This window comes from Hypomesus nipponensis, chromosome 22 (genome assembly GCF_054491055.1).
Source record: "Hypomesus nipponensis isolate SF chromosome 22, ASM5449105v1, whole genome shotgun sequence".
Taxonomy (NCBI): domain Eukaryota; kingdom Metazoa; phylum Chordata; class Actinopteri; order Osmeriformes; family Osmeridae; genus Hypomesus; species Hypomesus nipponensis.
Window position 1 is genome coordinate 499,928 of NC_140382.1, and position 238,298 is coordinate 738,225.

Consider the following 238,298-nt stretch of genomic DNA (forward strand, 5'->3'; position numbering starts at 1 on the left):
ACAGTGGAGCCGTAAAGATATAGGTGTCAGACAAACGCTCACAATATGTTTATTGTATGCACCTCCCTGCCACAGTAAATTCCATGTTTAAGTGAACATGCATGGCGAATAAAGCTAATTCTGATTCTGTGCTTCCTTGACCAGTACCTGTGGTAGAAGTATAGGTTCAGCAAGCCCAGCATAGTTTATCTAGAGTGACAATAAAATCTTTCTTAAAATATATATATAGAGAGAAAAAATCTTGAGCAACTCTAAAGGATGGCAATGAACATATAATAATATCCTACCGTCCTTAGTAGAAAGGAGAGTAGTAGACTATGCAGTCTATGTATGTAGGCCTAGACTATGTAGTCTGCTGGAATCACACATAAGTAAGCAAAGTCACTGTAGCCAGGCCTTGACCACTGTCCAGTCTGTCTGCATCTTTGCGTTTCAGTGTGGGACATTATTGTACAGGGTTGATGACTCAGAAAGGTTTTGCAAAGACAACTATGCCAGGAAATAAGAAGGGTATCCCTTGCTCCAAAGCGGTACCTAAATATGTTCAGCAGTTTTTCAGGTCATCTTGAAACACAAAGAATCAAAGATACTTTTTATTCAATTGCAAGAAGTGTTTTCATTGTTTAAAGTAGCCTACATGTTGACAAGCCTCTGTATTACTTTATCCTCTCCTTCTGGCTTCCCCAATGTTATAGGTGCAATAGACTGTCCGCATGTCTGACACAGGTGGTTCTGACACAGGTGGTTCTGACACTGGAGCGACAGAGATTGCAATACCTGCTGAAAAGATTGAACAGAGATCAATCATTCTATAACGAGTACAAGGAGTTCAGCGCAGAAGGACACTCATGTGAAATTGTGCCATAGGAGGAGTTGGAACCTGAAGAGGGCAAAGTGTGGTATATACCACATCACGGTGTGTATCACCGGCAAAAGAAAACAGTGCGTGTTGTGTTTGACTGTGCCTCAACTTATGCTGGAGCCACATTGAACAAAGAGCTCTTGCAGGGCCCTGATTTGACAAACACCTTACTCGGTGTGCTCATCCGGTTTTGTCAAGGTCCTGTTGCCCTTATGACAGACATCAAGGGTATGTTCCATCAACTCAGAGTGGCCAAGGACCATGTAAACTTCCTGCGCTTCCTCTGGTGGACTGATGGTGACATCAGTAAGGATCTCATTGAGCACAGAATGTTAGTCCACATCTTCGGAGCAGTGTCCTCCCCTAGATGTGCCATACAAGCTTTGTTAAAGACTGCTGATGACAACAAAGATCTCTACCCAAAGGAGGTCATAAACACAATCAGACGCAATTTTTACGTGGATGATTGTTTAAAGTCTATTAATTCTGTACAGCAGGCCATCTCTCTCTACCAGCAGCTGACAGAGGTGTGCGCCAAAGGAGGCTTCAGACTCAACAAGTCGATCTGCAATGACCGTGCCGTTCTATCCCAGAGGAGAACCGAGACAAAGGTGTAAAGACACAAGACCTCAGCCGGGACCAGCTTCCCATGGAAAGAGCTCTGGGAGTGGAATGGGATGTGGAACATGACGTGTTCACGTTCAGCATCGCAAACAAACACAAGCCACTGACGAGACATGGAATTCTGTGAGCTGTAAGTTCCATATACAACCCCCTGGGCTTTCTGGCACCTGTCATACTTACTGCTAAACAGATTCTGCAGCATCTCTGTAAGATAAAAGTTAGTTGGGATGAGACCGTTGCATTGGAATTGGCACAAGAATGGCAATGATGGGTGGATGATTTGGTTCTGCTTAATAAATTCAGCATCCGTAGATGTATCACATCCAAAGGTTTTGGTGAAATCACATTGGCACAGCTGCATCACTTTTGTGATGCCAGCGAAGCCGGATATGGTGCGGTGTCATACCTTCGGCTATCAAACAGCAAACATGAAGTGTGTGTTGCCTTTGTTATAGGAAAAGCAAGAGTGGCACCACTAAAACAGGTCACCATACCATGTCTGGAGCTCGCAGCCGCTGTTCTGGCTGTGCGCTTAGACAAGATGCTCTCAGCTCAACTGCAGCTTAACCTGAGTGAGTCAGTCTTCTGGTCAGACAGTATGACTGTCCTCAAATACATCGCAAACACCACTACGCAGTTTAAAACCTATGTGGCCAACAGAGTGTCTGTCATTCAAGTATTGTCCAGAGTCACTCAGTGGAGACATGTCCGCTCCAAGATGAATCCTGCTGATGCAGCCTCTCGTGGCATGAAGGTAGGCCCTTTTTTAAGTTCTTCTCTTTGGATCAGTGGCCCTGATTTTGTCACACAACCCCCGAGTCAGTGGCTGGCAGGCATGAAGGAAACATCAGTCCCTCCAGAAGCTGATCCTGAGGTGAAGGGTGAGGTTCTGTCTTGTGCTACTGTATTGAAGCAAGCGAGGTGCCCCAGTCCCACAACTAAGCTGCTGATGTACTTTTCCAGTTGGGCTAAGCTTAAAAGAGCTGTGGCATGGTTTTTAAAACTGAAAGAAAGAAAAAATCATGTAAAAGAGTATAACATGCACTGTGAAAAGAAAATCTGTGTTAAACAGGAACATAAGTGGGACTCGCAACTCTCAGCTGCTGACCTGTTTTTGGCAGAGGAGGCCATAGTGTGCTTTGTGCAAAGAACACATTATGGAAATGAAATGACTGCTTTGAGCTCTGGTGCCGTGAAGAAGTGAAGTCCTCTATACAAGCTTGATCCAGTGGTTACTGATGGAGTGTTAAGAGTCGGCGGCAGATTAAGCAAATCAGCATTACCTGAGGAAACAAAACATCCTGCAATCTTGCCAAAAGAAAGTCACATTACAAAGCTCATTACAAAATTCTGCGGCATGTCCATTCAAGAGTTGGACATAAAGGAAGAAACTACATGCTGTCCACTCTTCGTCGTCATTACTGGATCCCTCATGCCAATACAGCCGCAAGAAAGGTCATCAGAGACTGTATGGTATGCCGAAAACAGCGGCAGAAGCCAGGTGAGCAAAACATTTCTGATCTCCCTGTTGACAGAATCTCAGCTGACTTTCTACCAGTTACATATGTTGGCGTAGATTACTTCGGACCAATTGAAGTAAAAAGAGGCAGAAGTATGATCAAGAGATACAGTGTCCTTTTCTGCTGTTTAACCTGTCGTGCAGTCCACCTGTATAAGCGCTATCAGGAGATTGATCTGCCGCAGAGGACAAGTAAAGGAAATCCGGTCAGACAACGGAACAAACTCAAACCGTGAGTAAGCCGTCATGGAATTAAATCAAAGCAAAATTGTCTTATACAAAATGACATTCAACCCCCCACATGGAGCCCACCATGGAGGCATGTGGGAGTGCTTGGTGCAGGAAGTGAAGAAAATCCTGTGCTCTGTTGTAAAACAACAAGTATTGGATGACAAGGCCTTGCAGACAATCTTCTGTGAGGTGGAGGCAACATTGAACGACCGCCCAACCACCCCTTCTTCAGATGATCCCAATGACATTGAAGCTTTAACCCCAAACCACCTGCTCCAGCTAAAAGCCAAACCCATCCTGCCCCCTGGATTAAGGGGGAAAGCAGTATCTCTATGCTCGCAGGCGGTGGAAGCAAGTTCAATACATTGCAGACTTATTCTGGAGAAGGTGGGTGAAAGAGTACCTGCCCATGCTACAACGGCGACACAAGTGGAATAGCATCCCCCGGAATATTGCTGTTGGAGATGTTGTTCTGATAGTGGACGAGTCAGCACCAAGAAATTTGTGGCCCGTCAGACGCATCACAGAGGTCATGGCAGAGGGTCCAAAGGGTTTGTCCCTCATTTGTCCGTGTCAAGACAGACAAATGAATTGGAGAAACCAATCAGCAAGATCTGCTTCCTGTTGGAGGCTGTGTGTTGGCCTTCAACTGAGTCATGTTATGGAACCTCTGACTGCACATACACTGATACTCACTTACTGGCAAGCTGACACGCGGCTGTACATCTCATTATGCAACATACACCTTTTCGAACACGTGCATACAGTCTTTTTACATATGGCATCACTTGGAACTCTCGTTGCCATCTTTGGAACTTTTGATTTGATCCTTGACCTTTTTGGAGTTTTTTCTGTGCGTATCCTGTTCCCGTGCCCTTCCTTCCAATGGAAAAGTATACTGTTATATGAAGTGCCCTTTCTGCTGCCCCTACATGACAGTGTCTCAAATGGTGCCCTTTCTAGAAGAGAAAATTAGATGCTGTGCCCTACAGTCTCCCCTACAATGCGCCCACTAGGGCATGATTTCCCAAAGTGAGGCCGTGATGACACAAAGGTTGTCGTCCCATTCCCATTTTTACACTGGTGGGGCCCCAAGCTGTGCAGTAGCGCCCTTTGAATTATTCCATCCCTGCCCTTCAAACAGCCAGTCTGCCACTGTCCAGGCCCCATCTGGACCTGTGGAGGCAGTCTAAGTTAATTGGAAATCTTTCCACAGCCTAAAAGTACTGTGTGTGGCTTTGAAAATAACACCACTCTGATGGTTTACGCTTTGCTTTTTGCAACATGACTCTTCTTTTAGACAATTGCGTGATCTGGGTTGCTTTTGTTCTCCGTGTGCGCGCACAATCTAAGCTTATCGAGGTCTAGCTTAAATTAGCATCGCTTGTTAGTGGAACGGCTTGAGGCTTAAATCTAAATTAACATTTACTTAAGCAAGGCGTTTTTGCGTAAGCGTGGTTTTTGTTAGTGACGTTGATGGAATCCCCCCTGGGACTCCCCAGCATCCTATGCCAGGATCCTCTTTGTGGACTTCAGCTCTGCCTTCAACACCATCATCCCTGCCCTGCTTCAGGACAAGCTCTCCCAGCTGAACATGCCCGACTCCACCTGCAGGTGGATCACAGACTTCCTGTCTGACAGGAAGCAGTGCGTTAAGCTGGAACAACTGGGAGAGTCTGAGTCCGAGTCCATCAGCACCGGATCCTCTCAGAGTTGCGTCCTTTCCTCACTGCTCTCCCTGTACACCAACAGCTGCATCGCCAGTCATCCATCCGTCAAACGCTTAAGTTTGCGGACGACCCCACCCTCATTGGGCTCATCTCTGATGGGGACGAGTCTGATTACAGGTGGGAAGCTGACAACCTGGTGACCTGGTGCAGCCAGAACAACTTAGAGCTCAATGCTCTTAACGGTGCGTGTCCACTACAGCGGAGTGGGCGGCGCGTTGGCGTCGGCTTCCAATTCATTTTCAATGAAACCGGGCGTTGACGCTCGTGTAGGGCATTGTGGGAGCGTACGCGAGCGTCAACGCACGGTTTCAATGAAAAGGAATTGGAAGCCGACGGTCTGCGCAGCTCTGCTGTAGTGGACACTCATGGTAAGACAGTGGAGATGGTTGTAGACTTCAGAAAGAACACAGCTCCACTCACCCCCATCACCCTGGGTGGCTCCCCAGTCAGCACTGTGGAGTCCTTCCGCTTCCTGGGCACTATCGTCTTCCAGGACCAAGTGGGAACTGAACATCAGCTCCCTAACCAAGAAAGCACAACAGTGGATGTACTTCCTATGGCAGCTGAAGAAATTCAACCTGCCAAAGACAATGATGGTGCACTTCTACACAGCCATCATTGAGTCCATCTTCACCTCCTCCATCACCATCTGGTACGCTGCTGCCACTGCCAAGGACAAGAGCTTAAGACTTACATGGTGCAGGTTTCTGTCACCATATGGTTTTTGCAGTGCTCCATGAGCTAGAATTAATTACTATGACTGTAGCCTTGGTAATGTGTTATAGTTTGAGCTTTGGCCACCACTGACTCAATTTGTCCAGCGATACTAATCAGTTTTTGCAATGTAAAGTCAGTTTCTAGCAGTGAACATTCCTGAATGCGTAGATGCTAAGTAATTGCAGAAAATATAGTCAGACATCCTACCTCAAATGCAAACAAACGTGTGTGGAGCCCTGTTTTTCTGGAAGTTATCAGTTCTGCAATGTTAGAGTGAAGTGAACACATTTCTAATCAAGCTGAGTGTTTTTTTTGTCCAGCTGTAGCTGGGGACGGCTTTCTATGACAGGCGGACACTGTATAAAAGTAGTCATACACCTACCCTGCACCTCAGATCTGTCTCACCAGGCACACAACCAACTCATCATGGCTTTCTTTAAGATCACTTTGCTTGTCTTCATTGCCCACCAGAGCTCTGGTAAGAGCTCTGTTTCAATCAACTGATTGGTGTTTCATCAATTGTTATTTAATTGTATATTGATAGTATTCATTGAAATATTATGGATTCAAGTTTAAATGTGGTGGAACAAGCAACGAAAATGTTCCCAATTGACACTTTCTACCAGCTCTTGCCAGGGTTATTGATGCTGAAGGAAACAAAAATGTGTGGGACAACCTGACAGTGAGTGTCCTGTTCCTTGCTACTTACCTTACAGTAGTTGGTTAGTACTTCATCCATTTTAAAGTACAAAATGTTCACTAAATCCACATTGACCAGTGCAGCTGTGCTTTTGTTGAGATAAAGCACATAAAGCATTATTTCATTTTAATTGAAGAGGGATATGTTTTTATTTAACACATGATGTAAACCAACAATACAGTCAAAAATATTAAACGGCTTTCATATCTATGATATTAGTGTACATTTTGAGCTAGTACAAAGACAAAATGATTAGCCATTTAATGTCACTAAAAAGTCATGAGAACATACATTTCACTTCTCTTTTTTTGGAACGGTTTGGGCTTAACTGACTTATGTATAACCATAGTCTTCCTCTTTTCCTGGTAGAATGGTTTGTTCAACTACAAAACAGAAACCTATACATCACATACCATTGATTGGCTCACTATAAGTACTGTTGATAGAAAAACATATGAAACCTTGAGTTTTTTGTGGCTCAGTCTTGGTCCAACTCAACAATTGTTATCAGTGTTACTTTATTTTTCAGACAGGGGACACCTGCCAGGACTGTACCCAAATATTTGAACTCCTTCTTGATATGTTCTCCAACAGAGACCTTCAGGTGAAAACAATTAAAGCTGCTAACACAAATTTCTCAGGCCCACTTATGATTTGTGATCACAGTCACATACGGATGCAGTGTTGAAGATAACTGTTGATATATGTATATCCCTTTTTAAGGTATCTGGGTCATCTCTTTTCAGACATCTGTAGTAAAAACATCTGTTCCTAAGACTTTTAATGTGTGAGAAGGTTGCTCTGTTTTTAGCTACTCCTGACATTACACTCTAGCTCTCAGTTCCATATCGTTGAGGTGAGGTGGGAAACACTTCCTGTTTTCTATCTTATAGTGTATAAAAATAAACCACAGATGTAGCACCTATAGAGCGTCTCGCAACCAGTTCCCCTTTAAACAGCTCCAATCCAGGGCCGGCCCGAGCCAATAAACAAACGAAACATTTGTTTAGGGCCCCGCCACTGGTTCGGGGCCCCGAACCAACTGCAGGGCCCCGAAATTAGAAATAAATCAATGTATTGCCAATCAAAGGGCCCCCTACACTATTTGTTTAGGGCCCCCAAAACCCTGCTCCAATCACATTGCTCTTGCCTCTTCTTCATGCAGGAAAAGATCAAAGAAAGTCTGGAGGAGCTGTGTGAACGTCTGCCAGGACCAGGAGCCTCTCAAATCTGCAAAGATCAGATTGACAAGAACCTTCCCATGGCAATTGCTTTCTTGACTTCCACTGTTGTATGTATTATTTCTCTTTTTATATTTTGCGGCAATAATTATTGATGTTTTTATCGTTTTCATTGATGTAAATTGGGGGATGAACTAGAAGTGAATTGGAGTCAATCATCAAGTCCCTCCCCTACTCTACAGAAACCAGGTCAGGTTTGCAGTATGTTGGGACTCTGTGGCACCCAGTCAGATATATCGCAACAGAACCTGCTGATGAGTCACATTCGAGAAGCTATGAGGGCAGCCATGATAGTTTCAGAGGTGAGGCATTAAGGCAGTAAGACTTGATACTGTTTCACACCATCTGTGTTTCCTTGTCAGTCCCTGGCTCTCCCTTAGTCCCTTTATTCTCCCCTCTACTGTGGTCGCTTTACCAGGTGCAATCTACTCCAGAGTGTACCTTCTGCATTTATCTAGTAAAAACGGTTGAGCGCCTGCTGCCCAAAGAAAGAACTGAGGTAAGAAATACGCAAAATCATTGTATAGACACGCATACACATTCCAACCTTTCTACTCTGCTCATCTCTTTCCTTCTTGGCAGAGTGCCGTGATTGACTTGCTCGGTAGAGTGTGTGGCATTCTTCCTGCCTCTGTCAAGGACCAGTGTGAGGGTCTGATTGAGAACTACGGTAAGAAGCTGCTGGACTTACTCCTAAGCTATGCCACCCCTCAGGCCATCTGCTCCATCATCCACATGTGCAAGGGCCAGGAGACTCTGATGTTTGTGGGTGAGACACCATTCCTCAGTGGCCCAAAGTTACAGCCTTCCAGTACTGATCAGATTCATACATATATAGTAGTGATGAAGAAAATTACGTCACCCTGCTGAAAATGATGGAGATGGGTTACATTTATGGAACTATCCGATTGAAAAGTGAATGTCTCAGTTATTCCTTATATTATACTCTAAGTTGTATTATGGGAAATTTGATGCTAAGCTGTGACTGAGTAAAACCAAATAGAAGTGTGAAACGTTGGTTTTAGCAAAGGAGGGTAGGGAAGTACCACTCCATGGAATGCAGAGGCCTAGCCGTAAATTAGAACGTACACATATGGCCAAGCTGCAGGAAAACTACCAACCAAGTCTGAAGCTGTCACCCAGGTCAGGCCTAGGTCTGTGTCTAGGGGTTTCCTATGTTTATAAAGCACGAGCATCCCATACCAACTAGAAAACAGCCTAAGATGTGTGTGCACCCAACACGAGCCGGGACATGGTCAGATTTATGTAAGGACAGAGATGCCAACGTGACCCAGCTTCTGTAATCAGAAACCCTAGTATAGGGGCCAATTGGGTGACAAAGCGTAGAAATGGTCATCAACAGAAAGGTACCAATAATGTGAGGATGCATAATGTATCTGTGACCAACAGTATTGTACCAATAGCAAAAAATGACACAAATAATAGGCAGAAAATACAGTATATAAGAGGATGTTTGGAGAGAACTTGCCAGTCTGCTCTTGGGAGCTTACTCACTAGTGTAACGGTGGCGACCCCAGGTAGTGAATGTTCGGGCGCCAGGCAGGCCCGGACTCCTGCCAATTAACTATGGGTGTGTTACCGCCGTCAGCAATTAAAGAAAACACAACGAATGCAAATACGGAAGAACAGCTCAGAAACTCAATGCAAATGTACGTGGTACTCTTTACTAAACGACAAGCACACAATCAAAATTATAATTCCCCCCTTGAACCCACGTCAAGGAAACGAAACAAACAAACATTATCAACTTAAACGCCTGTAACCACGACACTCAATCCCCGATAATAAAACAAACAAACGATGCAGTGAACAGTCAGTCTGTGGGGTGTAAGGGTGCGTGTGTGAGGGTGCGTTGATGGGGTGGCGGAGCGGCTTGAGAGTCGCACAGTAGTTGAGCAAGGTGTTACTCCAGTCTCCACTCACGGACACGCGTTAGACGCCACGGACTTGCCCTGGTCCCCAGAAAGGTAGGACGGCAGGTCGGCGATTCTGGTAGACGTTCACCGTTTGGTTCTCCGGCGGTTCACGTTCACGTTCACCATTTGGTTCTCCGTGTCGCGTCGGGTGGACTTCACCGGACCACGGACTCCAGCACTTTGGGTCGGTGAGCAACCGTCGAGATTTTGGTATCCTGCTTTTCTGGGTAACTCCTCTAGGCTCCGTCTGTGTTCATTTCTCTCAACCTGGCCGTTCATTCGGAGCACCCCCATATGCGCAGGGACACTCCCACGTTTACGTGATTGGAGAACGCATTCCTGACACTGCATCGGTACAGCTGTGGCATTAATTAGGCACTCTGCCACACTAGGATACCTTTTTTACCCTGTGTTGGAATAAACTTTTGCATCAATACTCTGAGTTTCAGTGCATCTGTTTGGACTTAGCCTGATTTTTGACTGGTTTGGACTTAGAATAATTTTCAACGTTGGGACTTAGCCTGATTTTTGACGGGTCAACACATTTTCAACCTTTGGACTTAGTTTATTTTTGACTTGTACGGACTTAGGATTTTCTTCACTTCGACACTCTGATTTATTTTCACTATACACGGGAACTTGCAAAAATCATTTACGACAGTAGGGCTGGGAATCGATATAAAAATAAACAAATTAATTGCACAATGTGATAAATGTGATAAATCGCAATGAATCACATTTTCCCCGAGTTTGTTATCATCATGTTAAACACTGAATTCCAAGATTACAGTGAGATTAATCTAGATTTAAAAAAAAGAAATCTACGCCCACCACTAATTTAATGACATCTCGTGAACTGTAAACAGTATCTCTTGGGAACTACAGAATAGTCATTCCCATCAAATATATGCAGCAACTTTATACACAACAAAGTGTTTAAGTGCACGTTGAATATTTAAAGTTTAAACCCTGAAGGTTATCAAAAATACTGCACAGGGCTCTACGCTAACTTTTTTTTGCTGGAGCACATGTGCCCCCAAGCGAAACACTTTAGGGGCACAGACAAAAATTTAGGGGCACAGTCAGTTTCTGTTTTTAAAAACATTAAACATTGCATCATCATTAGACTATTGAATAAATTCAGTTGGGGGGTTCAATTTCTGGACGGAAGCATTGTTTAAGTTTCTATTGTTAAACTCGTGTTTATTTTGGTATGTGTCGTGTTGGACGTTAGTTTGCTTAGTTCTATTGTTCACACTGAGTGTGAAAGATAGCTAGCTAGATCGCTAGCCAGGCTGTTAAAGCGCAGGACAGATAAAGTAGGCTATCGCAGGACGCAGCCTATGAGGTTTATCCGGGTCACAATTATTAGTAGTTGAAATAATGGTTTGAGCATATTTGGGTTCCATAGACATTCCATAGACATTTCTAATGAATTGCTAAGATTAACGCGCTAACTTTCCCAGCCCTAATATATAGTATTATGCCTGAACCAACATCTCATCATCATTATTTGATTGTTCTAGTAACCCCATCTTTCTCTGACAGAGAGCAGTCTTGTCTCTGACTGCGACTCTTGTGTGATCCTGGCTGTTCTGAGTCGCCTTAACTTGGGTTCCAACGCCACAGAGATACAGACATCATCTTACCTAAGCTCTGTTTGCCAGCTGCACCCCAACATCCTTCCTAAGGTCTGACTTGTCCCCTCGAGCCAAAGAAAGTTAAAGGAAAAAAGGAAGGATGGGATTTAAACTCAGCCATTGTCTCTCTTTACAGTGTGACAGCTTTACCAAGTACCATGGGGAACAACTGAAGGGGTTTCTGGGGAAAAAAGGTCCTCCCCTTGATGTGTGTGGGGTATGTCACGTTTGAATAATGTACTCTCCATTCCATGTCTACAGACTTTAAAATGTGGTGATAGCTGTGGAGGAAAAAGGGGGGGGGGGGGGGTCATAGTTTGTTTGTCTGTGTGAAGGGATGTAAGAGCTGAGAAGGGCAAGATATTGTTGGTTGATGATCCTAACTTGATTTTGCTGCTGCTTCCCAGAAAGTGGGCCTGTGTGGAGGAATGGGCGGGCCAGCAGGGCAAAAAGGAAACCCCTGCACTTTGGGTAGTAGCTACACGTGCAGAGATCTGAAGACTGCTCTGGAATGTGGGGTAAAGACGACAGATTTTTTATTACGTAGTATAATACCTAAATGACTTAACGGTCTGACTGTACTTTTTTGTTGTTTTTTGTAGACAGTGCCCTTTTGCCAGGAACATATTTGGGAATAAAGATTTTGCTCAATACCCCTCTCTCAAATGGAATGGTATGTGGAATATATTAGGAAACTAACATATATAGACATTACAAATGGCTAAGAAATAATCATCAAACTTTTTTTCTTCAAAAGAGAGCCTGAGGTATTTGCTACCACTGATGACCCTCATTTCAACATCCAATTGCAAATATTACCCAGTAGAAATTTCTCAAACGTTGGTTGTCTGTCAGATAGTGTGTTCTGCACACATTGGAGTTTGCTGATTGCATTGTCACTGTTTTTGTTAGCCTCTGTGCGCTTTTTTGAAACCTTCAGAATAGGGCTATGATTGTTTTTTCATCAGATTACTTTCTAGTACATTCTAGTACATATACTGTACTTTGAAAGTGTTGGTTTAGCATTAAAAAAATTATTTATGCATTTAGATATAGAACAATTTGATCAGCAGCTCTTTCAATAAACAAATTACGCACCACTGCTTATTTTCTTTGTCATTTGGATTATTTGTTTCCAGAGAAGCGGACACCCATTAATCAATAATTTCAATACAAACCACGCTGAGCCGTCAGTCGACATCATTTACTCCTTTTAGAGAGAATAATCTTAGATTTCTTCAAACACTACTATCCCCCATCACACCAATGAAAGTGAGGTTCTAAACACATTCATATATATATATATATATATACACATTATATATATATATACACACACACACACACACACACACAATTGTATATACTGAACACCGGAACCTTTGGTATGGAATTTTAATTCAAACAAATGAGTTTGCAGAGCAGGAAGGGTATTATTCCTTCAGAGATGGAACTTCAGAGACAGAGATCATGGTTTTATGACTTACAATTGAACATAGGTGAGAGGATGGGAAAAGAAGAAGGGCAAAGGGGTGGACAAACCAATAGAAAAGGCACTTTACTCTTTTCGTAACTAGAATGACTGACAAAACCAAATTTGATTAAAAAAGAATTGAAGCCTTCAACACAACCTACAGAGAAGCACATAAACAAGGTTGGTTTATATGTACAACACCAGCCATTCTTTGCCTTTATCTGCATGATCTTGAGGATATAACAAAACACTGATTTTTTTTTTGTTATCATGGGAGATCAAGTCCAAGTCATTTCAGCTGTATTTGTTGCACAAGATTGTTTTCAAATATGAAATTATTTTAACTTGTTCCCAGTGCCCATGATCAAGTAGGTGACACATACACGTTCCTGGAATCATAGATAGGGCACAGTCCCCTTGATGCAGTCGGTGAGTAAAATGTGACAGATTTCTGGAATAATAGTTAGTGCTGTGCCTGTGATGCAAGTGGTGATGACAGTTTTTCTCTAAAGAGAATACAAAGTTGACGTCGCGCCGCATTGAATGCTTGGTAAATTGCAACATTGTTTTGTTTGGGCACCATTTTCTAAGGTTGTCCCCATACAGTTTATGGTTGTCCCGCATCCGTTGTGTGTCGAGGCATGCATGCTTGTTTTTATTCGTTTTTGTATTAAATCATACACGGTTTATACCATATTGAAGAGAAGGGCTTTCTAAATATATAAATGTATGCATGATTATTTTAGGAAAATCATTCTTTATCAAGAATCAAATCAAAATGTATTTGTATAGCCCTTTTTACATGCAAGCATGTCACAGAGGGCTTCACATACGCCCATCGAACTGCCCCTCAAAAATATTTCAAACAGCAATTTTTACAATAATCTTCTCCGTCCGTACAACTTAATTTTCAACCACTTTCATTACAAGATAGAGGAAATCTTAGAGCATATGAAACATACATAATTCTGTGGGCATTGTAGAACAGCAGACAGATTAGAAATATATAATTTTGTTCAAAAGTTTTGCCCATTCTAGTGATTAGTGGAAAAACTGCAATTCCCTCTTGAGTAATGAACAATTTCAAAAATAATCAGTCTAGGTAGTCTTCAGAGTTTTTGGTTTTCTTGGTAATCTATACCAAAAAGTGTCCCAAATTACCTGACTTCACTCTATTTCTCTCTACGACCACATTCAGTTTCTGAAGGAAAATGTTCACAAAGCATTCAATGCAGTCTCTAATGTTCATCAACCACTGTAAGTGTGTAAACAAAATATGCTGTCCCTCAGTGGCTAAACAATGTAGGATCAAAGCACATTTTCTCTTTTAAGGTAGATCCTCTTCAGATAGTGCCATCACATAGTTATCAAACATGCAAGTCCATGCAGTAAATTTAATATTTGGCTCACCCGGAGTTTCTAGAAATGCAGGAGGCAGTAAGAGAGAAAGTAGGGCCATCCAAGTTGCCAATATGTAATGTATTTAATCCAACATACAACTTCAGTAACTTCAACTTCAATCCTCTTCATCCTCTTAATTCATACACCGCGGCAAACTCAATATTGCTCGTGCCTTCTACATTTTGTACATATCCACTACAAAGCGACATCTAGCATTTGCACATATTCTCAATACACAACACACAGCTGATTCCATTCAAGGCATGTTCATCATTTTATCAATAGCTCACTCACTCTACGCTAGGTAATTGCAGAAAATATAGTCAGACATCCTACCTCAAATGCAAACATAAACGTGAGTGGAGCCCTGTTTTTCTGGAAGGTATCAGTTCTGCAATGTGAAAGTGAAGTGAACACATTTCTAATCAAGCTGAGTGTTTTTTTGTCCAGCTGTAGCTGGGGACGGCTTTCTATGACAGGCGGACACTGTATAAAAGTAGTCATACACCTACCCTGCACCTCAGATCTGTCTCACCAGGCACACAACCAACTCATCATGGCTTTCTTTAAGATCACTTTGCTTGTCTTCATTGCCCACCAGAGCTCTGGTAAGAACATTTTAGGATGTTTCAATCAACTGATTGGTGTTTCATCAATTGTTATTTAATTGTATATTGATAGTATTCATTGAAATATTATGGATTCAAGTTTAAATGTGGTGGAACAAGCAACGAAAATGTTCCCAATTGACACTTTCTACCAGCTCTTGCCAGGGTTATTGATGCTGAAGGAAACAAAAATGTGTGGGACAACCTGACAGTGAGTGTCCTGTTCCTTGCTACTTACCTTACAGTAGTTGGTTAGTACTTCATCCATTTTAAAGTACAAAATGTTCACTAAATCCACATTGACCAGTGCAGCTGTGCTTTTGTTGAGATAAAGCACATAAAGCATTATTTCATTTTAATTGAAGAGGGATATGTTTTTATTTAACACATGATGTAAACCAACAATACAGTCAAAAATATTAAACGGCTTTCATATCTATGATATTAGTGTACATTTTGAGCTAGTACAAAGACAAAATGATTAGCCATTTAATGTCACTAAAAAGTCATGAGAACATACATTTCACTTCTCTTTTTTTGGAACGGTTTGGGCTTAACTGACTTATGTATAACCATAGTCTTCCTCTTTTCCTGGTAGAATGGTTTGTTCAACTACAAAACAGAAACCTATACATCACATACCATTGATTGGCTCACTATAAGTACTGTTGATAGAAAAACATATGAAACCTTGAGTTTTTTGTGGCTCAGTCTTGGTCCAACTCAACAATTGTTATCAGTGTTACTTTATTTTTCAGACAGGGGACACCTGCCAGGACTGTACCCAAATATTTGAACTCCTTCTTGATATGTTCTCCAACAGAGACCTTCAGGTGAAAACAATTAAAGCTGCTAACACAAATTTCTCAGGCCCACTTATGATTTGTGATCACAGTCACATACGGATGCAGTGTTGAAGATAACTGTTGATATATGTATATCCCTTTTTAAGGTATCTGGGTCATCTCTTTTCAGACATCTGTAGTAAAAACATCTGTTCCTAAGACTTTTAATGTGTGAGAAGGTTGCTCTGTTTTTAGCTACTCCTGACATTACACTCTAGCTCTCAGTTCCATATCGTTGAGGTGAGGTGGGAAACACTTCCTGTTTTCTATCTTATAGTGTATAAAAATAAACCACAGATGTAGCACCTATAGAGCGTCTCGCAACCAGTTCCCCTTTAAACAGCTCCAATCCAGGGCCGGCCCGAGCCAATAAACAAACGAAACATTTGTTTAGGGCCCCGCCACTGGTTCGGGGCCCCGAACCAACTGCAGGGCCCCGAAATTAGAAATAAATCAATGTATTGCCAATCAAAGGGCCCCCTACACTATTTGTTTAGGGCCCCCAAAACCCTGCTCCAATCACATTGCTCTTGCCTCTTCTTCATGCAGGAAAAGATCAAAGAAAGTCTGGAGGAGCTGTGTGAACGTCTGCCAGGACCAGGAGCCTCTCAAATCTGCAAAGATCAGATTGACAAGAACCTTCCCATGGCAATTGCTTTCTTGACTTCCACTGTTGTATGTATTATTTCTCTTTTTATATTTTGCGGCAATAATTATTGATGTTTTTATCGTTTTCATTGATGTAAATTGGGGGATGAACTAGAAGTGAATTGGAGTCAATCATCAAGTCCCTCCCCTACTCTACAGAAACCAGGTCAGGTTTGCAGTATGTTGGGACTCTGTGGCACCCAGTCAGATATATCGCAACAGAACCTGCTGATGAGTCACATTCGAGAAGCTATGAGGGCAGCCATGATAGTTTCAGAGGTGAGGCATTAAGGCAGTAAGACTTGATACTGTTTCACACCATCTGTGTTTCCTTGTCAGTCCCTGGCTCTCCCTTAGTCCCTTTATTCTCCCCTCTACTGTGGTCGCTTTACCAGGTGCAATCTACTCCAGAGTGTACCTTCTGCATTTATCTAGTAAAAACGGTTGAGCGCCTGCTGCCCAAAGAAAGAACTGAGGTAAGAAATACGCAAAATCATTGTATAGACACGCATACACATTCCAACCTTTCTACTCTGCTCATCTCTTTCCTTCTTGGCAGAGTGCCGTGATTGACTTGCTCGGTAGAGTGTGTGGCATTCTTCCTGCCTCTGTCAAGGACCAGTGTGAGGGTCTGATTGAGAACTACGGTAAGAAGCTGCTGGACTTACTCCTAAGCTATGCCACCCCTCAGGCCATCTGCTCCATCATCCACATGTGCAAGGGCCAGGAGACTCTGATGTTTGTGGGTGAGACACCATTCCTCAGTGGCCCAAAGTTACAGCCTTCCAGTACTGATCAGATTCATACATATATAGTAGGGCTGGGAATCGATATAAAAATAAACGAATTAATTGCACAATGTGATAAATGTGATAAATCGCAATGAATCACATTTTCCCCGAGTTTGTTATCATCATGTTAAACACTGAATTCCAAGATTACAGTGAGATTAATCTAGATAAAAAAAAAAGAAATCTACGCCCACCACTAATTTAATGACATCTCGTGAACTGTAAACAGTATCTCTTGGGAACTACAGAATAGTCATTCCCATCAAATATATGCAGCAACTTTATACACAACAAAGTGTTTAAGTGCACGTTGAATATTTAAAGTTTAAACCCTGAAGGTTATCAAAAATACTGCACAGGGCTCTACGCTAACTTTTTTTTGCTGGAGCACATGTGCCCCCAAGCGAAACACTTTAGGGGCACAGACAAAAATTTAGGGGCACAGTCAGTTTCTGTTTTTAAAAACATTAAACATTGCATCATCATTAGACTATTGAATAAATTCAGTTGGGGGGTTCAATTTCTGGACGGAAGCATTGTTTAAGTTTCTATTGTTAAACTCGTGTTTATTTTGGTATGTGTCGTGTTGGACGTTAGTTTGCTTAGTTCTATTGTTCACACTGAGTGTGAAAGATAGCTAGCTAGATCGCTAGCCAGGCTGTTAAAGCGCAGGACAGATAAAGTAGGCTATCGCAGGACGCAGCCTATGAGGTTTATCCGGGTCACAATTATTAGTAGTTGAAATAATGGTTTGAGCATATTTGGGTTCCATAGACATTCCATAGACATTTCTAATGAATTGCTAAGATTAACGCGCTAACTTTCCCAGCCCTAATATATAGTATTATGCCTGAACCAACATCTCATCATCATTATTTGATTGTTCTAGTAACCCCATCTTTCTCTGACAGAGAGCAGTCTTGTCTCTGACTGCGACTCTTGTGTGATCCTGGCTGTTCTGAGTCGCCTTAACTTGGGTTCCAACGCCACAGAGATACAGACATCATCTTACCTAAGCTCTGTTTGCCAGCTGCACCCCAACATCCTTCCTAAGGTCTGACTTGTCCCCTCGAGCCAAAGAAAGTTAAAGGAAAAAAGGAAGGATGGGATTTAAACTCAGCCATTGTCTCTCTTTACAGTGTGACAGCTTTACCAAGTACCATGGGGAACAACTGAAGGGGTTTCTGGGGAAAAAAGGTCCTCCCCTTGATGTGTGTGGGGTATGTCACGTTTGAATAATGTACTCTCCATTCCATGTCTACAGACTTTAAAATGTGGTGATAGCTGTGGAGGAAAAAGGGGGGGGGGGGGGGGGTCATAGTTTGTTTGTCTGTGTGAAGGGATGTAAGAGCTGAGAAGGGCAAGATATTGTTGGTTGATGATCCTAACTTGATTTTGCTGCTGCTTCCCAGAAAGTGGGCCTGTGTGGAGGAATGGGCGGGCCAGCAGGGCAAAAAGGAAACCCCTGCACTTTGGGTAGTAGCTACACGTGCAGAGATCTGAAGACTGCTCTGGAATGTGGGGTAAAGACGACAGATTTTTTATTACGTAGTATAATACCTAAATGACTTAACGGTCTGACTGTACTTTTTTGTTGTTTTTTGTAGACAGTGCCCTTTTGCCAGGAACATATTTGGGAATAAAGATTTTGCTCAATACCCCTCTCTCAAATGGAATGGTATGTGGAATATATTAGGAAACTAACATATATAGACATTACAAATGGCTAAGAAATAATCATCAAACTTTTTTTCTTCAAAAGAGAGCCTGAGGTATTTGCTACCACTGATGACCCTCATTTCAACATCCAATTGCAAATATTACCCAGTAGAAATTTCTCAAACGTTGGTTGTCTGTCAGATAGTGTGTTCTGCACACATTGGAGTTTGCTGATTGCATTGTCACTGTTTTTGTTAGCCTCTGTGCGCTTTTTTGAAACCTTCAGAATAGGGCTATGATTGTTTTTTCATCAGATTACTTTCTAGTACATTCTAGTACATATACTGTACTTTGAAAGTGTTGGTTTAGCATTAAAAAAATTATTTATGCATTTAGATATAGAACAATTTGATCAGCAGCTCTTTCAATAAACAAATTACGCACCACTGCTTATTTTCTTTGTCATTTGGATTATTTGTTTCCAGAGAAGCGGACACCCATTAATCAATAATTTCAATACAAACCACGCTGAGCCGTCAGTCGACATCATTTACTCCTTTTAGAGAGAATAATCTTAGATTTCTTCAAACACTACTATCCCCCATCACACCAATGAAAGTGAGGTTCTAAACACATTCATATATATATATATATATATACACATTATATATATATATACACACACACACACACACACACAATTGTATATACTGAACACCGGAACCTTTGGTATGGAATTTTAATTCAAACAAATGAGTTTGCAGAGCAGGAAGGGTATTATTCCTTCAGAGATGGAACTTCAGAGACAGAGATCATGGTTTTATGACTTACAATTGAACATAGGTGAGAGGATGGGAAAAGAAGAAGGGCAAAGGGGTGGACAAACCAATAGAAAAGGCACTTTACTCTTTTCGTAACTAGAATGACTGACAAAACCAAATTTGATTAAAAAAGAATTGAAGCCTTCAACACAACCTACAGAGAAGCACATAAACAAGGTTGGTTTATATGTACAACACCAGCCATTCTTTGCCTTTATCTGCATGATCTTGAGGATATAACAAAACACTGATTTTTTTTTTGTTATCATGGGAGATCAAGTCCAAGTCATTTCAGCTGTATTTGTTGCACAAGATTGTTTTCAAATATGAAATTATTTTAACTTGTTCCCAGTGCCCATGATCAAGTAGGTGACACATACACGTTCCTGGAATCATAGATAGGGCACAGTCCCCTTGATGCAGTCGGTGAGTAAAATGTGACAGATTTCTGGAATAATAGTTAGTGCTGTGCCTGTGATGCAAGTGGTGATGACAGTTTTTCTCTAAAGAGAATACAAAGTTGACGTCGCGCCGCATTGAATGCTTGGTAAATTGCAACATTGTTTTGTTTGGGCACCATTTTCTAAGGTTGTCCCCATACAGTTTATGGTTGTCCCGCATCCGTTGTGTGTCGAGGCATGCATGCTTGTTTTTATTCGTTTTTGTATTAAATCATACACGGTTTATACCATATTGAAGAGAAGGGCTTTCTAAATATATAAATGTATGCATGATTATTTTAGGAAAATCATTCTTTATCAAGAATCAAATCAAAATGTATTTGTATAGCCCTTTTTACATGCAAGCATGTCACAGAGGGCTTCACATACGCCCATCGAACTGCCCCTCAAAAATATTTCAAACAGCAATTTTTACAATAATCTTCTCCGTCCGTACAACTTAATTTTCAACCACTTTCATTACAAGATAGAGGAAATCTTAGAGCATATGAAACATACATAATTCTGTGGGCATTGTAGAACAGCAGACAGATTAGAAATATATAATTTTGTTCAAAAGTTTTGCCCATTCTAGTGATTAGTGGAAAAACTGCAATTCCCTCTTGAGTAATGAACAATTTCAAAAATAATCAGTCTAGGTAGTCTTCAGAGTTTTTGGTTTTCTTGGTAATCTATACCAAAAAGTGTCCCAAATTACCTGACTTCACTCTATTTCTCTCTACGACCACATTCAGTTTCTGAAGGAAAATGTTCACAAAGCATTCAATGCAGTCTCTAATGTTCATCAACCACTGTAAGTGTGTAAACAAAATATGCTGTCCCTCAGTGGCTAAACAATGTAGGATCAAAGCACATTTTCTCTTTTAAGGTAGATCCTCTTCAGATAGTGCCATCACATAGTTATCAAACATGCAAGTCCATGCAGTAAATTTAATATTTGGCTCACCCGGAGTTTCTAGAAATGCAGGAGGCAGTAAGAGAGAAAGTAGGGCCATCCAAGTTGCCAATATGTAATGTATTTAATCCAACATACAACTTCAGTAACTTCAACTTCAATCCTCTTCATCCTCTTAATTCATACACCGCGGCAAACTCAATATTGCTCGTGCCTTCTACATTTTGTACATATCCACTACAAAGCGACATCTAGCATTTGCACATATTCTCAATACACAACACACAGCTGATTCCATTCAAGGCATGTTCATCATTTTATCAATAGCTCACTCACTCTACGCTAGGTAATTGCAGAAAATATAGTCAGACATCCTACCTCAAATGCAAACATAAACGTGAGTGGAGCCCTGTTTTTCTGGAAGGTATCAGTTCTGCAATGTGAAAGTGAAGTGAACACATTTCTAATCAAGCTGAGTGTTTTTTTGTCCAGCTGTAGCTGGGGACGGCTTTCTATGACAGGCGGACACTGTATAAAAGTAGTCATACACCTACCCTGCACCTCAGATCTGTCTCACCAGGCACACAACCAACTCATCATGGCTTTCTTTAAGATCACTTTGCTTGTCTTCATTGCCCACCAGAGCTCTGGTAAGAACATTTTAGGATGTTTCAATCAACTGATTGGTGTTTCATCAATTGTTATTTAATTGTATATTGATAGTATTCATTGAAATATTATGGATTCAAGTTTAAATGTGGTGGAACAAGCAACGAAAATGTTCCCAATTGACACTTTCTACCAGCTCTTGCCAGGGTTATTGATGCTGAAGGAAACAAAAATGTGTGGGACAACCTGACAGTGAGTGTCCTGTTCCTTGCTACTTACCTTACAGTAGTTGGTTAGTACTTCATCCATTTTAAAGTACAAAATGTTCACTAAATCCACATTGACCAGTGCAGCTGTGCTTTTGTTGAGATAAAGCACATAAAGCATTATTTCATTTTAATTGAAGAGGGATATGTTTTTATTTAACACATGATGTAAACCAACAATACAGTCAAAAATATTAAACGGCTTTCATATCTATGATATTAGTGTACATTTTGAGCTAGTACAAAGACAAAATGATTAGCCATTTAATGTCACTAAAAAGTCATGAGAACATACATTTCACTTCTCTTTTTTTGGAACGGTTTGGGCTTAACTGACTTATGTATAACCATAGTCTTCCTCTTTTCCTGGTAGAATGGTTTGTTCAACTACAAAACAGAAACCTATACATCACATACCATTGATTGGCTCACTATAAGTACTGTTGATAGAAAAACATATGAAACCTTGAGTTTTTTGTGGCTCAGTCTTGGTCCAACTCAACAATTGTTATCAGTGTTACTTTATTTTTCAGACAGGGGACACCTGCCAGGACTGTACCCAAATATTTGAACTCCTTCTTGATATGTTCTCCAACAGAGACCTTCAGGTGAAAACAATTAAAGCTGCTAACACAAATTTCTCAGGCCCACTTATGATTTGTGATCACAGTCACATACGGATGCAGTGTTGAAGATAACTGTTGATATATGTATATCCCTTTTTAAGGTATCTGGGTCATCTCTTTTCAGACATCTGTAGTAAAAACATCTGTTCCTAAGACTTTTAATGTGTGAGAAGGTTGCTCTGTTTTTAGCTACTCCTGACATTACACTCTAGCTCTCAGTTCCATATCGTTGAGGTGAGGTGGGAAACACTTCCTGTTTTCTATCTTATAGTGTATAAAAATAAACCACAGATGTAGCACCTATAGAGCGTCTCGCAACCAGTTCCCCTTTAAACAGCTCCAATCCAGGGCCGGCCCGAGCCAATAAACAAACGAAACATTTGTTTAGGGCCCCGCCACTGGTTCGGGGCCCCGAACCAACTGCAGGGCCCCGAAATTAGAAATAAATCAATGTATTGCCAATCAAAGGGCCCCCTACACTATTTGTTTAGGGCCCCCAAAACCCTGCTCCAATCACATTGCTCTTGCCTCTTCTTCATGCAGGAAAAGATCAAAGAAAGTCTGGAGGAGCTGTGTGAACGTCTGCCAGGACCAGGAGCCTCTCAAATCTGCAAAGATCAGATTGACAAGAACCTTCCCATGGCAATTGCTTTCTTGACTTCCACTGTTGTATGTATTATTTCTCTTTTTATATTTTGCGGCAATAATTATTGATGTTTTTATCGTTTTCATTGATGTAAATTGGGGGATGAACTAGAAGTGAATTGGAGTCAATCATCAAGTCCCTCCCCTACTCTACAGAAACCAGGTCAGGTTTGCAGTATGTTGGGACTCTGTGGCACCCAGTCAGATATATCGCAACAGAACCTGCTGATGAGTCACATTCGAGAAGCTATGAGGGCAGCCATGATAGTTTCAGAGGTGAGGCATTAAGGCAGTAAGACTTGATACTGTTTCACACCATCTGTGTTTCCTTGTCAGTCCCTGGCTCTCCCTTAGTCCCTTTATTCTCCCCTCTACTGTGGTCGCTTTACCAGGTGCAATCTACTCCAGAGTGTACCTTCTGCATTTATCTAGTAAAAACGGTTGAGCGCCTGCTGCCCAAAGAAAGAACTGAGGTAAGAAATACGCAAAATCATTGTATAGACACGCATACACATTCCAACCTTTCTACTCTGCTCATCTCTTTCCTTCTTGGCAGAGTGCCGTGATTGACTTGCTCGGTAGAGTGTGTGGCATTCTTCCTGCCTCTGTCAAGGACCAGTGTGAGGGTCTGATTGAGAACTACGGTAAGAAGCTGCTGGACTTACTCCTAAGCTATGCCACCCCTCAGGCCATCTGCTCCATCATCCACATGTGCAAGGGCCAGGAGACTCTGATGTTTGTGGGTGAGACACCATTCCTCAGTGGCCCAAAGTTACAGCCTTCCAGTACTGATCAGATTCATACATATATAGTAGGGCTGGGAATCGATATAAAAATAAACGAATTAATTGCACAATGTGATAAATGTGATAAATCGCAATGAATCACATTTTCCCCGAGTTTGTTATCATCATGTTAAACACTGAATTCCAAGATTACAGTGAGATTAATCTAGATAAAAAAAAAAGAAATCTACGCCCACCACTAATTTAATGACATCTCGTGAACTGTAAACAGTATCTCTTGGGAACTACAGAATAGTCATTCCCATCAAATATATGCAGCAACTTTATACACAACAAAGTGTTTAAGTGCACGTTGAATATTTAAAGTTTAAACCCTGAAGGTTATCAAAAATACTGCACAGGGCTCTACGCTAACTTTTTTTTGCTGGAGCACATGTGCCCCCAAGCGAAACACTTTAGGGGCACAGACAAAAATTTAGGGGCACAGTCAGTTTCTGTTTTTAAAAACATTAAACATTGCATCATCATTAGACTATTGAATAAATTCAGTTGGGGGGTTCAATTTCTGGACGGAAGCATTGTTTAAGTTTCTATTGTTAAACTCGTGTTTATTTTGGTATGTGTCGTGTTGGACGTTAGTTTGCTTAGTTCTATTGTTCACACTGAGTGTGAAAGATAGCTAGCTAGATCGCTAGCCAGGCTGTTAAAGCGCAGGACAGATAAAGTAGGCTATCGCAGGACGCAGCCTATGAGGTTTATCCGGGTCACAATTATTAGTAGTTGAAATAATGGTTTGAGCATATTTGGGTTCCATAGACATTCCATAGACATTTCTAATGAATTGCTAAGATTAACGCGCTAACTTTCCCAGCCCTAATATATAGTATTATGCCTGAACCAACATCTCATCATCATTATTTGATTGTTCTAGTAACCCCATCTTTCTCTGACAGAGAGCAGTCTTGTCTCTGACTGCGACTCTTGTGTGATCCTGGCTGTTCTGAGTCGCCTTAACTTGGGTTCCAACGCCACAGAGATACAGACATCATCTTACCTAAGCTCTGTTTGCCAGCTGCACCCCAACATCCTTCCTAAGGTCTGACTTGTCCCCTCGAGCCAAAGAAAGTTAAAGGAAAAAAGGAAGGATGGGATTTAAACTCAGCCATTGTCTCTCTTTACAGTGTGACAGCTTTACCAAGTACCATGGGGAACAACTGAAGGGGTTTCTGGGGAAAAAAGGTCCTCCCCTTGATGTGTGTGGGGTATGTCACGTTTGAATAATGTACTCTCCATTCCATGTCTACAGACTTTAAAATGTGGTGATAGCTGTGGAGGAAAAAAGGGGGGGGGGGGGGGGGGTCATAGTTTGTTTGTCTGTGTGAAGGGATGTAAGAGCTGAGAAGGGCAAGATATTGTTGGTTGATGATCCTAACTTGATTTTGCTGCTGCTTCCCAGAAAGTGGGCCTGTGTGGAGGAATGGGCGGGCCAGCAGGGCAAAAAGGAAACCCCTGCACTTTGGGTAGTAGCTACACGTGCAGAGATCTGAAGACTGCTCTGGAATGTGGGGTAAAGACGACAGATTTTTTATTACGTAGTATAATACCTAAATGACTTAACGGTCTGACTGTACTTTTTTGTTGTTTTTTGTAGACAGTGCCCTTTTGCCAGGAACATATTTGGGAATAAAGATTTTGCTCAATACCCCTCTCTCAAATGGAATGGTATGTGGAATATATTAGGAAACTAACATATATAGACATTACAAATGGCTAAGAAATAATCATCAAACTTTTTTTCTTCAAAAGAGAGCCTGAGGTATTTGCTACCACTGATGACCCTCATTTCAACATCCAATTGCAAATATTACCCAGTAGAAATTTCTCAAACGTTGGTTGTCTGTCAGATAGTGTGTTCTGCACACATTGGAGTTTGCTGATTGCATTGTCACTGTTTTTGTTAGCCTCTGTGCGCTTTTTTGAAACCTTCAGAATAGGGCTATGATTGTTTTTTCATCAGATTACTTTCTAGTACATTCTAGTACATATACTGTACTTTGAAAGTGTTGGTTTAGCATTAAAAAAATTATTTATGCATTTAGATATAGAACAATTTGATCAGCAGCTCTTTCAATAAACAAATTACGCACCACTGCTTATTTTCTTTGTCATTTGGATTATTTGTTTCCAGAGAAGCGGACACCCATTAATCAATAATTTCAATACAAACCACGCTGAGCCGTCAGTCGACATCATTTACTCCTTTTAGAGAGAATAATCTTAGATTTCTTCAAACACTACTATCCCCCATCACACCAATGAAAGTGAGGTTCTAAACACATTCATATATATATATATATATATACACATTATATATATATATACACACACACACACACACACACACAATTGTATATACTGAACACCGGAACCTTTGGTATGGAATTTTAATTCAAACAAATGAGTTTGCAGAGCAGGAAGGGTATTATTCCTTCAGAGATGGAACTTCAGAGACAGAGATCATGGTTTTATGACTTACAATTGAACATAGGTGAGAGGATGGGAAAAGAAGAAGGGCAAAGGGGTGGACAAACCAATAGAAAAGGCACTTTACTCTTTTCGTAACTAGAATGACTGACAAAACCAAATTTGATTAAAAAAGAATTGAAGCCTTCAACACAACCTACAGAGAAGCACATAAACAAGGTTGGTTTATATGTACAACACCAGCCATTCTTTGCCTTTATCTGCATGATCTTGAGGATATAACAAAACACTGATTTTTTTTTTTGTTATCATGGGAGATCAAGTCCAAGTCATTTCAGCTGTATTTGTTGCACAAGATTGTTTTCAAATATGAAATTATTTTAACTTGTTCCCAGTGCCCATGATCAAGTAGGTGACACATACACGTTCCTGGAATCATAGATAGGGCACAGTCCCCTTGATGCAGTCGGTGAGTAAAATGTGACAGATTTCTGGAATAATAGTTAGTGCTGTGCCTGTGATGCAAGTGGTGATGACAGTTTTTCTCTAAAGAGAATACAAAGTTGACGTCGCGCCGCATTGAATGCTTGGTAAATTGCAACATTGTTTTGTTTGGGCACCATTTTCTAAGGTTGTCCCCATACAGTTTATGGTTGTCCCGCATCCGTTGTGTGTCGAGGCATGCATGCTTGTTTTTATTCGTTTTTGTATTAAATCATACACGGTTTATACCATATTGAAGAGAAGGGCTTTCTAAATATATAAATGTATGCATGATTATTTTAGGAAAATCATTCTTTATCAAGAATCAAATCAAAATGTATTTGTATAGCCCTTTTTACATGCAAGCATGTCACAGAGGGCTTCACATACGCCCATCGAACTGCCCCTCAAAAATATTTCAAACAGCAATTTTTACAATAATCTTCTCCGTCCGTACAACTTAATTTTCAACCACTTTCATTACAAGATAGAGGAAATCTTAGAGCATATGAAACATACATAATTCTGTGGGCATTGTAGAACAGCAGACAGATTAGAAATATATAATTTTGTTCAAAAGTTTTGCCCATTCTAGTGATTAGTGGAAAAACTGCAATTCCCTCTTGAGTAATGAACAATTTCAAAAATAATCAGTCTAGGTAGTCTTCAGAGTTTTTGGTTTTCTTGGTAATCTATACCAAAAAGTGTCCCAAATTACCTGACTTCACTCTATTTCTCTCTACGACCACATTCAGTTTCTGAAGGAAAATGTTCACAAAGCATTCAATGCAGTCTCTAATGTTCATCAACCACTGTAAGTGTGTAAACAAAATATGCTGTCCCTCAGTGGCTAAACAATGTAGGATCAAAGCACATTTTCTCTTTTAAGGTAGATCCTCTTCAGATAGTGCCATCACATAGTTATCAAACATGCAAGTCCATGCAGTAAATTTAATATTTGGCTCACCCGGAGTTTCTAGAAATGCAGGAGGCAGTAAGAGAGAAAGTAGGGCCATCCAAGTTGCCAATATGTAATGTATTTAATCCAACATACAACTTCAGTAACTTCAACTTCAATCCTCTTCATCCTCTTAATTCATACACCGCGGCAAACTCAATATTGCTCGTGCCTTCTACATTTTGTACATATCCACTACAAAGCGACATCTAGCATTTGCACATATTCTCAATACACAACACACAGCTGATTCCATTCAAGGCATGTTCATCATTTTATCAATAGCTCACTCACTCTACGCTAGGTAATTGCAGAAAATATAGTCAGACATCCTACCTCAAATGCAAACATAAACGTGAGTGGAGCCCTGTTTTTCTGGAAGGTATCAGTTCTGCAATGTGAAAGTGAAGTGAACACATTTCTAATCAAGCTGAGTGTTTTTTTGTCCAGCTGTAGCTGGGGACGGCTTTCTATGACAGGCGGACACTGTATAAAAGTAGTCATACACCTACCCTGCACCTCAGATCTGTCTCACCAGGCACACAACCAACTCATCATGGCTTTCTTTAAGATCACTTTGCTTGTCTTCATTGCCCACCAGAGCTCTGGTAAGAACATTTTAGGATGTTTCAATCAACTGATTGGTGTTTCATCAATTGTTATTTAATTGTATATTGATAGTATTCATTGAAATATTATGGATTCAAGTTTAAATGTGGTGGAACAAGCAACGAAAATGTTCCCAATTGACACTTTCTACCAGCTCTTGCCAGGGTTATTGATGCTGAAGGAAACAAAAATGTGTGGGACAACCTGACAGTGAGTGTCCTGTTCCTTGCTACTTACCTTACAGTAGTTGGTTAGTACTTCATCCATTTTAAAGTACAAAATGTTCACTAAATCCACATTGACCAGTGCAGCTGTGCTTTTGTTGAGATAAAGCACATAAAGCATTATTTCATTTTAATTGAAGAGGGATATGTTTTTATTTAACACATGATGTAAACCAACAATACAGTCAAAAATATTAAACGGCTTTCATATCTATGATATTAGTGTACATTTTGAGCTAGTACAAAGACAAAATGATTAGCCATTTAATGTCACTAAAAAGTCATGAGAACATACATTTCACTTCTCTTTTTTTGGAACGGTTTGGGCTTAACTGACTTATGTATAACCATAGTCTTCCTCTTTTCCTGGTAGAATGGTTTGTTCAACTACAAAACAGAAACCTATACATCACATACCATTGATTGGCTCACTATAAGTACTGTTGATAGAAAAACATATGAAACCTTGAGTTTTTTGTGGCTCAGTCTTGGTCCAACTCAACAATTGTTATCAGTGTTACTTTATTTTTCAGACAGGGGACACCTGCCAGGACTGTACCCAAATATTTGAACTCCTTCTTGATATGTTCTCCAACAGAGACCTTCAGGTGAAAACAATTAAAGCTGCTAACACAAATTTCTCAGGCCCACTTATGATTTGTGATCACAGTCACATACGGATGCAGTGTTGAAGATAACTGTTGATATATGTATATCCCTTTTTAAGGTATCTGGGTCATCTCTTTTCAGACATCTGTAGTAAAAACATCTGTTCCTAAGACTTTTAATGTGTGAGAAGGTTGCTCTGTTTTTAGCTACTCCTGACATTACACTCTAGCTCTCAGTTCCATATCGTTGAGGTGAGGTGGGAAACACTTCCTGTTTTCTATCTTATAGTGTATAAAAATAAACCACAGATGTAGCACCTATAGAGCGTCTCGCAACCAGTTCCCCTTTAAACAGCTCCAATCCAGGGCCGGCCCGAGCCAATAAACAAACGAAACATTTGTTTAGGGCCCCGCCACTGGTTCGGGGCCCCGAACCAACTGCAGGGCCCCGAAATTAGAAATAAATCAATGTATTGCCAATCAAAGGGCCCCCTACACTATTTGTTTAGGGCCCCCAAAACCCTGCTCCAATCACATTGCTCTTGCCTCTTCTTCATGCAGGAAAAGATCAAAGAAAGTCTGGAGGAGCTGTGTGAACGTCTGCCAGGACCAGGAGCCTCTCAAATCTGCAAAGATCAGATTGACAAGAACCTTCCCATGGCAATTGCTTTCTTGACTTCCACTGTTGTATGTATTATTTCTCTTTTTATATTTTGCGGCAATAATTATTGATGTTTTTATCGTTTTCATTGATGTAAATTGGGGGATGAACTAGAAGTGAATTGGAGTCAATCATCAAGTCCCTCCCCTACTCTACAGAAACCAGGTCAGGTTTGCAGTATGTTGGGACTCTGTGGCACCCAGTCAGATATATCGCAACAGAACCTGCTGATGAGTCACATTCGAGAAGCTATGAGGGCAGCCATGATAGTTTCAGAGGTGAGGCATTAAGGCAGTAAGACTTGATACTGTTTCACACCATCTGTGTTTCCTTGTCAGTCCCTGGCTCTCCCTTAGTCCCTTTATTCTCCCCTCTACTGTGGTCGCTTTACCAGGTGCAATCTACTCCAGAGTGTACCTTCTGCATTTATCTAGTAAAAACGGTTGAGCGCCTGCTGCCCAAAGAAAGAACTGAGGTAAGAAATACGCAAAATCATTGTATAGACACGCATACACATTCCAACCTTTCTACTCTGCTCATCTCTTTCCTTCTTGGCAGAGTGCCGTGATTGACTTGCTCGGTAGAGTGTGTGGCATTCTTCCTGCCTCTGTCAAGGACCAGTGTGAGGGTCTGATTGAGAACTACGGTAAGAAGCTGCTGGACTTACTCCTAAGCTATGCCACCCCTCAGGCCATCTGCTCCATCATCCACATGTGCAAGGGCCAGGAGACTCTGATGTTTGTGGGTGAGACACCATTCCTCAGTGGCCCAAAGTTACAGCCTTCCAGTACTGATCAGATTCATACATATATAGTAGGGCTGGGAATCGATATAAAAATAAACGAATTAATTGCACAATGTGATAAATGTGATAAATCGCAATGAATCACATTTTCCCCGAGTTTGTTATCATCATGTTAAACACTGAATTCCAAGATTACAGTGAGATTAATCTAGATAAAAAAAAAAGAAATCTACGCCCACCACTAATTTAATGACATCTCGTGAACTGTAAACAGTATCTCTTGGGAACTACAGAATAGTCATTCCCATCAAATATATGCAGCAACTTTATACACAACAAAGTGTTTAAGTGCACGTTGAATATTTAAAGTTTAAACCCTGAAGGTTATCAAAAATACTGCACAGGGCTCTACGCTAACTTTTTTTTGCTGGAGCACATGTGCCCCCAAGCGAAACACTTTAGGGGCACAGACAAAAATTTAGGGGCACAGTCAGTTTCTGTTTTTAAAAACATTAAACATTGCATCATCATTAGACTATTGAATAAATTCAGTTGGGGGGTTCAATTTCTGGACGGAAGCATTGTTTAAGTTTCTATTGTTAAACTCGTGTTTATTTTGGTATGTGTCGTGTTGGACGTTAGTTTGCTTAGTTCTATTGTTCACACTGAGTGTGAAAGATAGCTAGCTAGATCGCTAGCCAGGCTGTTAAAGCGCAGGACAGATAAAGTAGGCTATCGCAGGACGCAGCCTATGAGGTTTATCCGGGTCACAATTATTAGTAGTTGAAATAATGGTTTGAGCATATTTGGGTTCCATAGACATTCCATAGACATTTCTAATGAATTGCTAAGATTAACGCGCTAACTTTCCCAGCCCTAATATATAGTATTATGCCTGAACCAACATCTCATCATCATTATTTGATTGTTCTAGTAACCCCATCTTTCTCTGACAGAGAGCAGTCTTGTCTCTGACTGCGACTCTTGTGTGATCCTGGCTGTTCTGAGTCGCCTTAACTTGGGTTCCAACGCCACAGAGATACAGACATCATCTTACCTAAGCTCTGTTTGCCAGCTGCACCCCAACATCCTTCCTAAGGTCTGACTTGTCCCCTCGAGCCAAAGAAAGTTAAAGGAAAAAAGGAAGGATGGGATTTAAACTCAGCCATTGTCTCTCTTTACAGTGTGACAGCTTTACCAAGTACCATGGGGAACAACTGAAGGGGTTTCTGGGGAAAAAAGGTCCTCCCCTTGATGTGTGTGGGGTATGTCACGTTTGAATAATGTACTCTCCATTCCATGTCTACAGACTTTAAAATGTGGTGATAGCTGTGGAGGAAAAAGGGGGGGGGGGGGGGGGGGTCATAGTTTGTTTGTCTGTGTGAAGGGATGTAAGAGCTGAGAAGGGCAAGATATTGTTGGTTGATGATCCTAACTTGATTTTGCTGCTGCTTCCCAGAAAGTGGGCCTGTGTGGAGGAATGGGCGGGCCAGCAGGGCAAAAAGGAAACCCCTGCACTTTGGGTAGTAGCTACACGTGCAGAGATCTGAAGACTGCTCTGGAATGTGGGGTAAAGACGACAGATTTTTTATTACGTAGTATAATACCTAAATGACTTAACGGTCTGACTGTACTTTTTTGTTGTTTTTTGTAGACAGTGCCCTTTTGCCAGGAACATATTTGGGAATAAAGATTTTGCTCAATACCCCTCTCTCAAATGGAATGGTATGTGGAATATATTAGGAAACTAACATATATAGACATTACAAATGGCTAAGAAATAATCATCAAACTTTTTTTCTTCAAAAGAGAGCCTGAGGTATTTGCTACCACTGATGACCCTCATTTCAACATCCAATTGCAAATATTACCCAGTAGAAATTTCTCAAACGTTGGTTGTCTGTCAGATAGTGTGTTCTGCACACATTGGAGTTTGCTGATTGCATTGTCACTGTTTTTGTTAGCCTCTGTGCGCTTTTTTGAAACCTTCAGAATAGGGCTATGATTGTTTTTTCATCAGATTACTTTCTAGTACATTCTAGTACATATACTGTACTTTGAAAGTGTTGGTTTAGCATTAAAAAAATTATTTATGCATTTAGATATAGAACAATTTGATCAGCAGCTCTTTCAATAAACAAATTACGCACCACTGCTTATTTTCTTTGTCATTTGGATTATTTGTTTCCAGAGAAGCGGACACCCATTAATCAATAATTTCAATACAAACCACGCTGAGCCGTCAGTCGACATCATTTACTCCTTTTAGAGAGAATAATCTTAGATTTCTTCAAACACTACTATCCCCCATCACACCAATGAAAGTGAGGTTCTAAACACATTCATATATATATATATATATATACACATTATATATATATATACACACACACACACACACACACACAATTGTATATACTGAACACCGGAACCTTTGGTATGGAATTTTAATTCAAACAAATGAGTTTGCAGAGCAGGAAGGGTATTATTCCTTCAGAGATGGAACTTCAGAGACAGAGATCATGGTTTTATGACTTACAATTGAACATAGGTGAGAGGATGGGAAAAGAAGAAGGGCAAAGGGGTGGACAAACCAATAGAAAAGGCACTTTACTCTTTTCGTAACTAGAATGACTGACAAAACCAAATTTGATTAAAAAAGAATTGAAGCCTTCAACACAACCTACAGAGAAGCACATAAACAAGGTTGGTTTATATGTACAACACCAGCCATTCTTTGCCTTTATCTGCATGATCTTGAGGATATAACAAAACACTGATTTTTTTTTTTGTTATCATGGGAGATCAAGTCCAAGTCATTTCAGCTGTATTTGTTGCACAAGATTGTTTTCAAATATGAAATTATTTTAACTTGTTCCCAGTGCCCATGATCAAGTAGGTGACACATACACGTTCCTGGAATCATAGATAGGGCACAGTCCCCTTGATGCAGTCGGTGAGTAAAATGTGACAGATTTCTGGAATAATAGTTAGTGCTGTGCCTGTGATGCAAGTGGTGATGACAGTTTTTCTCTAAAGAGAATACAAAGTTGACGTCGCGCCGCATTGAATGCTTGGTAAATTGCAACATTGTTTTGTTTGGGCACCATTTTCTAAGGTTGTCCCCATACAGTTTATGGTTGTCCCGCATCCGTTGTGTGTCGAGGCATGCATGCTTGTTTTTATTCGTTTTTGTATTAAATCATACACGGTTTATACCATATTGAAGAGAAGGGCTTTCTAAATATATAAATGTATGCATGATTATTTTAGGAAAATCATTCTTTATCAAGAATCAAATCAAAATGTATTTGTATAGCCCTTTTTACATGCAAGCATGTCACAGAGGGCTTCACATACGCCCATCGAACTGCCCCTCAAAAATATTTCAAACAGCAATTTTTACAATAATCTTCTCCGTCCGTACAACTTAATTTTCAACCACTTTCATTACAAGATAGAGGAAATCTTAGAGCATATGAAACATACATAATTCTGTGGGCATTGTAGAACAGCAGACAGATTAGAAATATATAATTTTGTTCAAAAGTTTTGCCCATTCTAGTGATTAGTGGAAAAACTGCAATTCCCTCTTGAGTAATGAACAATTTCAAAAATAATCAGTCTAGGTAGTCTTCAGAGTTTTTGGTTTTCTTGGTAATCTATACCAAAAAGTGTCCCAAATTACCTGACTTCACTCTATTTCTCTCTACGACCACATTCAGTTTCTGAAGGAAAATGTTCACAAAGCATTCAATGCAGTCTCTAATGTTCATCAACCACTGTAAGTGTGTAAACAAAATATGCTGTCCCTCAGTGGCTAAACAATGTAGGATCAAAGCACATTTTCTCTTTTAAGGTAGATCCTCTTCAGATAGTGCCATCACATAGTTATCAAACATGCAAGTCCATGCAGTAAATTTAATATTTGGCTCACCCGGAGTTTCTAGAAATGCAGGAGGCAGTAAGAGAGAAAGTAGGGCCATCCAAGTTGCCAATATGTAATGTATTTAATCCAACATACAACTTCAGTAACTTCAACTTCAATCCTCTTCATCCTCTTAATTCATACACCGCGGCAAACTCAATATTGCTCGTGCCTTCTACATTTTGTACATATCCACTACAAAGCGACATCTAGCATTTGCACATATTCTCAATACACAACACACAGCTGATTCCATTCAAGGCATGTTCATCATTTTATCAATAGCTCACTCACTCTACGCTAGGTAATTGCAGAAAATATAGTCAGACATCCTACCTCAAATGCAAACATAAACGTGAGTGGAGCCCTGTTTTTCTGGAAGGTATCAGTTCTGCAATGTGAAAGTGAAGTGAACACATTTCTAATCAAGCTGAGTGTTTTTTTGTCCAGCTGTAGCTGGGGACGGCTTTCTATGACAGGCGGACACTGTATAAAAGTAGTCATACACCTACCCTGCACCTCAGATCTGTCTCACCAGGCACACAACCAACTCATCATGGCTTTCTTTAAGATCACTTTGCTTGTCTTCATTGCCCACCAGAGCTCTGGTAAGAACATTTTAGGATGTTTCAATCAACTGATTGGTGTTTCATCAATTGTTATTTAATTGTATATTGATAGTATTCATTGAAATATTATGGATTCAAGTTTAAATGTGGTGGAACAAGCAACGAAAATGTTCCCAATTGACACTTTCTACCAGCTCTTGCCAGGGTTATTGATGCTGAAGGAAACAAAAATGTGTGGGACAACCTGACAGTGAGTGTCCTGTTCCTTGCTACTTACCTTACAGTAGTTGGTTAGTACTTCATCCATTTTAAAGTACAAAATGTTCACTAAATCCACATTGACCAGTGCAGCTGTGCTTTTGTTGAGATAAAGCACATAAAGCATTATTTCATTTTAATTGAAGAGGGATATGTTTTTATTTAACACATGATGTAAACCAACAATACAGTCAAAAATATTAAACGGCTTTCATATCTATGATATTAGTGTACATTTTGAGCTAGTACAAAGACAAAATGATTAGCCATTTAATGTCACTAAAAAGTCATGAGAACATACATTTCACTTCTCTTTTTTTGGAACGGTTTGGGCTTAACTGACTTATGTATAACCATAGTCTTCCTCTTTTCCTGGTAGAATGGTTTGTTCAACTACAAAACAGAAACCTATACATCACATACCATTGATTGGCTCACTATAAGTACTGTTGATAGAAAAACATATGAAACCTTGAGTTTTTTGTGGCTCAGTCTTGGTCCAACTCAACAATTGTTATCAGTGTTACTTTATTTTTCAGACAGGGGACACCTGCCAGGACTGTACCCAAATATTTGAACTCCTTCTTGATATGTTCTCCAACAGAGACCTTCAGGTGAAAACAATTAAAGCTGCTAACACAAATTTCTCAGGCCCACTTATGATTTGTGATCACAGTCACATACGGATGCAGTGTTGAAGATAACTGTTGATATATGTATATCCCTTTTTAAGGTATCTGGGTCATCTCTTTTCAGACATCTGTAGTAAAAACATCTGTTCCTAAGACTTTTAATGTGTGAGAAGGTTGCTCTGTTTTTAGCTACTCCTGACATTACACTCTAGCTCTCAGTTCCATATCGTTGAGGTGAGGTGGGAAACACTTCCTGTTTTCTATCTTATAGTGTATAAAAATAAACCACAGATGTAGCACCTATAGAGCGTCTCGCAACCAGTTCCCCTTTAAACAGCTCCAATCCAGGGCCGGCCCGAGCCAATAAACAAACGAAACATTTGTTTAGGGCCCCGCCACTGGTTCGGGGCCCCGAACCAACTGCAGGGCCCCGAAATTAGAAATAAATCAATGTATTGCCAATCAAAGGGCCCCCTACACTATTTGTTTAGGGCCCCCAAAACCCTGCTCCAATCACATTGCTCTTGCCTCTTCTTCATGCAGGAAAAGATCAAAGAAAGTCTGGAGGAGCTGTGTGAACGTCTGCCAGGACCAGGAGCCTCTCAAATCTGCAAAGATCAGATTGACAAGAACCTTCCCATGGCAATTGCTTTCTTGACTTCCACTGTTGTATGTATTATTTCTCTTTTTATATTTTGCGGCAATAATTATTGATGTTTTTATCGTTTTCATTGATGTAAATTGGGGGATGAACTAGAAGTGAATTGGAGTCAATCATCAAGTCCCTCCCCTACTCTACAGAAACCAGGTCAGGTTTGCAGTATGTTGGGACTCTGTGGCACCCAGTCAGATATATCGCAACAGAACCTGCTGATGAGTCACATTCGAGAAGCTATGAGGGCAGCCATGATAGTTTCAGAGGTGAGGCATTAAGGCAGTAAGACTTGATACTGTTTCACACCATCTGTGTTTCCTTGTCAGTCCCTGGCTCTCCCTTAGTCCCTTTATTCTCCCCTCTACTGTGGTCGCTTTACCAGGTGCAATCTACTCCAGAGTGTACCTTCTGCATTTATCTAGTAAAAACGGTTGAGCGCCTGCTGCCCAAAGAAAGAACTGAGGTAAGAAATACGCAAAATCATTGTATAGACACGCATACACATTCCAACCTTTCTACTCTGCTCATCTCTTTCCTTCTTGGCAGAGTGCCGTGATTGACTTGCTCGGTAGAGTGTGTGGCATTCTTCCTGCCTCTGTCAAGGACCAGTGTGAGGGTCTGATTGAGAACTACGGTAAGAAGCTGCTGGACTTACTCCTAAGCTATGCCACCCCTCAGGCCATCTGCTCCATCATCCACATGTGCAAGGGCCAGGAGACTCTGATGTTTGTGGGTGAGACACCATTCCTCAGTGGCCCAAAGTTACAGCCTTCCAGTACTGATCAGATTCATACATATATAGTAGGGCTGGGAATCGATATAAAAATAAACGAATTAATTGCACAATGTGATAAATGTGATTAATCGCAATGAATCACATTTTCCCCGAGTTTGTTATCATCATGTAAAACACTGAATGAAATCAATTGGCACAAGTATATTTTAAATAGAACATTTTACGTAGTGGTGGGCCGTTATTGGCATTAACGTGCTGCGTTAACGTGAGACTCTTACCTTAATCTATTCTCAAAGTTGGGTTTGGAGCTGGGTCTGAACTATGCAAGCTATGATGACTTTCACCTTGATATTTTAGCGCGGATGTATACCTAGCCGAATTGCAATGTAAGGGGAGAGAACGAGTCTTCGAACCTGTGTGTATGCCTTGTGTATGAAATTACAACATCAATTACCACACCGGGTTTGCTTCAGGGAAAATGTATTTTTAAGAAGCTTCCCAATGGAAACCTTGACAAGACTAAGGTTGTTTGCACCTTGTGCAATGCGTAATTAGTTTACTGTAGGAGTTCTTCGAGTCTCAAATACCACCCAAACGCAAAGCACTGATGTAGCGCAGGGGAAGAGTCGTCGTCAAACTACTATGTGTGAGTGCAATCGAGGCAAGCCCGTCAGCACAGCTCTATCAGCCAAAATTCATGTTTAACTGAATAAACAGTTGGTAAACACAAGTACATCTTATTGAACACAATTTATTTTCCTCACCAATTATCATTAGTTGTTGGGAAAATTGAAGATGTAACACATTTATCCTGTATAAGAATGTTTCTATGCTCAGCATTCCTTGTGTGTAGAGAGAGGCCTACCCCCAAATCTGAATTTTGGGTAACACTAGGCATATGTAAACAAGAAGACCTGGGCTGCCAACTCGGTCTTACTGGAGAGGCCATAAAAGATGTCTGGCCTTATCTGTGTTGGGTGAATCATGTGGTTAAGCTTACAGGGGTCAAAAGGCACACGCATGCACGCACGCACGCACGCACGCACGCACGCACGCACGCACACACGCACACACGCACGCCAGGTCTATGCAAGGAGCCAATGAAGAAGAGCCATGGAACATGTGCATGCCTTTGTCTTAACCAATGACTGTAAAGACCAGGGGTCTCATTTATAAAACTGTGCGTAAGATTCTTACTAAAAGTGTGCGTACGCCATTTTAGGCTTTTGGGCGTACGTACACTTTTAGTAAGAATCCTACACACAAAAATTCAGATTTATAAAACCGTGCATACGCACACCTGTACGCAATGTTCCCTTTATAAATCACAGATTACCCACAAGTGTGCGTACGTGAATCAGCATTGTACCCCGCCCTGAACACGCCCATTTTTAACCATAAATAGTCAATGCAAAACACCTCATGAATGCTAATCTAGTATCTCATCATGACCCTGGCATACGATTGTTCTTTACGGTGAATCATAGCGCATGACAACTTCTCAGACACTGTTAGCCTATTGGTGGAGCCCGAAAATTCCGAAAATGTGGTGGCCGGTAGATCACCAATTTAAAAAAACTGTGCGAGTGGCGTCAACTGTGGCAGTGATACTGCGAGTCGAGATACAATTTGAAAACAGAAGCGTTTTGTTTGTCTGGACTGATAACGACTGATAACGAGGACGTAGAGTGTAGCGATTGCACGGGAGCTCGACGACTGTATTTCCAGTTTTTGACATATGAGGATATTTGCACAGTATTAAATAAATATATTTAGTTATACACTGTGTTCTGAAGTTATCTAAAGGTAGGATATGTGATGTTATCCTGTATTCCATGCAGTCGGGGAATCTCCCCCTCCTGAACTCCCGTAGTGGACAATCTGATGGTGAGGAAGCGCTGAATTTTTATTTAAAATTTGAGTTGGATTGTACAAGGTGTTTATGGAACAAGAATCACTTAGTACAAGCCCAAATAACACTGCTGGATGTAATCTTCGTGATAATCATGAAATTGAATGGAAAAAATGTGTGTGAGGAAAACTAAATATTAATATTAGAGTAATGTTCTTCCCACATTCAATTTCTGCAGTCTGACTACAGTATGGTCATCTGCGTCGCCAATCCCGACTGTTTTAAAAATGTGCGTAGGACCCCAGGGGCCTCATGTATAAACGTTGCGTACGCACAAAAAGCTTGCGTACGCTGGTTTTCACGCACACTTTGTGATGTATAAAGATTTACTTGACGTGAGAATGTGCGGGCCGTCACAGAAACTTTTGAGCAGACATGAGAATGTGTGGACCGTCCGCAAAGTCTTGTCTGGCTCTGTAACATGGCGAATTCTAACTGAAAAGTGCCGAAACTCACCAAACATTACAAAATAAAGTTTCCACTACTACGTTTAGGACGTTGACTATTCAAAAAACATAAAAATAAAAGTTTGATCATTAATGTGGATGATCACATCAAAATGCCAAAACCCAAAAAGGGAAATGCAATATAGCCTTCTGTTTAATCCCCCACCAATTAATAACTTGTGTTAAACTTGAGGCTGTCAAACGAACAACAAAATCACTCAGGAAATGCATGTCACGCTAACCTTATAGCTGCCATGCTGTTACAATGCGCCACCACTCGTTTCTTCATTTCAAGTTTTATATCGGACCATTTCTTCTTAATTTCTGTCATGGGCCGATTCTCTGAACCCACAGTATTGATGGCCCTATAATAATAATAATTGTATTTGTAATGCACCTTACATTTAGCTAAATCTCAAAGTGCTGCAGGTTAAAAACAAGTAAGGGCGCAAATAGTGACAGTTTTCCACTCTGCCGACTTTCTTTTGTCACTATTACCTGATGACAGGCCGCCAAACAGGACACATTTTCTCGCCTCCACCTCTGTTGTCAGAACCTCGATCAGATAAATTCAGATAAATAAATGACCTCAGGAGTGCATTTATAGTCCATCTGCATATTAATTTATGGAAGGAGGCAAGGCGGGGTCAGTGGCTCGTTCTCGTGCGGTCAATTTCACGTTGATTGTGATTTATAAAGGAAAGGTGCGCAGGATCTGGCGTACGACCGGTTTTATACATGTGAATATTTATGTGCGTAGGTACTTTTCGAGTTTTGGCCGTACGCCATCTTCTGATATGAAAGCTGCGCAATCCTTTATACATGAGGCCCCAGGGCTGCCTAAATAGCTAACTAGCACAACATGATGGCAGACAAACTTTGTAGCACAATGGCGTGTGATGTTTTTGTCTCCTTGTGGGCCGGCCGCAAGCAATAAACTTTCTTAAACTTGTTCACCGACTGACAATGTGTGTGCAATGCTTGATAGATTAATATTTCTGACAATAGTAGAACAGCTTTCTCAAGCAGTTTGTGATGCATTTTGGAAACAGGAGATGAGCCCATGATCTAATGTGCCACCTGGCTTGAGAAACCCGTTCTCAAAGACTTACTTTTAGTAAGTCTTTGACACACATATTCTGAATGCCTTCAAATGAGCCATTAAATCTAGATTAATCTAGACTAATTCCAATATTACGGTGAGATTAATCTAGATTAAACTATTAAAAATTAATTTATGCCCACCACTAATATTTTGTTTTGTTTACACATTTAAAAATGTCCCCCCTATTTCCCATAATCCAATGTGGATTATGGGAAATAGGGGTTGGAGAGTTTACATAGGATCAGAGCCCGTCTACGGAGAGCCTGTTGGGAGTTAGATGGCTGAGCGGTTAGGGAGTCTGGCTATTAATCAGAAGGTTGCTAGTTTGATTCCCGATCGTGCCAAATGACGTTGTGTCCTGTTGTGCAATATTCTCTTTTGCCTCAGAAGATAATGTGGACCTGTGTGCTTTGTTCCAAATACTGGAACATTTGGACATTGCACTTCTGTAAAATTTTCGAGATGGACCTTGTGATGCTGCTTTGTCCACCTTGTTTGTAGCAATAAGGTTGAGGGTATGTGCCCCACAACGTTGATGTGGAGGGAGAAAAAAGTTAAGTTCTTGCTCAACCTCTTCCGCAACCTCAAGAAAAGCACCCACATCTTCAAATCTCACTCCATCATCTAACTCATCACGCTTCTCTTCATTAGCACTGAACTCACGGAAAGCTTTCACAAAATTGCTTCCATTGTACGTCACTGTGGCCCTCACTTTGTGCTGAATCTTAAAGTCGGCATGTATCTCACTAAACTTAGCAGCAATCATTTGGTATGTATGACGTCCTTTATTCTTGCACAAGTCAAAGCAGCGGAATTCCTCTCCAAGTTATTTTCTATCCAATGGCATGTCATGCCAAGAAATGATCATATATCTGAGTCATATCATATGACTGATTCAATGTGTTGGAGTTTGCTTGTGAGCACTGCTTTCATGATATTAAATTCATTTTTAATTAGTTGTATCAACGTTTTTCTGCACATTACCTTTCTACCCCCACTGATTCCCTCAACTAGCTTGCGGAATGCCGGCACCTCTAACAGTGAAAAGGGTTGCACGTCCTCTATGATGAAGTTAAATACTAGATCATTAACATGGCTCTGTGAGGTGGGTGGTCCTCCTGGGTTGAGTTTGGCTTGTTTTAGAGGTGTAGACGATGTCCTTTCTTGGTTACCCATAGATTTCTGTGTTTCTCTGCACTTCATGTCATTTGACAGTCTTTTTTTATTCAGGGTCTTCCATTGATTGGTGTGGATCCTCTGAAGAAATATAACCACTAAAATGATAAACTATGCATTTATGGTTTAGGAAATACAATAGCATAACATGTCGACTGCACTGAGTAACATACTCCATTCATTTTGTTTGGCCTCATAGTTTCATGGTCACAATAAATGGTGTTCGTTTCTTGTAGACAATAATACAAATGTATTTAACTGTAATAGCACATTATATATATATATATATATATATATATATATATATATATATATATATATATATTCAAAAAATTGAATTATGTCTCTAAGCTTGAATCTTAGTTCAATTGTTTTTTGGGTTATTAAGGTTAACCTGTTTTACCATTCTTGGAATGTTGGAAAAAAACAAGGCAGCTTGATATTATCCTTACACAAAACTACAGTCCCTAACAAGCTAATTCTATCAACAACCCTGACCAAATTCAACATTTTAGCTTATGATAAAGATAATGGCATCAGTTTTGAAGACTGATTATCTAGCTATCTTAATTAGTAGCAGGGTAGTGATTCCTTTACCAATGAAAATGTACAGCATACATACTTCACAGCAACTTATCACAAACTCCATATTTTATTGTTTGCTACTGGGCATTTATTAAAAATGGTCAATTTATGAAGAAAGCAAAAGAGCAGTGATCATACTAGTGGTTAGATAATGTGTGGTTGTAGCTGGGACAAACGTGGCAAGCAAATAATGAATCTAAATTGGATATCTGAAGAGCTAACGTAGTCTCTGCCAAGATACAGCATACCTTTCATTTAGTCATTTAAGTATAGGAGACGGTCTGGATAAGATCAGACACGTCTGCCTTGTGCTTTCCTTAACAATTAATATTTTTTGTACTTGACAATGTTTAAAGTTAATTAGTTATCCAACTAATCGGTTTAATAAAGGGCTAGCAGCTGACTAGACATCTAGCTAACCCTATTTAACATGTGTTTGCTAATTGTGGAGGACAGCAACTTTTAGGTAACCGGTACACATGTATAGCTACCTGCTGCCTATTTAGCCTTACCTCCAAATACTTCTTCAAGTACGAAGTAGAATCTTTTGACGTGGACAGTAGCTTCACCCTAGGAAAAATAACTTGCATTGTACACATACATTTCTTCCTTTTTCTTCCTTGAAGACAAATTGGTCGTTGTAGCGCCAGGTGGAAAATGCAGTTTGTTGCTGCGATATTGCCATTGGGTTTTTCGTTGATCAAAATTTTAACATAAACATCACAGACAAAATAGCCAATGATAAAACAGCCACATTTGCAATTTAAAATGATGCATTTTGCATGAGAAAATCGACTATTCCCCAAATGTAAAAGTAGTGCAAAGTAATCCTCAATATTTTTCAAAAGTATCTGTAATCTGATTTCAGTACGTAAAAATTCCAGTAACGTAACGGATTACAGTTACAATTATTTTGTAATCCGATTACAGTAATCCGATTATTTGTAATCTGTTACTCCCCAACCCTGCACACAAGTGATTCACATGAAAGCATTGCGTCGCTCGTATCGCGTTGCTTTAGTGGACACGTGCACCCTCTGCATTGTGGATGTTAATTTAACCTTTCCTTAGACTTATTAGATAGAGGTCCAATATGTACTAATCTATGTGTCTAATATGACAAAGACCTCAAACAAGACAGACCATGTGCCATGTGCACAGACGGCTCAGTGCTCGTGGAATGTCAATACAATGTTTGCAGCCTGCTACTTTCCAACCTATTACATTCCATTAATTCTGTGTTTCAGCAAAACGCCTTCAGCGAGGAAGGCCTTCCTATTTATTTTGTGAAGCCACTGTCATTCCCTCAACCTGGAGGAAAGCGCGAAAGTTCAGACAAAAATTGGGGGAACTATTTCTCATATTTTCATTTATTTTATGTTACCTATTGCAGCTTTTAAGTCTTTTTTACACCCATTACTTCAGAACAAATTAACTTGCTTGAGAGATTATACGTGATTTTGAGATTACGTTTTAATTTCAGTTGTAATAAGACACCTTCTGTTGCCTAACTGAGCCAATTGACTGGATTCTCTCCCTCAGCCTGTTCTCCCAATCAGTTTTCCAGTCCTGTCCCCTCTCCAGGTCTTGGAAGCGAGTGGCCATCTTGTCTAGAGCCGCCACAGCCTCTGGGAGGTCAAGGGTCAGCCCCGCCTCCTGTACTGCTGCCTGAAACTTAACAGGAGATGCTGTTGCTATGCAGCACCTGGGCAGAGAGAACGGAGGGGTGAAAGAAAGCTCTTAAGGAGTTGTAGTTATAAAGAGTCATATGAACAGTGTGTAAACACATTTACATTTTACATTACATTTACATTTAGTAGATGCTCTTATCCAGAGCGACTTACAGTAAGTACAGGGACATTCCCGAGGCAAGTACATTTACATTTAGTCATTTAGCAGACGCTCTTATCCAGAGCGCCTTACAGTAAGTACAGGGACATTCCCCCCGAGGCAAGGAGGGTGAAGTGCCTTGCCCAAGGACACAATGTCATTTGGCACGGCCGGGGATTGATCTGGCAGCCTTCAGATTGCTATCCCGATTCCCTCACCGTTCAGCCACCTGACTCCCACATTTGTGCAGGAATGCGTGTGGGTGCTTTCATGTGTGTCTCACCTGTTGACTCCAGGGCTGGGTGGACAGTGGTAGTGATGCCACACAGCCACAGCTGTGTGAGGACACAGCATATACTGGTTCTCCTCCCAGCACCTCCTTATGGTCTCCACTATACCATCATCCCCCACTGTACCTGCTGAGATCACTTGGGACAACTGGAGACAGAGTGAAGGGAGGGGGAGAGAGTGTAAGATACAATACATAAAACTAAAATAAACAACTAATAGTGCAAGAAGCTTATCCAACAGACCACAGTATACAGGGCTCTACGGTGCGAGTATTTCACTCGCATTTGCCCCTAAAAATGGATAGAGCACAGTGTGTGACTAAAGATTACAAACTACTGTAATATATTCACCCCGTGTTTAAAAACTACAGGTCACAAGCGGGGGGTGGCTTTTGGGGCTTGAGCCCTGAATATTTTCTCAAAAGCACCAAATCTGTTAGGTAAAAAAAAACCTTAGTTTGTCATTTTTGGCACGCACAGTCTACGCACCCTTGTGGTCACTGTAATTTTTGTATTATACATTGGAAAAAAAATTTTTGGAAATATAATTCACAACTTATGAAACAGAGCAGGCTATCTGTTGATATGATAATAGTTAACGTTAAAGGGGCAATTGACTGCAAAACCGATTTTACCTTGTCATAGTTGAATAATGACAGTTCGGAGGGTAAAATGAACATACCGTGAATATCAAAGTCCATTGACACCTCTTTCCTATTGAAATCTCAAAAAGAAAAAATTTGGCTGTAAAACGCTAGCTTTTCAACAAAGCTACCGGTCCTACGTAGGACCGGTGATCGCCCTCTTATTGGCTCTGGTCTGTATCTTTGTCACACCCCCGAATTTACATCCAGACCAGCCCGAGGTAGCGTCTATCTATACTAGTTTAGCTGCGCGCTGCTCTGTGTAAGCTACTTATAAGGAATTACAAAGAAGAACGTTTTGAATTATAACAAGGATATTGAAAATGGACCACGGTTGTAAATGCTGTGTTCCAGGCTGTACAGGGAAGGCTAACACTCACAGTCTTCCCAAGGAGCCAAACATTCAACAGGCATGGCTGCTGTTGTCTTATGAGAAGATCCCGGCGAAGTTCGACACTCAATCATTCATTTGCTCTGAACATTTCACCCAGACAGTTTTGACAACCTTGGACAATTGCAAGCAGGATTTGCTAGGAAGCTGAACCTGGAAAGAGGTGCTGTTCTGACCGTATGCTCATTGCAACCACCTATAAGGACAGTATGATGTTGTGCTAACAGTTATTAGCAATGCTAACGTTTCCTGTATAATATAGCATACCAGGTAGATTGCTAAATAAGTTTCTACACACATCAAATGACTCTAGCTAGACTAGCTGTAGTCGGCATTAGAAGGGAAGCTTCCGAAAAATAGTCAGAAAACGAACAGCAGTCTGGCTTATTGCTAACACCAGTCTAGATAATATATTTGAAAGAACTGGAGAAAGGCAGGTGCTTGATACAGGATACGGTAGCATTGCTAGTAACTGTTACTAGTGTCACGAACCCGGCTCTGGGGTTGAGACGGAACAAAGGGGAACACATGCGCGAGAACTATAAGCTGTGGTAATTTATTAAAGAATACTAATTTAACATAAGTAAACGTGAGGTATGCAAGTCAGTAAATCAGTGGTGTACATGTGTGTGAGTGTCTCATGATAGCGAGCAGTGTTGAAAGGTATATTAACAAAAGTCAAAAGGTTGCCACAACTCAAAACAAAAGGATGCTGCGGACAAACGGAAGGGTCGTCTCTCTCTTCTGACGTCCTCTTAAAGGGGAGGAAACCACCGGGCCCAGGTGTAGCCACTTGACGGCTGAGGAGGCCGTCACACTAGTAACACCTAGACTGTAGGCATGTAAACAAGTTTCGCTTGCAAACGCAAGAGCATAGGTAGAATGTGTGATAATTTAGCCTAGTTTATTGGCAATGGGGCTAACGTTCATTCATGTTCCTGACTGTGTTTCATTCAAATAAATAACCTGTGAAATGTAAATCTACAATTCACGATGCATGTTTGTCCAGATCTTGGTCATGTTATTTTTCAGCAAGTTATTTAGAGCTAGCTAGCTAACTGAAGCCGAGTAGAATCAGGATATGGTTTGGTTGCTAAGCTGTAGCCTAACGTTCTACCCACCCAAGTCAATCCAGTTTGCTTCAACAACAGAAGTGGAAACAAGTAATGTTATATTTTCAAATGATATACAGTCATTCTGTTGAAAACAGTGTTGTGTAGACACAATAGATTTATTTGCGCGTTTTTATTTCAAGTCTCCAACTTTGGTGTTTCAGCGAGTGCTGCTGTTGGCCGTGTTGCGTTTTTGCTCCCTAGCTTCACTCGTTGAAAACCAACCAATAAGCACGCAGCTCATTTAAATATTAATGAGCATACCATAAAAGGAGAAAAGCTAGTGTTGTTTCCCGGGAATATTTCAGAGGATCTGTCAGTGGGCATAGAACAGCACCCGGGCCATTTTCAACCCAACCAATGTTACATACCCTATTTGGAGACCTTAAGGAACAGTGTGAAATACCCCCAAAACACAGTCAATTGCCCCTTTAAATGCCAAACTGAAGGTAAGTGTAAACTGTAGCTGGTGCTTTAGTCAGAGCTAGCCAGCTAACCATTGCAAAGTTGGCTAGGTTTGAGCCATGATGGGGTTCACTCCCCCACTGAATTGCATTGTAAACAAACCAGACATGTAACAAACTTACAAATTTGTCGGACTGCACAGAATAACAATGAGTCCAATGTAATGTTTGTTACAGTAAGTATGTATTTTGCACCCACATTTATGCCAAACAAAATTCTAAAGTAGGCATGGGTCAATGTGTTATTTTGGTGGTAGGTTATGTGCTTTTCCACCAAGTCATATGCCAAAACCTGTAATTTTGCATTAAGACAACGCATTTGGACGTTTTAGGATGACAGAATTTGCCGTTTCGAACTCCTGAAGACGTTTGGACCCTCAATGCATCCAATTAATTAGCTTCTTATCTTTCCATATTCCAGAGATGTGTCCCTTACAGTGTTAGGCTCAGTTACTCAGGAAATGTAATACATTCCTTTTTACTTATTCCTCCTTTAAAAAGTAATACAATCCTTTTTATTTTCGTATTTCTTATTACTTGGTATCAAAAGTAATTGGTTACATTACTCGTTACATTACAATATTAATTTTGCTACCCCCTCCTTCCAAAAAAGTGACATACAACCTGCACCTGTGCCAGCTCATTTTAGAACTGGATGCACTTTATTGGAACAATAATTAACCTTACAGGATGAGTCAACAATTTGCCAAACTCCATAACTGCAAACATTGTAGCCTCTCAAACCTGATGGGATACAGTATATGTACACATATAAAACATTTTGATTTCTGTTGTTCACACTGTTGTGAAAAAACAGATCAGAGTCACATTATGAGCAAAAACAAAATGAATTTGGGGGCACAGTGTGAAATGTACATGTTATCTCTGCACTGACATTATGCAAGCCTTTACAAAAAAGAAGTTTACTTCAAGTTTATTTTGTAAGTATTCTCAGTATAAAAAGTATACTATTATCATGTTACTTAAAGTATACTACCAGTGTATTTATTTATATACTTTTTTGTACTAACTAAACTGAATTGGCCCACTTTTTAGGTCATTTAGTACAGTTTTTAGGTCATTTAGTACACTTTAAAGTACACTTATAGTGTATTTCAAGGTTTACTTTTGAATACTGCAGAGTAGCCTGTGTAGTGCACTTTCAGTTCATCAAGTATATTTCTTCAAGTACTTCAAAGTATACTTTGGAATACTATAAGTAACCTGTATAGTGCAGTTTCAGTTCATCAAGTATACTTCCTAAAGTACTTAAAAGTATACCTTGGAATACACTAAAGTAAACTGTGTAGTGCACTTTCAGTTCATGAAGTATACTTCCTAAAAAGCTTCAAAGTATACTTTGCAATACTTTCAAGTGCACTTTCATTTAATATAAGTACTTCAAGAAGTAAACTTTTAAATTTAATTTTACTATTACTTACTAATGTATTAAAATGTTTATGGCCCCTCAAACGCCTCAGATCTTAAGTCACGTGGCGATAACGGGGCCTTTGAACCTTTCACTGCAGATTCTTAGCTGAAAGAAGCTATCCACTGCGTTTGCATTCTTAGCAAAAATCCAGCTGTTCTTATGAAATGTAACAGTCATTTAACCCAATGATGACAATGGTAAACCATTGTAAACCAACAAAACAATTACCACGCAACAAAACACTACATTCTAAGCCGACACATAAAAAAAACTAAATGTTATTTTGTATTTCGAACAAAAAGCAAACTTCTCAGAAAATGTTAACACTATAATATGCGATAATTATATGATTTATTATTAATAAATATAGATAGGCTATATACTGCTGATCTCCAGTCAGCAACATAACACACAAAGTTCCGAAAAATAAAGGAAAACATACCGCCTGTACCTCTTCGAACATTTTTTGGTAAATCAGAGCTAAACGTAGGCTAATAATATGTGTTTAACTAGCTAGCTACCGTTTGAGAGAAACTTGCACTGGACGGTCGGAAATATTTAGAACTCACGCATCAAAGGTTAAATCTTAAAAGAAAAAACATACTGTCTGAACATTTCTGGTCCACTCAGTAGCTTAACAGAAACATAATGGCACTGACAGCCATAGTGATCCTACTGTATGTGTATCACCGAGGGGCATCATATCTTTCGCGATGAACGCTACTGCTTGAGTAATTTCGTACATGAATATGGAATTAGGCTTTGAAATATTTTGATAAGTGATCCTGGGGTGTTATTTGGATTATTTGACACACTGGTGTTCAACATTTCAGCTATGCATCATACATGGCTTTGTGGTGTTTTTTAGGGCGGTATTAGGTTGGTGGTTGCCCCGTAAGGTAGCAACGTTAGCCAGGCAGGTTTTGCACAATACTTGACACTGCGCAGCTTCTTTTTTTAAAGCAAAATTGGCAAAGTGTCTGTAGTGTCAGGTTCTGTCGAGCCTGAGGCCATCGTACAGGTCAAGGTAAAGTGTAACGTGCGCCAAAGTAAAATTGCAGCCTTTGCGATTACAAAATCTAGTTTTGTCACATCACAATATTATTGCGAATGCAATTAATCGTTCAGCCTTTGTCCTGTTCAGAAGTGAAACAATGATTACATCTCATTAGCATAAGCTTCTCAAACCTTCTATCAGACATTGCAGTGCTGCCATATCAGATGCTTCAATAAGTTAGATGTTTGGGTTAGATTTTTCACGGTTGAAAGTGTTTTGCTACTCGCACAAAGTTTACAACGGACAACAATGTTCTCTGCATCTTTGACAAACTCAAAATAATGACAATACTTCCCGCTGTGGAAAGTATGCCTCTCTTCTTCTCCCACATCCTCCATCCTTTGTTTCTCTTTTTGGTTGTATCCAACATGAAATGCGCGACCTTACCTCCTGTGCGTAAACGTGATCATAAGATGGCCTAACTTAGACCCCCCCAAAATTGTTGTGAATAGGGTTTTTGAAACACAGTAACGCAACATTACATGGATTAATAACTGTAATATAATTACCGTTTTGGAAATTGTAATTCCTTACACTACTCGTTACTGGGGAAAGTAATAATATTACAGTAATGTATTACTGATAGAGCTGTGAAAAATAACGAGTGTTAATAAGTTATGATTAAATTACCTGATTAATTACTAGTCGCCGCTCTAATGCAGTCAGACAGCAGCTGCTATCCCCTCAAAAAACTACATGGATAATTCTGACGAACCTGAGGACCTTATGGATGGGACGTTTGTGTTCCAAAAAATAACAGATGGAACATTCAATAAAACCAAAGTGATATGCACTATCTGCGGGAAGAGTTTATCAAAACCATCCTAAAGTACCATCTCAACACAAAGCATGCATTGGTCGGCGAGGGGAGTTCAAGTGGAATGCGCCAAACCACCCTCACTGAACAGCGTAGGCCCCTCACAAGTCTGCCTGTGACAAGTTGACTCGCACAGTTGCCATATGGATTGCAAAAAGCTGTAGACAGTTTAATATTGTTGAGGACGAGGGGTTCACCAAAGTTTTGTGAGTGGCCACGGGCAACTCGAGCATCAAAGCACCGCAAAGACGCACAATAATGACAAAAATCCACAAGCTGTATGAAGCTGAAAAGAAAAAAAAGGAAAATGACTTGGCTGATACGAAACATGTGGCGCTGACAGGGGATCACTGGACCTCTGTGAGTAACGATAACTACCTGGGTGTAACTGCACATCGAATCAGGGGCGGTTTTAGGCACGGGCCGACCGGGCAGCTTCCCGGAGCGCCACGAAGTTAGGGGCGGAATTTTCCACAGAGAGGGGTGGCTTTATCCGCAATTTGTGTTTGTTTGAAGGTATTGCGGTTGTGTTTATGCCACTCGTTCCATGTACTCTGCCGGGGCGCCAAATGTGCTAGGACCGCCACTGCATCGAATTACCGACAAATGGAAGTTAAAGTCGTTTACACTAACGTGCATGAAAACAGAAGAGCGCCACTTTGCAGAGGCATGTACAGAACAGTTCCAAACGGATGCAAGTAACTGGGCAATTGAAGACAAAACGACCACTATAGGGACAGACAGTGCACGCAATATGATAGCCACGGCTAGACTAATCCCTCAAATCTTGCAGAGAAGCATCACCATGAGCCTCGGTGACAGCGGATTTGTGAATGCTTTGTCCAAGTGTTGCAAAATTGTCAGCCACTTCAAACACAGCCCCGCAAACACGTCGGAGCTCGACGCAGAGCAAGAGAACCGCATGCAGGTGCAGCAGCCATTTATCCAAGACGTCCCAACACGCTGGAACTCAATGCTGGACATGTTTAAGTGTCTGATCCGCAATAAGGATGCAGTGACAGCAGCCCTGGACCAGCAGAACCACAAACTAGTGATGCTGACACATCAGGAATGGGACAAACTGCAGAGACTAGAGTCTCTTCTAGAGCCCTGCACGGGCAATCCATGGTAATGTGACTATTAGGCATTAAGTTGAACTGATTGAATTCAAATTCTATTTGTTTAACTGTTCTACTAACTTAATTCTCTCTTTCACCTCCTCCATCTTTCTCTGTGTCTTTCCCTGTGTGTGTGTTTCCACTGTATGTAACAGAAATTCTGGGTGGGGAGGCCTGTGTTTCCTGCTCTGTAGTACTGCCTGCTCTCTGCCACCTGCGTCATGATATGGAAGTCACTGAAGAAGACCCTACATATGTGGTGACATTTTAGATGGCATTCCAGACAGACCTAGCCTCCCGTCAAGAAAATACCAACAATGAATGGCTCAAGATTGCAACAGTGCTGGATCCATATTTTAATGACCTGAAGAGCCTACCCAAGAGTGACAGACCAGAGGTGTTGGACGACACCTGAAAGATTGCTGCATGTCATCCAGGGCCAGGAGGGCTCCACAAGCTGCTGAATATGGGCCACCCAAGAAGAAAATTAGCCTTCTACTAATGGGCTCAGATTCTGAATCAGATGAAGAGGTGCAGCAGCCTCAAAGAGCCTTGCACAGCAGAGCCCAGCATTGGTACGGAGGACTGCCCCTTGGTGGTCATCTAATTCAGAATCCCATGATTAGTTGGCCTCACTAGCTCGCAAATATCTAGCCTCTCCTGCATCCACGGTTCCGTGTGAAAGACTGTTGTCAGTCGCAGGACACATTGTGCAAAAGAAGCGGTCAGCTTTACTGTCAGAGAATGTGAACATGTTAGTTTGCCTCACCAACTGGCTAAAGTAAGACTAGCTAAGAGGGCCTTTCGAGGCATTAGATTGTGTCATGGTGTGGTTAACGGTTTTGACAAAAAGAGAAATTTCAGTTTGATTTAAAAATAAATTTAAAATGTTTTCTTCAACCATATAATGGCTAAGAAGCCCAAATTATGTTTAGGATGAAAATTATATTAATGTTTCATATGGAATATCAAAGAGAACTGCTACAGAACTACTGAGTTGCAGCACCATTGTTTTTTTGTTTTTTTTAATGAATAAAAATAAACAAATGTTAAATGTATACATCCGTCTTTTGTCATAAATCTTTTTATTCTCTCAAAAATATACAGAGACAATCAGTAATATGTGATTAATCATGATTAATCCAGTGATTAATTTGATTAAAATGTTTGATCATTTCACAGCCCTCATTACTGAGTAACGCATTACTACCCAACACTGGTCCCTTAGTACACACATACACACTCACACACATAGCATTAATATGTATGTAATGAATTGAAACCTAGTCTTTTCACTGTGCTCCTAAATTTGTTTGCGTGCGCCAACATTTTTTCATTTAGGATGTACTCCTTGGGAAAAAAGTTAGAGCATAAAGCATAGAGCCCTGGTATAGTATGCTTGACATCCTTATGATTCTAACGGTGTGTTTACACTGCAGCGACGTGATGCAAGCAACAACATGTTTTCCATTCATTTTCAATGGAGCCAGGCAAATCGCTTGCGTGATGCATTGTGGGTAGCGACGCAACACGATCGAGTTGAGATTTTCTCAACTTTATGCAAATGAGCAGCGATTCTTGCTTGCGATGGCCAATCGAGTGTTTTCTTCTTTCTCGTAACGTAGCAACCATGGTAAACATTTCTAGCTTTCAGTTAAGATGGAGGAGAAACTAATCGCCTGTGTGGCTGCATATCCAGTCCTGTACAATACATCTCTGTATTTGTACAAAGACATAAATAAAAAGAAAGAGGCCTGGCGCAGGGTTGCCGACGTTATCGGTGCTCCTGGTGGGTTTTTTTTACTTTAAAATTCAATCTCTCGTCACATTACGTAACTTCGTTCTATGGTAACTAGCTAGTTATCCCGGCTGGAACTCCCTGGTCGTATCGACATATAAGCAGAGACTTTGAGTAATATAATAAAACGTTTTTACACATGTCAACGTGTATGTCAATTAAATAGTTTTATTTTGATCGAACTTGTGAGTACGTTAATCCAAGTGTGAACACTTGGCCATGACAACTACAACAGTGACTTTAGAGAACTACAATTCTACATTAATCTGTTTGACACGCCCCCGACCGTGGTGAACTGTGGGAAGGCGAGCGATGGCAAACTATTCGCTTTGCTGCAGTGTAAACGCACTGAAAGCCACATAGAAGAGCTATTAAGAGTGCAGGTTGTTTACAAGTGATTTGTGGGGGTGCGTGTTACAGACCTGCTTGTGGAGACCCTCAGGCAGAGTGTGTCTGTGGGATTGTTGGAACTCCTCCATCATGGTTTTCACCAGGGCTCCATCCCACCCAGACAGCAGCCAAAACACACGCTCCATGTTGTATGGGTCCTGAGGTGGGAAATCAGTAGTGTTCAAGTTCATGTTTATGTGCACATTACAGCATTATTGACAATGAAATGCTTGATTTTTCAGGCTTTCCCAACACTGCAGACAGAGACTAAAGGCCGATTTATACTTCTGCGTTTTTACGCACACGCACACGGGGAACGACCTCTCCTTCAAGAAACGCCCTCTGCGTGTCTTCGCAGAGCCCTCGCAGAGCTCTGCGTGCGCCTCCTGATTTTCCTGACTATCCGTCCGTCCGTGCGTCTTTTTACGGATACCCCTTGGCTATGATTGGTCCGTATTGCGTCAGGGGTGGGGGGCGGGGTTGCCGTGACCAACAAGAGAACAGAATCCTTTGACCTCCATTGTTGTACGTTTTTACAACTCTTATTTCAGCTAAACAGTACATGTAAATCAGCATCTGAATTAAAATGTGATGAGAAATGGACAGTGTAGTTGCTGAAAATGTGCTTATTTTATTGATGAAATGGTTCATTTGTAAATTTGCTCCGACTTTTCGATAACCTAGCTAGCATCGCAGTGCAGCGTCATCTACTGTTCTGGCTGTGAATTGCTTTCAGCACGCAGAGCCGTCGGAGTAGTATAAATTCAACCAGTCCGTCCGACTCCGTGCGTGTGTCTGTCCGTTAACGGAGACGCAGAAGTATAAATCGGCTTTTAGCCTAAGAGAATGCAAGATATAAAATAAAGAAACGTAATCTATCACAATGCAAACCACTGTAGACATGGAACTTTATGTGCTCATGTAAATGTACACACACACACCTGAATGTCTATGGCCGGGGCCAAGGTCTTTGTGATGTTGGATGCCATAGAGAAGTCCCCACTCTTCACTGTCCTGTGCACTATATTGTTTGAGTTCACCATAGCAACAAGGCGCAACGGTACCCCCATCTGTTTTACAATGGTGCCAGCTGAGATGGGGTAAGAAGGAAGGGATGACTATGGGAAACACATGGCATGTGTACAATGACAACATGTATAACAATAGAGAAAAATAGACATCCATTTTCCAATGAATACAGTCCCACATCGGAAAACAGTTAACATTTCCTCCAACACCATTCAAATACCAGTTACAGTCTGTCCGTCCATCCATCCATTCATCATCATCTGCTTATACAGGTTAAGGTCGCGGTGGCAGCATGCCAATTAGGAGTTTCCAAGGGAATATCTCAGTTACAGTCTCTGATCACAAATACTTAAATATTTTTCAATGCTTCTCACCAGCAATATTTCCTGCTCCTCCGGTGGGCACTACTACTTCTAAGACAGGCAAGGGTGCCCCAGTCACTGTCCGTTCCAGTCCGCTCATCTTTAGGTAGGCATATATGAAGTGTGCCAGCTGGATCATGATCCGTGACCAGTTGACCGAGTTGAGACTCATCAGGCTGTGGCTCTTCACCAGCTCCTGGTCAGCAAACAGATGACGCAGGGGAATATCTATTTCGTCCGAGCTCCCATCTGCTATGAGAGGAAAGGAAGGTTGAAAGTGGCATTGTGCAGCGTCAACTGTACCAGGACAATTGCAGGGGTTGACTATGTACTCAGGAAGTGCATATCAAAAGACCATAGTAGCCTCACCTCAATTGCTTCCATTAATCTGCACCGAACTACTGAGAAATATTCTTACAGACCGTCCTCTACATGCCCCTTTTGCTACATATGTTGAATGTTAACATCAACAAAGCTAACATCAACAAAGTTAAGTGTTTCTGCCTGTTCGATTTTATCGGGTACAAATATGGAGAAAACCATGACGGAACAAGCACTGCATTAGACTTTGCTAAACTTTTTCTCCACCTAATTTCTCACTCTCCAACCTGCAAACACATGGACGTTATCCTCCAGGCAGGTGGTCATCTGTTTTTCCTGTACAGGGGTGATGCGGCCCCGGGGGTACACCACCACCACATCCACCACCCCCAGACCTCTTACACTCTGGATAGCTGAGCCACCCGTGTCCCCAGATGTGCCTGAAGGCAGAAGAAGTGAGATAAGTGGGTCGATGTGTGCAGTTAATATGATTTGAAAGACATTAAAAAAACAATGTATTTAAAAATAAATAAAAACCTGGTAAAATGATAGTTATGTTACAGAGTGGTAGATCAATGACAACAATAGATAGAAAGCAATTACATATCACAAAACAGATGCTAGTTACCAATTTGTAAAATCTCTGTCTATAATAATGAACCTGTTACACATGGCTAAAGCTTCTTCTCACCCACAAGAATGATGGCGCGCCGGCTCTCTTTGTGCAGAAAGTAATCAAGGAAGCGCACTGTGCAGGTCATGGCTAGGTCCTTGAATGCCAGGGTCTCCCCATGGAAAAGCTCCAGCACTGCCAGACCATCCTTCAGCCTGGCCAATCTAACGGCCCCTGGTACTGAGAACCCTGATAGGGCTGCACAGACCAGGGCTGTGAAAAGCAGAGTGAGAACAGACAAGAGCAGAGAGAAAAAAATCTAGTGGGGACCAAGTATGATGGAGAGATTAGAGAAACAGTATGACAGCATCATTAAAATATGATTAGAGAATTACTTTTTGGGGTAATCATTTGATGAAACCACAATACAATAGAGGATGCCATTGGCCCATTTTTTTATTCAATTATTGAACCTGACAATCCAATAAAACACTGCAACACTCACCTTCCAGATCTGGGCGGGGAACTAACTCTGCAGGAATGAACAAGGAGCAGACCTCAACCACTAGCTGGGGGTAAGACAGGGCAGCCCATGACCTTAAGGTTTCAGGGGTCAAGGTGGGAAGGTTCTCAGGCATAAACATCCCTCCATCAGGGGCGTACCCAGAAAGCAGTACTTCCCGAAAGTCCCACCCATGGACCCCGCCCCGTGTGCTGCAGTACCGCATCCTAGTGCCTGTAAAAAATCTGTATTTTGCAAAAAAGCACAGGCGTATTATAGTATACTTTAGTAACAAAATGCAAATGTCCTTCTCCAGTCTATACTTGCTTCCTTCCTCTCCTTAAATAACCACGTTGGTAATATTTGGAAGGTTGATTTAAAGGTTGTGTAGGCAAGTTGGGCAAAGCTAGCTATTTTTGCTTCAATTTCGAACTATTCAGACCATAATATCCCACCCCCTCCCTTCAAAGCCACTGGACCAAAGGCAGGCTAGGGGAACTCATATTAATGTTAAATAACCTCCTAAAAAAAAAGTTTTCATGTCATGTGACCTTTAAGATTTGCAAGGATTAAGCTATTTTCAAAGATCAGTGATTTTCTACCATTTTATTTGAAACTTAATTGAAAAAGTAAAGGCTGTGGAAGTATACCACATTGTTAAGATACTCTGGTGTCTGTCTAAGGTTTTATATTCATAAAAATATTATGAAAGTCTGCATTTTTCAAAATGGTATGGGTAGTTTTCACCCGGTCCCTAGCGCGACCCTGCAAAGTAACATCTTCCGAATGTGAGATGAATGTCGAATATGAAACTAACTTCACCCTGGTCAATTAACACACCTTTTCGACGTATTTAGTGTGAAATGCTCCCACACCTTGGATGACTTAGGTCGTACTGATTTCTCCGCCATGTGTTTCAGAACAACGTTACTCAACAACGTCTCTCCGATGGCCTTTCCTCTACCTCCGCTTTGCTCCGCGCTTAACTAAACTTTTTTTTAAATACTCAAACATCTCCGCAACTTATTGAGTGGTGTAATAATCGCGCGACACAACGAATCGATAACGAAATTCGTTGCCAACGCTTTTAATAATCTATTTAATCGATTCGTTGTTGCAGCCCTAGAATTATATTAAGTCAGTCAGCTTTACAGTCAAATAATACAGTAAAAACAATAAAAGCAGTAGGCTACTTTTTTTACAATTAAAAATATTATCATTACAATAGAACATTTGTTATGAGCCGCTGAAATAAACATTTCACAGTACCTGACAAGAAATGTACCGAACAAATACAGATGTTGTCCAGATTCTTCCCTCGTAGATCTTGGTTGAGCTTTGCCAACCACAAGCGCCTCCTTTACTCAGATAATCTCAGGCATTCCTCTCCCTGGCATTCCTCTCCCTGGCATTCCTCTCCCTGGCATTCCTCTCCCTGGCATTCCTCTCCCTGGCATTCCTCTCCCTGGCATTCCTCTCCCTGGCATTCCTTTCCCTGGCATTCCTCTCCCTGGCATTCCTCTCCCTGGTTTTTAATAACTTTTGGAAGTCGATAATATACCAAATGTTTTTTCTCGATCTGCCCTATTGGTACAACCTGAAACACGGCAATAATTCAACATTTTCCTTGACGACGTTCGGGATGTATTTCAGTGCCAGTGCTTTGTTGTGATGTGGAGTGCCTCCATGATGGCGACTTCCGGTCCGATGACGCATCGTGAAAACCCTCTATTTAAGATGTGTACATATCGATGAGTTACGGTGCGTTCACACTGCAGCGTGGCGGGCAGAGCGGGGCGTCGGCTTCCCATTCATTTTCGAAGAAACCAGGCGTTGACGCCCGCGTAGGGCATTGTGGGAAGGCCGGCGGTGCAGAGCGGTAAAAAAGTCTGCAGTGTGAACGCACCGTTAGGCTACTTTCTTTTGTTGCTGCTGCATATCTTCTTTAAGAAATTAACGGAAGAAACGGTTGTGGACGATAATGGGGCCCCTTACACTATGTCTGCAGGCACTTTACCTAGACGACTACGTTTTAGGGATCGCTGTTCGCCTCTTGAAACCAGAGGAGCTGCAACTGCAGCTAGTGAACGATACTGCAATGGCAGTAACGGTGCGTTCACACTGCAGACTTTTTTACCGCTCTGCACCGCCGGCCTTCCCACAGTGCACCACGCTTGGGGGCGTGTCAGACAGATTAATTCAGAGCTGTAGTTCTCTTAAATCACTGTTGTATTTCGTATAATGTCATGGCAAATGTGCAGACAAAATACAACTTTTACACACATTAAGCAAAAATCCAATACACATTCTGGATCTGACATGATCTTATCTACAGCACACAATAGGTTGTCTTTTTCCACACTTTTTTTAGGCCGAGTGAAAGATTCAATGCCACCCGCACTCTATGTACAGTAACGGGTCTTGTTCCGGCTGGAAAAAAAGATGCATCAGACATAAACGTTGACATGTGTAACCTTTTATTATATCACTCGAAATCTCTGCAAATCAATCGCTAGATTATGACTTGCCACTCCACATTCACTGTATGGATAGCGAGTGGCTGCCAGCCAGCATTTCAGCGTTGAATGTCAATCGTGTGCCGGGTGAGCTAGCTAGACTATGCAGCTAGCACAGAAGAAAGTTACGTAATGTGAAAAACTGAATTAAAGTACAAAATACAACACACCAGGGACGCCGACAACCTCATCAACCCTGCGACAGGCATAATTTTTTTTGTTTACATCTCTGTAATTGAACATAGACGTATCATACAATACTGGGTATGAAGACACACATACGATGAGTTGATCTTCCATCTTGAAATTGTCAAACCTAGAAATGTTTACCATGACCAACAGTTGCTACGTTACAAGAAACAAGAAACCAACCCGATTGGCCATCGCTGGCGTTTTCACGCTCCTCATTTACATAAAGTTGAGAAAATCAAACTTTCGAAAATCAAACTTTCGCCGCCCCGCTCGCCTTCCCACAATGCCCTACGCGGGCGTCAACGCCTGGTTTCATTGAAAATGAATGGGAAGCCGACGCCCCGCTCTGCCCGCCCCGCTGCAGTGTGAACGCACCGTAAGAAGCTCAGGTTGCCAATATAAGAACAGGGAACATGTGCACTCAGTGGTCAAACCTCTTGTTTATGAGGATCCTCATTTTTCTTCTGAGATGGGTAGCATTTAACAAAAACCTCACAAAAACCTGCCCGTCTATTACATTTGACACTGACACGCAAACACACAAACATCAACAGACATTGCCAGAGAAAAAAGTTAACTGATGATGTTAGCATTCGGCTAACATTATTGTTGCTACACACAAGACGTTCACTTGGACAACCATAGAGATCTAATTGATACCTAATGCTTCATTAAAAGCAGACTATAATGCCTTAGTATGGTAGTCTATATCCTCTAGTCTATGTATACATTATGTCAGAGTGGACACGCTAATGATATGTCATTCTAGTTAACGGCTGCGTTTCCCGAAAGCGTCTTAGAAGCTATTGTAAGACGAATCTGTTAGATTTACGGGCCGTTCCCAAAGACATCGTAGCTAAAATGTCTCTTGAAAATGTGTAGCTATTGAAAGCGCATAGATTAGCCTACTCCTTACGAGCATGTTTGGGAAACGCACGTAAGAAATTTTGATGGTTTTGTTTTTTGCTTGATCGTTGCGCTGCCCAGTTCAGTGGCTAACAGTTAGCCTGATCGCTCTCACATTGATATTGATGGACAAATCCCTCATGGAAAAATGTGTACCCTCTATTTATTTCATTTTTTAGTTAGTGGAGTTACTCCACCAGTCTTGCAACGTCAGCAAATGTAATTGTTGGTAAATCTGTGAGCAAAGTTGTGAAGACTCAGAGAGTCTCGGATCCATTTTCTTCTGATGTGTTGACACTTGACAGGAAGCCAACTTCCACATTGATTACGCAATTCCGGTTATTGTGAAAAAGGTCTATTGTATCTATATTGTTCCTACAATTTACATGATTCATATGATTCCTACAATGTACATGATGTACCATCCTGAAACTGGCGTTTCAGCATATCTGTTTCAACATTGTAGGGGGTCAATATTGGCCAAACAACCAAAACTAATTCCCCTATGGTTTGAAGGAAGATGGGAAACTGAACAGTGTAATGACATTAACCAAATAATTCCAATACCAATGGAATTACATTTATTTGACTATTTTGATTTTTGGGTTAAATCAGAGCAAGAATGGTCAAATTAAGGTTAAATAATTTTGATCATATTGCAAATGAATTATATCAATGAAGGTTAACTCTTATGCCTAGTCTACCATAATTATTGTAAAACAGAGACAGAAAGCAAGAGTGAGGAAGAAGGAGTAGGACAAGCTAGAGCTGAACGTCTCAGGAGATCAATAATCCACAGAACAATGCTTCAAGTCCTTAAGAACAACTACAATCACACCAGAATCTTGACCCTTATCAACATGACTGGCAATACTACAGTAAGTTACACAATGAGATGTGAGAGCCATCAAGTTGAGACTCCATCCAGTAACTCCATATTTTAACATATGAAAGGTGGGGGCAGGTTGATAGCCTTACAAGATCAGCCTTTATTCTTCTGCCCCAAGTACACCATCTCTTGGTCAAAATAGAAATTCAGAAAATTCAACTATTAATATTCATATAGGTTATTGTTCCTACAATTAACATAACCTCTGACCATGCAACCTCTCGTAACTTGTGTTCCACAATTTTTTTTCGAGATTAGCCTTTATTCTTCTACCCTAAGTAGGCCTACACCATCTCTTGGTCAGTTTTTGGCACTTTCTTCACGAGGTGCAGTTTGTACAACTAATTTACTTGTAACTGGGTATACATGAGATTACATAAGGTACATTTCACTGTTCCACATGCAAAATTCACCTGCCATTAAATGAACATCTCACTGTATACAGCATGCCCTGTTGTCAGAATGTGCAAATGGTTTTTAAATTAATTATTCTCATAATGTCAGTGTAACAACTGCAAAAAAAGCCTGTAAATAAAAGAAGGCTACATGGAGAGAGAACTACTAGTAGCTACCGTACATAATTCTCTGCATCCATTTCTGCGGCAGCAGTCATTAATGTCTCTTTGTCATCTTAATGATCATCATCATCATCCTTTGATAAAAAGCATTATATTGAGGGAAACTGCTACTACAAGTTGAAATAGGCACCAATTGATATTTAAACTTTGTATCATGTCGAATATGATTAAAACCATGGTGAAGTCGAGGCGACAATCACAAGTGTAGCCTACAAGCAAAATATGCATTACCTGTTCATAGTATGTTTTTATATGTAATATAACATTGAACATGCTATTTTATTAAGTCCACCACTTTTTCTTCTGTAATATTAACGGACAGTGGGGTTCAATGTATGGACTGGCTATTGCATTCAAATAGTAAATCCATTGACTCGGCAGCAATTGTCTCCCACGCCAATTGTAGCTATAGGCTACGCTGCTACAGCCGTGTTGCTTTTTTCCGGAATATGTGCTCAGATTGACTATGAACACGAAATAAAACTATCTAAAGTGTGGTGAAGTAGGACAACGTTTTTTGTCGTCGGTTGCCATGCTGAATCCTAGTATCAGAGCTCCATAGATGTTGGCTTTTGGTAGAATTCATGCACGAGCTAAACTCAGAGTTGACGTACTCCGAGTTGAGTTAACAAATTCACATTAGCTTTTCTGGAACCTAATCTTCTGAGTTTCCCATGTTAGAGTAACTCAATTCCGAGTTCAGGGTTAATCTCAGAGTTTGTTAAACCCGCTACCTGGAATACCCCCCAATGCTGCTCAAGCAGAAAGACAGTGTCAGGGTGAGAAAGAGATGGATTAGTTATGCATTGAAGAAAGAGTAGGAGAAGACAGCATCCAACATAATACATATATATTTAATAATAAAATAACTTGTGTAACGAATTATTAACTGAGGAATTATTTTGAACCCCCACACCACCACCACAAATTGCTTTCTAATCTGTGGGAAACACTGAAATATGTTGTCCTGAACGACGACAGTGATGCGTCACCGACAGGAAACACTGAGTTAAGGCCGATTTATACTCGATTTATAGTCTCCGTTAACGGACAGACGCACGCAAGGAGTCGCACGGAGCACAATTTATACTACTCAGATGGCTCTGCGTGCTGAAAGCAATTCACCGCCAGAACAGTAGATGGCACTGCACTGCAATGCTCGCTAGGTTATCAAAAAGTCTGAGCAAATTTACAAATTAACCTTCATCAATAAAATAAGCACATTCTTCCCATTTCTCGTCACATTTTAATCCAGAGGCTGATTTACATGTACTGTAAAGCTGAAATATGAATTGTAAAAACTTACAACAATGGCGGTCAAAGGTTTCTGTTCTCTTGTTGGTCACGGAAACCCCGCCCCTGACGCAAGCGGTTCTTAATACGGACCAATCACAGCCAAGGGGTATCCGTAAAATGACGGACGGATAGTCAGGAAAATCAGGAGGTGCACACAGAGTTCTCCGAGGGGTTCGGAGAGGACACGGAGAGGGCGTTTCTTGACGGAGAGGGCGTTCCCCGTACGTCTGCTAAAAAAGGCAGAAGTATAAATCGGCCTTTAAGGCCGAAATATGCTTCTGCGTCTCCGTTTACGGATGGGCGGGCGCACAGATACGCACGGATAGACTGCGTTCATGGTTCTCCGTAGGTTGTGGGTGCTGAAAACAATTCACCGCCAGAAGAATAGGCGGTGCAACGTTTTTTTGTAAGACGTCGTCGAGTGTTTATTTACATACGTTACCAAGAAGTCGGAGGAAATGTACAAATTTGCCGTTTAATCAATAAAATATGCACATTTTCGGCAACTACACTGCCCATTTCTCGTCACATTTTAATTCAGATGCTGATTTACATGTACTGTTTAGCAGAAGAATTGTAAAAACGTACAGCAATGGCGGTCAAAGGATTCTGTTCGTCCTGTTTATCACGGTAACCCCGCCCCTGCCCCTGACGCAAGCAGTTCTTAAATACTGACCAATCACAGCCAAGGGGGTCTCCGTAGCTCTCCATAGCTCTCAGAAATTACGACGGATATTTAGAAAATTAAGGAGGTGCACGTCAAGCTCTCCGAGGCTCTCCGAGGGCTGACGGAGCGCCCGTAGAGGGCGTTCCACGGTGACGAGGGCGTGTCCGTTTTTCAAAAAACGCAGAAGCATATATCGGCCTTTAGCTGTTGGTTAGCCCTCGAAAATGGAGAGGCAGCTAAATCTTTTTTTGTGTCATGGACGGCCATATGGACGGCCTCACTAGGGGGAGTTTGGCTGCCTGATCTTTGCATGGATGGACGGACGGCGATGCTGTTCAGAGTGCCGCCCCTGATTAGCAGGGACATCTGTCGCTAGGGGGAGCATAGATCATGGACGCCGATGCTGTTCAGAGTGCCGTCCCTGATTAGCTGGGACATCCAGCAATAGAGGGAGCATATATTTTGGACGGCGATGGATTAGCAGGGACGGCGATGGATTAGCAGGGACGTCCAGCGATAGAGGGAGCATAGAGCATGGACGGCGATGCTACGGCGATGGACGTCCGTTGCTAGATGGAGCATAGTAGCATGCACGGCGATGGACAGCGATGCTGTTCAGAGTGCCGTCCCTGATTACCAGAACTGCCGAAGGCTACCATAGCATGTAGCTAGCTATTAACTTGATGACTCAATAACTTTTGTCAATTTAAATTTGTATGAATTAGTAAGTGTAGGCCATATATTTACGGCTTTATTTTTTTACATAATCAACAGCATAATCTCATGACAATATAGACTTGAAAAACAATATGTAATGGAGCTACATATTGGAGCACATTATGTACATTGGACACTACTGACTGGTGGCTCCAAATCCACCCATAAAACACTTTAAACTGACGGTTTAAAAGACCTAAAAGGCAATGTATTTCATAGGGTCATAACACAATGTTAACATTTTAAACAAGTCTTTATTAACAATTCTCGAAATAATTAAAAAATATGTAGCCTATATCTAGGCAAACCCAAACCATAACATATTGTTTTTCAAGTCTATATTGTCATGAGATTATACTGTTGATTATGTAAAAAAAAAATAATACATATAAATAAACAAAAAACGTAAATATATGGCCTACACTTATAATTTATACAAATTTAAATTGACAAAAGTTATTGAGTCATCCAAGGTTAATGTAGCTAGCTACATGCTGTGGTAGCCTTCGGCAGTTCTGGTTTAGCTCAACAGCCTGCTAAACATAGCCGTCGTTCTCAACCATAGAGTTCTCAACCATTCAAGTGCTAGCGCCGTCCATGCTAATCAGGGACGGCACTCTGAACAGCATTGCTGTCCATCGCCGTCCATGCTACTATGCTTCCTCTAGCAACGGACGTCCATTACCGTAGCATCGCCGTCCATGCTCCCTCTATCGCTGGACGTCCCTGCTAATCCATCGCCGTCCCTGCTAATCCATCGCCGTCCAAAATATATGCTCCCTTTTATCGCTGGACGTCCCTGCTGATCAGGGACGGCACTCTGAACAGCATCGCCGTCCATGATCTATGCTCCCCCTAGCAACGGATGTCCCTGCTAATCCATGCAAAGATCAGCAGCCATCGCCGTCAGTCTATGGACGTCCATATGGACGGCTATGTCACTCTCAGAGATTTAGCTCCTACAGCGAAAATGTCTGCTCATGGTAAAAAACGAAAGGTTGTTACAGAATGTAGAGTTTTTAACAAGACATGGACTTCTAAGTATCTGTTAACTGAACACAAAGGCAAAGCTGTGTGCTTAATTTGTGGAGAACAGGTCGCTGTTTTAAAGGATTACAATTTACAATCGGCACTAAGGGACTAAACACGGGGACAAATACAAGAATTTCACTGATGCAGAGTGGGCGCGGGCCTGTCGTGGCAATTTGAGAGAATTAATCGTTCAAGCTGAAGTCGGGTGAAGTACAGAGTTAATGTTTATTTGACATATGACGTCTACATAACGTTCCCAACATATCATCGACACACAAACATAATACAATAACACAAAGACAATTCCATACAGCTCCATCTAGCATTCTAGAATGGAACCGGGAGAATCCAGCCCACCAGCACTACCCAGCTGATGGCCCTGAACCCCCAAGAACATTCTTAAATAGACCATGTTATATATCAAAAGTCATTGGTCCATCCTACAGACTACAGCTGTACCAAATCTCTTCTGTTATTGGTTAACTCCTTAGAACAATACGGTTAAATCCACATTGTCTTCAGACCAACTGTCTCTTCCCCCCAGGTGACGAGAACTCTCCCAGGTCACCCAGACTTCATGTCTTCTAGTTAGGTGTTGTAAAACTGCAAATGGCATCTCTACCAAATGGAGTTAAATCAACATTAATTGTATCAAGCTTCTTAACCTACTGTAAACTTCTTTTAAAACACTTTCATTGTACATGAGCCCAAAATGTCTTTCACAGCCCGCTGATGTCCTTCGCATAAATACCTCAGAAATTCAACCAGACTTCAATGCATTTGTTCAAGCCGAAGACAGACTGGATTTTTCTCACTGAGTAAGGAAAACTGAACTAGAAACATCAAAAGCACTTAATGCTTTTGTATAAAGTTATTCAATTGCTGGGGGGTATTCCAGGTAGCGGGTTTAACTCTGAGCCTCACCCTGAACTCTGAGTTGAGTTACTCTAAAATGGGAAACTCCGACTTTTCGGTTCCAGAAAAGCTGATTTGAATTTGTAAAGTCAACTCAAAGGACCTCAACTCTGGAGTTAAGCGCGGGCATGAGAACTATTAAAAGCCAACATCAATGGAGCTCCGATACTAGGATCCACCATGGCACCCAGCGACAAAAAAAACGTTGTCCTACACCACAATTCAGATATAAGTTTAATTTTATGTTTATGGTCAATCTGAGAACATAGCCTATTCCGGAAAAAAGCAACATGGCTGTAGCAGCATATACAATTGACATGGGGGACAATTACTGCCGAGTCAATGCATACATTTGAATGCATAGCCAGACCATACATTGAACATTTAACCCTACTGTCTGTTAATATTACAGGAGAAAAAGTAATGGACTTAATAAAATAGCATGTTCAATGTTGTATTAAATATAAAAACATACTATGAACTGGTAAGGCATATTTTGCTTAGGCTATACGCTTGTGATTGTAGCCTCGTCACCTTGGTTTTAATCATATTCGAGATGATACAAAGTAAATATCAATTGGTGCCCATTTCAACTTGTAGTAGCAGTTTTTTTAATTGAAAGGTTGTGGAAGTAGGCCAGACTTTATTAGAATAATCTGGTGTACATGTAAGATTTTTTTACACAATTTTGAAAAATGTTAAGATTTGCGAGGATTAGGCTATTTTCAGAGATAAGTGATTTTCTATAATTTTATTTGAAACTTCATGAAAAAGTAAAGGCTGTGGAAGTATACCAGACATTGTTAAGATACTCTGGTGTCTGTTTGAGGTTTTATATTCATAAAAATATTACAAAAAAGTCTACATTTTTAAAAATTGTATGGGTAGTTTTCACCCGGTCCCGATAGATTAACTGCAAAGGCAGCTCGAGTCTAAAACGGATGTGAGATACCGCAAAGACTGCGGCTTATGTGTTTTGATTCCCGCAAAGACTGCAGCTTGTATTTTGTTCAGTTACATTTAAATTTTTAAATTTGTATTTATTTTGATTGATTTTATCACTTGTATTATTGTTTTTGTTGATTTTAAAGCACATTGAGCTGCAATTTTTGAATGACGTGCCATATAAATAAAGTCTTATTATTATTATTATTACAATACATCCAATCTGCCAAAGTCAAACCTATTTTCATGTAGGCCTATATGAAATCAATCACGTGAGTGTCTTGACTGAACTATCATCCTGTGGAGGGGCAGAGTGCGCGTCAAATATAGGTAGGTAGACAGGCAAGTAGCCCGTCCAATCATTTGTCCAGGCCCGGCTTAATGATTAGTTGTGTTTATTACAGTTTTGCGACGCCCACAGATGTCGGATTGATTTCATATTACCTTCATACCTGTATTGGTTGCTATCAAGATGTTAAGTTTATTTAGGCATATTTTAAGTGTTTCTCAACAACATTGTCTACCCTGCCTTAAATTCTCATAAAAATGTAGGGTTTAGTTACACTTTGTGACAAACATGGAACACTTAAAGTTTAAGATTAGTCAAGGTTTAGGTTTAAAATATGTATGAACATTTTAGCTGTCTGCTATAACATGCTGACTGACAATGAATCAAGATGTAGCTGTCTGCGTTGTCCGATTGGACAAGAGAGCAAGAGAACCAGTGGTTCTCAAAGGGCAAAACCAGCCAGGCAGCCACACACAAAACTTTCTTGATATTATTTGTAGCCTACGTTAGCTTCTCCATAGCTACATGAGTGGTACTTACAGTAAATGCTTAACAGTATATGTTGAAAAAGATGTCTCTGGACCTTCATTCAGTGAGACTGGCTGGAAGCTACTCAATCTTTCGTTTCAACAGCGTCACAATTTAGTTTTGAACGCAAATACGCGACCCTTGCGTTCATATATTTGGACATTGGATTGAAGGCAAGGGGTCAGAAGTAAAACATAACCACGTGATAGCTACAGTTCTTGTTCTGTCCTATAGCGAAGTATGTTGGGAAAAACAGAACAAACCAGAGCAATAGAAAGAGAGAGTTGCGACACCACTGGATATAAAATCAGGAAATGACCGAATGTAGCCGAATGAAGAGTACAAGTACATATACAAACAACTACAAAATAATGCATAAACAAATCATATCCCAGGGAGGCTGCAACGTCCATCAAGGCTAATTAGCAAGCAGTCCAAATCATAGCATCACTTACAGTTAGAAGAATTCCAATTTCAGTCACGCGATGTCACAAGGGTTGACATTAGGTCCATCGTTCGACTCCATGCAGCGCCGGCGTCGCCTGCGGCCCGGCTGACTTGAAGCAGCCAATGCCATTCTCAACTTCAAGGCAGCCGACTGCAGCCAGCTGTCGGCGCCGCCGACGCAGCATTAAGTCGAACGCACCTTATATCTGCATAATCTTCAGAGCTTTATAATTCTGTGAATATCTTATGGAGTCTAAATATTCATTGACTTCACTCTCAAACAGAGGAAAGAAAGGTTTAGAACCCCTGAACTTCCATTCATGCATGTGATATTGTAATAAACCTAGAATGTAGCCAGATTATTTCAGTAAGGAGAATGCATACAAAACGAAGCTGCACCACAGACTTTGGAAAAGGTTCAGTCTTTATTATGGGTTACACAAGTATTTAAATTCATGCGGCTACTACCAGTTTGCCGGATAAGGTGAGACTACTAAAGGCCCCAGCAAGCTTCGATATGCCACCCAACTAAGCAACTACCCCCAAAGCCCCGGGCAGGTCACACAACACTGTAAACCACTGCAACAAATAAGGTTCCACACAACCACCCCCGTAGGGCACCGCACACACACGGCACTGCACTAGGCATACAAGACGCCTGCCGGGCTACACCAAAAGCCACCATCCGTCGTTCACCCTCCCACCCTGGATCATAAACTGGTACTGCCGTTCGGTTAAAAACACATGCACACACACCGAGGTTAAAAACGTAACTCGCCCGAATGACAAGACCCTCCCTCGGGGTCCCCGGTGATCTTGTTGTTATTATCAGTGGCCTATGCACTTTGTAAAGCTCTCTCTTGGAAGTCACTTTGGATAAAAGCGTCTGCTAATGTTAAATTCTCATCAATCCAAGATGTGTGCCAATAAGGCCAGGCAACATTACACGCCAATGGGGCCATTTTTTTCCCTTTACTCTTATCAAAATGAACTGTACACACTGAAACTACCCATGACAAGTAAAAACATTTGTATTACAAGTTTCTTTGAAAATGAATGTTAATATGCAAATGAGCTATACACTAATCTAATATCGAGGGAGTGCGGTGGCTGAGCGGTTATGGAATTGGGCTAGTAATCCAAACGTTGCTGGATTGAGTGCCGGCCATGCCAAATGACGTGTCCTTGGGCAAGGCACTTCACCCTACTTGCCTCGGGGGGAATGTCCCTGTTCTTACAGTAAGTCGCTCTGGACAAGAGCGTCTGCTAAATGACTAAATATAAAAGTAAAATGTGAATATGCCCCAAATGCACCCAAATAGGCTTTGTTTTACTTTACTCCTACCACAATACAACTTAACATAGTAAAAGTATACATGAAAAGTAACTTTTTTGTATTACAAGTTTCTTTTGAAATTAATTTGAATATGCACATGAGCTCCACACTTAATATGTTCTCACTTAGATAGGCAGAAACACCATTCATATGACAAATACATCGGCCCAATCTTCATCCAATCATCCTACTGCCAATGACCTGATGATCATTATTGGCATAAATCTTCTATCCAAAACATGCCACCCCCAGTCTTTTGGTCCATACGTTCACTTCCCCCTTTCCACTCCATCATTTGGTAAAAGACTCAAAGACTATGGAACTTTGCAGCGGTTGACGTTGGAGGGAGAGTTACGTTAACATTTATGCCTTTAGCAGACGCTTTTATCCAAAGCGAATTCCAAGAGAGAGATTTATAAAAGTGCATAGGCCACTGATAATAACGAGATAGCTCCAAACATTGCGGGTAGCCAAAACATGAAGCATACATTATGAAAAAACAAATAAGTCCCAAAGGGAAGAACCATAAAAGCATGTAGTTCGATAAGTTACAATTAAACAACATGAACCTCCGAAGTGCAAGAATGTACCTGTAGAAAAAGCAAGCAACAATAATATAATTCACAGCGAGTACAGTAACTTTAAGTCAGTTACAACTAACCAACAAGAGCAAGTCTCAATAAGAGTCATTGTAATCCTAGAGGAAACTAATATCAGGTCCAGCCAATCATTCCTAAGTACCGGAGCAAGTGTGTCTTGAGCCTTTTCTTAAACGTGGGGAGACAGTCAGTGTCTCTGACGGGGGTGGGGAATTGATTCCACCACTGGGGGGCCAGACAGGAGAAGAGCTTGTGTTGGGACCGGGCGCTCTTGAGCAGTGGGACCACCAGACGGTTGTCAGAAGAAGACCGCTCGGAAAATAAACTGAGTCTCCACTATATTACGCTGCACGTCAAAATGCTTCTGACCTTGTATCACAATACTTTCTTTTGCCAGTTTCCTATTTTTATTGCTGCATACATAGCCTAACTCTTACATAGATATACAGTACATTTCCCTCAACCCTTACAGCAGTTCTGGGTTTGTGCCATTGTTGTTCAGTATTTGTGCAGGCATGAATAGGGGGGACAACCTGGATATTCAGCTGTCTGAAATAGCAGTGCAGCAGTGTGTAATCACACTGCTGTGCCAGCTTTGCACGAACACTGACTGGAGGTCAGGTGACGACAGGTTCTGAATCACGTAGCACTATCTGTGTAGAACACACAAAGAGACAATTAGACAAATATTGATACTAATGTATCCCTTGAAGTGTTTTTGAAGTTAATTTTGCTACTATTCAGATACCTCTGAATTAAGAATTGGTCTAGTAAACCCATCCCTAAACATTAGCCTACTCTCAAGTAGTTATTTTTTTAGTAAATTATTATTCTGCATGGACCTGTGACAAGCTGCTCTGACACTGATAGTACCTGTCAACCTGTCTTAGTTTGAAACTGGTGGACAAGAAGATACAACATTCATTCAGTACTTTTATTATTATTCTAACAATGTTTTAGAAATCTGAAACACCTGTCAGAACAGCAGTCTACATTCGACCTACAGTCGACACGTTAGACCTAGTCAGATGGATTACCTAACGGTTGACCAGCATAAACACACAGGACATCGTAGTATTTATACTGTAGGTATTATAACCCCATTGCTAAAATGCAGTCTTCGTTTGACTGTTTTAATCGTCTGCGGGCAAAATAAAAGGCTAAACTACTGATAGCATACAAGTCTAAACTAACTAGCCTACTGTCATGTTAATTAACACAAACGCTAAATCCAGTGCAATTAGCAAAAGCTACATAATACCTTCTTAATTATGAATAAATGAGGAGGCCTAAAACTTAACCCTTGTGCTGCCTTCGGGTCACAATGACCCGAAGGTTCACAACGACCCATCATTGTGCTGCAACAACCTTACCCAATACAAAAACAAATGAAAAGCTTTTTCTTTTAACCATTGTGCTGTGGGGGGTGTTAGACAACCCAACGGTTGAAAGAAAATGCATCACTTTGTTTTTGTATGAGGTAAAGTTACCACGCAATACGTGGGGGGGGGTCACAATGACTGAAGGGTCACAATGACCCGAAGATAACACAAGGGTTAAATACTTTGTCTAACAGAGTACTCGGGGCTCTGGACGTACGTTTGGCAATACTGTGTACATTAGAAATTGTAATTAAGGGTAGCTCCTTTAAACACTGGCTATAGAAAGTGGCCATTACTCAAATCAAATGTATTTGTATAGCCCTTTTTACACGCAAGCATGTCACAGAGGGCTTCACATACGCCCATAGAACTGCCCCTCAACCAAGGCAAGGAAAAACTGGTAACCCTTCCTTTTACAGTCCCTTAAGTACTAGGTATTTACATAGAAAGTAAAGGGTATGTTTTGTGTTTTATTGGGTATTACCGATTGGTACAAAGGTGGTAAATACCTAGATAATTCAAAGTATTTACCCATTAACTAAATACTAACGTGCTGGTCATTACTGGGTATGTTTTCTGTATTATTGGGTATTACCGATTGGTACCAAGGTGGTAAATACAGCGATAATTTGAAGTATTTACCCATTAACTATTTACTAACGTGCTGGTTATTACTGGGTGACTTTCACTGGTCCTAATTAGGTAAAGACAGAAGACAAAACTTAGTATTTACCTGGAAACTTATAAATATTACTATTTAAATACCGCTGGTAGTAAGTTGGTATCTACAGGAGATATATATGGTAAATTATAATGTGTTATTGGGTAAATACCACTGCTAGTGAGTAGGTAAAGACGGCCAAGCTCCAGCAGAATTACAAAAAAAATACTCTATTACCCTGCAGTTACCTAAGGTTAATGTTGGTAACAGTCCACGTCTAATGAGAATATAAGATAGTACTTTCCAATAAAATACCTTTTCAGATACATTTATCGATGATGGCCTCATTTACTTGGCTGGGATACCTACCTCCACGGGAAGAGTTTCCTCTACTATCATGGTAAATCTTCTTGGTTACTGGGTATGTTCCTGCGCATGTTTGGACTATTTACTCAGTAAGTAATCTAAAACTGGACTGCAAAAGGAAGCCGTGTTTGTTTCCATGGTGTTACCAGGTTCTTACCATATTCTTTGTGAGCGAATACCACTTTGTCAATGTTACCCTTGGTATAAACTTGTACTGTACGTTCCAAGGCGATACCAGGTAAAACATGGCTATGTACTCAGTAAGTAATCTGAAACTGGACTGTAAAAGGAAGATGTGTTTGTTTCCATGGTGTTACCAGGCTCTTACCATATCCTTTTCAACTGTTCATTCCCTTTTCATGCAATAAACACAAACTTGGATTATGTTTCAAAGGAAAACGTGACACTTCACTCTGTAAATGTTAACATTATTGACCAAACATGAACAAATACAAAGGTTAAATCTATACAAAACTCCATATAAAAACTAAAAATTCAATAACTTCATATACCATAAAACACGTCCGTATTAGTTTGGCCCCTATGGTTTGTCTTTCTACAGCTCCTGTAACATAAAACATAGTATACAAATATCTAAGATTCTACCTATTTTATTTTAGAATACAGAATAATCGATTGCCACATTTATCTGAGTGTATCCTGTGTGGTAGCCAAGGATGCTGTGGTAGTTTTGGTTCTTTAGAAGTGGTTGCACACTGGGCATCGTTTTTTCCTTGCCAGCAGCCTCTTATTAAGAACTTATAGGAGCCTTCTTATTAAGCTTTTACCGCCTTGAGCCGTCCTCTGAAGTAATATTTTTGTAAATGTCATACTACTTAAACAGATGTTCAATGAGTTTAAGTTGTATTAGCACTCAGTAGCTTCGTTTTCTTAGCGAGAAAAACTGTGGATGCAGATATCACGCATTGTGAGATTAAAATGGCTAGCAAAGATTAAAAAAAACTAATGGACGATAATAGACCGATGGTTCATCCAATCACCTGCCAACTAATATATGTAAATTCCGGGTTTTATTCTGAAAACTTTCTGTCATCAATAAGTGGTTTCGACAGTTGGTTGGTTTCGTGAGCTAACTCCAGCAGCAGTCTTGCATTACTAGGTAAGTCACAAAATAACACAGCCTAATTACATAATTTATTTGTCAAGATAAAGTATAGAAATGCATATTAAATGATTGTATTTTGATCTTGTGCTAATAACATGTATTTTGAAAATAAAGTTAGGCTAATGTTAGCACATTGCTAGACAGCTACCTCAGTCGACTTTGCCTGGTTGCTCGTCCACGTTGCTAACATGTTTATTTTCTTTTTATGATCTGTCTTGTAGTTCACAGTCCAGAGGATGATATCCACCGCTATCGTGTTCGGCGCACCAGGAGCATAACCCTCTGCCGAAAACTAAATGACTGCCATCATTGGGGCAATTGTGATTTAACCTTTGTATTTGTTCATGTCATGCCATGGAAACAGTGCTCTAATTTAAAATAATGTTACAATTTACAGAGTGAAGTGTCATGTTTTTCTTAGTAACATAATCCAAGCTTGTGTTTATTGCATGGAAAAGGTAATGAACAGTTGAAAAGAATATGGTAAGAGACTGACGCCATGGAAACAAACACGGCTTCCTTTTACAGTCCAGTTTCAGATTACTTACTGAGTGCATACCCAGCTCACATGACGTTGCGGCAACGTTGCCAGTAGGTGCTCAGTTGGTAACCCGCGACGTTACCTTCTGGCAACGTCGTGGCAACGTTGTGGCAACGTTATAAAGGATATGTTGCCAGTTGGTCCCATGGACAATGTTGCTACGACGTCGTACCCTGGTCGGCTGGTTACGTTATTTTTAGACCTGTGGGCAACGTTGCCGCGACGTCGTACCTTGGTCGGCTGGTAACGTCATTTTTAGGTCCGTGGGCAACGTTGCCGCGACGTTGTACCTTGGTCGGCTGGTTACGTTATTTTTTGGTCCCATGGACAACGTTGCAGCAACGTCCTACCTTGGTCGGCTGGTAACGTCATTTTTAGGTCCGTGGGCAACGTTGCCGCGAAGTTGTACCTTGGTCGGCTGGTTACGTTATTTTTTGGTCCCATGGACAACGTTGCAGCAACGTCCTACCTTGGTCGGCTGGTAACGTCATTTTTAGGTCCGTGGGCAACGTTGCCGCGACATTGTACCTTGGTCGGTTGGATACATTCATTTTGGTACCATGGGTTAAGTTGCTCTTTGGTCGCAGGACAACGGATCTCGAGAGCAGTGGTTTATCATGGATAGATCACACTGGATTGCTCTCAGTTCTGACACTTTTGTAATTTAGCCATAGTCTACATGAATTTCAATCACACAATATTAAATGTTGCACCCAGCACATATAAATGTAGACAATGTATGTAATTCATGTGCAGCTCAGCCCCAGCATGGTCATCAATTTTCTCATATGCAGGAACATAGCTTTAATAAATAAAAGACTGAATTTTCAATATAATTCTTATATTCTTAGCCTTAGGCCTATATTAAAATACAAGTATTTCATTCTTTACATGTACAAAAGCAATCAATGTGTGATGTGTAACATGATTAAGCAAACATTCTTTGTCCAGCACACCAAAGCTGTATGACACACAATGCAAATCTGAGCTGCAATAATTTTGTAATACAAAATTGTTAAATGTGACCAAAAGGCAAGCGATTCTCAAGTTGTATTTCCAAAGACATGAGTCATCACAGAATATTACAATTCTTCCTTAGCAAACCTAGGTTTGCTCAGTCTGCCCCAGAGCAACAACTTTGCGCATGCCCATTTCAACGCATCTCTGAAACTGGGATTTCAGAGAAGAGTTTGCAACTGAACGCATGGATTTCAACTGGAAATTAGCTACTTCAAAGGTGAGTTTCTTTACAGAAATAGATTTAAATATATAAACATATTTTCTGAAATCGGATGGAGGATGCTATTACGTATAGGTTTGAAATTTAGGCTATTAAGCCTGGTTATCTGTTTCAGATTAACATTGTTTACGTTAGGATTTCGCTAGCTACTAGCTAGTTGTACAGCTAGTATAATGTACTGTAGAGTTATGCTAAACTCTCCAGAAAGTTAAATACTGAAAATACATAAAGTTTAGCGTCTCACAAATCACCCACAAAAGAATCAGTAAAAATAAACGTTCAGAACTAGAAAAAACCTTGTCCGAAAATAGTTTATTTAGCCCTGGAAAACTGGAGCTAGCGCGTGGCTGATCACGTTTTGATCAGTCGGCACAGCAATGGCGTCTATAAAAGTATCATGTCACTAATTCTTCCAATTTGTACATGCCATCTGTTTTTGGATACGTTTATTCGTTTTAACCTTAAGATGCGTGAGTTTTTCCGACGCTTCCACGAGTGAGTTTTTTTCCAATACGGCAGCTAGGTAGCTGTTATTAGCTTCCGTATAGCAACCTAGCATAATACTCGTAGTAATGCTCCTACCTGCTAGTGTTACTTGTTATAATTGTAAATTTTGAAGCCATACTATAGCGTTTGTCACATTGTTTGTCTATCGGAAAATAGTCGGTTGTAATGTTCAGAATCACACATGTGCGACGCTATGCTGAGTGGGGCCCTGCTTTCGAACGATCACACATGTGCGATGCTGATCCTTTTATATTTATATCAAAATGCTAATGCTATGTACTTAAACTACATTCCACTTTCATTTCTGTACAGAGTATCCTACCACCGTCACACGGCCTAGCACTGTGTCCCTGGGAAATTATGGTAAAGTAATGAATGACCGTTTTTAACAGTGACAATAATTGTATGAACCATGGCAACCTTAAAGGCTATGTTTTGAAGCAAAAGCATGATTTAAAACTTTTGCATCACCTGACTCCTAGGTGTCAACTCTGGTCTGGTAGAGGAGAACCCATATGGGGTCCAGGAAAACAGCTGGCAGCCAGGCAAGTGCAAATATAAGACTCTCAAAGCTTCTCAATAGCATTGCCAACTCTTTGTAAGGTATACTTAAGTTGTTCTGATCGTGGCAGGGGGATACATATTTGTCAAAACAACAAATGTTGTCTTACAAATGCTTTGTATACAGCCATTCAAGGTAACATGTGTTATTTACATCAATGTTACAGCTAATCTAGAAGAACCACAGTGTATGCCAATCATGTTAACTCTTGTAAACTTGTTTTACTTGTCTTTACTGACACACATTATAGGTTATGTTCCAGAAGATGGAGACATTGGAGGAGAACCAGCGAGAGGCTCTCCTATTCAGGCGACGACAGGGCAAACATGCTGAAGAGGTGCCAGTGATGGACCTACAGGTGGCCCAAACACAGGCTGAACTCCAAGACCTTGAGGAGCGCCTTAAGGTGCTGGAGTTCCGAAAGAGTGGTAGGTGTTTTGAGATGTTGTGAACTATGGCTTACACGCATAATTGTATTATGACAGTTAAAGTCATAATAGAATGAGATCACCACCGGTAAAGTGTGGACTAATGCAGCAATTTAACAGAGCAAAAAGAGGTATTTGATGCAGCCCCACACACCAAAACAGTGACAGCCTCCCTCGGTTGGAACATGAAATCTGTTCCAGGGGAAAAAACTCTAAAATAAGTTATAAATATACGAATAAGGATGAAAACAACCCGTCCCCGTTGTCTCCAACTAGGAACAGAAACTATAACAGTAACAATATACATCAACGGAAACTATAACAGTAACAATATAGAGTAACAGGTTTACTTTATTTGTAACATCTAGATGGGGCAGTATGAATATATAAGCTATAATTACAATATAAAAATTACATGTGATACATGCATAGGCAAACACACACCCAAGGTTTATAAATAAAGTACATACACACATACTTTTAACAATCGTGTAATTGACTAAACAAGAACGTTTTAACCTCATTTTAAATGTCGAAACAGTATCAGCCTCCTTAATTGAGACAGGTAATTTAGTCCAGAGAAGAGGTGCTCTATATGAGAACGCCCAACTCCAGCAGTTTTTTTAATTATTTTGGGAACCACCAGATAGCCGGCATCTTGAGATCTTAGCGTCCTTGCGGGGCAATAGGGTGCAAGGAGACTGGAGAGGTACAGGGGTGCCAATCCATGCAGAGATTTGTAGGTTAGTAGTAGAACTTTGAAATCATCTCTGGCTTGGATAGGGAGCCAGTGCAAAGAGACAAGAGTAGATGTTATGTGATCAAACTTTCTTTTTCCAGTCAATAGTTTAGCAGCAGCATTTTGCTCCCACTGTAAATTTTTTAGGTAGGTAATTTGGGAGGCCAGAGAACAAGACATTGCAGTAGTCCAATAGGGACGTAACAAATGCATGTATTAGTTTTTTAGCATCATCCTTTGAGAGGAATTTCGTATTTTGGCAATATTACGTAGATGGAAAAATGCAGTTCTAGTAATTTGCTTAATATGGTACTCAAACGAAAGGTCTGGGTCCATTGTGACTCCTAGATTTTTTACCATCTGGCTTTGTGAGACTTTGACGCCGTCTAAGTCTAGGGTCAGATTGGATAAATTATTTCTGTATTTTTTAGTACTGAAAATTTGAACCTCGGTTTTATCCGAATTAAGAAGGAAATTTGCTGTCATCCAAGTTCTCAACCCAGAAACACATTTTTCCATAGCATGTGGAAAATTATTTTCGATACCCCACAATCAACATCCAAAGAGGCCGCTAAGTAAGTCTAGAAATTCCCTCCGTTTTGTCAGTAACACACTTCCTCTCGAGGATAAATCTCTTTGTATCCAAGAGTTTCAATAATTGGGCTCAAATGTAATAGACTTCTTATATTGTGGTCTTTAGTTATTTTTATGTATGTAACCTGGGGCCTGTACTACGAATCAAGATTTGGCGTTAACGAGGTAACTTCAGGTTCAACCCAGGGTTTTCTGTATCACGACAGTGGATCACTTGTTACCGGAGTAGATCGCCATGGTAACACATGCTGAACGCCTACCCTGGTCGGGAGCAGGTTATGTTGGAGATCAGAGATATATAAAATCCTCGCCCACTAACTCATTCTTGAGGATAATGGCGTCACCATTCATATAAGATCCTGTGGAGCTTGGTGCACGGACAGTGAGAGGTGCGCTCAGAAGAGCCAGAACATTAAGAGACCAACTAAACCCTTTGGCATTCCCTGGTGACTATATTTATGAAATATATAGATTCTCAGCAGAGGGAATTACTTATCTTTGCCAACTTATTGAGCCGTATGTTGCCAATGCGACACATCAAAGCTGTGTGCTCACAGTCCCATAGACTGTATGCATAGCATTGCGTTATTTTGCTACGGGTACTTTTATGTAGTGTCATGTTGATGTTATCCCTATTCACTGGGGTGTATCCCCTTAACCCCTTCTGTTGTCCTTGGCTTGCTTTGACCCATGTTCTAATTATTTCCATATCAGAAATTTGGGAAGTACATCAGTTACAGCTAACCAACAAGAGCAATAAGTCGCTAAGTAAGAGTCATTGTGATCCTGGAGGAAACTAACATCAGGTTCAGCAAATCATTCCTAGTTCCTAGTTGTATTCCCAGAACAAGTGTGTCTTGAGCCTTTTCTTGAAGATGGGGAGACAGTCATTGTCTCTGATGGAGGTTGATTCCACCACTGGCCCCCCCTCCATCAGAGTTGGGACCGGGTGGTCTTGAGCGGAGGGACCACCAGACGGTTGTCAAAAGAAGACTGTAGGTGGCGGGTGGGGGTGTTGGGCAGGAGTAGAGACTTAATGTAGTTCAGGTGCAGTACCGTTCACTGCTCGGAGGGTCAGTCGAATCTTGAAATGTTTCAACCAAAACATTTCAAACCAAAAAGAACAACGTGTAAAATGATCATTTCACTACTTTCATTGAATTTGTATGTTTCATTCACTTTAATTGCCTTTCTCAAAAACAATAAATAGGACATTGAAAGAAATGTTGAAACCCCCCCCAAAAAGACTGAAAGGCACAACACATCTTTTGGGGGTACAAGCCACAAAAAGGTATAAAAAGACCAAAATGTAGAAAAAGGTTTATCAAATACATCCTCATGTGTTCTCCCTTTCCTAGGAACAGAGAAAAAGAATGTCAGTTTAACTAAGTTTAGTGTCATTCATTCAGTCATGTACTACCTACCTCCACCTACTTATATTCCAGTTTTCCAGCCTTGTTTTTTTTATGTAAAGCTTCTCAGGCCGAATCCCAATACTCCCCCTTACCGCTAGCCCTTAGTTTACCCCTAGACCTTGGCCCTCGAAACTAAGTGGTAAAGCAGCAGCGGCCGGCTCATAGAGGGCGCTAGGGTGCCGCCCCACCACTGCTGCTTCACATTCCAACCTTAATTGAATAAGACTTAAAAAGAAAGAAAAACATGTCTAATGAGTAAAGTCAAAATTATATAGCTAATAGAATATTGAACATCCAATAAAATGTGGTAGAAAAAAATCTACGTTGTATAAAGTTAGCTGATAAGCTACGTGTTTCCAACTTGAGCCCCATTGACTGTCGTTATAAGTTGTACATGCGTAGTTCGCTCCTCTCAATGCAAGAGATAGGACCTCACCGGGGCGCAAAACACCTGCGCCCCAAACTGCCGATTTACTAGAGGGCTTGTCAAATACATTATGTTATGCTGTTATGTCTGTCACATCCAATCACATTACTCAACTAATTTAAGAAGTTGTTTATTTACGTTGTCGTGGTGTTCTCTCAGAACTGAACTTGTATCTACCGTAGCTCTAACATTATAAAGCTAGCTAGCTAGCTAATGATGTCATGATGGAAACTTGCAATTCAGTCAAGTTGCTTAAAAATACGCCCTTTGAAAAAATACATTTTCAAGAAAAGCTCTAAGTGAAGGAGGTTGGACCTGATCGGCCTGACCAATTTTCACCCTACGTCACATGACTGTCAAGCTGGCTCAACTGCGCATGTCGGTTGCAAAAGACGAACTTCTCCCGGGTATAATACACTTGGAGTGTCAATCAGGTCATCATATACTGTACCTCTGTTCACTGGATTACAGGGCTTGACATTAACTTTTTGAGAAACTTGTCCTTTGGACAAGTATATTTACGTTTCACTTGTCAATCCACAAAAGTCACTTGACCCCGATACCTTTAAATAGCCAGACCAAGTAATCGGGCAAAACTAGCCTGGCTAACGGAGGTCGCTTTCTCAGGCAAATGATGAATGAAACAGGCTTAAAGAAATCCGAGAGGCTGGCTATCTTCAGCAGGCTTGTATCTACGATAGGCAGTCCTGCCTGACGTTGTAGAATGGAGTCAAGTACAACATTGTGTACACTGCCAGTGAGCGACTAGTCTGACTGAGGCTAACGTCAAAAACAGTGTAACAGGGACGCAGTCTCACTCAGATTGCCAGTTTAAACAAATCACAAAAATAATCGGACCAGCTGGCTAAAAGCAGAATTCCAATATCTCTTGAAAGCTGTCCTGCTCGACTTTTTAGATGTAGAATTGACTGTAAAACTGTAAAATTATGAACTGTGACATGATGTAAAGACATGGCTGCCTCCTCGACTTTTTTGGTCTTTTAAAATCTAACTATTTGTATGATCCGTGTGGTCCTTTTGACGTTTTAAAGGCTATCCTTTCCCAGTTTTCTGCAGCCACATTGCACGCGCATCCCGAACGTTTACAAACAAAAAATTGGTCTATTAATTAGCAACAGTCAAATGACAGGGGAAGACAGTACACTACGTCGTTTTCAATTTACAAATTAGTAAATACATTTAGGAATGCACCAAAATATTGCTTTCTGGTGTTGAGATAGCATTTTTTTTCCCGGGGGGGGGGGGGGGGGTGGCATGCCCCCTATCAAGGCTAGGATCTCAGAGCACAATACAGCCCGCCCCGGAAATAAATGCACCAGCCGCCACTGGGGTAAAGGCTACATAGCCCTAAGAAATGAGACGACACTTGGTTACTGTCACGTCATTTAGCACGTATCGATATCTCCAAAGCAAGTAGCGTTATGCACTGATGTCAAACGAAATTCGCTGCTAATGGAGTTCAGTTAAACTTGTAGAAATGCTATTCAGAGAAATGCAGGACTGTTGTGCAAATCAAACTAGCGATGTTTAGAAACGTTTCAATTCAGAAAAAGGGTGCAAATATGTGTACATGACTGTGTATAGCACGAAACAACACTAGTAATTTTTTGTATCAATTATTTATGCAAAATATTACATTGATCAGACTCTGGATTATCTGTCCGCCATTGTTGCCGGTCGTGCAAGATTCACATAGCCCTAGGTTTCAAGTAAGGCCGAATCCCAAATCTCTCCCTTCCCCCTAGCCCTTATTTACCCCTTGCCCTTGGCCCTCGAAACTGAGGGGTAAGGGCTACATATCCCTAAGAAATGGGACGCCACTTGGATACGGGTACGTCATCTAGCATGTATTGATATCTCCAATGCAACTAGTGTTATGCACTGATATCAAACGAAATTCGCTGCTAATGGAGTTTAGTTAAACCTGTAGACATGCTAGTCAGAGAAATGCCGGACTGTTGTGCAAATTAGCAATGTAACGTTAGCAAACAAGCGATTTTTAGAAATGTTTCAATTAGGAAAAAGGTTGCAAATATATGTGTACAGGAGTGTGTATAACACAAAACAAGACTGTCGTAATTTTTTTATCAATTATCTACGCCGAAAATATTACATTTATCGGACTCTGGATTATCTGGCCGCCATTGTTGCCGGTCGCGCAGGATTCACATCGCCCTAGGTTTCAAGTAAGGCCGAATCCCCATACCCCTAGCCCTTAATTTACCTCTTGCCCTTGGCCCTCGAAACTGAGGGGTAAGGGCTACATATCACTAAGAAATGGGTTGGTTACGGGTACGTCATCTAGCACGTATCAATATATCCAAAGCAAGTAGTGTTATGCATTGATATAAAATGAAATTCGCAGCTAATGGAGTTGACTTAAAACTGTTGACATGCTAGTCAGAGAAATGCGGGACTGTTGTGCAAATCAGCACTTTAACATTATCGGACTCTCTGGATGAACTGGCCGCCATTGTTGCCGGTCGCGCAGTATTCACATAGCCCTAGGTTTCCAGTAAGCTCCCGATCTTACTTGGTTTTAAAGGGTGTATACCCCTTCGTCTTAGTCCTACCCCTAGCTCAAAAAGAGTATTGGGACACCACTAGCTCACACGGGAACGCGCAAAACTAAGAGTAAGGGGGAGTATTGGATTCGGCCTTATTTATTATTTTTTTTCTTCAAAAAGAAAAGATAAAAGAAGCATTGATCAACTCATAAATAAATTTCAAAATAAAAGACAATCAACAAGGACAGTCAAAAACACATACAGAATTCCCACAAAGGGGTACAGAATAAAGGCCGCCGAGGCGGCGCACATATCAATTGCCCCACTAGGGGGTTACAAGTGGGAGTCAGAGTTTGACGGGGTCCATCCAGGCTTCCGCACCGATGGCTCCCTCTCGTCCCGTCTTCCTCGCCAGTAGAGTCGAGCGACTGGCCCTCTGCCCTCAATCACGACGGCCCCTGGGAAGGAACCATCCCTTTGCCACTGTTCCCAGGCTGCCCTTCGGCAAGGATTTCCTGATCCTCTTGCGAGGATTCCAATCCTCAGGTCGTCTGGCCCTCTGTCCGTCCAACCGTCAATCCCTCTAGCAGCCTGGCCTACTTCTCGGGTGACCAGCAACTGCAAGCAGCTCTGAAGAAGGGGACAAGTCCCCGTCTGGCGTCAGGGCCGAAACCCCCAGGCAGACGACCGCTCCGGCCCACCCCCGTCACTTAAACCCCATCAGGCGCTCCGGTATTGACGGGGACGGGCCAATACCTGTCCGATTGGACAGGTACTCACTAGATCTGAGCCAAAAGGCCGAGAAGCGATGCTTCGCTACGGCAGCACATCTAATAAAATTGGATCGATACAGAGAAGATTAGCATGGCCCCTGCAAAAGGATGACACGCAAATCCGGAATTCGGCCTTATACTCTATATCAGTGGGGGGCAAAATACGGCCCACGGGCCGGACCCTTCCATTTTTTTAACTAATTAAATGTAATTGGGTGTGTTCACGCCTTTGGCAAGCACAACCATTGTTCTTTCACATATATAGGGAGTCAGGTGGCTGAGCGGTTAGGGAATCGGGCTAGTAATCAGAAGGTTGCCAGTTCGATTCCTGGCTGTGCCAAATGATGTTGTGTCCTTGGGCAAGGCACTTCACCCTACTTGCCTCGGGGGGAATGTCCCTGTACTTACTGTAAGTTGCTCTGGATAAGAGCGTCTGCTAAATGACTAAATGTAATATATTTATTATTATTGTTTATTTTCGTGGCAAAAAGTGCCTTTAGTCGACGAAGGGTACTCAGTGCTAGCTACGTCACCACGTCAGAACACGTTAGCAACGACGCATGGATACAACGTGCATAGATGTGCTGTTGTACAGCCAGTTTCGTGCCGTGGAGTACTAGCAGCACATGTACATTTAAGCAAATCAAGACTTGCATGTGCAGTAAGTAATGTCACATTAAATTATGTATTTAAACTCAAGCTTGTGTGGTGTGTCGCCGTCTGCAATGCCACAGCCTAAACTTTATATCAAAAGAAACTCATTTCTGGCGCTATCAAATAATCCCCTCAATGATGTTTGGCTAGCAACAGCAGCTTGCTCATAGCAAACGTATTTTGAATCAGCCATTTCCCCCTAAATTAATGTCAAACTTATTTACGTTTTGGGGGGCATATTTTCAGTTAGCAGATGGTACTGTTTGAATCGTGATTCCATCCTGAAATACTGTGACAACGTTGTTACAGTAGCTTGTTTGAAAGGGGGTTCGCTTGTTTCAAAGGGAGTTTTCAATGAATTATGAGTAGACTAAATGCTTGAAAATATCATTAGAAGCGAAAAACTTAAGGGGACAGACCCGACGCAAGCGAACACACCCTACAATTTCCCCAGAAATTGTACCCTCTTTATTTATATTTGAGTTGCGATTTTTGGCCTAAAAATTACTTCATCCATGCTATACAAACAAACTCCTATAGATGGCGCTGTAATAGCCTAGCAGCTGCTTGTATTAGGCCTACATTCAGTCAATCTGAATGGGCTCACGGTCACCTCCATTCTTGATGACGTTGACATGAAAAATTGGTGCGGCGAAAAAGAGAAAAGTGGACTCTGAATGTTGTGTGTTCAAGGAAGAATGGACACCAAAATACTTTTTCACTGATGTTGGACAGATCACGGTATGTCTGATATGCCAAGAAAGTATTGCATTTTAAGGAATACAATCTCAGTCATCATTTTTCAAGCAAGCATGCTAACTACGCTAGCAATCTTTCCTCTCAAGAAAAGGCAAGCAAGGCCTCTAAACTTGCCACAGACTTAAAAGCCCAACAAAATATTTTTACTAAACAGACCTCTAGTCAATGATCGGTAACTAAGGCAAGCTACATAGTGGCACATAAAATTGCAAAGCATAGCAAGCCTTTTGCTGAAGGGAAGTTTGTGAAAGACCGTATGGTGGAGACTGCTAGCATACTTTGTCCTGATAGAAAAAGCCAATTCGAGAAAATTAGCTTATCACACCGAACCATCACCAGGTGAGTGGAAGTAATACGAGATGAGCTAACCTCCGAGCTGAAAAAGAAAGCAGATGGCTTCAATCTTTTTTCTATCGCACTGGATGAGAGTACTGACATCAAAGACACCGCTCAACTTTTAATTTTTGTCAGAGGAATTAATGATAACTTTGAAATAACAGAGGAACTTCTTGCAATGGAATCGATGATTGGGACAACCAGGGCTCTGACTTATATGACAGTGTGTCTGCCTGCTTGGAAAAAATGAATCTACCGTGGCATAAACTGACAAACGTCACAACAGATGGATCCCCAAATCTAACTGGTAGAACATTGGCCTACTAAAAAGATTACAAGACAAAGTAAAAGAAGAAAGCCCAAACTCAGAGCAATTTATATTTCTTCACTGTATTATTCAACAGGAAGCCCTGTGTAAAAGTTTGTTGAACTGCTCAATAGCATGTTATAGCATTCAAATGTGCGCTGGCTAAGGCTGGGGAAAGTCTTTCGCCGTGTGTGGGAGCTGAGAGGGGAGATTGGTATGTTCCTGGATACAGTTGGTAAAGTTGACAACTTCCCGGACTTACAAGAGACAGACTGGCTGGCTGATTTTGCCTTCGGTGTGGGCATACTGGGGCATTTGAACGATCTTAACATGAAACTCAGGGGAAAGGGTGTTTTTGTGCATGAACTGTAATCCAACGTGAAAGCGTTCAAGGCCAAACTTCTGTTGTTATCCAGACAAATGAACAGCTGTTCTGCTCATTTCCCGACACTGGCAGCACTGAACGCACCCCTATCATACAGTAGCACTTTCATCGACCTGCATGCCGAGTGCTCCCGCCTCTTCTCAGACTTAAACCAGATTGAGACTGAGCTAGAGCTTGTATTATGCCCCCTATCTTTCGACAGTGAGAAAGCACCACCAAACATACAACTGGAGCTCATCGACATCCAGTGTGAAAGTGCTTTGACGAAGAAGTACAAAACAGCTACAATAGACCAGTTTTTTGGCTCACCGAATGAAACAATGTTGCCAAACATGAAAAAGCACGCCCAGAATATGCTGGGTTTTTTCGGGTCCACATGTGTGTGAATAAACGTTCTCAGTCATGAACTACAAAAAATCCCATCACAGGTCAAATTTAACAAATGACCACTTTTCAGATGTTCTGAGGATCTCTACCTCAAAAATGACACCAGACATTGATGCCCTTGCCAAGAGAGGTGACCAGACCCATTGCTCACATTAAGACCCAAATCACCATGGGTAGGCAAGGCTTATGCTTTCTTTCTCTGTTTTCAACAGTCTTAGGCTTTTTTTTAAGTGATGGTTATTGCAGTGAGAACTATCCAGCAATGCACTTGGATACAAGCCTTTTGTCCACATTCATCTGACAATGAACACATATTACAAATATAGCTGCAAGCAGCGATGTGGGTTCCTCCGCAAAATGGCAAGATATTATAAAAATGAACATTGTAGAAGGTCAAGAGTTGGACAACAAGAGAGCAAAACTACTTTTTGTTGGGCCAACTACAATAGGCTGAATGGGGATTTGAACTCATGAGCATAACGTAGAAGGCAGACTCTCTATCCTCTCTGCTACACACCAACTGATGAGAATGTATGAGTAGAAAGGGCACAGAATTAGCTTTGGTCAGCTTTGGGACAAAGGTTAAGAAGCGGTATTTCATAATGATGTCATCCTGTTTAACTTAACAGATATTCAAATTTAAGACAGGCTAAAAGACTGCGGCTGGATTCAAACCTGCAACCTTATACTTTGCAGGTCACTGTCCCAGTCCATTGAACTATTCTCAGTGTTGAATATTGTCATGTTCAGTTACTGTATAAAAAAGTAAGCTGTTTCATCTGTGGTAAGAGTTGTTAGATTCAGCCAAAGTTTAAACTACTCAAATTCAATCATATTTTGACATGCCAACGTGAAATTGTTGATGGTACTTCAGAGTGATGTCATTTTGAACCGAATAAGGTTTGAAAACAATCAGTCAAAATTATATTTGATTTATTGACACAAAGATATTGAGGCAATGTGGACATTTACATAAATACACCCCTTTCAGACATTTTGTTTTACATTTCTCATTCCATTTCACCCTATATAAAAATACACCTGCCCGCACACTAACCCCCAATCCATGCCATTTACCTCCCTTCCAGCACAAGTCAAGCCAAAGCAGAAATGCTGTAGCGGACGCATTAATTTAGATGTCGACCAAAAATTGCCTCCCACAATCAAAACACATCGCTCGCAACACTGTTTCCAGAATTTCTCAAAGACAGCTTAGACCGCTTTCCAGAACCACAGTCATCTTACAATGAAGAATAGCCTCATTGGTAAAAGGTCTATGGCACAGCCGATGATGATCTCCTTGTCAACATAAATGTATGAGGCCAACTCTCACTTCCCATTAAATCACACAACATGCACTCTCAGTGTGACCAACAAGATTATTTTAACTAACAAAAAACAATATTACAAACATCTAACTGAACGAACGCAACAACTGAAATCCCTTGCAAACCTGTTGTAACCAAACTATTTACCACAAGTCTTGGCGTTTTTTGACATGCCGCACTGCATGCTGGGTACCCAAGAGCGCTGACGCTGATGATCTAGCTGTGCTCCGACTGCGTGATATGATGAGATGCTACTGACACGCTAAGGTCTCGGCGTCTCCTGAAATGTAATGCGTCTTTCTGCCTTGAAGCTGCGTGCGCATCATCATCAAGACCCCATGTATATGTCAAGATAACATCCAAACTAACAATTTCGCCAAATCTGACTGCAGCTTTGTATACCATATGTAGCCGACTGTGTTGTGGTTGTTTGAGTTAAACAACTTGCTTAATGAATTTAATGGCTGTTAAATGTCAAATCCAACTATACATTTATAAAAGAGAGAGTTCCAATGAAATCGGAATTATTTTTAAACCTAGAGGTTTAAAAGACAACCTTTGCCTAAAATAACATGCACCAACTCAGAGAACTGAGTTTCAACATCCATTTACACATTTAGTCTCTATTTTTTACTCTACTCTTAAGGCATAACTATGTTTAACTTAATGTCTGCGCCTCTCTGTCACCAACTGTCTCTGGAGTGGGGGGTGGGGGCTTCACAGGGTTTCTACAGGTGTAAACAAGTTAAATGTAATTCCAATTGAAATTAAAGACCAAATTTACGATGGAAATACAGATCAAAAGTGGAAATATACAGTAATCTTCCCAAACACTGATGTCTGTTCAATATGAACACTATGGTAAAATGACAACAATCGGTTGAGTTTAAGTACATTGACTAAATGTGTGTAATGCGAAAGGATAACACAAAAATGGAATTGCTGTCCTAAATTATACTTTTTATTACACAATGGTGGAGCAGAAACTAGCAATTCCATGAATCCCATGGAAACAAAGGCAAATGTGTGAGATGTACTGATGTGGAGCACAAATCATCCAAGAAGCAGTACTTATTTTGAATGGTTTTTATTCAGATGACTAATCATTGGATTCAGGTCAAAAGTCTATAACTTGAACTGGTTTCATTACTTAAGACACTAAAAGTCAGCAGCTTGGCATGCTGGGACATGGAAAGGATTACAAATTTAGACTTTCATCAAAGTAAAAAATGCTGGTTTGTCCTTTTTCATCACTATCTTCAAAAAAGCAGTCTGCAGAGCTACTGTGTCTGTGGGTGACTGTCTGTCTCTGCAGGGGCAAGCAGGGCCTGCAGGCAGGGGCAAGCAGGGCCTGCAGGCAGGGGCAAGCAGGGCCTTCAGGCAGGGGCAAGCAGGGCCTGCAGGCAGGGTCAAGCAGGGCCTGCAGGCAGTTAGTCAGGGCAGGCCAGCTGGATGAAGCTGTCCTGGGGTCAGGGCTGAAGAGAAGCTGTCCTGATTCTGATTCTGTCCAGCTAGAGGGGGGTAATCCAGCAAGGGATCAGTTTTTCAGCATCCCCTGTTGAACTCTGTTGAGCAGGCCTCTGCATGACCCTCCAGACCTATAAAAGTGAAGAAATTATCCATGTCAGTTGTAAAGAATGAAGCTTTTTACATCTACACTTGACATAAACTACAGTTTTGACTGTGAAATGCAGTGGCATCACTTGAACTTGAATCCAAATGTGTTGAACTGATGGAGACCCGGCCATGCAAAGTCACTTAAAACATTTGGCTCGATTCCAGGCTCTGTTAACAGTATTTAGCTCTAAACTGGTCAATATACACATCTGACCAAAGACCAGCTCGATCTTTGCCTGTAAACAGTGATTCTGACTGTCAGAGACCTTTAAATAGGCTGACCGAGTGAAACTAGCCTGACTAACGTAGGTCGCTTTCTCAGAAAAATGACAAATGAAATAGGCTTGTTTTGAAGGATCTTATATACTGGCTATCTTCAGTAGACTCTTGTCTACAAAAAGCAGCCCTCCCTGACATTTTAGGACTAGAATTTTGTGAATTACGATATCGTTTACACACTGCCAGTGAGTGAGCGAGCCGAGTCTGTCATTGAGGCTAAGTCAAAACAATGTACCCTCGGGACGCAGTCTCACTCCACTTGCAAGTTTTCCACAAATCTAAAAAATAATTGGAGCATCTGGCTACAAGCACAATTCCTACATCTCTTAAAGGCTTCCCTCCTCGAGGTTTGGTAACAAACACATTTTTGGTGTCGACCGAACTGTAAAATGGTGAACTCAAACATGACGCGACCAAAACATGGCTTCCGCCTAAGCCTATGCGGTCTCCCTGGCGCATAGGCTTGTTACAAAGATTTTCTCGACCCAAATCAAAATTCTGAGCCAACATGTCTGTGGGGAATTGTTTGTTCTCCTAATAGCTGCCCTCCTCTAGCATTTTGATGAATTTTCCGAGATGCTACATGATTCAGTAATTACACAGAGGGAAAAAGCTAGCTACTTTTCGAGTTCGGTTTTCCGTCACTTCAAACTCACTGTCTAAAGGTCTCAAAGTGCTGAAACCGTCACCATAATTCAAGAGTGTACTTTCACGAACCCAATCATTGATTCTAGCTTAAAATGTGTAATAATAGGACTTACCGAAAGTGGCTGCCTCCAACAAGGCTTTCAGGTGATTCCAGTTGAAAACAACAATGGCCGCCAAAAAATTATTTATATTCGTAACGGCGAGCTGCGATTGGAAGCGAAATGAGGGTGAGGGCGGGGCTTGGTCAGCACACCATTTCCAGAAAGGATGTGTGTGCGTCTCGCCAAGCTCGCGCGTGTGTCTGTCAAGTAGGTTGACCACTTGTCCCTCTTTGCGTTGTATAGCACAGCATTTTCAATATGCGACGTGCGGAACAAGGGGTGAAAATGCTGTGCAACACAACGCAAAGCGGGACAGGTGGTCACCCTAGTGTCAAGGGGCAGGATGAGTCTGTGGGAATTTGGAGCGCGCGCACTGTGGAGCAATTCAATTGAATTCAATCATATATTGACATACCAAGGTAATATTGTTTATGGTACTAGAGATTGATGTCGTCTTCAACCCTATTAGGTTTGAAAAATAATCAGTCAAAATTATATTTGATTTATTAACAAAAAAGGTATTGAGGCAATTTGTACATTTACATAAATACACTTCTTTCATCCATTTTGTATTGCATCCAACAACAATAGGCTGAATGGGGATTTTAACTCATGAGTGTAAGGTTACAAGTCAGTCTCTCTATCCTCTCTGCTACATACCAACTGTTGGAAACCATGAGTGATGTCTGAGAAGTCTTGTGCAGTTGTCCCACGTTGGCAACAAATCAAACTAAACCTACTATATTCAACCATGTTGGTTAAACAGTACTAACTAGTTCATTCACTGTGTTAATGAAACGCACTCCACGGCTACAAGCTAGCTAACGCTATACACGAGTCATTAACTTAATCATGCAAGCCCAGGTAACGAAACAATTGAGACCCATTCCCTTTTTGACTACAATACCTCTGCTGTTAAGACCGTTTAAGAAATGTTGCAACAGGCTACAGTCTGAATCACGGATATAGCTCTATGACATAAGTTACAATCAGGGGGTAAATTGGGGTTTGATATATCAGGGGGCTCTGTGGTTTCTGGGTTTCGATGGCACATGTGTATGCAAAGCCTACTAAACAGGTATCCTACTTAGTTTAATGACTGACGCAGACTACCTAACCCACTACCCTTCTAATACATTTGTATAGTACTACTATGTGCCTCTTTCAATTATGTCTTTAATATATGAAAATTTTGAAATATTGAAATTGTATCATCTTGCGGAAAAAACATGAAAAACTGAACCTAACAACAGCTAGGCTAGGCTAGCTCATAACGTTCAGTTCTCATTCTCGCCAAACAACGGTTAGGGTCTACTGAAATTATTACCAAACGTAACTTTATGCTAGTAGCCTAACAAACTCATTCACTGTTGACTATGTATATATAATATATTTAAGTTGTATGCATAATTTGTGATGACTTACTTTGATTTAGTAGTTGTTTCTCTTAGATGCTTGTTTGCCTTCATACTTCGTGGCAGAAAATAACCGGAAATGACCAGGCTTCACACCTGTTTTTAGGTCACTTAATGATTTAATCATAGACATTCTTTATTATGTATATGGATTTAATGGCCAGACATGGTAAAACAACAAAACTTTATTATTCATCAAATGCATACATTATATTTTTCTTTGGCATGTGGCAGCACAGTAAGAAAAAAGGCAGTAAACACATAACTGACAGCACACACGCCTATAATACCAACAGTAGACTACATAGTAAATGGCAAACCAAAAGGGTAGACAAGCAACAAGTGAAACCAACGATCAATTGTGTTGACTTTGAGCAAGCAAATCATGACTTTTATAGTTGTTAATTACGAAAGGCAATTCACCTTTATATTAACTATAAAATAAACAATTAAACTAAACATTTAAGTAAATTGCATACCTTGAAAAGACTGACTTATTGTCTGTCCTAAACAAGAAATGTTAATCTTTCCATCAATCAAGCTGTTGTAGTGAATATATATAATTTAGTGACTTTCTAGAAAGTTTCTGAGTAAACTGTAGCCTTGTGTTTTGATACTTTGTGCTAATAATATGAACAAGACACTGATGTGTGCAGGTGGCTACAGCTGTATCTCCATGTATAAAAACCCTGTCTCTGGAGAATGTTTCATCAGATGCCGACAGACTACCCAATGTACGCTGTGTGTGTCAGGTCCTTTCTGCAAAAAGCTATATTCAATAAATACTTACTACATTCTAGCAGCTTTGGGTGTATTCATTCTCAAGTGTCCACTGCAATTGTCAATACCCCTGAGCCATAGCAACTACCATGTAAAAGGAAAACTTGCCAGTTAAATGAAAAAAGAGCCAGATTTAGCTATTGTGTAGGAATCCCCTCAGAATGAAACATTACCGTTACTATTTTGACTATACAGCTAGTCATACTGTGGTGTACCTGGACACCTGTTTAACTAAATAAATAATCAGTATCACAAAGATTTGAGGCAATGTGGACATTTACATAAATACACCCCTTTCAGCCATTTTGTATTGTACTGTCTGTCTCTGGAGGGCTGGCAGGCAGTGGCAAGCAGAGCCTGCAGGCAGGCAGAGCAGGCCAGCTGGATGAAGCCATCCTGGGGTCAGGGCTGAAGAGAAGCTGTCCAGCTAGAGAGGAGTAGTCCAGCAAGGAGTCTGTCTTGCTCACAGCATCCTCTGTTGCATCCTGATAGATAGATCTTTATTTGTCATTGTCACAGGTACAACGAAATTAAAGTGCTTCCAGTCAGTGCAACATTCATTGGCCTAAAAATCAATAAAAGGATCAAATTACTAAAGTACTAAAATTACTAAAATAAACAACAATAACTAATAAATCAGAATAAATATACCTGAGACAGTACCATAATCAACACACCCATGTCATTCATCCACAGTCATCACATAAAACATAACATGAAATTGTGCACATTATTTTTTGGCAGCATTGACAGTGGGTATTGCAGTTGGATTAAAACTGTGTTTGAGTCTGTTTGTCCTTGCCTTGATTGATCTGTACCGTCTGCCTGACGGCAACATTTCAAACAGGGAGTGCCCAGGATGTGAAGTGTCTTTTATGATGTTCTGGGCTCTTTTGAGACAACGGGATCTGTGTAGGTCTCCCAGTGCGGGGAGAGGGCAGCCAACAATCTTTTGAGCGGTGTTGATGACCCTCTGGAGCATTTCCCTCTGAGCCACTGTACAGCTGGTATACCAAATGCCTATGCAGTATGTGAGTATACTCTCAATGGAGGCTCGGTAAAAGAACACCAGCAGTCTTTGTGTGATGTTACTCCTCAATTCCTGAGTATTCTCAGGAAGGACAGTCTCTGTTGGGCCTTTTTCAGCAGCTCAGAGGTGTCCACACTCCAGGATAGGCTGTCCTGTATGTGGACCCCCAGGAAGCAAAAGTCTGCCACCCTCTCCACACTGATCCGGCTGATGGTCAATGGTGTGATCTCGGTCTTCTTTCTCCTGTAGTCTATTAAGAGTTATTTTGTCTTTGCAGTGTTAAGGAGAAGGTTGTTGGCCGTGCTCCAATTCGACAGCCGCTCCACTTCTTCTCTGTAGACGGGCTCATCCCCCACAGAGATAAACCCCACCACTGTGGTGTCATCTGCAAACTTTACAATGGTGTTACTGTGATGGACAGGGGTGCAGTCGTGTGTGTAGAGGAAGTAGAGCAGGGGACTGAGCACACAGCCCCGGGGGGAGCCAGTGCTGAGGCTAAGGGCTGTGGATGTGTGATGGCCCACTCTGACTGTCTGCGGCCAGAGAGGAAGCCGCTGATCCACCTGCATGTGGTATAAGGGAGCCCGAGGTCCCCCAGCTTAATCACTAGCTTGTGTGGGAGGATGGTGTTGAATGCAGAGCTGTAATCCACAAAGAGCATTCGCACATAGCTCCCCTGCCCCAGGTGTGACAGAGCGGCATGGAGTGCTGCCGCCACTGCGTCTCCTGTGGATCTGTTCGCTCTGTAGGCAAACTGGTGGGGGTGAAGGCTGCGGGGCATCCTCTGTTTCACTCTGTTTTTTTTGTTGAGCAGGCCTCTGCATGACCCTCCAGGCCTGTACAAGTGAAGAAAAGATCTATGTCAGTTGTGAAAAATTAAGCTTTTTACATCTACACTTGACATAAACTACAGTTTTGACTGTGAAATGCAATGGCAATCCAAATGTGTTGAACTGATGGAGACCTGGCCATGTAAAGTCACTCCAAACATTTGGCTCAATTCCAGGCTCTGGCAAGAGTATTTAGCTCTAAACTGGTCAATATACACATCTGACCAAAGACCAACAACTCGCCCTTTGCCTGTTAACAGTGATTCTGACTGTCAGAGACTTAAATACGCTGACCGAGTGAAACTAGCCTGGCTAACGCTTTCTCAGGAAAATGACAAATGAAATAGGCTTGTTTTGAAAGATCCTATATACTGGCTATCTTCAGCAGACTCGTGTCTACAAAAAGCAGCCCTCCCTGACGTTTTAGGACTAGAATTTAGTGAATTACGATATTTTTTACACTGCCAGTGAGTGAGTGAGCGAGCGAGCCGAGTCTGTCACTGAGGCTAAGTCAAAACAATGTACCCCCGGGACGCAGTCTCACTTTCCACAAATCACAAAAATAATCGGAGCATCTGGCTAAAAGCACAATTCCCACATCTCCTGAAGGCTGCCCTCCTCGACATTTTTGGTGTCGACCGAACTGTAAAATGGTGAACTTATGAACATGACGCGACCAAAACATGGCTGCCGCCTTAGCCTATGCGGTCTCCCTGGCGCATAGGCTTATTAAAAATACTTTCACGAGCCAAATCAAAATTCTGAGCCGACAGGTCTGTGGGGAATCGCTTGTTCTCCTAAAAGCTGCCCTCCTCTAGCTTTTTGATGAATTCACCGAGATGCTAACCACATGATTCAGTACTGTAATTACACAGAGGGAAAAGGCTAGCTACTTTTCGAGTTCGGTTTTCCGTCACTTCAAATCACGATCTAAAGGGCTCAAAGTGCTCAAACATTCACAATAATTTAAGAGTAGTGTACTTTCACGAACCCAATCATTGATTCTAGCTTAAAATGTGTAATAATAGGACTTACCGAACGTGGCTGCCTCAGACACGGCTTTCAGGTGATTCCAGTTGAAAACAACAATGGTCGCCCAAAAAAATTTTATATTCGTAACGGCGAGCTGCGATTGGAAGCGAAATGGGGCTTGGTCAGCCACAACGCAAAGCGGGACGGGTGGTCACCCTAGTGTCAAGGGGCAGGATGAGTCTGTGAGAATTTGGAGCGCGTGCACTGTGGAGCAATTCAATTGAATTCAATCATATATTGACATACCATGGTGAAATTGTTTATGGTACTAGAGATTGATGTTGTCTTGAACCCTATTAGGTTTGAAAAACAGTCAAAATTATATTTGATTTATTAACAAAAAAAATTTGAGCCAATTTGTACATTTACATAAATACACTTCTTTCAGCCATTTTGTATTGTATTTCTTATTCCATGGCACCCTATGTAAAGACATATTCTACGCATCTGTAACACATTTCAAGTCGATTGGATCTATGCTTCATGAAGAGCATAGATTTGAAGGTTGTACCAAATTTGGTCAGTACAGCAAAATTTATCACGGCGGACCTTATGGGTTCTTGAGGCTTTTTTGTTCCCCATGAGAAATAAGGCATGTATACCAATTTTCAGGCATTTTGGAATAATGGGGTGCTGGGGAAATCACGTAGACTTTGGGTGTGTTTTATAGCGCCACCTATTGGCGCACATGGGCCAATGCCTGAAAATTGGTATACATGCCTTATTTCTCATGGGGAACAAAAAAGCCTCAAGGACCCATATTGTCAGACTTATGAATTTTCTTGTACTATCCAAATTTGGTACAACTTTCAAAACCCTTCTCCTCATGAACCATAGATCCAATCGACTTGAAATTTGTTCCAGATGTGTAGACTACATGTTTTTATAAATGGTCAAATAGAATAAGAAATGCAATATAAAATGGCTGAAATGGGTGTATTTATGTAAATGTCCATATTGCCTCAATATCTTTGAGTCAATAAATCTAATATAATTTCGACTGATTGTTTTTCAAACCTATTAGGGTTCAAGACGACATCACTCTGAAGTACCATAAACAATTTCACCTTGGTATGTCAATATAATGATTGAATTCAATTGAATTGCTCCACAGCGCGCGCTCCAAATCCTCACAGGCTCATCCTGCTACTTGACACTAGGGTGACCACCTGTAGCGCTTTGCGTTGTGTCGTACAGCATTTTCACCCCTTGTTCCGTACGTCGCATATTGAAAATGTTGTGTTCTACAGCGCAAAGAGGGACAGGTGGTCAACCTACTTGACACATGCGCGAGATTGGCGAGACGCACACACATCCTTTCTGGAAATGGTGTGCTGACCAAGCCCCCACCCTTGGTCTTTAGCTCCTGTTTCATTTCGCTTCCAATCGCAGCTCACCTTTACGAATATTAATTATTTTTCGGCGGCCATTGTTGTTTTCAACTGGAATCACCTGATAGCCGGTTTGGAGGCAGCCACGTTCGGTAAGTCCTATTTTTACATATTTTAACCTAGAATCAATGATTGGGTTCGTGAAAGTACACTACTGTTGAATTGTGGTGAAGGTTTGAGCACTTTGAGACCTTTAGATCGTGAGTTTGAAGTGACGGAAAACCGAACTCGAAACCCTCACAAAAAATAAGTATATTAAAGTATACTATAAGTATACTAAAATATGGATAGTACACTTTTAGTTCACTTTTGATATTGTTTTAAGGAGTATACTTAGAAAATAGTTCAATTTTGATGTACTTTTAAGTATGCTTTGAAAATAGTTTACTTTTAATATACTTTTAAGAAGTATGCTTAGAAACAGACATACATTTCTTCTGGAGTAAGATGTACGTTTTCTATTATTATACAGCAAAAGCAGTCAAAATAATTTTAAAGTACATTACAGGTTACATTTTTTAGATCCATCTCATTCTAATTATTCATGTCTATGAAAATCTATTATGCATCGCACATTGAATCTTTTTTTGTTACTGAAGCTGTAACCTTAATTTCTGCCAAAACATTCTGAAGCCCTATACTCTTATACTAATAATTATCAATTGGAGTATTAATAGTACTTGCCCCTGCCTGCAGGCCCTGCAGAACCTGCTTGCCCCTGCCTGCAGGCCCTGCTTGCCCCTCCAGAGACAGACAGTCACCCCACAGACACAGTAGCTCTGCAGACTGCTTTTTTGAGGACATTGATGAAAAAGGACAAACCAGCATTTTTTACTTTGATGAAAGTCTAAATGTTTAATCCTTTCCATGTCCCAGCATGCTAAGCTGCTGACTTTTAGTGTCTTAAGTAATGACACCAGTTCAAGTTATAGACTTTTGACTTCAAGAGAAGTACTGCTTCTTGGATGATTTGTGCTCCACATCAGTACATCTCACACATTTGCCTTTGTTTCCATGGGATTCATGGAATTGCTAGTTTCTTCTCCACCATTGTGTAATAAAAAATATAATTTAGGACAGCAATTACATTTTTGTGTTATTCTTTCACACTACACACATTTAGTCAATGTTCTTAAACTCAACCGATTGTTGTAATTTTACCATACTGTTCATATTGAACAGACATCAGTGTTTGGGAAGATTACTGTATATTTCTACTTTTAATTTGTATTTCCATCGTACATTTGGTCTTTAATTTCAATTGGAAGTGTTATTAAAAGGTCTTAAATTTCACTTGTTTACACCTGTAGACACCCTGTGAAGCCCCCACCCCCCACTCCAGAGACAGTTGGTGACAGAGAGGTGCAGACATTAAGTTAAACATAGTTATGCCTTTAGTGTAGAGTAAAAAATAGAGACTAAATGTGGATGTAAATAGATGTTGACACTCAGTTGTCTGAGTTGGTGCATGTCAGTTTAGGCAAAGGTTGTCTTTTAAACCTTTAGGTTTAAAAATAATTCAGATTTGATTGGAACTCTCTTTTATAAATGTATAGTTGGATTTGACATTTAACAGCCATTTAATTCATTAAGCAAGTTGTTTAACTCAACAACCATAACACAGTACATATGGTATACAAAGCTGCAGTCAGATTTGGAGAAATTGTTAGCTTGGATGTTATCTTGCCATATATATACATGGGGTCTTCAAGGCAGAAAGACGCGTTCCATTTCAGGCGACTCCAAGACCTGAGCGCGTCACTAGCATCTCGTCATATCACGCAGTCGGAGCACAGCAAGATCATCAGTGTCTCTTTCTTGGGTGCCCAGCATGCATAGTGGCATGTCAAAAAACACCAAAACTTGTGGAAAATAGTTTGATTACAACAGCTATGCAAGGGTTTTCAGTTGTTGCGTTCGTTCAGTTAGATGTTTTTTAATATTGTTGTTTGTTAGTTAAAATAATCTTGTTGGTCACTCTGAGAGTGCATGTTGTGTGGTTTAATGGGAAGTGAGAGTCGGCAATTGTACATCAATGTCCGCAAGGAGTTGATTATGGGCTGTGCCATAAACCTGAATGTGAATGCGTCACTCTCTAAACTATTCCTCTTAACCTGCACATTCACTGAGCGCCCGGAACTTTGACGAGAGATTCAGTTTTCTATTCGTTGGACATAACGAACCATTGGATCCGTTCTTCAAACCGACAAAAGTAAATGCGATTTGCAATATTTCTTACTTGTGACATATTGGCATGTTGTGATTGAATTGTTGATGTTTGATTGTATTTTACAAATGATTTAAATTAATCATTGTTAGGTCAGTTTCCATTGATCGTCCATTGTTACTATAGAAGCCTCTTCCTCTCTACCTCTTCCTGAACTTCTCCCCTCCCCCTCCACATGCGCTCTACGCAACCATTGTGTAGTGCGCTCTCATTAGAATTTAGGCCTACTGTACTGCTTTAGCCCAACTAACCCATAACTTATCTGGTATGTGTTCACTATAATTACATAATTACTAGACTGATTATTACGAGTGCTATTATTCAATATTATTAAATAAGTTTCCTCTGCTCCTTTCACAAATCAGAGGTGGTGCCCCCAAGAACTACTATACTTTAGTATAAACTAAGTATTGCTAATCTTAAATGTGCAAACCACGCTACAGCATGTCAAAATATGATTGAATTTGAGTAGTTTAAACTTTGGCTGAATCTAACAACTCTTACCACAGATGAAACAGCTTACTTTTTTATACAGTAACTGAACATGACAATATTCAACACTGAGAATAGCTCAATGGACTGGGACAGTGACCTGCAAAGTATAAGGTTACAGGTTTGAATCCAGCCGCAGTCTTTTAGCCTGTATTAAATTTGAATATCTGTTTAGTTAAACAGGATGACATCATTATGAAATACCATGCGCAATTTCATGCAATTCCACTTTGAAATGTCAACCACTTCTTAACCTTTGTCCCAAAGCTGACCAAAGCTAATAGTCTGCCCTTTCAACTCATATGTTCTCAACAGTTGGTGTGTAGCATAGAGGATAGAGAGGCTGGCTTGTAACCTTATGCTCATGAGTTCAAATCCCCATTCAGCCTATTGTAGTTGGCCCTACATGAAGTAGTTCTGCTCTCTTGTTGTCCATCTCTTGACCTTCTACAATGTAAATTTTTTTAATATTTTGCCATTTTGCGGAGGAACCCACATCGCTGCATGCAGCTATATTTATTATTATTATTACAATACAAGTAATACAATTAGAGCAAGAAATACAATAACTGGCTCAGATTGTGGTGCTTTGTGGGATGAGATAATTTGAGAACTGTATATATAGCTCACAATGGAGGTGAAATGAGAATTGTATCCGGTCAACTTCTAACCTTCAAACCTATCCAGATCTTCACCACCTGCCCTTTCTCTTTCTTTAGGGCTCTGGAACTGCCAGACTTCATCCCGGCATTTGCATCTCATGCTTCTCTTCATGCCCTCGCGCTGACAGATGTGGATCCGTCCAGAGAGCACTGCAACTCCAGCTGCTCTCCGTCAACCACTCCTTCACTCACTCACCCGGCTCAATTGGGCGGGTGGTGGGACAGGTTTGCTTCTTTCCCCACATATTAAATACACTTCCACTCTCTGTTACTGCCAAATCATTTGAAGACCATTATGTGATGCTAACTGATCCTATCAAAACATGCTTAATTTTTCTTTATCGCCCCCCAGGAGCGCTAGCCGACTTTGTGGAGGAGCTGGACATGCTCCTCAGCGTCCTCCCGGATGATGGAACCCCCCTGAAAGTCCTTGGGGACTTCAACATCCACCTCCAAGGAACGCAGGCTGTCGACTTCTTGTCTCACCTGACCTCTTTTGACCCGACGCTGTTGAGCACACCGGCGAGGCAGGCAAACAGCTAGACCTCATCCTGACACGTAACTGTATCACTGACTTAACCTCTGTAACCCCACTGCATATTTCTGATCACTACTTTAACCAATTCTCTCCCTCCAACTCCTACTACCTCCCCTCCCCTCGTAACTTTCCGACGCAACATCCGCTCCCTATCCCCCTCCCATTACTCCTCTATTGTAACATCCTCCCTCCCATTGACAAGTTCTCGTCACACCCCACTAACAATGCCACCGACATCCTGTTAACCACTTTAACTGCATCACTTGACTCTCTCTGTCCCCTGTCAACCAGGCCTGCACGATCTTCTCCCTCCTGCCCGTGGCTCATGGATGTTATTCGTGAACAACGGTCCACCCTTCGAGCAGCTGAGAGGAGATGGTGCAAGTCCAAAGACGGTCTGGACCTTAATAAGTATCACTCCCTCCTCAAATCCTTCTCTTCTCACATAACTGGTGCGAAAACCCTCTACTTTCTTTACAAAATTAACTCTGCTTCAAACCCCCACAAACTTTTCTCTACCTTCTCCACTCTTCTTAACCAACTTCCCCCAACCCCTCCCTCAACCCTGACAGCAGATGACTTCTCCTTCTTTGAGAAGAAAGTCGCCGACATTAGCAGTCGGTTCCCTAAAGCCACCTTTCCTACCCCCTCACCCTCCATGACTGACCCAATTAAATGTCGAAACTCTTTCTCTCCCCTGTCCGAGTCAGAGCTCTCTGACCTCATTCTTTCTCATCACCCCACCTCCTGTCCCCATGATCCTGTCCCCTCCCCTCTTTTTCAAACCATCTCCCCCTCCATCATCAACTTTTCTTCTCCATGTCCTAAAGGTGCCCTCTGGCACCTTCCCCTCTGCCTTCAAACAGGCCAGAGTTACCCCTCTACTAAAAAAACCCTCCCTTAACCCTGCCGTCCTCCAGAACTACAGACCGGTATCACTGTTACCCTTCTCTAAAACAATTGAACGTGCTGTATCTAACCAACTGTCTAACTTTCTCTCTCAGAACAACCTGCTTGACCCCAACCAATCAGGCTTCAAGACCGGCCACTCCACAGAGACTGCCCTCCTTTCAGTCACCACTGCCCTCCAGTCTGCCAGAGTGGCTTCGAGGTCATTCGTCATCATTCTGCTGGACCTTTCTGCAGTGTTCGATACGGTTAACCACCAGATCCTGCTCTCCAGACTTTCTGAGATGGGCATCACTGGCACTGCACTCCAGTGGATCTCATCCTACCTGTCGGGAAGATCCTACCAGGTCTCCTGGGGAGCCAAACTGTCAGACCCTCACCAGCTCTCCACTGGTGTCCCACAGGGCTCCGTCCTAGGACCCCTCCTCTTCTCTCTGTACGCAACCTCACTTGGACCAATCATCACCTCCCATGGCTTCTCCTACCACTGCTACGCTGACGAAACGCAGTCGTTCCCCCCGACCGATCCGGGGATCTCAGCTAGGTTGAGGCCTGCCTTGCAGATATCTCCACCTGGATGACCGAGCACTACCTCCTGCTGAACCTTGCCAAAACAGAACTTCTCATCATCCCGGCCAAACCCTCCATCTCCCACGATCTGTCAATCACCCTGGGATCTGCGACGGTGACCCCCTCATCCTCTGCCAGGAACCTTGGGGTTACCATGGATGACAAGCACTCCCTCGCGGCCCCAATTGCTGCAGTCTCCCGTTCGGGTAGATTCACCTTCTACAACATCCAGAAGATCAGGAGATACCTGTCTGAGCACTCCACCCAGCTGCTTGTCCAAGCACTTGTCCTCTCCAAGTTGGACTACTGCAACCCGCCCTCTTCAGAGGATTCAGAACGCAGTGGCACGCGTGGTTTACAACCTACCCAGATGCTCCCACGTTACTCCGCTCCTCATCTCCCACTTTTCTTGAAGGTGGGGAGACAGTCAGGGCCTCATGTACTAACGCTTTTGCGCCCACTTCAGGCGTATTTGTTTCGCAATTTGCGCGTAAAAGCATGGCGAGGTATGTACAAACATCCATGATAGAAAGAGAGAAGGAGGCCCATTCAATTGCGTGTTTAAATGCTCGCAATGTGCGGTGTAGTGGGCGGAGAAAGGCGCTGATTACCCGATTACTTGCATGTTTTGTAAATACGAACAAATTCGCGCTACGTTTGCGAATGTACGTACATGAGGAGCTGGTTCCACCATTGGGGGGCCAGGCAGGAGAAGAGCTTGTATTGGGACAGTGCGGTCTTGAGCAGTGGGACAACCAGGCGGCTGTCTGAAGAAAACCGTAGGTGACGGGTGGGGGTGTAAGGTTGCAGGAGAGACTTTATGTAGTCGGGTGCAGTCCCGTTTACTGCTCGGAAGGTCAGTACCAGGGTCTTGAATCTGATACGGGCGTTGATGGGTAGCCAGTGGAGAGAGATGAGGAGCGGGGTAACATGGGAGAATCAGGGTAGATTAGGGTTGATAGCGGGTTTTACAGGCCGCTATCAAGATTTTGAACAAATATTCATACCAACTCTTTTTCCCATTTCGGCTTGACATATAGGGTTGAATTCCCTTTACTTTCCATTAATTGCTGATACAATGCAGATATTATTCTGTATCTCCCTGAGTTGTATGTTCCTATTACAATTGATAAATATACTGCCCTACAAAGGCAAAAGACCGTAACTCGCCGAAGGGTAGAACTGAGAAAAACGACTTCAACGTTTTTGCACTTTCAAGTAGTTGTCGTGCCAAATGTATTTTAGGTAGGACACTGGAAATCTAGCAGTTTGATGTTTTAGTGATTACACATTATCTAAATTAGAAATTTTCAAAAATGTTGATCTTAAACTGCACCTTTGACCCCTATTTAGTTTCAGTCGTATACTATAGTCTATAGTAAGTGGTCATGCCAAGGCAAAATACAGTAACTTCCGTTTCTTTGCTCACTTAGTTGCTCATCACGATATAAACTCTGTATATTATAAGCCAATGTAACATACATGTGGATACCTGTCACAAGACTCACAAGACAAGAGTGTTTTTGATTGAACTGCCAGGGTAGGATACTTACAAATGACTAATTTTTGTGATGTTCTGTGTTGAATGCCTGCAAGTAGGCTTGGCTAATGCTAGATGTGTTTGTTGTTGCTAGGTTACGTATCAGTTAAAGTGAACCGCGTAACTCCATTTGAACGTTTTGGAGTGCCGCAAAACAAAGGCAAAGGACCTTATCTGATGTTACGGCATTCTGCATCTCGTCTCGTCTCGTCTCGTCATCTTCCGCTTGTCCGGGGATCGGGTCGCGGGGGCAACGACCTAAGCAGGGAGGCCCAGGCTTCCCTCTCCCCGGCCACTTCCACCACCTCTTCCTGGGGGACCCCGAGGCGTTCCCAGGCCAGCCGAGTGACATAGTCCCTCCAGCGTGTCCTGGGTCTTCCCCGGGGCCTCTTCCCAGTGGGACGTGCCCGGAACACCTCACCAGGGAGGCGTCCAGGAGGCATCCTAATCAGATGCCCGAGCCACCTCAGCTGGCTCCTCTCGACGCGGAGGAGCAGCGGTTCTACTCTGAGCCCCTCCCGGATGACCGAGCTTCTCACCCTATCTCTAAGGGAGAGCCCGGACACCCTGCGGAGAAAGCTCATTTCGGCCGCTTGTATTCGCGATCTCGTTCTTTCGGTCACTACCCATAGTTCGTGACCATAGGTGAGGGTAGGAACGTAGATCGACTGGTAAATAGAGAGCTTCGCCTTTCGACTCAGCTCCTTCTTCACCACGACGGACCGATGCAGAGCCCGCATCACTGCGGACGCCGCACCGATCCGCCTGTCGACCTCGCGCTCCATTCTTCCCTCACTCGTGAACAAGACCCCGAGATACTTGAACTCCTCCACTTGGTTCAGGATCTCCTCCCCGACCCGGAGATGGCACTCCACCCTTTTCCGGTCGATAACCATGGCCTCAGATTTGGAGGTGCTGATTCGCATCCCAGCCGCTTCACATTCGGTTGCGAACCGCTCCAGTGAGAGCTGAAGGTCACGGCCCGATGAAGCCAACAGGACCACATCATCTGCAAAAAGCAGCGACCCGATCCTGAGGTCACCAAACCGGACCCCCTCAACACCCTGGCTGCGCCTAGAAATCCTGTCCATATAGGTAATGAACAGAATCGGTGACATAGGGCAGCCCTGGCGGAGTCCAACCCTCACCGGAAACAAGTTCGACTTACTACCGGCAATGCGGACCAAACTCTGGCACCGGTCGTACAGGGACCGGACAGCCCCGATCAGGGAATCCGGTACCCCGTACTCTCGGAGCACCCCCCACATGAGCCCCCGAGGGACACGGTCGAACGCCTTTTCCAAATCCACAAAACATGTGTAGACTGGTTGGGCGAACTCCCATGTACCCTCCAGGACTCCGCGGAGGGTATAGAGCTGGTCCACTGTTCCACGGCCAGGACGAAAACCACATTGCTCCTCCTGAATCCGAGGTTCGACAATCCGGCGGACCCTCCTCTCCAGGACCCCCGAATAGACTTTCCCAGGGAGGCTGAGGAGTGTGATCCCCCTAAAGTTGGAGCACACCCTCCGGTCCCCCTTTTTAAAGAGGGGAACCACCACCCCGGTCTGCCAGTCCAGAGGCACTGTCCCCGATGTCCACGCGATGTTGCAGAGTCGTGTCAACCAAGACAGCCCTACAACATCCAGAGCCTTAAGGAACTCCGGGCGGACCTCGTCCACCCCAGGGGCCCTGCCACCGCGGAGCTTTTCAACCACCTCGGCGACCTCGGCCCCAGAGATCGGAGGGCCCCCCCCGATGTCCCCAGACTCTGCCTCCACGTCGGAAAACGTGTTGGTGGAATTAAGGAGGTCTTCAAAGTATTCCTTCCACCGATCCAGGACGTCCCCCGTCAAAGTCAGCAGCGCACCGTCCCCACCGTATACAGTGTTGACAGAGCACTGCTTCCCCCTCCTGAGTCGCCGGATGGTGGTCCAGAACCTTTTTGAAGCCGTTCGGAAGTCATTCTCCATGGCCTCGCCGAACTCCTCCCATGCCCGGGTTTTTGCATCCGCGACCGCCAGAGCCGCGTTCCGCTTGGCCTGCCGGTACACATCAGCTGCCTCAGGAGTCCTACCAGCCAATAAAGCCCGATAGGCCTCCTTCTTCAGCTTGACGGCATCCCTCACCTCCGGAGTCCACCACCGGGTCCGAGGGTTACCGCCGCGACATGCACCGACCGCCTTGCGGCCGCAGCTCCGGTCAGCCGCTTCAACAATGGAGGCCCGGAACATGGCCCATTTGGACTCAATGTCCCCGGCCCCCCCCGAGACATGATCGAAGCTCTCCCGGAGGTGGGAGTTGAAGCTCCTTCTGACAGAGGGTTCCGCCAGCCGTTCCCAGCAGACCCTCACATTACGTTTGGGCCTGCCAGGCCTGACCGGCGTCCTCCCCCACCATCGGAGCCAACTCACCACCAGGTGGTGATCAGTTGACAGCTCCGCCCCTCTCCTCACCCGAGTGTCCAAGACATGCGGCCTCAAGTCCGACGACACGACTACGAAGTCGATCATCGAACTGAGACCTCGGGTGTCCTGGTGCCAGGTGCACATATGGACACCCTTATGCTTGAACATGGTGTTCGTTATGGACAAGCCGTGTTTAGCACAGAAGTCCAACAACAGAACACCACTCGGGTTCAGATCGGGGGGGCCGTTCCTCCCAATCACGCCCCTCCAGGTCTCACTGTCATTGCCCACATGAGCATTGAAGTCCCCCAGGAGGACGAGGGAATCCCCGGGAGGAGCGCTTTCCAGCACCCCCTCCAGAGACTCCAAAAAGGGTGGGTACTCTGAGCTGCCGTTTGGTGCATAAGCACAAACGACAGTGAGGACCCGTCCCCCCACCCGAAGGCGGAGGGAGGCTACCCTCTCATCCACCGGGGTGAACCCCAATGTACAGGCACCGAACCGAGGGGAAACAAGTATTCCCACCCCAGCTCGACGCCTCTCACCAAGGGCAACTCCAGAGTGGAAGAGAGTCCAGCCCCTCTCAAGGAGACTGGTTCCGGAGCCCGTGCTGTGCGTCGAGGCGAGGCCGACTATATCTAGCCGGAAACTCTCTACCTCGCGCACCAGCTCAGGCTCCTTTCCCGCCAGCGAGGTGACGTTCCACGTCCCTAAAGCTAGCTTCTGCAGCCGAGGATCAGACCGCCAAGGCCCCCGCCTTCGGCCGCCGCCCGTCTCACACTGCACCCGACCCCCATGACCCCTCCTGCGGATGGTGAGCCCACTGGAAGAGGGTCCCACGTTGTCTCTTCGGGCTGTGCCCGACCGGGCCCCATGGGAAAAGGCCCGGCCACCAGGCGCTCGCCATCGAGCCCCACCCCCGGGCCTGGCTCCAGGGGGGGGGCCCGGTGACCCGCTTCCGGGCAGGGGCAACTGGGAACCATTGTTGTGTTTCTTCATGGTTGGTTTTTTGAGCCACGCTTTGTCTGGTCTTTCACCTGGAACCTGTTTGCCTTGGGAGACCCTACCAGGGGCATAAAGCCCCCGACAACATAGCTTCCAGGATCACTAGGACACGCAAACCCCTCCACCGCGGTAAGGTGGTGACTCACGGAGGGGCATTCTGCATTGTCTTTCTAATGCCAAAGCAGGCTTTTGGAAGTTACGGTTAAGACCTTAGAAAAGGTTTTTCTCTGAAAAACAGACAAGTTAATTTAAGATATTTGGCCACATGATAAAGCAGACCTTAACTGTTCCGAAAATGAAAAAAAATCATTTTCGACAAAATTGAAGTTACAGTCTTTTGCCTTTGCACGGCAGTATAGCTGCAAGCAGCGTTGCGGGTTCCTCCGCAAAATGGCAAAATATTATAACAATTTACATTGTAGAAGGTCAAGAGTTGGACAACAAGAGAGCACAACTACTTCATGTTGGGCCAACTACAATAGGCTGAATGGGGATTTGAACTCATGAGCAAAAGGTTACAAAGCATCCTCTCTATACTCTCTGCTACACACCAACTGTTGAGAATATATGAGTAGAAAGGGGACACTATTAGCTTTGATCAGCTTTGAGACAAAGGTTGACAAGTGGTTGACATTTTAAAGTGGAATTGCATGAAATTGCGCATGGTATTTTCATGGATGTCATCCTGTTTAACTAAACAGATATTCAAATTTAAGACAGGCTAAAAGACTGTGGCTGGATTCAAACCTACAACCTTATACTTGGCAGGTCATTGTCCCAGTCCAATGAGCTATTCTCAGTGTTAAATAATGTAATGTTCAGTTACTGTATAAAAAAGTAAGCTGTTTCATCTGTGGTAAGAGTTGTTAGATTCAGCCAAAGTTTAAACTACTCAAATTTTTTTTTTTTTTTTGACATACCAAGGTGAAATTGTTGATGGTACTTCAGAGTGATGTCATCTTGAACCCAATAAGGTTTGAAAACCATCAGTCAAAATGATATTTGATTTATTGACACAAAGATATTGAGGCAATGTGGACATTTACATAAATGTGTCGTGTGGGTTCTGTCTTGTTTTTAAGAGGTGGTCTATGCATGTGGATAATCTGTGATGGGGATGGGAATGGTTGTGTTGTGGCGCAAACTGTACAATGCCAGGACGGGTCCGTGCTTTCCGCTGCCCTTCTCTTTTATCCGTTTGTTAACAGACACTCCGCTATCGGGAGGGACCCCGACCGAACACGTGTGAGCCTTGACGTGTGGGCTGCTACCTGTGTTGCTGAGTAGCTATATGATTCTTTTGAACTTGTGTGTGGGATTGACCGGTGAACCGTTGTGGTGTGCCGTTTGCTGTGTGCCCCCTTGCAGTGTGGTGTTTCACCCTAGTATAAATACCTTAGCTCTACCGGGTGCCCAATATTGGCCTGTGCCTTTCATTAGACCTGTTCCAGGGGTAGTTTTATGAATATAAAATAAACGTGTATTTTCTTAAAAAACCCTCCTGTCTCTGTTGTGGTGTGTCCTGGGATTCATTTGCCTAGTGCGATTGCTCGCCCATTTGGTGACATCCTTTTTCGGCGTAGTCGGCAGGATCCCAGTAACACCCACAACATGGAGGAGGCCAATGGGGGTAACATGGGCAAGCCACAGCCTAGTACAGAGGCCAGCACCATAAATGCAGTAATGATGCTGTGGTTCATGGGGGGGCCCTGGATACCCAAATTTAGTGGTACAGGGGGTTCAGCTGCATTTGCAGAATGGCAGACTCAGATGGAAGCCTTTCTTAAAGCGCAGGGTTTGAGTGGCCAGCAGAAAGTGGATTTTGTCTTGAGCGCTCTGGAGGGTGAAGCTAAGCAGGAAGTCCAGCTGGCCGAATTTACCAGCAAAGATACGGCATAGAAGATCTTCACCCTCCTGCGGGGCTTGTATGACAGAGGGCTGACAAAGGGGTGCCTTTACACTCCGCCTCCGTGGATTATATCACCAGTGGCGAGCTGTAGACCTCGGCCCAGCCGACAGAGGTGACGAGATGCTCCGAGCTCAGTTTGCAATGGGCCTTTGACCAAGCCACATCCAGCAAGAGCTGCAACGCCAGTTGTAGTGCCGGCCCGATATGTCCTCTACCGACTGTTGGACCGAAGCCAAAGCCCTCGAGAGGGAAGGGGGCCAGGGGGCCGTGCAGGCCCGTTCGGTGAGCCACCCCAAGCCTGCGGCTGCGACCGGGCCTGCGGCCCTCGCAGCGGCCGACCCTTACTTGCAGCAGTCGAAGGAGGCCGTCAAGTTAGAACTCCAGCAGGAGCTCAAAGAGCAGCTTTCCGTGTTGGGCAAGGCCCTAGCAGAAGACTTCAAGAGTCTCCATCTCCCGGGACATTGGGCGGATTCATTCACGAGAGAGGGTCATTTCTCTACCACCTCAGCACCACCAACCAGGCCCCGGGATGCCCGTGGGACCCAAGGGGGTGGCTGTGGGGCAAGCCACCGAGGGGGGTGGGACCACCACTGTTTTGAAAAAGCCCTCGCTGGTAGGAGACTGTCCACAAGTACAGGTTAGTGTGCGAGGTAAGAAGATACCTTGTGTCCTAGACACAGGATCCCAAGTCATCACGTTATTTTGCTATTCCTTTTTCCAGAGGCATTTTGGAGCAGATAAAATGCATGATGCTAGTGAAGTCCCGTGGCTCACTCTGAGGGCAGCAAATGGCCTGACGATCCCTTATGTAGGATATATCCTTCTGGACTTTGAGGTGGGTTGGGTCCAGCTGGGTGAAAAAGGGGTGGTGATTGTAAAGGATACCTGCATGGGTTCTGAATGTGGAATACTAGGAATGAACATTATCTCTGATTGTTGGCAACAGGTGTTCGAGAGAACCCATCCTGGGGAGGCAGCATTCCACACAACCAATAACCCAACCGCCGGGGAAGCCTGGGCACAGGCTGGGCGGGCTTTGGTGTCAGGGCCTGGACCCTACCTCCAGGGGGTCGCAAAACTGGAACCCAAGCTGCCGATTATGCTCCCTCCAGAAATGGAAGTGATGCTGTGGACCAAGGTCCCCCAAGGCAGCACTCATCTGAACTGTTTGGTAATGGTGGAAGACCTGGACGATGGCGACCGGGAGTGGCGGTTGGCAAGGACCCTCAGCTGGCTACGGCAGGGACACGTGGCGGTCCACCTTTGCAACCCCAACCCTTTCCCGGTTCAGCTCCCGCTGGGCCGTCCGCTGGCTGCTGTGAGCCAGGTGTCGTCCGAAGATGTTCAGGGTCGTAACAAAATGGTGCTAACCAACCCAGAGCCGACGGTGGTAGAAGTGGCTGTACGACCGGTCCAGGCCAAGACCACAGATGAGCCCCCAGTCCTGGCCCTGCAGGGGGAAGGTCTGACCCCGGAACAACAGAACCAGCTGACTGCCATGCTGCAGAAGTGGTCACCGGCGTTCGCAGCCCATGAAGAGGACTTTGGGCGGACCAATACGGTATTGCACCAGATACCAACAGGTAGTGCACCACCCGTATGGGAGCGGCATTGTCCAATCCCACCAAAATTGTACTCCGAGCTGCGTACGCTCCTCCAGAGCATGCTTAAGCTCCAACCACATAAGTGCCACCTCTTCCGGCGGGAGGTCCAATACCTGGGCCATGTGGTCAGCGGACGTGGAGTGGCCACCGACCCGGAGAAGACAGCGGCAGTGAAAGAGTGGCCAGTCACCAGCACGGTGAAGCAGGTGCGGTCATTTCTGGGTTTCGCAAGCTATTAAGGTTTATCCTGGGCTTCTCGAAGATAGCCATCCATCACCTGCTCGAAGGCACAACCGGAGCTAAGTCTGCTGCGGTCCAGTGGACAGGGGACTGTCAGTTGGCCTTTGACCGATTGAAGACTGCACTGTTGGAAGCCCCAATCCTGGCTTAGGCGGACTTTAGCCTGCCTTTCCGGGTGTATGTGGATGCAAGCCTGAGCGGGTTGTGTGCCGTGCTGTTTTGGGTCCAAGAAGGACACGAGCGAGTGGTTGCCTACGCGAGCCGCAGCCTGCATCTAGCTGAGCGCAACGACCAAAACTATAGCTCATTTAAGCTGGAGCTACTGGGGCTTAAGTGGGCAATCACAAGAACTTCAAAGATTACCTCTGGGGGGCGGAGATCAAAGTTTTCACGGACAATAACCCGCTGGTTCACTTGGCAACGGCAAACCTGGGGGCCACCGAACAGTGATGGGTAGCCCAGCTCGCCAACTATAACTATGTCGTCAAGTACCGGCTAGATGCAGATGCCCTTTCCCCGCTCCCAGAGGAAGTCAGGGTGACTGCATTTCAGACTGGCCCAGAAACACCGCTTCCCAGCGACGACATCCCATTAGGTGCAACCGACGCCAGTGAGGCCGTGCCAACTGCCGCTCCACCTAGTTAGTGGAGGGATGCCCAACAAGCCGATCGAGATCCGAGATGGAGTCCTGGTGCGACAGACAAAAGAGCCAGGTACCGGGATGGACGTTCACTAAGTCTTAGTTCCAGGTGGCAAACCCCAAGGGCTATGGGCCCAGTACCACCGAGCCTCCGGGCATGCAAGCAGCGAGCGAACCCTGAGCCTTCTACGACAGAGATTCTATTGGCCTGGCATAGTCACCAACAGCAATGCATGGGCCAAGGATTGTGTGGAGTGTGCCATCAGCAAGGCTGGCCCTGAGGTGAGAGCCCCCCTACAGTCCATTCAGTATACCTATCCATTTGAAATTGTTGGATTGGACTATTTGTCATTAGGGAGGCCAGCGGATACTTACCCCTACATCCTTGTGATCACTGACTTGTTCTCTCGCTATGTGGTAGCTGTACCGACCTGTGACCAAACCGCCCACACTATGGTGCAGGCCCTGTGGGGAGCATTCATCTAGACATTTGGCTGCCCAGAGCGGATCCTGTCCGATCAAGGGGGTGCGTTTGAGTCGGAGCTCGTGCAGCGGTTGTGTGCCCTGTATGGCTGTGTCAAGAGCCGGACGACTCCGTACCACCCACAGGGAAACGGAGCGGTGGAAAGGTTCAACCAGACCTTGTTGTCCTTGTTAAGCTCCCTGAATGCCGAGGACCAGTCCCAGTGGCCAACCAAAATGCCTGCATTAGTGCAGGTGTATAATAACACCATTCATAGTTCCACCGGGCTGACTCCTCATTTTGTAGTGTTTGGCAGGCACGCAAGGCTCCCCAAGGCCGCCCCAGGAGCGAGCCACCCTAGATGGGTGGGTCTCTTACCATCAGCAGGCCCTGACCACAGCCTACCAACAGGTCCAAGCACGCACCAAACAGAGACAGATCTGGGACCAAACACGCTACAATAGGAGGGCTCGGGCTGCCCCATTGTGGCCAGGGGAGCGAGTCCTCATACGGAACTTAAGACGCCGAGCCCGGGAAAAGCTTGAGCCCAGGTGGTTTCCATCACCGTTTGTGATTCTTTCTCAAGTACAGTCTGGACAACCAGTCTACCGTATCCGGCCCGAAAGGAAGGAGGGTCCTGTTCGCACTCTCCATCGGAACAACCTACGTCCCTGCCCTGCTGGCCTCCAGGGACCTCCCACCCCTTCACCCAGCGATGCTCCTGGACCAACCAGAGAAGGGGGAGACCTGCCACCCCGATGGCCTGTGCTGAGAGTACATCCTCCTGTGCCAATGCCAATACCTGGTCTGACCGTTGCACCTTTTGCTCCCGGGCCAGTGCAGGAAGGTGAGGAGGGACGGGGGGGGTCGGTGCCTCTGGTCAGGCAGTCGCAGCGGCCTAATCTTGGGGTACGCCCGCAACATTATCAACCGTAAAGTGGCTCGGGACGACCACCATTTTAGTAGGGGGGGGATTATGTCATGTGGGTTCTGTCTTGTTTTTAAGGGGTGGTCTATGCATGTGGATAATCTGTGATGGGGATGGGAATGGTTGTGTTGTGGAGCAAACTGTACAATGCCAGCACGGGTCCGTGCTTTCCGCTGCTCTGCTCTTTTATCCACTTGTTAACAGACACTCCGCTATTGAAGTGCGAGGACCAATTAATCGGACACGGCTGCAGACTTTCAGGGAGATTGAGTGGCCAACCCAGATTGGTGGAGCCCCAATTGAACTGGATATAAGAGGACTGACAGCGGAGAGATGGGGAGAGGCCCGAACACAGGATTACACGGCCAGCCAAGTCGACTGGTCGGGGATCCACAGTTGCTTTCCTCCGCGATACTGGGCCATTCACGGGCTGCTGCTGTTACGGGATCTACGCTGTCTACTATGTTAGAGCCCGAGAGAAGGGGAACGGAGACATCAGATGAGCCAGATTATTCTGCGCTTTCAAATACTATAAAGAGGAACGGTAACTCCAACATCCATCGCTGTGTGAACGGGTGGTGGTGGTTGTGGACCCTTGAGGATTTACTGTTTTTTTCCATTGGCAGGTTCAAAGCAGTACGGATTCCACCACCTGGACTTCTCCGAGAGACCCAGAGGATTGACGGCACCCAAGCGGGGGAAACCACCGCAAAGGAACAGCTTCGGACACTCGAGGACGGGTGGTGCAGCTTGACTATACCAGTCTCGAGGTTGGACAGTTTTGTGTGTATATATTTTTGTTCGGTCGGGAGGGACCCCGACCGAACAGACGTTTTTTTCCTATTATTTTCTGTATGTTCGTCTGCTGGCCTGGACAGGGGGTAGTGTTGGGTCTGTGCTCTATGGGAGGTGCAAGTAGAGGCTTGGGGATCCCTGTGGGCACGTGTGAGTCTTGACGTGTGGGGTGCTACCTGTGTTGCTGAGTAGCTATATGATTCTTTTGAACTTGTGTGCGGGATTGACCGGTGAACCGTTGTGGTGTGCCGTTTGCTGTGTGCCCCCTTGCAGTGTGGTGTTTCACCTTAGTATAAATACCCTAGCTCTACCGGGTGCCCAATATTGGCCTGTGCCTTTCATTTGACGTGTTCCAGGGGTAGTTTTATAAATTTAGAAAAAATGTATTTTCTTTAAAAAAAAACTCCTGTCTCTGTTGTGGTGTGTCCTGGGATTGGTTTGCCTAGTGGGATTGCTCGCCCATTCGGTGACAAATACACCCCTTTCAGACATTTTGTATTACATTTCTCATTCCATTTCACCCTATATAAAAACACACCTGCCTGCACACTATCCCAATCCATGCCGTTTACATCCCTCCCAGCGCAAGTCACGCCAAAGCAAAAATGCTCTAGCGGACGCATGAGGTTTAGATGTCAACCAAAAATTGCCTCCCTCAATCAAAACACGTTGATCACAACACTTGTTTCCAGAATTTCTTAAAGATGGCTTGAAGACTGCTCTCCAGAACCACAGTCAATTTACAATCAAGAATAGCGTCATTGGCAATAGGTCTATGACACAGTCTATCATCAACTCCTTGTAAGTATTATTATATAATGGCCGACTCTCACTTCCCATTAAATCACACAACATGCAGAGTGCATGGGTGTCCAACAGGATTATTTTAACTAACAAACAACAATATTACAAACACCTAACTGAACGAAAGCAACAACTAAAATCCCTTGCATAGCTGTTGTAACCAAACTATTTTCCACAAGTTTTGGTGTTTTTTGACATGCCACACTGCATGCTGGGTACCCAAGAGCGCTGACGCTGATGATCTAGCTGTGCTCCGACTGCGTGATATGACGAGATGCTAGTGACGCGCTAAGGTCTCGGAGTCTCCTGAAATGGAACGTGTCTTTCTGCCTTGAAGTTGCATGCGCATCATCATCAAGACCCCATGTATATGGCAAGATAACATCCAAGCTAACAATTTCTTCAAATCTGACTGCAGCTTTGTATACCATATGTACTGTGTTATGGTTGTATGAGTTAAACAACTTGCTTAAAACCCCTTTTGGATCCTGTTAAATGTGCCCAAAAACGCCTAAACAGCATACCCAAAGTAAATTGACTGCTGTTCTTGAACCATTTGGAGTACATGCATGTAAATGGACTCTTTTGAAAGCTGACACTCTGAAGTTATGTTCCTTGTTGTCAGGACCCCTGTCAGTCCTACTGGTGTTGAGTCATAGAAGCTTGAACACAAGGAAAGTGAAAGTTTCTATTTCCGCCTAGATTTTGTGTTGAAAACAGAGGCCTGAAGAGGCCTAGAGGTGGTAGGTATTAGCTGGAAGACAGCATTGGACCACAGGTTGAAGCCTTACCCAATTCAGATCAAAAGTCAAACATAATACCACAATATATTCATATTTGACACATGTTTTTATAAGAGTACATCCATGCGTTTTCTAAAAAGGGCCTTTTGGAGAGTCCAGAAAACCCTTGTAACCAAGGTCAAATTCTTAGGATAAAAAGATATAATTGTTATCTCTAATGAAAGGTGGTACTTAGAACTATCATATATAACAGCTAAATCCCTCATTAGTATTACTGAAACACAAAAACTGAAGCATGAACACATTGGAGTGCTTTATCTGATTCCCAGGATGGGCGCACAAAGAACACTGACATATTGCGCAATCGACTTTTATTTTGAAGGCTCCACAAACCCTGGCATATGGGGTATCGCCATTTACAGCTAGCGCTAAGCTACAAGGATAACTAGCTCAGTTAGAAAAAATCGTGTAGAGGGGGCGGGGGGGGGGGGGGGGGATGGGGGGGGGCAGGACGCACAGACCTGGTTGGCTTTAGAGGTCTGTCACCGGGGCATGGAAGCTCCTATTGGCTCGACCAAGGTGTCTATCAAGAGGTCAGAGTGTAGCGGCCATTTTAAAACTATCCTCGGGGTTCTAGTGTACTCACATGAATAGCTATGAGCGATTACTTGTGACACAAATCAAAAACATTTTTTGACGACGGAACAATGAAGCAACAAGATCGTGGCTAAGTGTGGATATAATTCATTGTTTGGACAACTACTCGACATGGTTTGATACTTTGGACCCTTGGGAATGTAAGCAGATGAGGTTTTGATGAGTTGTGTGCATACCTGGAACATTCCTAAGTAATCGTAGGTAAGTACAACTTTTCTCTGGCATTGTTGAATGAACGGTCACCGGACAAAGACGTTGATTGTACTTTCTGTTGCGAGTTGAGCTTTAATTGGTTCATTTCAATGGAAGCACAACAATCGTAGCTTTCCAACGATGTATAACGTGTACTAGTCGAAAAAAAAAATTGAATTGAGTGCGTTCTCACTGAGGGAGGGGGCGCAGTGTTTCTGGCTCGCCGGCGAGCCAAGGAACGAGAACAGGTTAATGAATTAAATGGCTGTTAAATGTCAAATCCAACTGTAAATGTATAAAAGAGAGAGTTCCAATCAAATCTGAATTATTTTTAAACCTAGAAGTTTAAAAGACCTTTGCCTAAACTGACATGCACCAACTCAGAGAACTGAGTTTCAACATCCATTTACACATTTAGTCTCAATTTTGTACTCTACTCTTAAGGCATAACTATGTTTAACTTAATGTCTGCACCTCTCTGTCACCAACTGTCTCTGGAGTGGGGGGTGGGGGCTTCACAGGGTTTCTACAGGTGTAAACAAGTTACATTTAAGACTTTTAAGACCTTTTAATACCACTTCCATTTAAAATTAAAGACCAAATTTACGATGGAAATACAAATCAAAAGTGGAAATATACAGGTCATCTTCCCAAACACGGATGTCTGTTCAATATGAAAAGTATGGTAAAATGACAACTATCGGTTGAGTTTAAGAACATTGACTAAATGTGTGTAATGCGAAAGGATAACACAATGTAATTGCATTCCTAAATTATATTTTTTATTACATAGTGGAGCAGAAACTAGCAATTCCACGAATCCCATGGAAACAAAGGCAAATGTGTGAGATGAACTGTTGTGGAGCCCAAATCATCCAAGAAGCAGTACTTCTCTTGAGTGGTTTTTATTCAGATGACTAATCATTGGATTCAGGTCAAAAGTCTATAACTTGAACTGGTTTCATTACTTAAGACACTAAAAGTCAGCAGCGTGGCATGCTGGGACATTGAAAAGATTAAACCTTCAGACTTTCATCAAAGTAAAAAATGCTGGTTTGTCCTTTTCATCAATGAAAGCAGTCTGCAGAGCTACTGTGTCTGTGGGGTGACTGTCTCTGGAGGGCTGGCAGGCAAGTGCAAGCAGGGCTTGCAGGCAGGGAGTCAGGGCAGGCCAGCTGGATGAAGCTGTCCTGGGGTCAGGGCTGAAGAGAAGCTGTCCAGCTAGAGGGGGGTAGTCCAGCAAGTTGAACTCTGTTGAGCAGGCCTCTGCCTGACCCTCCCGAACTGTAAAATGGTGAACTTATGAACATGACTCGACCAAGACATGGCTGCCGCCTAAGCCTATGCGGTCTCCCTGGCGCATAAGCTTATTACAGAGACTTTCCCGACCCAAATCTAAATTCTGCGCCGACAATTCGCCGAGATGCTACATGATTCACTAATTTTTGAGTTTGGTTTTCCTTCACTTCAAACTCCAGATCTAAAGGTCTCAAAGTGCTCAAACGTTCACCATAATTCAAGAGTAGTGTACTTTCACGAACCTAATAATTGATTCTCGGTTAAAATGTGTAAAAATAGGACTTACCAAACGTGACTGCCTCCAACACGGCTATCAGGCGGTTGTAGTTGAAAACAACAATGGCCACCGAAAAATAATTTATATTTGTAACGGCGAGCTGTGATTGGAAGCGACATGAACCAGGAGCTAAAGACCAAGGTTGGGGGCTTGGTCAGCACACCATTTCCAGAAAGGATGTGTGTGCGTCCCACCAAGCTCGCGCGTCGGTCAAGTAGGTTGAACATCTGTCCCTCTGTGCACTGTATGGCACAGCATATTTAATATGCGACTTGCGGGACAAGGGGTGAAAATGCTGTGCGACACAACACAAATTGGGACAGGTGGTCCCCCTAGTGTCAAGGAAGGAGCAGGATGAGCCTGTGAGAATTTGGAGCGCTGTGGAGCAATTTAATTGAATTCAATCATATTTGGACTTGCCAAGGTGAAATTGTTTATGGTACTTCAGAGTGATGTCGTCTTGAACCATATTAGGTTTGAAAAAACATGTTTATTGAAAAACCAAAATTACATTAGATTATTGACACTTTATTGAAAGATATTGAGGCAATGTGGACATTTACATAAATACACCCCTTTCAGCCATTTTGTATTGCATTTCTTATTCAATTTGACCCTTCATAAAAACATGTATTCTACACATCTGTAACAAATTTCAAGTTGATTGGATCTATGGTTCATGAGGAAAAGGGTTTTGAAGGTTGTACCAAATTTGGACAGTACAGCAAAATCTATCATGGCGCTCCTTATGGCTTCTTGAGGCTTTTTTGTTCCCCATGAGGAATAAGGTATGTATACCAATTTTCATGGATTTTGGAGTAATGGGGCGCTGGGGAAATCTTTTGGGACTTTGGGCGTGTTTTATAACGCCACCTATGGGCGTACATGGGGCACTAGCCGTCTGGGAGTAATGAGTGACCTGTTGAATCATTGGGCCAAATTGGAAAAAATCGGGTCCAGGACTTTTTGAGCTATGGAGCCATTTAACGGAGAATAATAATAATAATAATAATAGGAATACTAACAGAAACAATAGGTTCCCTCCTACCGGAGGAACCCTAATAATAAGAATACTAACAAAAACAATAGGTTTCCTCCTACCGGAGGAACTCTAATAAGAATACTAACAAAAACAATAGGTTTCCTTCTACCGGAGGAACCCTAATTACACCATTTTTGTCCTGGTTTGTATTAGGTTTTACCTTTCCTCTCAAAGTAGTCCATTAGTTGCAAATATCTGAAATGATTTACACTTACATTTAGTCATTTAGCAGACGCTCTTATCCAGAGCGACTTACAGTAAGTACAGGGACATTCTCCCTGAGGCAAGTAGGGTGAAGTACCTTGCCCAAGGACACAACGACATGTGCACCAGCCAGGAATCGAACTGGCAACCTTCAGATTACTAGCCCGATGCTCTACCCGCTAAGCCACCTGACTCTATGATGATCCCACTTATACAAAGCAAACTTTTCTTTTATCCGCTGAAAACTCATGAAATTACCCTCTTTTGTTACTGTACACAGTGCTGTTATTCCATTTGGTATACACTGTTTAAATCTCTGGTCAAGAGTGTTTGGAATGAATTGTCAATCAAAGGTTGCCCACCTAAGTAGTCTGAGATCACCCACTAATTTACATTTACGTGTGGTGTCATAGCACACTTTAAATGTAAATTGGGTGATCCTGTCCATCTGTTAGGGTTAGTTTAGCGTCCTTACCACCCCCAATGAGACTTTGGATTTCCGTTCCTTGTACATATTGTTCAAGGTTTTTCCATTTAGCCTTATAGCGTTCATCACACAAGCAAACTATAGGTCTAATCTGTGCAGCATGAAAATATTCCTTGAAGTTTGGCAACGGCATTCCCCCTTTATGTTTCCCAAGTTGAGGAGTCTCAAATCTGATTCTCGGTCTTTGTCCATTCCATATGAACCTTGAGATCATTTTGTCCCATGCTCTTAATTGTTTTTCAGGTATCTCAATGGGAAGAGCCTGTAAGAGGTAGAAGAGTCGTGGGAGAATATTCATCTTTATGGCCTCGTGAACTAAAGTCCAGGGACAGGACAGCCCACCTGTTTATATCATTCTTGATAGTTTTGTCCATTTTAACAACATTGGCTTCATATTAGTCTTCCATCCCCCTTGTTATAGTTACCCCAAAGTATTTCATTGTTGATTTCCAGTTTAGTGTAGTGTAGTTTTGTTGTATAGCTTTGGAAGGGCAAAAAGTGTTGGTGATAGGCAACAACCTTGCCTGGTAGATCTCTCTAATTGTATGCTCTCTGTCAGACTGCCATTTATTTTAATCCTTGCAGTTGGTTTTTGATCAAGTGCTTTAATGCATTGAATGGCCTTCTTGTTCAATCCAAATTTGCTGAGGACCTGATAAAGAAATTCCCAGTTTACACAGTCAAAAGCCTTTTCAGCATCAAGGCTTATTAAGGCTGCACTGATGTTGTTGTGCACAACATGCTCAAGAATATGTAGTGTTCTTCTTATATTATCATGGGTTTGACGACTCTTAATAAAGCCTGTCTGGTCTTCATCTATAATGTCATTCATAAAGTGATCAAATCTTTTTGTAAAAATTGAGGTATATGGTTTGTTGTTGGGGTGTGCTTACCTTCGGCGAGCACAAACCATTGTTATCTCACATATATATTTATTGTGAAAATGCTGTTAACCCCTTCTTATTCCTATTAAATGTGCCCAAAAACGCCTAAACAGCATACCCAAACTAAATTGACTGCTGTTCTTGAACCATTTGGAGTACATGCATGTAAATTGACTCTTTTGAAAGCTGACACTCTGAAGTTATGTTCCCTGTTGAAAACAGAGGCCTGAAGAGGCCTAGAGGTGGTAGGTATTAGCTGGAAGACAGCATTGGACCACAGGTTGAAGCTTTACCCAATTCAGATCAAAAGTCAAACATAATACCACAATATATTCATATTTGACACATGTTTTTATAAGAGTACATCCATGCGTTTTCTAAAAGGACCTTTTGGAGACTCCAGAAAACCCTTGTAACCAAGGTAAAATTCTTAGGATAAAAAGGTAGAATTGTTATTTCTAATGAAAGGTGGTACTTAGAACTATCATATATAACAGCTAAATCCCTCATTAGTATTACTGAAACACAAAAACTGAAGCATGAACACATTGGAGTGCTTTATCTGATTCCCAGGATTGGCGCACAAAGAACACTGACATATTGCGCAATCGACTTTTATTTTGAAGGCTCCACAAAGCCTGGCATGTGGGGTATCGCCATTTACAGCTAGCTCTAAGCTAGAAGGATAACTAGCTCATTCAGAGCAATTCAAGGCCAGTTAGAAAAAAATTGTGTAGAGGGGGCGGGGGGGGGGGGGGCGGGACGCACAGACCTGGTTGGCTTTAGAGGGCTGTCACCGGGGCATGGAAGCTCCTATTGGTTCAACCAAGGTGTCTATCAAGAGGTCAGAGTGTAGCGGCCATTTTAAGACTATCCTCGGCTTTCTAGTCCACTCACATGAGTTGCTATGAGGGATTATTTGAAACACTTCGTCAATTTATTTTTTGGATTTGTGAGAATGAAGCAACAAGATCGTGGCTATGTGTGGATATAATTCATTGTTTGGACAACTACTCGACATGATTTGATACTTTGGACCCTTGGGAATGTAAGCAGATGAGGTTTTGATGAGTTGTGTGCATACCTGGAACATTCCTAAGTAATCGTAGGTAAGTACAACTTTTTTCTCTGGCATTGTTGAATGAACGGTCACCGGACAAAGACGTTGATTGTACTTTCTGTTGCGAGTTGAGCTTGAATTGGTTTATTTCAATGGAAGCACAAGAATCGTAGCTTTCCAACGATGTATAACGTGTACTAGTCGAAAAAAAATATTTTTTTGAATTGAGTGCGTTCTCACTGAGGGAGGGGGCGCAGCGTTTCTGGCTCGCCGGCGAGCCAAGGAACGAGAACAGGCTCCTTCAGGAGATGATGACTTTTGGTATTTCTCACTTTTATACTTTTTAAAGAATTAAGGTTTTTATGCATATTATTCTCCCATTAAAATTAATGGTAAATCCTTTCAAATCATTTAAAAGCTTCCTCCTCTTTCAAACTTAACTAATTCAGCATACTTTCAGCTAAAGTCGCCATTCAACCTTTAAAATGATCACAAGACATTCAGCTATTCTATCTTTTTCTGATATTCAACTAAATTGTCAAACAAATTCCTCTGACGTTCATATAGTTTAACTTACAAAAACAAGTTATACCTTAAAATGTAGGAAAACGTGTCCTCTTTCAGCCAATATAACTACTAAAGAGCTCACATTCACAGATTTTCAACCTTGAGCCTTGAAGCAAGAGCAGCCTTTCAAATTCTCTCACTAACTTCAATGGAGAGGTGGGTAAAATTCGTCAGAGAAGGTCGAAAGGAAGACGATTTTAAAACTGCCGGTAGAGTCGTATTTCTGACCGCACAGACATATAGCCCTAACCCTAAGGACATCTATGGTTTCGGCAGAGTCTTGGGTCTCGGAAAAAATATCCTTATTTTGGATTGGACGTATAGTTTTGCGTCTAGGTTAACTTGTTTGAGGTGTGGATTCCAGCTAAATTTCTTATTCTCTCTGCCCAGTTTGTTAGCAATCACAGCTGCGCCATCACCGTGGCAACCAAACAGACACGCACCATGAAAGCAGAATTGGGTGACGTTTTGGAAACTGCCAAATGAGTTGTATTTCTGACCGCACAAACACATAAAGGATATCAATGGTTTCGGCAGAGTCTTGGGTCTCGGAAAATATTCGTATTTTTGGGATTGGACGTACAGTTTTGCGTCTTGGTTAACTTGTTTGAAGTGTGGATTCTAGCTACATTTCTCATAATCGATCTAGCGCGATGGCTCTCCATAACTAAAAACTGTTCAACTTTGTTTCCACAATCGACCAAATTGGCCAAACAAGGTATGTACATTGAGCTTAAAGTGTACATAATATAGCTAGATAGTTTTTATTTTAGCAAGTTTTACAGAAGTTTGCAAAAATCGAGGCTTGACTGTCATAGCTGACTGTCACGAACAGCCAAACCAGGGCTGGGGTAGCGTAAGTGTTTGCTGCAGCTGGCGTTAATCCTACGAACAAACGCTCTTAACTGGAAAGTTGTTACTTTTAATTGACGATATTGAACACAGATGTAATGTGACTTGTCTTTACTCTAAATATCTTCTCAGTTTTCAATTTGAAGTAGTAGATCTAGCTTATGTAGGAAATGTTCTATTGTGATAACGTCGGCTGGTTACGTTATTTTTAGACCCGTGGGCAACGTTGCCGCAACGTCGTACCTTGGTCGGCTGGTCACGTCATTTTTAGGTCCGTGGGCAACGTTTCCGCGACGTCGTACCTTGGTCCGCTGGCTACATTATTTTTAGACCCGTGGGCAACGTTGCCGCAACGTCGTACCTTGGTCGGCTGGTTACGTAATTTTTTGGTCCCATGGACAACGTTGCCGTGATATTGTCCCTTGGTCGGCTGGATACATTCATTTTGGTACCATGGGTTAAGTTGCCGTTAAGTCGCTCTTTGGTCGCAGGACAACAGATCTCGAGTGCAGTGGAGAGATCACACTGGCCTGCTCTCAGTTCTGACACTTTTGTAATGTAGCCATAGTCTACATGAATTTCAATCACACAATATTAAATGTTGCGCCCAGCACGTATAAATGTAGACAATGTATGTAATTAATGTGCAGCTCAGCCCCAGCATGGTCATCAATTTTCTCATATGCAGGAACATAGCTTTAATAAATAAAAGACTGAATTTGGAATATAATTCTTATATTCTTAGCCTTAGGCCTATATCAAAATATAAGTATTTCATTCTTTACATTTACAAAAGCAATCAATGTGTGATGTGTAACATGATTAAGCAAACATTCTTTGTCCAGCACACTAAAGCTGTATGACACACAATGCAAATTTGAGCTGCAATAATTTTGTAATACAAAATTGCTAAATGTGACCAAAAGGCATGCGATTCTTAAGTTTTATTTCCAAAGACAAGTCATCACAGAATATTACAATTCTTCCTTAGCAAACCTAGCTGCCCCTCAGTTCGTACCCCTGAGCAACAACTTTGCGCATGCCCATTTCAACGCATCTCTGAAACTGGGATTTCAGATAAGAGTTTTCAGGCATTCAAATGTGTTGAACTCATGGATTTCAACTGGAAATAGCTACTTTAAAGGTGAGTTTCTTTACAGAAATATATATATATATATATAAACATATTTTCTGAAATTAGATGGAACATGCTATTACGTATAGGTTTGAAATTCAGGCTATTAAGCCTGGTTATCTGTTTCAGATTAACATTGTTTACGTTAGAATTTCGCTAGCTACTAGCTAGTAGTAAAGCTAGTATAATGTACTGTAGAGTTAAGGCTAAACCCTCCAGAAAGTTAAATACTCAAAAATTCATACAAAGTTTAGCGTGTCACAAATCAACCACACAAGAATCAGTGAAAATAAACGTTCAGAACTGTTAGAAAACACCTTGTTCAAAAATAGTTTATTTAGCCCTGGATTTTCAAACTGTGGAGCTAGCGCGTGGCTGATCACGTTTTGATCAGTCGGTCATGGCATCCACAGCAATGGCGTCTATAAAAGTATCATGTCACTAATTCTTCCAATTTGTACATGACATCTGTTTTTGGATAAGTTTATTCGTTTTAACCTTAAGATGCGTGAGTTCTAAATATTTCCGACACTTCCACGAGAGTTTTTTCCAAAACGGCAGCTAGGTAGCTTTAATTAGCTTCCGTTACCTAGCAAACTAGCATAATACTCGTAGCAATGCTCCTACCTGCTAGTGTTACTTGTTAGCTTACTAATTGTACATTTTGAAGCCATACTATAGCGTTTGTCACGCTGTTTTTCGGAAACAGAAAAATAGTCGGTTGTAATGTTCAGAATCACACAAGTGCGACGCTACGCTGTGGGGCCCTGCTTTCGAACGATCACACATGTGCGATGCTGATCCTTTTATATTTAAATCAAAATGCTAATACTATGTAGTAAAACTACATTCCACTTTCATTTCTGTACAGAGTATCCTACCACCGTCACACGGCCTAGCACTGTGTCCCTGGGAAATTATGGTAAAGTGATGAATGACCGTTTTTAACAGTGACAATAATTGTATGAACCATGGCAACCCTAAAGGCTATGTTTTGAAGCAAAAGCATGACTTAAAACTTTTGCATCACCAGACCCCTAGGTGTCAACTCTGGTCTGGTGGAGGAGAACCCATATGGGGTCCAGGAAAACAGCTGGCAGCCAGGCAAGTGCAAATATAAGACACTCAAAGCTTCTCAATAACATTGCCAACTCATTGTAAGGCATACTTAAGTTGTTCTGATCATATGGCAGGGGGATACATATTTGTCAAAACAACAAATGTTGTATTACTAATGCTTTGTATACAACCATTCAAGGTAACATGTGTTATTTACATCAATGTTACAGCTAATCTCGAAGAACCACAGTGTATGCCAATCATGTTAACTCTTGTAAACTTGTTTTACTTGTCTTTACTGACAGACACATTACAGGTTATGTTCCAGAAGATGGAGACATTGGAGGAGAACCAGCGAGAGGCTCTCCTATTCAGGCGACGACAGGGCAAACACGCTGAAGAGGTGCCAGTGATGGACCTAAAGGTGGCCCAGGCCACACAAGCTGAACTCCAAGACCTTGAGGAGCGCCTTAAGGTGCTGGAGTTCCGAAAGAGTGGTAGGTCTTTTGAGATGCCGTGAACTATGGCTTACACGCAGCGTTCGACGTTCAAATTGGTGCTAACAATAAGTTCATGACTTCTAATTGCAGATGCTGTGATGAAGTGGAAGACGGGACTAGGAGAGAAGGCTGTGGAGCTCCTCACAGCGTTGACACTCAAACGCCCCGGCAGCCCATTCAAAACAAGCCAGGTGAATGAATGATGATTGCAGCTTCCCAATCCAACCTTTCACATGGCTATTTGACCAAAAACTAGAATCCCATAATATTTTTTTGATTATGTATATTATTCTAGATGTGATTTTTTTTATGACTTTCATACGTGCAATTATGTTGATAGGAAACTAACTTATTTTGTGCTTCATTGTCAGGGCCAACAGACAGGACCTGTAGCGGGGACTGGCAGAAGATGTTAATTCACTGTTTGGCACTTTGTTTGAAATAAAATGACTGAATGTTACATGGAAATGCTGCCTTGTTTATGATTAGCTTGAGTTAGGCTACACACCACACAAACATAGTCCTCCTGAAGTTGGCTGTGTAGCCTATTATACAAGAACAAGTAGCATTTGGGGCAAATAAGGTCTGCATATGAACCGCCCCAATATAAGCAATAGAATTGAGAAATATAGGTTACTAATTAACGTCGCAGTTACGTACTAGCAACGTCACAAAATTACGTTGCTCGGAGGTCGCGGTTACGGACTGGCAACATCACAAAACAACGTTGCTAGGAGGTCGCGGTTACAGAATGGCAACGTCACAAAACAACGTTTGCTTGGACGTTGCGGTTACGGACTGGCAACGTCACAAAACAACGTTGCTAGGAGGTCGCGGTTACGGACTAGCAACGTCGGAAAACAACGTTGTGACGATGTTGGGGCTACGGACTAGCAACGTCGGAAAATAACGTCGCGGTTACGGACGGCAACCTTCTGGCGCCCCACAGATGCACGGTCCCGCAATGTCGCCAAAGACTTTACGGCAACGTATGTTGGTTCAACGAGTGATGTTGCGGCAACGTAAGGGCAACGTAACTGTGTTAGCTGGGTAATCTTTTCAAATCAATAACAAAGCTTCCTCCTCTTTCAAACTTATCTACTTCAGCATACTTTCAGCTAGAGACACCATTCAACCTTTAAAATGTTCACAAGACATTCGGCTTATAACTTTCTACAAAATGTTCACTATTTTCAGCTTTTTTAGCATGGTCAGCTATCCCCATTCAGGTTTTCAGCATTCTCACTGCTGTTTTGCAGGAACAGCCTTTTCTAGTTATTGTTTATTTTCGTGCCCCTAAGGCTCAGTCAATATTTTTACTACATAGACAAAGTCGATGTGAAAAGGTTTATCTTGGTCACAATTGCGTTGGTTCTATTGGGATTTATGTTTTAGGTTACGGTTTAGGTTTTAATAAAGTTTTTGTGGCAAAAGTGAAGCTAATGGTGGCTAACTTGCTAGCCACAGTCACTGATGCTACTGACGTCACGAAATATTGCGTGACTACCTCTAGCAGAACATTAGTTTATAGTATTGGGAAGTTCGGTTCATTTTACTGAGAGGGGGGGGGGGATACATCCACTGCAAACACGTATCATATTCTCATGTAAGTTAGTGCATGACATGTGCACCGGCAGATACTATTTCAAAAGAAATTCCTGCATTAAAATAATGTCTCATGAGTTTGTTTGATTTGGTCATGTATTATTACACTGGCATTTAATTATCAAGTCAAACAATTACACTGCACTAAACTGTAAGTGTAAATGTAAAGTGAAAATAACAAAACCAGTCAGTATGATGACTTGAGCGAATATCATTCACATCTTACTAAAACAGCGGCCACGCGAAAGGGAATAAGGAAACTTACTCAAATAAAAAATACAATGCGGGTCACGTGAAAAAAGGATCCAAAGACTCGTAGAAAGACCGAGTCGGGAAATGAACGAATCGTTCGTTTCCTCTAACTACAGAGCCTATGCAGGTCACGTGAAAAATGATCCAAAGACTCGTAGAAAGACCGAGTCGGGAAATGAACAAATCGTTCGTTTCCTCTAGCTACAGAGCCTATGCAGGTCACGTGAAAAATGATCCAAAGACTCGTAGAAAGACAGAGTCGGGAAATTAACAAATCACTCGTTGAGAGGACTCGTTACTCCCGAGTCCTTATAAGGATTCGTTCAAAATGAACGAATCGTTCACGAACGACACATCACTATTAGTTTAGCAGCTCGTTAGCTAGGCTAACTGCTTTTTTGCAAGGGAGCTGCAGAAACGCCAAAAGCAAATAGGCCAGGGTGATAACTATTTACTCATTTTACTTTGTGATATGAAACACAATTGTGAAGTGTAATGTGCAATATAAGTTGATATAAGGAAATAGTTACATCTACTTTCGGAAACAGCAGTCTACTATTTCACTGAAGCATTAGCATCATGACATTAGCCTCTGTTTTCCGGGCAACACATACTACGGTCGTCTATGATCCATCTGTTTTCAATCGTTAAAATAAACATTCCTCACAAATACATTTTCGTTGTAGGATTTATTATGACATTAGATTACAAGTAAACAATTTGTTGGTGATTTAATCTCTTCTTTTATTTTCTCAACAAGTAGGCTACTTTATCATTTAAAATGCCAACATTTAGTCTCCACAATGTTCTTTTCTCTTGTGGTTTTAGTTGGATTTTCAGGTACACTGTACAGTGGTTAATAGACATCAGCTCCTTCAATTTCACACTCCTTTACTCGGTACAAGTCCTTTTTGTTAATCAAAAAGTAGTCAATTCTGGCATAGCTATCATGTGGGGCTGAGTAGCCTAGTGTGTAGGCTATAGTCCCTCTTAGAAGGGTGGAATTCCCTCCAGAGATCAGCTGTACCAAATTCTTTGAATGTAGTTTTGATTATTTATCACAATATTGAAGTCGCCTCCACAAACTAATATTCCTTCTGCTTCCAATGTTATGTTGTTTAGCAAAGATTTGAAGAAATGCTTTCCTCTGTCAGGTGGGGCATAAACATTAACCAGTGTCACTATTTCTTTCTCAAATTTTCCCTTTACAATAATAAATCTTCCCTTTTCGTCACTAATTATTTTGATTCATTCAAATTTGACTGAATTTGATATTAGTATGATTACTCCTCTTCTACCACCTTGACGGAAGGAACTATGAAATGTATTGGTATAGCCAAACTTCAAGTTTCTCACTTTCCTGCCCAGACAAGTGTGTTTCCTGTAGGTATATAATTTGAGCAATGTCTTTTTTCAATATGGTCATTACCTTTTTACGCTTAATGTTATTATTAAGGCCATTAACATTCAATGACAGTTAAACCACATGCAAGTTCCCCCCCAAAAATTATCATGGCCGCACGCCGGACATCCGGCATGGTGCCGGAATACTAAGCTCTGAGATTTGTTAAAGTTTCTCCATCTTTTGAGGCTTAAAAAAAAAAATGTTATCCTTGATGCGTTTAAAAAGAGTGTGCCTTAAAATGCATTGATTTATTGGCAACATATACGGATTAACCCCCCTGAAATGTTTTTATCATTTAATTTTTGTTTCAATTTTTTTTTTTCATAATTGTTGCTACTTTGATAAATGTGTTTAACAATTAATTAATATAAAAAAAGACTAATGACCGCTAATGACTTGACTACATCCTGTCTATAGTTCTGACTCATGTGCCAAGTTGAAATTAAATAATTTCCATTAACGTCTAGTCTACTCTGTCGTGTGCAGTGTTTTGTGGATAGCAAAAATGCATTATGGGATTTGCCGTTCTCGGAGCATTTGCCTTGTCTGTTTAACTGAAAATATAAAAAAGAAAACTACAAATAATAATAATTTTGTAAAAAAAAGTTCTGCTTATTTGCTGTTACCATTTTTTTTTTGTCTCGCAGCAGGTCAGAGGATCTTTGGTATACTGCCCAATGATTTTTGTTGGTATTGCACCTTGAGTATGCGTACATTTAAGGGCCAGGAAGATGTGCACAAACTAATGCACCAAACGAACACTGTATACGTGCGGCAGCCATTCAGCGTATCCGTACACGTACTTAGCATGAAGTATATTTCAGTCTTTAGTCAACACTGAATTTAATTCACAAGAGTGGGCAGAAGTACCCGGAAGTCAACACCTGTCTAGTAAATTAGAAACTTCCTATCCATGACACTTATGGACAATTCACCAAGTTTATGTGTGAGGGCATAATTCAAGCTCCCACTTTTGGTCTGGCTTAAAGTAGCAGATTTTTTAACTGTTCGGAAGTGCTCAGTGCTACTTTTATTTTATTTAGCTTTGGTACACACAACACCTAACTAATTTTACAATGGCTTTAGTTATTTGAAAGGAGAAAACTAAAACACAAATGCATAAATAAATGAATGGAAAATGACTGACTTATTTGATGCTGATGTTATAACAAGTCAATATGTAGATGTGCTGTCCTTCTAGCTGTGCGCTCTCTCTCTCTTGCAGAACACTGAATGGAGAGCTGAGATGGCATACTGGCTGATAACTTGCACCTGGGCAGAGGCTGTATCTGCTCACTTTTCCGAAAGCCCACTCTCGGACTTGTTCTGCACCAGACCTGTTCAGCATGACTACCGGGAATTTGGTTGCTAGATTTCAGGCTTTGTTACAGCTTCTAACACACCTACACCTCACACATCTTTTACACACACTCCCTACCTGACGGATTCTCCTATAGACACATCACATATTTGGATTTCGGTAAACCATCGTTCCATTTGACCTTTTCAACAGGATCAAGAGTGTAGTTAAGTATTCCCCCTGCTGGTCATTAACCTGACGTGTCGGGAAGCCTCGCAAGGTAAGCTGTTTCACCCATAGGCTTACAGAAAATGGTTTAACCATATTGCTCAGCAGTAATAGTAAACCTTTCAACTCATATTCCAAATTGGAGTTGCTTTATGGAACATGGATAATCTATATACATCGTCTCAAATATACTTTCATTTGCTACATCCAGCAACTTCACGTCCTTCATTGCATGTCCTTGAGTCCTATGCAATTGGCTTACAACTGCCACATTTAAACTTATCACAGTGAACGGATTGCAAGATAGGAATCTATAGGTCTGTGAATATTGTTATTATAGTATGATGAAGGCCAAGTGTATTTATGCCACAGCAAAACTCTGAACTTCTAAACCATCATATAATCTACGTACGATTTGTTTTCATCACAACAGAAAAATCGGAAATTCCAAAATAAGAGTAAAAGGCATTTTTTTCTTCAAATTTATTAGATATTCTGTTAAGTTCCATTGTCTAGATTTTTTTTTTGCCACAGCTCAAAAGCTGCAAGAGAACAACTATTTTAACAATTTACATTCACCACAAATTCCCCTGAATTTCCCATTATCAGAAAATACATTTGAATTAATTGTGAATATAAAAAAATGAAGTAAATCAATAGTATATTTTGCAAGAGCTGTCCTGATTACAAGAAACATTTTTCATTTCAAGAGCATTTCATAGACTAATTATTTTCCCCTCTCAGTCACAAACTGGCTGGCATCATTGTACTGCTATAAAGAGTACATCATACACAGCACCTGCTTATGTTAAAGGTATAGTTCCCATCGATATAGTCATCCTTCAGAAGCAGTCCAAGGTCAAACTGAGTCAACAGCAATTTGGAGGTAAACTGTCCTCTTTGGGTTGCATTCTCGGCTAATGCAGGTGGCCTACCCGACAAACAATAATACATTGATCAAACTTAAATGGTCAACTTCTAAAACAAACATTTAAAAAAGAAAAAGGGTCTCAAACATTGAAAAGAAAAAAAACATCACTTGACCGTTTCATGTTTAGCATCTCACACCAAGGATTCGTAAGCGTGCAGATAAAAATATAGGGTTCTGTGGAAATGGGAGGAAGTAGTAGAAATGTTGGTTAATTCATCAATATTCTTATCTATTAATTATGTAGCAAGTACATGATCTGCCTTGCATGGGTGGAAATGTGTCTCCCTGCACTCAAACACATGCTTTTCATAGGTAAACCAGTATATGCATGGGCATAGAAAAAATTAATATGAAAAAATCAGTGAAGAAAAACAATGCATGACTAGCATGCTCTACAATACTTATGCATCAGGGTGGGAGTGGGAATTTAATTCTGTTCTGAACCGTGCCATCCACACTTACTGTCAGGGTCTCCCTGAATTTACACTACATATTGTACAAAGTTATAGCACTTTATCTACGAGGCGGTCATTTGGACCTGACAATGATTATAAAGATGAATTTGAAACAAGATAGTCATTGGTTATTCAACGATTACCAAGGGATCCCTTTAAGATGACAACCCTGTCACTACCGTGTCTTGATGTCCATCTCCGACGGAAAAAAAGTTGCACATGGAAAAGGAAACTTTGAGGACACATGGACATCAATTGGCATGTGTGCAAGACATGTACTACATCTACAGTATATTAAGCATTACACATCTCCATTCCTATATTTACACATATATCTGTCCCCTCCCCTTTGAAGTCAACTTTTGCATGGAACTCAAGCAGACATCTGACAGGTATGTGACAGTTCATGAAACAACCCCAGTTAGATCCCAATCACAAATATAGGACTCCTCTTACCCCACACTAAATCCTAATGGGATGGTGCAACACAGAGCTGACCTCAAATGAGCCAAAGCAAATACATCCTTCCCTGCCGGGAAAACCATAGTGGATGTTTCTAAACCAGTAATTCGCCACTCAGGGACACATTTTTTTAAACTGTAAAATAAAAAAGGGGGAAAATATATACATGTATGATGCAACAATCAGTCAAATGAAAGAAAAACATACTCTTTTAAACAATCTTTTTGTCGAAATTTGACTGTGGACCTCAGCCAGTAGAGGGCTATAGAGCCATACAATGTGTCAGGTAGAACTAAAACTTAGAGATAGTAGTTATGAACAAACACACACAAAACTTTCTGTTGAAGTAAACTGAAGTCGGAGGCCCAAAGTTGGCCCAGCCCTATTTGGGGGGGAGGGACACGCAGCAAAAGAATGAGACAAATGAACAGGCTTGATCAACTAAAAGCATCAGGTGGCACCTATACCACTCCGGAGCAGCTTTTGTTTAATTGTCTGAAGATATTAACCAACACCATCTCCCTCTACAGGGAAGAAGCAATCAGTTAATAAAAACTACACAACACACACAATTGCTAACTCAAACACACAACGTTAGAAGCTTCAAAGAGGACTCATACCCTCTCTTTTTTGGACACAGTCCCTAAATGCAGAAAAGTTGCATTGAGGTGTTAGCAAGCGTTTGCAATGCTAGTTGCTAAGATGATGCCTCTGTTCACATGCACTTGAGAGAAAATATGTGTGTCTACATGTGTATTGTAGAATAGCAGTGGCATAAGCATCACACATGTCCTAGGAACTCAAAAGCTGGAAAATGTGCAGAAAATAAAAATCGAAACAGGAAAATAAATGGAATAAAAATCAACAGAGAAACTTTCAGACTTGGGGGGGGGGGGGGGCGCAACATAACAGTCATGACAAACATTATACGAGGGGAAAATGGTCCAATACTGGTTAGAGTGACCTTATACCAATTTTTGTGGGAAATGTGTAACCAACAACTATAATGGCATTCTACTGTTTAAAAGACTTGGCCTTCTAAGTCATGTTTTTTACCCAGATACAAAGCCCATTTTTGACAGTCGACTAACAATGACATACAATTTACATTCTGGGAAAAAGTTTTTGTTATATTCTTTCTTTGTTGATGTATGCAAAAATCTTTTATTTTCAGTATGAGTAGGAGGCGGCTTGTGATTGGTTGAGGGTCTGTACAGCACTATTGACCAATCCTGACAAACCCCCCCAATGAATAAATGGAGACAGGAAGAGAGCAGCAAACAGCAGGGCCAGTCCCTCATTGTGTTGGGTGTGTCTTTGATGACATCATCATGAAAGGGTTTGGTTGGTTTGCCTCATTGCTCGTGAGCAGCACTGGTGCCTCGAACCTGTCCTGTTTTACGCAACTGAGAGCGGAGAAAGAGAGAAATGGAAAAGAGAAAGAACATACACAAAGAGAGATACAGTTTAAAGGTAAAGGGGGAGAAAGAAGAGTAAAAAAAAGATTAGAATTACAATTTCTACCCACTGAGTGTTAATGTGGAGTCTCACTGGGTTTAAGACTTAATGATGGACAAGTGAAAAAGACCTAGGTGGAGAACAGCATCACCTTGTCGACGGCAAATACAACTGAGACTGTCACATCCCAAACATTACCCATCTCAAAAACAGTAATTCCCCTTTCACTTTATGTCTCATCACAGAGTAAACACCATTTGCCATTGTAAATCTTCCATGACAATGTAATGAGATGCTAAACATGTCAAAAGACAATTGTAATGCTTTAACCAAAACCACGTTAGAGCCATGCAGGACAGAAAAAAAAGGCACGGCGTGGACACGTACGTCTCAAAGGCACACGTGTGCTGACTTGGCAGCGAGTATGGCATCAGCAAAGACAATAGTAATTGTGAAGTGATACCCAAAAACAATGACAAGGGCATGGTATGAGAAGACTACTACTGTATTCATTGTAGCATGCAATTACAACAGAAAATAAAAGAACTGCAAGCATGAGTGTTTCCCACAGATTAGAAAGCTATTTGTGGCGGCAAGGGGGGGGGGGTCATAATTCCTTCGTAGGTAATTTGTTACAGAACTTTATTATATTAAATATTAATCCAAAATGATTTACACCGTCACAAAATCAACATCAACAAATTTCAGCATATGCAGGTAGCAACGCTAGTGCTAAATAACCATTTAACCGGTCGACTCCATGACGCGGGTAAGTAGCTAGCTCCTGAGACTTATCACCAAATGAACGAAGGGGAACCTTCGATTGTTAAAGGTCACATGATATGAAAACTTCACTTTAGGAGGTTATTTAACATTAATATGAGTTCCCCTAGCCTGCCTTTGGTCCCCCAGTGGCTAGAATTTTTCGATAGGTGTAAACCAAGCCCTGGGTGTTTTTCTCTGCCTTTGAGAAAATTAGGGCTCAAACGCTCTGTTTGAAAAGCTGCTCCTTGTGATGTCACACGGAGCCTCTGCACAACCAGTAGCCTATCTTAATTTTATTTTCGCTGGAAATGCGCCAACACAACCTCTCAGTTTTGCATGTCTGCGCCAAACATTTCAGCCACCACTGTTTCCTTAACTTGAGCCAATACAAAGTTGGCCTTGCTGACCGTCTGAAATTAAATTCTGGATCAGTACTCCTTGGTCCAGCTACAAACCTCGGACAAGTAAGTCAACTAACTCTATATCATTTTGTTGCTCACTATATGGTTACCTAGCTTGCTACCCTTAGAATTTGGCTGTAACATTAGCGATGCAGCTATCAGCGGAGGTACTGTCGTTAATGTAAAGGGAGATAGCATCAAGTATGTGTGTAACTACACATTCTGTAACGCAGTGTTGTACGCTTCGTTGTTATGTGGATAACGTTCTGCTGTTGGTGTTATGGCGCGTGCGATATCCGCCTTTCCCCACATTGAAATGACTGAGTGTGCAGCTCTGCAAACCAGGGTTATCAGATGAGAATGGGCAAATTCGAGGCATCTTACAGCAACGGGTCTACGAGCCATTGCGATGCATCCACTGTAAACATTAGCGCATGGTGCCGCCTCTCTCCTCCTCATTTAGCATTTAAAGCTACAGCCACAGAAACAGCGCGTTCTGAGGAAAGCTCATTGTGGTACTAATCGTAGTGGCTATAATTCTACACCAAGGCTCAATTTCGGTAAAGAGACTTCAGATACTGTATTAGGGGACCACTAAGGCCTATATAAAAGCATCCAAAAACAGCATTTCATGTGACCATTAAGACATGTTCGTAGGTACCTAGCGAAAAGTAGCCTCAACTTTCCTAGACCTTTAGCTATGGAACTAATGCTGAAGGCTCGCTGATATAGCTGTCTGTCTTACTAGAATGGCGTATGTATGCATCGTTGCTAATGTGTGTTGACGTTGTGACTGTGTGTGTATGTGAAAAAGACGCGTGAGTGACAGAGAGACGGAGGGAGAGCAGGGAAAAGAAATGCAGCTGAACGAATACGCTGCGTGTTTTAACCTAAATAGTGTCACCAGATGCAATATGTGGCGGCCGGTGTTGATTCTGTGGCGCACCGCCACAAATTAGTCTGTGTGGGAAACACTGCATAAGAATTTACAACTGGGCTGTGAAGCGTTAAAACAGGAACATGGCACAGCAAAATAATTAATGAGAAAGAAAGATGGTGAGAATCTGAAACGCAGCAGACTTAACCCAACAGTGGAGAGATGGTTAAGCCGCTTGCACACTGCCCAGATAATGCCCAACTAGTCCCAACATTCTAAGTTGGTAGTTATTGGTTGCAGTCTTTAGAATGTTCAGAAAACCAGTTATTAATGTGAGCAATTAAAGATAAATAGAAACAAGGTGTCTGACACAAAGTTCAGCCATAACATCATGCTGCATCGCGTCACTCGTGTCCAGTTACGACATTCCAACATAAAACAAGGCTGTTGAACTGCTTTTAGTTGCATTGCATCACTCGCATCACATCCAGTTAGGACAATGTGCAACAGACAAGACACTTTTGTTGCTTATTTACGTTTTAGCCTTTTTTGACATGGATGAAGTGGAGGGCTTGTTAAATATGTTCAAAGTAGTCATGATCTACCTGGCCTTTTTAAAGCTTATTGATAAATTATCCAAAAGAGAATATGATAGCCTAATCTATTTATCCGGCTTAGTGCCTTGAGATTGTTAATAATAATACACTAGCCTACAGTTTACATGAAGATAATTTCAGGCTACTGATAGGAATGGAGATGTTTATTCTAAAATATAAGCCGTTTCCCTCTGTTCTCTACGACAGCAAGATATTCAACTTTAAGTTCCAAGTAGCCTGCGCACATTGGTCAGACTTTCCACGACTCCACCAAACCCAACTGGATATATCAAACTCGAAAAACTCCATCCAACCAATACCAACTAACACCGTCAAACACAGACTGACGGCGCACACTGATCCGACAGTTGCCATTGGAGTTGGTCTGCGTTTGTCTGGGCAGTTTTCAAGCGGCTTTAGGCAAACTGGAATCAGCAGTCAGGAAAAAAGAAAAGCGGGTGATGAGTAATGCTGACAAACGAAGGAAAGAGCAAGAGACTGATGAAGACAAGTGCAGAGTATGAATCCACACCGCCATCCCCATTCTCCCCATCTAGAACTTACTCAGCCTGCCTCAGGCCCTGGAATCTAGAGGGGGGCGGGATCTACTCTTCCGTTGCCGAGGTTCCTCGCACATCACCTTTCTGACGCATCTAAACAAAGTAGAACTGTCAGCAAGGACCAACTAGTAAGCCCCTGCTTGGCGCTTCGGCTGAGGGATAGGGGTAAGAGAGGGTTGAGGGGGTTAGCCCCCACTCCTCCTCTAGTGTTAGATTTTAATTATCATCAGACAGACATAGGTGTGCCCGGTAAGTTACCTCCTCTAGCTCCCTCTGTGTCTCCTCCTCCATCCGCCTGATGTCCTCCATGGTCAGGCCCACCCAACTGTCGATCCAGCAGAAGAGTTGGCGATGGAAGTTAGTGAAGATCCGCTTCTCTTGCTGTGGAGGAGGAAGAAGAAGGTAGGAGAGACAAGATAGGTAGGAAAGATGGGCTAGATCCACGTTTGGATGCTTCAAAACAACAGCGTGAAAGAGGTTATTAAGTGTTTTACCTTGTGGATAAAATGTTCTACTTTGCTCTGTAGACCCCACCACTTGAACTTGACGGTGACCAGTTTGTACGCACACATGCGAGGGCAGTCTGTCTTGGCCACCATCTCTTTCTGTCAGAGTATGGGTGGGGTGGGGGGGGATATAGACATGAATAGATGAATGGGACACTGGGAGACATGAACATTGGGCATTAGGAAAATGACAGGGAACACTGTGCATCTCGTACCTTCCAGTCAGGGCCCAGCGGTCCTCTGCCCGTCTTGGTTGAGTGGAAGAGAGCAGGATCCTCCTCCGGCTTATAGTCCTACAGGGTGTACAAATATATCATGGGGCATTATGAACCATGCATACTATGGAAGGATTTATTGTGTGTATATAATTTTGGCACCATTTAAATGACCTGTTTCACTGCAGGTGGTGGGGTGTGGGTACACCAATGCCCCCTATTAGAAGGCCAGCAACATGAGCTTTCACATACCCACTCCTCCTATTTTAAACCATTGGATGTGTGAGCAGTGGACACCCAGTACTTGAGCCATATGGGTCTTACAGATTAAGCCTTGGCTTCAGTCACTGATCCACTTATGTCATTACAGCACAATTGCTCCTGTAGGAAACAGTGTGGCCACACTGCCTATACTCGGGTCTGGCTCATGGCCTGCTCCAGGTTTCAAACCCCTGGAACCTTTGTTGGTAAGCATTCTGAGTGTATGTATGTATGTATGTATGTATGTATGTATGTATGTATGTATGTATGTATGTATGTATGTATGTATGTATGTATATACACACACTCTTTTAAAGCAATTTTATATTTTGAAATGATCCATTCTGGTTTTTGAAGGCCAGAAATTCATGACTTTGACAGATGGTCTGGGCTGGCTGATATTTGTAGTGGGCAGTAAGAGTGAGGTCTAACCTGTATAGACCCTGAGGATAAGTACTGAGGGCTTATAGACAGAATTAGATGTGACCGACACATATGGACTCAAGAGCACTACTCTGAGAATACAAAAGTACCTCCTGTGTCTCAGTATTCTGACTTGTGACAAAAAAACAAAACGGCTACAGTACTTCAGGGTCAAGGAGTAACTAATGTAGGAGATACTATGCCATTTCATGACTTGAGATTGTTACTTCGGAGCCTGCTGTATGCTTTCATAATGGGAATCCCGTTCTGCAAAATTCTGAACATGCAGAGCCAAACCTACACTATGGGAGGGAGACATCCACTGTGGCTGAAAACCTAGAATTGAAGCTCCAGTTTCAGACCATTTGCAAAACTCATCCCCCAAATATCAGTCTAAATGGCTACTTAGTTGGGTGTGCTTGCCTTTGTCAAGGCTCAACCTTTGTTCACTCAAGTATATATTTAGTTCAAGTCTTTTATTTGTCAGGTACACAGAACAACACAAGGTCAGACTAGGCACTGAAATTCTTAAGACAAGACAACGCAAGCACCTGGCATAACATGAGTACACAGAACATAATTTACATCTATGCTGAGCTTAAATAAGTGAAACTTCCTAAATATACAGATAGCAATAAATAATTGACTATACTAACCCTAATACTAAAACTTCCTAAATTACAGATACAATAAATAATACACTATACTAACCCTAAATGCACATAAAACCTATGTCAACCCTATAACCTTTTCTCACCTAAGTGGAGTACAGTACAATAGTGCAAAATTGGAGATCAGTGACTATGTCAATGACCATACAGGAGCCTGGTGGCGAGGTACAGTGAGGTACAGTAGTGCAATGTTACTGATAGTAGCTGAAAGTGACAGTGTATAAGTGAGCAGTAAATCAATGTCCATATCAGTGTCCATTCAGAAGCCTGATGGCCCTTGGGTAGAAACTGTTGTCCAGTCTGCGTGTGCACAACTGGATGCTGCGGTAACGCCTGCCAGAAGGCAAAGGGGTAAAGAGACTGAAGGATGGGTGGGAACAGTCTCTTAGAATCCTGCCGGCTTTCCTTAAGCAACGTGTGTTGTAGGTGTCCTGTAGGGCTGGGAGCTTCCTGACGATGATGAACTCAGCAGAACGGACCACACTTCGTAGGGGCCTTGCGGTCCCTTCCTGTGCAGCTCCCATACCACACTGTAATACAAACAGTCAGAATGCTCTCTATAGTGCATCTGTAAAAGTTAGTGAGGATGACTGAGTCCATAACAAACTTCTTCAGTCTCCTCAGGAAGAAGAGGCGCTTACGGGTCGATTTGACCACCTTGTCCGTGTGAACAGACCAGGTGAGGTTGTTGCTGATGTTCACCCCGAAAGAACTTGAAGCAGCTGACCTTCTCCACTTCAGATCCATTGATGAGTAGGGGTGCATATGCTCCTCCTCCTGCCGCCTCCTATAGTCCACAAACTGTGGACTTCCTGATGTTGAGAGAGAGGTTATCGTCCTGACACCATTATGTCAGGGTGTCAACCTCCTCTCTGTAGGCTGACTCGTCACTGTCAGAGATGAGGCCCACGATTGTTGTGTCGTCAGCAAACTTAACAAGGAGGTTGGAGCTGTGCGTTGCCTCACAGTCGTAAGTGAACAAGGAGAACAGGAGAGGGCTGAGCACACAGCCCTGGGGGGTACTTGTGTTGGTGATCAGTACAGATGAGGTGCGGTCACCGATTCTCAACACCTGTGGCCTCCGTCAGGAAGTGGAAGATCCACTTGCAGAGGGAGGTGCTTAGTCCCAGGTCCACAAGCTTGGAGACCAGTCTGGAGGGGATGATGGTGTTGAATGCTGAGCTGTAGTCAATGAACAGCATCGTCACATACGTATTCCCCTTGTCCAGGTGAGAGAGAGCGGTGTGCATAGTCAGAGCGATGGCTTAGTCTGTAGACCTGTTGGACCGGTATGCAAACTGCATAGGGTCCAGGTTGGGGGGCAACGAGGAGCAGATGAATGATTTGACAAGCCGCTCAAAGCACTTCATGATGACAGAGGTCAGTGCTATTGGGCGATAGTCATTCAAACATGTGACCTTGGTGTTCTTGGGCACAGGGATAATGGTGGTCCTCTTGAAGCAGGTGGGGAGTACAGACAGGTTAAAGGAGACGTTGAAGATATCACTGAAGACCCCTGCCAGTTGGTCAGCGCAGCCCCTGAGGGCCCTACCTGAAATGCCGTCTGGGCCAGGGGGCTTGCGAGGGTTGATCTTCTTAAAGCACAGCCTCACCTCGGCTACAGTTAGTGTAGGCACACCACTGGCTTGGCCTTCAGTTAGCTCCACTGCAGGGTGGTCACTGTCCCTCTAAAAGCGAGCGTAGAAGGAATTCAGCTTGTCTGGCAGTAGGACAGAGGACTGGGTTTCATTGTAGCCTCTCCCTTTGTAGTCAGTAATGGCTTTAAGTCCACTCCACATGCACCTGGGGTCAGAGCCATGGTAGCTGGACTCCACCTTGGTCCTATAAGCCCTTTTCGCTGCTTTGATGGCCTTCAGAAGGTCGTATCTGGCCTTCCTGTACTAATCAGGGTCCCCAGAATGAAAGACGACAGTGCATGTCACGCTAATTCATCTGCATATTCATTTATGGGAGGAGGCAAGGCGGGGTCAGTGGCTCGTTCACGTGCGGTCAATCTCAAGTTGATTGTGATTTATAAAGGAAAGGTGCGCAGGACCTGGCGTACGACTGGTTTTATACATGTGAATATTTCTGTACGTAGGTACTTTGAGTTTTGGCCGTACACAATCTTCTGGTATGAAAGCTGCGCAATCCTTTATACAAGAGGCCCCTGGTCTCCACGTGTGAAGAAGTCAATGTGCTGATAGTATTTGGGCTGGACTTCATGTTGGCTCTGTTGAAATCACATGGACGGTTCATCCAAAGCAGCGGCCTTGTCTGCCTTGGGGGGGGGATGTTGACTGCACTCATGACGACCGCAGTGAATTCCAGAGGCAGATAGAAAGGTTTGATTTTTACAGTTAGCAGCTCAAGGACCGGAGAGCAGTGAGATGCTAGTACCGCTACATCCGTAGCCCAGAGAGTTAACCATAACACAGACACCTCCGCCCCTGCACTTCCCTGAATCAGCTGTTCTGTACTGGCGGTATATGGTGAATCCCAACGGTGTAACTGCTGTGTCGGAGATCTCTGGAGACAGCCAGGTCTCGACGAACGCCAGTAACACAGCAGTTCCTGATGTCCCGTTGGAATTTGACACGAGTGTTCAGTTCATCCATTTTGTTGTTGATGGACTAAACGTTAGCAAGTAAGATGGTTGGAAAAGTAGGTTGGAAGCACCGTTTCCGAGTTCGAACAAGAACTCCAGCAGCGCTCTCGTCGGCGCAGCCATCTCTAGGCGTACCGGATATTTATTGGGTGTGCTCTATCTATTTGTATTATTATTATTATTATTTATTTTCCCATCCCTAAGGATCCCTCAATATTTGGACTACATAGACAACGTTGGTGTCAAAAGGTTCGTCTAGGTAGCGATTGCATTGCTTGTATTTTTATTTACGTTCCGTTGCATGATTTAAGTTGAAATTACGTTTTTGTGGCAAAAAGTGAAGCTAACGGTGGCTAACTTGCTAGCCACAGTCACTGACGATACTAACGTAACTAGAGAGGGTACAATTTCTGGGGAAATTGTAGGGTGTGCTTGCTTGCTTGCTTCAGTTGCAGGTGGGTCCGTTTTCCCTTCTAGTGATATTTCAAGCATTTAGCCTACTCATATTAAATAATTCATTAAAAACATCCTTTGAAACAAGGAACCCCCTTTGAAACAAGCTACTGTAACAACGTTGTCACTGGCAGTATTTCAGTTGGAATTGCGATTCAAATAGTACCGTCTGCTAACTGCCAAATTTCACCGCATCAGATTCAAGACCCTGGTACTGACCTTCCGAGCAGTGAACGGGACTGCACCCGACTACATCAAGTCTCTCCTGCAGCCTTACACCCCCACCCGCCACCTACGTGCTTCTTCAGACAACCGCTTGGTGGTCCCACCGCTCAAGACCGCCTGGTCCCAACACAAGCTCTTCTCCTTCCTGGCCCCCCAGTGGTGGAATCAACTCCCCACCTCCATCAAAGACACAGACTGTCTCTCCACCTTCAAGAGAAGGCTCAAGACTCACTTGTTCCGGGAGTACAACTGTACTTGGGAATGGTTTGCTGAACCCAATGCTAGTTTCCTCAAGGATCACAATGACTCTTGCTTAGAGACTTGTTGCTCTTGTTGGTTAGTGGCAACTGATTTAAACTGTTGTATTCGCTCCAAAATATTCTATTTTAGTTCATCTTATTTTTATTTTTTACTGCTGCTGCTTTTCTACAGGTACACTTGCATTTAGAGATTCATGTTGTTTAAATTTTAACTTGCCTAACTACATGCTCTTATGGTTCTTCCCTTTGGCACTTATTTTTTGGTTGTTCACAATGTGTGCTTCTTGTTTTGGCTACCCGCAATGCTTTGGGGCTATCTTGTTGTTATTATCAGTGACCTATGCACTTTGTAAAGCTCTCTCTTGGAAGTCACTTAGGATTAAAATGTCTGCTAAATGAATAAATGTAATGACAAATTTAGTGGTCTTTTGAAAATCACCCATTTTACAGGGGCAGTTTCAAATTGTGAGATTTGCATAAGAAAGAGGTGTGGACTTCGAGGTTCACTGTATGTCCATTTTACCCACCAAACTGCCGTTATTCAACTATGATGAGTTGGGATGGTTATCGAGATGTTTATTGAGTCAGTGAACCGAGCCCCTGCTGATTCCTAACCCAAATTCTTTAACGATTCTGCTAACGGTTCTCTGTGCCGTTGCACATGCGCAAACTTTTATAGTTTATTCAGACTGCAGCAAACATGCCAACTAGGCAGAAGCGTTCTTAAGTTTGGTTGTATTTCACACAAAAAAACAGTCCAGTTGTAACTAGGGATGCACCAAATCCAGGATTCGGTTTCGGACGAATATTGGGCTTTTTGACAGGGTTCGGTTTCGGCCGAACCTTAGAATTGTTTCCACCGAACACTACGCTTGCACTACGCGGGATACGCTGGTCGACATAATGACACTGCCGTTGATTACGGGAAGGTGTTCAAGTAGGTGGACAGTACAATGCAGTAGGCTGAGAGAAAATGAAAATGGAACTCATGAGCAGAAAGTGTTGTTTGGCAGTACTTTCAGTAACAAGAAGGCGATTCAAGTCAAACTACATGTTCAATTTACAATGCTGATTTGTCTTGTGGTGGCAAGGACCCTAAACAATACACAACATCTCCACAGTTAAAACATTTGCGTATGAAACATCCGAAAAAAAAATCAAGAAATCTTAAAGGCTAAAATGTTGGATTTTGATTGGATCTTGAGATAGGCATATAGTAATAAGGGGCGCCATATAGGGGGGAAGGTTAGGACAACTGACTGACAGGGGCCCCCCAAAAATTGAAAAAAGAATAGAAATGATTTATATTTTTTTATTATGGGGACCAAAATTCCTGGCAAATGGTAATTGTCAAAATTATTTTTCCCACTTGTCTTCCTGGCATAGAGTTGCCTATTCTTAAGATTTTTTTTTTACAGTTAAAGAAAAAAAGAAATACTCTGTGGACGTTGTTTACTTCATTGATGTGTTTACTGTGTTAATGGACTGAGGATGGAGTAGGATTCGGTATTCGGTTTCAGATTCAGCCAAATCTTAAAGTGTATACGGTATTTGGCCGAACCCAAAAAATCTGGATTCGGGGCACCCCTACTTGTAACGCGTGTAAAAAGTCTATTTCGTCAAAGGGAGGAAATACAACAAATATAAAGAAGCATTTGAACACAGCATGGAATGAAGTTACTGGAATGTCATGGGCACGCAGCAGCGCAGCTAACGTTCGCGCTTAATCTCTATCCAAGGTAGAGCTAAACTCCTCAAAGATGATCACAATCACTTGTCACTGTGTGAAGCAATTTACCTTAATTGTGTATAGTCGATCAAGTTATCGTCTGTCCCGTCGTTTGAAACATACATTTTAGCTCCAGCATTCGTCTCCCATTATTGAGGGCGTGTTATCAGCAAACGTTCGCGTTGTCGTGTTAACCCATTATTAAACTGAGCATTTTGATTTTAATCCATTATTTAACAGCATTTTAATTGTTTAACAGAATGGCCTGTTTGACACTGTCATATTATACGATTTGACCTTGAAGATTTGAAAGTTGAAGACTCTATAACTAAGCTAGCGTAGCTAATAGAAGTGTAGAAGAAGAGCAATGGAAACATGTAAATGTGTATGTATACATACTGTATATGGCGTGCAGCATTAACAAATTGTATAAAAGAAAATTAATGTAAATAAACCCGTTTGTGCTCTTTTTTTCCCCCCTTGCCCAATAAGAATCGATAATAGAATCAATAAGGAATCAAATCTAAGCAGGAATTGATAAGGAATCGGAATTGTTAAAGGAGTTGCTGATTGCAAAACCGATTTTACCATTTCATAGTTGACAAGTTCGACAGATCGGTGGGTAAAATGAACATAGTCTGCTAAATGTAAATACAGTGAACCTCAAAGTCCATTGACACCTCTTTCCTATGCAAATCTCAAAATGAAAAAATTAGGCTGTAAAACAGTAGCTTTTCAACAAAGCCACCGGACTAACGTCAATCCGGTGGACCGCCTTTTTTGGCTCTGGTCTGTATCTTTGTCACGCCCCAAAATGTACATCCAGACCAGCCCCACTCACTGATGTTCTTGCCCAGTCAGAGGTAGGGTAGATCTCCGATACTAGTTTAGCTGCACGCTGCTCTGTGAAGGCTACTTCTAAGGAATTACAAAGAAGAACGTTTTGAATTATAACAAGGATATTGAAAATGGACCACGGTCGTAAATGCTGTGTTCCAGGCTGTACAGGGAAGGCTAACACTCAGTCTTCCCAAGGAGACAAACATTCGACAGGCATGGCTGCTGTTCTTCTTTGAGAAGATCCCGGCGAAGTTCAACACAATTATTCATTTGCTCTAAACATTTCACCCAAGACAGTTTTGGCAACCTTGGACAATTTCAAGCAGGATTTGCTAAGAAGCTGAACCTGAAAAGAAGTCCTGTTCCGACCGTATGCTCAGTGCAACCGCAAGTTCTAAGTACAGTTTAATTTTGTCGATAACAGTTATTAGCAATGCTAACGTCTCCTGTATCTAGCATAGGTAGAATGCTAAATAAGTTTCTAAACACATCAACATACTTTACCCTACCCAGTGCCATGTTTGTGCATTGCTATGCGCACAGACTGAATCTGGTGCTGTCTTGGGGTGCTAAATGCTTGCCTGAGTGCAGAATCTTTTTTGCATCACTCTCTGGGTTTGCCACATTTTTTTTCCAAATCCACAAAGAGGACATCTTTTCTGGAGTCTGCAGGCTGTTCAAGGTTGCCCAGGAATGCTCCTACTTGATGGAATTTCACATCCCGGATAGTGAGGACTGTGGCAAACAATTATGATGGCCTCCTGCAGACATTTGATAACATCATTGCAGATACGACAATGGATGATGATACACTGGATTGTGCCAAAGGCTTTGGGATTGTGTGACGTCAACTCCCGGAGTACTATACCATCCATGAGTTTAATTGGAAAAATAAAAAAATAAATGTTGTAAAGAAAGTGATGCAAAGTAAATTTGCATCATAATTTCGAACGTGGTGTTAGTGCCAATGGGTAGAATCAGAAGAGCATGTAGTTAAACAAATTACAATTAAATAACATGATACTCAAAAGTGCTAGAGTATACCTGGAGGAAAGCAAGAAACAACCAGAGGGTACAATTTCTGGGGGAAATGTAGGGTGTGCTTGCTTGTTTTGGTTGCAGGGGTCAGTATTTAAATTAAATTTCTGAAAACTGATATTTCTGTATATTTCATATTAAAATGCATAGCCTGAGGCAGCTGATGTGTACCAGCAGGCCAAGCGGTATGCGGCTTTGGCGGTCGCGGAGGCAAAAACCAGGGCATGGGAGGAGTTCGGCGAGGCCATGGAGAATGACTTCCGAACGGCTTCAAAAAGGTTCTGGACCACCATCCGGCGGCTCAGGAGGGGGGAAGCAGTGCTCTGTCAACACTGTATACGGTGCAGATGGTGCGCTGCTGACCTCGACAGGTGACGTCCTGGATCGGTGGAAGGAATACTTCGAAGACCTCCTTAATTCCACCAACACACTTTCCGACGTGGAGGCAGAGTCTGGGGACATCGAGGGGGGGCCCTTCTATCTCTGGGGCTGAGGTCGCCGAGGTGGTTGAAAAGCTCCGCGGTGGCAGGGCCCCTGGGGTGGATGAGGTCCGCCCGGAGTTCCTTAAGGCTCTGGATGTTGTAGGGCTGTCTTGGCTGACATGACTCTGCAACATCGCGTGGACATCGGGGACAGTGCCTCTGGACTGGCAGACTGGGGTGGTGGTTCCCCTCTTTAAAAAGGGGGACCGGAGGTGTGCTCCAACTTCAGGGGGATCACACTCCTCAGCGTCCCTGGGAAATACTATTCAGGGGTCCTGGAGAGGAGGGTCGGTCGGATTGTCGAACCTCGGATTCAGGAGGAGCAATGTGGTTTTCGTCCTGGCCGTGGAACAGTGGACCAGCTCTATACCCTCCGCGGAGTCCTGGAGGGTACGTGGGAGTTCGCCCAACCAGTCTACACATGTTTTGTGGATTTTGAAAAGGCGTTCGACCGTGTCCCTCGGGGGCTCATGTGGGGGGTGCTCCGAGAGTATGGGGTACAGGATTCCCTGATCGGGGCTGTCCGGTCCCTGTACGACCGGTGCCAGAGTTTGGTCCGCATTGCCGGTAGTAAGTCGAACTTGTTTCCGGTGAGGGTTGGACTCCGCCAGGGCTGCCGTATGTCACAGATTCTATTCATTACCTATATGGACAGAATTTCTAGGCGTAGCCAGGGTGTTGAGGGGGTCCGGTTTGGTGACCTCAGGATCGGGTCGCTGCTTTTTGCAGATGATGTTGTCCTGTTGGCTTCATCGGGCCGCGACCTTCAGCTCTCACTCATTCGCAACCGAATGTGAAGCGGCTGGGATGCGAATCAGCACCTCCAAATCTGAGGCCATGGTTATCGACCGGAAAAGGGTGGAGTGCCATCTCCGGGTCGGGGAGGAGATCCTGAACCAAGTGGAGGAGTTCAAGTATCTCGGGGTCTTGTTCACGAGTGAGGGAAGAATGGAGCGCGAGGTCGACAGGCGGATCGGTGCGGCGTCCGCAGTGATGCGGGCTCTGCATCGGTCCGTCGTGGTGAAGACGGAGCTGAGTCGAAAGGCGAAGCTCTCTATTTACCAGTCGATCTACGTTCCTACCCTCACCTATGGTCACGAACTATGGGTAGTGACCGAAAGAACGAGATCGCGAATACAAGCGGCCGAAATGAGCTTTCTCCGCAGGGTGTCCGGGCTCTCCCTTAGAGATAGGGTGAGAAGCTCGGTCATCCGGGAGGGGCTCAGAGTAGAACCGCTGCTCCTCCGCGTCGAGAGGAGCCAGCTGAAGTGACTCGGGCATCTGATTAGGATGCCTCCTGGACGCCTCCCTGGTGAGGTGTTCCGGGCACGTCCCACTGGGAAGAGGCCCCGGGGAAGACCCAGGACACGCTGGAGGGACTATGTCTCTCGGCTGGCCTGGGAACGCCTCGGGGTCCCCCAGGAAGAGCTGGTGGAAGTGGCCGGGGAGAGGGAAGTCTGGGCCTCCCTGCTTAGGTCGCTGCCCCCGCGACCCGATCCCCGGACAAGCGGCAGATGATGGATGGATGGATGGATAACCTACTTATTATTTATAAAGATTAGATAGATTTAAAAGCATATTTTTTTCTGCTCATTTACAACTCAAAATACTAAGAGTGAAGAGTAGAATGAAATAATTGTCTTCTAATTTCCCCTGCAAGAGGGAATGGTGATAAGCAACCTCATAGTTGAATATAAACAAATACATTTGGCAGACCGGTGTAAAAATGGACCTAATCTCTATGACTTAAACGTCATTGTAAGTTTTTCCCTTATGATATTTTCAGGCATTTAGCCTACTCGTATTGCATTCATTCATTAATAAAGAACCCCCTTTGAAATTTATTTTAACAACGACGTTACCAGCAGTAGCTAGCTATCTCAGATGGAATCACAATTCAAATAGTATCATCTGCTAACTGAAAATATGCCCCCAAAAACGTAAATAAGCTTGACATTTATTTAGGGAAAAATCACTCATTCATAAAAATGTCAGTGGTAGCGATCATTGTCAGTAACAAGGCAAAATACGATATAGCCTTGCTGTGTAAAGAAGCTAGCCCGGTAAATTTTTAGGCTACAACTACTACTAAACCGTCTTGGTAGCGATTGCGTTGATTGAATTCAATTTAACTTGAACTTGTTACTTACGTTGTACGGTCTAGGCTGAAATGAATTATACAGATTGAAGTTTAGGCTGTGGCAATGGAGTTCAGGTTAGTAGTCACTAGTCAGATAGTTTCACCTTTTGAAAGACTTTTGATTTAACCTCTTAGGCTGTTATATGTGCCTAAAAACGCCTAAACAGCATACCCAAAGTAAATTGACTGCTGTTCGTGAACCATTTGGAGTTCATGCATGTAAAAGGACTTTTGAAAGCTGACACTCTGAAGTTATGTTCCTTGTTGTCAGAACCCCTGTCAGTCCTACTGGTGTTGAGTAATAGAAGCTTGAACAGAAGGAAAGTAAAAGTTTCTATTTCCGCCTAGATTTTGTGTTGAAAACAGATTCCTGAAGATGCCTAGAGGTGGTAGGTATTAGCTGGAAGACAGCATTGGACCACAGGTTGAAGCCTTACCCAATTCAGATCAAAAGTCAAACACAATACCACAATATATTCATATTTGGCACATGTTTTTATAAGAGTACATCCATGCGTTTTCTAAAAGGGCCTTTTGGAGACTCCAGAATGAACCCTGTAACCAAGGTCAAATTCTTAGGATAAAAAGGTAGAATTGTTATCTCTAATGAAAGGTGGTACTTAGAACTATCATATATAACAGCTAAATCCCTCATTAGTATTACTGAAACACAAAAACTGAAGAATAAACACGTTGAACACAGACCTAGTTGGCTTTAGAGGGCTGTCACCGGGGCATGGAAGCTCCTATTGGGTCAACCAAGGTGTCTATGAAAAGGTCAGAGTGTAGCGGCCATTTTAAGACTACCCCCGTGTTTGTACTCGACCCACATTTCCTCCTATGAGCGATAGTAAGTGAGAGACTGAAAAAAAATAATTGGAAGACGTAAGAATGAAGCAACAAGATCGTGGCTATGTGTGGATATAATTCATTGTTTGGACAACTACTCGACATGGTTTGATACTTTAGACCAGTGGTTCTCAAACTTTAGACCCCGTACCACCTCAGAAAATATTTGACTCTCCAAGTACCACCATTATGACCAACAATATACAGTAGCGTATACCTTATTGGGCTCAAGGCAAACTTTTTTTGCTAGGATTACAGTAGCCCCTGACTAAATTTTTTGGGAGCGCAAGCAGAAAATTTAGGGGTACACCTTATATCGATCTGCAATGCAATTATTAATGTAGAGAGGGTACAATTTCTGGGGAAATTGTGGTGTCTGCTTGCGTCGGTTGCATATGGGTCAGTTTTTTTACTGAAATGTTTACAACTGATATACAGCGATGCACCACACAAACTTGAGTTTAAATACATTATTTAATGTGACATTACGTACTGTACATGCAAGTCTTAGCTAAATAACTTAAATGTATGATGCAGCGCTTTTCGAACAGTCCTCCTATACCACGACACGATACTTGTTGATTATAACAGCACAACAACACAAATACAGGCAGGGATACAGTAGCTAACAACGCTAATGCTAAATAAGTATTTAGCTGCTAGGCTCCATGAGAAGGGCTCGTGAGACTGCTCACCAAAAGAACGAAGGGAAACTCACTAATTTGGCAGATTACATAAGACATGTTCGTAGGAACCTAGTGAAAAATAGCCTAAACTTTCCAAGACTTTTAGCTACGGTAAGCTACTAATGCTGAGGGCTCGCTGATAGCGCTGTACAAGGACGTCTTATCTATGCGTCGTTGCTACCGTGTGCTGACGTTGTGCACACCCAATAAATTCAAAATTTGTAGGTCACACATGCGTGAGTGCTTGTAAATAATGCTTGCACTGTCTCAAAACTGGTCGCAAAATGCAACCATTTGGTTGCAGTCTGAAGCCCTGCTCTATGAAGCTACACAGTTTGCGGAGCAACTATCGTGGATGTTTGCATGCGCCACTACCCGAGAACCGTCAGGTAGTAGCGCGAGCCAATATTTATTTTTATTTCACCAGTGGTACGCGTACCACAGTTTGAGAACCACTGCTTTAGACCCTAGGGAATGTAAGCAGATGGGGTTTTGATGAGTTGTATGCATACCTGGAACATTCCTAAGTAATCGTAGGTAAGTACAACTTTTTTCTCTGGCATTATTGAAGGAACGGTCACCGGACAAAGACGTTGACGATACTTTCTGTTGCAAATTGAGCTTGAATTGGTTTATTTCAATGGAAGCACAAGAATCGTAGCTTTCCAACGAGGTATCATATGTGTAGCTGTCAAAAAAAAAAAGTTTTTAATTGAGTGTGTTCTCACTGAGGGAGGGGGGGCGCAGCATTTCTGTATCGCGGGCAATACAGGACCACTACGAGGTAAGGGTAGTGCCAAACATGTGCCGCCGTTTGACTTCCTACTTGTACTGTAAACAGCTGTGGAGATGTTTTTTAGCTACAGGACTAGGCTACAGCGTTACACTGGTTTGAAACCACAGGTAATGATAATTTCACCAACAAATTGTTTACTTGTAATCTAATGTCATAATAAATCCTACAACAATGTTTAAATAAAAATGTATTTGTGAGGAATGTTTATTTTAACGATTCAAAACAGATGCATCATAGACCGCTGTAGTATGTGTTGCCCGGGCAACAGAGGCTAATGTCATGATGCTAAAGCTTCAGTGAAATAGTAGACTACTGTTTCCGAAAGTAGATGTAACTACTTTCTTATATCAGCTTATATTGTACATTTCATAAAATGAGTAAATAGTTATCACCCTGGCCTCTTTGCTTGTGGTGTTTCTGCAGCTCCCTTGCAGTAAAGCAGTCAGCCTAGCTATCTCCCAGAAGTTAACGAGCTGCTAAACTAATGATCTGCTAGAGGTAGTCACGCGATATTTCGTGATGTTAGTGACGTCAGTAGCGTCAGTGACTGTGGCTAGCAAGTTAGCCACCGTTAGCTTCACTTTTGCCACAAAAACGTTATTAAAACCTAAACCGTGCAACAGAACATAAATCCCAATAGAACCAACGCAATCGTGACCAAGACGAACCTTTTGACATCGACTTTGTCTATGTAGTCCAAATATTGAGTGAGCCTTTGGGGCGCGAAAATAAACAATAATAATAAATATATATGTGAGTTAACAATGGTTTGTGCTTGCCGAAGGCAATAAGTGTCATTCCTGCAGGAAATAAACTAACATCTGATCCAACATATCTTTAAGTAGCGTTGTACTCCCAAAACAAGTGCGTGTTTAGTAGGGGTGGGGGGAAAAAATCAATTTACATATGAATTGAGAATCAGTCTTCTAGCAATTCACAAATGTAAAATAGACATGGGGCCGCGGTTTTAGTGATAGGTCAATTGTGATGAAAAATGCCAGAGGAAAAACAAATCACCAGCTGCATCACAGGCACTGCACTATAATTTCAAAATTTTTGCACGTCAGTGACATCTTCACGGGCACAGTGCACTAGTTTCATAAAAATCTAACGCAAAGGCGCCAATAATTTTGTAGTTGCGTGCCGACACAAAACAAATATAGCGGAAACCACGTTCAAAGTTTTTACTAAGTTTTGCATGCTTGTTCACCATGAAGAATTAATATGAATGCACCAGTGGAACAAAAGATGTCAATAAGACATCAACGGCTTACAAACGATAGGCAATTAATGTCACTGTTATACAAACTTAGTAGACAGATGTCAGAGTCAGTGTCCAGACTCCGAAAGTCATCATAAGGAAGATGGGGCCAGGGCCCCTGCTCATCTGCATGAGGATTGCAGATGTGGCCAGGCCAATAAATTGCAATGTCCGTACAGTGAGACGCCTAAAAAAGCACTATAGGGAGACACTTGATGGTCCTTGCAGTGGCAGACCACATGTAACAACACCTGCACAGGATCGGTACATTCGAGTATCACACCTGCGGGACAGGTAAAGAATGGGGACTTGAGCCCTGGATTTATTTTGCACGCTATTTAGCGCCTAGTCACGTGACAAGGAATGACTGAAGGATAATCTTAACCAATCTAAAATCTGCATTTAAGTTTAGAACGTAAAGATGAAGTTAAATTAGTTTGGATAGAACAGTGGACCGGTTGCTATCAGCTCACAACAGGCATGGACTGTGTAGCAGGATAATTAGCGAGAATTTTGTACGAAATTAAAACAGGTAACGATTATTACACTTGCACAAATGCTCTTAAATATATTTTGAGGTTGCACAGACTCCCCTCCGTGAGTCACCACCTTACCGCGGTGGAGGGGTTTGCGTGTCCTAGTGATCCTGGAAGCTATGTTGTCGGGGGCTTTATGCCCCTGGTAGGGTCTCCCAAGGCAAACAGGTTCCAGGTGAAAGACCAGACAAAGCTTGGCTCAAAAAACCAACCATGAAGAAACACAACAATGGTTCCCAGTTGCCCCTGCCCGGAAGCGGGTCACCGGGGCCCCCCCCTGGAGCCAGGCCCGGGGGTGGGGCTCGATGGCGAGCGCCTGGTGGCCGGGCCTTTTCCCATGGGGCCCGGTCGGGCACAGCCCGAAGAGACAACGTGGGACCCTCTTCCAGTGGGCTCACCATCCGCAGGAGGGGTCATGGGGGTCGGGTGCAGTGTGAGACGGACGGCGGCCGAAGGCGGGGGCCTTGGCGGTCTGATCCTCGGCTGCAGAAGCTAGCTTTAGGGACGTGGAACGTCACCTCGCTGGCGGGAAAGGAGCCTGAGCTGGTGCGCGAGGTAGAGAGTTTCCGGCTAGATATAATCGGCCTCGCCTCGACGCACAGCACGGGCTCCGGAACCAGTCTCCTTGAGAGGGGCTGGACTCTCTTCCACTCTGGAGTTGCCCTTGGTGAGAGGCGTCGAGCTGGGGTGGGAATACTTGTCACCCCAGGTTCGGTGCCTGTACATTGGGGTTCACCCCGGTGGATGAGAGGGTAGCCTCCCTCCGCCTTCGGGTGGGGGGACGGGTCCTCACTGTCGTTTGTGCTTATGCACCAAACGGCAGCTCAGAGTACCCACCCTTTTTGGAGTCTCTGGAGGGGGTGCTGGAAAGCGCTCCTCCCGGGGATTCCCTCGTCCTCCTGGGGGACTTCAATGCTCATGTGGGCAATGACAGTGAGACCTGGAGGGGCGTGATTGGGAGGAACGGCCCCCCCGATCTGAACCCGAGTGGTGTTCTGTTGTTGGACTTCTGTGCTAAACACGGCTTGTCCATAACGAACACCATGTTCAAGCATAAGGGTGTCCATATGTGCACCTGGCACCAGGACACCCGAGGTCTCAGTTCGATGATCGACTTCGTAGTCGTGTCGTCGGCCTTGAGGCCGCATGTCTTGGACACTCGGGTGAGGAGAGGGGCGGAGCTGTCAACTGATCACCACCTGGTGGTGAGTTGGCTCCGATGGTGGGGGAGGACGCCGGTCAGGCCTGGCAGGCCCAAACGTAATGTGAGGGTCTGCTGGGAACGGCTGGCGGAACCCTCTGTCAGAAGGAGCTTCAACTCCCACCTCCGGGAGAGCTTCGATCATGTCTCGGGGGGGGCCGGGGACATTGAGTCCGAATGGGCCATGTTCCGGGCCTCCATTGTTGAAGCGGCTGACCGGAGCTGCGGCCGCAAGGCGGTCGGTGCATGTCGCGGCGGTAACCCTCGGACCCGGTGGTGGACTCCGGAGGTGAGGGATGCCGTCAAGCTGAAGAAGGAGGCCTATCGGGCTTTATTGGCTGGTAGGACTCCTGAGGCAGCTGATGTGTACCGGCAGGCCAAGCGGAACGCGGCTCTGGCGGTCGCGGAGGCAAAAACCCGGGCATGGGAGGAGTTCGGCGAGGCCATGGAGAATGACTTCCGAACGGCTTCAAAAAGGTTCTGGACCACCATCCGGCGACTCAGGAGGGGGAAGCAGTGCTCTGTCAACACTGTATACGGTGGGGACGGTGCGCTGCTGACTTCGACGGGGGACGTCCTGGATCGGTGGAAGGAATACTTTGAAGACCTCCTTAATTCCACCAACACGTTTTCCGACGTGGAGGCAGAGTCTGGGGACATCGGGGGGGGCCCTCCTATCTCTGGGGCCGAGGTCGCCGAGGTGGTTGAAAAGCTCCGCGGTGGCAGGGCCCCTGGGGTGGACGAGGTCCGCCCGGAGTTCCTTAAGGCTCTGGATGTTGTAGGGCTGTCTTGGTTGACACGACTCTGCAACATCGCGTGGACATCGGGCACAGTGCCTCTGGACTGGCAGACCGGGGTGGTGGTTCCCCTCTTTAAAAAGGGGGACCGGAGGGTGTGCTCCAACTTTAGGGGGATCACACTCCTCAGCCTCCCTGGGAAAGTCTATTCGGGGGTCCTGGAGAGGAGGGTCCGCCGGATTGTCGAACCTCGGATTCAGGAGGAGCAATGTGGTTTTCGTCCTGGCCGTGGAACAGTGGACCAGCTCTATACCCTCCGCGGAGTCCTGGAGGGTACATGGGAGTTCGCCCAACCAGTCTACACATGTTTTGTGGATTTGGAAAAGGCGTTCGACCGTGTCCCTCGGGGGCTCATGTGGGGGGTGCTCCGAGAGCACGGGGTACCGGATTCCCTGATCGGGGCTGTCCGGTCCCTGTACGACCGGTGCCAGAGTTTGGTCCGCATTGCCGGTAGTAAGTCGAACTTGTTTCCGGTGAGGGTTGGACTCCGCCAGGGCTGCCCTATGTCACCGATTCTGTTCATTACCTATATGGACAGGATTTCTAGGCGCAGCCAGGGTGTTGAGGGGGTCCGGTTTGGTGACCTCAAGATCGGGTCGCTGCTTTTTGCAGATGATGTGGTCCTTTTGGCTTCATCGGGCCGTGACCTTCAGCTCTCACTGGAGCGGTTCGCAACCGAATGTGAAGCGGCTGGGATGCGAATCAGCACCTCCAAATCTGAGGCCATGGTTATCGACCGGAAAAGGGTGGAGTGCCATCTCCGGGTCGGGGAGGAGATCCTGAACCAAGTGGAGGAGTTCAAGTATCTCGGGGTCTTGTTCACGAGTGAGGGAAGAATGGAGCGCGAGGTCGACAGGCGGATCGGTGCGGCGTCCGCAGTGATGCGGGCTCTGCATCGGTCCGTCGTGGTGAAGAAGGAGCTGAGTCGAAAGGCGAAGCTCTCTATTTACCAGTCGATCTACGTTCCTACCCTCACCTATGGTCACGAACTATGGGTAGTGACCGAAAGAACGAGATCGCGAATACAAGCGGCCGAAATGAGCTTTCTCCGCAGGGTGTCCGGGCTCTCCCTTAGAGATAGGGTGAGAAGCTCGGTCATCCGGGAGGGGCTCAGAGTAGAACCGCTGCTCCTCCGCGTCGAGAGGAGCCAGCTGAGGTGGCTCGGGCATCTGATTAGGATGCCTCCTGGACGCCTCCCTGGTGAGGTGTTCCGGGCACGTCCCACTGGGAAGAGGCCCCGGGGAAGACCCAGGACACGCTGGAGGGACTATGTCACTCGGCTGGCCTGGGAACGCCTCGGGGTCCCCCAGGAAGAGGTGGTGGAAGTGGCCGGGGAGAGGGAAGCCTGGGCCTCCCTGCTTAGGTCGTTGCCCCCGCGACCCGATCCCCGGACAAGCGGAAGATGACGAGACGAGACGAGACGAGACGAGGTTGCACAGACCATTTTGGGAGCATATGCATCCACAATGGTCGCAATTTCAAGCCCTGGATATGGTCTGGGATGGTGTGTCACAGCATCATTGGACTGAGCTAGTTGTCATTACAGGCAATCTCAACGCTGTGCGTTACAGGGAACACATCCTCCTCCCTCATGTGGTACCCTTCCCACCCTACATGACCCTCCAGCATGACAATGCCACCAGCAATACTGCTTCGTTCTGTGCATGAATTCCTGCAGATAGGAACATTAGTGTTTTGCCATGGCCAGCAAAGAGCCCAGAGGTCGTTTTCATAAAACATCTTAAGGCTTAAAGTAGTTCCTAACTTGCAATAGTAAAATAATGATCAACTTGCCAACTTACGGTTTTCAAGTGGTACATCATATTCGACTTGTAATTTAAACCATTGTTTTCAGTGTCAGGGATGCAAACACATGTATGGTAAAAAAAAGAGGTAATTGAAGCCCTCACCCCGTGGCAAATATCCATATACTTACATTGCCACCAACCCCCTGACATTCCTGGCCCACCCCTATATGGACAGAGTCAAATTAAATTTGGAAGATCAAAATACACCGACACTAATTTGTAATATTCAATTTCATTTTTTTATTCCGAGACAAACTCTTATTAAATTATCTAGCACTTCTTCTGGTTTTACTCCGTCTTCCTCTTTTTCTGGCCATCTCTATGGGCACTAAATGTTGATGATCCTAGCCAACTCCTTCAGCTAAGTAACAGCCTGGGAATGTCCCCTCACCACAAGATCAATGGAGGACAAGGCCTGTAGGTTCTTACTTTTGAGAGGTAGTTTGTTCTACTTGCCACAAGCTGTGTATGCCTTGGTTACCTTCCTAATAAAACCTAAAACCCTAACCTACTATCGCAACACACAGCTAGCTAACTCCTACTCTGGTGACCACACCAGATTCTGACTTAAGCCCCCCCCCACATACACATTTTTACATATTAAGTTTGCTCAAAATAAAAGCAGTTGAAATTGTAGACTGAGTTTATAAATAAAGAGGGGGAACTTTTTACACTCACCTCGGGTGCCACTTGTTCTTTGTCTGCAATATCTATCGGGACGACCTCCACAGTCTTCCATGTAGGCTCGTCCAGGTCATGAATCTGACCCACAGGGACAGGAAAGAAAAAGACAGAATATTATTTATTTTTTTAAACGTGTTGCAGAGGTTTGTCTATTAATTCAGTGCACATGTCTAGTCTGTGATGCCAGTTTGCTGGACTCACATTTTCTAGTGTCCCCATGTCAGGTTTGTGCCACGTCTCAATCTTGATCATGAAGTCATCTTTCATGTACTCATTCTAAGGGAGAAGAAAACGGAAGTGGGAAAAAAGTAATGAATACAGCTTCAAACGTTGCTGAAGTACAAAACAATGTATCTTGTAATGTTTGTTTTCAATATTTAATTCTCATTCTCTGGATTGAATATTGACTTGGGTAGGGTGGGGTGGGGTGGTGGGTAGGGGACAGACTGCCAGCACCGATGCTGTCTGTCAAGCCATCCTGGAGCCTCTGAAACAGTGAAGGCCATGAATGGAGAGTCCCAAGAGACCTATTTAAACCCCACAGGTAATCCAATTAATAAATGAGAGGTTTGAGGTGTATTTGATGCTGCTGGTAGAACAGGACAACTATAAAACGGTATTGTTTGCTTGCTATGGAAGTGACATACAGGAATGACATGCAGTTCCTTTTATATGACCACAGAATCTTTCCAGTTTCAAAATTAAGCCTAAAAAACCTATTGTGCATGAACAATAATTCTTAAGTGAGCATATTTTCACACTACTCACCGTCACAACTGTTGATGGCACAGACATGAAACAAAAGAAACACAAACATTCGTTGTGCATGTGTCAATTTTTATTGACACATGCACTTTAGACAACATGGTATTCTCAAAACAAATTCATTAATGCTCAAGCTGTTTATTTATTTTCAGTACAGAGAGCTGTGTTAGGCTATACAATGTTATCAGAGGTGTTTACTGTGGTGGGTGCTGAGGTAGGACTCACTAGTGCGACAGTAAGGATAGGCGTTCCAGGCTTTTTCATGGAAAACTAGTGCTCCTTCTGGTGCAATCATCTTAACAAAGGCAGGGACTTTACTGGAGAGAATCAGAGAAAGTTTATCGATTCAGGTACCAATGTCCAATGGAAGAGTGAAAAGTGAATCTAATGTGAGGAAACATAAAATGAAAGAGAATGGGAAGGTAGCAGTTGAGTGATGCCTACCTCTTCAGATGGTAAATTTTGTGTGTGTACTGTCCCTTTTCTCCCTCCTTTTCATATGGTTCATTTTTCAGCACCTCAATTCCTTCTCCTCCCCCAGTCTCATTTTTGCTGGCCTCGGCCACTGAGTACAGCTGTCCCACTTGGTACTACAAAGAGAATAAACAAACAAAGAATGGCCAAATAGAACTCAATACAGAGACATCTTTCAATTATCATCTTTGACCCTGATGTTAACTCAGTGTGCAGATGGCTGCTTATCTCCAGTACATTTGATAACATCCATGTAGGCTCACCAATATCCACATGTATGTTCTACAGTTAAGACTATATTATATAGTCTGATAACATCTTCCAATGCCGACTAGGGTTGGGTACCAAAACCCTGTGCTAATATGGCCAGTACCTATATAGGGCTCTACGCAAAAAAAAAAAAAAAAAAAAAAAAAAAAAAAAATGTTTTGTTGATCTGGAGCACATGTGCCCCCAAGTGAAAAACTTTAGAGGCACAGTCAGATTCTGTTTTTAAAAACTTAGCATAATTTTTAGACTATTGTATGAATTACACTAAATTAATGGGAAACAGTATTGGTTACTTATTTATTAATTACATATTCATTTATTACTTTTTTGTAGGGCTGTCCCCACTCATGTCGACTAGTCAATTTTCTGGTCGGGCTGCCTTATGGCAGTGTGAGATCTGATTCCCGCTTGTGTCACCATTGTTGAATTAAAAAAAATCTACAGAAATTGTAGAATACATTATTTAAGACTAAAAACTAAATATATAATTTAAAAGGAAAGGGTATTACTGTTTTCCCTTTCGTTAATCTGGCTTTGAATGTTTGCACACGGCACCAACAATTGGCTGCCGAACTACAAACTCTGCCATAGCCTACTTTGTCGGTGTTATTAGTCGAAATGGCTAAGAAATCTGTGGTATGCAGAATTTCATTAAAGTACATTTACAAAGTACCGGGTGATTCAAAACTGAATGCAAACTCTGCCAACAATGGTTTATTTTTCATAGTTCGACCTCGAATATGATGTAGCCTACCACCTGAAAACCGTAAGTTGGCCTACTTCGCTCATGCTAACGCGCTGGGTTGAAAAATGAATATGCCTATTATAAGAATCACATCCAAATCGAATAACATCTTCTCCGGCCAAGACAACAAAATATTTCTCTGTTGCACTGTTCCCCAGTCGGCTTCTACGCAAGTTTGCATGCTGCACTTTTCAGGCAGTGATCAGCGTGCTCTGATCATTTGCATGTTAAACAAACAATATTTTTTATTTGTAGTACATTGTAAGAGAATACATAATAGCCAAATAGGGATTTTGTATTATATTGGCATTCGGTAACCACAGGACTGGTCACACGACACTTATTATTAATTAATACCTTATTTAATAGCGGCTGAATCTGGAATGTCCAGCAGCTACATTGAAACATCACATCGGGAAAATGTTTGTACATTTGTTTGTGTAATTGTCAATCTCCATTTTTACGTATGTATTTCTTTCATATGATCTCTTAAACATTGAGGTAAAACATCACACAAAAGGGTTTGATGAAAAACATTGTGACATTTATAGAGAAGAAAAAAAAAAAACGTTTCAAATTTCAATTAGTCGATTTTTAGAAGTGTTTAGTCGAGTCTTGATCGACCAAAGAAAAATCTTAGTCGGAGACAGCCCTACTTTTTTGTATTCATTGTAACAGTTTCAAACTGAGCTTTGTAGCATGGGCGTCTTTATCTATTTCCATCTGACAGACACTTACAGCACATTTACAGGCATCAAACATTTCCAGGGACGGCGCCTCTGTACTGATCCGAATTAGGTCCTCTGTGGTGGATGGGTTCAAACTACTCATTTTCGGGAAATGTGGTTTTATGTTTTCGCACCGGTGTTCATGTAGAGTCACAACTGCGCTCTTGGTTTTCAGCATGGCTTGCGGCAGAACAGAAGGGGACTCAGATGGCTGAGCGGTTAGGGAGTTGGGCTGTGAATCATAAGGTTGTTGGTTCGATTGCCGGCCGTGCCAAAGGACGTTGTGTCCTTGGGCAAGGCACTTCACCCTACTTGCCTCTGGGAGAATTTCCCTGTACTTACTGTACGGCGCTCAGGATAAGAGCGTCTGCTAGATATAAATATAAATGACTCAGTTAGGGAGTAAATTTGGTCACGGAAGTATCGTTTAAGTTTCTATTGTTGAACTCGTATATATATTTTGTAGTGCTGTCAAACGATTAAAATATTTAATTGCGATTGATCGCATTAATGTCATAGTTAACTCGCGATTAATCACAACTAATTGCACATTTTATCTATTCTAAATATCCCTTGATTTCTTTTTGTTCTTTTTGGAAAAGTGGTTCGGATTGCTTCGTGCAAATATTTTTTTTAATTGAAAACAACATTGCAATTGCCTGGCTTTGACGAGGGGGCAGAGAATTTGCATCAGCTGTGTGCTTGGCCATCAAGTGGTATTTCAGACTGGACGTGCTGCGATGATAGCTCAGTTTACAACGTTTACAATGTTTCCCATTGCAAATAATGGTTAGGGCATTTTTGGGTTCCATCATCTCTTTTCACGTAACTGACAGCTGCAATAGGCTAAAAAAATTTGTATTATGGTTAAAACTCGCTCGCACCTGTGCGTCAAAATATTTTTCCACGCTCGCACAAATTTTTACTCGCATATGCGAGTAAAATGGGCGCACTGTAGAGCCCTGCTATATGACCTGTACTAGACCATCGGTTTTCAAACTGGGGTACGAATGGCTAATGTACACATTTTACATTGACATTTAGGCCCAGTTTACACGGAAGAAAAACGCATATATTTTCATGTGATTTGGCCTTTCATTTACACAAAAACTGAGGTTTTATCACGGAAAACTTTCATTTCTAAAAACTCCGGCCAAAGTGGAGATTCCTGAAAAGTCAGTTTTTGTGTTTGCGTGTGCACTAGCTTAAACAGAGTTTTAGGTTCTCAAACGTCACAGTATGGGACTAAAAAAGCATTGCGTCCTGTTTATAGTAATAGGTGCGTTCGTTTGGAAAATCCTCTCCTTATGTCGTCATAAGGAGGAAGGTTACCTCCCCTTTCTCTGCTTTGCCCGCACAGAGAATTTGGCTCACCAATGAGAAAATGAGCTACGACTGTGCAAGCGCAATATTGTTTTTTCCTCAAGACATCATGGCTTGCAAACGACCGAAGCATGGCAGTTAGCCTTGCCTCTTTCTTCCTCAGGGCATTTAAAAGCTACAGACACAGAAAAGGCATGTCCTGAGGAAAGCTCATTGTGGGACTGCTCGTAGTGGCTGTAATTCTGCACCAAGGCTGAATTTCGGGAAAGAGACTTCAGATACAGTATTAGGGGACCACTAAGGCCCAGTAGCGGACTGGCCATCGGGAGAATTCCAGATGGGCCGAAGCACTTTAGGGCCGGAGGGCCGCCGGGACGGCCGTCGGCCCCCCTTTCCCCCAGGCCGGTTGGTCTATTCCAAATGAATGTCTAAGCAGCCCTTAGTGCCACTTATACACAACAGTGTCACTGACAGATCGAAAGTTAGCCACAGAGACAATATAAAGATGGAAAACCAGGTTAAGAAACGTAAACGTAATTACCTTCCCTAAACAATGTTTTACCAATTGTACAAAAGGCTATGCGAGCACTCGCATTAAGCATGGAAGTCCCAAAGCATCACATAAGACACAGAATTTGCATGCATTAGCAGGGCGCTCGCTGTGGTGGCGTATACGGGACCGGTTCTGGTAGGCTGGTCTGGATCAAAGTCCAGGGCCTATTTTTACTCCCAGTCTGTCCCTGCTAAGGCCTATATAAAAGCATCCAAAAACAGCATGTCATGGGATCTTTTAAGTTCTTTGAACAGGAACATTGTAGAGTGCCCTCTGGTGGACAAACTATGCAACGCCAACACATAACATGGTTGAAAGGTGTTGTGTCCATTTTCATAAAAATGTGTTAATACTAGGGCTGTGAAATGATTAAAATGTTTAATCAAATTAATCACAAGTTTCTGTGGATTAATCATAATTACATAGGCTATTACCGATTTTCTGAATTGTTGTCATTAGTGTGCGTGTTTGATTTTGCAGTAGGCCTACCTTGATGCTCAAGTCACCCGTCCCTCGCAAAACTTTGGTGAACCCCTCGTCCTCAACAATATCAATTGGTCTACAGCTTTTTGCAATATATTTGGCAACTGTGCTAGTCACCTTGTCACAGGCAGACTCAGTGAGGGCCCTACACTGTTCAGTGAGGGTGGTTTGGCGCATTCTACTTGAACTCCCCTCGCCGACCAACGCATGCTTCGCGTTGAGGTAATATAGATTACTTTAGGCTGGTATTGCTTCGGTGAAACTATAACATTGTCATTTAGCAGACGCTCTTATGCAGAGCGATAACGTATTCCCAGAGTGTGCATATCACTATTATATTTTATTGGATGTTCCATCTTAGTTTTTTTGGAACACAAACTTCTCATCCAGAAGTTGCAGATTGGGTGGAATTGTGGTTATATTACGTTAAATGCGTTAAACAAAAATAACGAATTAATCCTGTAATGTAATCATAACGCGTTATTTTTCACAGCTGTAGTTAATACTAATTTATCTGTGTCTAATATATATATATATATATATATGATATCAGAATGTAAGAATCTTGTGTTTGTTCATTTTTGTTCTTTAAAATAAAAAAACGTTACCAGCCATTATAAATGCCAATACCGGCCAAAAATATCGGCTCACCCGCCGATAATATCGTCCCGTCCGCCGATTATCGTCCCGCCGATAATATCGTCCCGTCCGCCGATAAAGGGTGATTCAATCCAATGTTGCTTTGAAAAACCACTACAAATGTAAATTGGATTACCTGATCCTGGATAGCAAAACACAATTTCAAAATCCAGATCATTCTGATCCAGATTAAACTTTTTGAACAACTGGCCCCTGTTAAGTTTGAAACGCCTGTGCTAGACCGAATCAGAACGCATATTTTGGTGCCCCTGCCACTTAAATGCCTGCGCTGTTGATTTAAATAGTTGCCCTCTGGTGCTCTGATGGACGTAAAAAGCATCATCACCGCACACGAAATAGCGATGGGTATTGAGAACTGGTTCTTGTTTAGAACCGGTTCCCAGTGAACCAATTCCTTGGAATCGTCAGCCAAATTCTTTAATGATTCTGTTAACGGATCTCTTTGCTGTTGCGCTTGTGCAAAGTTTTATAGTTTCACACTGCAGAAAACATGGCAACTAGGCAGAAGCGTTCTTAAGTTTGGTTGAACAACGCCACTTGTAACGCGTGTAAAAAGTATTTCATCGAAGGGAGGAAATACAACAAATATGAAGAAGCATTTGAACACACAGCATGGAATGAAGTTACTGGGATGTCATGTGTTCGATGCATTATGCAGCGCAGCTAACGTTCGCGCTTCATCTCTAACTATCCAAGGAAGAGCTAAACTTGCCTTTATTGTGTATAGTCGATCAAGTTATGTTTGAAGCATACATTTTAACTCCGGCATTCATCTCCCATTAATGATCACTTCACGTTAATTATCGAAGGGCGTGTGTTATCAGCTAAAATTTGCGTTGTTGTGTTAACCCATTATTAAACTGAGAATAGCGATTTGTAATCCATTATTGAACTTAGCATTTTAATTGTTTAACAGAATGGCCGATGTTTGACATTTTATATGATTTGACCTTGGCTGAAAATGGAAGATTCAATAGCTAAGCTAGCGTAGCTAATTGAAGTGTAGATGAAGAGCAAAGGAAACATTTCAATGTGTATGTGTACATACTGTATATGGTGTGCAGCATTATAGAAAATTATATAAAAGAAAATGTATGTAAATAAACACGTTTGTGCTCTTTTTCCCCCTCTTTGCCCTATAAGAATTTATAAGAGAATTGATTAGGAATCAAATCTATAAGCAGGAATTTATACGGAATCGAATTGTTAAAATCTTATCAATACTCATCCCTACACACAATCTCTAGTTAAATTATACTGCATTCATGTGGTGTCAAAAAAATCTAAATTAATTTCCTGACTGAAGAAATGTACGTGAATGCAAGTCAGAACAACACGGAAAGTCAAAGATTTCTTCTTCTTTTAATATAAAATAAATGGGCAGAAAAACTGGTAGCCAGTGTAGTGAATTGGAGTAATGGAGAGGAACACTCACCTCTTCCACAGAGCACGGTAAGACCACACGACTTGATGAGGATATATAGATAGAAAGGAAGATAAAAAATAAAGATAAGAGACAAAACGGGAACGGGGGAAGAAACAAGTTAAATCAATTTAGATTCTTCTGGAAAATGTATAGGATGGAACCTCCTTGAATGTCACTACTGACTTACGCCAGACCAAGAGTCACCTTCAATAATACCAAAACAAAACAGTTCAAACCATTATCTAGTGAACTGCATAAGGCATCACTTGTGTTTCTTCTGTGTTCTACACATCCGTTGTCCCACACCAACTACCTGGATTGATAATAAGGGTGAACAAATTCTAATAATAATCGGCCAAATCCTGGGATGTAAATAACTACATTCACACTACCTGTACCTAGACAGCAGGGCAAAGAAAAACACAGAAGGCAATATAGAGGCATTCTCCTACCCAACATAATTGTTTTATCTCGGTCAACTAGACAACTATGTAAGGCTGTATAGTGAGTACCAAACTAATGTTATTGAAAATGTGATAACACAAATCAGTGATCCAAGATCCCTCAAGTCATTGGAAACCACGAGATCACTAGCTAACTAATGGAGCAAACCGCATTCGTTGACTGAGCTGCCAAGTTTTAGATCAAATGACGTGCTATGTGGTTGAAATAATGGAAGAGCTAAGGTAGCCTACCTCTGCCTAAAATAAAGTAATCACAAGCTAGCTGGTTAACATAACGCTAACGCTGGCTGCTAGCTACTGTAAACTAGTTAGCCAGCCTGAATCCCAACTCATTTAGTTATACTGTACATCTCATGCGAGGATCCACTCTTTCAAGAGTTGCATGTCTCGTCAAAAACACGGGTGCGAGCTGCGTACGCTCACACTTTGTCTAAATATAAATGCCTAGCTAAAAGAGGCAGTACTAGCTGGCTATAATTTGTAATTAGCTTATCGGTGTAATGGTGCTTGCGTTAGCCGCTAAGTAAGGTAACGTCACGGGAAGTTAGCTGTTAGCTATGTTAAAGCTAGGCTAGCGGTCAGTGTCACTGGCAACGCCCGTGACACGAACAGCCAAAGATGTCGTTGCTCGCTAGCTAGTCTAGTAGCTAATTAATCGAAGCCAAGTGCCACACTGTAGACAAACTAGCTACCTAAATGCGACCTTTTGAATTAATGCGTTATTTGAATGATACACACCATACACACACGTACTGTTTGATACATTAATAAGCAACGTATCCACTCGCTATAAATTATATGATTTGTTAGAGATGCATCATTGATAACGCCACTGGGTTGAAAATGTATTGTCTGAATAGCACAGCTCCTCAGTGCTAGGCAGCCAGCTAATTCCGGTGGAAATGGCTAAAGTAAAGTTAGAGCCTGCCTGATACTCTGTCCCCTATTAAAACCAAAGACGTATGGCACCATATTTACAAGCACATCAAATGCTGTAAAACAAACTACATATAAAGGAGTCTCAGTTGGCTACTTCTCAGCAGGTTCTGTCAAGCTGGCAGCAAAGCTACTTGCTACTTCTCAGCAGGTTCTGTCAAGCCAGCAGCAGTGTTATCACTGAAAAGCTAGTAGCACAGGCCGACACTCAGCTAGTGATATAGCTTATATATACCCTGGCAAGGCCCAACACCGGCGTGTGTCAATCCCAAATCCTGATCCACCTAACACTCACACAACTGCCTACATTATCAAACGCCTACGTTAGTCGACACATATATAATTCACCATTCAGGAATATGTACATTTAAATAATACAACATTAGACTACAGGCGACGAAATATGATTTTAGCACTTACTATTCCTTGATAAGCACCATCTTCTTCTCCTGGGTTGCGGCTGCGCAAAAATGGGAACGTCATCGAACATTATCCACAAATGTATTCCGCCCACAGTATTCGTGGATTGGCCAAAACATGCACATTGAAAACTGTGCACCACAGCCACTTAAAGGATGATGTGAAAGTATTTGCCGTCAGAAACTTAAAGCCTCTGTATACGTTTTGTACCAAGAGTGAGTCCATTTCTAATATGATAAATGGAAAAAATCATTAAACAACTGTTTTAATACACCCTGCAACGTTTTCAATGAGAAAATATCCAGCGCTAACATTCTTAATTTTACACTTGAATTTTCAGTCTTTAAATGACTCCACGATTAAAAAATATGCATAATTTGTTTTTACCAGTAAATAGCAAGATGTTTCACGGTTTGATTTTGATGATTAATTGCATGAACCCCATGCCTTTCCATCAATTCCAATTTGTTTTAAACATTTTTATATTGTCATATAAAACGTGTAGGCTACCTGACTGATTGCTAACACTAGATTAAAGGTACAATAGGTCAAATAAAAAATGAGAAACATGTACAGCAACACAGCCAGTTGTGTACAGTGCCAGTGGAATGTAATGTTAATTTCTTAACATTTGGACAGAAGCCAGCTTTCCAGGCAATTATGTTAAACTATGAACCATGTCCTTCTTGACATCATACACTGTATATTTACTCCATTACTTGCCACTGTAAAAAATAAATAAAGCCAAAATATAGCTGCAAGCAGGGATGTGGGTTCCTCCTCAAAACGGCAAGATATGATATTGTACAATGTAAAACTACTTCAGGTTCGGCAAACAACAATAGGCTGACTGGGGATTTGAACTCATGAGCATAAGGTTACAATTCAGTCTCTCTATCCTCTCTGCTACACACCAACTGTTGAAATGTTATGAATAGAAAGGGCAAAGTAATACTTTTGGTCAGCTTTGGGACAAAGGTTAAGAAAAGGTTCACATTTCAAAGTGAAATTGCGCATGGTATTTCATAATGATGTCATCCTGTTTAACTAAACAGATGTTCAAATTTAAGACAGGCTAAATGACTGCGGCTGGATTCAAATCTGCAACCTTACACTTTGCCGGTCACTGTCTCAGTCCATTGAGCTATTCTCAGTGTTGAATAAATTAAGTTCAGTTACTGTATAAAAAAGTTAGTTGTTTCTTCTGTGGTAAGAGTTGTTAGATTCAGCCAAAGTTTAAACTACTCAAATTCAATCATATTTTGACATACCAAGGTGAAATTGTTGATGGTACTTCAGAGTGATGTCATCTTGAACCCAATAAGGTTTGAAAACCATCAGTCAAAATGATATTTGATCTATTGACACAAAGATATTGAGGCCATATGTGGACATTTACATAAATATACCCCTTTCAGACATTTTGTATAACATTTCTTATTCCATTTCACCCTATAAAAATACACCTGCCCGCACACTATCCCAATCCATGCCGTTTACCTCCCTCCCAGCGCAAGTCCCGCTAAAGCAGAAATGCTGTAGCGGGCGCATGAGGTTTAGAGGATGACCAAAAATTGCCTCTCACAGTCAAAACATATTGGTCACAACACTGTTTCCAGAATTTCTCAAAGATGGCTTGAAGACCGCTTTCCAGAACCACAGTCAACTTACGATCAAGAATAGCTTCATTGTCAAAAGGTTTATGGCACAGCCCACGATCAACTCCTTGCGGCCAAATCTGACTGCAGCTTTGTATACCATATGTACTGTGTTATGGTTGTTGAGTTAAACAACTTGCTTAATTAATTAAATGGCTGTTAAATGTCAAATCCAACTATAAATGTATAAAAGAGAGAGTTCCAATCAAATCTTAAATTATTTTTAAACCTAGAGGTTTAAAAGACAACCTTTGCCTAAACTAACATGCACCAACTCAGAGAACTGAGTGTCAACATCCATTTACATCCACATTTAGTCTCTATTTTTTACTCTACTCTTAAGGCATAACTATGTTTAACTTAATGTCTGCACTTCTCTGTCACCAACTGTCTCTGGAGTGGGGGGTGGGGGCTTCACAGGGTGTCTACAGGTGTAAACAAGTTAAATTTAAGACTTTTTATGATCTTTTAATACCACTTCCAATTGAAATTAAAGACCAAATTTACGATGGAAATACAAATCAAAAGTGGAGATATACAGTAATCTTCGCAAACACTGATGTCTGTTCAATATGAATAGTATGGTAAAATGACAACAATCGGTTGAGTTTAAGAACAATGGGCCTCATTCACCAATATCTTCCTAAGTTATTTCTTAAATTTGTTCTTAAGAAGGTTCCTAAGAAAAATCTACGTGTGATTCATGAAGCGTTCTTAAACAGCAGAATTGTTCACAGGTGTGTTCTTAGAATGATGAATCCCAATATTTTGTAAGTCGAAAGCTCGTGCCCCGTTGCTCCTATTTAGCATAGGTAAACGCCCTGTTAATTCCCATAAAAGGACATGATATGGCAGGGCCGTGTGCACACTCAGAGAAATGAAACAACGTGGTAAAGACGGTGGAGGCCTCGACAAAAGACAGAAAAACATAATAATAATTCTGAAGTGGAGGTATAGCTGCAAGAAGTTAGTGACAAACGACACATCATATTTACGTAATAGCGTCGGCTGTGGATACAAATCAGTAAATAAAACCGATGCATGCTATCCAATTACTCATGCAGTGAACGCTGTATCTGGAGAAGTGCGCAGAACTGAAGTAAAAAAATTAATGGTTTAACTTAAATCTGAATTCTTAAGCAAAAAACAGACTGTTTTTTTTACTGTTACAAATATCCATGAGGACTGCTCTTGGTAGCCTAAAGTGTTCCAACAGGTAGCCTACTCGTCGTTCTCTGCAAATAAATCGGTATGGTCAAGGAAGATGTGATCCCTCCTCAGGGAACGATCTGCAACATTTTGCAGCAGCAATAAATACGCCATTGTGTGGTGTAGTCCTAGTGTAAGGAATAAGCCTACTTTGGGTCTATAAATACAGTGATAAGTCACTTATTATTTGATGGCAAAGTTCCCTGTTAACATAATTGATTTGAATTGAAGGCAAAGCAAGGCTAGTTTACAGTTTTTTGAATGACCCATCTCAGAGTAGGTTTATAGAATGTACGGATACTGTATTGAAAAAAAAGACATAATATAATTGCTGCAGTAAAGGTTTTATTTGCAACAAGACAAGAAATATGCAATATAGCTTCCATTTACAGTATTACCCGAGCTCTGGCCCTTCTCTGAGCGCCACCACACATTCTAACTCCTGTCCCTCTCCCTTGTCCCTCTCCCTTGGCCTGGTACTTGTCTTACTCTCCCTTGTCCCACTCCTCTCCCTTGTGCAGGCATTACTGTATTCTTACTTTCAGTCTTACCCACACCAGATCAGCCCAAAGAGGTTCTCTTTACTGTCTATACCATATGGTCATGCAATTGAAAGAACCTCAACACCTGAGTATTTCCTAGTTGGGAATCAGCTGTGATATACAGTATTTGCATAACTTAAGCTGTTTCTCAGTAGCAATAGAATTAAATACAGGGGATATATTTCTGTTTCAATTCACGATATAAACAGCTGTTCACTTTGACTTTAGCCAATTGATGAAACAAAAGTTCTGTACGTCTTCAGTCACTTCTCAAAATTTAAAAACAGCACTGGAACTCAGCAGGGTTGATGCAAAGTGTTTTATTGGTTCTCAGGTAACAAAGATTGCCAATAGAACGTGAGCGTGATCCCGGGATCAGACTGAAGTTTTCTCCGTACAATTTAACTTATATAGTCTTTCTTCCCATTGTATGTTAATATGGTACGATATTTTGTTGGTTTCGCAGACATTAGGTAATCTTACAAAGCGGATCCCTTGTCTCAGGGGATTCAAAACAGGTACTTTCCTACGTAGACACTTCTTCCAATTAGGCACTTTCTGACGTTGAACAGCCAGCTGCATTAGGCTTCTGGGTGTAAGGCCACAAATATGTCTCATAAGTTACAGCTATGCATCCTGGTCCTTTATGAAGGCATACACATGCTCCTCTCCCCCACTCATCCTTTAATTATTCAAACCTTATTTTTGGGCTTCATGTCTCCGACTATTGTTTAGGAATAACAATAATCAGCAAACAGCTTTGCATCTGGTTTCCTATAATATGGCATGTACTACAAAGGTGATTACAAGTTTCATTGAATCCATAATTATTAACCATATTCATAATTAAAACAGTATGGTGTTTTTCTTCCACAACATTCCCCCCTGTGGGACTTACAAAGTCCCATCACAACCCTACTTGAAACACTACTGTAATTATTCAACAGAAACAATACTGGACGAACATAAGTTCTGATAGAACACAAAAACTTTCCAAAACACCTTAGGCAACAAAATCATAGACTTCCCAATTGTGCATTGTGACAGTAGAACCATCAGAAATACAGAACAGGGTATTATTAATTTCAATCTAATACATAAACATGTCATCATGTGCAAAGCTCTACCGTGGCCTGGTGGACGTTTCTACTTTCCAAAACTCGATTGAACTATCAGTTTATTGCAATGCATAGCGGGGTGTTAAGTAAAAGGGTTTGGGGTAACTAGAAACTCGTCGTAGCCCCAATGACATACATACCGCGAGTCATCAGGGTAAACAATGCTCATAATGTGACATGAACACCTGTTCCCATCATTACCTGAGTATAGGCCCCCTGGCCCAATGGTGACCACCATGCGCATCCCTAACAGCAAAGACATCAGTAAGACAAACCGAGTCATCGCTAGCTTCCTGCTCCTCCACCAGCCACAGTGAGAATCTTAGCACTGAGGTCCTACTACTCATAAAAATTGGTCTTGGAGTGAACTAGTGTTGCACAGTAAACCTGTACTAAAAAGACACTTGCATAGCTTCAGTGTTCTTGTGCATACATAGGAGATAATCACTGCAAAACAGCTGCAGTTCCTGTGCAGACAGGAGAACCTAGCAGAACACCATCTCTGTAACACTCCGTCCAGTCCAGAACCCGGGGTCCTGAAGTCTCGACTTTTACGATACTCAAACGATGCGATGTTAATATACCTCTCTGATCTAACGAGTCTGGCTAGCTGTCGTGACCTCTCAGGTGGGCTTTGGCTACGATGGAGAGCTGGAGAGATGGTTGTTCTGCTTGGTTCTCCTGTCTGCATAAGAACTGCATCTCTTTTGCAGTGATTGTTAAGGAGCCTAATGAAGAATCATGGTCAAAATTATGTTGGCCCATGCTACACCCCTTCACCAATTTTCATACAAATCGGTCTGGGAGTTTTTTAATGTGTTCATACACATACAGACCAACATTCAAACACACACAGGAGAGAAAACACCTTCCAACCTGCAGTGGTTTTGCCTGGGTAGGACCTCAAACAGTGGATTTATTTGTTGTTTTTCTTATTTTCAGATAAGATAAAGTTTATCCTTGCTAAAGGTAGAAATGATTACCCTGTTGGATTGTTTACAAGCCAAGTGACAAAATGCTGAACCTATCATTAAAGAATTGCATTGTATTTAATTTTCACCAGGAAATGGCTGAGACGATTTCCTCTGTGCCATAGATGGAACGTCAGTGGGGATCTATGTCGTGAAAGACACTGCCAGCAGTACATCAGAACCCTCTGATGTCAGGATAGTCTTCGAGGGTGTGATGGTGCTTCAAGATCTTGAGAGTGCATTGCTTCTGCAATGTTGTTTGGGCTGTTTTATGCCTTGAACATAGCCTGGATGCCAGCCAAACTTAGCCCCGCCCACATAAAAATTTGGTCGGGAAGTTGGATCTGGGGTCACTTGGTTGGGGAAAAACTATGTCCGAACAAGAGCTGTTCGGACCAATCAATTGTCAGGGCGGGTTTCATACGATGATGGACAGATGATCAACAGAAACAAAATCAACCACACGTCACCAAAGAGCGCTTGGGTTGAATTTGTTTTCAACAAACAACATACTACGTTGCTCTGATTGGTTGTAGATCTATCCAATTGAGTGGAGAGGCAATTTTTTTAGAGTTCGGTTGAAACACGCCCCATACTCACAGCCCAATGGAGCAGTATCAGACTCATTATCTGACTAGAATTATGAGTTTGACAATGTCAGGCTACCTTGAACATGCATTACCCTACAAAGCTCCGCTACACGTGAAAGACATTTCAAAAATAATCATGGAGCTGGATTCGAGTGAACTGTCAAGAAAGTCTCATAGCTGGAAAACAAAGCTATGCCAGTGAAGAGACATTATCGTTCTCCCCCTCACCCCCTCTCTCCCTTGTGTTCCAGTATGAGTAGAGAACATGGTACATTGTAGACTCTACATTCCAGGACTGAGTGGTGTTGCAGCCTGGTTTTGTTACAACCAATACAGTTTTTTTGAGTTGTAATCACAGTACAGCTATAGACAATTAGAATTGTACTATTCCATGTGTGTATGTATGGAGTGAACTAGTGTTGCACAGTAAACCTGTACTAAAAAGAGACACTCCTACATAGTTTCAGTGTTCCTGTGCAGACAGGAGAACACCATCTCTGTAGCACTCCATCCAGTCCAGAACCCAGGGCCCTGAAGTCTCGACTTTTACGATACTCAAACGATGCAATGTTAATATACCTCTCTGATCTGACGAGTATGACTAGCTGTCGTGACCTCTCAGGTGGGCTTTGGCTACAATGGAGAGATGGTTGTTCTGCTAGGTTCTCCTGTCTGCACAGGAACTGCAGCTCTTTTGCAGTGATGTTAAGGAGCCTAATGACGAATCATGGTCATAATTATGTTGGCCCATGCTACAGCCCTTCACCATATATATATATATATATATATATATATATATATATATGTAGACACATTGTTAAAAAATCTTGGCACATAGTTTTTTTTATGTATTTATGATTTTTTTTAATTGACTTTTTTATGTCTTTAGCAACAGGTCTCATTAGATTTTAATTTCTTCATCAAAAAATGACTTGAGTAGTGCAATACATTTACATTTAGCAGACACTTTTCTCCAGAGTGACTTACAGAAAGTACAGGGACATTCCCCCGAGGCAAGTAGGGTGAAGTGCCTTGCCCAAGTACACAGTCATTTTCCACAGCCGGGAATCAAACCGGCAACCTTCTGATTAATAGTCTGCTTCCCTAACCGCTCAGCCATCTGACCCCCCAATACTCAACTCTCTCTTTCTATTGGCTTCAGATTCCCATAGTGAAGACATGTTTTTATGTATTTTATGGTTTTCTTCCTTCTTTATAGTGCCATACCATTAGTAGAATAGAATATCTTTATAGTCATTGTACAACAAATTTTACTTTGAAAAGATATTCTATTCTATAGTACTAATGGTATTTGAGCAGCCAACAGTTATGTAGCGTACTAGGGAGAGTGCGTCAGATGTTATCTCTGGCCTTGACCACACGCCAAACAACCATCAATGCCCAGAACATCAGTTGGGGTAAAGATGCATACAAATATGTTAAGCCTGAGAATATATATCACTGTTATAAGTTATAGCATTTTGTGTGTCCTAAATGCTTTTACAGCAGGCTGTATATCGTAAGCCTGTAAACTCAATAGGTTGGAATGGACCTGGGTTTTCCTTTATATTGTAGTGTTTGGTTTAGAAAAGGATAGCTCTAGCAATATTTATGTTTATATGTGTACTTGTGCAGTGTTTCCTCCCTTTTTTTTTGCAGTTGGGGCAGGTCTGTCCGAACCCCCCACCCCCGCCCAAAACAAAGGTCTAACCCAAGAATTTGGTTCATTAATCCATTCTGTAGAATGCGTTGTCTTAAGGTTATTGAATATGTGACTTTCTGGTAAAGATTGCAATTATTCAAAATGTTTGTTCTGCAAGCTGAAGCAAACGTCCAAAGTATGTATTGACTTTGTGCTGTTTAAATAATGAATAAATGTAAATAAAAAAGTATTTGCTTTTCATACCAATTTTGAATGTTTTTTGTAGCAACCAAGTTTTTACTGTAAATGTCACAGTTCACTTTTAATTATACTGTTAACAGAAGAACATTTCCACCATATTTTTTACAGTAGATTTCAGGCAACCACATCTGCCAGTTTTTTACCTACATTTTATGGAATTTAACATCCTTAGGGTATTTATAAAAAGTACATGCATTTTATCCATTTTGAATAAATAGGGTTTATCCTGTAAACCTGCCTATAATGCATTTCAAACAAATAGTCTTTATGAACATAAACTTGCTTTTATGCATTTCAAACTAAGTTTTATTACATTGACCAATACAAATCATATTAAGTTTATTAGTTTGTTTAAATTCAAACTTATGTAATGTAAATGAATGGAAATTCTATATGCAATTCAATTACATAAATCTAAAAGATTAGGCTTAAATATTTCTGTGAGTTGTCGTAAATGATTTTTGCAAGTTCCCGTGTATAGTGAAAATAAATCAGAGTGTCGAAGTGAAGAAAATCCTAAGTCCGTACAAGTCAAAAATAAACTAAGTCCAAAGGTTGAAAATGATTTTAAGTGTTGACAAGTGGAAAATAAACTAAGTCCAAACGATGAAAATTATTCTAAGTGTTGACCCGTCAAAAATCAGGCTAAGTCCCAACAGATGCGCTGAAACTCAGAGTATTGATGCAAAAGTTTATTCCAACACAGGGTAAAAAAGGTATCCTAGTGAGTAAGCTCCCAAGAGCAGACTGGCAAGTTCTCTCCAAACATCCTCTTATATACTGTATTTTCTGCCTATTATTTGTGTCATTTTTTGCTATTGGTGCAATACTGTTGGTCACAGATACATTATGCATCCTCACATTATTGGTACCTTTCTGTTGATGACCATTTCTACGCTTTGTCACCCAATTGGCCCCTATACTAGGGTTTCTGATTACAGAAGCTGGGTCACGTTGGCATCTCTGTCCTTACATAAATCTGACCATGTCCAGGCTCGTGTTGGGTGCACACACATCTTAGGCTGTTTTCTAGTTGGTATGGGATGCTCGTGCTTTATAAACATAGGAAACCCCTAGACACAGACCTAGGCCTGACCTGGGTGACAGCTTCAGACTTGGTTGGTAGTTTTCCTGCAGCTTGGCCATATGTGTACGTTCTAATTTACGGCTAGGCCTCTGCATTCCATGGAGTGGTACTTCCCTACCCTCCTTTGCTAAAACCAACGTTTCACACTTCTATTTGGTTTTACTCAGTCACAGCTTAGCATCAAATTTCCCATAATACAACTTAGAGTATAATATAAGGAATAACTGAGACATTCACTTTTCAATCGGATAGTTCCATAAATGTAACCCATCTCCATCATTTTCAGCAGGGTGACGTAATTTTCTTCATCAGAGTGCTGACTTGTCTTATTTACACAGGGCTTTCATAGTCACACCACCTTACATAGACCCAACTTATGGCTATGCAGGCATAATAAAACTATACAATAATATCATAATAATAATTCATCGATGATACAAGAAACATAATTAATAGATAAGACCAAGGGTTATGTGCTCATGAGCTTAATTTTGCTGGGTATAGATCAAACACTGTTTATTATATTCAGAACATTCTAAACAGTAGAGAAATAATAGGGTAGTCATTTTCTTTAATTGTTGTTTACTGATCACTGGTTTAGGGACAGACTTCTTCACACACTATACAACTGCTGCGCAACTGGGAAACAATGTGACTTCTACTAAGTGGTGAAGGAGAACTAGTACAACTACTTTTAGGTGTAATAATCTTGTAATGGCGGGCCCAGTGGGTACATGCGTTTGTAGTTGCCCCAACGTCACTGCACGCTCTCCAGCGTCATCTTCAGCCTCTCATTCTCGCGAGTCAGCACCTGATTCCAGTGCTGAAATGCCATCACCTCATCTCTCTGACGCTCTTTTCCTTGTAACGACGCCTCCACCATTGAAGGCTGGTGGAGATGGGTCTCAGCTGGCAATCTGGGTTGTTGGTCAGTCAGCCGGTTGGGATCGTCTTCCATGTTCATCTTCGTGTAGACCCAATCTCCAGGTGCAACCGTCTGCTGGTTCTCTGGAATCTCTGCTTCCCTTTCCTTGGTGACACCTTTCACCTGTTGAAACACTACCTCCCTTCCCAATTCCTTCAAGTGAGGGACCCTCAATGGGTCCTCTTAAATAAGGAACTGGAAGAAGTCTTCCCGTAGTCATCTCATGCGGTGTTATAAATGTCAGGTGGTTAGCACTCAGGTGGTTTTTATTTAGGCGGTTGGTTTTCAGGCGGTTAGTACTCGGGCGCATTATTATTAGTGCCGGCGGTAAGGTCTGTAGGCCTACCCAGTTTAACTTACCATCAGCCATGATCTTTGCTACCTTGGTTTTCAAGGTACCGTTGGCTCTCCCGACGGGGATGATAAACACTGCCAGACCTTGTTAGATTGTTAACAGTTTTAATGTCCATTGTCTGAGCTTATGCTATCCGGGATCCCAAATCTTGGAAAGACGTGTTGCTACTGATCAGAAATCTGGATCTACAATTGGCACTGCCTCTACCCATCTACTGAACCGACAGATCACTACCAAGATGTATCTCAGTCTTCTTATACGTTGCATTTTGTCTACATAGTCTATCATTAGATGTCTAAATGGTCCGTCTGCTGTTGGACTGTGTGAAATGGGAGCGGAAAATGCTTTTCTGATATTATAATGTTCACATACTTTGCATTCGCGTAACACTATCAACTGTGGCTGCTAAATATGATGACCCCCGTACGATTTGAAAGTGATCTATAATCACCCCCCTGGCGCAATGGTGACCACCATTCGCATCCCTAACAGCAAAGACATCAGTCGCATGAACACAGGTATGGGTTCACCGTGCCCCACCTTTGAATGGTTAGTTCTGGAGCTGACAGTATGACCTCGTAATCAGTTCTTCTGGCCTGTTTTAAAACTAAATGTGGGCTTGTGAATAAGGCATATAGTTGATGGAATGTGTAGAAAATTACTGGGTGTCACATTGTCAGTGATGATGCTTGTTTGAAACCAAAGAACAGTGGCTGCCAGTCTCTGATAGCAGGGTGGCAGCCCTGCCTCTACATTATCTAGTTGTGTACTGTAATAGGCTAATGTTTGTTTACCTATGGGCGTGTCTTTCAACAATACAGCAGTAGCATATCCAGATCATTCTGCAACATATAAATGAAATGGTTTTGAGTAAACGGGATTGCCAAGGGTGAGGGCGGATTGCATGTCACTATTGAGAGCTAAAAAGATCCCTCCACCTCTTTGGTCCACTGCAATGTAGCAGCACTACTTGCCTGCCCTGCAGCCCTAGTAAGGGCTCGCAAAAGTGCTGATTTGAGGGCATAATCACAAATCCATGGTCTGCTGTATCCCGTCATTCCCAACAAGGTAAGCATTAACCCTATCGTCTGATGCTTCGGAGCCTTGACTATGGTGTCAATCTGTGACAGGGCTATCTGTCTCCTATCCCCACTAAGCTGCCTGCCCAGAAAATCAACTGTCGTCTGACACAAACTGTAACTTGTCCCTACTTACTTTATGTAGCCTACTGGATAACGGTACTGGTAACCTGCAGATTCTGCAAGTCCTGGGCCAACACTAATGAAACACAGCTAGACTGTCCAGGAATCCCTGGGGTAGTCGGGTGTAGGTAATTTGTTTACCTTCAAAGGTGAAAACAAATAGGTGTTGTGAGTCTGAATGTACTGAAACAGAAAAAAGCACAGGTCAACAACTGTGTGCTATTTGGTGCCTGGCGGAATGTTGGATAGTATGGTGTGGTTATCAGGAACAATCACCTTTGGAACGTCTCCAATGGAGTTAATAGCCCGCAGATCATGTACCAATCAATAATCATTAGAGTGTGGCTTCTTTATTGGAAAGATGGGTGTTTTACAGGAGCTTTTTGTTTCTAGGGCTCCTGCATTCACTAGATCCTTAATAGTGGGTCTAATCCTGTCTATAGTGTGGTGTCGGAGAGGGTGTTGTCTCTGGTAGGGTAATCTTGCTCCTTGCTTTACTTTTACATGTATGGGTTCTGATGCCTTTATTTAACCTACATCTGTGTTATGTTTTAATCCTAACGTGGGGGGTTTCGGTCCTAACAAATGCCCTCAAAGTTGACATTACATTATATTTTTACATTTAAATAGTTTTGTTGGTGTTTTTATATTCACTAACACTGTCTCAGCTGTCCCTAACTTTACTGACATTCTATAATAACGTGTGTCAGGGGATATGTGTATTATTTGTGGGCCTCCATTCTAATGCCTGTAAAGCTACTCTTAGTATTGGTCTTAATTCGCGAGATTGTCATTAATGTAACATTTTTACAATTTTTTTATTCTGGTGGGAGTGTTATAGCTGTGGCAGCTCCTTCGGGGCCTACAAAGATATCCTGGTTGTTGATAGAGTACTTGTTTTTTTTAATCATCTCTATCCAACAGTCTGCATAATTTTAGGCTGCCTTCAAACATCTGGCAGGGGACAGCAGATGAACATTAGCCTTTTATTTTTGCTGTTGATTGGTGCACTATGTCCCTGCAAAATAAAGGAATACATTAAATGAAATAGTCTGTGTGACTTTGATGTTTGTCATATAGAAGAGTGCAGTGGAGCGGCATTTGTTGTGGTCTTGGTTTCCCAACTAGTGCTTGGATCCATGGCTCCCATTCTTCCCATGACTGGATCAATGAAGATTCTTGTGGGGCCACAATTGTATTCTGTAATTCTAGTGGTGGGGGCTCTGGGGATCTTGTGTTGTTACATTCATTAGTGGACTTAAGACATATCGTAGTTCCTTTTTTCAACCGTCAGTGGCATCATCTGGTTTGCTGAGGGATCTTCTTGGAACTCCACTCGCAGGCCGCTTTGGGTGCACACGATATTGGCTTTTAATATGCAGAGAATGTATTTTCTTAATAGATTGATGGGACTATGCGCTAAGTACAGTAGAGGCGCTACAATAGTTTTTCCTAAAATTTTCATTGTGAGTGGCTCCGTAAGTGGAATCACTTGTGTTTTCCCAGAAAAGCCAACAGTTCGGATGGATGAACTTGAGAGGGGGAGATTGAAGCCATTTCTTCCAATGCATGAGTACGTCGCTCCTGTATCCACCATGAAGGCATGTTCTCGCCCTTGCACTGTAACTGGTATGGTGGGTTCTTCTCGTGGCTGTAATGAGATAACTGGCGACATCGTTTCCCCCTCAGGCTTCTCTGGGGCACCTCTATTGCCAGCCTGCCGCTGGCCCCACGGGCGGGTTTGTTGGACAGTCTTGTTTGTAATGTCCTTGTTGTCCACATCCTCAGCACGCAGTTCGTGGCTGATTGTTCGTCGGATTGGGGTTGGACTGTGTTTGTCCATCTTGCTGTGGGGGTTGGCCTCGTCCTCCTCCCCCACGAGGTCTCCCTCCACATTGCATAGGTCCACCTCTTCCCTTCCAGGACCGATAGTAGTCATCTGAGGGGCCGCCATACCCTTGGATTGTAGGCAGGGTGGTATCTGGGGGGTTGACTGGTGCTGCCTGCACTGGTCCTGGTGGAGCAGGAGGTTGGGGCTGTGGCTGGAACATCACTGGTCCTGGTGGAGCAGGAGGTTGGGGCTGTGGCTGGAACATCACTGGTCCTGGTGGAGCAGGAGGTTGGGGATGTGGTTGGAACATCACTGGTCCTGGTGGAGCAGGAGGTTGGGTCTGTGGCTGGAACATCACTGGTCCTTTTACCACCAGTGGGCAATGCTGGATCAGGTCATCTGGATCCTCTGTTCTCCTCCCATCTAGGTTGTCGGTTAGGCTGGATCTTCTCCCAAGTCTTCCTACATCTCTCACCCAACACTGTGGTTGTTCTTCATGTGTGTGATGACTTGAGTGCACGGTCCCTCTGCCGCTGACCTGTTGCCATGCGCTGTGGGGGTTCTCGTTTGGTCTGATTTCAGGTATTGGCCAGTTTGTGGACATCTTGTCACTGCGGTTTCGTAATTTTGCCTTCAGGTTGTTTATTTCATACTCCATCCTTTGTATTGACTCCTCCCAGTCTTGACATGTCTGATTGATGTTGTCCCCTTCCAGCGATTGCTCTCTGCTGCTTTGTTTGGGGCATGCCCCTAATGTGCAATCTGTTGATGGTTGCATTGAAGGTGCTGCGTCAGTTTCCTCACACTCCTTAGGTTGGACGTCTGGATGGTCATGTTGTCCCAAGGATAAGACCCTCTTAAGTTGACTCCACTTCCGTTGTCTAAAAGTGAAATCTCCCTGTAGCTGACCTGTCATTGTCTCTCCTTCAGGACCTGTGTTCATGAACGGATACTGTCCTACTCTGAATGGGTTAGTCTAAATATGGGGGTGGCTCCAATGGCCACACTGGGGCTCTGTCCCTGTGCTTCCTTTATTCCTGTCTCTGTTGGATTGGTTATTTTCTATGTCTTCTTTCATCACTTCGTATTTTCTGTCTTTTTCTTGCCATCTGCTGGCATCTGTCCTTCCTTTATAACCCAACCTATCACTTCCTTTTCCCTCGTCTTCTTTCAAAACTTTAGATTTTATGGGCCTTTATGTTGACCTCCACCTCCTCACAGCACGCTAAATCAAAGGATCCTCCTTTCGGCCAAACTGAATTGCGAGCATGCCATTTCGTCATGAACTGTTTAATTAACTTTTTGTCGTCTGGGTGGTATCTTTATTTTGTATTACCTCCATTGGAGCTGTCACCTGGCTGTCCAAAGCCTTCCCACAGTTTTTCCCATGAATGATCCCTGTATAAATGTGTTGTGTTCTGCTGACCAAGGACCTGGGATACTCTGGTTGGTCGTCCGTTTTCTTAATTTCTACAAAATAGCTCAGTAGTTGTCCCAGTTAGCTCACTGGAGCTAAGTTGGGGTCCTACACCAGCCTCTTTTGTCTATTGCTTAGGGAGGTCTGGTAGTATAATCCTACCTTCCTATCCTCACTTAGCCTACTGGGAACAATGGTGATACTGAGAGATGGATATGTGACTGGCCTGTCCCACACTACTATTGTGTGCCTTCCTGGCACTTTGGGACGGAAGTCACTAGGATAGTGGCTACTGTGGTCTGCTCCAACCTGGGCCCGACCTGTAGAGTTAGCCAATTGTGTTACTGTTAAGATACGTCAGGGAAAAATGTCTTCTAGGGCAGCAATCTGCCAAGTTTTTTTAGTTTAACAGCTGAGCATTCTGTAAATTCTCAGCTTTTCCAAATGGGTGTTTTTTGTTAGTTTTTTTTAATCAAAAAATACTACTGTGTCTGTGTGCACTAATCAAAGTAGAATAAGTAAGAAGTATTATTTTATATTGCTGTTATCTTGTATGCCAATTTATAAAATGTCACTGTATTCAAAACTGGAACTCTGGGATCCTTAATGTGTTCGACAATAACTTTACTTGTTGTTAATACTGTTCTGTGTGTATTTTACAATAATCACAGTCCCCTGATACTTCTGATTGCCGTCAGTATTACACACAATCTCTAGTGCTTCTCTTCCTGTCTCTCAATGGAGCCGCTTCCTGCTTCATGCTCACACAACCTGGCTTCTAGTTATGAGAGCAGTCGTTCTTTTATCTTTTGCAGGTGGCGCTACTCCCCGCAAAGCCCGTGTCTATCGTTCGGTAACTCAAACACAACTCAGCGAGTAACAACAAGGAATAGCGAGTCACAGAGAGAGGGTGCAAAAGTGTGTGGCAGGGAACGAGAATGAATGTTTGTGCGTGAATGAGAGTGTGTGTTTGTGGAAGGATGTGTACGTGAGTGTGTGTGTGTATGTGAACGTGTTTGTGGATATATGTGTGTGTGTGTATTTGTGTGTGTAACTGGGAACGAGTGTGTGTGTGTGTAACTGGGAACGAGTGTGTGTGTGCGTGTGTGTGCGTGCGTGAATGAGAGTGAGTGTTTGTGGAAGTGTGTGTACCTGAGTGTCTGTGTGTGTGTGAACGTGTTTGTGAATATATGTGTGCGCTTGTGTGTATTTGTGTGTGACTGGGAACGAGTGTGTGTGTGTGTGCGTGTGTGTGCGTGAATGAGAGTGAGTGTTTGTGGAAGTGTGTGTACGTGAGTGTGTGTTGTGAAAGTGTCTGTGGATATATGTGTGTGTGTGTGTTTTTGTGTGTGTGAGAGAAGAAGAGAGAGAGATAGACACAGGGTGGGGGTATTTGAAACGGGGAGAAAGGACAAACACTGAGAGGATGTGAATGTGTGTGCGTTTTCAGTGGTTATGTGTGTGTGTGTGATGAGACTGTGCGTGTGTGTGTGAGTGTGATGCGTATTTTGTGGATGTGTGTATGTGTGAGTATATGGAACTGGGAGTGAGTGGGGGTGTGTGTGTGTGTGTGTGTGTGTGTGTGTGTGTGTGTGAGGGAGTGAAACGGAGATAGACAGAATGTAAGTGTACGTGTTCGAGAAGGAGAGACAGGATGTGTGTGTGTGTGTGTCTGAGAGGGAGAGAGAAAAAGAGTCTATGGGATATGATCCGCTGATGCTTCTGAATATCACAATTAATCACTTGTAACTGTTTCTAATCATCCACAAATATCAATGATTCAGGGATATGTTCAACCAACAACTTTGCATGTCTCACAACTTAAGAACCAAGAAAATCATGAAACATTGGAGTTGAGCTTGCCATCGGCTTACAAAACAGTTTTTTTTTATCTTTATCTATAACTATGTGGTTTTCTGTCTAGGGCAGAATAAGTGTGGCTATTTACTTATACATATATTTTCGGGCCTCTTTCCATAACAACCCCACTTTATTCCTGGTTGGAGTGCCCAGGTTATTAGTGGTTCATTTCTCTGTCAAGCCTTGTGGGCTCACAGAGATGTACAGGCTTTTTTTTTTTATCACCCGCTGCCCAAACGACAACCAGGCTGCGCTTGTCTCTGCCGGACACGTCTATCACGTTTTAGGTGAAGGCGCGGAGTTCCAGGAGCATTATGCAGGTCTGGCTATCGCCCAGTCCAGCAGACAATTTGAAGCCTCTTGTCTTTCCTTACTCTACCACATTTAATGTTAATGTTCCTGGTGCATGTGCAGACTTCGCTTTGTGTGTTTTTCTCTATTTACAGTAAAATTACAGTCCTTTATATGTCTAATATCTACTCATTCTGATACAAAAGTATATTCACAAGTATTAAGTTCTGGCCAATGATGTTATCTATCGTTATCCCAGCGATGCGCGCAGTTTGTTATCTAATTGACAAAGTACTTAAACTCCCTACCCGAAGAGAGTCTGCCGGCTTATAACAGAGCTACACTCGCTCTGGGAGGGCACCAAGTATATGTACACTTGTACAAGTCACTCCTGCCCTTCGTCTACCTTCGATACATTTTCTCAGGAGACCATTCATACCACATATAATTTCACACATTCAAACACACGACACATCCAATATTAGATGTATTCCTTTGATAAACTGTCTCAGGAAACCAACTATATCACATGTCTCACACATTCAAATACACGACACATCCAATATCAGATGTATTCCTTTGGTAAACTGTCTCAGGAAACCAACTATATCACATATGTCTCACACATTCAAATACATGACACACCAAGGTGACCTAATCTAAACGAAAGCACAGACATTAATCATTCATTCTTTCCACACCAATAGCAGTACAAGACATACAAAATACATACAAACATAAAACATGTTTGCATCAAACCTGGGTTTCAGTGGTCTGATAGTTTTACTACTTTAAATAACATAAATAGGTTATTTTGAAGAAGAGATTGCACCAGTTTACCTGGCCTGCTGGGTGGGCTCACCTCAGAAACGCACAGAATTTAAGCAGATGTATAAAAAACTCTGCTTACCTTATAAATGTGTTTGGCCAAGGCGTGTTCCGAGGTGCTCTCCTCCCACAGGCCCGTGGTGGATCTCTCAAACTTTTCCTGGTTGTAGCTCGCCAATTGATGAAACAAAGGTTCTGTACGTCTTCAGTCACTTCTCAAAATTTAAAAACAGCACTGGAACTCAGCAGGGTTGATGCAAAGTGTTTTATTGGTTCTCAGGTAACAAAGATTGCCAATAGAACGTGAGCGTGATCCCGGGATCAGACTGAAGTTTTCTCCGTACAATTTAACTTATATAGTCTTTCTTCCCATTGTATGTTAATATGGTACGATATTTTGTTGGTTTCGCAGACATTAGGTAATCTTACAAAGCGGATCCCTTGTCTCAGGGGATTCAAAACAGGTACTTTCCTACGTAAACACTTCTTCCAATTAGGCACTTTCTGACGTTGAACAGCCAGCTGCATTAGGCTTCTGGGCGTAAGGCCACAAATATGTCTCATAAGTTACAGCTATGCATCCTGGTCCTTTATGAAGGCATACACATGCTCCTCTCCCCCACTCATCCTTTAATTATTCAAACCTTATTTTTGGGCTTCATGTCTCCGACTATTGTTTAGGAATAACAATAATCAGCAAACAGCTTTGCATCTGGTTTCCTATAATATAGCATGTACTACAAAGGTGAAAGTTTCATTGAATCCATAATCATTAACCATATTCATAATTACAACAGTATGGTGTTTTATTCCATAACACAATAATTTAGGTTTTGAACATGATGTTATCTGTTTTGCTGACAGTGTGAAAGCATTATTAGTAATGTAAATTGGGCAGTAAAAATCGATTGTTTTGGTCTTGGTTGAGCTTGTGTGTAAAAGAAGTTCAAGCATTTAAAATTTGTGTTTGCTCTATGCATTTTGTGTCAAAGCAACAAGAAATGTGTTAATTGTACAGCCTACACAGACGGATGTTGTGCTCACTGTGTTAAGAGTTTAGGAAACTTGTTAAAGGTAATGAAAAAACTTTCATAGCGATTGTAAAATACTGTATTTATATAGGCTTAGCACAGTTCATACACAATGGAAATTCCAAGTGCATTACAAATGAGCAGAAGTGTAAGTGTAGTGTGTATTTATTAAAACAAACAAGAAAAAAAGTGCAAAACATTATTAGTTGGAAAATTATAAAGGAGAGAAATATTCAATTTTAAATTAGAACGGACGACTTCAGGTTATGGAGAGGTGCTGATAGACTACACGTTATCAACTCTCCTGCAGTTGTCAAATTAAATCCTTAAAATCTACTCAAAAGTCGTTTAGTAACTGCTGTAAGATTATCAAAATACAGTTGGAAGATGTCTAGACGAAAAAAAAAGATGACACATGAGAAAACTGACAGCGAAGAACAAGAGTTATCCGACCATGCCGATGAGGGAGATGAAGGGGAAGATGGCGAATGCGTGGCTAAAGTCGTCAATGCTAGCGTTAGCACTAACCCTAGCAATGCAGATGTCATGAATGCCATAAAGGGGATGGAGAAATGGGTCACAAATAAAATAGACGGTGTGTTCCAAGTAATTAAAGAAGTTACTGAAAGAATAAAAATAGCAGAGGAACGCATCTCTGGGGCAGAGGATGAAGTGGTTCAGCTTCGGACCCTCACTAAAACTTTGGATACTCGAGTAAAGTTGCTGACTGAGAGGGCTGCCCAGACAGCATTTACATCTGTGCCAGATCCGTTTTCGAATCGGCAGATTTGCGCAGCAGTTGCACTCACAATGCAGATCTGCACCAAATGTGGGCCAGACCTCTATAGCAATTCTCGCTGTGACATTCCGTCCGGCGGTTGCGGCGCCAATCCGGGGCAGCTGCGCAGACCAGACGCGCCACAACTGAATCGAGACCGCACGGCGGGTGTGGGCCAGACGCGCCACAACTAACGGAACGCTTTTCCCCCGCATAAACCTGCCACTTTATCTGACTGCCGAGTGGAAGACCGCAGGCTGCAACGTCGTTGTGATTGTTGTGATTTATGATTGTTGGTAAGTGCATTATTAGTAGGCCTGGTGTTGAAGTCATGTTAGTCTGTTAAATATTTCTTTTAACAGTTTACACCACATTATTCTGACAACCTCAGACGTACTAGTAGCTTACGTGCTCGACAAGCTAGTAGCATATCGACGGTTAACTGGTACAGCAGGTTCTTTTAAACATCCACAACTAATGTGAACATTAGGCCAAATCGGTTATCTTTGCTTATTATTTACAAACATGGCTGAATATCGTATCCTTTGTGTGTTAGCTGCAACATCGTAGCCATGTTAGCGCTAGCCACTATAGGTGTCTGTAGCTAGCCTAGCTGCTAGTACTAATAGTACTTTACTGCGGTGATCGCTGCTAGCTACTGCTAGCACGGACTTCTCACATGTGGTTCATGTTGTTTTAATTTGTAACTTGTATAACTACATGCTCTTATGGGTCTTCCCTTTTGGCACTTGTTTAGCTTTTTCACAATGTATGCTTCATGTTTTGGCTGCTTGCAATGTTTGGGACTATCTCGTTGTTATGATCAGTGACCTATGCTCTTTTGTAAAGCTCTCTCTTGGAAGTCGCTTTCGATAAAAGCGTCTGCTAAATTAATAAATGTAAATGTAAATCCAAACACATTGACTAGCTCGTACGTCAGTACTAAAGTCTCACTGTATATACACATAAAGTCTTCAACATCAACACGCTATGAAATAAAATTGAAATGAACTGGTACACAATCCCATAACAGATCTTTTTTTATGCTGTAATGTTCTCTTGTGCCTGTTTAAAATTAAAATTAAACGTTTGAAAATTACAAATTGTGTGGGTATTTGTTTGGCCCTTAATTGTCTGATAGCCTAAGTATGACTCACAGATCAGGGCCAGATGAGCCCCAGATATGAATCGCGGATCTGGGCCAGATCCGCACCTCACGTCATGGCATTAATAACTGTTCTGGGCCAGATCTGTCTCTGATCCGTAATTCCGACCTGTTCCGGTATTGGGCCGTTGGAAAGGATGAGCCCGGCCCAGGTCCGTTTAGCGGATCTGCGCCAAATGCTAATGAAGACCTGGGCCAGATCTGGCCCAAACACATTTTGCTGTCTGGGTGACGATATGGAGAACCGAAGTCGGAGGAATAACCTTAGGGTTGTGGGACTGTCAGAAAATGAAGAAGGACGAGATGCATGCACGTTTTTAGAAAAATGGATTCTTTCAGTTCTAGGAATGAAAACTAGCACACCGCTAGCATTGGAGCGTGCTCACAGAATTGGCCCGCAGCCCCAGAACGTGAACAACAGTACACCTCCGCCCAGAACTCTCATCATGAAGTTTCTTAGCAACAAACACAAAAAAGAGGTGCTAAGGGCGGCTAAAGTGAAGGGGTCGTTTAAATACAAGGAGTACACCGTTCGACTGTTTCCAGACGTTTCTGCCGAAACTCACAAGAAACAGAGAGCCTACGATGGAATATGACAGAAGCTGCGTGAGAGGGGAATCGACAAACATAGGATCATCTTTCCAGCTCGGCTGCTTCTGACACACCGGGAACAATCCAAACTGTTCAACACGCCCGCTGAGGTGGAGCACTTAGTCAAAGGATTGGATAATGAGAGTAGGTAGAGGAAGACAATTATGTACATTTACATATAAGCCAAAAATATTAAGGGTGTTTTTATTATTTACATCTCCATAAAAAAGGCTGGAGGAAAGGCTTAAAGTTTTAAAGGGGCAATTGACTGGGTTTTTTGGGTATTTCACACTGTTCCTTAAGGTCTCCGAATAGGGTATGTAACATTGGTTGGGTTGAAAATGGCCCGGGTGCTATTCTATGCCCCCTGACAGATCCTCTGAAATGTTCCCGGGAAAAAACACTAGCTTTTCTCCTTTTATGGTATGCTCATTAATATTTAGATTAGCTGCGCGCTGATTGGTTGGTTTTCAACGAGTGAAGCTGGGGAGCAAAAACGCAACATGGCCAACAGCAGCACTCGCTGAAAAATCGAAGTTGGAGACTTGAAATAAAAACGCGCAAATAAATCTATTTTGTCTACACAACACTGTTTTCAACAGATTGACTTTATATCATTTGAAATGATAACATTACTTGTTTCCACTTCTGTTGTTGAAGCAAACTGGATTGACTTGGGTGGGTAGAACGTTAGGCTACAGCTTAGCAACCAAACCATATCCTGATTCTACTCGGCTTCAGTTAGCTAGCTAGCTCTAAATAACATGACCAAGATCTGGACAAACTGCATCGTGAATTGTAGATTTACATTACACAGGTTATTTATTTGAATGAAACACATTCAGGAACAGGAATGAACGTTAGCCCCATTGCCAATAAACTAGGCTAAATTAGCACACATTCTACCTATGCTCTTGCGTTAACAAGCTAAACTTGTTTACATGCCTACAGTCTAGGTGTTACTAGTAACAGTTACTAGCAATGCTACCGTATCCTGCATCAAGCACCTGCCTTTCTCCAATTCTTTCAAATAGATTATCTAGACAGGCGTTAGCAATAAGCCAGACTGCTGTTCGTTTTCTGGTTATTTTTCGAAAGCTTCCTTTCTAATGCCGACTACAGCTAGTCTAGCTAGAGTCATTTGATGTGTGTAGAAAAACGTATTTAGCATTCTACCTGGTATGCTATATACAGGAAACCTTAGCATTGCTAATAACTGTTAGCACAACATCATACTGTCCTTATAGCTTGCGGTTGCAATGGGCATACGGTCGGTACAGTACCTCTTTCCAGGTTCAGCTTCCTAGCAAATCCTGCTTGAAATTGTACAAGGTTGTCAAAACTGTCTTGGGTGGAATGTTCAGAGCAAATGAATGATTGAGTGTCGAACTTCGCCGGGATCTTCTCATAGACAGCAGCAGCCATGCCTGTCGAATGTTTGGCTCCTTGGGAAGACTGTGAGTGTTAGCCTTCCCTGTACAGCCTGGAACACAGCATTTACGGCCGTGGTCCATTTTCAATATCCTTGTTATAATTCAAAACGTTCTTCTTTGTAATTCCTTATAAGTAGCCTACACAGAGTAGCGCACAGCTAAACTAGTATCGGAGATAGATGCTACCTCGGGCTGGTCTGGATGTAAATTCTGGGGCGTGACAAAGATACAGACCAGAGCCAATAAGAGGGCGATCACCGGTCCTACGTAGGACCGGTAGCTTTGTTGAAAACCTAGCGTTTTACAGCCAAATTTTTTCTTTTTGAGATTTGAATAGGAAAGAGGTGTCAATGGACTTTGATATTCACGGTATGTTCAGTTTACCCACCGAATTGTCGTTATTCAACTATGAAAAGGTAAAATCGGTTTTGCAGTCCATTGCCCCTTTAAAGTACGCTAGACAGCGGGCAGTTTTCTCCACGTGTGGGCAGTAGGATAATATAAAATAGCTAACCTTGATTTGGGTGTGTGATGTCGTTGATGGCGGCGCATTTGAAGGATAGGGCATAATTGTATTTTATTTTTATATATAGGAAAATAATAATAACTGTTTCTGAAGGAATCAGGTACTTGATCCCACGGTACTCATTTAATTTGAGCTCATTCTGTGCATTTCTCTCAATTCTAAAGAATCTAGGTCAGGTCAATACTGATGTATGTCGACCAATGAGTGTTATTTTTGTCATTTCAAAGCGGCTTGATTTCATTACAGGCTTGGATAGCCTTTTAGTCTAGATGCAGACTAAACAGCATGTTCTGCTGAGTTCATGACAGGAGTAAAAGTAGACTAGCAGTGTTAAGGGTTGTAATAAGTTAATTGGCGGGAAAAAAACGGTAGGCCCATCAGCTGTTAGTTCCTCACAAACCTGTGGACCAAACTACCCTATATAAGAAGCAAATTTGAGGGGGGAGGGGGGGTCCACTAGGGACAGCCCTTTATAACAAGGGATTTAATGGGACTTGTATTTATGTTGAACACTTGTGTTATGTTTTCTTTTGTGCTTCATGTTTCAGATTTTTTGTAATGCTTCTCAATGGTAAAGATCGATAGGAATGGTGTGTGGCAGATGGTTATCACTCACAAGTGGGGATGTCTGAAACTGGAGAGGTAAAATGTCTTACTTGGACTGTGGGGGATTGGGCAATCTTAAAAAAATTAAGCAGGTGATGGACAGAATAAAACAATCACAGGCCAATGTCGTTTTCCTACAGGAAACACATATGATGACAGAAAATACAGTTAAGATAAAGAGGAGATGGCAGGGTCGGGTGTTCTATGGCTGTTATGCTTCAAACGCAAGGGGTGTAATGATTCTTATTCATAAATCCATTCCCATACAGGTTGAGAAAATAACAAAGGATCTGGCGGGCAGATTTGTTATTGTCCAAGGTGTTCTGTTTTCAGAAAAAATCAATCTTGTAAGTGTATATGGCCTTAATGATGACAATCCTAGCTTTTTCAATTACTTATTTCTCACAATTTCCTCTCTGTCAGGGCTTCACACTATGGCAGGTGATATGAATTGCACATTGGACCCAGTTAAGGATTGCTCAACAGGTACTGACAATACTCATGTCAAAACTAGAAAAATTATTCAACAATTCTTGAAAGATTTAAATTTGTTGGACATTTGGAGACACCTCAACCCCACCTCTACAGCGTACTCATGTTACTCTAGCACGTATCAAACACACTCACGTGTTGATTATTTTTTGATATCTGCAGAACTTCTTCCCAAGATAGCAGATTGTCAATATCATGCTATAGTTATATCTGACCATGCCGCAGTATCATTGGTATACACCAATGACAAGATAGCTAATGTTCCTCCTAAATGACTTCTGCAAATAGGATGGCTCCAAGACCCGTCATTTATAGAATTCTTAGGTAATCAAATAGAGTTGTATTTTGAGACTAATAAATCTGAAACATCGGCATGCATAAGGTGGGAGGCTTTCAAAGCTTTCATTAGAGGTCAGATTATGGGATTTTTTAGTTCAAAATCCAAACAATCTAGACTAGAAATGAAACAATTAGATGACCAGATTAACCAATTACTAAAATATATATTTCAGGAAAATACAGTTAAGGTGGATGACCATAATAAATTTGTGCTACTAAGGGCCCGCTATAATGAACTGTCAGCCAGTAGAGCAGCTGCAAAAGTATTACAATTAAAACAGAACTTCTATGAACATGGGGACAAAGCAGGAAGACTACTTGCATGGCAGATCAAACAAAGGCAAACTGAGAGATCCATTACCGAGATTGAAGGCCCATTAGGAAATATTGTTGACCCAATTAAGATTAATGAAACATTTTGAGATTATTATGAAAAGCTATACAGTTCGGAGTGTCCTCCGAATCAGGAGCTCTAGTCACAGTTCTTAGACAACCTTAATCTACCTCAGATCACAGAGAAAGATCAGATTGATCTAGAAAAAGATCTTACAACACAAGAACTATCAGCAGCGATTGACTCAATGATGGCAGGGAAAACACCAGGCCCAGATGGCCTCCCTGTAGACATCTACAATAAATTCAAAGATAAATTGCTAGCCCCTCTTCTAGATATGTTGTTGGAAGCGTTCCAAGAGGGTCTCCTCCCTGAATCAATGAGAGGAGCTGCTACCAAAACCAGGGAAAACTAATACAAGATGCGAAAACATGCGTCCAATAAGCCTCCTTAACTCGGATACGAAAATATTGTGTAAAGTTATTGCAAAGAGATTGGAAGCTCTTTTGCCTAATCTAATAGGAGAGGACCAAACTGGATTCATTCAACGCAGGCAGGGATTCCATAATGTGAGAAGGCTTCTCAACGTCCTTCATAGCCAGGAGGGCCAACCGGACACTGCCATCCTGTCTCTAGATGCAGAGAAGGCCTTTGATAGAGTGGAGTGGCCTCTTGACTGGGTTTGGGGAACAATTCTGCAAGTGGGTTAAGATTCTTTGTAATAATTTCGTGGCAGAGGTTCTGACAAATAATATGGTGTCCAAACCTTTCAACCAAGCCCCCACCCTTCGCCCCTCGGCTTGAAGCAACGGCCCCGGTGGATGTAGGTGGTATTGCATTACAGTTAGGTTTCCGACTCTTCCGGTCGTTTTTATTCTATTAACTCCAGTCAACATTTACAAAACTATCTCCCCCAATAATTTTTGTTCGATTCTCGAACCTGGCTCATACTACTAGCTTTTTCATAGAATAATTTATCCCGATTTTTGCTAAGTTTGAGACCAATCCGAAATGTGTAAACTAGCACCCCATTTATTTGCCTACGTCAATAAAAGTTGCCTGCAAATGTGCTTGCGGATACTAACAGGGCACGAGCACAATAGTTCACATTGGCCGATAGCCGATTTACATGGAGCTGAATGAGCCATAGACTTATATTGAATGAGCACAGGGAGAACTGGCTTGAGTTGCCTGCCCTGTTGCAGCAAGTTAAGCAAATGTCACACATACATGACATGTTGTTGATATAGTTTATTCCCGTTATTTTAAAACAGATCTGATTTTTCGTAAAAACGTTCATGACATGATGGCAAATATAATATGTTAAGCGCGAGCATAGATTGTTGACGTCTATCTGGAGCAAAGACGAAGATTAATACTTTAACCGGTAACCACAATAGGAAATTATATAGGCCTATATTTAAATAATTTTAGTCTTGCCTTCAGAAGTTTTGTTAAACACACCCATTATTCTTTTGTTGATCGTGTCATCAAGCCAGACTGCTTTTGTGGGACAATGAAGGTCCTCGGTGACTAAATGTTTCACCCCCACTTACATCTGATGGAAACGTCGTCTAGCCTATATGGTTCTTCGAATATTCCCCTTTCAAAGGCAAATGTATTTTAGACACAGTTCTCAAGCTTTTATTTATTACATTATTACCAAGTCTTGTTAGATCACGTTATATCCATTAATAGGCGTTTGGTTAGGATGAACATATAAAACACATGGCCATATTTCTACACTGATTTTAAATTGAAGGCAGTGTGAAGAAAGTAAGCTATGCTAAGTCTGCATTATGGAAGATTTCGGTTACCAAAATAACTATAAAGCTTTCTTTGCCTGGCGAGAACAAAGACGGAGCTGTTCATGCTAACAGTTTATTTCATCCGATACAATGCGTTGGAAATCATACTTATATCACAAAGAAAAAAAGCTACCTATGTGTTGAGTTTCATCTAGAATAGCCCTATATTTAGCCCTCTAGCCTATTTCTAAAAAACAAGTGAAAGGAATACTATACAGTGACAGAATACATTTCCGTTAAGTTTGCATCATGTGTCTGATTCTTATCGGACTTGTACCCCATTCTGCCACTGCAATGCCTTAGCTCACATACTCGTAACATAGGCTCGTAACCATATCAATCTATGCTCGCGACTGGTTGTCACAAAGTATGACGTGTACAGCTAGTTGCAAGCGTGCACGAGGTCTCGGAGCTAGGAAAAAAAAGAGCCACTGTTTAAAGCTAGACCGGAAGACACGGAAATGGAAAGATGGCTGCGTCCAGTCTCGCGCTCTCGCTTGTCTCACTGCGCCACTGAGCACTTTTCATAGAAATGAATGGGGACGTCATCTTGGAAGACAGAAGTAGCTGTCTCTAGTTATATTAACTCTATGCTTTCAACATCTCCAAGGGATGTCAGCAGGGGTCACCTCTCTCTCCCCTCCTCTTTGCAATCTCCATAGAACCCTTTGCAATAGCAGTAAGAGAACATATGGGCATAACTGGCATTACGGTTGGTCAAATAGAACATAAGATTGCCTTATTTGCAGACGATGTCCTTCTTTTTCTGAAACATCTTAGTAATTATTTTCCTGCCCTGTTAGATACCATTAGTAGATTTGGGAAGATATCTGGGTACAAGATCAATACTTCAAAAAGCATGCTAATGTTGCTAAATGAGAGGGATGGGCAACAGCCAAATTATGACACAACCGTGTTTCGTCCAACTGATTGCTTTACATATTTGGGCATAAAAATAGTTTCAAAACTCAAGAATATTGTTCCTGCTAACTATGACCCCCTCTTTGAAGGTATTTCTAACTCTATTGAAAGATGGTCATCTTTACCTGTATCCTTGATTGGACGCATAAATATTTTGAAAATGAATGTTTTGCCTAAACTTATATATGTTTCAGGATATCCCCCTGCCACCTCCAAAACACTTTTTTCTGACAGTTAATAAATTGTTCACTAATTTAATTTGGAATAACAGACGTCCTAGACTCCGCCTGTCACTTCTATATTTGCCATACGATAGAGGAGGACTTCAATGTCCTAATTTACAGTGGTACTATTGGGCTACTCAACTTAGAACCATTATGTTCTATTTTTCTCCTCAAAGTACTCCGTCATGGGTTGACATGGAATCTTCTACAATCTCTTCTGGCTTATCCTTGAACCTATACTTTTATTCATCCGAACTCAAAAACCTTAGGAAAAACACCTTTAACCCAATAGTAATGAATATGATAAATGTTTGGTATGAAGTCAAGAGATACTTACGAATTCCTAACAACTTGTCTAGTTTTAGCCCCACCTGTGGTAACACAACCTTTAAACCAGGGAGGCTTGATGCAGGGTTTAAAGTTTGGGCAAGCAAAGGAATAAAAACAGTTGCAGATTTATACTCGTCCAATCAGCTCATGTCCTTTGGGGAAATAGCTCATTCTTTTGGAATCCCCGGAAAACACTTCTTTAACCCTTGTGCTGCCTCACATGACCAAAAGGTTCATAACGAACCATTGTTGTGTTTACCCAATTTTACCCAATACAAAGGCAAATAAAAATAATTTTCTTTTAACCTTCGCAATGTGGGGGGTCTGAGACAGCCCAACAGTTAAAAGAAAATGCTTCACTTTGTTTTTGTATGCGGTAAAATTGTCGCAAACGAAGGTGGGTCACAATGACTGATGGGTCAGAATGACCCGAGGAGAACACAAGGGTTAAATACTTACAAATAAAACATTTCATTTCTACCTCCCAACAGAACTCTTTAATGAAACCCCCTCTAACTATTTTAGAGAGGGAAATGATAAAGGATTGCTATTACAGAGGTTTAATTTCATCACTTTATGATATCATGATTTCAGGATCACAAGAATCCTCAAATCGTAAGCTAGAGGCTTGGAGTAAGGACTTAAATGAGGATATAAATGCGAATGATTGGATGAAGGCATGTAAGGGGGCTCAAACCCAAACAGTAAATGTAAGACTGAAACTACAACAATATAAGTGGTTAATGCATACTTATATCTCTCCAGCTACACTACACAAATGCAGTGGAAACATCCCTGAAACTTGTGTGAAATGTAACAAATTTAAAGGCACTTTGTACCGCTGTATTTGGGAATGTGAACACATAATGAACTTCTGGAAAGAGGTTAGCAATAAGATAAATACAATTTTAAATATTAGTTTTCCTTTGTCTGCAAAATCATTCCTATTACACTTATATCCTTGTCACATTACACTTAGAAGTAGAGATTATTCTTTCATGGACATGAGTTTGTTACAAGCAAAACGTTTAATTGCCCTACATTGGAAGAATGTCCAAGCACCTAGGGTGGGTAGTTGGATGAAAGAAATGGCTATGAACATGTCTATGGAAAAAATTACTTATATTGTGAGAGGTAAATACGGGAAATTTGAGGAAATATGGAATCCATTCTTTTCATTCCTTGAGCATGGTGGAGCTGACGGGATGACACTTAATGGAGAAGGTGTTTGAAAACGTATAGAATCTTGCGAGAAGCTTATGTGTGTATTTTTGTTTTACTTTTTCTCCTTTATTTTCTTTTTTTCTGTTAGTGTTCGTCTTTTTATTATTAATGTTATATTTGTGTCATGCTGGTGCGTATGTGTACCTCAATTGTCAATATGTGAAATGTGTTAAAAATCAATAAAGATATTGGGGGATTTTTATTTTATTTTATTCAAACTGACAAAAAAGGTATAACTATTTATTTTGCGCAAACATGACAGCTTTCAATTGTGCGTAAGAGTGCTCTTTGGTGTGCGTAAATTCTGTTCTTACCTAAGAACAAATCCCAAATAAGAAAACATTGGTGAATGCCAGAATCTTCGTGAAAACTGCGTAAGTGGGGTTTGAGAACAAATTTGTTCCTAAGAACATTTGGTGAATGAGGCCCATTGACTAAATGTGTGTAATGTGAAAGGATAACACACAAATGTAATTGCTGTCCTAAGTTATATTTTTTATTACACAATGGTGGAGCAGAAACTAGCAATTCCATGAATCCCATGGAAACAAGGCAAATGTGTGAGATGTACTGATGTGGAGCACAAATCATCCAAGAAGCAGTACTTCTCTTGAGTGGTTTTTATTCAGATGACTAATCATTGGATTCAGGTCAAAAGTCTATAGCTTGAACTGGTTTCATTACTTAAGACCCTGAAGGTCAGCAGCTTGGCATGCTGTGACATGGAAAGGATTAAACATTTAAACTTTCATCAAAGTAAAAAAATGCTGGTTTGTCCTTTTTCATCAATGTCCTCAAAAAAGTGTGGGGTGACTGTCTGTCTCTGGAGGGCTGGCAGGCAGGGGCAAGCAGGGCCTGCAGGCAGGCAGTCAGGGCAGGCCAGCTGGATGAAGCTGTCCTGGGGTCAGGGCTGAAGAGAAGCTGTCCAGCTAGAGGGGGGTAGTCCAGCAAGGGATCTGTTCTCTCAGCATCCTCTGTTGAGCAGGCCTCTGCATGACCCTCCAGACCTGTAAAAGTTAAGAAAAGATCAATTTCAGTTGTGAAAAATTAAGCTTTTTACATCTACACTTGACATAGAATACAGTTTTGACTGTGAAATGTAGTGGTATTACTTGAGCTTGAATCCAAATGTGTTGACCTGATGGAATCCCGGCCATGCAAAGTCACTCAAAACATTTGGCTCGATTCCAGGCTCTGGCAAGAGTATTTAGCTCTAAACTGGTCAATATACACATCTGACCAAAGACCAGCTCGACCTTTGCCTGTAAACAGTGATTCTGACTGTCAGAGACCTTTAAATAGGCTGACCGAGTGAAACTAGCCTGGCTAATGTAGGTCGCTTTCTAAGGAAAATGACAAATGAAATAGGCTTGTTTTGAAAGATCCTATATACTGGCTATCTTCAGCAGACTCGTGTCTACAAATTTTTTTGGTGTCGACCGAACTGTAAACCCAGCTAACACATGACGTTGCGGCAACGTTGCCAGTAGGTGCTCAGTTGGTAACCCGCGACGTTACCTTCCGGCAACGTCGTGGCAACGTTGTGGCAACATTATAAAGGGAATGTTGCCAGTTGGTTCCATGGACAACGTTGCTACGACGTCGTACCTTGGTCGGCTGGTAACGTCATTTTTAGGTCCTTGGGCAACGTTGCCACAACGTCGTACCTTGGTCGGCTGGTAACGTCATTTTTAGGTCCGTGGGTAACGTTGCCGCGACGTTGTACCTTGGTCGGCTGGTTACGTTATTTTTTGGTCCCATGGGCAACGTTGCGGCAACGTTGTACCTTGGTCGGCTGGTAACGTCATCTTTAGGTCCGTGGGCAACGTTGCCGCGACATTGTACCTTGGTCGGTTGGATACATTCATTTTGGTACCATGGGTTAAGTTGCCGTTAAGTCGCTCTTTGGTCGCAGGACAATGGATCTCGAGTGCAGTGGTTTATCATGGAGAGATCACACTGGATTGCTCTCAGTTCTGACACTTTTGTAATTTAGCCATAGTCTACATGAATTTCAATCACACAATATTAAATGTTGCACCCAGCACATATAAATGTAGACAATGTATGTAATTCATGTGCAGCTCAGCCCCAGCATGGTCATCAATTTTCTCATATGCAGGAACATAGCTTTAATAAATAAAAGACTGAATTTTCAATATAATTCTTATATTCTTAGCCTTAGGCCTATATTAAAATATAAGTATTTCATCCTTTAAATGTACAAAAGCAATCAATGTGTGATGTGTAACATGATTAAGCAAACATTCTTTGTCCAGCACACCAAAGCTGTATGAAACACAAAGCAAATCTGAGCTGCAATAATTTTGTAATACAAAATTGTTAAATGTGACCAAAAGGCAAGCGATTCTCAAGTTGTATTTCCAAAGACATGAGTCATCACAGAATATTACAATTCTTCCTTAGCAAACCTAGGTTTGCTCAGTCTGCCCCTGAGCAACGACTTTGCGCATGCCCATTTCAACGCATCTCTGAAACTGGGATTTCAGAGAAGAGTTTGCAACTGAACGCATGGATTTCAACTGGAAATTAGCTACTTCAAAGGTGAGTTTCTTTACAGAAATAGATTTAAATATATAAACATATTTTCTGAAATTGGATGGAGGATGCTATTACGTATAGGTTTGAAATGTGGGCTATAAAGCCTGGTTATCTGTTTCAGATTAACATTGTTTACGTTAGGATTTCGCTACAGTAGCTATTAGCTAATAGTAAAGCTAGTATAATGTACTGTAGAGTTATGCTAAACCCTCCAGAAAGTTAAATACTGAAAATACATACAAAGTTTAGCGTCTCACAAATCACCCACAAAGAATCAGTAAAAATAAATGTTCAAAACTAGAAAAAACCTTGTCCGAAAATAGTTTATTTAGCCCTGGAAGATTGTGGAGATAGCGCGTGGCTGATCACGTTTTGATCAGTCGGCACAGCAATGGCGTCTATAAAAGTATCACGATTCATGTCACTAATTTTTCCAATTTGTACATGCCATCTGTTTTTGGATAAGTTTATTCGTTTTAACCTTAAGATGCGTGAGTTTTTCCGACGCTTCCACGAGTGAGTTTTTTTCCAATACGGCAGCTAGGTAGCTGTTATTAGCTTCCGTATAGCAACCTAGCATAATACTCGTAGCAATGCTCCTACCTGCTAGTGTTACTTGTTAGCCTACTAATTGTAAATTTTGAAGCCATACTATAGCGTTTGTCACATTGTTTGTCTATCGGAAAATAGTCGGTTGTAATGTTCAGAATCACACGTGCAACGCTACGCTGAGTGGGGCCCTGCTTTCGAACGATCACACATGTGCGATGCTGATCCTTTTATATTTATATCAAAATGCTAATACTATGTACTTAAACTACATTCCACTTTCATTTCTGTACAGAGTATCCTACCATCGTCACACGGCCTAGCACTGTGTCCCTGGGAAATTATGGTAAAGTAATGAATGACCGTTTTTTACAGTGACAATAATTGTATGAACCATGGCAACCCTAAAGGCTATGTTTTGAAGCAAAAGCATGACTTAAAACTTTTGGATCACCTGACTCCTAGGTGTCAACTCTGGTCTGGTAGAGGAGAACCCATATGGGGTCCAGGAAAACAGCTGGCAGCCAGGCAAGTGCAAATATAAGACACTCAAAGCTTCTCAATAGCATTGCCAACTCATTGTAAGGCATACTTAAGTTGTTCTGATCGTGGCAGGGGGATACATATTTGTCAAAACAACAAATGTTGTCTTACAAATGCTTTGTATACAGCCATTCAAGGTAACATGTGTTATTTACATCAATGTTACAGCTAATCTAGAAGAACCACAGTGTATGCCAATCATGTTAACTCTTGTAAACTTGTTTTACTTGTCTTTACTGACAGACACATTACAGGTTATGTTCCAGAAGATGGAGACATTGGAGGAGAACCAGCGAGAGGCTCTCCTATTCAGGCGACGACAGGGCAAACATGCTGAAGAGGTGCCAGTGATGGACCTACAGGTGGCCCAAACACAGGCTAAACTCCAAGACCTTGAGGAGTGCCTTAAGGTGCTGGAGTTCCAAAAGTGAGTGGTAGGTGTTTTGAGATGCCATGAACTATGGCTTACACGCAGTGTTCAACGTTCAAATTGGTGCTAACAATAAGTTAATGACTTCTAATTGCAGACGCTGTGATGAAGTGGAAGACGGGACTAGGAGAGAAGGCCGTGGAGCTTCTCACAGCGTAGATACTCAAACACGCCCCGGCAGCCCATTCAAAACAAGCCAGGTGAATGAATGATGATGGCAGCTTCCCAATCCAACCTTTCACATGGCTATGTGACCAAAAACTAGAATCCCATAATATTTTTTTGATGATGTATATTATTCTAGATGTGATTATTTTATGACTTGTATAGCCCCTTTCATACGTGCAATTATGTTGATAGGACACTTACTTATTTTGTGCTTCATTGTCAGGGCCAACAGACAGGACCTGTAGCGGGGACTGGCAGAAGATGTTCATTCACTGTTTCATTCAGTGTATTCACTGGCACTTTGTTAGAAATAAAATGACTAAAATGACTGTTAAAATGACTGAGAAAATGATATTAAATACACATCCACACCACTCTCTGTTACTGCCAAATCATTTGAACATCATTATGTTATGCTAACTGATCCCATCAAAGCATGCGTAATTGTTCTTTATCGCCCACCAGGTCCGCTAGCTGAGTTTGTGGAGGAGCTGGACATGCTCCTCAGCGTCCTCCCGGATGATGGAACCCCCCTGATAGTCCTTGGGGACTTCAACATCCACCTCCAAGGAACACAGGCTGACGACTTCTTGTCTCTCCTGACCTCCTTCGACCTGACGCTGCTGAGCACACCGGCGACCCACAAGGCAGGCAAACAGCTAGACCTCGTCCTGACACGTAACTGTATCACTGACTTAACCTCTGTAACCCCACTGCACATTTCTGATCACTACTTTATCCAATTCTCTGTCTCTCTCCCTCCAACCCCTCCCACCTCCCCTCCCCTCGTAACTTTCCGGCGCAACCTCCGCTCCCTATCCCCCTCCCATTTCTCCTCTATTGTAACATCCTCCCTCCCTTCCATTGACGAGTTCTCGTCCTACCCCACTAACACTGCCACTGACACCTTGTTAACCACTTTAACTGCATCACTTGACTCTCTCTGTCCCCTGTCAACCAGGCCTGCACGATCTTCTCCCTCCTGCCCGTGGCTTAAGGATGTTATTCGTGAACAATGGTCCACCCTTTGAGCAGCTGAGAGGAGATGGCGCAAGTCCAAAGACGGTCTGGACCTTGATAAGTATCACTCCCTCCTTAAATCCTTCTCTTCTCACATAACTAGTGCTAAAACCCTCTACTTTCTTAACAAAATTAATTCTGCTTCTAACCCCCACAAACTTTTCTCTACCTTCTCCACCCTTCTTAACCCACCTCCCCCACCCCCTCCCTCCACCCTGACAGCAGACAACTTCTCCTCCTTCTTTGAGAAAAAAGTCGCCGACATTAGCAGTCGGTTCCCTAAACACACCTTTCCTACCCCCTCACCCTCCATGACTGACCCAACTAAATGTCTAAACTCTGTCTCTCCCCTGTCCGAGGCAGAGCTCTCTGATCTCATTCTCTCTCATCGCCCCACCTCCTGTCCCCTTGATCCTGTCCCCTCCCCTCTCTTTCAAACCATCTCCCCCTCTATCATAACTTTTCTGCTCCATGTTCTAAACTCCTCTCTTACCTCTGGCACCTTTCCCTCTGCCTTCAAACAGGCCAGAGTTACCCCTCTACTCAAAAAACCCTCACTTAACCCTGCCATCCTCCAGAACTACAGACCTGTATCACTGTTACCCTTCTTCTCTAAAACAATTGAACGTGCTGTATCTAACCAACTGTCTAACTTTCTTTCTCAGAACAACCTGCTTGACCCCAACCAGTCGGTCTTCAAGACCGGCCACTCCACAGAGACTGCCCTCCTTTCAGTCACCACTGCCCTCCAGTCTGCCAGAGTGGCTTCGAGGTCATCCGTCATCATTCTGCTGGACCTTTCTGTAGCGTTTGATACGGTTAACCACCAGATCCTGCTCTCCAGACTTTCTGAGATGGGCATCACTGGCACTGCACTCCAGTGGATCTCATTCTACCTGTCGGGAAGATCCTACCAGGTCTCCTGGGGAGGCAAACTGTCAGACCTTCGCCAACTCTCCACTGGTGTCCCACAGGGCTCCGTCCTTGGACCCCTCCTCTTCTCTCTGTACACCACCTCACTTGGACCAATCATCACCTCCCATGGCTTCTCCTACCACTGCTATGTTGACGACACACAGCTGTACCTGTCGTTCCCCTCAACCGATCCGGGGATCTCAGCTAGGATTGAGGCCTGCCTCGCAGACATCTCCGCCTGGATGACCGAGCACCACCTCCAGCTAAACCTCGCCAAAACAGAACTTCTCATCATCCCGGCCAAACCCTCCATCTCCCACGACCTCTCAATCACCCTGGGATCTGCGACGGTGACCCCCTCATCCTCTGCCAGGAACCTTGGGGTTACCATGGATGACAAACTCTCCCTCACGGCCCACATTGCTGCGGTCGCCCGGTCGTGTAGATTCACCCTCTACAACATCCGGAAGATCAGGAGATACCTGTCTGAGCACTCCACCCAGCTGCTTGTCCAAGCACTTGTCCTCTCCAAGTTGGACTACTGCAACTCGCTGCTTGCCGGTCTCCCAGCATGCGCAACCCGCCCTCTTCAGAGGATTCAGAACGCGGCGGCCCGCCTGGTCTACAATCTACCCAGACGCTCCCACGTTACCCCGCTCCTCATCTCCCTCCACTGGCTACCCATAACGGCCCGCATCAGATTCAAGACCCTGGTACTGACCTTCCGAGCAGTGAACGGGACTGCACCCGACTACATCAAGTCTCTCCTGCAGCCTTACACCCCCACCCGCCACCTACGGTCTTCTTCAGACAACCACCTGGTGGTCCCACCACTCAAGACCGCCCGATCCCAACACAAGCTCCTCTCCTGCCTGGCCCCCCAGTGGTGGAATCAACTCCCCACCTCCATCAGAGAAGGCTCAAGACGCACTTGTTCCGGGAGTACAACGGTACTTAGGAATGGTTTGCTGAACCCAATGCTGGTTTCCTCAAGGATCACTCTTGCTTAAACTGTTGCTCCTGTTTGTTAGTGGTAGCTGATTTAAACTGTTTTCTATTTTAGTCAATCCTATTTTTATTGCTTTCCTACAGGTACACTTGCACTTAGAGTTTCATGTTGTGTAATTGTAACTTGTTTAACTACATGCTCTTATGGTTTCCTCCCTTTAGCACTTATTTTTTGGTTGTTCACAATGTGTACTTCTTGTTTTGGCTACCCGCAATGCTTTGGGGTTATCTTGTTGTTATTATCAGTGACCTATGCACTTTGTAAAGCTCTCTCTTGGAAGTCGCTTTGGATAAAAGCGTCTGCTAAATGAATAAATGTAAATGTACTAGAGATTGATGTCGTCTTGAACCCTATTAGGTTTGAAAAACAGTCAAAATTATTTGATTTATTAACAAAAAAAACATTGAGGCAATTTGGACATTTACATAAATACACTTCTTTCAGCCATTTTGTATTGTATTTCTTATTCCATGTCAACCTATGTTAAGACATATTCTATGCATCTGTAACAAATTTCAAGTCGATTGGATCTATGGTTCATGAGGAAAAGGGTTTTGAAGGTTGTACCAAATTTGGACAGTACAGCATACTATCATGGTGGACCTTATGGGTTCTTGCGGCTTTTTTGTTCCCCATGAGAAATAAGGCATGCAAACCAATTTTCAGGCATTTTGGAATAATGGGGCGCTGGGGAAATCAGGTAGACTTTGGGCGTGTTTTATAGCGCCACCTATGGGCGTACATGGGCCACTAGCCGTCTGGGAGTAATGAGTGACCTGTTGAATCATTGGGCCAAATTGGAAAAAATCGGGTCCAGGAGTTTTTGAGCTATTGGGCCATTTAGCGGAGAAATATAATAATACTAACAAGAATACTAACAAAAACAATAGGATTCCTCCTACCGGAGGAACCCTAAATATAGCTGCAAGCAGCGATGCAGGTTCCTCCGCAAAATGGCAAAATATTATAAAAAATTACATTGTAGAAGGTCAAGAGTTGGACAACAAGAGAGCAAACTACTTCATGTTGGGCCAACTTCAATAGTCTGAATGGGGATTTGAACTCATGAGCATAAGGTTACAAGGCAGCCTCTCTATCTTCTCTGCTACACATCAACTGTTGAGAATGTAAGAGTAGAAAGGGCAAAGTATTAGCTTTGGTCAGCTTTGGGACAAAGGATTAAGTAGCGGTTGACATTTCAAAGTGGAATTGCATGAAATTGCGCATGGTATTTCATAATGATGTCATCCTGTTTAACTAAACAGATATTCCAAATTAAGACAGGCTAAAAGACTGCGGCTGGATTCAAACCTACAATCTTATACTTTGCAGGTCACTGTCCCTGTCCATTGAGTTATTCTCAGTGTTGAATATTGTCATGTTCAGTTACTGTATAAAAAAGTAAGCTGTTTCTTCTGTGGTAAGAGTTGTTAGATTCAGCCAAAGTTTAAACTACTTAAATTCAATCATATTTTGACATACCAAGGTGAAATTGTTGATGGTACTTCAGAGTGATGTCATCTTGACCCAATAAGGTTTGAAAACCATCAGTCAAAATTATATTTGATTTATTGACACAAATATATTGAGGCAATGTGGACATTTACATAAATACACCAATTTCAGACATTTTGAATTTCTCATTCCATTTCACCATATATAAAAATACACCTGCCCGCAACTATCCCAATCCATGCCGTTTACCTCCCTCCCAGCGCAAGTCACACCAAAGCAGAAATGCTGTAGCGGACGCATGAGGTTTAGATGACGACCAAAAATTGCCTCTCACAGTCAAAACACATCGCTCACAACACTGTTTCCAGAATTTCTCAAAGATGGCTTGAAGACCGCTTTGCAGAACCACAGTCAACTTACGGTCAAGAATAGCCTCATTGGTAAAAGGTTTATGGCACAGGCTATGATCAACTCCTTGCGGACATTGATGTACTATAGCCGACTCTCACTTCCCATTAAACCACACAACATGCACTCTCGGGGTGACCAACAAGATTATTTTAACTAACAAACAACAATATTAAAAAACATCTATCTGAACAAACGCAACAACTGAAAACCCTTGCATAGCTGTTGTAACCAAACTATTTTCCACAAGTTTTGGTGTTATTTGACATGCCACACTGCATGCTGGGTACCCAAGAGCGCTGACGCTGATGATCTAGCTGTGCTCCGACTGCGTGATATGACAAGATCATAGAGTGAATATAACTAGAGACAGCTACTTCTGTCTTCCAAGTTGGCGTCCCCATTCATTTCTATGAAAAGTGCTCAGTGGCGCAGTGAGGCAAGCGAGAGCGCGAGACTGGACGCAGCCATCTTTCCACTTCCGTGTCTTCCGGTCTAGCTTTAAACAGTGGCTCTTTTTTTCCCTAGCTCCGAGACCTCGTGCACGCTTGCAACTAGCTGCACACGTCATACTTTGCGACAACCAGTCGCGAGCATAGATTGATATGGTTACGAGCCTATGTTACGAGCGTGTGAGCTAAGGCATTGCAGTGGCAGAATGGGGTACAAGTCCGATAAGAATCAGACACATGATGCAAACTTAACGGAAATGTATTCTGTCACTGTATAGTATTCCTTTCACTTGTTTTTTAGAAATAGGCTATAGGGCTAAATATAGGGCTATTCTAGATGGAACTCATCACAGAGGTTGCTTTTTTTCTTTGTGATATAAGTATGATTTCCAACGCATTGTATCGGATGAAATAAACTGTTAGCATGAACAGCTCCGTCTTTGTTCTCGCCAGGCAAAGAAAGCTTTATAGTTATTTTGGTAACCGAAATCTTCCATTATGCAGACTTAGCATAGCTTACTTTCTTCACACTGCCTTCAATTTAACATCAGTGTAGAAATATGGCCATGTGTTTTATATGTTCATCCTAACCAAACGCCTATTAATGGATATAACGTGATCTAACAAGACTTGGTAATAATGTAATAAATAAAAGCTTGAGAACTGTGTCTAAAATATACTTTATTGGACATTTGCCTTTGAAAGGGGACTATTCGAAGAACCATATAGGCTACACGACGTTTCCATCAGATGTAAGTGGGGGTAAAACATCTAGTCACCTAGGACCTTCATTGTCCCACAAAAGCAGTCTGGCTTGATGACACGATCAACAAAAGAATAATGGGTGTGTTTAACAAAATCTTCTGAAGGCAAGACTAATATTATTTAAATATAGGCCTATATAATTTCCTATTGTGGTTACCGGTTAAAGTATTAATCTTCGTCTTTGCTCCAGATAGACGTCAACAATCTATGCTCGCGCTTAACATATTATATTTGCCATCATGTCATGAACGTTTTTACGAAAAATCAAATCTGTTTTAAAATAACGGGAATAAACTATATTAACAACATGTCATTTATGTGTGACATTTGCTTAACTTGCTGCAACAGGGCAGGCAACTCAAGTCAGTTCTCCCTGTGCTCATTCAATATAAGTCTATGGCTCATTCAGCTCCATGTAAATCGGCTATCGGCCAATGTGAACTATTGTGCTTGTGCCCTGTTAGTATCCGCAAGCACATTTGCAGGCAACTTTTATTGACGTAGGCAAATAAATGGGGTGCTAGTTTACACGTTTCGGATTGGTCTCAAACTTAGCAAAAATCGGGATAAATTATTCTATGAAAAAGCTAGTAGTATGAGCCAGGTTCGAGAATCGAACAAAAATTATTGGGGGAGATAGTTTTGTAAATGTTGACTGGAGTTAATAGAATAAAAACGACCGGAAGAGTCGGAAACCTAACCGTAATGCAATACCACCTACATCCACCGGGGCCGTTGCTTCAAGCCGAGGGGCGAAGGGTGGGGGCTTGGACAAGATGCTAGTGACGCGCTAAACTGCAGCTTTGTATACCATATGTACTGTGTTATGGTTGTTTGAGTAAAACAACTTGCTTAATGAATTAAATGGCTGTTACATGTCAAATCCAACTATAAATGTATAAAAGAGAGTTCCAATGAAATCTGAATTATTTTTAAACCTTAAGGTTTAAAAGACAACCTTTGCCTAAACTGACATGCACCAACTCTGAGTGTCAACATCCATTTACATCCACATTTAGTCTCTATTTTTTACTCTACACTTAAGGCATTGCTATGTTTAACTTAATGTCTGCACCTCTCTGTCACCAACTGTCTCTGGAGTGGGGGGTGGGGGCTTTACAGGGTGTCTACAGGTGTAAACAAGTTCAATTTAAGCAGCTTCGCTGCTTGGCCCCTAACTAGAAATCTCCTTAGAATGAAACATTAACATTATGATTAAACTAGCTAGACAACTACTGTGGTGTACCTGGATTCCAGTTTTCTAAACAGAATCAGTATCATTGGATCTCCCAAGTGATCGCGAGACACAGGATTCACTTAAGATAAAGAAATCAATATACTTCAGAATCAGAAGGGATTTTATTTGCCATGAATTTTTGCACAAACAAGGAATTTACTTTAGCAGGGAGGTGCATACATTAAACATATAGGAATATTGTAACTTAAATATGTGGACTAACTATACAAAAGGAGCAAAGTTTAGCTAATACTAAGGGGATTTAGAATAAAAATGTAATATAAGTAGCCATAATTTACAATCTAACCTAAAAATACAGATAGTGCAAAGAGAATGATACAATAGTGCAAATTGCAATGTGTAGGGTGTCATTGTGCAGATTCACCACTTATCTCTTTCAATGTCCTATTTATTGTTTTTGAAAAATGCTATAAAAGTGAATGAAACATCAAAATTCAATGAAAGTAGTGAATGATCATTTTTGTATCACTTGTGAAGAGCTTTGTACAGATACCCATTGTTCTTTTTGGTTTGAAAGGTTTTGGTTGGGAAAAAAAAAAAATCTGATATGGAAATGATTAGGAAATGGCTCAAAGCAACACAAGGACAACAGAATGGGTTAAGGGTAGACACCCCAGTGATTAGGGATAATATATCAACATGAAACCTCCCCAGTTGATAACTAATAGTAGGCTAGGTCAAATATTGTTTTCATTACTAGTTTCCTGTAAATGTATGTTTAAATGAGCAAATGATTAAGTTGTAAAATATGATATCATTTGCATATATTTCCAGAACGGAAATCAGAACATTGAGTGAAAAACTTTGTTTCATTTTGACAACATATTAGAGTCCAAAGTTTTAAAAAGGGCACTTTGGAAATATCTCTTTCATCACTACATTAATCAGAATATGGTGGCAACAGCCATTAAAGAAAATCCGTTGCAAATTGCGCGGCAGACCGAGTTCTTGCTCAGGTTCTCTGCATCACCCACACTATAAAAGTACCCATAACGAAATAACGAAACGCTATGCATACAGTCTGTGGGACTGTGAGTGCACTGCTTCAATGTGTTGCATTGGCAACATACGGCTCAAGAAGCTGGCAATATACGTAATTCCCTCTGCTAAGAACCAATATCTTTCAGAAAGATACTCATGAGGGAATGCGAAAGGGTTTTCTCAGTCTCTAAATGTTCTGTTTCTTCTGAGCACACCTCTGACTGTCCGCGCACCAAGCTCCACAGGATCTTCTATGAGCGGTGACGACTTAATCGTCAAGAATGAGTTAGTGGGCGGGGTTTTTATACCGGTTGATCTCTGATCTCCAACTTAACCTGCTCTCGACCAGGTTAGCCGTTCAGCATGTGTTACCATGGCGATCTACCCCGGTAACAAGTGATCCACCGTCGTAGTACAGAAAACCCTGGGTTGAACCTGAAGTTACCTCGCTAACGCCAAATCTTGGTTTGTAGTACAGGCCCCAGGTCAACCCAGCCCTTTCTCTTAGTTTAAAATTTCTCCACATTCCTTTGTAAAAAATTGGTCTCAGCAACTTTGTAACTAGGTTTTATGGGGGAAATGCGTAGCTAAGAACTTTTACAGACATTTAGGAGAACTCAAGTGGTAAGATGAAATGTTTAGTGAATACAACCCCAGCTAACTAGTGTTGAATCAGGTCAAATACATGTGGTTGATGCAGAAGACCAACAGGCAGGAACAGGCCTACATGTAAATCGTTAGGAATTCAAGACAAAGAAATATTGTAAAGCCATTAACAGCCTTTGTCAGACTACACGTTATGTCTTTGACTTAGACTTGCACTCATGTGTAAACAAAACAATACAAAGTGTTGACACAACTTGAATGTAATACCACTCTTTATTCAAATTTGCAGTAGGATGAGTCCGCATCATAGCAAAAATAGGGCGTAAACACATGAACAAATGTAGAACAGACAAAACGAATACCATTCATTGAAACAATTAAACATCCTTAAATACACCCCCCCCCCCCAACACAGACATTGCATTTGAACTTTGAACCTTTCCAGATCTTAAACTAAACATTACACTATACACCCAGCAAAAAAAAAAAAAAAAAAGATCAGACCACGCTTCCAATTCCCCGCAGAATTATGACTCCTCCAACAATTCAAAATCTGATGCATCACTTATTGCATCTATCAAATACTGCTGCACAACCATCTTTTTTTAACTTGTTACAACATCTGCCCTGTTGTACTCAACTTCATAACAGCCACCACTGATGAAGTGTTGCTCTATGTCCTGCACAAAATCTTGCATTTCTCACATCTATGGTATGGAACTTTTATATCAAAAGTCAACTGCTGCATATAACACTTTGGACACTGCCGCTTTGCTTCAATATGAGCCCCTTTGACATCACTGAAGAATTTAGTTACATTCTCACTTTCACTTCCCTCTCCATCTTCCTTGGCTACAACTCCATTGATGTAATCCATTTTGTCAGTTGCACTAGCTCTCATGGTAGTCAGAAAGACGGATCCCAAAAACTGCCGTGTCGACAGATTAGTGAACTTATAGGACAAGCCCTCCTTCACAGACGAAATTTGACTGTCCCAAAATGTAAGCGGAATGTTTCCTGTGGCATCACCCACTTCACACTCCTTCACCTCGGCTTGAGAGTTGCATACAGAAACTTTCTGTGCCAATCTTAAAGGAGATGACCTTGGCCTCCAACACACCAACCTAAAACATAAAATCATTTAGCAAGCATTCAATAACCAAACACGGTTGTTTCAGACTTAAAAATGCACACCCTTAAACCCTTACACCTGTCACATACAAGAACGAGCATGCCTCAAGTGAAGCATTGCCAAAATAAACCTGCTTACAATGGAAGTGAATAGAAATCCTTCAATGCAATGCCATCCACTGCAGTATCGAGTCCAAAACTTTAAATATTCCACTTTCCTATTAACATATTCTTGGCAATGTTTTATTGACAATTTATAGATTTCAAACCTGCAGTTGATAACCTTTACAAGTAGCGTGGACCCAACAAAATCTAAATCAACCAAATAGGCCTACTTACAAGCTGTCGCGGGCCCAAAGCCTTCACCTTCACCACATTCAAGGGCAGCAGTTCTGCTAGCCTTCTGGATGGGAACGAAACTTCGGTCACCCGTATAGTGTATGAGCAAAATCCTAATGATATTACCGTTGCATCATTCATTACACGGCGTTCCCAAACACTCAATTTACAAACACGTTCTATGGGCCATTATAGTGTCATTTGAATTAACCACTTGAACTCAATACATTAAATTCTGTAATGTCACATTTGTAATTGCTAATAAACAAAACCTATGCCTAACACATCTTGACACTGTTGTCGTTTTAACAGTAGGCTACCTCAACTAGCACTCGGCCTACTGAGGAGTTAAGTGTTCCGTTTCAATTCATACCATAGGCGTACTCACGGTGCTCTGTACATTTACATTACATTTAGTAATTTAGCAGACGCTCTTATCCAGAGCGACTTACAGTAAGTACAGGGACATTCTCCCCCCGGCAAGTAGGGCGAAGTGCCTTACCCAAGGACACAATGTCAGGTGTAATGGCCGGGAATCAAACTGGCACAGCCACCTGACTCACTGTACAAATCACCTAAAACAGGGGTTCCCAATCATGGTCCCCGGGCCTCCCTGCCCTGCATGTTTTAACAGTTTCCTTCTTCCAACAAACCTGATTCAAATGAATGGTCGTTAGCAAGTTTCTGCAAAACTAGATAATGACCCATTCATTGGAATCAGGTGTGTTGGAGCAGGGAATCATCTAAAATGCATTGGGAACCCCTGACCTAAAACCTTGTGAGGACAACTGAGTCTACCTTCCTAAAAGGAAAAATGCAACTTGAACCGTAAACAAAAACACAAAACTTACACAGCACCTTCTTAACATTGCACAGCCTGATTTCTAGTGATGTTACGCTCGATAACGTGCTAACGAAGCGGTATCGACCTTTCGAAGCAATTGGTACCGATACAAACGTGTCGAGCGTGGCTTCAAATGAGCAAAAACCACGTGATCAGAGTCGAAGTGTCGAAGTTCGGACGTCACACGAGCAGCTAAGACAAACAGCGTTTTATTCAAACGCTTAAAAGACATCCGAAATCACTAATATTCGTAGGTTATAGAGAGGAGACATAGGCCTATTTACAGACGCTACAGAATACACTCATTGATAGAGCCAGAGATACAGAGATTGCCAGAGCTAGATAGATACAGATATTAGATCGTACACAAGCACATAGCCTACATATTTATTTAGTTTTACCAGCCTTCAAATGTGGCCATCCCTTTCCTGGTTGCAAAAGCATGTTCCAAAAACGTAACCGCGAGCTTACATTACCATATAATAATGTATTCATTTCGCATATACTTCCACTAAAACGGGGTGAGCAGATGCAATCTCATTTTGTCTGAATGAGAGGCTGCGCTCTTACCACGAAGCCATACTCAGTTGAGAACTTTGTGTAATTAATGTTATAAGAACTTAAAAATAAATGTTATAAACGTAAAGTAGCAAAGACGTTCCGTTGTTTATAATTCAACAAGATATATGATAACATATTTTTGACACTTGCAAATCGAAACATTTGTCACACAAACTTTATTTATCAAGTTCTCAATGACGATTGTGAGACTGACGTCTCGAGGACTTTACGTCACTTGATTCCTTCCTTTGCTCGATACAGTCCCCATACCGTTTTCGGAACCGTGATTACAGGCTTTCTTCTGTTTGGAATAGGCGGTTGGCTTGTATATCGTAAAGTCAAGGAAACGGCTGCAGCCATCAAAAGCCCCCTTAGGCTGCCCGACCTGATTGATACAGTGGGTAGAGCCGTTGGAGCTCTGACTGGGAACTTACAGCGGAATATGGATTACAACAGGGATAAGTTTGCGGCTCTGCAAAGGAGGATCGAGGAGTTGGAGACTTTTCTGAAGGGTGGACGTGAAAATTGAGTCGCGTCTACTCGTCGAAACAACTACACCAATCTTATCTACTTTCGGCCTATCTTCAGGCCTTGGCCAAGGCCGTTGCTGGAAAACAACTCCCCTGGAGAGCGCTGAAGCAAGACTATCTTGCTCTTCCCTTCCCCCTCCCCCACCAACATCGGTGGCTTGGTCTCTACCCGGGTCATGACCAGGGATGTCTCCTTGCCAACACAATCTGCATAGGGAGACTCGGACTGATTGTGGCCTAGGTCGAGGGCGCCAACCCAGACCTACTCACACATTAATTTTCACCTACTACAGATACCACCACCCCCCACCCCCATCCAACGCCTTCGACTGCTTGTTTCCCCTGGGTGGCTGGCGGGTCTGTGTCCAGCGCCTACCATGGCTGCAGGTCCAGATGCTGCTTGTTTACTCTCCCCCCCCCCCATTCCCCATTGCAAGTGTCTTTGTATAATGTTGTTGGGCTTATGTGCTGAGGTTTTTGCCTGTTCCCACACTATACTCCTCTAGGAGCATTGTCTGGGGGTTGCCTTTCTCTCCTCATGTTATGTGCTGTAACCTTTCAGTTGGCGCCAATAATGGCTGCTTAGGTAGGCTCTCCTGCCAAAGTAAATTCCTTGTCTGTGCAAACTTTCATGGCGAATAAACCAATTCTGATTCCAATTCTGATACCATAAACTGACCAGCAGATGTCCCTATGAAGAAGATGTTTCAAACACTTCGAAAAAGCAGACAATTGTGTCAAATAGCTTGTTGCTTTCAGAAAGCTTCGTTACCCCCATCACTACTGATTTCACGGCCATTTTTGACCACTTGATTGAACGCGTTGTGCTTCTCCGGCGCACACACCACAGTATTGTGGTATTCCTCCCTACCGCTCTGAAAAACTGCGTTAAAGTACTTTGTGTTTCGAGCAGAGGTTTGAAGTTAGTTTTACCGAATGAAGGAATCCTTCAATCTCCTCTGGAGTCGCTTCACTGACCCTCATTCTCTTGCTTGGTTCCATGTTCTGACCACGTGTGACCTACTGCAACTTCCTAAACACTTCTTAGTATACATTGTCACTGCCGGCGCCCGGTCTAGCCGTCTTAATTAAGAATCTCTCCTTGTGCCCCATTTTAGACGATTATTACTTTTAAACCGTTTCAATAAAAGCCAACTTTTTGTACTATCACGTCTCTGTATTGTTGCGTACTCAAGGGTCGGACATTTGAAACCTGTACGGTTACAAATTTTGGCGTAAGTCGAAAATTTGTAACCGTACAGGTTCCAAATGTCCGACCCTTGCCGACCCTTGCCATTGAGGCGTCTAGTTGTCGCTCACTATAATGTCAAGAGTTAAAAACAGTGGGACTGCTTGCAGCCCAGCAATGTCAAGGGTTCTCCTGAACCAACCCATGGCCTAGCCAATCAGAGTTCCGCCAAAGGTTGGGTAGATGAGGCGCTCCGTCTGTCCACGCTTATGGTCCCAGCGTAATTCTCCATGCACTCGCCCCTCCGTCCCGGCTGGAGATAAGGAAGTAAGAACGAGCACACTAAATCGTTCCAAGGCTGCACAAATGTTTTGATGCCTGTGTCGTAACTTAACTTTAGGCCATGGAAGATGCGTGCGTTGATTTTGACGGGACATAGTCGTCCCGGCTGTTCCTCGGTGATCTACAGTAGTGGTTCTCAATCCTGGTCCTCGGGACCCCCTGCCCTGCATGTTTTAGACGTTTCCCTCCTCAAACACACCTGATTCAAATTAATGGGTCGTTATCAGGCCCATTTATTTATATCGACGTAATCGTTGACGGGAAAAGAGTCACAGCAGAATCCAGCTAAGATTTGGTAACAACACTTGGATCTGATCTCAGCTTAGATTTGCCTCTCTTTAAAAATGATCTAATTACAATAGGTTGGACATGTTGATGAGAGGTTGAATTTCTGTTGAATGAATAACCCATGTGTAGTTAATATGGTTACATTTCTGTTTTGGTACTCAAGATCTTAAAAGGTTCTAATAGTTATTCCTTGAGAAACCTTAATAATAAGCCAATTTATCCAAGGCTTATATTTGTTAAAGTTCTTAAGACATTGTGCTCTTTTTTTTCTATTTCTTGTTCTCTTCTTAATTTTGATAAAATATGACTGAATTCAAGTTCAGCTCATTTAAAATAATTTCTCTTAATGCAGGGCTCCAGACTGCGACCAAATGGTCGCATTTTGCGACCAGTTTTTGAGACGGTGCGAGCATTTTTTACAAGCACTTGCGCATGTGCGACCTACAAATTTGGAATTTATTGTCTGTGCACAATGTCAGCACACATTAGCAACGACGCATAGATACAATGTTTTAGTAAGACAGCGATATCAGCGTTCCTTCTGCATTAGTACCGTAGCTAAAAGTCCAGGAAAGGTTAGCAACGACGCATAGATACAATGTTTTAGTAAGACAGCGATATCAGCGTTCCTTCTGCATTAGTACCGTAGCTAAAAGTCCAGGAAAGTTTAGGCTATTTTTCGCTAGGTATCTATAATCTGAGCGAAAAGTCTTGGAAAGTTTTGGCTATTTTTCGCTAAGTTCCTACGAACATGTCTTAATCTGCCAGACAAGTGGGTTCCCCTTCGTTATTTTGGTGAGCAGTTTCACTAGCCCTTCTTACCCGGCGTCATGGAGCCTAGCAGCTAAATACTTATTTAGCACTAGCGTTGCTACTGTATCCCTGGCTGTGTTTGAGCTGTTGCGCTGTTATAGCCTACTCAGGAAGTATCGTGTTGTGGTGTTGGAATAAAAAAAAATATATTATTATTTTTAGAGATTAAATTTAGGGGCTACTGTGCTCCTAGTAAAAAAAGTTAGTCTGGAGCCCTGTCTTAATGTTAGGGGACTTAGGGACAGTACTAAAAGGAAAGCACTGTTTCTTTTTATTAGGAAAACTGATGCTAACATAATCCTTTTACAAGAAACTCATTCCAGTGAGACAGACAGTAAATTTTGGAAAAGTCAGTGGGGGAATCAAGCATACTTTTCTCATGCCTCTCATCGCTCTGCAGGGGTCGGTCTTTTGTTTAACAAGTTTACAGGTGATTCTTTAGAACATTTCAACTCTGAGGATGGAAGGTGGATCATTATAGTAGTAAATATAGACAACTCTATTTTCTTGATCTGTAATGTATATGGATACAATGACAGGGCCCAAGCAAAATCTATGTTTAATCAGATTTACTCCAAGTTAAAAGATTTACAACAAAAAAAATGAAAATGCATACTTGATTTTAGGTGGGGATTTCAATGATGCTCCTGATGATTCGGTAGACAGAATTCCAGAAAGAGTTTCTCAATATTCACAGTTTAAAGCATGGCGTTTCTTTGAGCCAAGTTGCAAAGAATTTACCTGGTGTAATTCAAGATGTACACAACAATCTAGGATAGATTTATGGTTAACCTCCACCTCTTGCCTGCAATAAATATCTGACGTTTCACATCGTTATGCTCCTTTGACGGATCATCAAATGATCTCTATACACTTACTTGGCTCAAAAGATAGTAATAATAAAATGCGTGGGTATTGGAAGTTAAATAATCGATTACTTAAAGACAAAACCTTTCAATCTTCTGTTAATTTGATGGCTCAAGATATTTTCAATGAAAATGAAATGAGTAATATTCAGAAATGGGAATATTTCAAATTCAAAATTAGAAAAATTGCTATTAAACGCAGCAAACAAATTAAAAAGGTTAGTAATGCGAAAGAAAAATAAATTATGGAAAACTTGAATGTTTTATTGAATAGAAGAGATCTTTCAGAAATTGAGAAACTAAAGTTAATGGAATTGCAGAATGACATAGACAAACTGTACACAGATGCTGCTGAAGGAGCCTTGATACGATCCAGAGCTAGATGGTTAGAAAATGGTGAAAAAAAATTTGCATTGGAGAAACGGAATTGTAAAAGGAACAATATTTCCACACTGAAAATTAAAGACAATATTAGCACTAATCCCAAAGAAATTGCAGAACATGTTGGATCTTTCTACCAAAATGTATACCTATCCAAATTTGAACCATTACCATGTGTGGAATATTTGAATAGCATTAAAACATATGTCCCCACCATTTCGGAAGAATTTAGAACTAAACCTATTTCGAACTGCGAATTTGTAGAGGCCTTGAAACTAATGAAAACTGGGAAGGCTCCTAGGATTGATGGTTTGACTACTGAATTTTACTTATGTTTTTGGAGTATTATTGAAAAACCACTTCTGAAAATGTAGAGATTGTGTTGATAGGGAGGAGATGTCTACAACAATGAAGCAAGGAATAATTAGCTTAATACCAAAACCAAACAAAGATCCTCTATGAATAGAAAATTGGAGGCCAATCACCCTTCTGAATGTAGATTACAATTTGTTTGCACTCGTTTTTGCTAGGCGGTTAAAAATAAATCTGTCAGAAATTATAAATGAAACCTAAACTGGCTTCATGGCTAATCGCCATATAAGCAACAATATTAGGTTGGTGTTAGATCTATTAGATTCCTCAGAGTATGTGGAGTCACAGGCACTCATTGTATTTCTTGACTTTTATAAAGCGTTTGATACAGTCGAACACCCTTATATATATATAAAGCTTTGGATTTATTTGGTTTCGGGGAATCCTTTATATATGTAGTTAAAATGTTATACAAAGATATTGATAGTAATGTATTAATCTGCGTCAAGGCTGCCCAATTTCCCCCTTTTTATTCTTAATTGTTGTGGAGTTACTCTCGCTCAAGGTTCTGAATAGTCCCAATATACATGGTCTGTCTATTTTTCAAAAAGAAATCCGAATTACTCAACTGGCAGATGATACAGCTTTGTTCATGAGAGATAAAGACCAAATTGGACCAACTATACAATTAATTGATGAATTCTCAAAAGCTTCAGGACTACATCTTAATATAGGGAAATGTTAAATCTTGAGTCTATTTGATACTGATGATGAGTATATATGCAACATTCCGTTGAAAAAATTATTAGTAATTAAAAAGATTAGTCCCAGAGGGAAAGCTTTCTGGAATAACATCTTTAATGACATTGACTGGCAAAGAACATGGCTTTTGCCATACAAATTTTGTATCGCTAATAAAATTAAACAAGTGCACATGAACATTTTGAACAATATATATGTAACAAACTTGTATTTATCTAAATTTCTATACACAGAAGTGTATAGAATTCCATATACACAGAAGCAAATATCCACAGGAAACCCCTAATTTTACCAGATTTTCGCGTGAATTTGCATTGTATACTGACACACTGGACTTGGTAAACACAACAAAAAGTAATAGAACGATTAAAATTTACAAAGAGCTCTTCAAAGTAGATTAGCATCATCCTTTTTTTTCTACTGAATTTTTGCTTCCAACTAATGTAGGATATATGTTTTTTTTTTTCTGTATTTTTATTTATTTTGTATTATATATTATTTTGCTGATATTGTCTAGTTGCTGTTGTATTATGGTTGATGTGATGAGCACGTGTCTGTATAATGTCTTGTTTGTTATATTGCAATAATTAAAATAAACACATAAAAATTAAAATAAAAACCCTTAACCAATTATATGTGCTTTAGCTTAAGTTGTCATGAGTATCTGGCAGTTTTCAGAAATACAATTGTTGATTGGACGGCAAAGATATTTGCTTTTCCCATATTTGAATGGTCCGGGTTAGCCATTTGTAAAATTTCCCAGTGTTAACGTCACGTCTTGACGAGCGGTAAATCCGAAGTAAGATTGTTTGAGAAGGAATGCTTTGATATCAACAAAGTAAAATTGACAAGGTAATTTAAGTAGTTATATGTAGAATAATGTATGATAACATCTTAAGGCCAGCTAACCATGACTTCTTCATATTAAGCTAGCTTAAGATAGTCAATGGTGATGCTGTTGATGGCAACAGTGTAGGAAGGTACAAGTTAGGCTATGCTAGTTAACTAGCTAACTAATGTCAGCATGGTAGAGACAAATGTAGTTTACTACAACGTGACGCTGCACAAGACAAAACTGTAGCTATTTATAATTTGTTGACAGTTGGGGATCGATCGTATTAACGTCACTGTCCAATCCCGACCGTTTTTTAGCTAACATTCTGATATGCCACTTCAAATATTGATAACAATTATTGTATCACGTTTTCAGCTGATTTACTGATTTCACGTTAAGCTTTAACTTCTTACCTTTCGAGCTAAATATTGTATAAAAAAACTAGAGTTAGCTTATCTTTTACTAGAGCCGGTAAAAATACGCTGGCGCCGGTAAATTAGCCGTGCGCTACCCTTGTCCAAACCCGAACGCACTTGTCCTTGTAGTAAACACTCGCCGCTGCTGTTTTTCCGGGGATATTAACTTTATCCAGGGTCACCAAACTGACCATCAATGCTATCAATATATCCGGGGACGTAGTTATGTCCACCACAGTAAGATATCAGCTTTAACATCTCCAAATTATGCGATAAAATCTGAATTTGACTGTATACCACCACCTGCTGGATGTTTTGTAATGTACCAGTAATCTCTGACATGATGTTAATAATTCTGTTTATGTAACTGACTTTCCACAGGTCATAAGAGGCTCCTTTCATCAGGGTGACAGGCGCTTTGGTTACAATAGAAACAGGCAGTGTGGAGTAAATCGTTTAACTGCAGTAATGATGAGTGAGTTAAAGAATGTATTGGCATGGAAAGCAGATGATGTGGATGCTGTACTGTTACATGGAGATCAGCTGTATACCACAATGAGACGTCATGGAAAGATCAACGATCCAACTGACCGAGGTTACATTTCTGTTTCTGAATTACCCACAGTGCACACATTCTGTAACAAAGACTTTTCAACAAAGTATGGTGAGTCATACAGTGGTTATGTTGGAATTGAGGTGTATGATCAGGCCCTGCAAAATGTTTCAATGTCTCTTGATGAAGCATTCCAGAGAGCGCTTCTCCAGTGTGATGCATGTTTGCTTAATATGAGGGAAAACATCTGTGCAGTTATAAGACAAGGTGCCTGGTTTGCAGTTGTGGACTCTCATGCGTGCAATGGTCATGTTGTGTGGGAATTTGGTACAGGAACAAGCATTGTGGCTTATTATGACGACCTTCAAATGGTGTACACAGATGTTATTAACCTTGCTGCGTCATTAAGTGCTGGAAGAACGCAATTTGAGGTCACTGGTGTTAAGGTAACTTTGACAAGTAGTGCTTCATCTAGGCAATCAACCAGTGACACGCCTCTACTCTACAGCTCAGTACTTAAAGGGGCGATTGACTGGATTTGGGGGTATTTCACAATGTTCCTTAAGGTCTCTAAATAGGGTATGTAACATTGGTTGAGTTGAAAATGGCCCGGGTGCTCTTCTATGCCCCCTGATATATCCTCTGAAATGTTCCCGGGAAAAAAACACTAGCTTTTCTCCTTTTATGGTGTGCTCGTTAATATTTAGATAAGCTGCGCGCTGATTGGTTGGTTTTCAACGGGTGAAGCTGGGGAGCAAAAACGCAACACGGCCAACAGCAGCACTCACTGAAACACCGAAGGTGGAGACTTGAAATAAAAACGCGCAAATAAATCTATTATGTCTACGCAACACTGTTTTCAACAGATTGACTACATATCACTTGAAATGATAACATTACTTGTTTCCACTTCTGTTGTTGAAGCAAACTGGATTGACTTCCCTTACAAAAAAGAAGTATACTTCAAGTTTATTTTGCAAGTATACTTAGTATAAAACGTATACTATTATCATGTTACTTAAAGTATAGTAGCAGTGTACTTATTTATATACAATTTTTGTACTAAGTAAACTGAATTGGCCCACTTTTTAGGTCATTTAGTACACTTTAAAGTACACTTACAGTCTATATTTACTTTTGAATACTGTAAAGTTCATAAAGTATACTTCCTAAAGTACTTAAAAGTATACCTTAGAATACTGTAAAGTAACCTGTGTAGTGAACTTTCAGTTCATGAAGTATACTTCCTAAAGAGCCTCAAAGTATACTTTGCAATACTTTCAAGTGCACTTTCAATTAATGTAAGTACCTTAAGAAGTAAACTTAATAAATATAATTTTACTATGACTTACTAACAAATGCAAATGTTTGGGGGCCCCTCAGATTTTGCTTCACATGGCGATAACGGGGGCCCTCACAAAGTCACTCTGCAGATTCTGAAAGAAGCTACTTACTGCTTGAGCATCGCTAAGTGTCGAATCCAGCTCTTCTCATGAAACATAAATCATTTAACTCATGGTTACAATGGTAAACCAGCACAACAATGACAATTACCACTCAACAAAGCACTACATTCTAAGCAGACACATTTAAAAAACGAAATTCATGAAGTTACATTTGTATTTCGAACAAACGGCAAACTTGTCAGCAATTTTTTACACTATTTACCGCCTTGCATCATGGGAATTGACTAGCCAATGAGCCACACTATCTTCATTATTTCATATTGTTATTTCGTTCTTCAGTCAGTTTGACAGTATAACCTTCAAATTCTCAAGTAGCTTTTTCTTTTTTTTTTCATTAATACTCCAATTGATAATTATTAGTATAAGAGTATAGGGCTGTAGAATGTTTTGGCAGAAATTAAGGTTACAGCTTCAGTAACAAAAAAAGATTCAATGTGCGATGCATAATAGATGTTCATAGACATGAATAATTAGAATGAGATGGATCTAAAAAATGTAACCTGTAATGTACTTTAAAATTATTTTGACTGCATTTTCTGTATAATAATAGAAAACTTACATATAACTCCAGAAGAAATGTATACCATTTTCTGTTTCTAAGCATACTTCTTAAAAGTATATCAAAAAGTGAACTATTTTTCAAAGCATAAAGTACATCAAAAGTGAACTATTTTCTAAGTATACTCCTTAAAAGTATATCAAAAGTGACCTCTTTTCTGAGCAAACTTCTTATAAGTATATCAAAAGTGAACTAAAAGTGTACTATCCATATTTTAGTATACATATAGTATACTTTAATATACTTCTTTTTGTAAGGGTTGGGTGGGTAGCAACCAAACCATATTGTGATTCAACTCGGCTTCAGTTAGCTAGCTCTAGATATCTTGCTGAAAAATAACCTGACAAAGATCTGGACAAACATGCATCGTTAACTGTAGATTTACATGACACAGGTTATTTATTTGAATGAAACACAGTCAAGAACATGAAACAACGTTAGCCCCGTTGCCAATAATCTAGGCAAAATTATCACACATTCTACCTATGCTCTTGCGTTAGCAAGCCAAACTAGTTTACATGCCTACTACAGTCTAGGTGTTACTAGTAACAGTTACTAGCAATGCTAATGTATCCTGTATCTAGCACCTACCTTTCTCCAGTTCTTTCAAATAGATTATCTAGACAGGCGTTAGCAATAAGCCAGACTGTTGTTTGGTTTCTGGCTATTTTTTCGGAAGCTTCCCTTCTAATGCCGACTACAGCTAGTCTAGCTAGAGTCATTTGATGTGTGTAGAAACATATTTAGCATTCTACCTATGCTATATACAGGACACGTTAGCATTGCTAATAACTGTTAGCACAACATCATACTGTCCTTACAGCTTGCGGTTGCAATGAGCATACAGTCGGAACAGCACCTCTTTCCAGGTTCAGCCTCCTAGCAAATCCTGCTTGAAATTGTCAAAGGTTGCCAAAACTGTCTTGGGTGAAATGTTCAGCGCAAATGAATGATTGAGTGTAGAACTTCGCCGGGATCTTCTCAGACAACAGCAGCCATGCCTGTCGAATGTTTGGCTCCTTGGGAAGACTGTGAGTGTTAGCCTTCCCTGTACAGCCTGGAACACAGCATGTACGACCGTGGTCCATTTTCAATATTCTTGTTATAATTCAAAACGTTCTTCTTTGTAATTCCTTATAAGTAGCCTACACAGAGCAGCGCGCAGCTAAACTAGTATCGGAGATAGACGCTACCTCGGGCTGGTCTGGATGTGAATTCTGGGGCGTGACAAAGATACAGACCAGACCAGAGCCAAAAAGGGCGTTCCTTCGTCCTACGTCACACCGGTGTCTTTGTTGAAAAGCTAGCGTTTTACAGCCAAATGTTTTCTTTTTGAGATTTGCATAGGAAAGAGGTGTCAATGGACTTTGATAATCACTGCATGTTCATTTTACCCACCGAACCGTTGTTATTCAACTATGACAAGGTAAAATCGGTTTTGCAATCAATCGCCCCTGTTATGATGATATTCAGTCGGAGGATGGGCCAAGGAACACACCACAATGAAAAAGAGTTGACTTAGTTTATTAGCTATCGAGCTCGGATCACACCATCAGTCCACAACAGAGTGATAGGCATGAGTGAGAAACATGTCTCTCAGGTAAACATTAAATATGAGCTGGACCGTACAAATATAGTAACCACTCAAACATGTCCTTAAACGGTATACATTCCACAACTTAATGCACAGGGAGAACAACCCAAACGGTTCATTCATTTGTCATCATTTGTACTATTTTCTGCATGTTGCTCTTTCTAAAGGTGAAAGTAGCACATTCTCTATCTATATGTGTATTGTCCGAGACCTGCTGCATGACCTCTTGACCACAGCAAGAGACTCAAGCTTCTCTGTACACAGAAAATCTTCATATCAGCCCCTTTAAAGGTAAACGTAAAGCAAGTATTCCAGAGGTTGTTGGTGCTTCATCTAGTGAATCTGTATTTTGTGAGACGCCTCAACTGTACAGCTCGGTACTTGAAGGTAAACCTAAATCAAGTATTCCAGAGGTTATTGGTGCTTCATCTAATCAATCTGTACCATGTGACACGCCTCAACTCTACAGCTCGATACTGAAAAGTAAACGTAAGGCAAGTATTCCAGAGGTTGTTGGTGCTTCATCTAGTCAATCTGTATTTTGTGAGACGCCTCAACTGTACAGCTCGGTACTTAAAGGTAACCTAAAGCAAGTATTTCAGAGGTTATTGGTGCTTCATCTAGTCAATCTGTGTCCTGTGACACGCCTCAACAGAACCAGAACATTTCATCTACTGGAACACAAGAAGTGAATACAGATATCATAATTGGTGACACCAAAAATCCAAGTTCATGTTTTAATCCTCTTACAACAACAGACAAGCTTACATTGTGTACACATTTGAAATTCACCAATGAAAACAAAGGTATTTAATGAAACCATAGAATTTGGCACCATGGGATGTCCTTGTAAGACTAAAACTATTAAAGCAGATGGAAACTGCTTTTTCAGGTCATTGGCAAATGTAGTATGTGGTAATGAAAATAAGCATTTGAAAATGCGACGTTTTGTAGTTGAACACCCATAGCAAAACACTACAAGGTTTGAAAAGTTTGAGAGAGATGGCTACCTATCAGTACAGCAGTACTTACCAACATCACGTATGCATTACTCAGGATTTTGGGCCACAGAAATTGAAATGGCAGATGACAGATGGAATGCATATCCTAGTTTTTATATCCCTGGTGACATTGGGACATTTGTACAAACTTGTAATGCAATTTACTTGAACCACAGCAATGGAAACCATTACGAAGTTGTCACATGTGTGAAGGGCAGAAATCATGTAAGTGTTTGTGTAGAAATATGTGAAAATGACAAAAAACAACAGAATAGCTCAATGCATTTAAGTAAAAAACTAAAGGTAAATGAAAGCACAAAAAAATATAAAACAGTCAAAGCTGATAGAGAGAAAAGTACAAGACAGATGTGACTGTTCAAAATATCAAGAAGCAAGCTGTCAGTACAAAATATCAGACTGACAAGACTTATCAACACATAAAGGTTGAGGCAAGCAAAGAAAAATATAAAACAAACCAGTTTGTTTAGGAAACTGAAAGAATACTCTAAAGTAAAATATAGGACAAGGCCAGAGTTTCAGCAGTCAGTGTGTGAATATTCTAAGAAGAAATATGAGACTGATTCAGAGTTTCAGCAATCTGTGCGTGACTATTCTAAGAGGAAATATGAGACTGATCCAGAGTTTCAGCAATCTCTGCGTGAATATTCTAAGAGGAAATATCAGGAAAACAAATTATCTCAAGAAGTAAAACGCAGAGCATATAAAACGTATGCAGAAAGGAAAATACAACAGCAACAGATTGATTGGGTTATTAATGCGTTCAATGATGAAATCAGTCTTGGCCCTGAATATGTATGTGCTGTGTGTCATTGGCTTCTGTTTATCAAGCAAGTCATAGAATGTAAAACAGATTGTTATATGAAAAAAGGTGATGGCCCTGCTCGTTTGGCTGAACAGTGCATTACATTTTCCTATTTGCACACTTGTGTTGCCCAGTGTGAAACTAATTGTCCAAAATCAGCACTGTGGGTTTGTTTTACATGTCATCGGAAAATGCTTGCAGGTAGAATGCCAGAGGAAGCTACTGTGAACAACTTACATTTAGATGTTGTGCCTCCTGAGCTAAAATGTTTGAATTCTCTAGAGCATCATCTCAAAACATATTCCTTTGATGAAATTGCTCTGCCTGCCTCGTGGGAAACAAAAGGGTTGTCATGGACCTGTTGTATTTGTACCAGTACATACCAATGATGTCACAAATCTTCTTCCAAGAAATCAGTGTGATGACAAGATGATGAAAATCAAACTGAAATGTAAACTCACATACAAGGGTCATTATGAGTACCAATATGTTGAAACAGACCATATTAGAAAAATGCTCTTACGTACCTGCTGAAGTTTAATAAGTGGTACAAAGAAAATGCAAATTAATGAGGACTGGGAAAATCCTTTGAATCAGACAGATGCAGGAGATGATTCAGATGTTATGCATGAGCATGATTTAACACAGAAGAATGAAACAGATGATATTGATGAAGAGCGAGAAATAGAGGATGATTTGACATACATTAAAGACCAAGGTGGCCTCTTTTCAGACACATCATTACAGCCTGTTGACATTGCCTCTGAAGTGTTGGATCAGCATTTTGATAGCATTATGTCTCTTGCTCCTGGTGAAGGTAATAGTCCTGTGAGATTGTTAATGGACAAAACAAATGAAGCAAAGTGTTTTCCAGTTTTGTATCTTAACGGAGGTCCAACTTTTCACGATGATCGAAAGGAAAAAATAACACTGTCTCGATATTTGAATGCACGGATACTTAATGCTGATGGACGATTTGCCAAAAGTACAGATTTTATATTTTATGCACAGTATATATCAGAACTTAATCAAATTGTGTCCAATGTTTCAATAGCACTGAGAAAAGGATCAGATAACAAAATGACTCAAAATGTGACACCTAACATTTTATTAGACACAGCATCCTTAAGAAACATATTGAACTTTGATGAAGGATATACGTTTTTAAAACCTATTCGTGGTACACCACCATTTTGGCAATGTGCTTAGAAAGATCTTTTTGCCATGATACGACAGTTACCTATACCAGCATTTTTCTGTAGTTTTCATCTGCGGATTTGCGATGGCCGGTAATGCTCAATTCAATTATCCGACACGAAGGGAAGCACATAAATGTGGAAGACCTTGACTGATCAGAAAAATGTAGACAAAAATCAAGAATTTTTGACCACAGATGGCATTGCTTTTTGAAAGATGTCATCATGTCTCTAGCAGCACCAATTGGTTAAATAAAAGATTACTTCTATCGTGTTGAATTTCAACAGCGAGGCTCTCCCCATGTTCATTGTCTCTTTTGGATTGAGGATGCTCCTCAGATTGATAAAAATACAGATGAAGAGGTTATTGAATTCATTGACCGTTACATCACGTGTAATACCGTCACAAGATGATGCAGAACTTTTTGAGATTGTTGAAAGTGTACAAAAGCACAGTACAATACATTCAAAGACATGCAGAAAGAAGAAAACAGTTTGAAGATTCAATTTTCCATGTCCGATTTCTTCTCAAACATTTATAACTAGATCAGTAGATACAGAAGAATTGCAAGATGAAAGTTCCATTCAACTTGCAGCCCAAACTCTGGAAAAAGTTAAACACAGTTTTAAATGGTGACATCAGTTTCAATTCCACAGATGAACTATTTGCTGCAATTGGAATAACCCAGACATTATTTGAATTTGCATACAAGACATGTACAAAAAAAAAGTTTTTTTCTTAAAAGGGATCCAAATGATGTTTGGCTCAATCAATATAATCCACACTTGTTGCGCACATGGAATGCAAACATGGATATTCAGTTTGTTACTGGTGCTTTCAGTTGTGTTGTGTACATTCTCAGTTATAATACGAAAGCCGAAAAAGAAATGGGACTGTTGCTTGAACGTGCTCAGAAAGAGAGTTGTAATGGTAACTTGGATGCTAAACAGGCAATGAAACAACTCGGGAGTGTTTATCTACACAAAAGAGAAATCTGTGCACAAGAGGCTATGTATTGGTTAACAAACATGCACTTGCTCTCGCAAGGTGCAATTTATTCCTGTTGGACTTTATCCAATTAAAATGAGTTTGCCTTTGAATATTAAACAAAGGACACAAACACAACCTGCGGTGGTCAGATATCCAAGTTTTTCACCCCAAAAATACTTTCACTCCCTTACAACCTTTCTTGCCATACTATGATGACTATCAGTTAAAACCTCATCACTTTCAGTCGTTTGAGGACTTTTACAGAGGTGGTGCTGTAGCATGTAGTGGACATTTACAAACGGTATAATCCATTGTTAAAGCTAAAAAAGCCATTTTTGAAAAAGAAAGTGAGAAAATAGACGAAGCTCAACAACAGTTGGCTGAAATTGATGAACTGGATGATGCATGGGCTCAGATATGTCCTGAGTCAGAAAGAGAACGTCTTGAGTGTCTTGCGCTAAGAGATGAGGTGGCCATTGATGAACACGATCCTGCTGAAAATATCCCTGATCTCACAGCAAACTTTTGTCTCAAGTGTCAGGAAATCCTGATGATATCACAGTGGTTTTAACAGCTCCAACAGGTGTGGCTGCATATAACATTAACGCTGCAACCATTCACAACACATTTTCAATCGGTGCAAATATAAGACTGCCATACCAACTTCTAGGTGATGTGAAAATGAACTCTCTGCGAGGGTAAATTGGGAAATTTACAAATATCAATCATTGATGAAATCTCCATGGTTGACCATCGCCTTTTAGACTACATTCATGGGAGATTACGTCAAATTAAACAGACTGGAGACTATTCTTTGTTTGGAAAAGTCAGCATCATTGCAGTTGGAGATTTTTATCAATTGCCATCTGTGAGAGGAACCGCTCTTTATTCTAATGTGAAAACAGTTCATTTGTGGGATACCCAGTTTGGAATGGCATTGTTGACTAAAGTTGTAAGACAACAAAATGATGCAATCTTTGCTGTGATGTTGAATCGCTTAAGAGTACGTAAAAAGAATGAGGCTCTAATTCCCAGCAATATCCAAATGCTCAAACAGTGTGAAACTGGAGAACCATCCAGTTCAATTCACATATTTGCTACCAACAATGAGGTTGATCAATACAATATTGAGAGATTACATGAGTGTTGCCCTGAAGCAATTACTATGGACACTCAAGATTATAACATAAATCCCCAAACTGGAAGGATGGAAAGGAAAATTGGACATCATAAAAAGGTTTACAATTCATGTTTGTCAAAATCTATTTCACTAGGTATTGGTGCTAGAGTAATGCTTAAGAAGAACATTGATGTCTCTGATGGTCTTGTTAATGGAGCATTTGGAACGGTTTCACATATATCAACTAGCTCAGATAGTGCTGATGACTTCCCCTCTGTTAATTATGTGGTGTTTGATGATCCAAGGGTTGGAAAATGTCAACACTCAAAAACACAACAGACATCGTCCCAAAATACTACAATAATAGAACTACAGGAAGATCATGTGACAAATGATGGTGGCATCAGACGTCAGTTCCCACTTAGATTGGCATGGGCTTGCACATTTCTCAAAGTACAAGGGCTGACCGTGGACAAAGCTGTTGTTTCACTTGCCAAAATCTTTGCTGCAGGACAAGCATATGTTGCATTGAGTCGGGTAAGAAGCATCAGCGGACTAATTATTGAGGATTTCCATATTTTCCAATGAAAGAATTGAAGAAGTGATTAAGACCATGCCTGCATTTATTTTGGAAAAGGACAGATTCACAAAGCCGTCTAAATTCACTTTCGCTCTTCACAATGTTCAAAGTTTAAATGCTCACTTTCTGGATCTTCAAGCACAGAAGCGATTAATGAGTGTCGATTGCATTTGTTTAACAGAAACATGGTTAAGTTCTGAAAATACAGACAATTCGCCACAGTTGCCGGGTTTTTTGTTTAAGAACAATCCAAGACTCAATTGTTATGATAACAGTCAACCCATTTTTGCCAAATTAAAACAACAGACGAGGTGGTGTTGGAATATATTATTCTGAAAAAAGCATGGCAGATGTTTTGGTTCCAGAGACTTGTAATTTAGAGTGTTTATACTTTGCTGTACCACATATTGGTTGTACTGCTGCTGTTTTGTACAGACCAAATTCTTACACCATTGATATATTTCGACAGCAGCTCCTGAATATAATTTCTAATTTAGAGATACATCGTGGCACAAAGGTTGTTATGGGAGACTTCAGTGAGGACATTTTTACATCGTCAACCAGCGTAAATTTAATGGAACAACATGGCTACAGCCAGCGTGTACAAAAAGCCACAACTGAGAAAGGTACATTAATTGATCATGTGTATGTAAAAGATGGAGATGATATCAGTGTTGAAGTGACGTCAGTTGATTTGAAGCCAAAATAATGCTCAAAGTCTATGAAGTTCAACGTCTTTGGCAAACTATTTCTCTGCTGATCATCAATACGAATGGTAAATACATTGTAAAAAGACACACTGTGTTAAGGTTTTTTTTATTTCCACAGATACAGAGGAACAGAAAAGTAAACAAACACACAAGACAGACAAAAAATAATACAAAAACAAAAAACAACCATGAACATGCTGGATTGCATTGATTCCACAAAGTGATCCTGAGACATATACAGTTTTCAAACATCAACCTGTCATTGACATTTAAATAGAGTCCATTTCACCCATTTCTCTTCACATTGCTCTGCCTGTATTCTTAATCTGTGTGTTAGTTGTTCCATCACATACATCTCACTCACAATTTTCAGCCATTCATCTCGAGTTGGGGGACCTGGTTTCTACCATCTTTTTGTAATGGCTTCTTTGCAGGCCGCTATCAAGATTTTGAACAAGTATCTGTCTGTTCTTGCCACAATATTTCCAGCCATATTACCAAAATACAGTACTATACATGAATTAGGTACTTCGTAACCCAGGATGTTGGCCAAAATCAAGTGCACATCTTGCCAAAACTGAACAATGTCTAGGCAGAGCCAGAAGACATGAGCATGATTCACATTTACAGCACCACATTCTCTCCAAAATGGTTGGGACACTGATACAAATTTGCTCCTAAGTTTGGGAGTGATAAAAAATCTTATTATATTCTTCCAACAGTGTTCTCTCCATGTACATGATGATGCAGTAGATTGCTGGGTTCTCCATATATGCAGCCAATCATCCTCAGAAATATTTGTAACAGATCTTGTTCTGCGTTGTGTCTATGTGAGTGAGGCACACACTGGAGTCGAGTTGAGTTGGTTTATTTCTTATTTGGGAGATAAAAAACACGGGCGTCACACACAGTCCACATAGAATCTCTCTCCACTCAGCTCCGAGCATCCGTGCTCACTCAAGCAAGCTTCATAAATTCTTTAAGTATTATAAATACATGTGGAAGAAATTAATTAAATAAAAACACAGTATATAAAATATATACACCAATACAGTAATACGTTTTTTTTCTTCACAATGCATCAATTGACGTTTTCTTCTCACACTCATCAACTCATTTTCTGTTTTACACAATAAGAAAAGTCAAAAACACATAACAGGCATACCTTATTTGGGAGATAAAAAACACGGGCGTCACACACAGTCCACATAGAATCTCTCTCCACTCTACAAAATAAAGGAAGCAAATGCTTAACTACACATATAAATCACACAGCTGCATTCAAAAAGTCAACACAGACAAGCAGCAATCTTTTTTCCCCTGCTAAAACTCTCGCGGCCGGGAAACCCCGTAGTAACTGCCGCTAGCCTAAAGCTAGTTCATAAAACATTTTTATAACACATAAAAGTCCGTTTTTTCAACAGTTTAACCAGCTTAAAGTTATCTGTGAAGCATGAATTTCTCCCGCGTGCCTAAAAGCACGTCATAAAGCAGTTTGAATTATAATGTATCATTTAAGAGCAACAAATAAAAAGTTTATAAAAAAATCAACGGGAGAGAGATATAAAACATAACTTACCAGCTCCGAGCATCCGTGCTCACTGAAGCTGGACACACAGGTGCAACGCTAAAATTACTCCCCAGGGAAACAAAAGGATATGCTATGGAAAATAACAATGTGGGACCTATTTACACTTGGAAACTATTTTGGGGAGTTCACAATGAAAAAAGGTGTGGATAATGACCAAAAATAAAATGAAAATAAAATAAAATTTAGCTCGGCTACATATTCACACCCAACTCTTTTTCCCATTTCTGCTTGACATATAGGGTTGAATTCCCTTTACTCTCCATTAATTGCTGATACAATGCAGATATTATTCTGTACCTCCCTGAGTTGTATGTTCCTATTACAATTTAAATTACACCATTTTTGTCCTGGTTTGTATTTGGTTTTACCTCCCTCTCAAAGTAGTCCCTTAGTTGCAAATATCTGAAGTGATCCTGGTTATACAATGCAAACTTTTCTTTTATCTGCTGAAAACTGTGTTAAGTTATTTTTGTTGGCAAGTAGCCGTGTAATAAGCGGGATAATGTAAAGAACGCCGGTCAATATCGGGAAATAAGCCCCTTCAGCTTCGCGTCGCATTATCCCTTACAAAAGAAACGTTCTAATTTCCTGCGCTTTCAAACAATCAGTGGAGAGTGGATAGCAAGGGCAGCTAGCTTGCCTCTAGCAAACTGCTTTTGAATTAGCCATGTCCCCCTAAATTAATATCGAACTTATTTACATTTTGGGGGGCTTATTTTCAGTTAGCAGACTGTACTATTTGAATCGCAATTCCATCTGAAATACTGCCAGTGACAACGTTATTACAGTAGCTTGTTTCAAAGGGGGTTCCTTGTTTCAAAGGGTGTTCTTAATGAATTATGCAAAATGACTAGGCTAAATGCTTGAAAATATCACTAGAAGGGAAAACGCCCACCTGCAACTGAAGCAAGCAAGCACACCCTACAATTTCCCCAGAAATTGTACCTTCTCTAGTTTTCATATATGTTTTTGATTGACACACTTTTGACAAATTTGGTTTTTCCTGTGAAAAGTTTTCTTTTCACTAATTCAACAATTGCTTTGTGTGCACCATCGCAAAGCACGTCACTACAAGCTGCTGTGATCCAAGATCATTACATTAAATCAGAACTCTAATAGCTTCCATCATAAGAGACTGAAAGCACTCATACAGACCATTGTTTTATTTGGGTTCCTCCGGTAGGAGGGAACCTATTGTTATTGTTGGTATTCTTCGTCGGTCTACCAACGCTGGACCAGGTCGTCTACCGAAACCCAGTCTCCTTGACGGCCAACGCCGGTCCCATCCAACGTCTTTAAAGCAGAACAATGGATTTTGGTGTTTCAAAACCCATTGACATTGTATGACTATGTTTAGCTTGTGTTCTGCTCCTCTCTCTTACCAACCGTCTCTGCAGGAGGGAATCCCTCTCTGAATTGCTCCTCCCAAGGTTTCTTCCATTTTTTCTCTTGTAGGGAGTTTTTCTGGGAGTTTTTCCTTGTCTTCCTTGAGGGTTTAGGTTGGTTGAGGGGCAGTTCTATGGGCGTATGTGAAGCCCTCTGTGACATGCTTGCGTGTAAAAAGGGCTATACAAATAAATTAGATTTGATTTTGATTTGATTATTCTTATTAGGGTTCCTCCGGTGGGAGGGAACCTATTGTTATTGGCCACGTTTCCCAGATTCGTTAAGAAGCTCTTAAGCGCTAAGAGCTTTTTAGGAGCGCTCTTAAGAGCACTGTGAAAGAAGGACGTGTTTCCCAGAGTCGTTCTTAGCGTAAGAAGATCTTTTACTAAGAAGGAAATGTAAGATCAGCCTGACCCACTCTTAACAGCCATCTTAGCGACCAAACACTCACAGCCGTGTCAGGGAAAGTTATATCTGACACAAAGGAATACTAAAACCATGCGTGATAATAAATGCAGAACAAGAAAAATTATAGCATAAGAAGAAAAATAACGATATAAAAATAAATAATTGCCCATGTGTTCCTGTAGCTACATAAATAAAATAAATCATCACTACCATCACTCATTAAGTTTTCACAAACATTCCACATCTGCGTGAGTTTACATTAGATATAAAAACATCAACAACCCTGTGGTATTTAACAGATATCAGGGAAACTGACAGGTGTAATTAAACTCTGCTGGAACCTCATCAAGAGAGGCTCCACCTGCCAGTATATATATAAAGGCGTTGCTGAAGTCCACACGAGTGAGACACCATGGCTGCAATACAGCATATTTTCGCTGCTAATCAACAGCGTCGTTGGGCGCGAAGTCAGATAGTTTATATAAATGCCTATGTGCGTCAGCACTTCTCCCCACTGAATGTGCTGTCGGACCGGGCTGTCCAGTCCAAGTACCGGCTTCCCCGTATGGAGATCCAACGCCTCGTCACGGTAGTGTCACCACTCACCACACATCCGGAGGGCAACCCACTGCAATTTTACCCTCAGTATCCATCATTCGTCGGGAGGGCTGCGCTTGTCACCTGTAAAATGTTGCCGCGTGATTGTTGTCACAGCCATGCTGCACAACAAAGCAGTGCGCGTTGGAGCAGATGAGCGGCCTCCTGAGGATGAAGATGGGGAATCATCGGAAGATGAAGCCCCCAACCTCGCCCCCCACGAATCCCGAGCAGCACTCCACCAAGCTGGTGTCCAGACCAGAGAGGAGCAATCTCTTTTGATGTCTATCAGCCCCTACGCCGTCACCACCAGTCACCAAGCACGGATATCAGCACCACCCTACTCCCAACAATAAACCCACTACCATCACACAACCCATATCAACTATCATGTATAGGGCTCAAGGCCGTAGCCATGGAGTCAACATTGGGGGGTACGAAATACATAAATATAGCTGCAAGCAGCGATGAGGGTTCCTCTGCAAAATGGCAAAATATTATTAAAATGTACATTGTAGAAGGTCAAGAGTTGGACAACAAGAGAGCAAAACTACTTCAAGTTGGGCCAACTACAATAGTCTGAATGGGGATTTGAACTCATGAGCATAAGGTTACAAGGCAGACTCTCTATCTTCTCTGCTACACACCAACTGTTGAGAATGTATGAGTAGAAAGGCAAAATAATTAGCTTTGGTCAGCTTTGGGACAAAGGTTAAGGCAACCTTATACTTTGCAGGTCACTGTCCCAGTCCATTGAGCTATTCTCAGTGTTGAATATTGTCATTTTCAGTTACTGTATAAAAAAGTACGTTGTTTCGTCTGTGGTAAGAGTTGTTAGATTCAGCCAAAGTTTAAACTACTCAAATTCAATCATATTTTGACATGCCAACGTGAAATTGTTGATGGTACTTCAGAGTGATGTCATCTTGAACCCAATAAGGTTTGAAAACCATCAGTCAAAATGATATCAGATTTATTGACACAAAGATATTGAGGCAATGTGGACATTTACATAAATACACCCCTTTCAGACATTTTGTATTACATTTCTCATTCCATTTCACCCTATATAAAAATACACCTGCCCGCACACTATCCCAATCCATACCGTTTACCTCCCTCCCAGCGCAAGTCATGCCAAAGCAGAAATGCTGTAGCGGACGCATGAAGTTTAGGTGACGACCAATAATTGCCTCTCACAGTCAAAACACATTGCTCACAACACTGTTTCCAGAATTTCTCAAAGATGGCTTGAAGACCGCTTTCCAGAACCACGGTCAATTTACGATTCAAGAATAGCCTAATTGAAAAAAGGTTTATGGAACAACCCATGATCAACTCCTTGCGGACATTGATCTACAATAGCCGACTATCACTTACGATTAAACCACACAACATGCACTCTCAGGTACTAGTAAATTTAAGACTTTTTAATAACACTTCCAATTGAAATTAAAGACCACATTTATGATGGAAATACAGATCAAAAGTAGAAATATACAGTAATCTTCCCAAACACAGATGTCTGTTCAATATGAACACTATAGTAAAATGACAACAATCGGTTGAGTTTAAGAACATTGACTAAATGTGTGTAATGCGAAAGGATAACACAAAAATTGAATTGCTGTCCTAAATTATATTTTTTATTACACAATGGTGGAGCAGAAACTAGCAATTCCATGAATCCCATGGAAACAAAGGCAAATGTGTAAGATGTACTGATGTGGAGCACAAGTCATCCAAGAAGCAGTACTTCTCTTGAGTGGTTTTTATTCAGATGACTAATCAATGGATTTAGGTCAAAAGTCTATAACTTGAACTCGTTTCATTACTTAAGACACTAAAGGTCAGCAGCTTGGCATGCTGGGACATGGAAAGGATTAAACATTTAGACTTTCATCAAAGTAAAAAATGCTGGTTTGTCCTTTTTCATCAATGTCCTCAAAAAAGCATGTCTGCAGAGCTACTGTGTCTGTGGGGTGACTGTGTCTCTGGAGGGGCCAGCAGGGCCTGCAGGCAGGGGGAAGCAGGGCCTGCAGGCAGGAGCAAGCAGGGCCTGCAGGCAGTCAGTCAGGGCAGGCCAGCTGGATGAAGCTGTCCTGGGGTCAGGGCTGAAGAGAAGCTGTCCTGATTCTGATTCTGTCCAGCTAGAGGGGGGTAGTCCAGCAAGGGATCAGTTTTTCTCTCAGTATCCTCTGTTGAACTCTTGAGCAGGCCTCTGTATGACCCTCCAGACCTGTAAAAGTGAAGAAAGGATCCATGTCAGTTGTGAAAAATGAAGCTTTTTACATCTACACTTGACATAAACTACAGTTTTGACTGTGAAATGCAGTGGCATTACTTGAGCTTGAATCCAAATGTGTTGAACTGATGGAAACCCGGCCATGCAAAGTCACTCCAAACATTTGGCTCGATTCCAGGCTCTGGCAAGAGTATTTAGCTCTAAACTGGTCAAAATACACATCTGACCAAAGACCAGCTTGACCTTTGCCTGTAAACAGTGATTCTGACTGTCAGAGACCTTTAGAAAGGTTGATCGAGTGAAACTAGCCTGGCTAATGTAGGTCGCTTTCTCAGGAAAATGACAAATGAAATAGGCTTGGTTTGAAGGATCCTATATACTGGCTATCTTCAGCAAACTCTTGTCTACAAAAAGCAGTCCTCCCTGACGTTTTAGGACTAGAATTTAGTGAATTACGATATTGTTTACACACTGCCAGTGAGTGAGCGAGCCGAGTCTGTCACTGAATCAAAGTCAAAACAATGTACCCCCGGAACGCAGTCTCACTCCATTTGCAAGTTTTCCACAAATCACAAAAATAATCGTAGCATCTGGCTACTAGCACAATTCCTACCTCTCCTAAAGGCTTCCCTCCTCGAGGTTTGGTAACAAACACATTTTGATGTCAACCGAACTGTAAAATGGTGAACTTATGAACATGACGCGGCAAAACATGGCTGCCGCCTAAGCCGATGCGGTCTCCCTGGCGCATAGGCTTATTACAAAGACTTTCTCGACCCAAGTCAAAATTCTGAGCCGACAGGTCTGTGGGGAATTGCTTGTTCTCCTAAAAGCTGCCCTCCTCTACAGTTTAGATGAATTTGCCGAGATGCTACATGATTCAGTAATTACACAGAGGGAAAAACCTAGCTACTTTTCGAGTTTGGTTTTCCGTCACTTCAAACTCACGATCTAAAGGTCTCAAAGTGCTCAAACTTTCAACATAATTCAAGAGTAGTGTACTTTCACAAACCTAATCATTGATTCTAGCTTAAAATGTGTAAAAATAGGACTTACCGAACGTGGCTGCCTCCAACAAGGCTTTCAGGTGATTCCAGTTGATAACAACAATGGCCGCCCAAAAATAATTTATATTCGTAACGACGAGCTGCGATTGGAAGCTAAATGAAACAATTTCCAGAAAGGATGTGTGTGCGTCTCGCCAAGCTCGCGCGTGTCAGTAGGTTGACCACCCGTTCCTCTTAGCGCTGTATAGCACAGCATTTTCAATATGCGACGTGCGGAACAAGGGGTGAAAATGCTGTGCGACACAACGCAAAGTGGTCACCCTAGTGTCAAGGGGCAGGATGAGTCTGTGAGAATTTGGAGCGCGCGCACTGTGGAGCAATTCAATTGAATTCAATCATATATTGACATACCAAGGTGAAATTGTTTTTGTTTCTAGAGATTGATGCCGTCTTGAACCCTATTAGGTTTGAAATACAATCAGTCAAAATTATATATGATTTATTAACAAAAAAAATATTGAGGCAATTTGGACATTTACATAAATACACCCCTTTCAGCCATTTTGTATTGCATTTCTTATTCAATTTGACCCTTTATAAAAACATGTATTCTACACATCTGTTACAAATTTCAAGTCGATTGGATCTATGGTTCATGAGGAGAAAGGTTTTGAAGGTTGTACCAAATTTGGACCGTACAGCAAAATCGATCATGGTGGACCTTATGGGTTCTTCAGGCTTTTTTGTTTCCCATGAGAAATAAGGAATGTATACCAATTTTCAGGCATTTTGGAGTAATGGGGCGCTGGAGAAATCACGTAGACTTTGGGCGTGTTTTATAGCGCCACCTATGGGCACACATGGGGGCCACTAGCCGTGTGGGAGTAGTGAGGGACCTGTTGTATCATTGGGCCAAATTGTAAAAAATCGGGTCCAAGACTTTTTGAGCTATTGAGCCATTTAGCAGAGAAGGAAAATAATAAGAATACGAACAAAAACAATAGGTTCCCTCCTACCGGAGGAACCCTAATAAGAAAAGGTAGAAACCCTCTAGGCGGCTTGGCCACCAATAAAACTAACAATAACAATAGGCAGCTTCGCTGCTTGGCCCCTAATAATAACTAGAGAGGGTACAATTTCTGGGGAAATTGTAGGGTGTGCTTGCTTGCGTTGGTTGCAGGGGTCCGTATTTAATTTACATTTTACAGCTGATATTTCTGGATATTTTATATAAAAATGCATAGCCTACCTATTTATAAAGATTACATATATTTAAAAGCACATTTTTTTCTGCTCATTTACAACTAAAAATACTAAGAGTGAAGAAATAGTTGTCTTCTCATTTCCCTGCAAGAAGGAATGGTGATCAGCAACCATAGTTGAAACAAA

General features: G+C 41.9%; 10 protein-coding genes, 1 long non-coding RNA gene and 1 other non-coding gene across 25 annotated transcripts; 9 read left to right on the forward strand and 3 right to left on the reverse strand.

Annotated features, from left to right (window-relative positions):
• The first annotated feature begins 6,047 nt into the window (after positions 1-6,047).
• On the forward strand, positions 6,048-11,854 carry LOC146235921 (prosaposin-like). 2 transcript variants are annotated; one of them, XM_084687198.1, is made up of 11 exons: positions 6,048-6,161; positions 6,310-6,365; positions 6,913-6,987; positions 7,549-7,674; positions 7,807-7,926; positions 8,043-8,123; positions 8,207-8,294; positions 11,110-11,252; positions 11,338-11,418; positions 11,609-11,719; positions 11,804-11,854. In XM_084687198.1, exons 1-11 carry the CDS (start codon positions 6,110-6,112, stop codon positions 11,837-11,839), a joined length of 969 nt encoding a protein of 322 aa, XP_084543324.1. In that variant the 5' UTR covers positions 6,048-6,109; the 3' UTR covers positions 11,840-11,854. The 2 variants fall into 2 exon arrangements, with proteins under 2 accessions (XP_084543324.1, XP_084543323.1); XM_084687197.1 differs by having other exon boundaries at positions 6,049-6,161; positions 8,207-8,393.
• Positions 11,855-14,570: 2,716 nt separating this feature from the next.
• Positions 14,571-18,626, forward strand: LOC146235922 (prosaposin-like). Of its 2 annotated transcripts, none has more exons than XM_084687376.1 (11): positions 14,571-14,684; positions 14,840-14,895; positions 15,443-15,517; positions 16,079-16,204; positions 16,337-16,456; positions 16,573-16,653; positions 16,737-16,824; positions 17,880-18,022; positions 18,108-18,188; positions 18,381-18,491; positions 18,576-18,626. In XM_084687376.1, exons 1-11 carry the CDS (start codon positions 14,633-14,635, stop codon positions 18,609-18,611), a joined length of 969 nt encoding a protein of 322 aa, XP_084543502.1. In that variant the 5' UTR covers positions 14,571-14,632; the 3' UTR covers positions 18,612-18,626. The 2 variants fall into 2 exon arrangements, with proteins under 2 accessions (XP_084543502.1, XP_084543501.1); XM_084687375.1 differs by having other exon boundaries at positions 14,572-14,684; positions 16,737-16,923.
• A 2,714-nt stretch (positions 18,627-21,340) lies between these two features.
• On the forward strand, positions 21,341-25,398 carry LOC146235923 (prosaposin-like). Of its 2 annotated transcripts, none has more exons than XM_084687374.1 (11): positions 21,341-21,454; positions 21,610-21,665; positions 22,213-22,287; positions 22,849-22,974; positions 23,107-23,226; positions 23,343-23,423; positions 23,507-23,594; positions 24,650-24,792; positions 24,878-24,958; positions 25,153-25,263; positions 25,348-25,398. In XM_084687374.1, exons 1-11 carry the CDS (start codon positions 21,403-21,405, stop codon positions 25,381-25,383), a joined length of 969 nt encoding a protein of 322 aa, XP_084543500.1. In that variant the 5' UTR covers positions 21,341-21,402; the 3' UTR covers positions 25,384-25,398. The 2 variants fall into 2 exon arrangements, with proteins under 2 accessions (XP_084543500.1, XP_084543499.1); XM_084687373.1 differs by having other exon boundaries at positions 21,342-21,454; positions 23,507-23,693.
• A 2,717-nt stretch (positions 25,399-28,115) lies between these two features.
• LOC146235924 (prosaposin-like) lies at positions 28,116-32,173 on the forward strand. 2 transcript variants are annotated; one of them, XM_084687372.1, is made up of 11 exons: positions 28,116-28,229; positions 28,385-28,440; positions 28,988-29,062; positions 29,624-29,749; positions 29,882-30,001; positions 30,118-30,198; positions 30,282-30,369; positions 31,425-31,567; positions 31,653-31,733; positions 31,928-32,038; positions 32,123-32,173. In XM_084687372.1, exons 1-11 carry the CDS (start codon positions 28,178-28,180, stop codon positions 32,156-32,158), a joined length of 969 nt encoding a protein of 322 aa, XP_084543498.1. In that variant the 5' UTR covers positions 28,116-28,177; the 3' UTR covers positions 32,159-32,173. The 2 variants fall into 2 exon arrangements, with proteins under 2 accessions (XP_084543498.1, XP_084543497.1); XM_084687371.1 differs by having other exon boundaries at positions 28,117-28,229; positions 30,282-30,468.
• A 2,717-nt stretch (positions 32,174-34,890) lies between these two features.
• On the forward strand, positions 34,891-37,580 carry LOC146235925 (prosaposin-like). Its single transcript, XM_084686957.1, has 8 exons — positions 34,891-35,004; positions 35,160-35,215; positions 35,763-35,837; positions 36,399-36,524; positions 36,657-36,776; positions 36,893-36,973; positions 37,057-37,243; positions 37,543-37,580. The coding sequence occupies exons 1-8, from the start codon at positions 34,953-34,955 to the stop codon at positions 37,578-37,580; spliced, it is 735 nt and encodes a 244-aa protein (XP_084543083.1). The 5' UTR covers positions 34,891-34,952.
• Positions 37,581-43,925: 6,345 nt separating this feature from the next.
• thnsl2 (threonine synthase-like 2) lies at positions 43,926-68,257 on the reverse strand. The gene is made up of 9 exons (XM_084686645.1): positions 68,123-68,257; positions 56,644-56,885; positions 56,217-56,411; positions 55,813-55,965; positions 55,217-55,456; positions 54,755-54,903; positions 53,846-53,971; positions 44,584-44,738; positions 43,926-44,175 (listed from the first exon to the last, which is right to left on the reverse strand). The coding sequence occupies exons 2-9, from the start codon at positions 56,864-56,866 to the stop codon at positions 43,950-43,952; spliced, it is 1,467 nt and encodes a 488-aa protein (XP_084542771.1). The 5' UTR covers positions 56,867-56,885; positions 68,123-68,257; the 3' UTR covers positions 43,926-43,949.
• A 7,288-nt stretch (positions 68,258-75,545) lies between these two features.
• LOC146235927 (putative RNA-directed DNA polymerase from transposon X-element) lies at positions 75,546-104,682 on the forward strand. Of its 3 annotated transcripts, XM_084686287.1 has the most exons (8): positions 76,160-76,303; positions 76,628-76,678; positions 76,798-76,860; positions 77,128-77,305; positions 86,680-86,782; positions 100,499-100,666; positions 100,794-101,374; positions 101,984-104,682. In XM_084686287.1, the coding sequence occupies exons 7-8, from the start codon at positions 101,309-101,311 to the stop codon at positions 102,467-102,469; spliced, it is 552 nt and encodes a 183-aa protein (XP_084542413.1). In that variant the 5' UTR covers positions 76,160-76,303; positions 76,628-76,678; positions 76,798-76,860; positions 77,128-77,305; positions 86,680-86,782; positions 100,499-100,666; positions 100,794-101,308; the 3' UTR covers positions 102,470-104,682. The 3 variants fall into 3 exon arrangements, with proteins under 3 accessions (XP_084542414.1, XP_084542413.1, XP_084542415.1); XM_084686288.1 differs by lacking the exons at positions 76,160-76,303; positions 101,984-104,682 and adding an exon at positions 75,546-75,805 and having other exon boundaries at positions 100,794-101,150; XM_084686289.1 differs by lacking the exons at positions 86,680-86,782; positions 101,984-104,682 and having other exon boundaries at positions 100,794-101,141.
• LOC146235928 (U6 spliceosomal RNA) lies at positions 83,817-83,924 on the forward strand. Its single transcript, XR_014741457.1, has one exon. It is a non-coding gene; the product is annotated as a U6 spliceosomal RNA (small nuclear RNA).
• A 3,644-nt stretch (positions 104,683-108,326) lies between the features above and the next one.
• Positions 108,327-126,220, forward strand: LOC146235929 (uncharacterized). Of its 8 annotated transcripts, XM_084686623.1 has the most exons (10): positions 108,327-109,957; positions 110,042-110,155; positions 110,267-113,114; positions 113,400-113,739; positions 113,822-113,965; positions 125,065-125,115; positions 125,227-125,297; positions 125,558-125,749; positions 125,843-125,943; positions 126,124-126,220. In XM_084686623.1, the coding sequence occupies exons 1-3, from the start codon at positions 109,850-109,852 to the stop codon at positions 111,161-111,163; spliced, it is 1,119 nt and encodes a 372-aa protein (XP_084542749.1). In that variant the 5' UTR covers positions 108,327-109,849; the 3' UTR covers positions 111,164-113,114; positions 113,400-113,739; positions 113,822-113,965; positions 125,065-125,115; positions 125,227-125,297; positions 125,558-125,749; positions 125,843-125,943; positions 126,124-126,220. The 8 variants fall into 8 exon arrangements, with proteins under 8 accessions (XP_084542749.1, XP_084542743.1, XP_084542748.1 ...); XM_084686617.1 differs by having other exon boundaries at positions 108,327-112,086; positions 112,226-113,114; XM_084686622.1 differs by having other exon boundaries at positions 108,327-110,155.
• Positions 126,221-132,823: 6,603 nt separating this feature from the next.
• On the reverse strand, positions 132,824-166,881 carry LOC146235930 (phosphatidylinositol transfer protein beta isoform-like). Its single transcript, XM_084686700.1, has 11 exons — positions 166,764-166,881; positions 164,953-164,983; positions 158,726-158,871; positions 158,507-158,598; positions 158,285-158,292; positions 157,718-157,792; positions 157,511-157,594; positions 137,769-137,846; positions 137,542-137,652; positions 137,306-137,428; positions 132,824-133,796 (listed from the first exon to the last, which is right to left on the reverse strand). Exons 1-11 carry the CDS (start codon positions 166,781-166,783, stop codon positions 133,746-133,748), a joined length of 819 nt encoding a protein of 272 aa, XP_084542826.1. The 5' UTR covers positions 166,784-166,881; the 3' UTR covers positions 132,824-133,745.
• Positions 166,882-199,642: 32,761 nt separating this feature from the next.
• On the forward strand, positions 199,643-200,945 carry LOC146235931 (uncharacterized). Its single transcript, XM_084687789.1, has 5 exons — positions 199,643-199,809; positions 199,929-199,991; positions 200,261-200,433; positions 200,534-200,636; positions 200,828-200,945. The coding sequence occupies exons 2-5, from the start codon at positions 199,962-199,964 to the stop codon at positions 200,921-200,923; spliced, it is 402 nt and encodes a 133-aa protein (XP_084543915.1). The 5' UTR covers positions 199,643-199,809; positions 199,929-199,961; the 3' UTR covers positions 200,924-200,945.
• A 28,651-nt stretch (positions 200,946-229,596) lies between these two features.
• LOC146235932 (uncharacterized) lies at positions 229,597-231,408 on the reverse strand. The gene is made up of 2 exons (XR_014740971.1): positions 231,255-231,408; positions 229,597-230,901 (listed from the first exon to the last, which is right to left on the reverse strand). It is a non-coding gene; the product is annotated as an uncharacterized LOC146235932 (long non-coding RNA).
• Between the last annotated feature and the right edge of the window lie 6,890 nt (positions 231,409-238,298).

Excerpts from the sequence above, each read along its gene's own strand:
- LOC146235921 (XM_084687197.1), top strand. The coding sequence starts at position 6,110 with ATGGCTTTCTTTAAGATCACTTTGCTTGTCTTCATTGCCCACCAGAGC. Across the intron at positions 7,927-8,042 it reads CAGCCATGATAGTTTCAGAG|GTGCAATCTACTCCAGAGTG; the intron begins GTGAGGCATTAA and ends TCGCTTTACCAG. Across the intron at positions 8,394-11,109 it reads GGAGACTCTGATGTTTGTGG|AGAGCAGTCTTGTCTCTGAC; the intron begins GTGAGACACCAT and ends TTTCTCTGACAG.
- LOC146235922 (XM_084687375.1), top strand. The coding sequence starts at position 14,633 with ATGGCTTTCTTTAAGATCACTTTGCTTGTCTTCATTGCCCACCAGAGC. Across the intron at positions 15,518-16,078 it reads TCTCCAACAGAGACCTTCAG|GAAAAGATCAAAGAAAGTCT; the intron begins GTGAAAACAATT and ends TTCTTCATGCAG. Across the intron at positions 16,457-16,572 it reads CAGCCATGATAGTTTCAGAG|GTGCAATCTACTCCAGAGTG; the intron begins GTGAGGCATTAA and ends TCGCTTTACCAG.
- LOC146235923 (XM_084687373.1), top strand. The coding sequence starts at position 21,403 with ATGGCTTTCTTTAAGATCACTTTGCTTGTCTTCATTGCCCACCAGAGC. Across the intron at positions 23,424-23,506 it reads TGCCCAAAGAAAGAACTGAG|AGTGCCGTGATTGACTTGCT; the intron begins GTAAGAAATACG and ends CCTTCTTGGCAG. Across the intron at positions 23,694-24,649 it reads GGAGACTCTGATGTTTGTGG|AGAGCAGTCTTGTCTCTGAC; the intron begins GTGAGACACCAT and ends TTTCTCTGACAG.
- LOC146235924 (XM_084687371.1), top strand. The coding sequence starts at position 28,178 with ATGGCTTTCTTTAAGATCACTTTGCTTGTCTTCATTGCCCACCAGAGC. Across the intron at positions 29,750-29,881 it reads CTTTCTTGACTTCCACTGTT|AAACCAGGTCAGGTTTGCAG; the intron begins GTATGTATTATT and ends CCTACTCTACAG. Across the intron at positions 30,002-30,117 it reads CAGCCATGATAGTTTCAGAG|GTGCAATCTACTCCAGAGTG; the intron begins GTGAGGCATTAA and ends TCGCTTTACCAG.
- LOC146235925 (XM_084686957.1), top strand. The coding sequence starts at position 34,953 with ATGGCTTTCTTTAAGATCACTTTGCTTGTCTTCATTGCCCACCAGAGC. Across the intron at positions 35,838-36,398 it reads TCTCCAACAGAGACCTTCAG|GAAAAGATCAAAGAAAGTCT; the intron begins GTGAAAACAATT and ends TTCTTCATGCAG. Across the intron at positions 36,525-36,656 it reads CTTTCTTGACTTCCACTGTT|AAACCAGGTCAGGTTTGCAG; the intron begins GTATGTATTATT and ends CCTACTCTACAG.
- thnsl2 (XM_084686645.1), bottom strand. The coding sequence starts at position 56,866 with ATGCGGTACTGCAGCACACGGGGCGGGGTCCATGGGTGGGACTTTCGG. Across the intron at positions 44,739-53,845 it reads CTGAGGGTCTCCACAAGCAG|TTGTCCCAAGTGATCTCAGC; the intron begins GTCTGTAACACG and ends CTCTGTCTCCAG. Across the intron at positions 44,176-44,583 it reads CCCAGCCCTGGAGTCAACAG|GTGCTGCATAGCAACAGCAT; the intron begins GTGAGACACACA and ends CTCTCTGCCCAG.
- LOC146235927 (XM_084686287.1), top strand. The coding sequence starts at position 101,309 with ATGTTATTCGTGAACAACGGTCCACCCTTCGAGCAGCTGAGAGGAGAT. Across the intron at positions 101,375-101,983 it reads ATGGTGCAAGTCCAAAGACG|AACAACCTGCTTGACCCCAA; the intron begins GTCTGGACCTTA and ends TTTCTCTCTCAG.
- LOC146235929 (XM_084686616.1), top strand. The coding sequence starts at position 109,850 with ATGCCCGTGGGACCCAAGGGGGTGGCTGTGGGGCAAGCCACCGAGGGG.
- LOC146235930 (XM_084686700.1), bottom strand. The coding sequence starts at position 166,783 with ATGGTGCTTATCAAGGAATA. Across the intron at positions 158,872-164,952 it reads TACCGTGCTCTGTGGAAGAG|TACCAAGTGGGACAGCTGTA; the intron begins GTGAGTGTTCCT and ends TTCTCTTTGTAG. Across the intron at positions 157,595-157,717 it reads ACATGGGGACACTAGAAAAT|ATTCATGACCTGGACGAGCC; the intron begins GTGAGTCCAGCA and ends CCTGTGGGTCAG.
- LOC146235931 (XM_084687789.1), top strand. The coding sequence starts at position 199,962 with ATGGGGTCCAGGAAAACAGCTGGCAGCCAG. Across the intron at positions 199,992-200,260 it reads GGAAAACAGCTGGCAGCCAG|GTTATGTTCCAGAAGATGGA; the intron begins GCAAGTGCAAAT and ends GACACATTACAG. Across the intron at positions 200,434-200,533 it reads AAGGTGCTGGAGTTCCAAAA|ACGCTGTGATGAAGTGGAAG; the intron begins GTGAGTGGTAGG and ends TTCTAATTGCAG.